At 54.5% G+C, this 284,067-nt stretch overlaps 6 protein-coding genes, 1 long non-coding RNA gene and 2 pseudogenes across 19 annotated transcripts in view; 5 read left to right on the top strand and 4 right to left on the bottom strand.

The window, feature by feature from the left end:
• Positions 1-73,900, bottom strand: part of SORCS2 (sortilin related VPS10 domain containing receptor 2) — a 386,735-nt gene extending 312,835 nt beyond the window's left edge. For 2 of the 3 annotated variants that reach the window (XM_039838000.1, XM_039838001.1), the window contains exon 1: positions 34,500-35,005. In XM_039838000.1, coding sequence (XP_039693934.1) covers positions 34,500-34,958 — 459 coding nt within the window. In that variant the 5' untranslated portion in view covers positions 34,959-35,005. Of the gene's footprint in view, positions 1-34,499; positions 35,006-70,554; positions 70,709-73,770 lie in introns of those variants that run through there. The other variant, XM_039838002.1, reaches the window with a different exon arrangement.
• Positions 73,901-90,514: 16,614 nt separating this feature from the next.
• Positions 90,515-96,970, top strand: GRPEL1 (GrpE like 1, mitochondrial). Its single transcript, XM_039838242.1, has 4 exons — positions 90,515-90,670; positions 93,099-93,261; positions 94,557-94,638; positions 95,949-96,970. Exons 1-4 carry the CDS (start codon positions 90,570-90,572, stop codon positions 96,293-96,295), a joined length of 693 nt encoding a protein of 230 aa, XP_039694176.1. The 5' UTR covers positions 90,515-90,569; the 3' UTR covers positions 96,296-96,970.
• A 1,395-nt stretch (positions 96,971-98,365) lies between these two features.
• TADA2B (transcriptional adaptor 2B) lies at positions 98,366-114,562 on the bottom strand. The gene is made up of 2 exons (XM_039838241.1): positions 114,163-114,562; positions 98,366-101,677 (listed from the first exon to the last, which is right to left on the bottom strand). Exons 1-2 carry the CDS (start codon positions 114,430-114,432, stop codon positions 100,685-100,687), a joined length of 1,263 nt encoding a protein of 420 aa, XP_039694175.1. The 5' UTR covers positions 114,433-114,562; the 3' UTR covers positions 98,366-100,684.
• A 209-nt stretch (positions 114,563-114,771) lies between these two features.
• Positions 114,772-117,944, top strand: CFAP184 (cilia and flagella associated protein 184). The gene is made up of 2 exons (XM_039838244.1): positions 114,772-115,220; positions 115,253-117,944. Exons 1-2 carry the CDS (start codon positions 115,101-115,103, stop codon positions 116,858-116,860), a joined length of 1,728 nt encoding a protein of 575 aa, XP_039694178.1. The 5' UTR covers positions 114,772-115,100; the 3' UTR covers positions 116,861-117,944.
• A 3,525-nt stretch (positions 117,945-121,469) lies between these two features.
• TBC1D14 (TBC1 domain family member 14) lies at positions 121,470-204,926 on the bottom strand. 8 transcript variants are annotated; one of them, XM_039838235.1, is made up of 15 exons: positions 204,794-204,909; positions 196,887-197,056; positions 194,764-195,499; positions 167,262-167,382; positions 147,874-147,992; positions 146,982-147,064; positions 145,699-145,816; positions 143,710-143,816; positions 141,312-141,392; positions 140,294-140,388; positions 139,015-139,086; positions 138,199-138,327; positions 135,241-135,350; positions 125,797-126,055; positions 121,470-124,183 (listed from the first exon to the last, which is right to left on the bottom strand). In XM_039838235.1, exons 2-15 carry the CDS (start codon positions 196,903-196,905, stop codon positions 124,118-124,120), a joined length of 2,115 nt encoding a protein of 704 aa, XP_039694169.1. In that variant the 5' UTR covers positions 196,906-197,056; positions 204,794-204,909; the 3' UTR covers positions 121,470-124,117. The 8 variants fall into 8 exon arrangements, 7 of the variants coding, with proteins under 7 accessions (XP_039694169.1, XP_039694170.1, XP_039694168.1 ...); XM_039838236.1 differs by lacking the exon at positions 196,887-197,056 and having other exon boundaries at positions 204,892-204,926; XM_039838234.1 differs by lacking the exon at positions 196,887-197,056 and having other exon boundaries at positions 204,794-204,920.
• Positions 147,476-147,594, top strand: LOC120582952 (uncharacterized; annotated as a pseudogene).
• LOC120582992 (uncharacterized) lies at positions 155,637-155,752 on the top strand (annotated as a pseudogene).
• Positions 204,927-205,008: 82 nt separating the features above from the next.
• Positions 205,009-205,883, top strand: LOC120582877 (uncharacterized). The gene is made up of 2 exons (XR_005647677.1): positions 205,009-205,284; positions 205,657-205,883. It is a non-coding gene; the product is annotated as an uncharacterized LOC120582877 (long non-coding RNA).
• Positions 205,884-216,490: 10,607 nt separating this feature from the next.
• KIAA0232 (KIAA0232 ortholog) lies at positions 216,491-283,859 on the bottom strand. 4 transcript variants are annotated; one of them, XM_039838230.1, is made up of 9 exons: positions 283,679-283,859; positions 259,039-259,538; positions 245,774-245,911; positions 238,572-238,638; positions 237,117-237,198; positions 231,813-235,104; positions 226,158-226,266; positions 220,999-221,096; positions 216,491-218,945 (listed from the first exon to the last, which is right to left on the bottom strand). In XM_039838230.1, the coding sequence occupies exons 2-9, from the start codon at positions 259,267-259,269 to the stop codon at positions 218,766-218,768; spliced, it is 4,197 nt and encodes a 1,398-aa protein (XP_039694164.1). In that variant the 5' UTR covers positions 259,270-259,538; positions 283,679-283,859; the 3' UTR covers positions 216,491-218,765. The 4 variants fall into 4 exon arrangements, with proteins under 4 accessions (XP_039694164.1, XP_039694165.1, XP_039694167.1 ...); XM_039838232.1 differs by lacking the exon at positions 220,999-221,096 and having other exon boundaries at positions 218,782-218,945; positions 283,679-283,858; XM_039838231.1 differs by lacking the exons at positions 220,999-221,096; positions 226,158-226,266.
• Between the last annotated feature and the right edge of the window lie 208 nt (positions 283,860-284,067).

The raw sequence follows: 284,067 nt of genomic DNA, 5'->3' as shown, positions 1-284,067 counted from the left end.
ACCGCTGCGCCCACCTGCCTGCGTGGGGGCTCACAGTGCGCCCATCTCAGGGATGAAGAAACAGAGGTGCAGGGAGCATGTAGGAGCTGAGAGCCAGAGCTGCACCCTGACTCTGAGCTTGGAGCCCGAGTTATTTCAGAGGGAAATGAAATCGGGCGGGGCCCACCGGTTTGTTCCTCAACAAAAAAGTCCTGGGGCCCTGGGGCCACCTGCAGCACGCGTGGTGACAAGAGCTGGGGCGTTTACGGAGCGCCAGGCCCAGCTGTGCCAAGCTCGGCCCCGCCACCCCACAGGGAGGCACCACCCCATCCCGCCCCTCTTCCGGTCACGGAGACCCCCTTCGCACAGGCCACCGGCTAGGCCAGGTGGGCGGAAACTGGGATCAGGAGGGGCTCGTTCCCAGGCTCCCGCAGAATTCCAGAGGAAGGTGGGAAGAGGTGGCCAGCCCGTCCCCCTAAGCCCACTGTCCACAGCCCCCGGAATCCATGCCATCCGTCCCTATCCACACCTGCTGGAGCCTGAGCTCACGGGGGCCCAGGGCGGGCGGCCACCTTGGGTTCCCATGGCTGCTTCCTCCCCCGCGCTTCCCACCCGGCTGGCCGGGGCCGGGGCCGGGGCCTGGCTGGCGTCCCCAGCCTCGCGGACTGGCACGCTAAGCAAGGGCTCCCTCACCAACACGCTGGAAACTGTGCGCTCAGCACCATGGAACGGCTGCAGCAGCCTTTTCCTAACTGCCCAAAAGGACGAGAGTTTGAGGCGGCGGGGGCCCGGGTGGGTGTGGGTGCAGGGGCTCGCAGGCTTCCCGGGAGGTCCGGGGGGCGGCGCCAAGGCCCACCCCGCACTTCCCGCCTCCATCACCCTGAGAACGCACGGCCCTGAAAGGGGCCTTGGCAGGCCTGTCGGCACCCTGACTTAGTATGCAGCGGCCGGCGGCCCCAAGGAACAGCGGGACCTCACGCCGAGGACAGACCGTCATCGGCCCCTGGAGGAACAACGTGGCGCTAAACCAGGCAGCCGGCACAAAAGCCAAGGCTTTGCGAGTGAGTCTCAAGGATGACCTCGGACATGAGGCACCACGTGGGTCAGAGCCTGAGCTAGGACCACCCCGTTCCAAGTGGAGAAGCCTCTGGTGCTGGGGTCCCAAGCAAGCGGGGCGTTCTTGGCTCCAAGAACAGAGATTCAGCATGAGCGGGGAGGTGCCGAGGGCTGGGGGGCAGAGCTTCTCCTCCTGGCAGAGCCGCCCCTTCCCAAGAGACTCCGAGATGGGAGCTCTCCCTCCCACTCCGCTCAGAGAGGCAAGAGCAAGTCAGGGGACCCAGCGGCAGGGAGGGCAGGGTGACTCAGCAGGTCAGGGAGGTGGCAGACAGTTCAACGCCAAAGGCAGGTGAGTGTTTCCTTCCGGCCCACCCAATCCACGCCCACCCCGCCCCACCCCTCACCTGTGAGGCCGCCCAGGTGCCCTGGCAGGACGTGCGTCTGAAGTCGTAAGAGCAGCTGTGAGGTCTGGTCCTGCTACTCGGAGGGTGTCCCCTGGGAGAGAGGCCCACCTGCATGACAGTGTCTGTGAACGTGGATGTTGAGAGGGACCCCACCGTAACTGATAAGCTATTTGTACATACGACATGGTTTATGCCTAACTAGCCGTTTTCCTCCTGGGGGTCTGGAGTCTGGTGCATGCTAGGCAGGGGTGCCCATGTGACCAGCCCCTAGTAACGCCCCGGGCACTGAGTCCCGCATGGGCTGCCTGATGGGCCACACTTCACACGTGCTGCCACACAGATGCGGGAGGAGCTGAGGCAGCTCCATGGGGAGGACCCTGGGGCCTCTGCCTGCCGTCCCCAGACCGCCCCACACGCCTGCTCCCTGTGGCCCGTACCCTTCGCCGTGATAAATCACAGCCAGTCCTGAGCATGCAGTGAGTCGCCAAACCTGGGGCTGGCCTCGGGGACCCCTTTCTCTGTACCCCAGGTCTCCAGCTGGGCCTGGTAGCACGGAGGGTAACCAGGGTCTCCTCATCCCTGGCCACAACTTCACCCGAAATCCAAGACCTACGTCCAAAATCCAGCCCCCGCCCATCTGTCACTGAGAGAGCAGCCTCAGTGGTGGCAAAACCAGAATATTCCGGACGATGCCCAAGAGTGCAGTCCCAGAAGGGGCGGGGGAGGGTGGGCGAGCCGGTGGGGCCCAGGGCTCCGCAGGGGAAGGGCACCCCTGGGGAGCAGACCCAGGGCCCGATCCCAAACTCTCGCACGAGAACTCCGGCCGACGGTGCATCCAGGGGACCAGGGCCACGTCCCTCCAAAAGCACTGGCACGTGCTGTGGCCAGCCCGCTGCTGGCTTTCTGGGTACGCCGAGCCCTGGGCTAAGTGATGTGGGGGTGACAAGTGGAAGGGCACATGGACACATTCACAGCTGAGTCTGGTACAAGGTCGACCAAGCGATGGCTCGAATTCTGGGGTTAATAACGGGCGGTGGAGGCTGCGGGCAGGAGAGGCACTGAGGGACGAGGAAAGCTTTACGCAGGGCCGCCCTTTGCACGCGGTCACTAAACGCGAACGCTGGGCTTTGGGAAGCGGGCAGAGGTGGAGAGATTCCTCCTACAAAGGGAGCAAAGGCCACGAAAGCCCCACCAGCCACTGAGGTGGGCGGGAGCCGGGGCTGGGGCCAGCAGGTGGATGACGCACACCGGGCTCGAGATTCAGGGGCCGGTTCACAGGCAGCGGGGCCTCCCCGGTTCCAGAACGGGGCCTCCAAACAACCCGCCCGCGGCCACTCCCTCAAGGGCCAGCCGGACCCTGGCTGCCTGTGGACAGTGGGCATCGGGCCCGGCTAAACCTACATGGCGGCCAGGGTGAGTCTGGGAAGCTGACACCAACCAGAAAATGTGATAACCCAGAGAGGTAACTGCGTCACCAACACGTGGCAGCTCCTCCCCGTCGACTGCAGCCAGGCTGCGCTCGGCTCACGGTCTCCGCCTGTGTTTGCACCCAGGGCCTGGCACAGAGAACACACTCAACATGATGACGGGAGAAGCGAACGCTGAGAGAGGGCGCCCGGGGAGCCCGCACCCCCACGCCCGCCGCGCGTGCGCACCTACGCACCCACTTTGCGCACCGCACCCACCCGCACCCGCACGCGCACAGACTCGCGGAGGCTCCAGGCCGCCTCCCGCCATCCGCTGGCTCCCCATTTCCCCGCAGCGCTTGTGGGGACTCGGAATGCGTCCAGGGAGCGTGGGAGGGAGGACGACAACCACGGGGCCTCTGATTCCCGCATATTCTGTTGCCGCATATGACAAATGGCCTCCTCCGACCAGACTGCTCACACCGGCAGGGCGGGGAGGGGTGTGTCTGGCGGTCACTGTGTCCCCAGAGCCCGTCACAGTGCCAGACTCGGAAGAGTGGCTCGAGAACTGTTCACTGAATGAAAATCTGAGCGGGCGAGGGGAACACAGGCCAGCCCCTCGCTCCCATCGGAAGGTGAGGGAAACGAGCACAAAGACGCCAGGCCAGGACCCGGGAGAGTGCGTGGCAGACCACGGGGCAGCCAGCCCGACGCCTGGACCACTGACCGGTCCCTTCCCCACGGTGCTGGCCAGGGTCCAGCGGGGGACACCGGGAGGAGCAAGGCCTGGACAGAGGGGAGAAGCCAGGACCTCACCAAACTGGGTGCCCTCACCCACCGGCCAGGCCCCGTGAACAACCCACCCTCTGCCTACCTCGGAGCATGAAACGGGAGCCTCTGGGAAGAGCCCGGAGGCCAAAGGGAGTTCGCGAAGGGCCAGGGGCGGCACGGCAGCACTGGGAGATGCGTGTCGGTCACGGCCTCGCTGTCCCCAGCGCACCTGGGGAGCAAGACCCCCATCCCATGGAGGAAGGGCGGGGGCCGGAGCCGCTTACAGCAGGATCCCAGGTCCCCGGCTGCTGAGGTAGATGCAGATTCAGCAAACAAAACACCAGACCGAAGCTGCACCTGGATTCCAGGTAAATGACACATCGCTCAGGCAGCTTCCCACGGCAACGGCCCGTGCAGCACTTGAATGTGAACTTCAGGTACGCAACGGGTCATTTTTTAGCATAATTACATCCCAAACATGACGTGGGACATCTAAAAAAATTCCTCACTGCTTATTTGAAATTAAAATTTAGCTGCACATCCTGTATTTTATCTGGCAACCCTAGGGAGAGTCACGCTGGGCCTCACACCCACGTCTCCTGCCCCCAGCCTCTCTGTCAGCTGCAGCCCAGTGGACAGGGCCTTTCACGGTCACTGCTGTGGTCATGCCCACTACCCCTTGAGGGAGAAATTTATCAGTGACAGCTGCAGGATTCTAACAAGCCCCAGGGCTGAGAAGGTGAGGCCACTAAAAAAGACGGTGTCCTGCTGACCCCCGCGATCCAGCCCGGGAGACGAACAGGATGGAGCTCACGGCGGGCAGAGATGGGAGCAGGCCAGCCCGCCAGCTCCCGCCCCGCTGCGACGTCCAGAACCGGGAAGGAGAGTGACTTGGCAGAATCAGGAGCAGACAATCACGTCTAATTACCATCACTCCAGCCTCTGTGCTCCCCAGCAAATTAGAGTTTATCTTCATTCCCACTGACACCCTGGATGGCGTCGCGTCATGCATCAAACAAATTACCAATCCCCAGGAAGGGCTCCTCGCGGTGATTTGCTGGTGAAACGTTTTCTGCAGAAGTGAAACCTGATTAGAAGGAAGCTCTGTCTTCCTTCCTCCAAAGCAACACCGGGGACGCGGAGGCTCCTTCCCCACAATGACAAACAGACGCCTGGCCGCACCCAGCATGCAGCCGGTGCTTCGCTCCGGACTCCTACCCCGAGCTCCCCAATGCCACCCATTGTGGCCCTGGGACCACCCCACAGCCCAGAGCACAGAGGCTCGGTGGGGTCGGGCCACCTGTCCAGTCCCCACACCTTGGACGGGCTGGGCTGAAATCGGAACCCCTGGCAGCAGTGCAGAGACCAGACTCCTCTCTGCGACACCGGAGCTGCCGTCCCAACCTCAGACGAGGGAAGCGACCTTGGGCCCAACGGGTCCAGGACGGCACCAAATTCCCAGAGCGGATCTGCAGGGGCACCGGGCAGCATCTCCAACAGACCCCCAGGCTTTTATCCTCCAAGACAAGGACATCAAAGAGCCTTTGCCGACACCCAAAAGGTCTTTCCGGGGCTTCTCGTCCAGACGCCCGCTGGCTACTTCACGGGAAGGCAGGCATGCAACGGGGCCCTGCTTACCGCCAAATGCGCCCACTTCATGTCCCTTTACAGTTAGAGGCTGTGACCAGCAAAGCCGCTAAGGGCCAGCCCGTATCTGGGGCCGCGCATGGGGTTAGGAAGATACAAAATGGAAACCCAAAGCCCTCCAGGAAAACAATCAGAGAGGCAGAAAGAGAAGCCAGGTCAGGAGAGTCACTGGGGGTGGCTCGTCGGGGGCCCGGAGGGTCCCATTTAGGCACATCTGTCAGCCAGGCAAGCTATTCAGGCAGAACCTCCCTTGTCAAAAGGGGGCTGGGGCACCACAGGGCCACCACCCTGCCTCCGTCCCTTGTCGCTGGCCTCCAGCCCCATCCCCTCTGCAGAAGCCCAGAAGCTGCCTCTGTGCCCCCACTGGGCCTCTGAAAGTGGGGGACAGAGGGGCTTCCTTAACCGGGGCAGGTCAGGCCCGGGCACGCCCCATGGTGAGCAGGGCGGAGGGCCCAGCAGAGAAGGGAAGGAGGGATGTGAGGTCAAGGGCATCTCTCGAAAGCGTGGGGAGGGCCTCTGATGCAAGGGGGTGCCAAGAAGCACCCCGCGAGGAGCAGCATGGCCCTGCACTCCTGCTCCCCGGAGGCCTCCCGGGGATCTGGCAGTGGGGCCAGGCGCAGAGGCCGCCACGAGGAGGCCCGCATCCAGGAGCCCGCGGCCAGTGCGGGCCACGGCGGACGTGCAGAAGGACGCAGAGGGCTCGGCCTGCTCCCCGCAACCCAGGGAGGCCGTGTGCCCCCCGGGCTGGGGGACAGGGACCCACATGCTCCAGAGAGTGCGGGAGGCGGCAGAGGCTGGATTCAAAGGTGCGCCCCCCACACCCAGTCAGCAGACACCCCTAATGATACCCCTCGGTCACCCAAATGCGTGATAACACATGCTCCTCCCGAGACTGTTCCAGGCCCGGCTCCCACGCCCGCCCCTGTGCACATGCACACACACATGCACACATGCACACACACACATGCACACGCACACGCACACATGCAGTCCCCACTCCGGAGAGCAACCAAGCGGCTCCGGGCTGATGACAGCGCCGCTCAGTGACGGACAGGAGAATGGACGCTCCCGGGACCCCAGCTGCCCCCCACACGAGGGCCAGGAAACCCGGCAGCAGCACCGCGAGGTACCCACATCGCACGGAAAGGATCGACTCGGTCTGGATTCGGTTTTGGCCACGGCAAAGAACAACGCCGGCATCGTCCAAAGCCTCCTGCGGTGCCCGGGGGCCCGAGACCCTCACAAAGCCTCCTGCCGCCACCAGTCTTCTAATTGCGTCTGTTTTCCCCGAGCGCCAGCGTTCAAAATTAATAAAATCATCGCGTATTCTTCTGAGTGCATCCGGTTCACTGACCAGTCACGTTACAGCAGCTTCATTTCGCCTCTGCACACGTAGCCCCCTCGCCCCCGCCACGGGTAAACTAGTCTCCCTGGTGCCAGCACCTCAGAAAAGCACTGTTCCCTGGGAAGATGCTCTCCACGTCTCGGACGACAGACACCCCACAATACCCTCCGTCCGCAATCCACTGGCACCTCCAAAGCTCCCGAGCGTCCGGCGCCATGCTCCTTCACGTGCACGGTCTCTAATTTAGAAGCAGAAGAGACCCCCAGGAAAATCACACTTCAGGTGGCTCATGCTGCAGATCCTAGCGGAATCCAGCGCTATGCTCGTCCGCGATGGAGGGCGTGAAGGAGGCAGAGGGAACAGAGCTCCGTCCCTCGCCCGGCCTTCCCAGCATGACCCGCCCTTCCCCCTGGCACCACCCTGAGCTGGGCGTCACTGCTCCCGCTCTACAGGAGGGACAGTCGGGGCTCAGCGGCCCCGACCCACAGCATGGAGCGCTCCAGGCCACAGAACCACGTCTGCTCTGGTTCTGTTCTGTCACAACGCGTCCACTGCGGCCCCTCAGTAAAACTGAGTGAATGACCGAATGAGAATAAAGCGTTCGCTGCCAGAGCCAGACGCCAGGCCCAGGTTTCCCATCGCCCCCTGGCTGCAATGTCACTGAGACGGACTGGGTGGGGTCCTCCCAGGGGACGGCGGGGGTCGCTGCTGACCCCTGAGAAGCGAGTGCAGTCCCCAAAAGGCGCTCTGAGGACGGGCTGGGAAGCCACGGGCAGACCGAGGCCTTTTAATGACGAGAAAAAAACTGTGAAGCTGGGTCCCTCTGGATTGAGCTTTCGCTGGGCGTGTGGAGAAGACCATCTATTTTTATTGCAATCAATTTTGTTAAAGTTGGATTTACTAAAGAAGATGAAAATCGCCACGTTATCTGCTGCTTGTCAGACACTTCACATTTCTATTTCCGCTCTCAGCCAGACTCGAGGCCCCCAACTCCTCCTGCAGCGGCTAAAAATAGGCACCCACAACCTGGCGGCCACAGAGGCCAGCGTCTTCGGGACGGTCCCACGGGCCCCCGCTCGCCCAAGGCTCGGTGTCTCCAGCCAGGAAATAAGAGCTGCTTCTCATTCCTGGGAGACGGGAGACTATTAAAAAGTTAAAACCGCGGTGACACAGAGGGGTCTGAGGACACGTGCTCCAGCGCCCCGTCACCTGGCACACTCAGCCCCTCACTCGCTCCTGTGCCAGCAGCTGGACTGTGCTGGCCCTCACACGAGGGACACGTCCCTGCCTCGGGGCCTTTGCACCCGCTGTCCTCCCTGTCTCAGGGCTCCCTCCCTCACAGAATCTCTCAAGGTCACCTTTGCAGTGAGCGCTCCTCCGGCTGTCACACTGAACGCACCCACCTGCGCTTCCAGACACTCCGTCCCCCTCCCTCTCACACCGTACTTTCTCTGCTGCACACCGTGTGTGGGTGTGCGCGCACGTGCTGTGCGCATGCGCAGGTATATGCCCCTTTTCCACGAGGATGCCGGAGGCAAGGGATTTCCACGTATGCGTCCTGCTCTCGGGCCAGCTCCGAGCGCCTGCACACACGGGCGCTTGAGAAACACGAGACACGTGCAAACTCTCGGGGCCTGGCAGCGCTCACGGCTGATGCTCCATAGGTGTTCACACCTGCCTGCAGGTCAGAATTCGCTAGCAACATGACCGCTCAGAGCTCATCAACCACGAGGGCTGCCCTTGGCATCCAGACAGGCGCTGTCTCACGTGTGCACGAGCTGCACCTGCTCCCTTGATGGCTCCACCCACTGAGCGCTCGTCAATGGGGCTGTCAGTCCCTGCACCCACCCAGGGCCCGGCCTGGCCTCTCGATGGCCACTCAGCAGCTGGAACGACCCCAGTGGCACTGGGGACTCCTCAGGCGCTTACCGCCTGCCTCTCCTGGAAGCTGTCCCTCAAGGGCCTGGTACCCGGCACTTCCCTCCCAGAGCCAGGGCGAGGGCGTCCCATCCACCAGCCCCGCGTTCACAGCAGCTGAGACACCAGGGGTGCAGAGCCAAGGCACCGGCCTCCAGGCTAAGGGGCCGGCGACCCTCTGTGTGACCTTGGGCAAGTGACCAGACCTCTCGGAGCCTCGTTGCTTGTTCTGGAAAACGAGTCTTGCTTCAGAGGTCTGCTTGGATGATTACGTGAGAGCCTGCTTGGAAAGAAGAGGCCGGCAAAGAAGACAAGCCCAGCTCCTCGCCTCCAGCCAAGTACACGCCGAGCAGAGGCCCAGGCACCAGCAGAGCCCGGCCGCGGGCAGCAGCAGTCACGGATAATGCCAGGCACGCAGACGCCGTGGCACCCCTTCATAAGCCGGCGCCAGGGCGTGTGTTCCCCGTGACCAATGGGCCCCGCCTGCCTCCCCTGCTGCTGAGCCCCATCCGCATGCGGGGAAGGATGCTGAGGCTCGGAGTAAAGCACTCGGGGAGGCAGGAGGCGGCGGGGCCGGGATGCACATGAGGCTCACCCATGGACCTGGTTCTCAGTGCCCGGCCGTCCTGCCCTGCCCAGCCCGGGCTCCACCCCTGCCGCCCTCTCCACCTGCCTTCAGGTCCCACCTAAACCTGTCTCCTCTGCGAGGCCTTCCCCAGACCCCGCTCAGAGCAGCACTGCCCCTGAGCATGTCCCCTGACCTGTGGTGGCCCTGGAAAGGCTGCCTCGAGGGCCAGAGCTTGGGTGGCCCTTTCTGAGGCAGCTGGAGAGGACAGCAAGCCAAGGTGAGGGTCCCTGGGTGCAGCAGAGTTCAATGAGCGTGAACGGGCTACTGCGTGCCAGGAACCATGAGAACCAGACACGCGACCCTGGCCTTGAGCGGCCCAGGAGACGCCTAGGGGACAGATCATTAAGGACAGTGGCCAAGGGTGGCTGCCTGGACCCCACAGCCCACAGCTGGAGGGTGAAGCTGGGGTCTTCTCCATGCTCTGGAGGCCGGGGAGGCGGGGGGCACGCTCTCTGAGCCCCAGCCTGCACTTCCGCATCGCGGCCTGGTACACCCTGGAGAGGCCACCACGCGGGGACCAGGCAAGAGTACTCCTAGAAGTCCTGCAGCCAACAATCCTCAGCGGCACAGGACGCAACCCGAGCCAGGCTTTCTTCCTAAAAAGGGCCAGTACACTGAGCGCTGTCAGCTTCTGGGGACGCCGCGCCTCCCCTGCCACAGCTGCAGAAACAGCCAGCTCGGGAGGGGGAGTGAGGAGGGCAGACTGCGTCTCTGCACCAGCGAAGCCAGCACTGTCGCCCTCGGCTCCCAGCAGCTCAAAATCAGGTCACGCCATCAAAGGAATCAATACACGGAAGGGTGATGGACAAACCTGCCACTTCAGTGACAGCCCAAACCCTCGGCCATCTTTCTGGCTGTAAATCTAGTCCTCTTCATCTACCCGGCACCTGGGGAAAAGAGGCTACAAGCCTGGGGGCTTGAAGGAGTGACCGATCCCTTGTCCGCAGCTGTTCCTGCCCCTTGCCCAGGGCCTCAGGGCACACAGGCCCACCCCTCGCAGCGCACAGCCCACCCCAGAGGCCCTCTCCCTCCTCTCCCCATCCTGCCCCGAAGTCCAGCCACCTCATTTCACAGGTGAGGAAACCGCGGCCTAAGAAGGAAATGGGACAGTGTCTCACACTTCACTCTCCGGTCCCCACAGCCAGCCCCTGATGGAAGCACTATGATGACATCCATTTTAGAGGGAGGACCGAGTCACACAGAGGCAAAGACTCACCTGAGGCCTCGGAGGCCAGAGCCAGGGACAGGAAAGATGGCTGCAGGTAGTTCTGACTCATCCGGAAAGCAGCCTCGACTTACAAAAGGAGGTCCCCGACATTGTCCAGGGACTTTAAGACACCCGATCTGAGAGGTGTCGGCCATGCAGGAAGCAGCGCCTCGTTCCCAAGTCCTCTGCACCGTGCACTCTGCACAGGGGTGTGCACCCCGCTGACACCCGCAGCCCCGTGGGGCCTCTGTGGCGGTTGCACGTGATGCCTGAGGTCTCTGTCCTCCATGGAGCAGGTGCTCAGCAATGGCCAGAAGACACTGTCATCGTCACCCCCTAATACAAGGCTCCTGCCCCTTGCAGCTTCTGCAGATCAAGTCCTGGGACCCGCCCCCCACGGTGTAGCATGTACCCAGACCTTCCCCACGTGGCTCCTACTGCCTAGGGTGCCTCCTCTCCTGCAGGCACTGGGGACACCTTCCCTCAGCTCCTGGGTGGGACCACGCCTGTCTCTGGCCGGTGCGCCTCCGCCAGGGGACGGTGGCTGAGCATCCAGGCTCTGACCTCAGGCCCGCCCTGCCGCTCTCCAGACCTGGTCTCTCAGCTCCTCGGTTTCCCCACCTGTACATGGGGGACGATGCCATGAGTGCCGACCTTGTGTGACCTGCCCCACAGAGAGCGCCAGGCAGTGCCTAGCAGAGCAGTGGCAAGCTCCAGTCAGGGTCACCACACGCTCTGGCTGCCCACCCCATGCAGCAGTGCCCCATGGGACCCAGCACTCCCCAGAGGCAGGGGTGCTCAGAGCCTTGCCCGACCTTGACCCCGACACCAGTGCCTGGCCCCCCACTGGTGCTGACAGTGCTCCATTAAGTGAGTGCCCTAGGTTCTCCCACGGAAGGAGGTGCCCCACGGTGTCCTTGCCCACGAACAGGGGACCATGGCTCCCTGCCCACAGATGAGGGCGGGGCCCCAGCAGGATGGAGGGAGGAAGGGAAGGGTGTCTGCACAACACGGCACCTCCCGCAGAAATGGCAGCATCTGGCTCAGCGGGAGTCACACCACCAAAGGCTTGATTGAAATGTCGGAGCAGAGCAGGAGCATAAAGGTCACGGACCATGAGGCTTGGCGGGGAAGCAAATTAAGAGCTTGGGACCAGGACCCTGGGGGCTGTAGACACAATGAAGAAGATGAATCCGCCATGCCGGGCAGCCGCGGAATAACGTGACGAGGCCAGCATGCCCGGACTCACTCGCTCGCTCACTGGCGCTCTCTCTGGCGTCCCAGCTCCAGGCACAGGTGCCCAGGCTCTGGGCAGCACCCGGAGCTCACCTGGGAACGGGCACTGCACTGGCTCAGACCTCAGCTGACAGGTAGCCCTGCCGGCCACTGTCCGCATGTGCATGCACGTGTGCGCGTGTGCACGGGCAGGTGGGTCATGTATGTGAAAGGCCATGTTCATCGCAGCCAGGCACCACGTCCACCAGGGACCATCCGCACCAGGCCCGTGAGGCGCGACCTAACTGGCAAAGAGCGTGTCGTTCAGTTAGGACATCTGGGATTCTGGCCATAAGGAGACCCAGAGCAAGGAAAAGGCCACGCGCTGGCACTTCCTGGGGGTCCTCAGAGACATGGAGCAGGTGTGCCGCCTGCCCCGTACCCCCAAATAGAGCAGGGCCCGGCCGTGAACTCTTGACCAGCGAGATCCCCTCCCACCTCGGAGCCAGTGGGTCTGAGCCTGAGCGGGGACTCTGGCAGGAGATGGCCTGTAAGAGCCGGAACAGATGGCGGTCTGGATTAGCGGTCCTGGGGGAAGGGCCACGGCGTCTCTCTCTCTGGCATGGCACCCAGCAGGCTGTGAGCATGCCTGCAGAACCATGCCCGGTGCCCCTGCCTGTCAGGGATAAGCCCCGCAGTGAATTTCCCTGCTGGGCCGTCACAGACCTCAGGACTTAACCCTCCAGCAAACAGGACGGCGCCAGCCACAGCTGTGGGGCACACGCTGCATTCAACACAGTTGTCATCTTCTAGCCTGGACCTCCAGCTGGAGGGACGCGTCAGGGCTTGGAGTCAGATGGACTCAGGTTTAAATTCAGACTCTGCTCCTTGGGCTCTGTGACCTTGGACATGTGGCTTCCCCATGCCTCGGCCACAGTGGTGAGTGACGGCCACCTCCAGGGGCTAGAGAGCAGAGACGGCCATGGTGCACAGTGCCTGCCACAGCACACTCTCCATACACGGTGACGCTGAAGCTGCCAGCCCTCCCGGCACGACGGAGCCACGACCGAACACGCAGAGGCCCCCCCGGGCTGTCGAGGCTGCTTTGGGGGCTTAGCAGCCACAGCCGCGATTTCTCATCATGGTGGTTTTAACACGTAGCCCCCAACTCTCTGACTGTGCTGCTATGGAGATGAGGCGTACGCTCCCTCCCCTTGAACCTGGACAGGCTTCTGACAGGGTGGCATTGTAAGTGACACTCGGGGACTTCCAAGACTATGTCCTGAAAGGCCACAGGCCTCCGCCTCTGTGCAGGAGCCCATGCTGGGGCCCAGGACCGTCAGTAAGCAGTCCCCTGCGAGGAGGAGGCTCGAAGCAGTGCACAGGCAAAAAGCACACGGAGAAGCCCAGAGAACTCACGGAGAGGCTTCTGCACAGCGCAGCTCCGGCCCCCGACGCGCTGCCACCACGTCTGGATTCAAGCAAGGCTGTCCCCACTCCGCTGTCCCCGGCCCACAAGGGTCATCTGGACGCCTCGGCCCCTTCCTAGGACTGGACCCAGCACACACCCTGTCCCGGGCTGGCCGGCCCATGCTGGTTCAAACCACTCAGGGAGGAGAGGCCAGAGGAAGAGGCCGAGGAGATGATGCAGCAAACGGCCCGGCCACACCGCGCGCGTGGCTGGATGCTGTGGTCAGTACTCCTCCCGCGACCACGGGCAGCGCTGTGGCCCACTCAGCACCAAGGACAGCGCCACGCGTAGGGGACGCGGCCTTGCCCTCCGCTGGCCAGAGCTCTCGGCCTGCACGGTACACACAGATGTCAAGGAATCGTGATGACGGCTGGGAAGGGCCCACCCATGACAAAAGCGTGTGTTCCGCAGAGCACCAGCACGAGCACCCCACGTGAGTGAGTCTGTCTCGGGGACCAGGAAGGGCCTCCGAGCAGGCAACACCTCGCTGTGGTTTTGAAGGACGAACAGGAGTCTGCCAAAGTATTTCACGTAATTGGACCGCATCCTCCGCCTCTCCCTCTCTTGGAAGCGTTTTGCGGAACACGGCATTCACGCGACACTCCCCGAGGGGTGGAGGGAGACTGGTCTGTTTGCCATCATCTAGAGGAAACACTAAAGCAGAGATGTCAAATTACTCGCCCAAGATAAAATGTCACTGACAAAGACACAGGCCTAATGACGCTCCAGGTCCTCAGATCAGCCCGTCTGGCCCCCCGTGAGCCAGTGGGACAGGGTCGCAGCCTAGGCTTGTCCTGGAAGGGGAAGGAAGGGAAGGAAGAGACGGACAGAGGGACGAGATGACCTCCAGCCCCTCCTGCTTTCACGCCTCCGCCTCCCACCACCATGATGACAAGTGTGCGGAGAAGCGGACCAAAGCTCAAGACTGAAAGGCAGGAAAACACAGCAGCCCGACCCTTCCGCCGCCACGAGCCATCGCAAAGCGATCCCGCATCCCTGTCTGGGCCTTGATGGCGCGTTTGCCGTGACACTCAAGGAGGGCTCGGCCAGAGGAGGCGGGGTTCGAGGTGGAAATTAAACGCCATCACGTCTGACTTCCCCGGCAGCCAGCTCGGCCGGGCTCCCTGGGGCTGGGTCCGAGGTTCCCAGACCACCTAGCTCCCACCCTCCCAGCACACGGGTCTGAATCGGCTTCATGATGGTGGCACGTGGGGGCCTAGAGACCAGCACGCCAGGCCACCGCAGCCCTCCCTGACCGACCAGGGACCCTGGCTTAGGCAGCAGCCACACTACACCCTCTTCACACGGCTCTGTTAATCTGCCAGCACAATAATAACAAGATGGATCGCCAGTGAGTTTCTGCTCTGTGCCTGGTAGGTGTCAATAATCCCGTTCAACAGATGAGAAAACCGAGGCCGTCCAAGCACGCTCCTTAAAGACGCGGAACACGGACTCCAGCGTGAGGAACCAGGTTCACACTCCGGGGGTGGCCCCCTTGGCTCCCCATCCGCAAGGGGGGGTGGGAGCCGCCCCCAGGACCACTGTGAGTGCTGAGGACATGCGGTGAAGCCCGGCCCGGCCCTGGCACACGGAGCACTGGGAGGGAGGGTGCTGGGGGGCACGGATCCCCTGAGCCACCCCGTCATCCCTGACACCCAGCTCCCTGGGGCCTAACACCAGCCCCCGCAGCAGCGGCTCAGCTCTGGGCATGTCCCCGCACCCCTCCACCTATGGGCGCCCCAAATTCCCGCACCTCTGAAGGAGTCTTCTGCCCACCCCCGCCCCCCAAGCGCTGGGACGGAGTGCCTGTGTTCATGCTGACAGCAGCCCACCTCCTCCCACCAACCCTCGAATTCAGCTGAATTACCCGTGGAAACCAGGGACCCACACAGGAGACCCGGGTCCTACAGAACCGTGGTCCTCCCAGGACACCAGAGTGACCGAGGAGCGGGTGAGACGCCACAGCCCTGCTCATGTGGGGTGGCCCCATGGGTGCGCGTGTCTGGGGGCCCCCGGAACCCGAAGCAACCCAGCACCCGCTGTGACAGTACACTCGCCGGACCAGGTGCCGACCCACACCTGAGTAGAGCCAAGCCAGCTCGCTGACCAGCGCTCAAAACCGCAGCACACCAAGGGGTTCGAAGGCTCAGCTGTGCAAGTCATAAAGGCCTTCATTAAGCAAAGACGCCTGGATTTCTTTCTTAATCTTTCAATAAAACCTTTCGCAAAAACGTAGGTAGAGCAGAGATGGGGGATAAAGTCACCAGGCCTGCTGGGAGACTGCAGAACAGAGAGCTTATTTCCCAAAAGAATGGTCTCAGATGAGCTCGGGCCGCGGCTGACCGGCTCTGCCCACGGTGGCGACCAGCGCACAGGCCCACGGCCCGCAGGAGCCCAGGGGCCATCCTTGGCAGGCCAAGCCCACGTGGGGTCAGAGGCTGAGTCAGGGTGCTGGGCAGGGAGGGAGGAGTGAGCGGACAGACTCCGCATCCGACCGTTCCCTGGGGCCCGCCCAGCTGGGGGCCCTCAGTCACTACAGGGTCCTCTGATCCTCTGGTCACACCGCCTGAGAACTGGCCCTCCCACGGAGATGTGCCCCCAGTCCCCACGCCGCCCACGCCCACTCAGGACATCCAAAGCGGTTCTGGCCCGTCTTCACGACAGGCACCCTCGGGAGATGTCACCACACACCACAGTTCCGGGAAAACTCCTCAAGGACATCAGCCAGCAACTCGGGGGCAATCAAAAACCACAAAAGGGTAACACTGCCCGAGAACCTGGGGACGTGTGGTCAAGCGCAGGGTGTGTGGCCAGCTCGGTGTGAAGGACAGCCCGCACGACTGCACGTTTAATTGGGCGCATCCACTGAACTGACGCTTTGCCACATAAGTAATTATGATTTATTAAACAGCATGCTGCTTGTTAAAGCTTTCTCCCCCCCTCTCTGACAAATCACCGGGGCATTACTATGTTTTGAAAAATCACTCTTTAATAAAAAACGGTGTGGGTGCCACTTAACTAATCGCTTACTTTCTATAGGAACGTGGGAACATAAAGGCACGTAAGTGTGCAAGCTGAAACGGTTTGCTGGGACTCCCACACAGCCTCACCCCCTAAATCGCTTCTCACTGCACAGCGGCCAAGTGAGCACCTGGGAGATGCCTGAAAACCAGTCCGTGTGGGGGCTGCGGCCCAGGCCCCCCGCTCACAGCACGAAGACGGGGCCAGAGCATGGAACGAGGTGTGTGACCGGGCCTGCCGGAGCTGGGGACTGTCCACTGCCCACCCACCACGGGCCGGAGCTGGGGACTGTCCACTGCCCAGTGCCCAGTCGCCACGCTCCGGCAGTGCCGCACCCCCCTGTCCCCTCAATGAACACCGAACAGCTATTTCCAAAAAATCATTTGAAGGAACACCGAACTCTTGCCCTGCCTGGGACACACCCAAGCCCTTCAATTTAGGAATTAGGCAAACGGGCCTCTTCCTCTTCTCTCTGCCACTCCTTCGTCCACTCATTTACTTTCTTTGATTACTTCCTAAGGCCCCGCTATGCAGCAAGCCTTAAATGAGGTATTAGGGTGCAGAGATGAAGCAGGCAGGCCTCGCTCCCAATAGTGCACCCTCCGATGGCAGGAAGTCACTCCAGAACCACGCATGCCACATACCGGGAGAGCATGGCCTGGTCACCAATGGTCCCCAAGCCTCAGTCTCAGCTTCAGGAGCTGGGAGAACAGCACCGAGCTGGCGGCCCTTCACTACAGGGTGCCCTGCCCCCGTGGCAGCTGCAACCAAGCCAGGGCGGAGGGAAGCGGGACCTCAGACCCTGCAGCCTCGGCAGGCTCCAGCTCTAAGCCCACCGGCCTAAGGGGCCAGTGAGGGCTGGGCTTCTAAACTGCAAAGACCTTTAATGAAACCGATTCTGAAACCCATTCCACAAATCTGACTTCTTGAGTCTTGTGAGCAAAACACGGCCTTGTTTCACAGGGACGTGAGTGTGGCGTGGAGGCACGGTGGGCCTGGGATGGTGTCACCCCTGCCTCCACGTCACTCCTGCAGGGCCCCTGAACACCCTCCAAATTCCGGACCCACCACCGTGGTCCTCCGCCAAGTGGACGTGGCACAGCAGAGCGTATTGGGCAGAGGTGGAGTGGAGGCCAGAGAGTTTGCACTTTATCCCAAGGGCCTGGGCGCCCCGGGGTGGTGTCTGCCACGTGGACGTGGGTGGGTGCACCTGGGTTAGAGACGGGCTAGGGCGTTAACGCCCCAGCGTTAAAGGGCTGCCTTCTTCACCTTCGCCTTCACCATCGACTTCCCGCTGGCCTCAGAGACCTGAAAACATAGGCGGAGTATGGAATCACCTTCAGTTACACACGGAAAAGGGAGCAAACCATTTTTAAATTCTCCAGCCTCCTATTTCCATCCCATACACTGAGCAGAAATAGAAAAAAAAGAATGTGCACTATGTTTAACAAGGCACAGCATTTTAAACGTCTTTAATCTCTTGAGAGAGGAATTATTGCAGTGGGCTGAAGCCGATATCTATAATTAATATCTATGAAAAGTTGAATCCCCCCAAAAAAAATTTTTTCAGGCTAGAAATCCTCATGTGATTTCTAAGTAATTAACAGCGGGGCCTCCACCACGGTAAAAATAGGCTTCCACCTGAAACTAATTTCCTTTCTGGCTACCGAGGCCATTCTTTGAGTGAGGAGAGAGAAGCTGAGGATCCATTTACCGAGCGAGAACGGGAGGTGACACCTGAGTGGATGGGAAGTGACACTCGACCGAATGGGAGCTGGCGAGGCTGACAACAGCCAAGTGCAATTAGCAGCACAGAACCTCCTCGTTCGGGTCTCCTCGATGGTTTAATCTGACCGTCTATTTCAGCCTAGTCCGATGGCTCACAAGCCTCCGAAGGTGACCTCCTGTGTCTGGAGGGGCCCTCCCGACTCCCGCCTGCCAGGAGCTCGGCCGGGCCTGGGCATTCGCCCACGGACACGTGGGGAAGCCGGGCCCTAAGGGGTGTGGGGACCTGCCCAGCAGGACTCAGCTACCCAGCGGGAGGCAGGCCCAGGGCCCTGCTCACCGTGACCCAGCTCAGCCTAGTTACCCCTCCCCGGGGCTCTTGACTGTCCCCCAGATGGCTCAACCTCGCTAGCCTAAGACAACAGGCACCCACGCAAGACCCCGGTCCCCACGAGCCCTGCCAACATCCTCGTGGCTCCTGCAGGCAGGAGCTGCCCGCCAACAAGCCTTCCTCACGGCTTCTCCTCCTGCTCGTCAGCTAACAGCAGGGCATCTTCCCTTTCGGTGACCCGTGCACTGCCGTCCACACACCCACACACAGCTAAACGCCAAGTAACCTGAGCGGAAACAGGCCTTGGGCGTTCTCGTCCTGGGGGCAGAGGCTGCGCCCCTCGGCCCCACCCCGGGGAACTGCCTTCCCCTGGGAGATGGAGATGCTCGATACATATCTGCGGATTTGACAGCCTTTGAAGTGGGCCGGATTTTCCCTCCACGTGGATTTAAAACCTTCGTAAAAGCACATGGGCTCGGGGGACTCGTGATAAAGGCTGCCTGTCCCCCAAGCCCGTCCACAGACAGGAGTCCAGGAGAGGCCGGGCGTCAGGCTGACTGGATACACGGGCTTGTCCTGGGAAGACGCGTGAGGAGCACGTTACAGCCTCCAGTGGGGCATCGTGGTGGGAGCAAGAGCCGGGGAGGCCGGTGGTCAGGAGGCCAGACGAGAAGGTTCCAGGCCGGGCAGAGGGGGCGGAGGTGCCAAGGCCAGAGAGAGGAGGGGACAGAGCGACCTGAGAACAGTCAGTCAGGACTACAGTATAAGGCGGGGGGCTGTAGGGGAGAGAAGAGGGTGGTGGCAAGGCTGACAACAGCCCCCCAAAGATGCCCATGTCCTCAGAACCTGAGCATATGGCACCTCATAAGGGAGCCTGCAGGTGTGAACTTAGGGATCTCAAGATGGGGAGGGCATCCTCAGCGGGCCTGACGCAACCACAGGGTCCTTATGAGGGGAAGGCAGAGGGAGACTTGATCCGGGAATTCTGCGTGATGACGGAAGCAGTTTGGGGTGACAGCGCCACGAGCCGAGGAACACTGGCAAGTCGGAGAGGGAGCAGAGACGGGGTGACACACGAAAGGGGCCAGGATTCCAAGGGATGCGGAAGCCGCCAGAAGCTGGAAAAGGCCAGGAAACAAATTCTCCCCCGGTGTCTCGGAAGGAGCGAGCCCCGCCCCCACCCTGACCTCACTTGGCCCAGCGACATTCGCTGGCTTTGGACTCTGAGCTCCAGAACTCGAAGAGCACACACCTGTGTTGTTCTCAGCCACCACAGGTGACTCGGGGAGAGGTGGCCCCAGCGAAGGGCTCCAGCGCAGACCCCATCCTCGGCTGGGCCAGAACCGGGCCAGGGAGTTTCCACAGGGTGGCAGAGCTCACCTTTCACAAAGACTGGGCCAGCTGACCCCTCCCTCCCCTTTGCCTTCTGGCATCTGCCACCCCACAGAGGCCAAGCGGGCCGCTCCGGTACTCGGCACCACCCCCACTCGCCCGGGCTCACGAGCAGAGAAGACACGCAGGCCGGACAGCGCGCCAGCAGCGACAGGCGTCCCCGCCCACCGACAACCTGCCCCGCTCCCGAGGGCAGCTTCACGTTCTCACAGCATCGACTCAGCGCTGACCTCAGTCACCCTCGGCAGCGATCAGACGCCCTGGAATGTGCTGTCTCAGGAAGGGGCTGAGCCTCCCATTGCTGGAGGGATCCTAGCTGGGACATGGTGACCTCTGAGCGCCCTGGACACTCGGAGACCCTGGGAGTTTACCCCGGGACTTCTCCTTGGTGACCGTCCTGCACACAGTAGGTATCCACGTGGCGTCTACTGAATGAACCTGCCTGGAGAGACCTCCCACCCGACAGCTGTCCTTCTGGCAGAAGGCGCTGTGAGCAGAGGCTGGCTTCCTGCTCGGAAGACAAGAAGAGACCCATCTGTGATTCACCTTCTCCTACGGTTCCTGTCAGACACCAGGGCTGGAGGCTGGAGGCAAAGGAACCAAAACAAAGCCTGACAGACGACTTCCTGGCAGAGGGAGCCCCGTGGCTGGCTCACTCACTGAGCGACTGCGGGGCTGGGGGGCTCAAAGGGAGAGAAGCGAAATGAAAACCCCGGACGCCTGCTCCAGCAGCCCCAGTTCCGGGGGTGTCGCCCTTTCCCACGGCCGCCCACAGGCCCTCTGGGTCTCTATCTGCAAAGGCCCCGGCCTGGGAAGATGCACACCTGGCCTCAGCCCGCAGCTCTGGCCTCTGTTCAGACCGCTCAGGCTCCAGGCCTCAGTGCTCCCATCTGTAAAGGAGATCGCCAGGCCGAGATGCCCTGGAATGCCCTGCGACATTCCCTGACTTACCTCCGTGGGTGCTGACTGCCTCAAAGGCACTGAAAGACTCCAATCGCCACTGAATGGAGGAGGTGGCGGGGGCCTCTGTCTCCTGGCTAGGACAAGCTCGCTCCGACCACCTCCCGTCCACGCTGCCAGCTGACAGGGCCGCCCTAGCCCTGCTCAGCTCAGCCTGTGGTCCGTGTCCAGGGCACACAGACCCCGGGTGTCCCAGGAAACGCCCTCTACTGCTGGTGTGGTGTCCCCCTCCCCCTGCATGTCACCTCATGACCTGTCACTGCAAAGCTGCACCCACCGGCCTCCTCCCTGTGAATCCACAGGGCACGCTGACCAACAGACAGCACAGGCACCCCGCAGAGGAGTGCCACGCACCACGCACCACGCACCATGCACCAAGCACCACGCACCACGTATGATATGCAGTGGGGCCACATGCCAGGGGCCCACTTTACTCGTAAGTCACGGACACGTGGACTCAGCCACACACAGAGCAGAGTGTCCCTGGCCGCCCCGCCTGGGGCTTCACCTGACAGCTAAGCATAAGAAGAAGTGAGGGGACTGGTTTGGCCCTGCCCACGTGAACAGCGACGGGCTCTGTCACAGTCCTAAAATGACCCCTCCGGGAGCCCAGGGCCACAGCGGGAGGGGAGTGTGGGCTAATGACTCTCTGCGACAAAGCCAGCAGAGATGCAAGGCCGCGGCTCGGCCCTCCCCTAACTCCCTACGCTGCCCCCCGTAGGGTCCTGTCCAGAACCGGCTCTCTCCTTGTCTCTGTGTGGGTCCAGGGCTGGGCACCGAGGCCTGGCCCGGCACCTCGAGCATTTCGGCCCTCCGGCCAAGACGATGAGCCCAGCGCGGGCACGTGGCCCCGTGGTCTGGAGGTCTCCGTTCTGGATTCTGCTTTGGCCTCAGTTTCTCGTGGCGCCACGACGCCAACACCCAGGAAAGCGGAGCCCCGAGAGACAGAGGGAGTGGGCCCGGGACCGGCCACGCCCAAGGTCAGCGCCCTGGACTTTCTGGTTCTGTGAGCCTGTGACTCTACTTTTCACTTAAGCTCGCTGGAGTCAGGCTCCTGTGACTCGTAACCAAGAGTCCTGCCTAACACACCTGCTCCGTGCACAGCCACGGGAAGGGCAGGGAACAGGGTCACCCACCCCACCCTCAAGTAACCCTGGAGCAAACAAGGACGATCTGACCAACAGCCAGAATCAGCCAGGCAGGGACCCCAGTAGAGGCCGGAAGAGAGGAAACCTGGAGGGCTGAGCGACAGGGGCCAGTTTCCAGGGGGCAAAGCCTCCCAAAAGACGGCTCCCCTGGATCTCCCGCACGCTGCCCGCTTCTTCTCCCACCATAAGAATCCTTCTCCCCCACTGAGGGGACAGGAACTCTGGGCAGGGTTTCCAGGGAGACGCAGGCCACCGAAGGGGATTTATCCACACAGGCGACTGGGAACATTCTTGAGAGAATTATGCAAAAACAGACAGAAGGTAACACTCCGTGATCTACTTGCTTTACTATACGAGAATGTCCGATTTTCTTCCAGGTGGAGGAGAATAAAAGGGTTTGCGGATTAGCCACAAGGCCTCAGCCTAGTCACCCGCCCCCTTCTCCGTGGCCTGCTGGGATGCCTCTGTGCTTGGTGGAATTTCAACTGGATGGCCAACGTCTTTAAAAAGGCGCCATAGCAAATGTCAGAAACGACCATCGGGTTGGCTCCGCCCACAGGTCCTCCCCTCCAGGTTCTTCCTCTTGTCCCCAGACTCACCACGCTCCACTGTGGGCCTGGTCTTTGCCCCGCTGACCCTGCCACCTGGATGCCCTCCCTCCTTCCTCCCCGTTCCCGCCACCATCTCTGGGACGCTGCCCCTAATTTCTCCCAGGAGGGAGCTCAGGGAAGTTTTGCATCTGCAGTAGGAGAGGACTCAGAATTTACGAACTGAAGGAAAAACTGCGGACGTGAAATTTCTCGCACTGGTGAGTCTGGCGCTGACTCCGCCTGCCGTAACCATGTGGGCATCCTGAGGAGCAGAGGGAGCTGGTGGAAGAGCCCTGTGGACCCCCAGACAGTGGCAGCTGGCTGACCCCACCCCCTCCACCTCCCCGAAAAGCCTCTGACTCGCTGGGGCAGGCAGTGGGCAGGGGGAGGATCCAAGGGCCCCCTTCCTGCACTAAGAGGAGCTGAACACACTGGGCGCACCCTACTGAGCGCACCCTGCAGACCTCTGGGACACCCTGTCTGACTCCCAGCTCACGCAGGCCCGGCCTCCTCGACTGCAGTTAGAGACCCTCGTCAGCGGGCACCATGCCTCGTCAGATCACACCAACCCTCCCGCCAGGCAGAGGGTCCAGCCCAGAGCCGGCTCACACCCATCCACGCTATAGAAGGAACCGACCTCACCACTCCCAAATGCCCTCTGACCCCCGCCCCCACCCCTGGCACATGCAGGTCCAGGCCAAGCCCCCGAGCGGCACAAAACTCGCAGGTCCACCGATGAGCGGGGTCATCCCAGTTTTCCACTCTCCTCCGGAGACAGCGAGGTGAGCTCGGGGGGTGCAGTGAACACCGGGCTGGCAACGATCCCAAACTCACGGCTCAGCGCCTGCGTGTCAGCCAGGGCGAGGCCCAGTCACGCCATTAGGGAACTCTGCCCTCCACTCCTCCAAACACACAACGATCCGGAGCCAGCCAGGTCCCGCAGGATGGGCACGCTTCAGCAATCTGACTCCTGGCAGCTCCCTTCCAGCAGGGGAGGCTCGGGGCTCCTACAGAGAGGGGCACTGGCCGCAGTGCATAGCCTCCGGTCCTCCCAGTGGGGGGTGGCACTGAGCAGAAGCTGGCCGCCCAGCACGGAGCCAAGCCCTTACGTGCACCAGCCTTGGTCCACAGGGACCGCAGTGGGCTCGTCACCCACTTAAAGATGAGAAAGACAAAGTTCTGCCTGGTTAGCAGCTAGCCAGGAGGAAGCAGAACAGAGGGGCACCCCCGGGGAGGGCTGTGGGCATGGGGTGGGGGGGTGCTTCCTGTGTGGGGGGAAGGACAGGGAGACAGATGGACCACCCTCCATGCCCTGCCCGTCTCGAGCCAGGGCAGGTGAGCCAAGGGTCTCACACCCAGTAGGCCTGGCAGAGCCCCAGACCAAGGCACAGCCACAGGCTCATCTACGGGACGAGAGAGCAGGCGCCGACAAGCAGGGAACAGTGGAGAGTCATCCCCACAAAACACCTTGGGGACCCTGAGAGAGACCCAACACAAGGACAAGGCCAGCACTGGGGTCCGGGCTGAGAAGAGCTGACGGCATCACAGGAGTAATGCGCACGTGCTCTGCGCGCCACAGGCACCTGGCAGGTTCGGCTCTCGGCCCCGTCCAGTGACGGGGGCCCAACTTGCGGCATGGGCAGCGGGCTGGGGCTTCCCACAGACCACAGTGGGCACTGAGGGGCTTCCTGGGAGAAGCCCGAGGCTGGAGGATGCAGGCAGTCTCTGACGGCGGAAGTGGGGCGGCCGCCCAGGGGAGAGACTGCCTCCGGGATGAAGGCAGCAAGGTGGGCGGGCTCATCCTGGAAGCCAGAAAGCCTCCTCCCAAGGTGAGAGCTTCTGAATATTCACAAGATGCACATGAGCCCTTTCCCAGAGCCCCGCCCCTCCCACCTCTGCGGGCCTGTGATCTTTTGTTCCTCTGCACCCCCCAACCCCGGTTTTTAGAACTGGCACACGGGGATGGGGGCTCAGGAAACGTGTCCACAGAAGAGGGAAGAGAGTGGAGGGCAGGAGACCAGCCCGGCCTCCAGGCCCATCCGCCGAGGCCCTGCCCTGATGATAATTCCTGAATTCTTCGGTGGACAGTGTGTCCACCGGGAAGCTGTTGGAAATACACCGGAAAGCAGGAATCTTGAGTGACCTGGAGAATTTAGGGCAATTTGCCTCCTTCCCCAACATGCCACACGACAGCCCCCAGCCCTACCCTCTTCCCAGCTCAGAGGGTCAAGGTGGCCAGCACCAAACTCACCCAAGTCTCCCCTTCGCATCTCAGAGGGCCGAGGCAGCCAGGCCAGCAGGAAGGGGCAAGGCCACCTCGGTGTCCAGGCCTCGTCCTTCTGGCTCTTCCTGTGCTGGGCAGGGGCCTAGTGACTACTGAGGCCAGCCAGGCGGGCTCTCCTCCCCGGGCGCCCAGGGAAGCCGGGGAGCTGGGACAAGCAGCCCCAAAGCCCTCTCCCTGCTAGACCAGCCAGCGGACCGTCTCGGATTTCCCTGTGACTGCCCAGGCCCTGCTCAGCCTCTAGGAGACAGAAAGAAAGTCGGACTTGATGGTGAGAGGCGAATGTTCCCAGCAATAACTCACGTCAGGGAACTTGTGCAAAACCAGCTGCCAACGAGAAAGACTTTAAAAGCAGACTCACGGGGCAGAATGCCTCGCGAAACACTCCTGGGCTTTCCTCTGCTTCAGCAGACAATTCAGATTCAGGAACAGGAAGAAAACATAACCACGTAAGATCCCCTTAAAGAAAGGGGGTGAATTCCAATCAGCACCAACGGGGACTGCTGAGATGTCCTTGAGCTTTGGTGACAGGGGCTAATTAGTGCTTTAAAGAGCAGGCAGCTGGACAGGGAGCCCAGCTCTGTCACCCGCTGGCCAGGTGACCTCCAGTGGCCCCGCTAGTCTTTCCGATCCTCAGCAGGAAAGGGCCTCTGAGCTCTGACCACCCTTCGGGGCCAGCGATCACCCCCCATTCTACTCATCTGGGCGTCCACTGAGTACCAGGCACCGAGGGACAGCAGAGACCAAACAAATGCCCCCACCCCGGACCCCGGAATCCACACCCATGGGGGCCTGCGGGGACCCAGGAAGGGCTGGGGGAGACAGGCCACGGGGAGCAGAGCCTGGGGCTGTGGGGTGCTGGGGAACCCGACCTCGCGGGGTCTGTATGTCCTCTCTGGCCCCCCACGTCCCACCGCACGGCACCCCACTCCCATGATCCTCTCTGCCGCCGCGGCACCTGCCACCCTCCCTGCCATGATCCTCTCTGCCCGCCCTTGCGGCGCCCTCCCTGCTGATCCTCTCTGCCCGCCTCACGGCACCCCACTCCCGCACACACGATCCTCTCTGCCTGCCACCAGCTCCCGTTGCCATTTCAGTAAAGAAATTCGTTTTAATATTTTGATAACTTTACTGCCACAGAATTGGTTTCCATTTAATCCTATAGATTTCTTCTGATGCTCAGTATAAAAACTACATTCTGACAAAGTTCCATGGGCTTCTCCAGTCTTGGGTGGGGGGGGGTCTATGAGCAGAGAGCCTAAAACCTAACCTTGAGCAGTCCTTGGAGCCAGAAGCCTAGCCCTGAATGGCAGGTCTATGCAACCATGAGGCGGAGGCCCAACAAAGGCCCACACAGCCACCCCCGCCAGACAAAGAATCACGGTGAGAACCAAAGAAACGAGCCCCGCCCAACGCTCGGATGAATCAGAAATAGACTCGGATGGGATTAAGTGGTATCGATGTGAATAAACTGAGAAAAACAGGATTTTTTATTGAGTGCTTTATTTTTACGGCGTGAAAACTGAATTACTTAACTGGTCAATGAGGCAGCCCACGGAGAGAAGGGCCCCAAAGCAGGGAGGAGGAAAACGCGCTGGAGCTCGAACCACGAACCGCCAGCCTGAGGAAGGCCGCACCGCTGGCGGCCACGCCCGCCCGGGCCAGCCTGCTCCTCCGCCCGGGCCTGGCAGTGGACCCGCCGGCCTGCCCCTGACTCTCCGGTGTTCCTGGGCTCTGAGCAACAGCCCCCCTTGGGGTCACCGATGGTGGAAGGAAGCAGACACAAAAGGGCCCCACGGCACAGCCTCGCGCTGTCCGTCCCAGGCACGGGCGCACCTTCGCGACGGGAGCATCTCTCCTCCAGACACGCGGGCGGCGAATTTCTCTGGGGACTGCAACGTGCAACTGATCGGCGAGCGGGCAAAACTCAAGGCGGACGCCAGGGCGAGTTCTGCCACGGCTAAGGCCTCAGGCTCACGCGAGACAATGACACAGAACGACCACGTGACCCCGCAACCCCGCTTTGAGGGGAGCGCCCAAAGGAACTGAGAGCAGGGACTGGAACAGACGCCTGCACCCCAGCGTTCCCAGCAGCATCCTGCACAAGGGCCCAGGGCTGGGGGCAGCCCGAGTATCCAGGGACGGGTGGACAGATAAGCAAATTGCGGTATGTGTGTGTATATATATATATACACATACGTCCATACGAGAATGTTATTCTGCCCTAAAAAGAAGGAAATCCCGACAGTGGCTACAACATGGCTGAACCCGAAGAACACTGTCCTCGGTGAGGGAAGCCGGTCACAGGAGGACAAGCATTGTGTGAGCCCTTACATGAGGTCCCTGAAGGGTCGATTCATACAAAGGAGAATGAATGGCAGTAGCGGCGGCTGGGGCGCGGGGCGTTGGGAGTCAGTGGGGGAGCCGGGGACAATGCATCAGCTTGGGGTGATGACAGTTCTAGAGATGACGGTGGTGACAACTGCACAGCAATGTGGACGTACTTAATGACACAAAACTGCACTTAAAAAATGGTTATGGCGCTAGATTTCTTGTTATCTGTATCTTCCCACAATTAAAAAATAATAATAAAGGAAAAAAAATAACAACAGTTCTTGCACTAAGAGAAAAAGCACTCTGCTCAGGAGTGAAGGAATTCACACGCATTCCTGGCCCCTATCAGCTGTGTGACTCGGTGCGTCCCCTCCACACGTGAACTCTGTTCATCGCCTGAGTGACGGGGCTGATGGTGTCTGCTCTGCAGCGTGGTCCCCAGGACTCCGTGAGGTGATGCGGGCGACGGGCTTGGCACGGCAATGGGCGCGTGCACGGGCGCTGAGGCTGTTAACCTCGCCGATATGAATCAGGAGCACCACGTAAATAATGAGGAACTGTTATTGTAAGATAACGTGACGTCAGAGCAGAAGCATCGCGACGATCCTAACTGATAAATCCCGTCTCCCCGCTGAGGCCTGGGAGATGATATCTCTGCTTCTGACGCTTCAGAAAGATGCGCTGCGGAGCAAAAACCTCATAAAAACCCCTTTCTGAATGAAAACCGATCTGAATAGAAACGGCCACACTCAGCCTGGCTCTTTTCTTACCTTAATTTGAACTTAATTTATCTCTGAGCATCAGGAAATGGCGCCGTGCGAGAGATGTGCCTTGCTGGAGTCAAGGCGGGCTCGACATTGCAGGAAATTATCTGCTTTTGCAAGAAAATTGCTAAGGAGAGTGCTGTTATTTTAAGATCTTCGAGCTGGTGTGAGAAGAAACTAATTAAATGATTGTAATTTTCTGTGCAAATACAGTAACTGGCTGCTACAGAAATGCAAAATAAGAAGCAACTTTTCTCAAAGAACATCAGAGTTTTACATGTTTTTTTCAGTTCTCCAGTGAGCGCTCACCGGATTGGATTCTGAAAATGACACACGGAGCTTACTTGGGACGAAGATGATGAGCACGACCCGCGTTCCGTGAATTGTCCCCGAATCATGGGGCTGACACCGAGAAGGTCTGCCTGCCGCCCTGGCCGGCTGGCCACCGACCCATTGCCAGTCACGGGGCTGAGAACAGCTGTGTGAGTCTGCGGTTCACAGCTCGCCGTGGAGCAGGGCAGGGGCGGGAGCCCGTGGGGACCCGCTGTGGACAAGCAGCTGCTGGTGGGGGACACTCACAGTCCCCGCCGCCTGCTGGGAAGGCCCGGAAGGGCCGGGTCTAGGAAGGGCTCCGCCTGTAAGCCAGCAGTGTCATGCTGAGGGGGACGTCCGCCCTGTGCGAGGTGCATATTCGCATGGCCCAGCTCACAGCCAGGGAGAGGCTTTCTAAGGGCTCCTGCGGCGAGAGCGGGCTGGGATAGACTCACGTATGTGCCTTCGCCCCCCCAAATGCCGTGGATGGAGGCCTTGCTGGCGGAGGGGAGAGCCAGGGTCCCCTGCCCCCTGGGGGAAGCTGGCCAGGAACGGCAGGATGACAATTGCAGGTTCTGAGGTCATCAGCACCCCTCCACGCTCCAGAAAGCGCCCAAGCGAACCCTGGGAGCCGTGAGGGGGAGCGTAAACGGGCCACTTGTAAGAATCCACAGATAACTCACTCTCTGGAGGCTGCGGAGAAAAAGCGAAGACCCCACACGGAGGGCATTTTACAAGGTCCCCCTTCATGTCTTCCTAAACCGGAAAAGGCGCGGATAGTGGGCGTTATCCCAGCTGATTTCCTAAGCGTTCCAACTCTGTGCTCCCTGATGTCATCCTCGAGAGCCTTAGCCTGCCTCTGACAAATTATAATAAAATAAAAGTTTTAAATAGCGGCAGTTCTTTACATGGCCTGTGCAAGCACTGGGCTGCATTCTAATCTGAAGGGGTGTGCAGCAGAACGATGTTAATTTATGACCTCTTTAAAATACTCTCAGGAACCCTCATGCAACTACAAATTAAATAGCCGCTTTATTAAAGTAAAAGCAGATCTGCGCACTGTGTTCCAGAACGTGATTAACAGGGCTTTCTCTACGCCTTCAAGCCGGGCTTTCTCGTCCACGGATGTGTTCTCTCTGCCACAGCGCTGCAGGCTTCTCAGGACCCCCGAGCCTCTGCCTCAGACTTCATACTCACCATCCCAACCTCCTCTCCTCCTCAGCCCAGGTGATGCTCGTCCTTCAGAGCTGCGCAACCCTCACGTCCTCCAGCAAATCCTCCCTGACTGCCCCAGTGCAGATTCGCAGGGCACGGGGACCTCTATGATGAATTCCTGTCCGGACCAAACGTCTGGATAGGACGGGAGCTGTGACTGATGTGCTGGACCCCAGCACCTAACAGACCCTCTAGAAAGCAGCTGGGTTGAGGGCTAACGTGAGGCCTCTCCTCACCTAGGGCTCTCACACTCCGTGTGGTCTCTCCCGGCAGAGGAAGAAGGCAGAAGACCCTGGGTCACCCTGGACACAGGGCAGGTGTCTTCCTAAGTATGACACTTCCGGTTTGCATGCCGGGACGTCCCTAGCCTCGTCCGCCCAGCGCACGTCTCCGTTACTGTCACCTGACTCACAACACAGACTCCCTTTGCTCGCTCACCATCCTCGGCCCGGCCACCAGGCCCAGAGTCCCCAGAGGGCGTGCATGGCAGGCTTCCTGACAGCAAATGTGACAGGCACTCAGCACCAGTCGCCACATCCATTGACCTCTGTCTGCTTCTGTCTCTCTCTAGGTGGACACCGGTCACCCTTGGTGAAGGCTGCCACGACAGAGAAGCGTCTGGGCAGACGCCCACTGTCTACATGCTGACCAGCCACAGCGCAGCCCCCGTGAACCAGACCTCTCTCCACTCCAGTGCCCGCCCCCAAATCCTGGGAGGCCCGCAGTGTGGTGGCTGGAATTAAAAAATATCACAGGGAAAGCACAGCAGATTAAATGTAAGACCCGTGCCCTGGAGCCACCAAGCTCAGCTCCAGGAGTAGAATGGAGCTGTCATCACGAAACCACAGCCGTCAGATGCAAGGCCACAAACCAGCTTTGTTGCCAGATTTGGACCCGTTCATTCAAGAGCCTGGAGTGCTTTATGCAAAGGCCTTCACGGTCTCTGTGCGCTGGAGGCTGGCTGTGAGCCACGAAGCCAGCGCTGCTCTGGGAAAGAGAGAGGCCTGCAAAGCGGGGTGGGTACGCCCTGTCCGTCCTCACCCAGAAGCCTCCCGGACCCACCGGCCACTCCCTCTGCCCCGCCCCCCAGGGCCCAGGCCCAGGCTCCGCCATCTCGTCCCTAAACCTCCACCCAGAGGCCCAACCTCCACAGCCCTGGGTTTGCAGCCGGGCCCTGGCCTGGCTATGGGATCCTGGGCAAATGGGTCATCAGCTGCCCAGGCCAGCAGGCTCCGAAGCTTACGCGTCAGTAACCACCGGCCCACACTGCCACGGCCACCCCCTCTCTCCACTGGACCACTCTGAGCTCCGCTGAGTTACGCTCAGAGGATGCAAAGGTTAGTGAGAGCCCTTCCTGCTGTTACGGGCTGAACTGTGCCTTCCAAAGTAACCACATGTCTGAGTCCTAACCTCCGGGCCCTCTGAACGTGGCTATTTAGAGACAGGGTCTTTAAAGAGGGGATTAAGATAAAACAGGGTCACTGGGGTGGGTCCTGATCCAATATGACCAGTGTCCTCATAGGAAGAGATTAGGACATAGACACAGAGAGAAGGCCAAGGGAGGACACAGAGGGAGATCTACTTAGCAAAGAGAGAGGCCTCAGGGGAACCATACGCCCACTCCTGGATCCTGACCTTCCAGCCTCCAGGGCTGGGAGAGAATGCATTTCTGCTGTTAAAGCCTCTTCTCTGGAACTTTGTTATGGTGGCCCTAGGAAGCTAATACAACCGCCCTGAGAATGTGACACCTGGCAGGTGTCAGGATCCAATTCGCACCTTCAGAAGCTCCACACTTCTGACTGGCACTCTGGAGCATGAGACATCAGGTTCCCAGAGCAGACCGTGGATAACCGGCTCCGAATCCTCTCTGCTACAACTCCCCACAACATCCGCAACCCCGCAGACACAGCAGAGAGCACGCAAACGGGGGAGGGGCTCTGATCTACTGCGAGCAGTGAGGAAGCTGCACGAAGGGGCTTGGCTGCAGGAAGCTCACCTGGACGTCGAATGAAGCATCGAAGTTGACTGAGGGAAGACACGCAGGTGAGCTGTACTAAGCACGATGCGCACACGATTTCCCAGAAACAGTGAAACTGGAACAGGGCACCACACGGTCCCACTGGGGAAACACGAGACCCCAACCCCGGAGGCAGAGACCAGCGCTCTGCCACATTATCCACCTTCAGACCACACCCCTGACCCCCGAGGGAAGCTCAGGAGGAAACCCGGGCGCCTCTGCACAACTGCTCTGGATCCATCGGGGGTAACGCTGGTCGGTTTCAATGAAACATTCATTTTCCACATAACACTTTGTTTCTACAGCTCAACTGCCAGACAGAAAGGCAGCGTCTGTGTCCAAGCCAGCCCCTTCCACGTGGCTGTCCACGGGAGCGGGAAGACGCGCGGACGTCCCCAGCGCTGCCGCCAAGGGGGCCTTTCTCGGAACCAGCGTGAGTCCCGCGATTCCTTTTCTCGGATGCACTGAAAAACCATTTTAAAATGGCTATCCCTCTCGTCACGTGATTTTTTTTTTTTAACACCTGACACGGGAAGGTGAACACTCCCTCCGCTCACGTGGACCTGTGGAGTGCACCTTCTAGGGCCTCACTACCTAGGCAAATCGGTGAAATGAAACTTAAGAGATTCCGCTCGGCAAACTGGCCTCGGGTTAGTTTCTTTCCGGCTGTAGTTTTCGGAGAGGTGCTTTCGAGAGAAGGCAAACCAAGTGCAGAATCCTCGCGAAAATCTCTGGCCTTGTGGCTGCCAGCTGAGAGCGGAGCGGGCACAGGGCATTTCTAAGACATTTTGTGCACCCCGAGAAAACAATGCCACACACTCACCGAGTGCTGAGAGACAACCGTTAGAAAAATGGTTTTACTCAACACTTGCTCACAGCTCTCACTCCTGCTGAGTCTGGCCCAGGTGAGGTGAAACTCTTACAGCATCACCTGCTCCCCAAGCCAAGAGATGATCTGCTTTTCCAGAGAAAATTCCGGTCTCCCTGGACCTCCCACTCCAGAGACCGGGTGGGTGCGGGGGGGGCGGGCGTGGGGAGGTGTTTATCGCCTGGGTCGGCATTCCATGCTGTCTGCTTTTTTTCACCTCACAGGTGCTGAAACTGTCACCAGTACTGACGTACTTAAGGCTTCTGCCTCCTTAGTGTCTGCTAAGTGCCAGGCTGTGCCCTGCCTTCCACGCATCATCTCTGCTCTCCCATTTCCGGTGGCCAGAGGAGAGATGCCTGTCCAGGCCTGGCCTTCCGACCCCCACAAAAGAGAAGCCAGCATCCCCCGCTCGCACCCTCATGGTCCCGCACTCCCCGAAGTCCCCTCTCCTGGCATTCACCTGCCACCACCCACTCAACCCAGCCACAGTCCCCAAGGAGCAAAGCCAGGTGGGCTCCTCTGACAACCCACCCACTCCAGTACCCCAGCCCCAGCAGTCCAAGCCTCCTCCTCGCTGTCTGCAAGGAAGCCACTGCCTGCTCAGCACGGGGTGGGCGGCCCAGGTGTCAGTGAGGGCTGGGGCACTGGTCCCACCTGGGAGGCCGCTCTCCACCCCTCGGCGTTTGCCCCTTCCTTCTTCCATGCCCCTCCTTCCACCCTTGAAGTTACAATGAGTCGGGAGTAAGCTGCCAGCAGGTGGGGGGGACATGGCTTAGACGTGACTTGTCACGTTCGTTCCTTTGAGTTGCTGGTTTCCAGGTTCCCTTTCAGTCCCTAAGTTACAGCTTGCCACAGGGGACACAGTTCATTCTCCAGTCCTGGGGAGCAGTGAAGGGCTGGGCCGAGCTACAGTTGGGGGTCTGATCCCTCTCTCAAGATGCAGATGGGGATGGCCTCCTAGGGCTCGTCTATGGAGGGGGGTGCACCTGCTACCCTCTGTGAAGGGCCCCCCTCAGGCCCTTGTTGCCCCCTGCTGGCAAGCGGCCCGTGGGGCCAGCTCCACACCCCATCCCATCCCACCCCAGCCCAGCCCCAGAGCTTCTAGTCTGACTGAAGCACTCAGAAATGGCCCAAGACCAGACACTTGGGAAGGGGGTGGCGGGGCGCGGGCCCATCCGGTGCTGCCCCTGCCCCCACACTCTCACTCATGCACCCTCTCCCTCCTCCAGCAGGACCCCTATGTCAGAGGGGGCTGGGGGATGGACAGAGGGGGGCTGCACGCCGCCCAGCCCAGGTTACACCCCTCTCCTGGCAAGGGAAGTGACCGGACACCCAGACCCCTGCTCCCAAAGCATGCAGGGGCCCTGGCCCCTAGCCACCTCCTTAGCTCTCTGGGGAGCAGTGGTCAAGGAAAAGAGTCGGGGTTCAGGCGCTGGGGAAGACCTGCATGAGCAGTGATGGGGGTGAGCACATTCCCATCTTCCTCCCCACACAACCAGCCCGGCACACACACTCAGCTGCCACCTCTCCCCCTGCACCAACCCCTCTCCCGGAACTGATGACCCACTAGCGCTGCCCGGAGGTGACCCCAGAGGGGCCACTGGTCACCTCCGGCCACGGGAGGTGGCATGGGACAGAAAAGCGAGGTGGAGGCAGCGTCCAGGGGAATAGGAGGGGGTCCCCACGCCTGGAGCGGGAGGCTCCACCAAAAAGGATGGGGCAAGATCCCAGAGGGGAGGAACCCCGCGCCGGTGAAGGAAGCGCGGAGGACCCTAACAGACGTGGCCGCGCAGAAAAGGGGGGTGTCGTGTGGAACTTCCAGCTGAAGGAGGCCGAAGTGGCGGGGGAATGCGGGGGTGGCGCAGGGAGTTTTCAGCGTTGGGTCTGAAGCGCGGTTTGGCGCCCAACTCGGTGGGTACGCAGATCCCGGCGCGCCCAATACCCCGGGCAGCGGGACCTGCAGGCAGCGGCGGGTCACACTAGGGGAATGGGGGAGAGGGGTAGCCCCAGAATGCGGTACCAGGCTGACCGGGGAAGTCCTGGCGCTCGTGGAGGTGCCACAAGGGGTGTTCCAGACAAACCGGGGTGGAGAGTCCTAGAGCCCAAAATCCCAGAACGCCCCACAGAGCGGCCCGGTGGAGTCTGAGAGCGAGCGAGGCACAGCGCGGAGTTGGGGGATTATCCGCAAGGGCTCGGGGGCGCCCCTGGAAGCACCCCCCAACCAGCGTAACCTGAGATCTGGAGGCCAGTGGGGGCGCCCCCGAGGTGGCTCAGGGTCCCGGAAATCTGTGGGAATGTCCCCCGAGGTGAGGCAGGGTGCTCACATATCCGGGGTCCTCTCAGGTAACCAGTGGCCAGAGGCCAGTAGGGGCGCCGCCGAGGTGACTCGCGTCCCCAAGTAGCCGAGAACGCCCAGGCCGGCCGCGGGGCGGTCCGGAAGTAGGGGGCCCCCAGGTGCCGGGGCAGAAGCCCCGGGGCGCGCGGAGGTCACTTACGCTGCTGTTCTCGCCCGTCCAGTGCACCATCGCCTGGTTGTGCGTCGCGTCCCCCTTGAGCACGAACGATGTGCTGATGAGCGAGACCTGCGCAGGCGAAGCCGCTCCGGCCACCGGCGCCGCCCGCGCCCAGCGCCCCTGGCTCGCGGCGGGGGCGCCCTCCTCGCTGGGACCTGGAGCGGGACCCGGGGCGCCGGACCCCGTGCCGCGCGCCTGCCCGTCCTCGCCGCCACCGGGCAGCACGCGCCCCGCGGACGGGCTCGGCGGCGACCGGACCAGCCAGGCGCGGGGACCCAGGCGCGCGGGTTCAGGGGAGCGCCCCGCCACCCCGCAGGCGGCCAGAAGCAGCAGCAGCAGCAGGAGCGGCCGGGGGCGCGGTGGCGGCGGCGCTCCGGAGCTCGGCGCTCGCGTGGCGGGGCCGGGGCCCTTCGGGGCGCGCGGGTGCCCCCGGTGCGCCATGGTCGCCGAGGGGCGGCGGCGGGGCGGCGCGGGCGAGGGGAGACCACGGCCGCGAGAGCGGGAGGGAGCTGAGGAGCGCGAGCGAGAGCGCGGAGAAAGGAGCGGGCGAGGGGAGGGCGCAGGCGGGAGGAGGGGACTCGCCGCTCAGCCAACGCCGACGCGCCGCCGAGCACGCACCGCCACCTGCCGGCCGGCCCGCGCCCGCGGCGGGAAAGCCGACCGGTCAGGGCCGGGCCGAGGGCCCGGAGCGCGACCTTCACGGCCACGGAGCCCTTCCCCGCCTTCCTGCTCCTTCCTTCCTCCTCCCTCCCTTCCTGTACTTACTGAGCACCTGCTCTGGGCCAGCCACGTTCCAGGCACAGGGAACAGGGGGACGACAGCAGAGGTGCCGGGTCCTGGAGCTGACAGTCTGATAAGGCAGACCACACCCAAGTGGACACGGTCATGGACAGAATAACTCAGAGAGCCGGGCCTCCGACACAGTGTGAGTGGAGGGCGTTCTGTAAGGGCCCCTGAAGAGCTGACTGGGAGACAGGACCTAGTGCCATGAAGACCCGGGAGGGGCCCTTCCAGGCAGCAGAGGGCGCTGCAAAGGCCCTGGGGCGGCCCCAGCAGAACCCACTCCTGGCGGCCACTCTGGCGGCTCAGGCTTCAGGACTTGCACACAGTGGCTTTATGTCCCAACTCCAGGGACCCAGAACATAGGGACTGATGCCTGGGCAGAGGGAGCATCCAGAAGGAGAGGGTGGGGGTTAAGATCCCATCCAGCACCGAGCCGGGGGGCCACAGTGAGGAGTGCGGAAAACCCCGCCAAGGTCACGGGCTCCTTCAGACAGGTTTCAGGACTTCACTGAGCACCCAGCCTATGCTCCGTATTGGCCTCAGAGGAAAAGCCAGGGGCGGGACCCTCCCTGAGGCAGCTTCACTTCCTCTGCCGGGCCAGGGGCCACTCTGCCTCCATCCTCCCCCCAGAGTCTCCTGCGTCCTTGTCACACCTGCCTCCCACTGGGTCTCTTTGCTCCAGAGGGAGCTAGAGAGCCTCATGGGGCAGGGAGCACGGCCTCGAACATTTGGGAAAGACAGAGCAGGGGTTCCCTCTGGCCCCCAAAGAACTGAAGCACCTGGGCCCTCTCTGCTACTGCTTGTTCATCTGCCTCTCCCACCCCCACCCCCACCCCCGTCAACAGAAGTCATATCCAGTAAGGGTTACCAGGGCTTGCACTGTGCCCAGCGCTGGGGTGAGGGGTGGGGTGAGGGAGGTCTGGCTGGATGTGCGAAAGGGTCTCCTCCCTGGGAAGGCACCCTCGCCCCCTCCAGGGTGTAAATTCCCAAGGGGGAGCCAGCAGCGGAGGTGACACCTGGCCCAGCACAGGGAGCAGAGAAGGGGAAGGGGCTGAAGGGAGGGCAGGCAGGCAAAGCGGGGAGCTAGCGAGAGGCTGAGGAAGGAGCGGGCACTGCAGACGCCAGTCTGGCCGGGAGCGCGCCCGGCAGGCAGTCCGCGGCCTCTCCAGCCCGGCCGACGTCCCGTCCCGACTGGAAAGGCTCTGAGCCTCCTCTCCCGGTGTTTGGTTTGGTTTCAATAAAGGAAGGCCTCTAAGTACTGTCCTCAAGAAAATGTAGCAGCGACAAATTACTGAGCAACTACTATGTGCTGCGCACTCTTCTAGGGTCGGGTAAGTCCTGGAAAAGACGGGGCCTCTGCTCCTGAAGGGGTGAGGTTGCAGGTTATCATACTTAACTCTTAATGACCAGGCTGTGGAGTAGCTACGACTGTCCCCATTTTATTCAGGGAGGTGACTGCCCAAGGTTATCAGCCGGGCATATCAGAGGCTAGACTCCAGCCAGGCTTTATGGTCCCAAGGTGGCACTTAGCTACCCCTACCCCTTCATCACTTGTCACCTGTGCGCAGGGCTCAGCCAAGCAGGGGGGAGGTATGGGCACATCACCACCGCCATCCCAGGCGCGCACTGAGGCCCTATCACCAGGGACTGGGTTAAGGTCCACACGAATCACGGGGCGAGCAAAGACCTGGAATGCTGGTGGCGCCACCTCGCGGATGCTCCCCCCAGAACGGTCACCGCCTCCGTGAGGCGTTCGGAAAAGCAGGGCTGGTCCCTCCTCTGAACGCGAAGCTCAGAGACGTGGTCCCCAGATCACAGCTCACACCAGTTCCGTGTGCTCATGAGGCACTTCTGTCCCCGAGTGGGGGGACAGCTCCTGAGGCAAGGTCGCTTCAGAGAGCAGCGAGTTCTGGGAGACCAGCAGCCGTCGGGTGGGGGCGAAACCCTGACGAGGGGGCAGGAAGCTCGGAGAGCTGAGAGCTGAGCGCGAACGGTGAGGGGCGGCCATGGCCTGGCGGAAAAGCCAGCCCCGCGGGCGACGGAGGAGCCGTGGGCCACCAGGCCAGCCAGGGAAGGGGGAGGGGAAGTGCTTGACTTATATTCCCAGTCGTTGGAAGGTTCTAGGCAGCGGAATGAGACGAGTGGCATTTTTACAGCCATCACTGGCCACAGTGAGGACACATGCAGGAGGCCACCCAGGAAGTAACCGTCCAGGTCCAGACAGGCAGTGGTGAAGGAGGGGAGCCCCCCGCCCCACGCTCACCCTCCTCAGTGACCAAAGTCCAGGACTCGGGGGGCTCAGGTGCAAAAGAGAGACGCGGGGAGTGCCCGAAGCAGGGGGCTGGCCGCGTCGGCAGCGCCCCCGCATCCCTGATGGAGAGAAGTGTCCGGGACCACAGAGGCAGTGTCTGTGGTGCCAGTGAGGTAGCCTGCGGCTCGGCAGGTGTCAGAGTGAGGCCGCTGCAGGCCCCGCGAGGCCAGGCCACGCGGGACACCAAGGTGTGGCATCGGCGCTCAGGGTGCGCTGGGTTAGCACTAGACCCCGTCCGGGTTTATAACATCTGACCACTCACTACACTGAGGTCCCAAGACGGGGAAACCAGCCCAGCCACCTGCCCTTGTGGCCTCCTCGTCCCCACCGCACAGGAGGCACTGGACTGCTCCCCGATCCCAGAGGTCACAGCGTGGCGGGGGAGGCGTGCAGGTAGAGACAGTGACACGGGGAAGCAGGTGCTCTGAGGGAGGAGCCTGGGGCCCTAAGGAACCGGGGCTGCAGGACAGACTGCTCAGAGGCGCCATCCTCCACCGAGCTCCCAGGTGACAGCAGCGGCAATCACGGAGATCAGCATGTGTGGGTGCCTGCTCGGGCCCGGGCTCTGTTCTCGGCCCTCACGGTGCCATAGAGGGTAGGTGCTGTCCCCCAATTTAAGGACGAAGAAGGTGACATCACACAGGGGTTCAGGAATTTACCCACAGGATCCAAAGGCCCACACCCCACACACCAGCTGGGTGTCCTAAGCAAGACGCTCCACCTCTCTGTGTCCTAAGTTGTCCCACTTGTAAAGGGAACCGCGCTGCCCCAACTCGGCCGTGGACCAGCGGCACCAGCTCTCGTGGGAACCGGTGAGGACGCCGACTCTTGGGCCCGCCCAGGCCTACCAGGCCCAGGCCCTCTGGATTGGGGCTCTGGGATCTGTGTTTAATATGCCCTCCTGGTGGTTCTGTCACGCGCCCCTCACCCCCCAAGTTCAGGAACCACAGCACTGACCCAACGGGTCTAGGCCGGATGCACATTAGAAGCACGTGGAAAACTTTAGAAAAACACCAACGTCCAGGCCCCACCTCTGCCCTCGCGATCCGAACGCACAGCCAGCCATGAGCCCCTGCCCTAGGGCGCAGCTTCTTGTAAGGATTCCCGAGAGGATGGATGCCAAGCGCCCGGCACAGGGCCAGACCCCGATCGATGGTGCCTTCCTGAGACATAAGGGGGGTCCCTTTGATCCCCAGTCCAAACCTTTTGGCATCAAGATCCAGACTTGCCTCCCATCCCCCAACAACACTCCTGATCAGAAAAGAAGCAGCGCCTGCCTCTCAACTTGACCCAGATGGCTGGCGCACCAATTGGCGGACTCTGGTGGCTACACCTTCGTTCCTCTTCCTAAGTGTGACAAAGCCCAACCTGTGCGACTCGCCTAGTGGGCCCACTTCAGAGACAGCCAACGAGAACATGAATGGTCCTCTTGGGGACCCTGAGGGGACTCAGCAGGAGGGAGACTGAGGGGACGTGCTCCTGGGGTGCGGACTCCACAGAGGGGAGCCCTGGCCGCAGCCTCGGCCGCCCAGGCCTCCAGCAAGACAGGAGCTTGTTCCTGCTCGGTGCTGGAGGGTTGAGGTGGCCTGCAAAGAAGTCTCCTAACGACATGTGGCAAATGACAGGGGTCAGAGGAGCCAGCTTTGAGGGGAAGGGTCAAGCTCTACAACCCCGTTATCAGGTCGTCAAGGGAAACAGCAAGGCCATGGGGACACTGGCCAGGACATTAACCCAGGCCAATACCAAAAGTCTCATATGGGGACAGAAGGGAAATATGACCAGACAGAGAAGGACAGAAAGGCCCCACAGTGAGACGGACGGTGGGCTGGCGGCTCCCATCTGAAGCGAGGGAGCTGGGGAGGGAGGTGTGGAGGGAGGTGTGGGTGCTCTGCGGTTGGGGGGCTTTTTGATGGAGGCAGGGATTTCTAACCCCTGGAGCACCACCGCTGTGGGCAGCCGAACCCCTGACGTGCGAGAGGCTGGCCAAGCGGAAGCCCCCCATTGAACAGAGACTGCGATGACACTCGACCGTGCCCCCGCTATCTGGGCTCTGCTTACTCGCAGACACTGCGCAGCGAACGCATTCGTCAGGTGTGTACTGAGCACCTACTATGCGCCTGGCACAGTTCTAGACCCTGGGGTAGCCATCATCATCTCCTTTTCAGAGAAGAAACCAAAGCACAGCACAAAAAGGCAGCGGGCTCACCCAAGTCCCCATGAGCAGTAGGGATAGTGGGGGGCCGTGACCCCAGCACCTGGATGAAGAACCGGTGCTTCCCCATGCCCCGAGCCCCATTGCTCCCCACCTCTCTGGGTACACACGCAAAACTCTGTGGGGACAGAGAGCGGGGGAGGCGACAGCTCTGGCCCACACTGCAGGGGTGGGAGTGATTCCCTCCGCCCCTTTCCTACTGGGTTGGAGTGAGGCTCAGTCAGCCCCAGCTCCTCAGAGCTTTACGGCACAGCCACCTCCTGAAGGGCCCCAGGGAGGCCTGGGAAAGCGGCCCGTAGGCCCAGGGACCCCCCATCGGACTGTCTGGGGCCAGAGCAGGCAGGGCAGGGAGAGGAGGTCCAGGCTCTGCAGGGGCGCACCACCACCAGAAACTGTCTTTGGGGTTTCCTGAGCTCCCGGGGAACGGAGCAGAGGCCAGGAGTCTTATCATGAAAGCCAAGTGTATGAGCCTGACCTGCACCGGGAGCCCAGTAAATGCCTGAGAGGGCAGGGGTGGAAGGAAGGAGACGAGATGGGGGAGTGGGGGGGCCTCCAGCCAGCCTCAGGGGGCCAGGCTTCTCATCTCCCCTCGTGGCAAAGGCAAGTCCCTCCACCCCACCCTGCCCCAGGTACCATACACGGAGTTCACTGGAACTGGGGAGGGAGCGGGCCTATTGATCGCCTCCCTTGTGCCACGTGCTTTGGTGCCTAGTTATCTGATTTCACAAACGAGGAATCTGGGGCCCAGAGAGGCTAAGTGAGCAGCCCTGGGTCACACGGCTGGCAATAAAGCTTCAGGAGTGGTTGAGAGGGAGTCAACACCACCCACCTCAGGGGTGGCTGTTCTATATTTGACAGCACCCAACACAGACGGTGTGTAATCAGCGTTTTGGGGGGACACAAGCCCGGTGGTGGTCAAGAGCAAGGCTGGAGCCTGAATGCCGTCTTGGCCCCACGGGTCCCTGGGTAAGCCACTAACGTCTTTGTGCCTCAGCATCCATATGTTCAGTGAGCATGGTCACGGCACCTGAGTCACAGGCTGTCGTGCAGAGAATGGAATGTGTGCCAATGCTCAGGAGAGCGAGCACCTGGAGGCCAGTGATGGTGGCTGCGGAGAGAAGGCTCTCACGGGGGACAGCGAGAGAAGCAGCCCAGCAAGTCCCCTCTGCGTCACACACCCCTCATCTGTGTGACAGGTGGCGGTCCCTGACAGTCCATGCTGAAGTCTTCAGTTGGGTCCCCCAAACGCCCCAGCTGGGATACAGTGCGGACTCGCCCGTAAGACTAGCATTTCCTGAGGCCGGGGGCTGGGCGGCAAGCCCTGCGGACGGTAGGTGGGCAGGCGGCCTCACCGGGAGCCGCCGGCCTCTGGCAGCGAGCACGCCGCCCCGTTCCAGCCCTCTGCCCTTCCAGCTCCTCGGCCTGGCCTCACGCTCGCTGTGTGCTCGGGTCTGAGAGTCCCCGTCTGCAGAGTGCGGACTACATCAGGGCTTCCACAGAACACGAGCCCTGTGGGGTGCCCTCCAGAAAGGTGTCCGTGGCTTAGGAGATGCCACCGATGCCATCGCCCCTCTGGGGGAGTCACACGACACTCACATATTAAGGACTGAAAAGTTCTGCAATTTAAAAATCTGTTTGCGAGTAATTCAGTTTTACCCTGACTTCTTGGACCCTGTGGTTCGTTACTCCTGCTCGCAGCGTTAACTCCCTAGAGAACACGGGCCATCGTGGGAACGTGCGCTGAGTGCAGTGGGGGAGAGAGAGGGAATAACGTCCTCTGCTGGAGGTGCTGGCGTCCGAGGAGGACGCTGAGCAAGTCGAATGATGAGCGGGACCCGGTGGAAGGTAAACAGAGAGCAGCACGTGCCCGGGCCCAGGGGCCACGCGGGGGTGGCAATGGCGCTGACCGCACAGGACAGACTGGCTCTGAGGCTGGAGGAGAAAGCAGGTCAAAGCTACTGGTTCGACCCTTCTTCTGAGGTCAAGGAGAACCTTCTAGGGTTTTTAAGAAAAGGAACGACATGATGAGATTTGTGTTTCAAAAAGTTAAATTCTGGCAGCTTCTGAACCCTGGAGCTTGGAAGAGACAGGGAGACCGGCGAGGGGCTGGGGGGGCCTTGACGTTGGTCCAGGTGAGTGATGGCCAGTTCTGAACGACAACGGGAGGGGTTCAGGGGAGGAAAGAGAGGTGGGCCCCCTGAACCTCTGACTGAGCAAGGTGAGTAAAGGGGTGGAGTCAAAAGGCTCTGGGGCATTTGGGGGAACGATGAGGCCACTTCCTTTGTTTGAATTGGAAGGAGAAGGTGGCTGCTCAGCTCCAGACATATTGCCTCTGAAGCATCTGCGGACGCCCTGGAAGCATTACTCAGGGCTGGCCAGGCTGGGCTGCAGTAATGAGTGAACCCCAAACCTCAGTGGGGTAACCCAGGAAAGCTGTGTTTCACTCATTCACAAAGTGTGATACAGGTCAGGTGCCTCCACCGTGTGGCTCTGCCGTCTGAAACACGGCCTCCAAGGGCCCTGTGGCAGGAGAAGACAGCCTGAGAACCACCCAGGATGCTGTGTGGGGTCGGACCTGGAAGGCACGCCATCGCTCATATCCCATTGGCTAGAGCCTACGTTCATGGCCTCAACCTACGGGCAAGGGAGGCTGGCAAGTGTCGCAGCACATGGGCGTTTGGCGAGCCCCGCCCGTCACTGTCACGCTGGCAGGGAAGCTCCAGAGGCCTTTGGAACTGGTGACTAGAAGAATATCTGGGCTTGAGACATAGATCTGCACATGACTGTTAAATGAGATAGCCCGGAAAAGAAAACAGGACGAGATAAGACGGGTAACGCCATAAATTACTCTGAGGTGGTATTTAGGGATTCCCACAGGATGACTCAAGATTTAGTCCAAATCTCTTGTTTCCAAATATCCGATTATTTGTTGTCATGTAGACAAGGCATCCAGACTTCTTCCTGATTTTTCAGTTTCCATATGGTTCCTTGGCACCGCACCGGCAGCCAGAAGCAGCTGGCCAGTGCTAAAGCCCCGTGCTGCTCCGCGCCGGTCTCTGTGTAAGGCCAAGGGCTCACGATGGTAGAGCTGTCTGGAGAAGGGGTCTTCAAAGGCTTCAGTCTTAATAAACATTTTGAAAGACAACTCACAGTATTCTTGCCTTTAAGACTCATTTCAGAAATCAAAATTTCTACTACTGAACTCTTACGCATTGATTTTTTTATTTAATTGCTTTAGATGCTTAAAAATGTTTTCAAAAATAAAATTTGTTACAAATAAAATTTTGGTAGAAAATCATGGTTTGAGGGATTTCAGCTTAGAGGTGAATTAAAACTCACTGTTTTCCCTGGAAAGGGCTACTGCCTTAATCCAGACTAACAGAGAAGCTTGAGTAGTTCTTCAGAATGGATCTTGCAAGGCCCTTTCCTGAGGCCAGTGTCCCCACTCTGAGACTATAAGGGTCATGATGCTGGAACTGCCTTCTACTTATCCTCAGAGCCCAGCAGAAACTTTAATAAATATGCTTCATGTGGAAGTAGATATGCGAATGAATGAATAGATGAATGAAGAAGGAATGAATGAAGAATGAATATTATATAAATGGAATGAAGTGATGAATGGAATGCGTTGGAATGTGACAGGTAGGCGAATGGAATGGGCGAAACAATGAAGTAGTAGAGTAGATGGAATGGAAGCCAAGGAAAATGGAATGAATGGAATGGAATGAAGTATGGATGAGAATGGCTGGAACAAACTGGTAACTGGCCCTGGGCCGAGGTGAGGAAGCCAGCTCGGCGTGCCGAACTCCCGCACTCGCCGGGGCCTAGGAAGCCGCACTCCCCCATGGGTGCTCATGCTCTTCCTCTGCTCAGTGGGGTCACATCCACCTGGCCAACCCCCACAGCCTCACATACAGCCACTTCAGGGAGGCAGAACTCCACTTAGGGCCAAGCGAAGACGCTGGCAAGCTTCTCTCCAAAAATCAATTACCAAACAGTACAAATTGACAAAACAACCATTTGCACACTCTGGAATTCATCCAAGAGCAGCAACGAGCTGAGAAGTGTTTGTGCTGAACGGTGCTGCACTCAGGCATGAGCACTGGGGCCCGGAGCTGCTCCCACCCCCCTCACCCTCGCTGAAGAGCCGGCAGGGCAGGGCAGGCCAGGAGGACCAGCAGCTGCGGTGCCACACGTGAAGGGGAATCGCACAGTTTGGCACAGTGGGTGACACCTATGCCTAACAGCACCGTCAGCAGAAATGACCTGGAGGCTGTAACATGGCTGAGGCTGTGTGTCTCTGGAAAGGGCCCAAGCCAGCCAGACTCCCCGCCGACCCCAGGGCTGTGTGTATGCACATAGGAAACAGGAAAGCCTCGCGAAGAGTAAGGGCCAGGCAGCCGTGAAAGTGCCTAAATTTTTAATGTGTTCTGCTACCCACACACAGGTCTTTGACAGAGGACAGAAGGCTTACTAGCTGAAGGTGTTTAAGAATTACCTCTGATCTAATCCTGGCTGACCTCGAAGCTAGGCAGGAACAGGGGCACAAAAGCCAGGCTTAAAGAAATTAGAAACTTTAAAAAAGACAATATCAGCAGCTGCACACAGCAAAGGAGATGGATTTCACAAATCCGGCCCAGGCAAGTTACTAAACTAACAAACAAATGAACAAGCAAACAATATCAACTATCCTCTGAGAGAAATCAAAATCCGGAGTTTACACAGTATATAACCTAAAATGTCCAGGTTTAACAAAAAAAACGTTATTATGAGAAATTCACAGAAACAGAAAACTATGACCTATACTTGGGGAGTAAGGGGTGGGGATGGGGAGAGCAGTCTTTAGACACCTCCGTAAGTTGGGTTTGATAGTGAGAGAATTCAAAGCAGCTATTATAAATATGATCGAAGAAATAAAGGAAAGCATGGCAATAATAAGTCAATAAATAGAAAGTTTCAATAAGGAGGAAAAATAATGTAAAAACACACCAAATGAAAATTTTGGAGGCGAAGAATGCAATAATGAAGAAAGTTTACGAGCGAGGCTCAACAGCAGATTTGAGACAGCAGAAGAATCAGTGCATCTGAAGACAGAGTAATGAAAATTATTTAATATAAATAACAGAGAGGAAAAAAAAAAGAACAGAGCCTCAGAGACCTACAGAACCAACCCATGTGTGATGTGAGTCCCGGGGGGGCGGGGGGAGGGTACGAAAATACCTGAGGATTAATGGCCAAGAACTTTCCAAGACAAGAAAAACTTTAAACATCCAAGACACTCAACAAACTCCGAGTAGGTTAAGTACAAAAAAATATACATCTGGACATGTCATAATCAACCTGCCGAAAAACAAAGAGACAATCGTGAAAGCAGCAGGAGAAAACCAACTCCTCACGTACTGAAGAACAACATGATGAACAGTTGGCTTTTCGTCAGAAAAAAACAGGACAGAAGGCAGTGGGATGACATATTCAAAGCACCAAAAGGGAAAAACTGTGAACCAAAAATTCTATATCCAGCAAAACTATTCTCCAGAAATAAAAGTGAAATCAAGACATTCCCAAATAAATAACGATAAATAGAACTCACTGCTAGCAGACTTGCCTCACAAGAAATACTTTAAAAAGTCTCTCAGGCTGAAAGGAAATGACACCAGATGGTGACTTAAATCCAGAAATGAAATGAAAAACATCAGAAATAGTAAATATGAAGGTTAATATAAAACGTTCTATAAATACTCCCTTAAAGTCTTAGGACGACAGAAACGATAATTACGACATTGTACTGTCGAGTTTCTAACAACAACAAAAAAAGATGCGTGTGCGACAATCATAACACAAAGAGGAGGCAGAAACAAAGCGATATGGGAGTAAAGCTTCCGCATGCGATTAACACTAAACTAGCATTAATCTGAAGGCGACTGCGACAAATTAAAATGTATTCTGGGTGGGCAGATGGATGGACGAAGTCCCTAGAGCGACCACTAAGGAAATAATTCAAACTATATGGTTTTTTTAAAAGGAATTAAAATAGGACATTAAGAGTATTCATTTAACACAAAAGGAAGCAGTAAAGGAGGAACAGAGGAACCTCCAAAAATAAATAAATAAACCCACAGGAGAAAGCGAAAACAACAAAATGGCCGATGTAGAGAAATGTAATAGAAATTACATTAATGTGAAAAATCGAAACGCCCCAATCAAAAGGCAGAGATTTTTGGACTGGGTACGTCAGCAAGATACAAATACATACTACCTATGATAGACACAACTTAGATTCGAAGACACAAATAGATTGAAAGTAAAAAGATGGAACAAGGATATGCCATAAAACAACCACCATGAGAGAGCTGGGAGTGATTATTTTAATATCAAACAAAACAAACTCTAAAACAAGAAATATTACAGACACAAAGAGGGACATTTCATAATGATAAAAAAGTCAGTATCTAGAAGATATAAAAATTATAAATGCAAGGGGTGGCTCCATAGTGTAGTGGTTAACACGTCTGCTTTACACGCAGAAGGTCCTGGGTTTGTGCCCCAGGTGGAGCCACGGGCCATACCCTGGGTGCGCGAGGCCCCCGAGTGCTCCAGGGGCACCAGGCCCTGGGGGCGGGTGGCGAGCGTGTGGGAGGAGACACCCCGCCTTCAGAGGTCCAGTTCTTAAGGGGAGATGGCAACATCCGTAGGTCAGGGATGGAAGTGGGGGTGGGGGGAGAATTAAAGAGAGGAAAAAAAAACTATAAATGTATACGCCCCTCACAACAGAGCTTCAAAATACATGAAACAAAACTAACGAAATTGAAAGGACAAATAGACAATTCAACAATAATAGCTGGAAATGTCAACGTCCCACTCTCAATAATTGATAGAACAATGAAATTGTTAAAACCAGCAGGGATACAGGCGACTGGAATACACTATTGACTAACAATCTAACCAAACCAAAGACTTTGGGACAAACATTCTTTCTAAGCACACGTGGAACATCCTCCACGGTACGTCACGTGCTAGGCCATAAAATAAGCCTTAATAAATGTAAAAAGATTGAAATCATATAAAGTATGATTTCCGACCACAGTGAAATTAAATTAGATATTAGAGACAGAAAAAAAAAAAATCTGTGAAAACCCAAAATATTTCAAAATTGAAAACCTACTTCTAAATAACTCAAAGGTCAAAGAAGAACTCACAAGAGAATTAGAAAATATTTTGAAATGGATGGAAAATCACCATAATATATTAAAATGTATGGCATGCAGCTGAAGCAGAGCTAAGAGGGAATTCATAACTTCAAATGCCTATTTCAGAAAAAAGAAGGGTCTTAAATAACTTAAGCTTCTCCCTAAATAGGCTAGAAAAAAAAGAGCATATGAAACCAAAAGCAAGAAGAAAGGAAATAGGAAAGATTAGAACAGCATCAATGAAATAGAAAACAGAAAAGCAATAGATAAAATTAATGAAACCAAAAGCTGGTTCTTTAAAAAGTTAACAAAATTGACAAACTTTTAGCTAGTAGGACAAAGAAAAAAAAGAGGAAAGATACAAAGTACCAAAATCAAGCATGAAAAAGAGCATCATTACCAATCATACAGAAGTTAAACAGATTATAAAAGAACAATATAAACAACTTAATGCCAACAAATTAAACAACTTAAATAAATGGATACACTCCTAGAAATACACAAATGACCAAAAGTGACTCAAAATGAAATGCAAAATCTGAATAGACCTGCAACACAGACACTGAGTTAATAATTAAAAATCTTCCCACAAGAAAAGCCCAGACTTGCATGGCTTCACTGGTGAATTCTACCAAATACTTAAATAAAAAATAATACCAATCCTTCACAAACTCTTTCAGAAAATAGAGGCGGAAACACTTCCCAAGTCATTCATTCCTCAATGTATCCCTCATTAAATTGTTACGAAAATCCATAATAAAATATCAGCAAACTGAATCCAGCAACACATAAAAAGGATTCTACTCCATAACCCAGTGCATCCTAGGAATGCAAGGTTAGCTTGACAACCAAATATCAATAAATGTGATACAGCATATTAATAGAACAAAGGGGGAAAAAATCACGATTATTTCACAGAAGAAGCTCTGGAAAAAAAAAAATCAGTACCCATTGACAATAAAAACTCTCCAACTAGAAATAGAAGGGAACATCCTTAGCCTGACAAAGAACATCTACGAAAATCCACAGCTACCATCACACTTAATGGTAAAAGAAAAACACCACTTTCCCCTCTAAGGAACAAGGCAAGGATGGCGGCTCTTACGACGTTTATTCTACCTTTTACTGGAGGTTCTACCAGGGCAGTAAGTCAGAGTAAATAATGGAAAGATGATAAACTACCTTTGTTCATAGATAACATGATCCTTTATGTAGAAAATCCCCAGAGACTCATAAAAACACTAACAGAACTCATAAACAAGTTTAGCGAGGCTGCATGATACAAGATCAATATACAAAAATCAACTGTCGTTCTGTATGTACGAACAATCCAAAACTGAAATTAAGAAAACAATTCCTTTCATAATAGCACCAGAAAGAATAAAATGCTTAGGAATAAACTGAACAAAAGAACTGCGAGTCTTATGCTGAAATCTACCGAACATCACTGAGAAAAATGAAAGCGGCTTTAGAGCAATAGGGAAATGTTCCCTGTTCATGGATCGGAAGATTCAGCGTTGTCAAGACGGCAGTTCACCACGAATGGACCTATAAATGCGATGCAATCCCTATCAAAATCTCATTAGACTTTTTTGTAAAAATTTGTAAGCTGCTCCCAAATTTTATATGAAAATGCAAAAAACTCTAGAATTGCTAAAACAATCTTTAAAAAGAACAAAGCTGGGATATTCATACGACCTGATTCCAAGCTTACTAGTGAGCCTCAGCGACGACAAGAACAGGACAGCTGTGTGGGCCAAGGGGACAGACTTTAGAGTCCAGAAGGACACCCTTGCATCTCTCGGTCCCGGCTTTTGACAAAGGTGCCAGGACACTTCACTGGGGAAAGGACAGACTCGTATCCAGAATACGTGAAGAACTTTTAAAACTTAAGAAGACCAAAACAAACAAACAAAGCAATGTAGACAAGGACAAAATAACTGAATAGACACTGCACCAAAGAATATATGCAAATGGCTAATAAGCAAATAAAAAGATGGTCAACGTCGTGAGTCAGTAGGGAATGCAAATGAAAACTGCAATGAGATGCTACTGCATACCCGCCAAAAGAGGCGGCTGTGAAAAAGATACGGAGAAGCTAGAACTGCAATTTTTTCAAGTTCCTTAAAAAGTTAACATGAGCTTTGCAGAACACACACAATCTGTAAAATGGGCATGAGCACAGCAGTGTCGACCTCACAGGGATGTGCAAACAACTCCAGCCGTGCAGACCTGCCCGAGAAAAATAAAGCACCCAGCCACCGAAGGCGCGTGTGTGACTGTTCGCAGCAGTGTCACTCACGACAGCTCGAAAGGGAAGCAACCCGATCGTGCTCAGCTGAGGCCCGGATCAGCACACGTGGCAGGTGCGGACGAGGAAACGCCGTTTATCAGTAAGAAGGAATGCATGGCCGATGCACACTACGACACGGACAAACCTCAAAAACATCGTGCAGAGTGAACGCAAGCCAGGCTCACAATACTACAGGTGGTGTGATCCCGTGTATTTAAAATGTGCACAAAAGACAAGCTTACAGAACAGGAAGAAGGCCAGCGGTCGCCTGGGGCTGGAGGTGGGGCTGGGGGTCGACTGCAAACGGCCACGGGCTGGGGGTTGGACATGACCTAGGGCTGGATGGAGGGTGGCTGCGCAAATCTATAAATGTACTGAAAACCACTGAACAGTACACTTAAAATGGGTGGGTTTTATGGCGTGTGAATTGTGCCTGGATAAAGCCGTTTTTTAGAAAGACAGACACGCACTGCGAGCTCTCAGTTTCCACTCACTCGCCCCCGCCTTCCTGAGTGTCCACTGGGCCGCCTCTGCCCGCTGCTGGGCGAAGGGGGCGGAAATAAGTCCCGGCAGCCAGCGACGACAGAGGTCACTGCGTGTCAGCTGCTTTGCTTTCCTCTCCCCTTGTAAGCTGGGCATCGTCATGGTCACCCCATTTTACAGACAGGGAGAGCGAGGCCCCCAGAGGGTAAATGTGCGGGAGTAATGTAACCGGGTGACGGTCAGGGCCAAGGAGCGCCCCCACGCAGCCTGCACCCCGCACACACCCCACCTCCCAGGAGCTCAGGGCTCTCAACACCTCTCCGCGGTCGGCTCCAGCTGTCACCACAGAGCCAGCCTAAAAGCCCAGCCCTGGGAGCTGCCCCTCACCCCCACCCCCACGACAGACCTCTCCCGGCTTCTCACCTCTGCTCACACCCTCCCTCGCCCTGCACTGCAGCTTCCCCCGACCGCCTCCCTGTCCCCAGTGCCACCCATTCATTCCCTGGGCACCCTCCTCTGCTAGGGCACAGGGTGCCACTCCAAGGGGCACACCCTCCTGCCTCGGCCTGATTATTGGGGTGCCTGTCTTCCCCACCCCACCAGGCCTTGAAGGTCGGCCTGGGGGTGGAGTCTGTAGTGAGTTGACTTGTGTCCCCAATAGGATATGACCAACCTAAGCCCCAGAACCTGCGATGGGGCCTTCTCTGGGAGGAGGCGTCACAGATGGGATTAGGTAAGGATCTCGACGTGCAATCAGGCCGATTCGGGGTGGGCCCTGCACCCAATGACCAATCTCATAAGAGAAACGAGGAAGGCAGGGGAAGGCCACATGAAGACGGAGGCCGAGATGGGGGGACGTCCCCACAAGCCGGGCAACACCAAGGATTGCCAGACACCACCGGAAGTCAGGAGGGAGCCCGGAACAGACTCTCCCTCAGAGCCTCCAAAGGAACCAACCTGCCAACACCCGGATGTTGTGCTTCTGGCCTCCTGAACAGTGAGGACACGACCTGCTGTTTCAAGGCGCCGGGTTGGGTAACCCGCTGCGGCAGCCACAAGAAACGCACACCGGGTCCATGCCCAAGTCGAGCCAAGCCGCCAGCCCCGCCACAGGGCTGGCCTCAGCCAGAGGAACCAGAACCGCGTGCGAGTCAAACCTCACCGTCTCTCTGCTTCCTCAACTGGAGGCCCCTCCCGAGACGGTCAGGGCTGCTGGAGGGATGGTCTTTTCCAGGAAAGCTGACACCGCACAGGGCCACGGGTCCCGGCCTGCTCTTCTCCAGCTGCCCCCTTTCCTGCGGGCACCTCACCATTTCTAGAGCGAGAGGCTGCTGTCATCCCAGAAAGCCACCACAGAAAGGCCACTCGGAATGAGTCCCTGAGGACAGGACCGCGATGTCATGGCAGATAGCGGGGGGAGGTGGGCTGGGCTGCAAGGCAGAGGTGAACCAGCAAAGGAGACCAGAGGGCACGTCTGGAGCTGAGCGTCCTTGCCCGTCTGGGTGCGGGTGACACGGGTGTGTCCAGGCTGAGTCGCAGAGCCGCACCCTCGTGATATGTGCCCTTCTCAGTGGGCACATTCTACTTCTGTAAAAGGTTTTACAAACAGAGCCGAGAACTATGAACATAAACGTGTTTTGCCGTAAATGTAACAAAACTTTACATATGGTTGGGATAAAGTGTTGACTTTTAGGACCCGCCAAACAGAAGTCAAGGCTTGCACTGGGGCACCTTCTGGCATCATTCTCCAACGCAGCTCGGGACCGCCAGCACAGCACCCTTCACTCCGCCTGTCCCTTACGGTACCATTGTGACGGTCACGTTCACATGTCCAGCTGGCGGGGCCACGCGATGCCGAGGATGGTTAGGCGTCATTTCTGGGTGTGCCTGTGAAGGTGTTTCTGGAAGGGGCCAACGGCATGTGGATCGGTGGGCTCAGTAAAGCAGATGGGTCTCCCCGATGGGGCGGGCGGCACCCACTCCACTGAGGGCCGGAGCAGAGCAAACGGGAGCGGGAAGGGACTTCTCTGCCCTCTGCCTGACAGCGGAGCGGGGGCCTCGGTGCTCCCGGTATCAGCTCCCAGGCCTTCGGATCACACGACTGGCCTTCCCGGGTCTCAGGCTGGCAGAGGACGGAGCACGGGGCGCCTCGGGTCCACGACCCGTGAGCCCACACCTGGAGCGCGATCCGCTCACGTGACTGCTGATGGGCGCGCACACATCTCCTCAAGTCCTGCCTCCCTGGGAGGGAAATGCTCTTCATTGGAGAGGGGAGGTGTCCCGAGGCCACTCGTGGTCAGCGGCAATGCAGGCCTTAGCCTGGAAGCCGCACCTCCAGCCATCTCTACACCAGGCCTAGCGAGGGTCCTAAACTCTCACTTCAGGGGACAGAGGGCATCTTAGTCAGATAAAGAAAATGAGATCTAGCCATACAGTGGAATGTTATGTAGCCTTAAAAGGGAAGGAGATTCTGACACCTGCTACAACACGGGCGAACCCGAGGCCATCGCGCTCAGTGAGGGAAGCCAGTCACAAAAGGACAAACGCCACACGATTCCACTTACGTGAGGACGCTAGAGTCGTCAGACTCGAGCTGTGACGGCGGTACCAGGGGTGGGGGCAGGTGGAGGGGAGTCGTCGTGTGACGGGACAGCTTCGGCTTTGCAAGATGAAGGGAGCTCTGGAGAGGGACGGTGGGGACGGTGGGGAAGGTGGGGACGGCTGCACAACACTGTGAACTGTCCAACTGTGAACACTTAAAATGGCTAACGTGGTCAATTTTATGTGCATTTAACCACAACTTTCTAGAAAAACGACATGGATTGCTGCCGCCACCACCCCCGTCTTCCTCCTCACCACCCTCACGCATCCTCACGTCACCCGTCTTGGGCTCGGGCCAGGAGGGCCAGCGGCTTCCACCCTCATGCTGACTCCGGTCCAGCGGGGCCGTCTGCCTGCAGCTCCCGTGAGAGCGAGGCTTAGTGGGAAACTGCCCCAGCGACCGGCGATGGCTGCCCGGGCCGGAGGGGCGTGTGCGGCTGTGCAGCGATCAGTCCTGGCTTAAGGCGGTGGGCTTCCCGGAGGAGGGCGGAGGGGTGCGGGTCACAGGTGGGGAGGAATTTCTCATGTGTGTGTAATGAGGAGCCATTTGGGGAGGGACGTGAGAAGGAGGAGGGAGCTTTCACGGGGCCCCCACTTGAAGCCGCAAGAGCGATTCCCAGTTCCGCGTCGGGCCAGGCCCACGGCGGAACCCCCCACATCCTGCGCGATGTCTGATTTTCCGTGCACGGTCGTGGGTGACTTTCCCTGCTTTTCAAATCGATCCAGTCAAATAGGGTTTGGACAGAGGAAAGGGTTGCAGGGCCGTCAAGGCAGGCCCCTTGCGGTCACCACACGGAGGTCCTGTTAGGTTACAGTGCTAAGAGGTGACTGACCACATGACTGAAACACACTCGTACTAAAAATACTTTAAAAGCCCTCCTCTTGATTTATACTCAAAAGAAAATATCACAAAGGAAAATGAGTTTTCAAGTCAAGTAGCACTTATGCCTGATCTAACTAAATTAGCTCTTTTGAACGGATGGTTTTGCTCTGAGGCCTGTAATAAAAATAACGATAATGTGCATTTAGAGGGTGTTTTATCCTCTCCAAAGCACAGGTGTTCTGCACTGTGCTGAGGTCCACGGGGTGACAGGCAGGGGGAGGGGGGGCTCAGGGCCTGCGTTTCCGGCAGCTGATCACATTTGGTAAAATCAGCAAATTTCAAGTAGACAAGAAAGCTGATTTCATGGTGCTCTAACGGGCCTGCTGAGAACGGGCTAGAAGCCGGGACCTCCCCTCTGTTACAGACTGGGTGACATCCCCTAACATTCGCATGCTCGGGCCCCGACCCGCAGTGGGGTGGTACCTAGAGGTGGGGCCTTTGAGAGGGATTGGGGGACATGAAGTCCTGAGCCTGGGCCCCTGAGATGGCATTTGTGCCCCTATAAGGAGAGAAAACGACACCAGAGCGCCTCTCTCTGCCACCTGAGGACACAGCGAGAAGGAAGACAGCCTCGCCAGGCACGGAACCGCCGGCCCCCTGATCTTGGGCTCCCAGCCTCCAGGACGGCGAGGAGCTTGTTGTGTAAGCCCCTCGGTGTGTGCTGTCCCCACGGTGGCCGAGCCGACTAAGACGCCTGCTGTCCCCTGAAGTGAGAGTGTGGGGCCCTCGCTAGGCCTGGTGTAGAGACGTCTGGAGGTGCGGCTTCCAGGCTCAGGCCTGCACTGCTGCTTCCCGTAGGTGGCCTCCGGACCCCGCCTCTCTCCGACAAAAAGCATTTCCCTCCCTCTGGTTCCCCAGCAGAAGTCAGAAGTCGCACGGGTAAAGGAAGGACTTGCCGGACGGACATCGAGCTACTCACAGTTCCCAACACTCCTCTCTCGCTGGCCCCACACCCTGCCTCGGTCTTTAGGTGGTTCCGCAGCTCACATTCCCCTGCCCCACTGCTCTGGCTAATTCCTTCCCACTCGCCTTTTAAAGAATGCTCATTCTACGTCTCCTCCTCCAAGCAGCCTGCCCTGACCACCCGCACCCTCAGGAGGTTGGTAATCCCCCATCTCCCCCTGCAGGCCCCATCCTTCGGCGTCATCACTGGCTGTGTGCATGTCGGCTTCCCCCACAGGTCCGCTAGCTGTCCGGGGCGGGCCCTGAGTTATCCCTCTCATGTTCTAGCATCCAACACAGAACAGGCTCCACCAGTGCTCATAGACCTGACTCAGCAAGGGCTCGCTGGTCACCGCCTACTCGTTCAGCCCTATCGCGGGCTTTGGGAACAGGTGGGAACAGACTCCCCGGTTGGAGGATCCGAGGAACCGGAAACCCAAGCTGGGTGGCTCATCATCAGCTCCCAGCCTCCAGCTGAAGAGCCCTAGCAGGATGACATTGTAAAACCAGTCCCCACCCCGCCCCTGCCCACAGCAGGTAGAGAAGTCCAGCTCTGCCCCGGAGCCCCGGCCCTAAAATCACAGCCACCACTGATTCTGGAGTGAGGCCCACATGCCAGCTCTTTACATGGGTCACCACCTTCGATCTCGTGTGACCGGTGTTTCGTGGATAAAGAAACTGAGGCTCTTGGAGGGACCTGCCCAGGACGCCCGTGCCAGCAGACAGCAGAGCCGGGACTGGAGCCCACTTCTGACTGCTTCAAAGCAGGGCGTTCTTACCCAGTGTCGGGACCACCATGAAGGTGGCAAGAAGGGGGTGGCCCTCAGCCAGAAAGAGCCCGGCATTGCCCGCTGTCCTGGAGCTCAGGTCCCAGGGCCTGCGCCGTCCCTGCGGAAGCTGCCACTCCCTTACCACTCACGGAGAGGCGAGCTTTCCTTTCTCTTCACCCCTGACTTTATTCTTGATGTTGACATTATTTTAACTGCAAGTGACCGCACCTCAGGCTGACACACAGCGTGGGCAAAGGCACGGAGGCGTGAACCGGCATAACGAATTTCAGGGAGGCTGGGCAGTGGGCATGAGGCTGGAGAGCTGAGCCGGGGCAGAGTCCCAGTGGACTCCACATCTTACTTACAGGCCATGGGGAGGCATGTGGGGTCCCGAGACACGGCCCTTCAGAAAGCGCCCTCTGGTGGCTGCGCGGCAAGTGGCTTGGCGGGTGACTGTTTCCCTGTCTGAATGACTAGCTGACACCTCGTCTCTCCAAGAAATGTCAGCCCCTGGGCAGATGCCAGGAGTAGCGGACGCAGCCCACCCCCATGTCTCACCCTGGGGTACCACACCTGGACCTGCTGCCCTGCCCTGGGGCTTCTAGGGTCTCCTACCGAGGCAGCCTCTGCCCACACCCTCCTCACTCAATTCGGTGATCCAGAAAACGCAGGTTAAGAAAAAGCAGGGGCCAGGGCATGCGAGGGCATTCATTCCCATTACAGAGAACAAACGAGACCCCGGAGAGCCAGGGAGCGCACAATGGCAGCCATTCCAAGACCCCCGAGATGAATGATATATGAATAATCATATAACCTTGCACTTTCAAAAGCTTCAGTCCAAGGGCTTCTGGCCCTTTGAAAATCATGAACTCGATTCAGGGAACGTTTGCTGAACACCTCCCCTCTTTGCTGGGCACTGGGCACCCCCAGAACCCTGCAGCCTACAGGAAAGCTGCCTGGGGCGCTGTGAGGTGCCTCGGCCAGAGGGTGATGAAGGGGGCTTGATGACAGGGCTTTGCACAGAGAGGCTGCTGCGTTTGAGGAACCCTTGGGGAAGGGTGGCTCTCCAAGGTCAATCGCAGGAAATGTCAGCACTTCTAGGCCTGAAGGGACAAGGGAGGGGCTGTCAGGAGACAACACTGAGTCTGCGGCCAAGGGCAAGGCCATGGGGTGGGGGGAGGGGGGCGACCCTGGCCGCCTCCAGAGGCAAGTCCAGGCAGGGAGGCAGTGAAGGAAGGAACAGCCTGGTCTCCTCGTCCTGTCCTCCAGCCTCCTGCTGGTGCCTCCCTTCGGCTGAGCCCAGCAGGAAGTCAGAGGCCAGGACAGCTGTACTGTCATCTGAAAGTCACAGAGTCACGCACTGGAGTCTGGCTCCTTCACACCACAGTGGTGGGCTTGCCCGTCGCTGAGTGTGGTCCCACCGCAGCGCAGTCGTCAAGGGCCCGTCACACGAACACGGTACCGTCTACGTCGTGTCCGCCGTGTCTGGGCCACTGCAGACAGGCTGCTGGGGACCGCCCGTGCGTGCCCCTTCGCCAGCCCAGAGAGTTCGCGCGCCTGACCTTCCTGGAGAGCAGTGACTGAGAGCAGTGACCGAGAGCACGCGTCAGCTGCGGGATGGAGCCGCGCGCCCAGACTCCCACGGCAGGCGCGTTTCCGGCATTCGCGGGAGGGCTGGCCCCTTCCGGGCGCAGTCTCTGTGCCAGGCGTGTGTCAGCTTTACCCAGCATCGGCTCCTACCCGCCTGGAAAGGGGCTGTCTTACCATCCCACTTCACAGGTGGGACGCTCCACAGGTGAGGCGAGGGGGCTCTGCGACTTGTCCAGTCGCGCGGCGGATCTGAGATGGGAACAGGCCCACCCGGCATGTGCATGAAGGAAGCGGCAGAAGAGGCAAACGAGAGCAGCTTTGCAACGCCGCTCTCTCGTCCGAGCCAGCCGAGAAGGGGCCACTGGAGAGCGGTCGCCAAACAGGCAGAGGGTCACGTACTCCTCCCGGCCGATCCCTCACACTATTAGCTCCTGGACGGCAGGGAACCCGTGTTCTGACTCCAACAAGCTGCCGCAGATGCGTGAAAACCTCAGGGCAATTTAGATACGTTTTGTGTCCCATGATTTATAGATGAGGCCCCTCGCACGCCGGCCAGACGGCTACGGCGCGTTAACACGCAGCAGTTACGCGGTTATTTCCGGTCTGCCTGGCAAGCGGCCGCGCTCCTCTCTTCCGGGACCTTTGCGGACCTGCTCTCACCAGGGAAATCGCAGAGAGCGTCTCTTAGGAAGAATCTGCGCTTCGCTCCCGCCTTCCCGGTCACTTCTCAAGCAGTAATTTTCAGGAACGTTCCGCATGGGGAGAGCCACCCACAATGAGTCTGAAACAGAACTCCCTGGAGACACGGTTTCGGCTCCAGTCTTCAGCGCCCCGGTAAAATCATGACCATCAGCTAAGTTGGTCCTTGTCGCCGAGGCCTCCCCTACCCCTGACCAGGCCCTTTCCCCGCAAGGCTCCGGTGGCTTCTGACCCAGGATGTTAGCCGCAGCCAGCACTCTGCAGAGTACGAGGCCCATTCGCGGGGACGCACGCAGCGGGGACCACTCTCGGGGGAGGAGGCAGCAGCTGGATGAGGGAGCAGTGCTGGGCCAAGCTGCCCGGGCAGGGCCAACGACTGGGCGGGGCAGCACCTCACCTCGCCTCCTGCACCCTCTGCTCCTCAGGCCAGCGCTCTTGTCACAGGACTGAGGATGTCCCCGGTCCCAACCATGTGGGGACTGGCGTCATGCGGCGGAGATTCCAATGAAGCGGTGAGGTGTGTAACCACCGCCGGGAACGGGCTGCACTGTGTCCTCTCCCCCAGGACCTCAGAACGTGACCGTGTTTGGAAACAGAGCCGCTGCAGGCGCAGTCGGTTAAGAGGAGGTCACGCTGGAGCAGCGTGGGCCCTACTCCGACATGACTGATGTCCTTATAAAATGGGGACACGTGGACACAGACACACACAGAGAGAAGGCCACATGGAGATGGAGGCGGAGATGGGGTGACGCTTCTACAGGCCCAGGAACCCCAGAGACGCCAGCAAACCTCCAGGAGCCATGGGAGAGACCTAGGGCAGGTTCTCTCTCACGGCCCCAGAAGGAACCAACTGGCAAACACCTTGACCTTGAACTTCTGGCTCCAGAACTATAGCAGAATAAATTTCCTGTGCAAGCCCCCAGGACACTCATGTACCACCGTTCCCTCAGCACTTAGGGCAAGAGCTTCGGGCTGGAGCCCACGAGCCGGCCATGCACTGGGGCCCTCCGCGTCTCTGAGCTTCTGTCTTTGGAAATCAGGTCGCCCTTGACAGCAAATAGTTAAACCTCAGCTCAAAACGGCTTACATCGGGAAAAGGTACTAGCTTCACGAAACAAGTGGTCTGGAGGTGTGGTCACTCAAGGGTCACTCGAGATGCCCGTGGGACCCTGAGCAGAGAAGCCAGCTAAACCCTGCATGGACCCCTGCCCCACAGAGATGGCGACACAATCGGCTGCGTTGTAAGCTGCTCAGTGTGTGCAGCAAGAGGAAACTAACACGCGGTGGAGCAGTGTGACAGCCAAAGCGCCCAGACAGCCCCTCCGCTCGGGAGGCCGTACAGGACGCTCTGAGACGGATGAGCCAGATCCACACGCATCGACGAGTACACCTCAAAAAGCGCACGTGCCATGAGCTGAGCCAGCTGCTCAGGGAATAAACTGTGCAGCCCTCTACGTAAACGAGCAAGGACAGTGTGCATGATCACAGATAAAAACGCAGGGTGACCTCACGCAAACCTCACGGGAATGACGAGCGTCACCTAGGGACAGCAGTCACTCCTGGGGAGGGCGGCGGGGCGAGAATGGGTCCGGGCCCAGTCTGCGTCGACTACATCCAAGTCAGGTGTTTGTTCTGGAGCGAAATCTAAAAATGTAAACAGTGTCAAGGGTGGGTAGCTGGGTGCTTTTTAGTTATTTTCTGATTTTTTTTCATGTTTTAAATGTTTTTAAAACTTCTTTAATTGGTTGTAATATCTGCACCTGACATTTAAAAAATGAAGGATTTTGGCCAAACTGAGAAAATATCCAAATGTCTTATAACTCTCATTGCTGTCAGTCCACTGATTTATGGGTCGATCCACCCCTCCAGCCACCTGGCCCTGCCATCACCACCATCAGTGCCAACCCCCCACCTCCCATGTGTCACCTGTCACACCCTCACTCTTCCTGTGGAGTATCAGAGCCCTAGGTTTCTCTGAGGGGCAGGCACTGGGGGTCCTGCTGCCCAGGGGTGCATAATGCTGCCTCACAGGTCTTGTGAGGTTTACGTGGCACAACGTAACGTGGCAGCCCATCCTGATCTGTGACCAGTGGTTGTGCTAATGGATGAAGTTGTCCAGCCTACCTCACAGAGGTCGTCCATGGGGCAAGATCGAGGTCAGAGGCCCCGCCCCAGCCCCCACTCTCCCACTGGGGCTGGGGTTCTGAATACTGAGCCTCACCATGGGGCAGTTATCTATTCGCCCTCCACCCTCCCCCATCGGCAGGAGGCCTGCGTGTGGGACCCCGGCCCCGCCCCTCTGGAACAGCACCCACACACTGCCCGTCTGAGGTGAAAGGCTCTCGCTGTGACTCGGGGACAATGAGAGGCACCTTGTTAAGCACCTGCGGAGAGTCTGGGCCCAGGTTGGGGTCCTAGGGCAGGGACGCTGAGAAGAACTTGCTGCTTCTGCCGCCAGAACCTCTGGATGGTTCTAAACAGCCTAGGGGCTACTCTGTGACCAGCCACTCATCCCTGGTCGTGTGGACTAAAGACATGCTCACACTGGGCCGTGAGGGGACAGTGTGAGCCTGCTCCGCACTGCGCTGTTTGGGGTGGTGGTGGTTGGAAGCGACCTGGAGGCCCTGGGGACCATGACGGGTTGACCGCAGAGCACGACACGGTAGTAGCAGCAGCAGAACAGACACTGAGACACTGAACATGCGAAGGGACAAGGCAGCCCTCCTGTGAGGAGAGCCCCGCCCGCAGCCCGCAGCCCCGCCCAGGAAGCTGCGTGAGTCGGACATGCAAGAGGTCAGCCTGCTGCCCCAGTGACAACCCAGGAAGCTGAACAACAACTTCTGGGACAGTCGGCCAAGACTGGATCCATAACTGACAGCTTCTCGAACTTCTGTCCCCACTTCCCACTCAGGACCAACTGAGAAAGCCTCACCTGCTCCCCCAGCCAGTCGCCTGGACGCCCCCTTCCAGTAGCCACCGAGCCTCCCACGGCCCCCAGCCCCCGTCACGGCATCCGAGCCCCCTTTTCTCCACGAGGAAGCTCCCCCACCCCTCTGCCCGCCTTGGGGTCTCCGCCAAAAGCAAGTGATGGTGGCAGACCCCCACTACAGGCAGTTCTGAGCAAACAGCCTTTGCCTCCTCCTGCATGTGGGGATGGGGGGGGTAGGGGGATCTTTTGTTTGGTTTCCACATTGGTACAAGAGTAATAGGGAGGATGTTGTAAAAAAAAAAAAACCACGCAGAATTTATGAAAACCATCTAAACTTATGAAAACATCACAACCTCAAGACATGAATTTAAATTACATGCACATACATGTGTTCACCAAAAGCCATAGGAGCACTATGCCTAATAATCCCAAAACAGAAAGAACCCACAGACCACCGCCTACAGAACATAAAAGGGACAGGGGGACATTAGGGTGCCGGTGACTTTCAGTTTCTTGATCCGAGTACTGATCGCACAGGTTCGTAAATGTGAAAATGTATCTTGTAGCAGCACACGGATGATCTGTATGTATTTCCCATATGACTGTTATTCTCCCATTAAAGGTCTACTGGAGACTCATGCCCGGAAAAGATCGATGCACTTTACAGAAGCCAAGACGTGCATTAAACACTCTGACTAGCTGTCTAGGGAGGAGCAAGAAAGGGGAGTGGGGCGTGGACATGGAGAGGAGGAGACAGATCAATAGACGTGAGAGGGGCCTTGCAGGGGACCAGGGACCCCCGGCCAGCAACTGAGGACAAAGCAGAGGACTCAAGGGCTGGGGTGGCAGGGCGGTCCACGCCACAGGACCGGCCTTTGGGGGCTCGCCTGCCGCACTGTGTCACACTAAGAGCAACTGCCTTCCATCTTCAGAAGAATTTAAAAGGCCGCCAACATCCGAAGCCACGGAAGTGTGGTGGGCCCCTAACCAGCAGGTATTCTGGCGATCTCCATCAAGGCTTTAAATATGTAACGGCTTCGACCAAGCGATTCCACCTCTAAAAAAGCCACGGCTGGAGGCTCGCGGGCGTGCACGAGCACGTATGCACTAAGACGGTTACCGCAGCGTCGTTTGTAACGGCCAGAAATCTGAAAAGCGCGCACGGGCCTCTCAACGTCAGACTCATGACACCGGAGGGGGTGGGTGCAGCAGCCGGCAAACCCGGTCCGGGTGCTGACCGCACGGACGGCATTGGACGGCCGCGCTGCCCCCCACGCCCAGCTCGTGCTGACACTCCTTGCCGCGGGCAGGCGCCTTCCACGACGTTTAGTCAACACCTGGTGGAAAGGACGCCCCCTATGGCTGATGTCTGTGGGGTCCTGCGCATGGGGGCTGGACGTCATCCAAGGACCCATCCCTGCCTGGCCTGCTGTCCGGCTCCCAGGGGACCAGGCCAGTGGGAGGCAGAGGGCGGAAAGCGGGGTGGGGACTGCGATCACTCCACTCCCGCCAGCTACTGCCGGTGGGCGAGTGGCAGCGCCTCTCCAGTGGCTGCTCTGTCCCTAGCCTCCCGCTCCGGCTCCTGCGGGCCCTACTACTCCCCAGTGCCTCCCTTCCCAGGGGCCCCTCACCCCAACACATCTCTATAAACGGTGCCTTCATTAGTCCCTTTCCAGTCACACTCCTCTGCAGGGGGCTAAATGGCGGCCCCCAAGAGATATGCCTCACCCCCCAGACCTGTGACGACAGCCTTCTTTGTAAACAGGGTCTTCACAGATGCAATTGAGTTACAGGGTCTCAAAATGAGATCACCCTGGGTTTAAAGTGGGTCCTAAATCCAATGACTGGTGTCCTTATAAGAGAAAGGGGGGGAGCAGAGACACAGGGAGGAAGGCCACATGACGCTGGAGGCAGAGCCTGGAGTGACGCGGCCACAAGCCGAGGGACACCCAGGACGCTGAAAACTGCCAGACGCCGGGAGAGGGGCCTGGACCAGACCCTCCCTCAGAGCCTCCTGAAGGAATCAACCCTGCCAACCCCTTGATTTCGGACTTCGCCCTCCTGAACTGCAGAACAAATTTCTGTTGCTTTAAAGCACTCAGTTTGCGGTAATTTGTTTCGCCAGTGCTAGGACACTAAAGTGACCTCTGGGGCCCTGGTGACCACAGGGCCAAGGAAGAGAGCCTGCTGGCCTCTGCACCAGGCCCTCGGTCCCTGAGAAATCACAGCAGCAGTCAGCATCTGGCAGGTCTCATTTCCCCAAGCAGCTGCCACCTGTGTGACAGACAACAGCCCTCCCTCCCAGGGGGTGGGGAGCAGCAAGGGGCCCCAGATCGGTCTTGGATCACCAGATGGCCATGCTTTGCATGAGGCGGGACAGCCCACCTCATCTGTCAACAGCCCGCTCACGGTGCCTTTGCGGGAGGCCCACAGACTCTGTGGCCAAGGCCAGGGTGGTGGCCGTCAGCCCCAGCCTCCGGGCTCCAGGCCACTATCGCATGCAGCCTTCAACACATGGCCGTGGCCAGGGCTCAGCGCGCGGGGCGGACTCCGGGGCCTCGTGCCAAGACAGCACCCTCATCTCTGCCCCCTGCTGACCTCCAGCAGCTCGGAACAGCACGAGGCACAGCCGCAGACACACGCGCAGTCACATGCCACTGTCCGGCAAAAGCAGACGTTCTGCAGGGGTCTTCCCAGTCCGGGAAGAACACTGCCCAGCGCCTCGGGCTCGACCACTCCGCGCTGCCGTGCCCCGTTCCCGTGCTCTCTCCCTGCTGCCAGCGTCCTCTCTAGTCAGCTGGCGCCCCGTAAGCAAGTGCCACAGCCCGGGGCCTGACCTCCAGGAATGTGCTCTCTGCCAGTTCTGGAGGCCGGCGCCTGAGCTCGGGGTGCCAGCAGGGTGGGGGCTGACATGCAGACGGCTGCCTTCTCGCTGTGTGCCCACACGGTGGAGCGGGACGGGGCTCGGGCGTCTCATCTCATAAGGGCCCTTGTGACCTCATTTAACCTTAATCACTCCATAAAGGCCCTGTCTCCAAACACAGTTCCACTGGAGGTTGGGGCCTGAATGTACTGATTTGGGGGACACGATTCAGCCCACAGCGGGCACCCTCTGAGTGCCTGGCCAATCTCAAGGCCTGTTGGGATTTCATCTTTTGCGTTTGGCAGAGTGCACAGCAGTCCCTGAGGATGCAGACAAAGACAGGCCATGCCCCCTCCCCCTGCACAAGCCCCCTGCACGAGGATCCCAAATCCTAAGCTGGCAGTGAAAGACACCCCCTCTGCCCAAGTCGGACCGGCCTCCTCTGAGCCCTTCTCCACTAGGCCTCTACCTGGCCCATGAACACAGGAGCAAACACTAACAGGGTTCCCAGCACCTCGAGGCCACATCCCTAGGATGACCCGAGTCCCCCTCACAGGCTGAGAAAGCTCAAGGCTGCCAGAAGAACTGACTGTGTGAGCCCACGCCTGAAGATGGCGGGCTCCGGCCTCTGGGAGGGTGCGCCTCGCCTCCACCAGCAAGGGCTAGCGAGCCCAGCCGGTGCCCCGTGGCCCCCCCTCCCACTTCCGTACCTTTCACTCTCTGGCTCTGCTGAGCCCCCCCCATCCTCACTCTCCCTTAACGCCCCTCACTTCTGCACACATCCAGGCTGAGTCCAGGGCGGCTGGACCCCTGTCCCTGCAGTAGAAGTTACTGATTACACCCGCCCTTGCCACTTCGGTGCCTGGCTTTGCTCACCTGACACTGGCCGCCCGCCCAGCACACACGGGGGCTCCATGGCTAAGCCAGATTTTCACGCCATTTGTGCTCTGCGAAGTCCAAGTCACAGACCAGAGCATCAACAGTTGGCATAGCCCAAACAGTCCTTCACTCATCCTTCCCTTCCACAAAGTGTCCTACTGTGTGCCAGCATTCCGCAGCGGACACTTGAACTCAAACTGACTGCTTTATACAAGCAGCCCAGGGCAGCACACAGGGCGTGCTAGGGGAAGGGGTGGGGGCCAGCTGGGGGCCGGGGCTCCCAGTGCGTGCAGAGAGCCAGGCTGGCATGACACGTGGTGGGTCGAACATGGTGCACGGAGGTCCCTGTGCACAGACACCAAGTCCCCCCACGCTGACCTTGCCTCTCCTCGACGGGTGCTGGTTGTGTTCCAAGGAGAAGCTGACCCCTCGGTCAGTCAGGAGTCTCGGCTGGCTCCAGAAAGGTCCAGATGCCTCCGGGGGCAGCACTGTGCCCAAAGCAGACTGTGACCACGGATACGACACGAGCTTTTGCAACAGGGACATGTCGTGTCCTATGCCATGTCCTGGATGTGAGCAATGCCCAGAACTACCTCGGCAGGTCCAGCCCCCAGCCCAGAGAACGTGCGCTCGGGGCAGGAGCTGGTGAGTGGCTGGTCAGGACAGGGACACCCCTGCGTGGACTGGTCGAGCAGGCAGACTCCAGGCCCAGACAGACCTGGTTTTATACTTCGGCTCCCCTTGTATCAGCTGCAAGACCAAGGTCAATTCACTTAATCCTCTCCGCCTCCATTTTCTCACCTGTAAAATGGGGCCAAAAGCCTCCCCAATCACGTAGGGCGGTGGTGAGGCTTAAACGAAGTGAACGTAAAGTGCTGACTAAGCACAGCTCTCAACCCCGGGAAGAGGTCAGTGGACACTGGCAATCGTTGTCATTGTTGCTATTATTTTATTACTAGCAGAAACTTGAACCAGAAGGAGAAGCATCATGTGCAAAGGCCCAGAGGCAAGAGAGAGGGGCTGAGCCCTCAGGACCACAGTGGTGGGATCTGGCAGGAACAGGGGTGCACAGGTGCATGTGGTGGACAGTCCCTCAGAGTCAGGTAAGGACAGGCCATTCTGAGCACAATGGGGTTTTGCCTGTGCGTGGACTCACTCTCACTAAAGTGTGAAGGACGCGCTGGGTGTGAGAGGCTGACAACGAAGGAAAACGCTCCGAGGATCCAGGCCGAGAGGGTGGGTGGAGCCGGCCAGGGACAGGGGGAGGGTGCCACAGAGACAAGAGCAAGCTGAGAGGGGGAGACGGCAAGAACGGGCACTGCTAAGGTAGGCTCAGTGAGGCAGAAGGGGTGTGGACGGCACCATCTGTCACCGTCCACACACCTGGAGGCACGCGAGGTCACTGACGGGCCAAGGACACTGGGAGCTGGGTGTCAGGAGACAGACTCCTGGCCCACAGAGCTTCCGAGTCCTCGGGCCCTGCTTGAGCACATAGCACGACAGTCCTATCTCCCCGCACACAGTGTGTCCACGCAGAGAAGCCAGAAGGGTCTCCCTGGGCAGCGATGACCCAGGACTCCCGCGACGCCAGTGCTCAGAGCACGGCAAAGATAGGAACAGCAGGGCTGGGGACTTGGACTTGACAGACCTGTCAGGACAGCTGGGCTCCCGGAAGGCGGGAGAAAGTCCTGCCCAGCAGGCAGCCCCGGCATCAGCAGAGTGGAGGCAGGTGATGGCCACTCAGGGGAGTCTGGGCTCCAGGGCGGGGGGCGGGGGACACTATCCAAATAAGGCAGTGACTATTACCAGCGGGAGACTTCACTGCTAGCATGCTGGTCTGTTCCTTCTGAATGTTTTTAACTCACATTTTTTTTCCACACGTGTATCACAATATGAATTATATTTTTTGCTGTTGTCACTTAAAATGAACATTTTCTATATTATTAAAATTTTTCATCACCACCACTTTCATTAAAACAATACAAAATCTCCTAAAGATAACTCGTTTATTATTTTTATTGTATCTAATAAAGCGATACTGATAAACATCGTGATTCTGATAAACATCTTCTCACCTTTTCATCTCTTTGTCTACATTATTTTTCTTCCTTAATTCCCCAAAGTGGAATTCCTAAGCCAAATAGGAAGGCCCTTAAGAAACAGTGACAAATCCCTTCCCAAAAGCTTGTTTTAATTCAGCTGCCTACAAGCTGGGTAATGGCCCCCGCCACTGCTGTCCAGGACCCCATATTAGGGGGCTATGCTCAGTCCCCTGTGCTCAGACCTTGATCTCTTGATTTTCCCTTTACTCCAATTCCCACAAAGCTGACTTCGTGAAAGACTTCAATCACAGAGGGGGCAAGGTGGCAGACACCCAGGTGCTTTTTCTTCAGGGTAAGAAAGTTCTTATAGCTCTTAAGTGCTTATAGTTCCTTAAGTTCTCAAATTCTTATAGTGCCTTAAAGTTCTTACAGCTATTGCTTGAGATCTTTTTATTATGAGAAATAACACACTGCAGACACCGGCCTCCTGCACACACCTCCCCAGGGCCTGCCCCTGCCCCCGCCCCAGGGCAAGGACAAAGGTGAATCTGGTGCCCAGCCAGCCATCCAGTGTTTTCCTTTCACTGTTCATGTCCATAAGAAAAACAGAATTGTTTTGTGTTTTTAAAATGTACATAAACAACAGGAAGCATAATTCTGCAGCTTGCTCCTTCCCAACCGCTGCATTAAGCCAAACTAAAACACAAAACAAAACAAAAACACCTTCTCTGAGACCTCTGAAAGGCCCCAACAGGACCCGCATTACGTGCACAAATAATACCATTTCCCCCAACTTCTCTCCTGCTGAAAACCAAGCTTGTCATGGGTCAAGGGGAAAACATACAATGTTTTAACTCCCCGGAACCACATGGAATGAACATGCTCCTCCTGCAGAGTACAGCAAAAGCTGTTCCTAGAGGGGAGTCTGTAGCCTTAATTTTACACTGGGAAAGAAAGGCTGGAAACGAATGAGGTGAACATCCAGCTTAAGATATAAGAATAGCAACTTAATAAACCCAAAGGAAGTAGAAAGAAGAGGATAAATGAGTGAAACAGAAAACGAACAATTGGAATACTCAAAAAAGCCAATGTTTGTTCTTTGGGGTGACTAATGAAGTATGTATACTAACCTCTGGCAAAAATGATCAAAAAGAAAAGAGATGACATAAATAAATAATATCTGGAATAAAAAATGGGTACGACCATAGACGTACTACAGATTAAAATACTAGTAAAAACGAGACTCATAATGATAACATACTTTGAATTTAATGTGAAACAGACGAATGCCTAAAAATAATAATAATAATTGAACTTACTGAAAAAGAAATGAAAAATGCGAAGAGCCTCACAATTTGAAACAAGATAGAAGGATCACGTTTCTCGTCAGGAAAGCGGTATGTCTCAGCCATCGCGATCTTCCCCGCGCGCTCCCAGGGCGGGCGGCTGGAGTACCACGGATGCCGCAACGAAGTAGCTTGCCCCGCTCGTGAACGGAGATGGGCAAAGCCTACACGAAATATCAGCGCGCAGAATAAATCTAAAAATAAGATGCAAAACCTCATGACCAAGGTGGAGTGATCCTGGGAATGCAAAGATGCTTCTACTTAAAAATACACGAGGGCGATTCACCGTGTTATCAAATTAAAGGAAACGTGATCATCTCGATAATGCTGAATTTTTGTTATAAAACTCAGCAAGATGATTTAAAACAAAACAAAACATTTTAGCAAACTAGAAATGGAAAGGCATTTTCTTAACTTGAAAAAGGATATCTACCAAAAACCTGCAACAAATGTGACCTTTCCCGGTGAAATCTTGAGGAGCGTTCCCTCTAACAAGAACTGAGACGGGTCCGGCCGCACCGCCTGTATTCGACGTTGTTCTAGAGTCCCAGCCAGTGCAGTAAGGCAAGAAGAAACAGTTTAAGGAAGCGATGAACTGTCATCATCACAAACAACATATCTATATGAAAAACCCAAAAGGGATCTACGATCAAATTATTAGAAGTACTAAGAAGATTCAAAAATATTTTTGGACTTAAGCTTTACATAGAAAAATCAATTATATTTTCTTACAGCAACAAACAGAAAATGTAATTTTAAAAAGATACTGTAATTTTAAAAAGATAATAGCAACAAAAAGTATTAACAACCCCGAAGTAAATCTAAGTAATACGTGCAAGATTTTAATGGAAAAACATTGTTAACTGAAGTAACTACATACACAGTTAAACTCATTCTGTTTAGTGTACAGCTCTTTGGGTTTTAACAAACATGTTCAGTCATGTAAACACCACAATTGGAATAGAGAGCATTTCCATCCCCCACAACGGTTCCCTTGTGCTCCTGAAGCTGTCGTCTTGGGCCCAGCGTCCTCTGTACCCAGGGGAATGTGTATGACACTTCGGAAAACACTATCCAGTACCGAGGGCCTGAGCAAGGGGGACTCTGGACACAGGCAGAATGGATGGGAGATGCTCCACTAACATAACCCTACTGGGTAAAAGCTAACGCGGGTTCTCAGGCCCAGAGGAGTTGCACGTTTATGTAACGTGGGGCCAACAGCCTTCCCCACACCCTTGAGTTTCTCCACCCTGAAGCCTCGATACACAGGAAGGTTAAGTTACATGTCCAGAGTCACACGGCACATAAGTGGCAGAAGTCCCAAACGCTCCGGCCCTCCACAGCCACAGACCCCTCATTTGTAAAATGGGGTTAATACTGGCACCTAACTTATATGTGTTTTACTTTTGATTCACTGAACGGATACAAACAGAGCGTTTTGACAGCTCTCGCTCCCGTCCCCAGAGCCCAGGGTCTCACACGCACTGCCTGCCCAGGCCTCCCTAGAAAGACGGAAGAGGAAGACGCTGGGGGAGGACGAAGGACAGGAAAGTGATGAGGGGGCGACCAGCTCGTGAGAAGACGCTGATGCGTGAGGCCAGATCCAGAAACGGTTCCGCCAGCCCCTTGTCAGCTGTAAATGAAGCGCTGGGGTCCGGGAAGGAGGTGCCCAGCAGAGAAGCAAGCAGTGACAGATGGCCGCTGGCCGTCATTCCCCCAGCAGCACCACCCGCGACACCCATGCTGGGCCCCAAGGGAGGCATTGGAGACTGGGTCCAGGATCGTGTCTTTGAGGGACATGGCTAGTGGCACATCAGCGGGCCCTGAGGCAGCGGCCCCAGCCCAGAGGTGGCACTGGAGGGAGAGGGGACTGCGCCAGAGATGAGCTGGCTTTGTACCCAGGTGTCAAGGTCCAGGTATTTCAGCTCAGAAGGCAGCAGGTGTCAACTGTGCCCCCGCCCGGGGCCCAGACACCATGCGGGGGCACGTGGCGGGTCCCTGACCCACCCTCGGGCAGGTTAGGTCTCAACAGAGGCGGCTTCTGGGAAATGCCTGCTGACTGCTTCACAACGAGTGCCTCTGTGTACCTGGACCTGGGTGGCCGCTGGGCACACGGTGGGGACACAGTGGTTCTGGACCCCGCTTCACGGAGCCCACGGGACACCGACACATGCTGCCTCCAATGCCACCCTCCTCGCCTGCACCAAAAGAGGTTGATAACAGTAACAAAGATGCTCGCAGCAGCTGTGGGGCACTGGGAAAGGCTGCTGCTCACACCGCAGAGGCCAGGAAGTGGCCGATGGGGAGAGGCACAACCACGGGCTCTGGGGGCTGGGCCAGTGGGCTGCAAGAGGCTCGGAAACACCCCACCCTTGGTGGGTGCTCCCTGAAGACTGGGAGTGGGGTGCAGGAAGGGCCGAGCCAGGGGACAAGTGGAGAGACTTGCCAAACAGAGTAGTGGCCTCCAGCTCCCAAACATCCCCCAAGTCTGACTCAGGGCTAGGCTGTACTCAGGACACAGACAGCCAGACAGAGCAGCAGGCAGCTGGTCCAAGGGCCGGGACGCTCCCTGGGAGAGAGAACCCCTGAGCAGATCCTTGAAGGGTGCACCGGGCTCAGGGAGACCGAGAGCAGGGTGAAGGAACAGCATGTTCGAGACCACTCGGCTAATGCATCAAGTGAACCAGGATTTGATCCCCTAAGCCCATGCCTCGGTGCCTCTCAGGCAACAGGGAGCCACAGAAGGTGCCTGAGTGAGGGAGTGCCCTGGTTCTCTGCATGGGGCTGGGTCGGGGAGAGATGGAGGACATGGCTAGAGGTGGAGACAGGGGCGCAATCCCACAGCACAACAGCAAGGAACAGCACCAGGATGGCAGAGCCAGGCGACACTTGGGGTTCTGTAGCCATGGCAACAGACAGCCAACCCCGAGGCGGGGTTCCAAGAGCTACCTCTGACAGGCATTTACCAAACCTTCAGCACGAGGCCAGGTGGCCCACGGGCCCACCACACCTCCCAGCTGCACTGCCAGGCCTGGCTGGCGCCTGCTTCCGGCCTTCCTCCCAGAGCCCACTTCCCGAGTTCAAAGGCCAGGCCTTCAGGCTGCTCTGAAATGTGGGCAACATTGATGATGTGACTTGGGACACCCCCTTTTCAGAATACCCCATTTTACCTTCACTGGGGGAGGCTGGCCCCAGCCACTTCAAGGTTCTACTTTGTGGTTTACCTGCAGGTGACCCATCTGAAGAGGGGAGATGCTTTCCTCCAACACGCTCAGTCCCGAGGGTGTGGGGGCTGCAGGGGGCGGGGAGACAGGTGGGCGTCCTCGGCAGTGAAGCCTGCAGCAGCCCCCACCCTGCCCGGCAGAGACACAGCTGGGTCTGCGTGAATAACAAAATATGAAATTCATATTAATTTTATGTTTAGTCAGGCAGGATTTGAATTTCAAATCAGACCCTGAGTGGATTCAGACTGACTGACTACAGCCCATCTCCCAGGGCCTGTCAATCAACTCCCGGTCCCCCCAACAGTCCACCAGCCCCTGTGGCATCCAAGTGGCTTTCTCAGGGGAGCCTGGAGCATCAAGACGGGGTGCAGAGGGCTTTGCACCAAGACAAGCAGGTGCAAACATCCCAGACTCCAGACTTTGCCTTCCGAGGCCATGGCCCAAACCCTCCCCCGGGTTTCCAGACCAGCCTTCCACCCAAAAATCCCCAGTTGATGTGGGGTTTTGACGGCTTTATTGAGGTATAACTGACAAAACCGTAAAGTACTTGCAGTGCACACTGTGGTGATTGGATATATGAGTACATTGTGAAAGGGTCCCCAGTCTAGTTAAGTAACACATCCGTCACTTCACATATTTACCTTCTGTGTGTGTGAGAACATTTCTCTCTTAGCAAGTTTCAGTTACACATACGGTGGTATCAACTGCAGTGCCACGTTCTACATTAGATCCTCAGACCTTAGTCATCCTATAGCTGATGACTATAAGATGCACCCATTCTCCCCACCCCGCCCCAGCCGCTGGCAACCTCATTCTTTGTTTCTATGAGTCTGACTTATTTTTTTGGATTCCACATATAAGTGACACCATGTAGTATTTGTCTTTCTCTGTCTGGCTTATCTCACTTAGCACAATACCCTCAAGGTCCATTCATGCTGTTGAAAATGGTAGGATGTCCTTCTTTCTCATGGCTGAATATATTTTGATGTGGCTTTTATGACATTAATTTTCCTGAACTTTGCCGCCTGCTACCATCATCTGTCTATGCAAGAACCAAGATAAGACCTACTCCTTCACTCTATCATGCATTCACCTTTTCCTGCGGCCCCGTTCGAGCCTGGCATCAGCTAACGAAAGGCTCTCCCCAAAGACACTGTCACTTTACAGTGCGACCTGCTCCTGGCGCCTTCTACCCACACTCTTAGCCTCAGTAGGCTCTCTACTCCCCTGAGCCTTTCTCCTCACCTGTGAAATGGGATGACCCGACCTGCTGCAGGGAGCTGGCTCATGCCTGCTTGTAGTCTAAGCAGCATGCAATTCATTCAGCAACACTGTGCTAGTATCTCCTTAGTGCCTCCCGTGTGCCAGTCCCTGCCCTTGGGGGTTGGGGGGGTGCAGTAGGGATGGACACCATGGTGAACAAATTGGGCCAAACTCCCTGCCCCCAGAGCTGACATTCCAGGATGGTGGGTCTCAACCAGGGGTGGTCTTGCCCCACTAGAGGACACATGGCAATGTCTGGAGACGCTTTGGTTTTCATAAGCCTGGAGGTGGGGTGCTGCTAGCATCTAGTGGGTGAAGGGCACTGAATACCGAGAGGGATTCAGTGCACAGAACTGCCACCAGAGCCATCCAGCTCAAAATGCCAACATTGCCAAGATGGAGAGGCCTATTCCAGGGGGTGAGACTGTGAAAAAGATAAATAAGTAAAACACATAGACTGTGAGGCGTTCAGTACCGAGGAGCTGGGCCCCACACAAGGAAGGAAAAGCACAGTGCCATCCTCCCTGCCCAGCAAGAACAAAGCGTCACAGGGAGGAAACGCTCCCAGCCTGAGACCCAAAGAGAAGTTGCCCACTTGGCATTGAACCAGGCCAGAGACGGCCCACAGCAGCTGCCAGACCCAGAGATGAATGGGGCCCGGTCCCTGTCCCCAGGGCTCCCAGCCTAGCAGAGGAAACACACACACCCCACGGTCCCAGGCTTTGGCCACCTGTGGGCCGTGTGCTCCTCGGCAGGTGGCCTGGCCCTCTCTCTGAGCCTCAGTTCTCCCAGGTGTAAAATGGAGACAGTGGCAGGTCCCATCTACTTGGTGTGACTGTTTTGGGGTCAAATGGGACCTGGCCATGGGAAGTGCTCAGTCAAGGGTCTCTGGCCTTATGCTTCAGTGTGGAGGAACATGGAAGATTCTGGAATACCGAGAGGAGGGAATGGTGAGCATGCCATTTGCAGGGCTGAAGAGCTCAGAGACACATTTCATCAGGGAAGACACCCATCCAGGGTCTCCAAGGCTGAAGTTCACCAGGCTGATAAGACCACGCGGGAGAGTGAGACAAAGTGTCACTGGGACACTGGGTGTGTGTGAGCATACTGAGGGACATGGAGGGATGGGGCCCCACGAGGCATGACTGCCAGACCTGGGACTCTGCTTCATGCTCGCCTAACGTTCCTGACAGTCTGTTCTCAGCTCAGCAACCACAGGGGACCCTTGAAACCCAAAGTAGACCTGTCCCTCCCATCTCAGGCAGCGCAGAAACCTGTCCTTACAAGACCCCACAGCCGTCCCTACGAAGACCTCATCCTGCGAGCCTGTCCCCCTCTCCTCCGCTCCAGCCACGCTGGCCTCCGCGTTGCTGCAGAAACACGGCTGGTCTGCGCGGTCGCACCTGCGGCCCCCTCTCCCAGGGACCCACAGCCGCCAACACCCGGGGTTTGCTCGGACCTCTTCAGGGCTTTGCGCAGTCAGGATGGAGGCAGGGAGGCCCCTCCGGGCGGAGGGACCCGCAGGGCCAGAGGCAGCTGCACGGGAGGTGGCCCGGTGGGGGGCCCGGCGGAGCTGGAGCTGACACTCGGAGGAGGCCAGGAGGGTTGCACGCCTCCGAGGTGTGCCGGCGGGAGAGGGTGCGGCCGGCAAGGAGTCTGGCCCCACCCAGAGCGGAGGACTCGCAGGTGGCGCCAGGGGGCCACCAGCTCCGTCCCGTCACTCGCCCTCCCTGCCTCGCTGCGCCCCGGCATGAGCAGCTCCATTTCGCCGACGTGGCAACGGAGCCCAGCGCAGGAACGGCGTCCCCGCGTCCAAGCCGCCGGCGCGCCGTCCCGGCCGCGCCGGCTTTCACGTGTGGACCTAACGTCACCGGCGCGACTGCCCAAAGGTATGTGTTTTTTACATTTGTAAGAAGTCAACACGCTTTTCGCTCTATAATCTTTGAAACGTACCTTCTCTCCTAACAGCCCGTCGTTCAGCTCGCCGGTTCGTCGCTCGGGCTGCGGAGTTCGTTTTGCCGGCTGCATAGCGCTCCACCGGGTGACCTTCGCCAGCTCACTCTCCCAGTCTCGGGTAGCTGGGTGGGCACCGCGAGGGGGCCCGGGGCCCCTGCGGCGCGGAGACCGCGGGCGGGAGGCCGAACACCGCCCTCAGGAGGCCACGCCGAGCAAGTCCGAAGGGGCGTCCGCACGCCGCACGCCACGCGCCGCACGCCCGCCTGCTCTGGACGAGCCAGCTGATTGGTCCACATCCCTGCCAATGACTGGGCGATGCCTGGGCACGTGATGCCCAGCTGGCCAATGAGAATGAGAAGAGGGCGGCCTAGGAGATGCTGGGAAACTTGCTAAATTACAGGAATCCCTGACCCTGACCCTGACCCTGACTGTTCTCTGTGTTGCAACATGACGCCCCAGCCACGTGGTGACCACCAAGAGAGCCAAGCAGACCAAAGAGACGGAGAGACGTGGATCCTAGGCGTCCATCACGGAGCCCCTGAATCAACCACCCCCGGGGCTGCCCTGCCCTGGACATCAACCTGTCGTTACAGGGGTTGTGAATTTCCTGGTTGTTCTGGTCATTCTGATCTGGGTTTGCTGTTACTTTCAGCTGCTACTTTCAACTACCTCCCAGTAAATCCGTGGTGACTCACTCCATTCTTCAGCAAATTCTTTTGCTTAAATCAGCCAGAATTGATTTTGGTTAAGATAACAGAAGAGAGCCGGAACTCGCACCTGTCTGCCAATGAGCAAAGATGCCGAGGGATGAGGGTGGGTGTTTGGAGCTGGAGGAGACAGGGGAGGTAGGGCAGAGGCTGGAGCTCCAAGTTACCCAACCCTCTTGGGCGAGACACTGAGGGTCACAGTGCGAGGACATGGCAGGGATTGGATTCTGGAGGGGCTTGAATGTCAAGCAGAAGAATGCCAACTTACTCTTGAAGTCACAAGATTTCGACCAAAAGAGTCACTGAAATTTACATTTTAGGGAGTTTGCCTGGACGAGGTGTGCACGGCCCGGGAGAGGGGCCCTGGCATCCGCTAAGCTCCTCCCTGTGGGCCAGTCAGCTCCCCACACCATCTCAGCTAAGCCACACAGCTCCCCTAGGAGGGAGAGGTTATTTTTTTCCAGACAAGAGGCCTGGGGCCCCCAGCTGGTCAGGGGCACAGCAGGAATGCAGACACACCAAACCCAGGCTTTTTTCAACCTAAATCCTGCTGCCTCTGCATGCGTCAGCAGAGAGCCGGCACCCCAGGGCTAACCCTGCCAAAGTCATCATCCGCTCCAGGAAGGGAGAAGCCTCCACTGACCAGCGAAATATTTCTGTAATTCTTAGAACCCGGTGACCAGTTCACTAGATTTAAGGCTGGCTCACCTTGCAGCTGCCGAGGCAAATAGTGACATCCCATCTTTTTATGCCACATTAATCTAAACAAAGCCTTTGCCAGATGTCCGCCCTTGTCTGCATAGTAGATGGAAAGCTGAGGGGTTTCTGAGTGCTGCGGGAGCAATGAGCAAGAAAAGGCGAACTTTGTCCCGGTTTCAGTGGATCACGGGGCAGATCTTAAGACTGGCCCTGAGGCAGAGGCCGAAGCCAGCGACTGCACTGCTCCACTGCTCCTCAGGCAGCTACACTGGGGGGAGCCCACCAGGAAAACTCCAGCTGAGCTTGCTGCAAGCCTCCCCTCCAGCCTGAGCAGCTTGCACAGGGCGTGAGCCTCACAAGGCTTTTGTAGACACCCAGGGACAAAGGTGAAGAAGCAATTATTTCTGCCACCCACGAGGGCCAGGCACTCTAGGGGTAGATATTGTTAGATTCTCTCGGTCACTCCTCAGGTAAGTGCTGCCCTCACCCTTATGTAGGTAGGAAACTGAGGCCCCGGGATGCTGGGGGACTCGCTCAAGCTCCCACAGCTGTCAGGGTCTGAATTTGAACCCAGGGCTGGCTGATTTTAAGTCCAAGTTCACTCTCTTGTTCTTCACCATGTGAACACAGAGTATGGGAAGAAGCTGAAGTGACCAAGGAGGCTTCACGGAGGAGGAGGCATTTTTGCTGAGCACTGAAGAGCTATTAGGAGCCAGGGGGTTTAGAGTGGGGAAAGGCCTTTCCCAGAAAGAGCGGGAAAAGCAACTAAGGCACAGAGGTAAACAGCCAGGAGGGCAAAGCCGCAGGTCGAAATGGAGTCCCTTCAAGCCCCCAATAAATCTCCCCCACTCGTCTCAAAGGAAGAGCTGGTAGGCACTGCCTCTTTGGAACAAAACTCTTAGGCCAAGATTTAAAAATTTTCCTTCCTCTGGAAAAAACATCTCCAGTTTCAAGCCTGCATTTTTGGCAACCTCGTTCCCCAAGTCTCTCAGCATTCAGGAGAAATGATGCACCAGGAAGAGAGCACAGGGCGTCCAGTAGGACCCACAGGGCGGGGAAAGGAAGGAAGAGGGAGAAAGGCCTGGGCAGGGTTCTTCTCTGGAGGGGTGCCACCAACAGAGGGAAAGAAAGAAGCTCCCCAGTGCCTGCTAAACACGCAAGCATCCTGGGCTGCACGCGCCCCCTGGTGGTGCTAAAACTAGATGACATTTGAAATCCCACTCTGCCTTTCAAGAAGCCAACAAGGAAAAAGCACCTGTTGGGTGCATGGCGCCAAGATGTGTCCTAAGGCAAAGGACTTCAACCTCTGTGACTCATTTCTCCGTCAGGAGAATGAATTTGCTTCCAGTCGGAAAGGTACTTAGCTCAGAGAGACTGACAGCAATCAATAAAACTGCGGGAAGAGGAAACATTATGCAATTAAAGACATCCCTGATGGAAGGAGGTCTATGCCAACAGACCCAGCTGCTGGCAAGGGCAGTAACAGGCAGTCGGGTGGCCCGAAAGAGTCGATTCAGTTCTACAAAGATTCTTGGCACCCACTCTTCATTGACACTTGGGACCACATGACCCTCAGGCACAGGCCTGGAGAAGCTCACAGTTCAGTGGAAGAGACGACATGTAAATAGCACGTGCGGAGGATACTTCTCTGCCCTGCTGACTCTGGCTTGGGGCAATGGCCTGTTAGAGGGTGTGACGTGAGCAGAGGCCTTAAATGCACCTGCGTTATGAGGCATGGCCTCCTGCGCTCTGGCGATCCACTTTGAGCCTGGCCCCCAGAATGAGAACGTGTGCAGGAGACTTGGAACCAATCTTCCTGATCCATGGCCTTAGCCAGACTTGCTGCAGCAAAGAGTGAATCAGTACTTCCTGTAATAAGCCACCTAATTTGGGGGCGATCTGTTACACAGCATTATTGCAGCAATCTCTGACTGATACATAATGACAACATGGTACAATAACTGCTTGGTTGGAGGTATACCCACATGAGCTCAGAGGAAGCCCTGAGCAGTCAGAGACGGCTTCTGGGAGGAGGTGGCATGTGGACTGAGCTTGAAAAGATAAGTATGAGAAAAAGGTTGGAAGATGTTCCGGACAGAGGAACCACAGACAAGGAACGAAGGCAAGGAAGAACATGAGGTTGGTGGGCAAGCTTCACTACAAGATGCTGAACGTTTCCAGAGCACGTGGGCTGAGATAATCACAGTCACAGCCCCAGCCTGGACATGGCAGAGCAGGAATCCCACACCAGCCGTGGCAGCTGTCAAACCTTCCTGGCGAGTGATCTGGCCACCCCTGTTCCACCCCGGGAGATGTTCCATTGTCAATTGACCTCCACAGGCCGTGGCTCAGGGGAGAGGATCTGCTGGCCCATGAACCTCCATGGCCACCTCTGAGCTGGGCATTGTTGAGACAGCGGTTCATTCCTGGGGCTACACCCCATCAGGTCCTCGTTTTGGGTTTTGTCACTGATGGTGCCCCACTTCTGGGCACCCAAATCTGCTCCAGCCAGGACTTCATTCACTGATGTAATGCCAACCTCATTCTTCACAGATACCCATAAGCACTCAGGACGCCCGTGGGAGGAGGGGGGCTCACGCACACTCACACGGGCACACTCCTTCACACTCCCGTGCCTGCCACAGCCCACCCCGCTATGCCAGGACGTCCCGGCTCTGGCCCAGGGGCCCTGCCGTGGCCACACCAAACAGCACTTCCTCTCCTTCTCACACGGGGCGGGGCAGCCCCCTTCTCCCGCGGACCCCCTTCCCCACAGCTCTTCCCCCTGTGCAGGCCCGTGGTCCTGGCCATGACACCACCGGACTCTGCATGCTGCCCCAAGAGTCCCTCCGAGGGCCAGTGGCTGCCAGCTCCCTCTGTCTCTTACTGAAGGTTCTGGCTGTGTTTGGGGCTCCTGCTTCCCCATCCCCCAAACGGACGCCTTCTCAGACAGCGATGGGGAACCCCCAGCCCCTCCAGTTCTGGCCCAGGCTGGCCTCCTGCCCTCCTGTTGACCTTCACACAGCCTTTGGGGTCTCAGTCCAGCACGTCTTTGAGGCAGGATCCTGGCAATCTCTGAGCCTCAGCATCCACATCTAAAGACAGAGACATGGGCCCTGCCTCCGTCCTGAGCTCAGCTTGGCCTGATCACGGCATGCAAGGGTACAGGGCGCTCTGATCTGCCTGTCATGGAAGTCAGGGCCCCTTGATTAACAGCCCCACTGGAGTCACGTGGACCGGTGGGGGAGTTCCCAAAAGTGAGGGGTGCCGGACAGACCAAGGAGAAGCAGATGTGTGGCTGTCTCCGGCGGGGATTGAGGGGCGGGTATGGGCAGGGGACGGGGTGTGGGCGGGGCTTTCCGCCTCTAAGGCGAGGCAGCCTGGCCAGCTCCTCCACTCTCTGAGAGAACAACCCCCACCCCAAACGAAAGCCCTTCCCTCAGCCCCAGGCTGCCTGCTGGCTGGACACCTCGGTTTTAACTTAATCTCCAGAGGGACTGGTTCCTGGCTCGGCTCTGGAAGGAGACGTGGACCAGATGGAGGAAGACGGGCCAGACGGAACCGGTTTGCAGAAAGGGCAGCAGAGGCCCCGAAGCAGGAGACACCCCGTAAAACCCCGCGCAGCCGCGTTACTGCCAGGTTCTCACTTCCCCCGAACACCCCCTCTCACCCTCAGACACTTCGAGGTGACGTCTGTGTCACCAGGTTCCAGCGGAGGACACGGCCCGGTGACCACAGCACTCAGCCAGACAAAGGTCTCTCTGGCTCTTCCTCCCCACGCTGCCTTCTTTTCTGACCCACACGCCCCGCAAACTTGAGGGGAGGCCTTGCCTCAGGGTCCAAGACCCCAACTCAGAGCCACGAGGACTGGGGACCCTGGGAGGGGCAGGGCAGAGGGGAGGGCCCAGAGAGGAGAAAGCTGACCGGTCCCCGTGTTGACACATTTGCCTGGAGGAGATTCCGGAGTCCTGGGCACAGCAGAGAACATTCGCCGATGAAACGGCAGGGGAACGGAGCTGGGGTCCTGGGGAATAACCGAGAGGTGCAATCCAGCAGAAACCCATTTCCCCGCGAGCACCCCAGTGCCATGCTGAGTCTCGCGTGAGTGCCCGCCTGGGTGCGCATCGTCAGGCATTCACCTAATGAGTCATGAGTGAGAGCTTGCCATCCTCCACCCAGCTCCAGGCACAACGCGGCAGGGACCCAGACACACAGACCCCCCGGGGCCTCATGGGCTGATGGCTCAGAGGGGACCAGCAGAGGGCGGGCGGGGAGCGTGCTGCCACTTCTGGCAACTTCTCAGTGCCTGGGAAGGGCAGCCTGGGGGCCCGGCCTTGCCCGACTGCAGCCAGCACACGGCAGGGCTGGGTAAATGAACAAATGGAAGATAAGTAGGCCGGACTGCTAGGCCTGAGTAAAATGACCCAAGGTAAGTGACCGAGAACACAGCCGCAGCCCGGCCCCTGCGTGCCATTCACTCGTTTTATTCTCGAAGCCGAATCTGTCTCTGGTGGGCCTCCCTCTCCTTGGCAGAGTTGCCCATTGCAGCAAATAAAAAGACAGGACGTCCAGTTAAACCTGAACTTCAGATAAATAAATAACAAGTAACTTTTAGTGTAAAGATGACCTGTATGTCATTTGGGATATACTTATGCTGAAAAGCGTTCGCTGTTTATCTGGAATTCGCATTTCGCTGGGTGTTCTGTGTTTTACCCTGTGCCCAAGCCAGGGCGAGAGATGCTGGGCTGGTGACCACACCACAGGGTCAGATGAGGACCCGACACTGTGACTGTGGCCACTCCCAGGAAGAGAGGCTGGGGCTGGGGACAGGACCTCTCAGGGCACATCCTTTGTGCCTTTTGTACCATGGACGTGGGTGACTCATTTGTAAAGTAATTCTAAAGATAAGTCTAGGTCAACAGTAGGGGAAGTCCATGTTCACTGGTCTGCAACTGCCGTCGCCCGCCCCTCCCCTACCCCGTCTCTCCTTCATCAAAGCGACAACGCCACGCTGTCACGAGAGCTGCTGAGGTCATGTCCCCGTGAAGGAAAACACGTGTCCACTCTGCGACCCGCACGCCCGCGTCCACAGCGGCGCTGCCCACAATCGGCAAACGGCGGGAACGAGCCAGGTGTCCCCCGACGACAGGTGAACCACGGGACAGCAGTGGGCTATCCACACAGCCATGGAGAGGGATGATGCAGTGGCGCTCGCGACGACGTGGGCGGCCCGAGAGAAGGCGCTGAGCGAGAGAAGCCGGACACGGAGGCCACACGGCGCAGGCCCCCGCTCCTGGGACTCGTCCAGAACAGGGAGCTCTCTGGAGACAGACGGGTCCGCGGTTTCCCAGGGCGCACAGGGGCGAAGGGACAGGCGACGACAGCCGGAGGGGACAGGTTTCTCTTTGACGTGATGCAAACATTCTTGACCGTGGTGACGGCTGCACAACCCTGTGGGCACCCTTAAATCCAGTTCATCGCCCGCGAACTGGGCAGGTTGCGTGGGATGAGAATTACTACTCAATAAAGCTGATACGTTGTTTTTAAGGTGCCGTGGCCCCTGTTTCACTCGGAGAAAAGGCAGAGGCCCCGAGCGGTCTGGCCTCCTCTCAGGCTCCGGCCCCCGCCCTTGTGCTTCCTGCTGCCTGTCCCCCACTGGAAGGGCGTCCCCGAGCTCAGCCCCTCCCCTCCTCGGTCTGCTCTAAGACCCCCGTAACCCACCCAGCACCCGCCCCGCGGCTTCAGGCCCACAGGGCTGCAGCTTCTAGCGACCACGTCCAGCGCAGTCCTCTGCTGTCACTTCTCCCACAGGACTCTACGCAGCACAAGGGCGGGGCTTCACACAGACACCTCCCCAGCACCTGAGACGGTGCCAGGCACCTCGGTGGAGCTTAAAACATCTTTGGGAATGGAGAAGATTGGGGGTGGGTTTGCAGGAACGCTGAGGTTCTGAGCCCCCAAAAGAAGTGGAGAAATGACAGGAAATGTCTGAAGGCCCCCGAAATAAAATGGAGGGGTGCACAGGTGGCTGGCTCCCAGCTTCCAACAAGCATCCAGGCTTGGTGGGTGCTGGGCAAAATCAGGGGTCTGTTCACCCCGTCGCCTGTCTCCTGCCCCATCCTCATTGGTCTTGGCAAATGGCACCCCCATGCCCAGGCTCCGCCTGGTTCCCCCTGGCTCCCCCAGCTGAGCCACTGCAACCCCAACACGGGGTTCCCAAATTATCCTCTGTCCATCCACTCCCCCCATCGCTGCTGCCACCTCCCCAATCCAGGCCACTGAGTGTCCATTCTCTGATAACTTCAGGCTTCTTAGGTAGAAGCCAAGGAAAGCCCCTGACAGCCAGCAGCCAGCCTGGCAAAGTCCCTGTGGGGGGCAGCCAGGGTGCTGACTCCCTGCTGGAAAATGGGGCGGAGGAAAGCGAAGGGTGACGTGACTCCTGCAAGATCCTGCGTGCGCCTATGCTGCCAGGTGTTCCTGTCTTGCAGTTGTAACTTAAACCCCACCCAGGTTAAACCCATCCAGGTTAAACCCCACCTAGGTTAAACCCACCCAGGTTGAACCCCACCCAGGTTGAACCCCACCCAGGTTGAACCCACCCAGGTTGAACCCCACCAGGTTAAACCCCACCCAGGTTAAACTCACCAGGTTAAACCCCACCCAGGTTAACCCCAGGTTAAACCCACCCAGGTTGAACCCCACCCAGGTTAAGCCCACCCAGTTGAACCACCCAGGTTAAACCCACCAGGTTGAATTACCTGGTTAAACCCACCCAGGTTAACCCCCCACCCAGGTTAAACCCCACCAGGTTAACCACCCAGGTTGAACCACCCAGGTTGAACCCACCCAGGTTGAACCCGCAGGTTGAACCCACCCAGGTTAACCCCACCCAGGTTAAACCCCACCCAGGTTATTACAGGTTAACCCCACCCAGGTTAACCCCACCCAGGTTAAACCCCATCAGGGTGCTGTGCCTGTCCCAGGCCACCGTTTGGAGCCCACGCACCAACTGCACGAACCACTGCCAGGCCTCGGGTGGTCCCCTCACTCCCTATGCCCCAGAACACGAGTTTACCAGCAGGAACATGGCCACCAGCTGTGGGGGCGCACAGAAAGGGAGCCCCAAGGGCCCTTCTGCTGGGAAGAAATAGTTGGCAGAAGCCTGTGTCTGCACACTGAAGGACCGAACTTAAAATAGTGAACAAAAACCATGAAAGGTTTTCATGGAGAAATCCCTTCGGATGACAAACCTGAGCGAGGTGCATGAAAAGGCAGCTACTTCTCCTTCCGTCCGTTTTCAGGGTGCTCGCCCACACCGCACAGAAGCCTGGAGGTCCCTGCTGCCCCCAGTTTCCACTTCTGTCCCATTCTCGTCCAGGCTCGGCCGTCCAAGCTCCCCCAGGCCTGTAGGCACACCGTGCCTTCCCTCCCGTCCCGCGGCCCTCCCCTCTCGCCCTCCTCCTGGGTCCTGCTGGGCTGCCCGTGGGGCTGGACCTGCCGGTCCAGTCTCTGTCTTCTTGGCCCCGTGATGGCTGGAGCATGGGCCTGGGGACCAAACTGGGCCCAAGAACGTCTCCAAAGATTGGCTGCACGGCCCAGGCAGGGGGGCGGGGCAGACTCCTGCTCTGAGTCGGAGTTCCAAGGCCCACGGGCCTGAGTTTGGGGCACTCAGCTCCCCCGGCTGTACAGAAGGCCTAGAAACAAAGCCAAGGTCTGGGGGAGAGCAGACCCAGGGGTGGAGAGAGCAGCGGAAACCACGGCCCAGCCCAGGCCAGGCTGAGCCCAGAGACCATCCAGCACCTGGCCTTCCTAGCGACTGGAGTTGTAGATCCCCAGCTGGAGCCAGCGTGAGCTGGTTTCTGTCACCTGCGAGCACCGCCAAAAACGTCCGACACAAGCTTCGCGGGGACTTTCTAAGCAGAGTCCGGTGGATTGGGCAACTCGGGCCTGAGCACTGGCACCAGCTTCAGGCTCACTGCCCAGGTGGCCTCAGCCCAGGCCGGCATCTGCCCACCTAGAAAAGGAGCTGAGATGGAGGAGATACAGCTGGCCTCAGCGCCCGTGAGCGAGGGGGGGCAGCAACAGGTGTGGGAGCCTGGCAGAAGGCCAAGAGTGCTGCTCAGAGGAGCTGCTGGCAACCCCCACACCCAGGGCATCCGTCTCCCCCTCCAGACTGTGGCACCTCAAAAACAGGAAGCTCGTCGTACCCCCAACAGCTGACACCAGGCCTGACACCTGAAAGCTGTGTTAGCAGCCTGGGTGGGCGAACCCCCCGAAGAACTGAAAGCAGGGACTGGAAACCATGTTTGCACACCCGTGTCCATAGCAGCGCGGCCCCCAGCAGCCTGGAGGTGGGAGCAGCCCGAGTCCGTGGACGGATGGACAGACAGATGAATAAAATGTGGTCTATGCAGTCGTGCAGTGGGCTGCGAAGCGGCTTGGAAAGGAAGGACACTCTGACACCTGCCACACCCCACGGGAACCTGGAGGACACTACGCTCGGAGGAGTATGGCAAACGGCACAAGGTTCCACTTATATGAGGTCCCGAGAATCAGATTCACAGACACAGGAAGCAGAATGCTGGTGCCAGGGCCTGGGGCAGGGGGAGGGAAGGGAGCCGTCGGTACATGGGACAGAGTTCCAGTCTGGGAGGATGAAAAGTTCTGCAGATGACAGCGGGGATGGCCCCACCACGGTGAGAACGCACTCGATGCCACGGAGCTGGTCCCTTAACAGTGAGTAAGATGATTTTACGTTCTGTGTATTTACCGCAATTTTTTTAAGCACCTGAAAAGCATGACTCAAAATGTATTCAATGGGAGTTAAGTGACTTGAGCAAACCAAACAGGGAGGGCTCGCACAGCTTGTTTGCCATGGAAATCGCTCCTGGAACCATGACAGAAATCATGCTTTTTTTTGGCCTTCGCGAAATGCTAGCCGCAAATCACGCCTGCTCAGCTAAATCCGTCCCTGGCTTTAGCCACGGTCCAGGAGCCCGCCAACCTCGCTGGCCATCAGCTGTGCCTGGCAAAGATCTTCTGCCCCCCGCATGGCCACGGTGAGGTGGAGACAGCCTCATCCCCACCGCAGACCTGGCCATACCGAGGTCCCCGCAGCGCGTGACTTGCCAGTGAGTCCCTCACATGCAGGCGCGTGTGGCGGAGCCGGCTTCCTCAGCCTCGAGAGGTTTCCGCATTCACGCACACGGTGGCGGCCGCCATTCCTCCTGGGATCTGGACAGAAACCTCTCACGTTCTGTTTTATCCACGGGCGTGGGACTCGACTCTTTGCAACACACATGCTTTAGTTTTGCAACTTAAAAATACGTGTAAACCCAATTTCGTTTACGTGGGAGGGTCGGATTCCATAAATCGAAGCCTGGGACAGACCTGCCACGGCCACGGTTTGGTCTTCCAAGCAGCCCTGGGGGTTCACGTCGGCCCCCGTGGAGGCGGGGAAGGGGCGCGGCAAGGTTCCGGGCAGTGTCCATCTAGAAGGCGATGACCGTGGCTGGCCTGGGGCCTCCAGCCCCACGATGGGCAGAGCCCAGGGCCAGCTGGCACCGGACTGCCTGCTTCCGTGGGCCAGGAGTTAGGTCACCTGGCTGCCTGTCACCTCCCCAGCTGCCATGCTGCCTGCACACCTGGACCATCACGGTGCCCTTGGTGTCTGCCTGGGGGAGAACAGCACTGGCCTCTCTGTGGCTCTCTCCCCTGTCAGTCACAGTGCGAGGGCGGGGTGGCAGCCTGAAGTCACCCAAAGCACCTAACAGCACCACCAGGTCATCCCTGCCTCAGAGGACTCAGTGTCTCAGCGGCATGTCCCCAGCTTCGGCCAGTGACACATGAGTGCCGCCAGCCCCACGAGCCTTCCCTGGGGAAGCCTCGGCCCCGCGCGTGACTCGCACCCTCCCCTCTGCGAGATCACGGCAGCAGCTGAGGGGGCAGCTCCCTGTGTGCCTGGGGCCGAGCAGACGGGCTTGGCGGCCGTCCCGGGCCACCCCGACACTCGGGCACTCTGCCTCTGGGCACGGGGCCTGTGTCTCTGGGCACAGCAGGCACAGTGCAGAGCGTCGTCACCCCGGCCAGTGATGGGCAGGACTACCCCAGCTCCCTCGTCCTTGGCCGTGGGGGGTTTGGACACCACCTCCAGGCCCCCGGGGATTTGAGTCCACTGTCCACAGTGGCCGCCTGCTCCATCCAGCGTGGCCTCCTGTAGCTTCCTCCCTTCCTCTCTCTCTCATCCATTCCCCTATCGGCATTTCCTGCTCGCGTGCCAAGCTTTATGCCAAGGCTCGCTTTGGGGGAACTCGACCCCAGGTGCAGAATGAGAAAGAGTTCTTGCAGGGCCCTCTGCTGGCCCCCGGGGGACCATGGGATAGGAGCAAGAAATAAGCCTTCGCCTCAGTCCCCCGGGGTGGGAGCCATTGGCGACAGCAGCATAGCTTAGCCGAGCTGGGAACCATGACACCGTGTGGTGCTGAGGACCCAAGGCTCAGAGAGGAAGCGACAGGCTAGGAGTGGCTCGTGAGCTGTCCCACTGCAGGGCGCATGCTCTCAGCCACCTACATGTGCTGGAGCGAGCCGAGACGGAGGTGACCCTGCCCGGCCTCCAAGGGCGGGCAAAGACCACGCTGCACTGAGCTGGCCAGAGCTGGGCCTCTGCCCGCCTCCCCTGCCACTTCCCAGGTCCACCAGCGGAGCTTTCTGCTCCCGCGGTCAGAGCTTGGGGACAGCTGACAGGTTGGCCGAGGGTCTGGAAGAGATGAATTTCCTCCTGCGTCTGCATTCTCTCCCTTCGGGCCAGCTCCGCAGCAAGTGGCCCACTGAGAACAGCCTGGGGCGCTCCCTGGGCCTCCTGCGGGGCAGGTCAAACCCTTCTCAGACCCGCCCTGTTGAGCCAAGGGGTCATTTCGATGGGCGCTTTCCGCATCCGCAGCGTCTCGGCTGCTCCATGCAGGTCTGGACATTCTCAGGGTGTGTTTAACTACCTCTCAGGGCTTTAATAAGAGAGAGACACGGAGGAGATGGGGGACATTCTGAAGGCCCTCCTGGAGGACAAGCGCAGGCCTGAGGACAAGTGCAGGGGACAAGCACAGGCCTGGGGGTGGGGACGACCACAAACAGTTTCTCTGTCAACAGCTTGAGAGCCTCCGCTGGACGAGCCGGCTCCCAACCGCCGGGCGAGCCTGCGGGCCACACACTTCCAGTCCTTTGCAACCTCGGTCCTGGCTGGGCTCTCACTGTCCGTCCATTTTCCGTTCTCCCTGGGGACGGAGCGGTCAGCCCTGGGCCCACAGCACCTGGCCAGAGCCACCAGGCCTGCGCAGGTGGGGGGCCCGTCGTCATGGGAGGCGTGCCAGCCATGGACAGAGCCGGTCCCGGGGACTCCAGTGTTTGGTTGGGGTTGCCTAAGTGACTACTCACGGGGGACCCTCCGTGCCCGACACAGCTGGGGCGTCTGCAGGCCCGCCCCTCACATACACTGCCTGCCACCGTTCCCACTTTTCCTCCGGCTAATGGCCGAGCGACCAACACACAGGCGGGTTCGAAACAGAGGGGGCTTGTGATGAACGGTTTCGTCGGCCTTAGATTCAACTTTTCTCTCGTGGCCACAGCTTTATAAGACGCTCTTCTCAAGGAGTTTGCCGCCTCCTCTCTCCTTCCCTGTCCTTCAGGCGACTCAAGGCCACCCTTGTGCCACCGCTGTGGGGAGACATGACTGTGCCCATGGCGGGTGGGCGCCTGGGCCACCTGGTGTCCACAGCTGTGCTTCCAAGGCGCTCAGGGAAACGGCCGTGAATGGATGCAGTGTTTCCTTGGTCCCCAGGTGGCTGACAGGACTCTATGGCAGAGCAATTTCAACTCGAATGTCTGCGGCCCCTCCTGGTGGCATTTTCTCTCCAAGAGCATCCTTTTTGGTTTGGAGCCCGTGTCTAGGGAGGAGTGGCAGTGGGATTTGCTGCTGAGTTGTCAGGTCCCTCTTCCTGGGAGGTCTCTCCAGCTGAGAACCTTTCCTGGGGTGGTAGGTTCAGGGGGGTCCCCTGTAGCCCCAAAACAGACAAACAAAAGTAGGCCAAGAATGAGCCACGAGATGGGAGTGGAAGCCAGGTTGTAACTAATCCATTATGAGCCAAACTGACAATAAAACAGAACGGAGAGCATACAAGTCACGCCCGCCTCACAGGGTTACCACGAGGCTCAGTGCCCAGGCTGGGTTCTCTCTCTTGGGGTCTCACAAAATCAAGGTGGCGGCAGGCTGGGCTACTGTCTGGTGGCTCGTGGCGTTGCAGGGGAGTCCAGCTCCTTGCGACAGCAGGTCTGAGGTCCTCGTGCCCTTGCTGGCGGTCAGCTGGGGGCTGCTCCCTGCTTCTAGAGGCTGCCCACACCCCTTCTCATGTGACCCATGGTGGCCTGAGTCTGCCACATGTGTCGAAGTTCTCCGACTTCGCCTGCTGGAGGAAACGCTGCTTTTGAGGGGCTCGCCAAGGTCAAGTCCACCAGGCAATCCCCGTTAAGGTCAGTGGTGTGGGGCTTTCATTACATCTGCAAAGCCCCTCACAGCAGCACCTAGACAAGCATTTGAATAACCGGCGGGTAGGTACCCTGGGCCCATGGGCCCCTCTTTAGAATCCTGTCTCTTGCACCTGTCACACCCACGTTTGTTTTTTTTTAACTTATTTTGGAGTTGAATAAAAAGATAAAAATCCATGCCCTTGCTGAGCAAGAATAACAACACAGCTTGTGGCAGCAGCCAACACTCTGGAATAGACGGACGGACATGAGTTCTGGCTCCCGCCCCAACAGTCACGTGGAAGCTGGGACTAGTTAGGAAAAACAAAAAACTTGTCTTTTTCTGTCTGTATGACCTTGAGCAAGTTACCTAACCTGGCTGGTCCCTGCCCCCTCATCACTGCAGTGCAGGCTGATCCACGAGGGGACATCTGCACAGAGCCTGGCACCCGCTAGCACTCGGCTGTTCTAAGTATCACACCCATCCACTGCTGACATGCTGTCAAGCCATCTGTACGACCTTCTCCTGAGCGAATTTTCTTCTTAAACGCCACCCCCATCCTTGTTGGGGCCACCATGTGCCATCTAGCTTGCTCCTCATGCACCAACCCCCGACCCAGGCCACCCACGCCCTTTGCCATAAGTGCATTCCGCTGGCCAATCCCGATCCAAGTATAGATCCAGGTTTGGAGATTCTCATACAGGCAGCTTCATCTCCACGTGGAGATGACTTGCACTGAGGTAATGAAGTAAGTTCCAGACCTCAGAGAACTACCTGAGCAGGCTGCCAAGAGCAGTGGCAAAATGACAGACACCTCTACTCCTAGTCCCAGCTCCTCTTGGAACAGTGCCCAATGTGGCCACAAGGTGGCAGCACAGGCAGACCTTTGTTTAGGAAAATCTCATCGTTTCTGGATAGGATCCACCCATCCAGGGTTGGCTTCCTGGCTGGCTTGGACTGACTGGCCCGTGGTTCAGTGTGCCCAGCGAGGCAATGACGCCAGTGCTTGCCTGTCTCGGGACACGGCGGCTGCAACTCTCTGCTGATTCCCCATGCTGCACCATGGGCTGTTTACCGCAGATGCCCATCTGATTTCTTCTGAGCCTCAGGAAGAGTTAGGAAATGAATATTTGTATCTCTTTTAAATCTCACAATAAATATGACCCCGGTTTTACAGTTGAGCAGATCAAGTCTGAGAGCTAGTGACCTACCCAAGGTCACAGCTAAAGAGAAACATAACATATTGTTTTAAACTTTATTACGGAAAATTTCAAACGTGTACAAAAGAAAGTATCCTAACTCCCACAGGATTCATCATCTGGTTTGAACCATTATCAACATATTGCCACTTGAGCTTCTCCTACCCTCATTTTTCCTTTTTACCGGAGTATTTATAAAGCAAATTACAGACACTGGCAATTTACTGTAAATACTTCCATTTGCATCTCCAAACAATTAGAACACTTTTACCTAAACACCAGGACATTATCTCTTCCTAAGAAAAGCAGCAATAACTCATTAGTATCTAATACGGTTTCTATTCAAATTTCCCCACCATCTCACAAATGTCTTTTTTATTTGGTTTGTTCTACGGGATCCAAATGAGGTCCACCTATGCCATACAATTGTATCTTTTAAGCCCTTTTATCCTCAAACAATCCTAATCTTTTTTTTTTTTTCTCCCAGGCCCTTAATCAATTGACAAACCAGGTCTTTTTCTCCACAGAACATCCCACATCTGGGTTTGATTGTTTGCTTCCTCTCCTGCCGGTGGCAAAGGGCCTGGCACATGCTTTAACAGGAGCCAAGCAAAATAATAGGTCTTGTCACAAATGCGACAAACAGGCAGTGCTACACTTGGGAGACCACGGGCTCCAGCCCTGGGATCTTGGCAGAGAGAGACCGCAGGCCAAGCAGTACTGAAGCGGGAGCCAGGCTGGAGCTCCTGGGGGCCTCATCGGAGCTAAGGGATATGAAAACAAGCAGCACCTTCTCTTCCCGCACCTCGGCTTCCTCGTGGCACATATACAGTAGCACTGACCTCCGTCAGATTAATGGAAACGCTGGGTTTATGCGCTTTAGCTGTGTCCCCGAAGTTTTCCCAGGTGCTGTTCTTATTTTGAGAAAACTGAAGGTGGTAGAAAAGTGCAAAGAAAACCAACATACACCCAATCGCCCCATGTCAACGCTGCTACCGCTGTCACGTCTGCTTCCTAGTTTTTGTTTTAATAAAACTCACAGAGAGCTATGGAGCCCTCTAACCACCGCGCCTGGTTCCTGCTCCCTCTCCTTCACCGCCTCCCAGCAACAGCAGGAGGGGGTGGAGCCTCCCAAACCGCTATTTTAACCGTTGTTTCTAACGCACCTTGAAGGTGCATGTTGAGGTGCTTTTGCCCTTAACCTATTTGCATCTAACCAACACTGAGCGCTGTGTGCCCGGCACCATGCCAGGAGCTGGAGAACAACACAGGAGAACAGCACAAACGCCCGTCCGAGGTCCACACTGATCACTAAAGCAAAGGGCAGCCAGAAAGCGAGGTGGTGGGTCGCGCCGGCCGGGAACTTGCGCACTTCCGGAGCCCGCCCCGCCCCGCCCCCCCGTGCTTCCTCCCCATTGGTTTTCCCTTGACCTCGCCCCACCCACGGAGAGTCTCCTCCCACTGTTTCCTTCAACTTTCCCCTCTTCATCTCCTGGGGCTCCGGAGCCCTCAAACCCCGCCCACCCGCCGTGACCCACATTATTGGTGACTATTGCCCGTCCATCAGAAGAGCAGCGGTCGCGGATTGGCTACGAGCAAGCAGTTGGGCGGGGAAGCAGGCACAGAGTCTGCGCGAGTGGCTTGGCCCATGAGGAGGCGGGCCAGCGGCCTCCGCGCATGCCCGGTACGTGCAGTGTGCCAGCCCTGGCGGCAATCATGGCGGCTCAGTGTGTGAGGCTCGCGCGGCGCAGCCTCCCCGCTTTGGCGTTGTCGCTTAGGTAAGGGGCGCCTAGCTGCCCCGGGCTGAGGTGGGGCGCGGTCTGAGGGGTAGGGGTCAGGCCCGGGAGCGGGGCGTCGTGGGCCACTGACACCCGCCGGGGGCAGCCCTGCGGCCCGGCTCCCTAGCACTGTTCTCCTGGTGGGCATGGAGTGGAAGGCACCGTGCCCCCCGTGTGCCCGAGGCCCGCGCTGACCCCCGCCGGCGTGTCCCCGGGCCCGGGTACAGCCCCCACGCGCGTGCGCGCGGGCACAGGGCCGCCACCCCCTCGGGGCCGCAGACACCGGGGCTGGGTCGTCAGCAGAACCGGGCGCGCGTGCCCGGGCAGCGCCAGGGTGGATCCCCACCGGGCGCGCCCGGGAAGTTTTGTGAAACCGAGGCTTCCGTCGGCAGTTCACGGGCTTTCCCACGCGGGCCGAATTCCTTCTCCACCTCCGCCTTTTCCCGAGTCTTAGGTCAGAAGGGCACCGGAGCCTGTCCCGCCGTGGGGAGTTTATTTGGGCAGACCAGTGACTCCACAGTGAGGGGTCAGGAGTCAGTGCCCTCACCTTGTATTTTCCTCTCTTTTTTCTTTTTAACCGGCGGCTCCTTTTTGAAAGTCCTACCTCGTAAGTTAGTTTGGCAAGTACTTGGCATCTTCTGTGTTGGAGGAACTGTCCAGATGAAGTTACTTAATAGAGAAGCGGCTTTGAGCCAAACGTGGGGCAGAAGCTGGGCAGAGCAAATCTGGTTTTTCCTCGAGGAGCTCGCTCACATGGTGGAGAGCCCAGGCAGGAGACGGAGGTGAAGATTACAGTGAAAGGGGCTCAAGGTGTGAGTGCCAGCCTAATGACATAAAAAATATGGGAACAAAAGAGCAGTGAAGCCACCTGTCATACTTGAGTGAAAAGGTGTTTTCCTCGAGTGATTAATGGCTAGGAAAGAGATAGCCAGTCAGCATTAATTTCTGTCTCTTGAGAACTGGTTTTGTGGAGACTCAAATGGGGAAATCAAGAAAGCTGAATTATAGCCATAGCTCTTAGAGTATCTCACCGCTCCAAGACTCAGTTTCCCTCTCTGTAAACCAGCGTGGGCTCGGACTCAGCCCTTTTGCAGCCACGGCCATGGCACTGCCCCCCAAACCGCTGCCGGCTGTGCTGCAGGTGTAGGTAGGGCTGCAGAGCAGAGCTGACCTCCAGAAAGGCGGTGACTGTCACACCCAGAGGTCAGAGCTAGAAAATAAAACAGGCTTCACAACTGTACACTTGGCTTTTAGATTATTAGCTTTTTTAAATCACAAAAATAACAATTCAAAAATTATTGCTCCCTACCCCCCATAGTAAGACTAAGGGGTCCTTCCATTCCTCTGCGCAGGCCTAAGACCCCACATACATGCACAGGATTTCTAGTTTGTGTCTACACAAATGGGGTCACGTTTTGTGTGTTTCCCTAGGTTGCATTTCTTGCTGCGCAGTATTCACATTGTGGAAACAGCCATTAATTCAGCCATGTCTCTTCTGATGAGCATCTGTTTCCAGCTTATCAAACTCAGTGCTGGCAGAAACGTCCTTGTACGTTTATTCTGTTCACTGATAGCTTTCCTATTTGTCGAGACAGTTTATTTTCACATTGGACTGTGATGTAATTAAGAGGCACTCCACTGGTCCTGGTGAAGAAATCTGGGTTCTAAGACTATTCAATCATTTATTAATGGCTTTATGGCCTTGCGCTTATCACTTAACCTTTTCCATGTGGGAGTCAGATTGGATAATATCTTAAGTCACTACCAGGATTAGTTTCGGAGCCCTTTGTCATCCCCCATACACACCTCTGCTTCCCTACCTCCACGCCTTTGTCCAAGGCAAGACCCTCTTCCCGAAGTGGGTCTGTCTCGTCCTGTCCAACTCCTTATTTGTAACCCTCACTTATCCATCAGAGCTGCTCTGCACAAAGCCTTTCGTGGCCTTCCATTTTTCCAAAGCTGGAACTATTCTCTGAGCCTCCCAAAGCACGTGGTTCTCTTTCAAACCCACATATGTGTGTACAGGGATCTCTTTTGCACAGCGGTAAGTACCCTGTGGGCAGGAACTCTGCCCTGTTAGTCTTTGTCGTCACCTCTGACAGTAGCTACTCTTCCAGGGCGTGGGGTCTGGAGGGCCACACCTCAGAAGGCGGTGTTTAGGACAGAAGGGAGAGGTCAGTCCTGTAGACTTGGTACACCAGCACGTTAGCTTAGGCATGCATCGCAGACGACTTCCTGTAAATAAATAGCTTCTATTACATCATACACGGTTTGCCTTTACTAGACCCAAGATAAATCTTTTCTTTCCCAATAAGTCGAGAGCAAATAGTTTAAAATTACCTCAAATCTCAAATCATACATCTGACGTTAAGAAGCAAGAAAAAAAAAGAAAAAAATTTTAAGTGTCTAACTCGTGGGCTTTCTTCAGGCCCTCCCCTCGGCTGCTGTGCACAGCTATGAAACAGAAGAACAATGGCCAGAACCTGGAGGACGACACCAGTCAGAATGAACAGAAGACAGACACTGCCGCCACGGAGAAGGTGCTCGTGGACGAGAAGGTCAAGTTGGAAGAGCAGCTGAAGGAGACTGTGGTAAGGCCGCCCACCGCTCTGTGGGAAGGGTAGTCTGCTGACCTCCAGTCAGGTTCTCGGGGGGACATCTGGCCAACCTCCAGATTGACCGACAGCAGAAGCCGAAGCCAGACTAGTTCAGTCGTTTGTCGAAGGACTCTGGCTGGGTCCTGCAGGAAGGTACTGCTAAAGAAGAGACTAGAAGCCAAATGCTGTGTGGCTCTGGTTCTGTCACGAGGACCATCCTGACAGGCTACATAGGAAACAATGGATTCAGACTTAAAATGGTCTTCACAGACAAAGCACGCTCGGGGTGGCTGTGTCAGCTGGGTCTCGGGGAAGCGTGAGGACCGGGGCCACGGGTGCGGTCGTGGGTGAGGCAGCGGTTGGTTCCTCAGCTACGAGTGATGCGGGTTCCCACTCCGGGTCAAATCCCGGAGGCGGTGCACATCCAGTTCAAGGGCTCGACAGTGAGGGTGTCAGACACGTGTCACCGACGCTGTTCTAACACGCTGATGTGTGTGAACCCTCAGCACCCTGCGCGCCGACTGTTAACATCCCTGTTTACAGATGAGGGAACTGAGGCACCGAAAGGTCGGGCAGACCTCCCAAGGTCACCGAGCTTCCTAGCGCCAGAGCCGGGGTCTGAGCCTCGGACCCCCTGCTCTAGACCACTGCGCTGGGGCTGCCTGACGACTGAAGCCGGAGGGAGCGTAGAGGCCCCCCACAGTGACTTAGTCCCCATTAAAAACCGAAATGCTCAGGAGATGAGGGAGATCACAGGGGGAGCGGCGAGGCTGAGGAAGAGGCCAGGGCTCGGATATTGCATAAATGTTGTACCGAGCCACGTCTGGGCAACGGTAAAAATACCAAAGGTTTCATCTCTCCGATGGGCTGAGGCCTGCACTGCCCACCCCGGTGTGTGGTTCTAAACTTCCTCAGGCTGTGGGGACCGCGGCGGGTCAGCCCGACCAGGGCGCTAGGGTTCCCTCGAGTTGGAAAGTCTGCTGAGGAAGTGTGTGGTCCTTCCTGGTGGGGTGACAAGGCCATCAGAACCGCAAGAAAGTGGCTTTTTCTCGTTCTTTCCACAGCTGTACACTACTAAGAATGGCTTTGAGAACCACGTAAATACATGTCACCCTGATATCTTACTCCCCACTCGTTGGAATTTCTACCTGTTAAGCTGCGTGTCTGTAGCCCAAAACCTCAAACGTAGTAATAGATGTCATTTGTGTTTTGACTTGGCCTTGCGATAGCAGATTTGCTTTCCTATGAATTTGTTCCATACTTTATTCATGTAAATTTTTATTTTTTAGGAAAAATATAAGCGAGCTTTGGCAGATACTGAGAACTTGCGGCAGAGGACCCAAAAATTGGTGGAGGAAGCAAAATTATATGGTAACTTTAAACATTATATGATATGGACCTGGGAAAACATGGGGTCAGGAAAACAAGGGGGTTGGGTGTGGATGTGGGCGAGGAACAGCAAGAACAGCCAGGGTGGGAGGCGGGGAGCCCGAGGCTGCACCCCTTCCGCATCTGAGAGGGGGTCGGCAGTAAAGTCCAGTTGGGGCGTTGACACTGTGAACCGCAGCTCCTTCCGTGAGGAGGGGACTAGCTGCTCTTCCCCGCGGAGATCCTGGTGTGACCCTGCAGAGCATTCGAGCAGGTCGGCCTCTGACGTCCATTCCCTTAGCTCTACCAGCAATAACATCGACACCGCTGAAGATCTAAAAGCCGTCTGTGTTGTCACCTGTGTTGTTACTGTCCTCCCCACTTTACGTGAGATCAGTGAAGCTGAAATGACCTGCCACCCCTCACGAAGCTCATAAGTAGTGTCACCGGCGCTGAGGCTGGTGCTCCCCGTCTAGGCCTATCTGTTACTAAGCCCGAGCTGCCATTTGAGTCTTTGGGGAGCTGCCCGTCAGGCTTCACCTGCATTGTACGTGAAGAGCCTCAGGCTCACAGAGCACTTGCTGCCCTGTTAGGGGCCCGGGTGGGAGCACATGCCAGCTGGAGCACCCTCATCAGCCCTGACTTCCGTTCAGCATTGGAAACATTCTTTTGAAACCACAGAGTTTTTATGTAATACAGTGCCATGAATTTGGAGAGAATTCTCATGTTTTATCTTCTATTAGATGAAGGTTGATGCAGGTTCAGGTGAGGGCTTGGGCTGTGTCTTCGTGACTTTTCTACCCCATGGTGCCAGTAGTGGCACCTGTACCGAGTGCGCAGCGTTCTCGGGGTTGTGAGCACACACGACTCCTGTCCTCTTAACTATGCTGTGTGGTAGGTGCTGTTATGATCCTACCAGTTATGTTATAACTGGACGAGCCAGTCCCCAGAGAGGGTGACCGCGATCACACAGCGCTAAGTAATAGCCAGGGACACGGCCCCAGGCTCTGTGCCCTTTAGCTCCTGCCCACTTCCGGTGGTGGCCCTACTGTGTGTGGGGTGACATGCTGTTGGAGTGTGCAGTCCCCCAGGGGGTCTGGAGCAGGATGGATGGTGAGGTGGTTCTGCACATTTTTAGCTGCCAGTCTTCATGGCTAATTAACTCATCTAAACCCCCAAAAACTTTTTGTTGATGTTTTTTCCAATCAAGCGTTTGAAATCTAGGATAGGTGAGTGATTAACAGGGCCTACAATTTTGAGTTGCCTGCTCCTCAATAAGAATGCAAACGGTATTCTTCTTTAACTCCATTTAGGCATTCAGAGCTTCTGCAAGGACTTGCTAGAGGTCGCGGACATTCTAGAGAAGGCAACACAGAGTGTCCCAAAAGAGGAGATTAAAGACGAGAACCCTCACCTGAAGAACCTCTACGAGGGGCTCGTGATGACCCAAGTGCAGGTCCAAAAGGTCTTCACCAAGCACGGCTTACTCAGGCTTGACCCGGTGGGGGCCAAGTTCGACCCGTATGAGCACGAGGCCTTGTTCCACACACCAGTCGAGGGGAAAGAGCCGGGCACGGTGGCGCTAGTTAGCAAAGTGGGGTACAAGCTGCATGGGCGCACCCTGAGGCCCGCCCTGGTGGGGGTGGTGAAGGAAGCCTAGCTGCCTGCAGTGGGTCGGGGTGGGGGGTGTCCCTGGTAAACACTGGCGGTGACTCATGCCAGGCTGGTTTGCCCGCCCTCCTGTGAGTACTGAGCTTGCCCAGCCCGCTGGGAGCTCGGCGGCGGCGACACAGGCTAAGCCGCCTGCGCAGCTGCGTTCCCAAGCTGATTCGGGAGGCTGTTGGTTAATACACGCCTGATGGTTCCACACACTCACAAGACAGGCCGATGGGACGCGACTGGACCCTAGAATATTATGAATGACGCTGTATCTGCTCAAACTCCGGTGACATCTAGATGTTTTGAATGAATAAATGGTCTGCGGGGACCTGCTGTTTGGCTCGCTGGCGGCCAGTCCGCTGTGTGTCCTGCTTCTCACTAACCCGCAAGCTCTGGGGCGCTCAGCCCCCTGCACTTGAGCCAGCAAAGGGGAGGCAAGAGCGTAACCATTTTTCTTGCTGAGGAAAACTGCCCTTGCTGAAGAACGTGCGGCTTCACTGAGGGTCACCAGCCAGCTGCTAAGGGGCCGGCTTCTGGCTTTCCTTTGGCGGTGCGAAACAAGCAGACATCCCTAACAATTCTCACCACAGTTACCAAATCTGACAGAATCAGTTACTTTTGCCCCGTTTTGTTCACCTATCTGTAGAAATGATTAAATATTATATGCAACTAGTTACCGATGACTTGAAAGTATTTTCTCTAGTAAGACAGACTTTCTCAAAATCTGAGGACTGCATGATTGGTCAGTTTTAAATGTTAATGTTTAACTTTTAAATTTAATTAAGAGGATTAAAGCCCTGATGTTTATTTTCTACTTTCTGATAACTAGTGTACTGTGGATACCCTTACTAAAGAAAGCAGGACTTAGCTTTCCCGTTCTCTGCTCAAATCCAGAAGCTATAGGCTTGGCACATCCACCCAAACACGCTGGCTTCCCTCTAGAGCAGCTGCAGGCTGGCACGTGACTGTACTTCTGGGGGCCGACGTGGCCAACTCAGGACCACAAAGGTGACCGCCGACACTCAGGAGCCGCAGCAAGTGCACACAGTCTGTGAAAGCTGCCTCATGCCCCTCCCTCAGACCCCCGCGCTCCTGATTTACGCTGAGAAAAGCCAATTGGGGTATCTTGTGAACAGGAAAAAGAACCTCCCACTGCCCTGCTTCTCAGAGGTCCTCCTAGGGTTGAAGGTCAATACTGGTCGATCCATTATCGCATAAAAAAGATGTGGCGATTAATTTTGCTCATAGTTTTGAAAGATGTAAGTAATAGTCCCATAATTAAAATTTCAGTTTATATGATTTCAAAACATTCTTTCCTTTAAGTTGCCTTGAATAATTTAGTCAAAAACGTACCCCAGAACTAAAGGCTGCCCTAATGTGTCGAGAAAACAGACAAGGGGGAGTGACAGCTGTGCTTTCTACCCCGCCGCTGTGGGTGCTCTTCACCTCCCTGGGACGCACCTGTGTGAGAAAGCCGGCTAAGGAAAGCCCCTCTCAGACCCACTCCGGCGACTGCAGCTGCTGGAAGGCGCGAACCCTGGAGACGGAGCGTCCGCGTAAACCAGTCCCAGCCTGCGCGTTCCAGTCACCCAGTCAGCACGGGCGGGAAAGCAGTTCTGCGCGTGCGTCCTCACTTAGCATGCTGCAGTCCTGCACCTAAACGACCAGGGACCAGCCAGGCCAGTGCTCCCATGGGCTGGTACGAACGAGAGCCGGGTTCCCGCGGCATGGCGACCACATGCCGCGTTGCCCGAGGCCCTGGTGCGGGAGCTTACCTGGAAACTGACACGCCGTCACCCACCTGCCCGGCGGGTTCTGTGTGCCCGCGGCCCGGACAGCGCAGTCGCGGGATCCGCGTAGCAGGGCGCTGGCAGCCCGGCTCCGTAGGGGGCACTGCTTTCAGGAACGAGGCGGGTGAAAGGCTCCCGCTTAGCAGAAAGCGGCCTTGGCTGATAGCTTGACGGAAGGCCGGGTAGCACATGTCGCCTGCTCTCTCCCGTCCTGGTTCTGAAGCTGGCTCTGAAAGGCAAAGGCTGGAGGAGCGGGTGGTAAGAAGCAATCGGTGACACTATTTTGTTCTCAACTTGTTTTAATATGTAAAAGGGCAATAAAAACAGCAGTCAGAGTTTCGGTGTGAATACATTCTTGGAATGCTGGCCGTCCAGAGTATTTAGAATAGCTGAATTACCGAACTTGACTCAAAGTTAAGAGTTGAAATTTTGAAAAGACCTAATTCCATGGGATTATGGTGACTAGTGTACCATGAGAATTAAATACAGAAACGTAAAGGCTCTGAGCTAACAGCAGGGATGAGGACTAATGTGACAGTCATAGCTGGAGGTGATGGGATAAAGGCAACGAATCATAAAAGTACTTTCGTAACAAAGTGTTAATACTTTAACATAAATTAATTATACATTCATTATGGTGTTTTCAAACAGTCAAGCCTAAATAAATTCTTCATACCATCAAAAAGATATACATACTAAAAATCTGCGTAAGCACAAAGTTTTCATTTGACAGCTCTTGGCCTGGGCACACATTTACAGGGATGTTTTGCTTCTCAAGCTTAATGAAAGTCTGGCAATCATTTTATATAAAAATAAGACTAAGTTTAAAACCTCACCAAACGGCATCTGATGTAGAAAATCCAGGGGATGACGACGCCGGGGTAGCTAAAGCCCGTGGGGCGCGAACGTCATCCCGGCCACCTGGAAGGCTGGCGCGAACGGCTCCGTGGGCCCTCCCCTCATTTCTGACTCGGGGGGACTGGGTGGGGCCTGAGCGCCTGCATCTTAGCAGGTTCCCAGGGGAGACTGGTGCTGCTGGTCCAGGAACCCCGGGTGACAACCACTGGCCAAGAAAGCTGTGAAACCTTAGCACCGGCTCCCTCACTGCTCAGTGGAAGGCGACACCTGCTCTGTGTCAGCGGCACTTATCCCGCAGGGGACCGTGTGGAGGTGGCCCTCAGGAGCAACCACGCTCACTGTTGTCAGAGAAGTCCCCCACTCAGCTAACAAGACCTTCCCGCCAGCATGCAAGTACTTTACAACTAAAGCCAGTTACGATAGATCTGATAGGTTTTATTTAATGCTGAAAAATTTACTCTAGGGGGACAGAGGATGTAAAAGAAAGGAAAAGGCACCGTAATTAAGTCGTCCTTGGAAATAATGAGGGTTTGTTTTCTTTCAAATAACTTCACTTTAATGGAACTTCAAGCCCAAACGTTCTGGGAGGTAAACAGTCTCTTGGTAGCTATGGGGGCGGGAGGGGCAGGGATGGAGCGCTGGGTCCCCCCGGTCACTCCACAGACTCTAAAGCAGGGTCTTGGACGTGAGAACCCTGAGCAGCCGGAAGACAAATGACTGACTCAAGTTCCAGAAGGAAGGTACCATGTAGCCATGAAAGGGGGCCCTGAAAAACTTCTAATGAGGGCTGGGCGGAAGCCACGTCTGAGTCTGGTTCAGGACGGTGACCAGTGCCCCAGAGGAGCAGCGCACCGGCCTCAGCCCGGCCCAGCCATGTGAGCCGCCCCATCTCACCTGGCTGGTCTGCAGATGCCTGGTGAGATGCTTGCTGGGCTAGCTCGGTCAGAGTCCCAGTGAAAAAGGTAGTTGACACTGTCATGAAAATTCTGGAGGAAGCTAACGCCAGAACTCAGCACTCTCGGCCACGATCTTTCTAAAATGAGTTCTTGTAACTAAACTGCACAGCTAGCACAAAAAGCGGCCAGCAGCGGCCCCAGGGAGGCTGGCTCAGCGTCCTGGGCGTCCACGCTGGCCCTGTGGCGGCGTCCTGGCTGCACTAGGCGGCTGGCGGGGGCAGCGCCCGGAGGCACAGGCCAGGGGCGGCATGGGACTTGGGGACTACGAGCTCAGCAGTCCAGGGGAAGCGCATCTGGTCACTGAGTTCGACGTAGGCCTCAAGTTCCAAGAAGACCTCGTCCCGCCCCGCGGCCCCACCTAAAGTGCCACGTGCCGGGGCTTGTACCGCAGGGTAACGCTGGCGGCCGGCGGCCCAGCAGGGACAGCTGCTCCCGTCACCCGCGGCACAACAGTTGTGCACCACAGGGACACTCACGAGAGGAAATCATCCAATCTCATCATACTCTCCAAACTGAACACAGAAAGGCAAATCGTCATCTTAAACTGTCACTTTTGGGACCAAGGTACAACGTACATGTATTTGTTTCCCCCATGATCTAAGACTTACTATTGCTTCTCTCAGAGGCCCATGAAAAGAATTTATACCCTAGAAAAAGGAACGCGATTTGCTTACAGAAGACCAACGGCGGCGGGAAAAGCGGTCCCTGCCCCTCCCCCGGCCCCGGCCCCGGGCGGCCTGGCTCCCGGGCGATTCCAGCAGCGGCCCAGCTTTGCCGGGACTCGCTTCAGGAAGCGTCCCGGGAGATCCAACCGCTCTCCGTGAGGAAGTTTAAAATCCTTTTCTTGAGGACTTTGTCCAAGTAACTGGGAAGGCGACTCTTGGAGGGGATGCCCTGCCGTTTCTGGAGGTGGTCTTTAATGATGATGGTCTTCACGGTCAGGTAGCGCGCGGGGCTCAGGTTCAAAGAGCTGCAGAGCACCTTCTCGCGGTCCGACAGCAGCTCGAAGCCCGGCAGGTTCTCGATGGCGGCGAACTCGCCGTCCTTGCCGTCCTCCTTGCCGCGCTTGGAGCCCGCGCTGTTCTTGTTCTCCTTCCTCTTCTCCCGCTTGTGCCGCGCCGCCTCGTACTCGGCCGACTCCTCCATCTTGGTGATGCCGTTGCGCCGGTACCTCTGCAGCTCGCGGATCTTGGCCCGCAGCATCTTCTCCTTGTGCATGTTTTCGAACAGGTCGTCGAACTCCTTGCAGGACATGAACTGGTAGAGCGGCCGCAGCTTCAGCCGCAGCTCCTTCTCCTCCTTGGTGATCTTGCGCTTGGCCGTCTTCTCCTTCTCCTTCTTGTCCCGCCCCAGGAAGGCCGGCACCAGGTTGTAGTCCCGCGCGATGTTCTTGCGCCGCTGCCTCTCCCTGAGCTTCCGCACGTACATGTCCACGTGCGCGCGCTTCAGCTCGATCTCCACGTCGTCGTCGTCGTAGTTCACCGAGAGCCCGCTGATGAGCGTCTCGGCGTCCTGGTCATACTCGATCTCATAGTCGTCCCGCAGCGGCATGTAGCCCAACTGCTGCTGCTCAGCCACCGAGATGTCTAGGGGAGGCAAGGGGGTAGTGAGGCTGGGCGACAGGGGGCCTCCACTGGGGCAGGTGTGGTCTGTCACCCGGTTGGGGATGGTGTCAGGGATGCAGGCCTTCCCCAGGTTGCCGTGGATGTACATGCTTACGTAATGCTCCATCACTTCCTGGGGAGTCCGGGAAGCTCCGACGTGAGCGGCCATATCTTCCTACAACGACAGAGGTCAGCGTTATTTCCGAAGCCAGAGTGGCAGACTCACGGTTTGCAGAAAAGTCCCTTGACATCTTCTCAAAGGTTACCTGGACTACTTCCCGTCACCATCATAACGCCCCTCCCAAAGCACAGTCGGTGGCACATTCTCTCTGGCTGGTCTTGCCACCTGGATGTCAACGCTAGAAGGAAACTTCGGGGGCCCTACGTGACAATGGGTGTCGCAGTGAGCTCGGGAGAGCTGAGACGAGCGCCTGGTCTGGGATCTGGACTCCGCTCTCCCGGCTCCCTGAACAGGACCACCAGGGCCCACCTGGAACTGGCATTTTGCCAAACCCTGGGCTGTCCCAACTCTGTCTGAGCACGACAGGACACAGGTGGGCAGGGCCACAGAGCGCCTAGGGGCCCCGCCCCCTCCCAGTGCAACCTCTTCATTCCCAGTGGAGAACAGGCTCCTCCAGAGTTCACGGCCCAGGTTCCCAACCACGGGAGGGAACCCATTCTCCCATGCTGCCTGCCTGCCTCCCCGAAAGGGCCGAGCCTCTGTCTCTGATGCTCCCCTGGGCTCAGAGGGCCACTCTGCCCCCTCCCAGGTGGCCAGGAAGCCCCTTCATGCGGGGGCGGGAGGGGGGCTTCACTTATAACCACCCCCACACTTGGGGAGCTCTCCCAGGACCCGGCAGGGCTGCAAGCACTCCCTCCTACGAGGAGGTAACCGTGACCGCCAGGGTTATTAATGGGAGGAAATTGTACAACTCTCTCAATCTTTTCCTTCTGCCAAGAGACCTCTTCCTTAACGTCAACCGCTAAAGCCACTTCAGACAGCAGCGGCCCAAAGTGCGCACTCATCCAGCCGGCTCGCTCGGCACCACGCGCAGCCCCCTCCCACCCCCCCACTCCGCTCCCGCCACACGCTGCCTCCCACCCGGCAACACTCACCCCCACGAGGCCGGGGTGCTCTCCGCACCCCGAAGGCCAAACGGGAACCCGAGAAACCAGCCAGCCCGTTCGGGCTGATGGCGGATGACACAGTGGGCGCCGTGGGGAGAGACGAGCTTGTGGTGCAGGGACCAGACCCCGCTCCAGCCATCTCAGGGCACACAGGGCTGTGGCGGGCGCTGCTCCCGCCAGGTGCTGGGTGCTGAGGGTGGGCCTTAGAGGCACAGGCACAAAAAAGGCCATACTGGGACCTACCACAAGGAAAGGGAAGACCAGAGCTCAAACTAGTTTCTGGTCTGATGGGGATGCACTGTTTCTGTGATTTCTTTTAAAAAAATTCTCTATGAGCATCAAATCTGTTTGTGATATTTTCCCAGGAAGCATTTGGTCCAAAAAATAAGGCCAATTAACAACCATCCCCAGCATCTACTGCCACTCTGTGTGACCCAGGCCAGCCACTCCCGTCTCTGAGCCTGAGGTCCTCACCAGAAAAGGAGCAGAACCAGCCCCAGCCACCCTCACCCTTCCAAGCACCAGCGGCAGAGCACAGACGTGCAAAGGCTTCACACACTGCAGTCGGCTCTGCACAAGTCCCCACTCGTACAGTGGCCGCTGAGGGGCTGGTGAGCGTGAACACTCTTGTACCCACCCCGCCCTGGGGCTAGGAAGACCCCAAGTTATGCTGGAAAACACCGTCCCTTCGGGAGGAGAGGACGTGCTGGCCCAGGTGTCTGGAGAGCAGAAGCAGCCGCCCATACCTGGTCTGAGCTTCTGGTGCCAGGCGGTGGCCACAGGCATGGTCAAGCCTTGCCCATGGCTTCTCCACCCCTCCCCACAGCTCTGTCCAAGGATGGAGCCCCCACAGACTCGGAGTCCAGTTTCCGGGGAGCCTCCCAGGTGAGGAAGCTGGGGTGCCCTCTTACCAGAGGCTCAGAGGGGCCGCTGTGAACCCACAGCTGCATGGTCAGAAATCCAGCCCCAGCCTTGGCCCTGGCCTGGTCCAGTGAGGAGACTTGCAGTGAGAGGCCGGCCCCGCACAGGAGCGCCAGCTGCCGCCCCAGCAAAGTCTGCTGCCCACCCTGAACCCCAGCAACCTGCCTTCCAAAAATCAGCCGCTCACAGCACCACACTTTGGATAAAATTTAAATCCTAGAAGACCAGAAGGATTCTGTGTAATACCGTGGTATCTGACCAAACCGAGATTATCTGTTTGCATTTTATATTTACTTCCATCACCTTCCGCACTCTGGGGACAGAGGGCAGAGAATGGAGGCAGCAATGAAGCCTCAAGGCCAGGGCCGGGCCAGGAGCCAAGGCAGGGGACGACCTGATGCCTCCGCCCTCCCCCGCCAAGCGTGCTGCAGGCCGCATGCCAGTCCATTCTCCCGGCCCGGCAAGCAGGTCAGCCAGCTCATCCAGGTCCTCAGAACAAAGGAGACTCTGCTCTCAGATGATATTTATAAAGCCACAAATCAGAGGGTTGATGCCCTGTCACCAGGAGCCCAGGACTCCCATTAGCAATCAAACTGAGCCACCACCTAAGAACGGCTGAAAGGCCATCACTAGGAGAGCCACTGGCCATCAGCTACTTCTGAGTAGCTGGCCCCTCGGGAGCCACCACATTAGTTTAATGATCAATGACAAAGGACCAGGAAAACACACAAACTCCTGATTTTCAAGGCCTCTGAAATGGAGAGTGAGGGTCATAACGGAACAATCTAAGTATGAGCAACAACACAGCTCTGCTTCTGCCAAGAATCCACAGGACAGACACGTTCACTGAGGCCAAATCACAGTAAGGAAGATATTTAAAAAGATGGTTTAAAACAGCAACAGCTACTGTACTCTACCACCTGCCACATGCCAGCCTTTTCTCCAAGTTTCACGAGTTAATGGTCACACAAGACTCGCCCACCTCCTGCGAGCGAGAGAAGTGTCTTGTCACCACACTACAGCACCATATATGACAGAAGCAGACTGACTGGGAGGGCAGTGCTACCCTCGTAAGTTCCAAGGTCGATGTTTTTGCTTGATCCGGGAGGCAGACGCGCCAGGAGCGGGTCTGCGGAAGATTTGGAGACCGAGCTCACCTCGAGTACAACCAAAGTTAAACGGGTAACACGACTATACGCTGAAGTGGGGTTTCCCACCGCAACGGGCAAAAACACAGGGGTAAGTAACCCGAAGCCTACAGCAACAGGTTCCGTGAATGTTTTGTCCTTCATTCGCCCTTAAAAAAAAACAAAAAACAAAAAACAAACTCCTATCTTTGGAAAAAGATAAAGAGAGATAGGTATGCCTCTTCCTTAAAGTCATTTGAAAACAAGGGGGAATGTGCCTGAGGACACTTAACTAGGGCCACGAGATCTAGTTCAAAGGTCGCTAGACTGAGGCCAGGACACTGCCTCTCCAGGAGGGGAGGGGAGCCTCCCAGCGACAATGACAGTGCCAGGCTCTCTGGCTGGTCTGGCCTCCGGCACATGGGCAGGAAAGGAAGAGGACAGTCCAGAGAAAGCATGTGCGCTGGCTGGCTCCTGCCAGTGGGGCGCGCTCACAGTCTCTCCCCTACATGCTCCGGCCAGGGCCACCTCCGCCCGTTCTGACCCAGAGGTCTCCACGCCAGGACTCGACAGGGCGATTCCTGTGTATGACAGGCCTTTGGAGGCTCCCATCAGCAAGTCCACTGCCTCCCGCACTAGGCTGGCCCACCGTCAAAGGTAAAATTTAACAACAGGGCTGATGTGGAGGACTTCCTGAAAGTGAAACTCGCCCATTTACAGGGTGGTCTTCCCCTCAAGATTACATCCTACCTGGGGAGTAGTAAGATAATCTTTCTTTTTGTGAAACGGCGACAGATTATTAATTGGATCTTTAAAAAGTTTCTTAATACCCTTCCCTGGCAAACTTAAAGTTGGCAATCCTATGTAAGCTTTCAAAATATTTTCTTTCCATGTGACTGGTCTACGAAACCTGAAGGTCTGGGCAGCACTCACCTGTCAGGCTCAGCCAGACTCCTCGGGCACTCCCCGAGGCCCTCTCAGATCTGTCCTTGGCCCCGGCCAGACACCACAGGCTCTGGGGTCAGCCCTTGGGGTTCCACTCCTGGCTCCGCCCTTAGTAGCTAAGTAACTGGAATGAATCCTTTAGCCTCTCTTGCCTCAGACTCATCTGAATTATGGAGGCAACAGTAGCACATACCTCCCAGGACGGCCGGGAGGAGTGAGGTCGAAACGCACGCAGGACACGGCCAGGCCCGGCGCTGCGCGCTCCATCGATGGCGGCTGTCGTTACTTCTGTGAAGCTGCCAGCTTCACTTGTGCAACCTGTGTTTATCCCTCAAGACCCAGGTCATCTCCCCAGAAGCCCTCGATGATCCCCAGAGCTCGGATCAGATTGTGGCTCGACCTCGTACTAGCTGTAAGAGCCCTATGCTCTCGACGTCTGCTCCTTGCCCTCCCCTCGAAGGGTTTGTCAAGGAAGAATAAGGATCATGTAAGAACAGTTAACATGTGAGCGCTTTTCGCATATCATCTCATTTCATCCTAAAATTCCCACGAGGTAGTATGAGTGTTAGACGCACGTGTTATAGATCAGAACTTAGGTTAAGCAGTCCCCACGGGCACGAGGCCAGCAAACGCTGAGCCTGTCTGAATGACAAGCAGTCTCACTGCAGAGCACGCGTCCCTGTCACCACGCTGCCTCTGGTGGAGCGATGATGCAGCGCGCACGGGGAGGTCTGAGACCGAACGCTTCCTGATACCCCAAAGCCCAGTGCCAGGCCTGACACAGGGCTGCTTCTGTCCAGACCGACCCGCTCAGGAAGCGTCGCCATGCCCCTCGCTCGGCTACTCACTTCGGCCTCTGGGAGCCAAGTGAGGGGCACAGTGGCACCTACGTCCTCCCTGAGCACAGGCTCCGGCTCCGGCTCCGCACACGGCAGGGCTCCGGCAGAGCCGCCCCGCCTCGCCCGCTGCACGGCCTTCCTGTGCGGGCTGGCGGCTTTGCCCTGGAGCACTCTGAGTGTCGCTGCCACCGTCCTGTCACAGCCTTTCTCAAGCAGCAGCATCTGGACTGTAAAGCACAAGGCAGAGGCCTCCAGGCTGCTTTTACTCCCCAAGCGCTTGGGGTGGGGGTGGGGAGCTTCCTTTTTCTTTAAGTGAAGAAGCTTCAAAGGGGCAGAAGCAACCGGAGGCCCCCGCCTGTAACTGCAGGTCCCGGGGAGCTGGCTCTATGTGCGACACAGACCCCAGGAGCAGCGGGGGACGAGGCAGCAGAGGGGGTGCAGAGGGCAGCACAAGGCCAGGAGAGAAGAGTCTCTGAAGGGCGTGGCATGTCCTGAAGGACAAGGAGGGCCCGTTCCAGGCCAAAGGGAAGAGGGAGGCAGGAGCCCCAGATCAGGGCGTCTCCTGGGTGGCCTGCGCCCACAGAGGAGGAAGCAGGTGCAGGGAGCCTGACGGCCACCTGACTCAGAGCTCAGCAGGAGCGTTCCCGGGGCTGACCCCTCGCCCTGTGGCTCGTGCCTGGAGGAGAGCTCAGGTGTGTTTGCTGAGTGTGCCAGGACAGCAGCCTGTCTCTCAAGATACGTGACATACGCCAGTTGGGCCCAATCTCATCTGACCTGTCACTGGCCCTGGCCACCTCGTGGGCTCACTGTGAGGAGCAAGTGAGGGACCTGTGAGTGGGAGACTGGCCGGGGGGAGGGTGGCACATGGCCTCCCAGGGGGCAGTGCTGTGGCAGAGCCTGCATCTCTTAAGTCACTCGTACACTTATCACCTTTTCCAACGGCTTACGCACGGGCTTTGGGCACGGGTTCCCTGCCCTCTGCTCTGTCTGCCCTCAGCCTCCCATCACGTCCCAGAGCGCTCATTCCAACGCCACCACCTCTGGGTGCCTCCTCAGCCTCCGGCCTACAGGAGTGACCAGGGCGCCCAGGCTTCCCGGCCATCTGTCTCCCAGCGGGGCTGTCCTGGCAGCTGGAGGCAGGACATGCAGAGGTCAACCAAGGCTCCAGCAGACAGCCCGCCCGGGCTGGAACCGACTGTCACATGGTGGGACCCTGGACACGTTCTCTCATCCAGCCTCATTCTGTCCTCTTTAGAGTGAGAACAGCCCACCTGCTCAGAGGCTGAACAACCCTCTGGCTGGCCCTGGGCCACACCATCCAGCCACACCCCCCGGACCCTCCCTTCTGCCTTCCCTGTCACTTCCCAGTCAAGAGCCCCAATCTTCCTCCGAGGATACACTGGCTGTCCGTGCCACCTCCGACGTCAGAGGCCGACGATGAACACTGGCTTCTGTGTGTCATCAGTAACCCACGGACACCACTGGCCACTGCTCCTGCTTACTGGGTTTTTTTCAGACGGAAAGTTCTGTAAGCCTCACTTCCAAGCTCCTGTCCTGTCTCAACTCACTCAGAATTCACTAACTCACACTGTGACTGGCCCTCAAGGTGACTGAAGCCTTTCAGGTCAAATAAGCTGCCTGTGAGAGCGTTAAAAGGTGCACAGCAGGCCCTCAGAGAGTCCAGCGCCATCATCTGACCCAGCGAGCCCACCTTAGGGGTTCACCCAAAGGAACTGAAAGCAGGGACCCCAACAGATACCTGCACCCCATGCTCACGGCAGCACTGTTCACAACGGCAAAGTGGAGGCAGCGCAAGCGTCCTTCAGCGGGTGAACGGACACGCGGAACGCGGTCGGTCGGGGCGGTGGACCCATCCTTAAGGGAGGACAGCCTGACACCCGCCCGCTACAACAGGGATGAAGGTGAGGACGCTGTGCGGAGTGAGGGAAGCCAGTCACGAAGGACAGCTGCTGTGGGCCTGCCCTCAAACGCGGTCCCCGGAGGAGGCGAAGTCACAGGGACAGAAAGCAGAGCGGTGGTGCCGGGGTTGGAGGCGGGGACACGGGAGCTGTGGTCTACTGGGGACAGTTCCAGTTCACGAAGATGAGAAAGTCCTGGGGATGGTGGTGGGGACGATTTCACGACAGTGTGAGTGTGCTTAATGCCGCTGAGCTGAGCACTTAAAAGTGGTTAGAATGGTAAATCTTATGTTAGGAATATTTTACCGCAATAAAAATAAACTTTAAAAAAAGGAATATCGACTTTAAAGTGGCAGGGTTCACCCTACAGCAGCGTGTCTCACAGTGGGGCCCTAGGCAGCAGCATTGGCCGCCGTGTGGATCCTCGGGCCAGAAATGCGGATCCTCAGGCACCACCGGAACCTGCTGACCCAGAACCAGGAGAGGAGTGGGGTGCACGTGCATGTCTCACAAGCCCCCCGGGGTGGTCTGCATCGCTGAAGCCTGGGAACCACGGCGCTGCGCAGCCCAGTAATTCTGGCTGCATTCTCCATCCAGGCTCCTCCCTCCTCCCCGCCCGTGACAGCGGCTCCTAAAACCCCACTGTCAGGACGCCAGGACGGACTCGCCCTGTCCTAACACAGAAGGGGCGTCCGCCTCAGTGAGAAGACCGCGCGGCGCCCAAACGTGGCTCCATGGACCCCGCGAGTCGGATCGCCCTGGGCATCCCCCTCCAACTGCTTCCAGACCTGCTCTGTACAGATGCCGATCCGGGAGGTGCAGGGTGGTCCCTGGGACCCTGGGGTGCTCAGGTGACTGCTGTGCAGCTGGTGAACCAATGAAACAGGTGGTCCCCGGCAGACGGCCAGAAAACCTGGCTCAAAATCCTTCGTTGCCCACAGCTGCTTCCTCACTTGCAAATGAGGGACCAGGGGACGCGGGGTGGGCAGAGTGGGCGGATGTCAAAGGGCTCATCTTGGAGCTTGGCGCTCGGCACGCACCCGGCGACAGCTCAGTCTGAATCAGCTTCAAAACCCCGTTACATCCTGGTGGCCTGGCGCTTGAGGCTTTCCAAAATGAGACCCCCACGACCTTACCCACCTGACCCAACCCGAATCCTCCACTTCGGGCAAGCAGCTTTTGCCTGGCTCCTGAACACAGACTCCTAGAACATGGAACCCCTGACCCATCCACATGCCCACACCACCCTTCCACCAAAGGAGACCCTGAGTTCACGTGACCATGTAACCCCGCACAGGTTACACGGCTGTCTCACTTCTATCCGTGTTTTTAACACAAAGCACATGCCCGGGGACAGTGTGTGCCTCTAGGACAGGAGCTGACATAACAGGCCCTGAGTAAGTGCTAGATGAACGGAGGACTGAATAAATGCACAATGCCGTGATTATCTACTTATCTGCCATCGCTCAGCCTCCCGAACGTCCACCACCGTCTACAAAAGTAAAAGGCTTTATTCATGACATTCCACCTGCCTCCCACAATTAGCCTGAATGTACAGCACAGGCACATGGCCCTGACCGGTTACAGAGAACTTCGCAGACCATTTTATTACCGTTTTGAGATTATGCTGCATCACCCCCAAGTGATTTTGTATGATTTTCTTACGAACAAGGGCATTCTCCTACACAACCAGTCTCGCCATCAAAATTAGGAAATTAACAAAGATGCGTTATTACCATCTAAACTTCTGTTCCTGCGGAAGTTTTGCCAACTGCCCCGACAGTGTCCTTTACTGGCAAAGGACCCACTTGGGAACCATTATGCGTTACATATCGTTATGTCCTGTTGCTCGGTATTTGACTTTCGCCTGCTTGGGCTCTGGCTCCTCGCTGTGGTCTGCCTCCCCTATTCAGGTGGCCTCCTGATCCACTCGACCTAGGACACCCTGCACGGGCCACTGAACCACCGACCTTTCTCACTCCAGGCAGATGCTGCCACCCCACACCGGGAAGCCCGCGCCACACTTGCTGGGCTACGAAACCTCACTCCAGGACTCCCTGAGCATGGAAGCCCCACGCAGGGCCTCGCCCCAAACCTCTCTCATGGTAGGGACGTCCCCCTCCCCTGCTCCGGCTAGCGAGTCACACGCCTGGCTACCGCGGGCTGCACCGTCTGCAGAGACTTCACATACCGCCTTTAACCCGAAATCCAGCTTCGAAGCTGGCCTGAACTCGCTCGCCCCGAGAGCCCCACGAGCACCTGCGCGGCTCCGGCCTTCCTCCAGCTCTTCACTTCTCTGACGTCCCACCCAGTCGACGGCTCACCCACCAGTCCCAAACTGTCATAAAATACTTCACCTTGTTTACGTCTATGCTCGTGTTCCAACGGGATTTATACCATCTAACTCCGAATTCGCACGGCGCCCACCACAAAACGGCTGCCTTGAGGCTCTCAAAACCCCTGGTGGTGTGACTGTGGGTCACTGTCCTCCTGCCAACCTTTCCCTGGTCTTGTATTCACAGGTGTCTCTCCCCACCTGTCCTTTCTGCTGCTCGTCACCAGATGCATGGGCCCGGAGTGTCAAAGCCTGGCCATGTTCTCGCCTCCAAAGCCTCCCGGGCCTCATCTAGCATCTCTCAGCTACACCTGTCCCTGGGACAAAGTGCGAGCAAATGGCGCCGGACTTCAGCAACACACCTCTCCCGGAGGTCTCCTGAAGTCACCCCATCCCCATGAACTCTACAAAAAAGCAGTACAACTCCAAGGTCACAGGTCACGTGCCATCTGAGAATTCAAATGAACCGTCTCATCCTCCTGTCACTGCCCCCGACGTGCATGCCGCCTCTCCCCATCCTCCACGTCCCGTGACACCTGGTTCTTGCACCCACCAGGTCACCTTCCCCTCTCCCCAGTTCCACATACTAACCCCAACTGAACCCAGTCAAGACTTTGCTCCTCTGCAAAGCCCTTCCAGTCTGGCCACACCCTCGGTTGCACCACTAAGCTCCCAGCCTCCGACCCACATCAGTTAATGCTCTTACACTGAGGTCAGGGCCCAGACTCTGGAATCAGAGAAGCCTGTGTCTAGACCCTGGCTTCACCGTGTGAAACGCCAAGGCAACTTGGACAAGCAGCTAAAATGATCAGAGCTGCTATTCTTCAACTGTACACACTAAAAGCCACGCCACAGGCTGCCGTCAAGAGCATGAGCATGTGACCCGTGTATACAGCCTGGCCCAGAACGGGCACATGCTGAATATGGCACACGTGGGACATACTACTTACGTGCGTAGCTCTGCAAATCTGCTCAGAAGGGAGCCACACACCTCAAAGCTGCACAGGAACCTCTGATGAAGCATGTGAAGTCTCGAGGGTGAAGCACTGCGCCCAGGAGAGCACAGCTAGAGTGACTTGGGAGCCCCACTGCTCATTGTGGCCTGTGGACCGACCACATGCTGGCAGCACTTTAGGCAAGGTCAGCACACAGATCTCGGGCCTCCACCTGAACCTACCAGGAAGAAAGTCCCCTGGTCCCCAGGCCCAAGCACTCCCCTCCTCTGGCTGCGTCTCTTCTGACAGCCGAGCTGGCTCTGAGGGGGAATGTGCAGTTTAACCATCTCCCTAGGTAACTCGTGTGCACATTAAAGTTTGAAGAGAACTGCTTTAGAGAATGCCTCCCCTTCCCGTCCCACGCTTCCTCCAAAACACGATAAACTTTTTAGTTCCTGGGCCTGTTCTTTGTGTATTTTCCACCATGCTGCAGGAAAGGCAGTGTAGACAGTGCAGCTAGGAGTACAGACTCTGAAGTCAAACTATTCGGTTCCAACCTGCTGCATAGGCCGCTGGGAAGATTTCAGGAGAAAGGCATAGTGCCTGGCCCGCAGCGAGGCTGCCGGCCAGCTCAGCCATTTAGCCGCTACTGTGAGGATGACGTGGGGAAGCAACGTCTCTGAGGCACGGACATGTAAGGAGAAAGACCAGGCATGAGCCACAGTTTGGGGAAGAGCCCTCTAGGCAGGAGAAGCAATGATCAAGAGGGTAGCAGCTGAGTTCCCACAGGTCAGCAGACACTGTGAGACCCCGCAGGCCATGCGGCTTAATCCACGTAGGCCTGGAAACCACTGAAGGCAGATGTGATGCGACATGTCTTCAAAGATCACTGATTATGATGTCTGGAATGAGCCGTGGGGCATAAGATCGAAGCAGGGAGGCCAGATAGGAGGCTCCAGAAGTGGTCAAGGCAAGAGATAATCATCATCCCAGACTAAAGTTGTGAGGGGTAGTTCAGCTCTGGGAATATTTTGAAGACAAAGCTGCCACTGGACTGGACCGGGAAGGAGCTGAGGGTGGCCTGTGTTTGGGCCTGAGTCACTGAGTGAGGTGACGTGAGATCTGAGTGCCCTCAGGTGACGTCCATGAGATAAGCATGTGAGGATGCTGGGTAGTGGTCTGACACTGAAGGCTGGAGCTTGGGGAGGGGAACCAGTCTCAGCCCCAATGATCACAACACCCGCAGCCCCTTGAAGACAAGGACGAAGCCTTTCTTCAGAGTCTTTCACTACCGTATAATGTACTCGATCCACACCAACAAACAGCATTTCAGGACAAAGAGAGCCGATTCCTGGAGGGTAGCGATCTCGACGCTGGTGCTTGGCTGAGTTTGTAGGGCAGTGTCTAAGGAGCTGGGAGAAGAGGGAAGAATCCAGGGCTGTGGAATGGGTGGGTCCTGGTCCCTGAAGACTGGCTCGCTTTATGCAAAGGAAAGCAAAAGGGAATAAAAGCAGGACAGGTTTGGGGGTGAGGCGGGAAGTGTGGAATGTCTTCCACGGGAAGCCCCGTGGAAGGCGAGTACTGCTGGGGAAGTGGCGAGCTGAAATACTGCTTCACGGAAGCAGGGGACCGTCACTCGGAAAGGTCTGGAAGGACCAGGGGGCTGGGTCATGTCTGTCCTCCCTACTTCTCATAAGGCCCCGAGGCGGCCACATGCCCTGGGTGGGTCTGGCCCAGAACAGAGCCGGGGACGTTTCCTTTCTAACACAGGGACCAGCTAGAGCGAAGGACGCAGGAGCCGGCACACTGCCCTGCTGGCCGCGAATCCAGTCCCGCTCTCAGATAAAGGTCTCCACGGAAACCTGATAGAGAAAACCCAGGACAAATGCCTCCCAGCCCATGCTCCTTTGCGCAGTAATTACTGACCACTCACTTCTCATACGATGTCTTGAGTGTTGTGCCGACCCAAGGATAAAGAAGTCCCTAACAGGGACTCAGGGCACACGCACAGACAACCGCACAAAGCAAGAGGGGCCGCGCGTACAACTAAGTGCACCAGACACGGTGACAGAAGCCGCGGGCATGTGTGAGGCTTGTCTGGCCTTCACCATCACTGCTCTGCTGGCAAACCCACCCCTCCCTCAGCTCCTACTGCTCCGCCGGGTTTGGGGACCTGCCTGTGCCACCACCTCCGACGCAGGTAAGGCGCTGGGGCTCGCCCGGAGTCTGCACTCCGCGAACACCCACGGAAGGATTCCTAGAGGTGAGGGGGACGCCTCTGCCGCCGGAGAGCTAAGGTCCAAACCCCCGCTCCGCTACTTCCTGGCTGTGTGACCTTGGGCATGTTGCTTAACCTCTCTGCGCTCCGGTTTCCCCGTGCGGGCTGCGTCCGCCTCACCGGCCCTCCGTAGTGTGCGCTGGGAGCAGGTGCGCATAGTGCCCGTATCGACCGGAGAAGGGACGGAGCCCCAGGCGCCCCCCGCCTGGGTCCGCGCAGGGCCGGCCGCTCACCCAGTTTCCGAAGCCGAACTGCTCGATGGCGTCCAGCAGCAGCTGCTCCTCGCGGCTGGTCCAGCCGCCCTCGGCCTCGGGCCCCCACAGCGTGAAGCGCCCGCCGTCCACCAGCTGGTAGCCGTGGTAGCGGCGGTGGTGGCCGATCTCGGCGCCGGCCGAAAAGCACTCGGGGCACAGCTCGATGTCCTGGCACTCGGTGCAGCGGAAGCGCAGCGGGCTCACCTCGGCCAGGCAGTACACGCAGTACTTCTTACCGAGCTCCGCCATCTTCCCCCGCCCGCCGCCCGCGCCCGCCGCTGCCGCCGCCGCGCCCGCCGCCCTTGGCGCCTCCCGGGCCGCCGCCGCGCTCCGACAACCGCCGCCCGCGCCGCCGCGCCCGCAGCCTCTGCGCCGCCCCGCCCAGGAGCCGCCGGAGCCGGCCAGCCGCGCAGCGTCCCGCCTCAGCACGCAGGCGCCCTCCGGCCGGCCCGGCCGACGCCGCCGCCGCCGTCGCCCCGCCGCACCGCGCAGGCGCCTCGCGCGCGCCACCGCGCGGGGGCCCGGCCCGACGCTCTGCGCCTGCGCGCCCCTCGCGCCGGCCGCCCGCCCCTCCCAGCGCTTCCTGACGCCCCGCCCCAGGCCCGGCGCGAGGAAGCGCGCGGAAAGCTAGCGCGGCGAGTCCGCCACGCCCCCCTCGGCGCGAGCCTACTCCCTCTCCCAATCAACGCCTCCCATTGTTCGCTCGCGGCCCCCCATTGGTCTGATCCTGCGGGAAGGCGGGGAGAAGGGGCAGGGCGGCGGGTTGACGCCTGGCCAATCGCCGGGCCCACTGCGAGCGCCCCTGGTTGCCCCTGGAAACCTAACCTCCGACAGCTGGAGTCCGCGGCGCTGGAGGAGCCGGAGGGAGATGGACGGCCACTCTGAGCGCGGTGGGGACCCTGAGCGGGAAGACGGAGATGCGGAGAGCCCGGCCCCGCAGCTGTCCGGGATCAAGGACGGCTCTGGCCCTCAGTCGCCGGCCAACCCCGCGGAGCTCGAGTCCCAGCCGCAGCCAGAGCCGCAGCCGGAGCCGCAGCCGGAGCCGCAGCCGGAGCCGCAGCCGGAGCCGCAGCCGGAGACGCAGCCGCAGCCGCAGCCGGAGCTGCAGCCGCAGCCGCAGCCGCAGCCGGAGCCGGAGCCGGAGCCGGAGCCTCAGCCGCAACCGGAGACGGAGCCGAAGCTGGAGCCGGAGGCCGTAGACGCTTCGGATGGAGGCTCCGCCGCGGCCGATCTAGCCGAGCCCGCCGAGCCTACCGAGCCCGCCAAGGCCCAGGAAGGGCCGGCGGCCGCCGGGGCTGCGGGCGAGGAGGGGCCCGAGCAACGGGAGCGGCCGGCCGATACCGAGCCAGAGGAGCCAGCCAAGCCGGAGTCCGAAGGCGGGCTCGTGGAATCCGAGAAGGAACGGGAGGAGGCGGCGGAGGAGGAGGGGAGGGGGAAGAAAGCCCCGTCGCGGGGTTCTCCGCCGCCAGCCACCGCCAGCGGGGAAAAGGCTGAGCGGGAGGGACCAGAGGCAAAGGAGGAGGGTGCCGGGGAGGAGGAGGAGGAGAAAGAGAGCACGAAGAAGAGTGTGGAAGGAAGCGGGGCGAAAAGCGAGTTGGAGCAGAAAGGTCTGGACAAGGAACCTGAGGACGAGAGTAGTGAGTGGACGGAGGAGGTACAGAAGCGGCAGGAGCAGCAGCTGCGCTCGGAGCTGCTGGAACAGTACCGGTCGCTGGTGCTGGAGCGCAGCCAGTACCAGCGCTACAACATCTACCTGCAGCACAAGATCTTCGAGGCGCTGCGCAAGAAGAAAGGCCTGGATGCGGCCGAGGTGCTGGACAGGGGCCTGGAGCCCGAGTCGCCTGAGAAAGAGCAAGCATACCTCCACTACCTGGCAGCGCTGGAGGAGCTGAAGAAGCAGCAGGCAGACGACCTGGACTGGTACCACCAGGAGCTGGCTCAGTTGAAGCAGCTGTGCACGGAGCAGCTGTCCAAGGTGGAGAAGGAATGGCGAGCCTTCCAGGCACTCAAGAAGCAGGTGGTGATGCAGGCCATGGGCAGCTGTCAGATGCGGGGTGGTCGCCAGGCCGCTCTGAGGGAGGTGGAGCAGATCCAGGCGTTGGAGGAGAAGAAGGAGGAGGAGATGAGCACCGTGAGGCTGGAGAACGTGCAGCTGAAGCAGGGCCTGATGCACTTTGAAACCAGGATGAGGGCCCAGGAGGACATGACCGAGGGCCTGCTTCTCATCGATTTCGAACAGCTCAAGATTGAGAACCAGACCTTCAACGAGAAAGTGGAGGAGCGAAACGAGGAGCTTTTAAAGCTACGCAGCAAGGTGAACAACAACGTGCAAATAATCACCCATGTGAAGGAGAAGCTACACTTCGTGGATATAGAAAATGCATGCAAAAGGTCACAGCTTCTGGAAACAGAGGCTCAGGTGGCCCTCAGGAGAGACATCTTGACCAAGACTAAGCAAGCTCGAGACAGCCTGCGGATGGACAACATCAAGCTGAATCAGAGGTGCGGGCTTCTGGGCAAGGAATTGCTCCTCCGGGACATGGAAAAGAAGGTGGACAAGACCGCGGTCCTCAAGCGGCGCTTAGAATCCCTGAAGCGCCACCACGCAGGCCTCTCTCTGTCCTGCAGGGGTGTGAAGCAGAAGATCCGGGAAGCCAAAGCCTTTCTCCCCTCTTAACACGCTGAGAAGAGTCAGCAGAACGGCTTCGAGCTCAGCAAACGTCATCCTCAATTAACTTTCATCCTCCATCCGGTGCCATCCTTTAAAAGACCTATGATATTTACAATGGAACTACGCTCTGTGTTTATCTCATAGTTTTTCAGTTTCCAACTTAGTGCCAAGCACAAGATCGGGTCAGCAGTCAGGTTTATGTGGGGTTAAGTGAAATAGGTCCAGAGAAACAAACAGGTCATGTGCCTGACTTCTCATAAAAAGCTGACAAAAGCCTTTTTACATCTGAGCGATTCCATAATTTCAGTGAGCTGATACTGAGGACTGTTCTTCCATATGTGGGAGGGTTCAACCGATGAGCAGAGTACCCCGAGGTTCCTGTGCATTGAGTTCACTATCAAATCCCTGTGAATGTATTAAGCTACGTAGTTTCAAGTCACCATCTCAAGTCAAAGCTCACTCATTCCCTTAGATTAACCTAAAGTGTGTTTCCCTTAAAGCCAATAAAGGTGGATTAAAATTCCTCCTTACGTTCCACGGCCTGAGTACATTTTTTTAATATAACATTATCCCCATCCAACTACACAGACGTTAACAATGAGGGGAGTTAAAAGCTTTGACTTCCTGCTTGCATTCTCTTTATCCCCTACAATTTTTGTTTCTTCTGTTAAAGTCAAAATTAAATAAGAAATCACTGGCAAATAGAACTTTCTTTGTGCTACAAATGAAAAGCAGCACTGAGTTCTTCTGTGGTTGAGTGGAGCGGGGGGAGCTTCAAAGCCAAACAGGCAACATGCTTGGTGCCCGCGCTGAGTGAGTGTTTTTCATTGTAAGCGTCCACCCCTTTGTTTCATTAGGTGAGGAACGGTGTCTTCAGTTGATTTTGACTCACTGGCAATTATCCATGTCAAACTTCCCTTCATCGGCCTTGACCCCGGGCCAGCCTTTGACCTACTGCTTTGTGACTGCATAGTTCTCCCTACCCCAATGAGATAAAGTACCCAGAAGGCAAGGACTTTAGGTTTATCATCTCCCCAGTAGCCAGCACAGTGCCCAGCACATAATCAGTGCTCAATAAATTTGTCAAATACATTAATATAATGTCAGTCTCGTGTCCTGAAAGTAAGTGTTACTTAGATGCTTATTATATATGTAGGATTCAAAAGTAACTCCAAGTAGAAAGAGGATCTCTCAGGAAGGAGAACCAGTAGGAGAAGGGACAGGCAAGTGGGCTTATGCTCATCATGGAAGGATGAACTACAGATACAGAGCCATCCATCCCGGAAACCTCTACGAGGGAGACGATTTGTATGAAAAAATCAAAGGCGAAAGACTTTTTCATCTCCTTGTCAAAAAGTACAGGCCCGAAAAATGCAAGCATGATAAAATTTGAGATGTTATGTGAAACTAGACATTTTAAAATTGGTCTGAGTTGGAAGCAGCCCCTTCAGCGTTATGGGAGGTGGTTGTTTTGGGAGCGGCACCGGCAGGAGTGAGTCAGGCGCTACCTAGAACCCGGGGCAGTGGGAAAGGAGGGCACATTTCTACTGGTAAATAAAAATCATTTTTGGTGACTTACCACATTTGGGATTTTTTAATTATGTAAGTGGAAATATGTGCTTTCTTTTTTTAAAAGTTCGTTCACAGCCATAATTTAGATTTTGCCACTGGTCGGAGGTGCCTGTCCATAAAATAATACTGGAGTTAATGCTCCCCAATTTGGTGCATTTTATGTTTTAAACTTTCGAAAAGTCTTAATGTCAGAGTGATGAATCACACCAGAGCTACAAGTGGAAAGGACCCCAGCAGAAGGAACTGGGCGACTAGTTCCACTGCGTAGGGACACGTGAGGGATGCTGGCAGGGCTGGGGCTGGCAGGAAGTGCGCTGCTGAAGTTCCTGTCTCCCGCTTCCCACGTAATATTCCTTCCAGACGCCTGTCTCATTTTCATTTAAGTAACCAATGACTAAATATGTCCATATTTTACTACATTTACACCCTCTCCAATTCTTCTAATATTTCACTCAAAGGACGCCAAGGATGGACAGACAGATGTCCCAGCAGACAGGGTGCTGCTTGGGAACAGAGACCCTGGAATCGGCCTGACCTGGACTCAGTTGTCTTCCGACTGTGACCTGAGACAAATACCCAAACTCTCTAGACCTCAATGCACTCGTAAAGTAGGGAAAAAAGGTCAGAATATGAAAAAAGTATCTCTTTTCTGGGTGGTAAAAATTACGATTTTTTATTTTCTATGTGCTTTTCTGTAATTTACAAGTTTTATACAATGAACATGCATTTAATTTGGGGGGGGAAAATCTGATTTTTAAAAATTCACATGTTCACCAAGAGTACAAGATCCTAACAGTATGCATGTCGAGAGCAGGAGTCTAGCATCTATTACGATCTGTTTCTTTTAATGATACAATTAGTGCGGCGTTTTAGATTACTTTAACCTTAACAAATCAGTGGACAGGTGCTGGGTACCCTTTTAACCTTGGTTACAGAAAAGGAAAATGAGGCTTAGAGAATTTAAACTCTCCTGTTCCTAACCTTTCGCTAAATTGTACCTTAAACTTGGCTTTATTTTCTTTTAATTATTTTTTTATAGTGACATTGGTTAACGAAATCCAATAAGTCTCAGCCGTACACTTTAACAGTGAGGCATATGTATATTTAGTGTGTTCACCTCCCATAGTTAGATTTCTTTCTGTCACCACATATTTGACCCCCTTTCCCTTGTCTACCCATTTTTGTTTTTTGTGTGTGTGTGGGTTTTTTTTGTTTTTTGTTTTTTGTTTTTATTAAAGCAGTTTAAGAACCGTTGAGGCCCTGGGGTCAAACTGGGGTAACCCATTTTGCTGTGTTGTTCAGGGAGGCCACTGCCCCTCCCTCCACCCGAGACCCCGCGGGGCTCGGGCATCCTGGGAAAAGGGGCCCTGGCGTGGCAGCGCCCAGTGGAGCGACCCTGTCCCAGGGCAAGCTGGCTGCTGGGGTGGCAGTGCTCGTGGAGGACCCCGGGACAAAACACAGCTGGACAGCGCTGGGGCCTCCCAGGAACACCTGGAACTTTAAGTCACGGTCGAGTTCCCGGGTGCTGGGTGGGTGCTCTGCTGCTTCACGGGACCCCATCTGGCAACCTCCTTTGGCTCTAAGGCTTCCCTCTGATGGTCCACCTGGTCCCCTGGTCCTCCCACACCGGTCCCCTCTCCTGCCTTCGTGGCAGGTTCCACACTTCGGGTGGCGGTTTGAACCAGCAGCCCCCCATTTCGCTTAGGACATTCGCCGACTTCTGCCCCCACTGCCTGTGCGTTTGCCCGAGGTCTGGCCCCAGGAGCTGGCCATGGGGGAGCAGGGCCACCTTCCCAGCAGCGTGGTGTCCTGCACACAGGAGGTGCTCAAGTGAGTTGAGTGACTCACTTGGAGTTAGGCCAGCTAGAGGCAGAAGGCTTCCGATGGCCCTGAAGCAAGTGTTCCCTGGGGACGGGTGTCTGTGTCAGGGCTCAGGAGCCACAGGCCTGAGTGTGAACCCCGGCACCGCCATTAACTAGCTGTGGAAGCCCAAGCAGACCACTTCCCTGAGTCACACCTTTGAAACGGACCATGGCAGCAGCTGTGGAGATCAGTGAGGTCGCTCACAGGGCACTTAACCCAGGGCCTGGCATGGGTGGATCAGCCAGAGTGTCCTCAGCAAACGTGATCACTGTCAACCAAGACCACCCTTGTCTGCCACTCACCTCACAGCCCGTGGAAAACGGAGAAAAATGCCACGGGCTAGAGAGGAGAAGCAGTCCGCGGGGGAGAGGCGGGACGCTTTCTGAGCATCATGCAGGGGGCCGAAGACGTCCGAGCAAATGCCCCTTGAGCTGCTCCGTCCCCAAGGGGAGGATGGGCAGGGAGGCAGATGACGCAGCACAGGGTGGAGAGGAGCCCCACCCAGGTCCAGCACAGGCCTCCGGAGGCCCAGGGAGACACGGGAGGGGCGACACAGCAGGGGTGGCGGTGTCTGCTCAGGCGAGAGACCTGGAGGACCAGTGTAGAGAGAGAGCAGCCTGGGGCTCCCGCCCTCCAGCGGGGACTGGGCACGCTCCTCCCTGGGGCTCCCGCCCTCGGCCTGAGCGCTGGTGTGGCGGGCAGCGCCGACGCACGGGAGTGCTCCGTCTGCCCGTCCGAGGCGACCTCGAGGCCCACTTCGGGCTCTCCGCTCCACGGACGGGAACGGAGGTGCGCACTGGCCCCGGGAAGAGCCTAGGGTCCCACCGATGACCAGCTGACCAGGCTCCGAGCGGGTTCCTCAGGGGCTGGCACAGGGGACGCCGACGACCCGCCTGGATGGGGCGGCAGGCTCAGGGAGCAGGTGCAGGTGGGTGTGACGGACCCCGGGGTGGGGGCTGAGATCAGGCCTGAGAGGAGCAGCAAGTTCGGGGCTCCCCTTCAGCTTGGGGCACACCAAACCCTCGAATCCCTTGACCAAATTACCATAACTATACCATCTTCCTGATGTAACTGATCCTAACAAGCGAATTTTAAAACACTGAAATAGCGCAATGCTCAAAATCAAATTTTCGCCATACTTCAGGAAAAGAACTTCAATTTTAAACCAAACTGCAATGAATCAAGTAACAATTTTACATGACTTTTATTTAACAAAACCACATATTTACAATTCAAAAAGCCCTAATTTGATACACTTAATAAAATTAAAGGTTAACTGTACAAGCAATTAAAACATGATATGTAGCAAGTGTCATCAGGACTTTTCTATCAGCGAACTATGTAAAATAGTCGAAATTGAGCAGTTAAAAAGTACCTTTTAAAGTGACCCTTGTTTCTAGATGAGATTTCAAGGACTGGTGGGGACGCAGCCTTCGACCCTAAAGTGCCAGTTGTACAAAGGTCCCAAACCCAAAATCTTAGATTCTGCAAATCGGTGGCCGGGGAAGTGGACAGGGCGAGCTCCCGAGGGGGTGCAGCGTTTTGACGTGTTTCCAGTTTTCTAAAGCGGCATCTGGCAGAGGAGCGCAGCCCTGTGCCTCTCTGAGGCCCTCTGTGGGAGGCGGCCGTGTGGCCCCGGGCAGGGGCTCAGAACTTCCAGCCTCTGACGTGGACACAGCAAACCAGCAAGGCCTCACGGGGTCCCCGAACAGGTCATGGACACCTCTTCAGAACTGGAGATTCGGTCAGTGCTCCGGATTGGCATGAAATCCATTTTAAAAGTTAACACGCAAATGGTGCTATCCAGACAGATGTATGTCAAACTCGAACAACGGATGTTAGGGGCTGGGTTTGGAACGCGCGTGTCCTTCCGGCCGGAACCGCACACCGCCCGGCTGCCTCGCTCTCTGTCGCGACTCAAGGAACATCTTTATGTACAGTAAGAAAATATATACATCTTTCGGGAACAGAAAGCCCACGTCAGGGAGCAACCTGGGCACACTCGCCAGCCCGCCTCCCAGGCTGGCACAATCCAGGCCACGTTCAGCATCGTGGTATCGGGCGGCTGCGTCTGGCAGGCAGCTGAGACCTCAGTGAACACAGACCCTCTCCCCTCCCAGGTCGGGTGAGTCAGCCTGTGAAGGCTGGGGCGGAAAGCGGTACCCACAATGCTCTGCGACCGCCCTGGAGAATTCGGTGAGGGAGGCAAGGGAACAAAGGCCGTCTCGGGAAAAACCAGGCGGAACAGAGCTGGGCTGGGGGCACGAGGTCAGCCACTGCTCGGCAACTTGCTATCGCACTGAGAAGTGTCGCAGGCAGATGTGACAGATGCAGAACACCTGGAAGAGTGATGCCATGGCAGGCGTTAGCCCCAGCCCAGGTGTCCTGGCTGCATCCTAGAGAGAGCTGAGGGTGCTCGCAACATCAGAAACAAGACGGACCCTGGGGCGCCCCCAGCGGCGGGAAGGACGGCCGAGAAGGGCCAGAGGGCGCCAGCCACATTGCTGCACGCACCACACGCTGCGAGTGACCTGTGCCCTCCAACCTGGACTGCCCAGCAAGCATTCCTGGGGACCAACTCCCAGCGGATGACCACGTGGGAAGCTATTTCCATAGAGATCTGCCTGCCCTTTGGACTACTCTGCAAAAACCATTCATTTCTTTGAATGTGGATAACCAATGTTCTTAACACGAAGTTCTCAAAATTAGTCATGGGAAAGCTAGAACGAGGTGTTAATGACCTTGGGAAACCAGCTAAAACCTAAAATAGGAAAAGGCTGATGAAATGGACGCACTGAGAACTTTGACGAGACTGTCTGTGCTGCCGGGTGTGGGGTTTACTCCTCCGCCCTTATGACAGTCCACCTTTAAGCCACACGTGTGAGGGAAGCGCTGGCACTCAGCACTGGCCCCTGCGTTCAGGTGACAAAGGACAGAGGAGCCTTCTGTCAGAGCAAGGGAGCAGGCTCCCCCCACACTGGGCTGTCCCCGGCCTGCCCAGAGATGAGCAGGGGGCCAGGAGGCAGGTCTTAACGTCCCCTTTCCCCCCACTCTGACTTATGGGGGGCTGTCTACATCCCTTCCATCGGCTTTTAGACCGTCTGCCGCCATGGGCCTTCCCTGCGAACGGCTCTTCCTGCCTCGACTTCCCACCACTGCTCAGTGGGTGCAGGGGGCAGTCTCCCGGAGTGAGGGTCCCCACTGGACCCTCAGCGCCCATCTTCAGCCCTGTGCTGTCATGTGGCAAAGGCAACATGGTAAACGGTCAGGCCGAGGTCAGGTCGTGTCCCTGGGCGCCCACGGGCATCCATCATGACGACCCCACGAGAGCTCTTTTGCCTTTGGCTCATCTTTGGTAGGTGGACTTTCCACTTCTGGGGTTATCGCGGTCCCTAAATCAGCAGTCTCTTACTACAACAGGTGACTATGAGCCCAAAGCATCTCTGAGGTCTCCCAAGGAACTTCTCATGCACCTGGGCTAAGAAAGACTGTAATGTCCCTTCCAGTAGTTGACGTAAAAGTATTATGATTTAATTAACTTTTTGCTGACAGGAGGGGAGGGAGTCAGCCACTGCCGTGTTCGAGCCATGCGGAGCACGCGACAGTCAGCCACGGGCGACACTGGGCCACCGTCCCACTGGGCTGCTTAAGGCTAAGCCTCGGTTTGGTTCTTTACAAGTTTTGTCTGTTTTGTTTTGTTTTAAGGCCAACTCCAGTGTTAGGGAGCAGAGAGGAACAGAGCCCCTGTTCGCAGCTGCCAGGGTGTCCGCCTGAGAGGGCACAGGTGCTCTGGGACCCCGCTGGTGCCGAGCGCGTCCGCCTGCCGCCTCAGTGCCTGGGAGGGGGACTTCCTTTCTCCGTCTCACGGCTGTCCTTCTGCAGCGCTGCCAGCACCTGGGGTCACAGGGAAGACATCCGTGGGCGCCCCGCGACACGCTGAGGCACAGCCCGAGAGGCCGCTGCGCCCGCCTGTCCTCCGCACCTCATCCGCACTCCCCGGCCGACGCCGCCCCGCCCGCCCACGCAGGCTGATGCCCCACAGCCAGTCCCGCCAGCCACGCGCCAACATCGAGACAGGGCCGCAGGGTTCCCCGCCCACGCCCACGGCCAGCCCCCCACCAGCGAATCCCGCATTGGCTCCTCGCGCCTCCTGAGCGTCCCCAGCGGGCTCGGCCGCCTGGCCCTGCTCGCGCGGGTCCTGGTCGGCGCCTTCATCTTCTAATACACACTCCACTGTGACCGCTTCGCGACAGCGCTGACAATGACCATGGCTGCATCTGCTGGACACCCGCCCCAGGCCCAGCAGAGCGCCCCGCTCCACGCACAGCGGCTGTCTAACCCGCACGACACGCTGGGCGGGGGGTGGGGGGGCAACGCCCCTTCGTAAGGCCGGAGCGTCCCGTGCTCACAGATGTGACGCGCTCCAGGTTAAGCAGCCCATACGGCTTCACGAAACCAGATTCGTCCTGTTCCAAACCCTGGGAACCTCTGTGGCCCCAGTGCTCATCTACTGGGGACCGGGCCCAGCGCCACTTTAACTGAATTACAAATTACAAGGCGTAAAGCAGAAACATTTTACGAAAGTTTCCAACGGGCTGCACAGAGGACTAGCAGTGGGCAGGCCCCCCGCCCCCACCTCTAAGTAAACGGGGCTGCCAACCAAATGGCCATTCACCTGTTTTATAAAGCTCACCGGAGTCCTAACCTCAAGCACAGCACCTAAGAGCAATGTGCACGCCCATGGCTCCCATGATGCTTCACGCTCTGTACCCAGCATCGGACGAACCCCTATCACTCTACCGTTGTCAGAGAATGTCTGACTGTCGCTAATCTCTGACCCAGTTTCAATCAATAATTTTTACCTACTTCCTAAAATGTAGGAAGCAAAACGTCAGCTGTGGGTTTACTCCTTCCCTCTCTGCGTGTCTGTGTGTGGGGGTCAGGGGTGGGGTTGGGAGGGTGGGGGAGCCATGGCGAGGGAAGCAGGTCCGTGGCCGTGACCGCACAGGTTGGAAAGGCTGACGGTCACACATCCCGGGAGTGCTGTCGTCCCCCCTCCTCTGCTGAGGGGCGCCTTCCAGCTCCCTGGGCTCCTCCGTTTACCAGTGAGATGAGGACCAGCCCACCCACCCACAGGCTCCGGGAGGGGGAGGAGGAGGGGCCCGCTCCGTGTTAGCTCCCTGTGCTTTCTGTCTCGGGCCGGGGGGCTTCGTTTATCAAATACTAATGTGGAGACAGCACTGTGATGGCACTAGAGCTCTGACCTCCCAGTGCCACTGCAGAATGGCACTTTATCATCCAGCCCTTTCATCTGACAGACCTCAAGAGGGGATGGCTGCCCGAGCCCCCTGCGGCAGAGCCAAGCCTCGAGCCAGATGTCGTCACCTCCAGCCCGCCAACGACTTTGGAGAGGGCTGTTTCCTCAAAGAGCCCTCTGAGCGAGGTGCTTCCTACATTACGTACAAGCCACGTGTCCACGTCTCAGGGGTTGCGGGAGATCTGCTCACCTGGGCCCACTTCTTGTTCCGACTCTGCATCTGAATTGTCGCTATGCAAGCAAAGAACTCCTCGGCGGGCAGGTGGTCGGGCAGCCTGGTGAGCAGCTGGGCCATGTGGATGAAGTCCATCTTGGTCAGGATGTCCTCGAACAGCTTCAGGACGCCCAGTGCCGTGCGGAACAGAAACTCCTCCCCATCACGACAGAATACGTCCCAGATCCGACAGGCCAGGTCAAGGGGCAAGGACTTGCTGTATAAAGTAAAGATCCTGGGGAAAAAGGTTGCGTTTCTCAGACTTTGGTTGGCACCAAGAAAGAGCTGTGGACTCAGGTGGACCCATGACAGAGGCTCATGTCGCTCACTCCCATCCTTGGACACACACGTGGGGGCCGGTGAGTGCCAGGCCTGCATCCATACTGAAGGCCAACTTAAAAGCTTCCTAAAACAGCATTACTGGATTCCGCATGGAACTGCAAACACCGTCCGGTGCAAATTACTGATACCAATTACTTCTACAAACAACGAATATTCATGAAGCACCTACTATGTGCTTGCTCTGTGGTAGGCGCTGGGTATGAGGTTAAAAGGCAGACAGAGCTCAGAGTCTGGTGGGGGGTAAAAACAGGGAACAGAAACTACGATTCAGCGTTCCCAGGACTCTGGGGCGTCCTGTACCCTCTTCCCCCAGTAGGGGTCAGCAAAGGAACAAAGTAAACGTTTCCAAATAAATTTGACTGTGGACTTAAATGCAAACCTTGAGACGGAAAAGTGAAATACAGATACACATTCCCTTAAACAGTTTTGATGATCACAATGCAAACTACCAAACACACACAATTCCAAGCGATCAAATATGTTATCCGGCTGGATCATTTCTAGCCTGGAACGTGCCCGTCACACAGCAAGGCGAGTCCAGGTTGAAACATTAGGCAAACTGGTCCTCTGTGAACCCGTCCTCCCCACCCCAGCTGTGACACGCAGCCCGGTGCCATCTCCTGACCCTCAGACCCAGCTAGATGCTCCATCCTGCCTGGGCCCCTCGGCCCTGGTGCCTGCCAGAACAGGCCACGTCTCCATCTTCCCGCGGAGGCTGCACAGGGGCAGGGACCCTGCTCCGTCCACCCCCACCCGCGGCATCCAGCACAGCACCTGGCGATCTCTGCTGAACGACTAAATGAGGACAGACCCCTAGGCTGCATCCGATGACAGACGATGGCGGTTCTCATGACCTCATCGGAACCACTCCTCACAGAAGTAGCGATTCTCAACCGCGGGGGACGGGTCCCCATCCTTCCTGGGAAATCACTCTTCCAGGTACCCATGCCAGCTCGAGATACATGGGGTCCATGGAGGCGCTGACCTCCAGAGCTGGGCTCGGACCACAGGGCTGCCTAGGTCAGGAGGCAACGTCATCAAGCCTTTGACAGGGGGACCCGCACTCTGCTGGGACAGATGCCACAACTGCAGCATGCTGGCCAGTCTGCACACGGGCTGCATGGACACAGAGGCTCCAGGATGCGATTCAGTTCAGACCCCCTGGCAGGACCTGGAGGGGCACTCACGTGCTCAGCACAGCACGCCAACCACGACACGGTTAACGTTCGCCGGCCATGCCATGTCCATGCTTCGAAACTCTGAGAGACTCAAGGAAGCCACGACAGTCCATTCATTCAGCTCAGATGTTGGAATAGGGACACAGATGTCAGGGGAAAACTGCCCCAGGTCCCGCCAAGAATAAGTGGCAGAGCCAGACGCTCTGAGCATCCAGACTACGCTAGATGCCACCAGCAACACTGTCGCAGGCCTGCTAGGACATTTTATTTTTAAAAGTCACAGCAAGTCCTCCGCCTGAGCTTCTTACTATCTCAAAAACAGCAAACGATTTCATTATTCAGTCTAGAAAACATGGCGGAGCGATCCAGGAGGTCTTCTGCATCTAGACTCCATCCAGAGCACATTCTCAATCCTCTCCAGAGAATGTGCTTATTTTCAAAAAACGAAAAGGAGCTGACCTAATTCGCATCACCACCTCTTATCCGTCGGCTCATTCGTGGAAATCAAGCCCCGACCTCTTAAAAGCAGCATCTTAAGTAAAAAGTGATCAGAAAAAAGCACAGCTACAGGCCACGAAGAGGGCGAGTGACACAGAAGCAGCTTCTTCGGCACAGTATTCTCGAGCTCAGGTCTGTGCGTGGGCCTCCTGAACTACCGCAGACACATTCTGAACTCTATATAATCGAGCAAACACCTGAACGATCCAGAACACGGCGGTCAAAGCCTGCGAGGCCCACCTGCTCGGTCCCCACACCCGCCACGGCGCTATCGTTCTCAGGAGCTAGCGGCCGAGATCTGAGCCCCCGCGTCTAAGCAGCGCAGTCCAGGTGCCTGCAACACCTCTGACACCTGCGCTTTGGTGACGAGGATACGGAGCACCCAAGGAAACAGCACCTTCTGCCCTTAGGGGCGACTTAACTGCAAGCGGGGGCAGGAGCAGGGACCGCCAGTCAGCGTGCGCACGTGTGTGTGCATGCAGATACGCATACTCATGAACAGGATGGCCGTGCCTAGTGGGGACACAGGCGTCACTGGGCGGCCACTGAAACGCCCGCGGCAAGGTCACAGCTGCAGTGGAGGGAACCTGGACAGAGCCTGCAAGGGGTTTACCTCACGGGACCGCAACAGAGTCAAGGCCACTGGGCTCTGGCAGAGCAGTCCCAAGGGTGGAGCCGTCAGTCGGGGGGTGCGGGGTCTCTGGTGTCAGTCAGACATCTGGGCGGATACGCCCATTCATTTGGACTGCAGGGGAGGGCTCTGCGCCGCGGGCGGCTTGCACACTGACGGCATTCCAGGATCAGAGTGACCGTCAAAGGCGGCTGAAAAGTCACATAAGACTGAGAACTGAAGAACACGGCTTTTAAATCTTCACCTGGCCAATGTCTACTCACCCAAGTCTCAGCCCATGTGACCCTCTCTGGGAAGCCACATGCTGGCCTGGGGCGAGGCTGGCTTTCCACTGCACCGCATACATCCCCCTTCATGAAAGTCGCCAGGCAGGAGGGACACCCCGCCAGCTTCCCTCTGCCTTGCTCGGCCTCCGCACCTCTGAGCCCTGCAGAGCCCCAAAGGCCTTCAGCACCAGCTCCCAGACCTCTTCCCCCGCCCCGCCCCCAAGAGCCCAGCATCCCTGAGCTCTGTCTCCAGCCCTAGACTGCCAGTGCCTCCAGGGCAGAGACCTCTGTCCCCCACAGAGTAGGGAGGGTACCCCGCTTCCCTCCAGCAAGTGGGGCTGCTCCGAGGTGCTTCCTGCTCAGATGTGCTTTCTGCTCGCTCCCTCCCTCCCTCCTCCCTCTCCCCTTCACTGGTAAACCATTCATTACCAGCAGCTTTCAAATGCCTGACTATATTTTAAACCATTTAGATTAAAAAAAACTGATGTGAATAGAAAATTAAAACAATCCCCTCCTGGCTGGCTCTCAGAGCAGTGGTTATGCAGCACCATTCACGCATGTGGGGAGCCCACTCAGCTCCCCGTGGGGCTCAGGGCCAGCACCAGACCAGGCCCAACATGCTGACGCCAGGTTCTGTCCAGGTCCCACAGAAGCCCTGCCACGGGATGGGGGGATCGGGGGATCGGGACGGAGCCAGGAGCGAGGGGAGCCCGCTCTCTGCAGTGCGCCATGGGCTTCGCCCTGCCCCACTGGCCCTCCCGGGGCTGCAGCGTGTTCCTCCGTGAAAGGAAGCGAGAACGCGAGGATTTTTCTCCCCCAAGAAATGTTTGTTTTTCTCCCCTGGACCACTGCACATGAATGCACCGTGTATCAAAAACAGTGATTTCGGGTACAGATTCAACTCATGCAAAATAACGTACTTCTGTGCTGCCCGATCAATGAGATGGCTACAGGTTTAAGAGACACCAAACACCAGTTGTATCGCTCTCCCCCATCACGTGTGTGAGGGGACCCGGAAGGCTGTTTTCCTGTCAAGCCTTCGCCATCCCCAAAACATTCGTATCTGGCCACGTCTGTTCTAACGGGGAGCCGCTGGGGGAGGCAGAAGCCAGCTCTGGGGGCCAAGGCCCACACGAGACACAGAGGGGAGCGAGCTGACTCCCACCCGGTCTGCTCCTCAGAGGCCCGGAAGCACGTGCTCCGGGGCTGGCACTGCTTCATGAGATTCCTCCGGGATTATCCAATCGATGTAATCCTTGCTGCCACCTCATGAGAAGCAGCCACCACCCCCATTTTACAGATCAGGAAACTGCAAATAGAGAGAGTCTGGAAACTCAGATAAGGTCGAGGGTCAAGGTCATCTAGCAGTCTCCCCATGTGAGAAGCCACAACCAGAGACTTGGACCTTCGAGGTCTGACATCACCAATTTCCAGCTAGGCCTCAACTTCCCCATCCTGACTGTCCCTAAGAACAAGCTTTTGCCCCCAGGGATGGCTTAGGAGGTGGCCCTGAGCCCTGAGCCCCACCATGGCACTCCCTGAATCTTAAAATACTGGGACAAGCAGACTGAATAGATGCTTCTGGATAAGAACGGGCTTACTGCTTAGCCTCATTAGATTTTGTGAGGATTAAATAAAACATCAAACACGCAACACAACTCCATTCGTTACAAACTACAGGTAGTTACTGAAGACTCTGTTAAAGTTAGTTAACAGGCTCCATCTCCAGCCAGGCTGGGTGGCTGGGGACAGACAAGCTGTGTGGGCCTTTCCCGCAAGGTTTCCCACCTGCGATTGGACTCCCCTTCCCTCCTGACACGCATGCACGCACGCAAGCGCATGCACACACGCATGCGCACATTCATGCACACATGCGCACTCTCATGCACGCACGCACACACACGCACACATGCATGTGCATGTTCACGCATACATGTGCACTCCCACGCACACACGCAGCGCACACGCACACTCACGCGACACACGTTGCGCACGACACCACTCACATGCACGTGACGCAGCACTCACATACACATACACTCAAGCACACGCACACACTCATGCACACACACGTGCACTCATGCACGCACACACACAAGCACACACACACGCGCTCACGCACGCAGGCCGGTGCATGCTGGACACTATGCTGGATGCTCCTGGCCCAGCGAGGCGTCCCTTGCGTGGAGGAGTGCCCGGGCAGACCGCACCTGGAAGGTGAAAGCTATAAATCGAACGTGCGCGAGGTGCGACAGAGACTAAACTTGGACTGGCCCTCTGAAGTAGAGATGCGGTGTGACGAGACCTCCGAGTACCACAGAACACCGCTGCGAGGAACGTCATCCCGCTAGGGACGTGTGCCGGACTGTTAAAGTCAAGACTGCTTACTGCAAAACCCACGCACGCCTCCAAGTAACTGCCATTTGAGAGCAATAGGAAATATTTTGATAAGTTAAATGACCGCATGTCAGTCCTCCCACAAAATGTGGGCACTAGGCTGTGTGAACACTCAAAACTCTATGGGAAGGACGCAGGTGGTGGGGCCCTGTCCTGACCCTCCACGCAGGCAGAGTGACAAGCACACTACAAAAGGCCCCTTGCCAGGACAGCGGCGTCAGCAAGTAAGTCTAATTCTCGACTGTGAAATCCCTGTACCCCGCTGGGCAGACAACACCCACAGGTGGACGTGCAGGAGCGGCTGGTCCCAGCTGGGCCTCGGGCTGGACTCTGCGTGTTTAAACTCAGGAAGGGACCCCGCAGGAAGGAGCAGAAGCCTTCTTTGACCTAGGACTCTGAACCGAGCCTGGGGCCAGGCGTGAGCAACACAGAGGTGACTGACACAGCTCAGTCTGTTACGGGGGCACCAAGAAACAGGACAGCCTCGAGGGGCCAGCGCTGTGATGCGGGAGCAGAAGCTGCGGGGGAGGGAGGGAGGCCATGTCCTACAAAGCTCCACCGCGACAATCCGCGGGGCAGGAAGATGGTCCTGGGAACGAAGGAACAGTTCCTGAACTGGCCTCCGGTGGGCAGACGGCTCCTGCACAGCTCACCCCAACACTGAGCTGGCCAAAGCACATGCGCCCCCAACCCTCTGACATGACAAAAAGGCCTTGTTGCTGAAGCAACAGGTTCCTGGAGCCCTAGGACTCATTAGTCACACAGCCCACACGCACAGTGCAGCCCGCCACGCGTGTGCAGCTCGGAGGCAGGTCCAGCTGTCCAGGGTGTACACGTGGCTTCTGGGGAGGTGACGTGACGCAGCCGGCCTGGGCCGCTCACTGCAGGTGTGCCAGGACTGCAGGAGGGGCCTCGGTGGCTTCTTCTGTGCTAAGATCTACAGCTGCTCCCGACGCGGTGAGGGTGACGCACAGTGACGAGTGTCTCCGGGACGTCAGCGTCTCGGTCCGGGGTGAGCCTGTGCCTGCCCTGTGCTTCCTCCCGGGGCCGCCCCGTTTCTGACCTGAGCGTTTACCTGGCAGCACCCCACCGAGAGCTGGGATCACTGCGGACGACACGTGCAGACAGGATCGAGTCACGAACGCATGGTTTTCCGTGCTTAATTCAACTTAAATATTTACCAAAGACCTACTGTGTGCCTACCCCTGCAGTGGGACTGTAAAAAATGGACGACGTTTGTCCTCCTAGGTCTTTACGCAAAGAAGTAGTCAAGCATTTCCCCAAGAAGGAGCCGACGCCTGCGGAGGCCTCATCAAAGCACGGTGGGCAGCATCCCCGAAGCCTTGGGCACTGACGCGACACGAAGGTGGAAGCCACGGAACCCCTGGAGCCCCCTTTCTGCTGAGACACCCTGCACTCGGCTTCACCTGTCATTGCAAACAAGTCTGACCTGCTTTACAGTCCCCAGGGGCACTGTCCGCATGCGATGCTATCTATCTCTGGAGCTGCAGCCAGGGGCCCGCCTCGTGGTCATGCGGCCTTGTGACGAAGGCCCTCAGGGAGAAATCGCAGGAAGGCACGTCAGCTCTGGAGTGGGGACAGCTCTGGAGTGGGGACGTGACTGCGCTCGCCGGCTCCGTTCAGTGGCCCTGGGCGCCGCCCTCTGCCTCTCTGAGCCTCAGTTTTCTCATCCGTGAAACGCAGGTCACGATCCATTCCAGGGGCTGGTTCTGAAGGTTAAGCGCCGTCAGCGAAAGCGGGGCCCTGGGCCTCCGCGCCCCCCAACCCGCATTATAGCCATCCCCGACTAGAACGGAGACGACAGGCAGCCTCGGGCACAGCCGTGACCCACTCAACCAATCCGAGCGGAGCATCACAGCATTTTTTTCTGAATAAATAGAGGACAAAATAGGAAACTTCAGAAACTGTCTCGTGAAACTTCTTTCAGTCGTATGTACCTGTCACACTTCCGCACACACGGCCACAAGCAGGGACACGACACAAAACTGGTTTCCTTTTGCAGGACAGGGTGACATGAGCTTAGAAGATGCTACTCTAGGACAGTGTTCCCCTGACTTTGTTTGCGGCCTGGACCCCTAAAACTCTAACTTCGGGCTGTAAAATAATCGGGGAGCCGCTGAAGACCCAGGTCCTGTCCGACCCGCTCCTAACGCCCTGTCCCATTGCTCACGTGCTCCAGGCCCGGGAACCTCCCAGGTCCGGGTTCACAGTCAAATGAGCAGCGTGGCTGCCAACGGGGGTGCAGGGCCGATGCGCGAGCCCAGTATGCACAGTGTGCAGAAATCATCGTCTGCTAAATGGAGGTGCCCTCTGAGGCAGGCACCTCCACTCAGCATAGCCATCCCTGCCGGGGGCCACTTCATGGCCTGGTATTTACTACTCCCCAGTGGCACTAGGACCTGTGGCTTCAGCCACAAGTTCCAACCGACCTCCAAACCCTCGTACCCAGCAAGAATTGGGCAGTGTCAGTAAAGTCTCGGGGTTTAGGAGAGAAGCCACAGACACCGAGAACCCAGAGGCCAACAGTGCAGACCAGTAGGTCTCAAGGGTGGAGCCCTGTTTCAGGTGCTAATCGGACTTTACCTTCTAGAAGTAAGCTTTTTGCCTTCTGAAGGTGAGCCAGAAAAAAAAAAAAAAAAAGGAAAAAAAAATCAAGCCACCTGTGTTCCCAGCAGTTCAGATTTACCAGGTGAGTTAGTGTTGAAGCCCCAATGGGCCTTTTTGATCAAGCGACTCCTCCCTGCTTCTGCAGAGCCCCTCATATAAGTCAGGGGGCTAGGGGTGGTCACCTTACAATGTCCTGCAAGGTTCATCATCGAGGCCGACAGATGGGAAAATGGGCCCCAAGAGGTTAGCGGCCTTCAGTGAGGCCACAAGGCAAGTAGCGGGGGGCCAGTGGCCTCGTGGGCCTGCCGGAACCGGAACTGGGCCTGCCCCCCACAGCTGACAAGGACCCTGCTTGCTTCATGCCACACTCCGCTGCCAGCCTTCTCGTCTAGCCCCCAAACCAGCGTTTTCTAGGGTGGCGACCCACCCTCTCCTCAAGAGACCACACCCACATGTGTGTGAAGCCTTGCCTGGCCTGCTGCTCTACCCCGGAACACTCTGGAACCTGTCTGTCCGCCTTCCTAAGATGTCCAACAGGCACCTCAAAATCACCGGGTCCAAAGCCAGAGCCATTAACGTCCTGCTTACTCTGCCCCCGTGTTTCTGATCTCACCGGGGAACCAGCAACACCCCCGCCAGTAGGGCCCTCAGGACCAGATGACGATTCTCTGCCTTTTTTTGCAAAAAACACTCATGGGGACTGCCGGCTTTCTTCCCTCAAATGTCTCCCCTCTCCCTACCCTCCACCCGCCCCTGCAGCCCCAGCTCAAATTCTGGTCTTTTTTCCTTAATTTGTTTCCACCTCTGGGCTCCCCTACCTCCCAAGTGACCTAAAATTCACTTCCGGCTATACCCTGCCTCCATCCTCACCCCCAGCAAAAGCCTGTGGCCCTGTCACCCCACCCAAGCTCTCGGCCTGGCATCCAGGACCCGCCAGGATGTGGCTGCCCAACCACTCCGTGCTGCCGCTCACGTCTGGCCTTGGCTCGGGCTCCTGTGCCACCTCTGTGCATTCTGACCCCTAAGCCTGGCTCTGTGCACTCTCACCCCTAAGTCTGGGCCCAGGGCCTCTGTCCTTGGCCCTCTGCTTCAGGGACAGCACTTCCCATGCTGTACAGCTGTCCGTGGACACGTCTGTCAGCCTAGACGACAGCTCCTGACAGGTGAGTGCCGTGTCTGGCTTAACACCTGCCTCTGGATCCGGGCAGAGCCTGGCACAGTCCTGACACTCAGACACACCGGCGCATGGACAGGTAATGGCACTTTGAACACGGGCGGGCGCAGATGCCACTTCTCCCCTGAAGGGAATTCAGAAGGACCGGCTCAAGGTCATAGAAGTCATAAAAAAGAGCTAACGGGGCTGGCAGATGACTGTCGAGTGCAGGGCAGGCGGCTGGGGAACAGGATGGGGTGTCAGCTGAGCCCCGCAGGAGGGTGGCTGTGAGGACAAGGAGACGCGGGGCAGGGAGATGAGTCTTACCAATCGATCAGGTAGATGTCTGGAGTTAAGTTATTTTTCTTGAAATGAGCGAATAATTTTGGCAAATTTTCTTCAAAGAATACCTCGAATGCAGCAAAATAAGTCAACATCTGGGGAGAGAATGTGAAATACGTTAATAAACTGATTATAGGCACAAGTTCCCAGTCTACAAAACAAGTCACTGCACTGCTCTCTCCACGGTCTGACGACCACCTCCTCACGTGGCTGACGCGTCCGGACCGGCAGCACGTCGTGCGCCACACGCATGGGCTCCGCGCACACCCCGTCGCCTGCCTCGCCCTCCGCCTTCGCGCTCCGCGGGGTCCGGGCTCTTTATGAGCTGCCGGCGACCCTGCGTCGAGCGCACCTGTCGGCACCGCTTTTCTAGCGGGCGTGGGTGCCCGTGGGCACTTCTTAGCAATAAAGTGTTTTTACACCGTTTCATAGACGTGATGCTACTGCACGCTTAACGGACACGAGAGCAGCAAACGGCACTCGTCTGGGCGCCGGGAAACCTAACGTGTCGGGGACTCGCTCCGCCTGCAGTGGTCGGGGCCGGACCGCGGGGTGTCCGCGGGGTCTCCACGGGCCCGCAGCACAGCCTCCGGCCTTCGCCTCGCCAGTTACATCTCATTCTTCAACTGATGACAAAGCTGAAGCCCATGGCAGTTACGCACTCGCCGGATGAGGCCGCACCGTTAACGTGTGGCTGGGACTTGCGCCCGAGCCCGTCCCACTGTCAGGCCAGTCTTCCCTGGCTCATTCCTCTCTGAGAACCGGGAATGGATTAACTGTCCAGCGTGATCTGGGGCAGCAGGCGCGCCCCGCTCCTGAGCCCCGGCGTCCCCGGGGGAGACGACACCAGTATGTGCGGCACGGGCAGCTTCGCAGGGCCGCCACGTAACGCAGCGAGGGAGAAGATGCGAAGGAAAAGCAGCAGCCGTCACGGCCTCCCTTCTGCCACGTTTCACCGCCCGGCAGGGTTTGCTGGAAGCCGAGACGCCTGCAGCAGGGCAGCCGTGCGGAGCAGGAAGGGCAGCGACGACCAGCGGGGAGCGACACGGGCCGAGGCGCTCATTCCGCTCTGCCATCCGCCAGCCGGATGCCCGTGGGCAGGGGACAGCTCTCAGATGCTGCCTGCCCGTCTCGGTCCTGCTAGGGTCCAGAGACAGGGCGGTCCCATGAACCAGAGGTTCCCAAGGGGGAAGGGCAGGGCACGACTCTGCCCCCCGGGGACACATTTTTGAGAATCACAACTACAGGGAGGTGCTACTGGCTTCCCAGGGATGCTAGACAGCTAGACAGCTTCCAGTGCCCGGGACAGCGCCCCCAAGACCACCGGGCCCCAAATGCCAGCAGCGCCCCGAGAAACCCTGCTGTGAATGTGGGTCTCGTTCGACATTAAGATTCTATGATTTTTCCTTAAAAATTAGGCTAAAATTCTTAAGTACAATTTTTATCACATTTCCAAAGAGGAATCTGGGATCTTCTCTACAGAATTAGGAGACGTTTAAGACGTAAGTCATTTTATTAGACATAAAAAGTTTTCCCTGACTATGAAAGTAGTGTCTGTGAACGCTCAGAAGTACAGAAATGCATAAACAGGCCATCCGTAAGCACCACGAATGTGGCATGGTTCCTTTTACTGGTAAATATGGTCCCTATTATGGCACGTGTTCTGTGTTATGCATTTTTTTAAGAATCGGCATTTTATCTTAGTTTTCTACAGTACGGTGTTTTGTAAATATCAGTATCGCACTGGATATATGACCAGATTTTAGTTAACTGTTTTGTATTTCCTTAAGCCTCATTTTTAAATATTTTCATCTTCACAATGAAAAATCATTTCAAATTACTAATTACACACAATTGTGCGACAACCATCTTTGTGCATGATGCTTTGCCCACACTTGTGACTTCCTTAGAATCTATTCTCACAAGCAGAATTACGTACCAACGCCATTCCTGCTGTCGACTCTTAATATCAAATTTCTTCCAAAAGGATTCTACCAATTTATACTTCCCCTAATAGCCACTAGTTTAGCAGTGGTTTTTAAATTTTTTTTTTTTTAATGCATGTACTGCCTGAGCAAGAAATACTCAGGAGTCCTTAAGATATTAGGGAGGCAATACTCCCTAGCTGATTTAACTATCAGATCTCTTTGGTCTGGAAGTACTTGCGATGATCGTTGGCAAACTATCAGCAAATCGAGACAATGCTAATTAAGAAGCTGCTGGATTTGTTAACTCGGAGACCTTCCTTGGGCTACGGAAAGCAGCAGGCTTAGGAAGCAGAACGGGCAGGTCTGGCTTTCGCACTCCCCGGCCGTGTGCCTTCCACGAGCTGTGTCACTTCTGGGCCTCGCCTCCTCCCGTGCCGAGCAGAGGCCCCACCTCTGGGGTAGAAGAGGGGCCTCCCAGCGCCACTTCAACCACCTCTGGGCATCGTGCTGGCAGGAAGATGGGGCTGACCGATGGAAGCCCTCCACGGACGTGTGCCCGACGCATCATTGCCTTTGTCAAATCCGGGAGCCCCTCAGACCCGCGTCCTGCCCGGGGAGGGCACCGCACGAGGCAGGCGGCGGGGGCGGCAGCAGCAGTGTCCGCTACGCTACACCACGTTCCATGCGACAGACCCGCACGTGGGGACTGTGCGCTGGCCAATGTGTCTGTACAGGAGCCACCCCTCCTCCCCGCTCCTCCCTCGTTTGAAGAATGGACTTTCAGAAAAACTTTCTGGAAGAATGTATTCAGAAATCTATACATACGGCTATAAACTGAGCGTTTTCAAAATTCAACACAATGCCCGAATAATCCTCCGCCTTCGACAGTGCCACTTATTCTGAAGACCTCTTCGTAGAGGGAAATGTGTTCTTTTTCCCGCTGAAGAGACGGAATTAGGCAACTCTAGCTGTGAGCAGACACAGTGCCCGGGGCATACGCACAGGGGATACTCACGAGGCCATGGTCCACTCGGAAAAATGCCATTTGACACGGTTTATTCAAGAGATTAGAAAAAGCAATGAAGGCATCTTCAGTATCTAAGTTCAAGATCAACACGGCGGCTATGAAGGACATGCCCTGCACCTGACGGGAGAGAAGGGGTGTTGAGCTCGCAGCAGCCTCCGCGTCACAACGCTCTTTCAGTCACGAGAAGGAGAGCCCGAAGGCCCTCCCGCTGGCAGGGCGGCCCAGCCACCCACTGCCACCCGCTGGCAGCGGAACGAGCAGCCTCGGTTCCGACCTGCTTGCTTGGAACCACCGCTCTGCCACACCCGCCACCCTGTCTGCTCTCCTTCGCCCCGCCCCCACGGCCACGTGGAAAGCCATAAACTGACCCCTCCTTATGCATCTGCCACCTGAAACACTGTCCCCTAGAATGTATAGTTTCCTGGTGCCATAGAGCGTATGTTTCATTTAACGTGTTAAGTCAAGAACCATGCACACACATCTGCCAAGCTGCAGACACGTCAGCAGCACAGTTTTAAAATGGTTACTGCTTAAAGGCTCTTTTGATTTAATGCTGAAAAAAAAAAATCACATGCAAAAAATGAAAATCAAATCCAATTAAAATGTGAAGAATGTCACTGAGCAGCCAAGCTGCTCGATTTCTTTGCAAGATAATAGGCAACTCGTTTACCGTGAGACTTCCCATACTCCCCAGCAAAAAATGAGGGCATTCGACTTGACATCTGTGGCCAAGATGCACTGGGTAATAGTCTGACATTTTTTTTTAGATGATAACATTTTAAAATATTGAAAAAGTTCACTTACATAGCCCACATCCGGTCGGTAACAAGTATACGCGCCCAAAATACTGTGCAACATGTCATGATACGGGCCACCCTAGAAGGATCGACACAGCAAACACATGCAGAGGTCTTGTTAGAGCTCGGAATGACAAAGGACGCTTTGCCACCACCGCTAGTCACACGCTGTTGACAGGGGAGGAAGCAGACGCCAAGCATGGTGCTAGCAGCGAGCCGCCAGCCCCCGGTTAGCAAGGGACTCAGGTGTGAGCACCTCGCGAGAAAAACGTCCTTAGTTTGGTTCCTGCTGTATGTATAACTATAATCCCCTGTAGAGTTGAACAGGTGACCAGGTAGCCCGGGTTTCTACAAAGCAGGCGAGTGCTGACTGTCCACCCGCCTCCCAGGCGAGTGCTGACTGTCCACCCGCCTCCCAGGCGAGTGCTGACTGTCCTCCTGCCTCCCAGCTGCGCCCTGCCCCCACCGTCCCTCTGTCTGTCCCCTTCTTTGTTCCTTCTCTGGTTTTCTACGTGGCAGTAAGTTTAGCAAACACGCGCTGCATCTTCAGCCCCGATCGCCCCCATTTTATTCCACGCCCTCAGTTCTTCCGTCCCTACAAGATTTCCACGTGTTCCTCTGATTCCTTCTAAAACTTTAAGTTGTGGTTTCTTTTTCCTGACTGAGCAGAGGCGCCTCCCGCTGAGGCCGGCACGTCTGGGGGACTGGCCCGGTCACCAAACCCTCCCGTCTGCACCGTCCACTTGGCTGCAGTTAACACAAAGAAAAAGTGCACCTGGTGTGTGACTAGAAGTCACTCCCCAGGGGACCGCACGTGGCTTACAAAAAGAATGTCATGGTCACATTCTGACACGTAAGAAGGAAGAGCCACGCCTGGGACACGGAGGGACGAAGGAAGAAAACACAGCAACGGGAGGGTCGCAATGACACCCAGGGCTAGAGGGCAGGAGGAGGCGGACAGGGCGGACAGGGCGGGGTCCCCCGTGGCTGGCTTCAACGCCCAGGGGTGTCACCAGGCCGGGGCTTCTCATACATGCATTTCAAAGGAAGGGCAGAACCGGCCTCAAAAGCAGAAACACGGCCATATCAAAAATGTGTTCAAAAGCATCGGCTACCCTTATCTTTAAAAGTCTAAAGGTAGTAACGTAAGACCCACCCTCCCTCTGTAGCCCCCCCAAAATACCTAAATATTTTCCAAACCTGATTATAAACTTGATTATGTGTAGTTTGACATCTCTGAATTTCAGACAAAACATACTTGAGAACGACAAATCACCACCGCCTACCTGCTGGAAAATGCAGAGGTTAGGGAACGTTCGAGAAATGTCCAGCTTAATAAGCTCCAGACTGGCTTCTCTGTCCGCTGCTGGGAAACTGGCATCTGCCAAAAGATCGAGAGTCATTACACCTCAGAGGTGAGCATGTGGCGTCACTGCAAGGCTTTGACATTTTATGAGAAAAAAACGAGGAAAAGAAGCTCTTCGGAAGTTCATGGACCTAATTACAACTGAAACCCACGGGGTCCGCCCTTGAAGTTTATAACTGTAGCTTCTTAAAGAGCAAAAATCTCACGACACCATCTAATGCTAGATCGTCATCACCTGATATTTTCTAGAGTACGAAATAAAAACCTCATTTGATGTTACCTTTCATCGACAGTCAGTGGAAGCAATCGAGCAAGTAAGGGCATGTACACAAATAAATTCCAGGCCGAGAAAACCACCAAAGAATCATCGCCTGAGCTAAAACGTCACCGGTGCACACTTAGGACATGTGGGAGCTGTGGCAGCATGACCGTCACGTGCACCGTTCCTACAAATACTTACGAATAACTTGGTTTGTTTTTTTGAATGTCAATACCGCATAGATGATATAAAAAAAGATCAATAGAAAACACAGTATTTGACCAACAGAAGTATTCTCGTGTTACGGGAACTTCTGAAAGCATCGTCTAGCAAACACGCAGGGCTCTCGTCTCTTTGTAAGCAGTTCTGAAGCTCCTCTGGGATGCCCGAGTGACCCTGGGTGCCAGGTGACTGTACATCACATGAACGAGGCAACGGAAGCCATGTGATTCTGACCGGCACCCAGCACGAGAGGACACACACCTCGCGGGACCCGCTACGTTCTCTTCCTCATGGAAGCTTCTCTCTTTAACCTGTTTGCTCTAAAAAGAGTCCCTTTTCCATGAAGTTTTTTGTAAATTTGCACCAATCACTACCTGAGTTAAGTGCACTGTCTTTGTAACGTAATAACGATGCCCGGCACTGACCAAGTGCCCGGCAGCCTCGTCACCGAGCTTACCCTCGATCTCCACCTCCGAGCCTCCCGCGCTGAGGGACCGCCACCTCTCCTTGGCCCGGGCCAGACAGATGTCGAAGAGCTCTGGAAGAGAAGCCCCAGGTCAGTCCCATGCGCGCGTGTAACTATGGGTCCACTGCTGCCTCTTCCGACTACTTAAAGGCCATCTACGGACCGCATATATATGAAGGCTCCGTAAAGGGACTCCCCGACTTGGCCTGAAGGTACTTCTACTGTCTACAGACACCACCATGTACAAAGAAAGGACACGCAAGACACCACTACACCTGGCATTTACTTCTATCACACAGCCGCCCGCAAAATGAGAATCTGACGTGTGTGTGAGTCTGTCGCCTACCGGGCTGGGGGCTCCTTGGGGTAAGACCACGAGGTCCCCCTCATTCACATCCGTATCCAGAGCAAATAGCACTGGGACAGACAAGGGTCAGGACCATCGACAACCATCCGACTGGGGAAGGGAAGGGCGCCGGCAAGAATCCCAGCTGGTTCCAAATGAAGACAGGCTGGAACTGCTCCCCGGGGCACGGTCTCCCCAGCCCTGCTGCCTAAAGCGGGGCGGGGGGCATGCAAAGCAGGAGCAGCCTTCAGAAAAGAAGAGTGCTTGTGGCAGCAGCGAAGCATCAAGACGGGTCCCCACGAGACAGCGTCCAAACCTCCTCCACGTCAGGACCTATTTTTCAGTAACTCTTTGAGTAGTTTGGTAGTAACAGAGAAATGACTCACGTCCACAGCTTGTACGGTTACATGCAGGCCTCTATGAGCACGGAGGCAGAACCCCACGGAGACCCGGCAGCCCCGCTGGCCCGCCCACCCCCGGGCCCCCCGCCACACGCAGTCCTGGGTCACAAACGGTCACCGCTCCATCACTAAGACTTGACCCGCAGCTGCCCAGAGAGTTTTCGCCACGTTATTTTTGCCATCACTACTTTCGGGAGATAAAGCAGAGCGCCCGGGCTTGCCAGGCACTGCCTGTTCCCGCACTAACACGCGGTCCAAGTCTAATAACACGACTGCGCCCCAAGAGGTAGAGGCCTGAGCAACGGCCGTTTCCCAGCCCCGTGGGGGTCCTGGCTTACAGTCCGCTCCTCCGCCAGGGCAGTTCAGGGGACCCTCTGCCCGCACTCGGTCGCCTGGAGGCGGGCTTAGCTTTGATCGCTTTGGTAGGAGATGGAGGAAAACAACTGTGCACTCCGCTGCCCACCGACCACCGGGGACCACTGCCCAAAGGACTATCCAAGTTACAGCGCAGACGCCGATGGCCTCAGGGTGAAACGGTCCAAGTGCCGGCGTCCGGAGAGAAGCGCTCAGCAGTCTCTCTGAACCTCTCCTTCTGGAGACGCTTTTTAGAAACTACGTATCTCTACAAGGTTGATGTTATAAATCTTCTTATGAAAAGAGGTTCAATTTTTGGCAGGTTCGGCTTAGCCAAACACGGAGCCTTGAGGAGGTCACTACACAGAGAAACCGGCCGCCATCCACCCGACCGGCTGGCATTACTCCAGACAAGAACACTGACGGGCCAAGGCTGCAGTCGTGGGGCAGGCGGAAGTCCTACCAGATGACAACAGTAATAAGAATGTGAACCCAGCTACACGGAGAAGATACCAACCAACCTGCTTTAAAGTCAAAGGCCTTCGACAGGGTAAAAATTGCCACCATCAGCTCCACAAGCGTTTACCGGCTATTAAAAACCTGAAGACGACGACGGAGTGCCAGGCGCAAGCTGCACACAGCGACCAAAAAGTAACAAGTAATGACCGCCACATATGAAGCACTGAACTGCAAGTCTGAGCGCGTGGGGCGGCTTCTCCCGGGCGCAGGTGGAGGAGGAGCGGACGCCGATGAGGAGACAAACGCCCCGAGAAGGGTGAGCACGGCCCTCATCTCCCCTCCTGAACTGAAGCTACTAGAACCTCGAGCACCCAGTCCGAGTGCAGCGTGTCGCCCCACTGAGGTGCCTATGTACAAGCTCCCTGGGAAAAAATGCTGCAAAATACCACAGCACCCCGAGCATGGTACACCTCCACAGAAAGCGCGCCCACCTCCCCTCCACCTTCACGCCCCATCAAGGCCTGCTTGCCCCAGGCTTCGAGAACGGATCCGGACGTGACTCCGCCCATGGGTGCCATGATGACGATGTCAGCCCCGTATGAGCTGTGTGTCTCTTCAGGGGGAAGGAAGAAGGCGGGCGTCTTCTCTGAACTGCCGGGGACTGAGGCCCTCTGGAGGACAGTCACCTGGCCTCTCAGGAGACCCACATCTTTGTGCTGATGGCTGCCTTTCTCCCAGCCAGGGAAGGCGGGGCAGGAGAAGCCACGGCAGGAGAAGCCACAGGCCCGGGGCCGAGTCCCCTGGGCCCAGGGCCGCGCGAGCCGCTCACCGTGGGTGATGTTTAACTCGTTGCCGATGGCTAAGCTCCAGACTTTGCCTCTCACGCTGGGAGGGATCCCCTGCCACCACAAATCTCGAACTTTTCTAGAGCACCACCTGCACGGAAAAGGAAACGCGAGTTCATGAGCCTGCTCTCAGTGAAGTAGCCGCCGTCGCCGAGCGGGGCTGCAAACTGCAGGAGCGGGGCGCGGCTGCATGTCGCGGCCCCCGCCCTGGGAGCTCAGAGACCAGCTCGACGGCTACCTACAACTACCGGGCAGCTAGACACTGTGCCAGCGGGGGCACCGCAAAGCAGAGGGGCCCGGGACGCGGGTCTGCCGCCAGAGCCTCAGCGACCAGCAGCGACACGAGCGCACGGCGGGTGGGAGGCAGCTTCTGAGCAGAAGGCGCAGTGACGGGACGTAACCGTGCTGCTGCGGGGGCTGCGCCAGCCGGGCGCGCCGCGGGGGGCCAGGAGGCACCGCTGCAGAGCTGCGGCGGAGGGTGGACCCCAGGGGGACCCCGGGAGCAGCTGGTGGCCGGCGCACCACGTCGCACACACAGGCGGCGCACTCAGGCCTGCTGCCCAACCCCCACGGCAGGACTCTGCTGACTCAGCACACGCCGAGCGGCGCAAGGGGCTGAGGTCTGCTGCTCACGGGGACGCACCGCCAGCCGGTGGGACGAGGTGCCAAACGCTCCCCGAGGTTCTCCACGCAGCGCAGTGCGGGAGCACAGGCCGAGACTGCAGGCCAGGTCACACCCGAGTCCACGCTTCCCAGCGCATCCCACGTGAATCACTTCCCTCTGATCTGGCACCCTCCCCTCTACCATTGAGATGATGGAAGCCCCCACCCCGCCCCAAAGGGCTGTCCTGAGGACCGTGAGGGGTGACACAGACACCCCCGCACGTGCCTGGCACTCAGCTGGTGCATCGTGAGCAGCTGCTGGGCCAGTGCGTGCATCTGGGCCACATCGAGCACCAGTGGGGCTGGACCAGGGCGGGGTTCTGCAGCCACCCAGGGTGGCGGCCCAACGGTTCTGAGGACCTTGACTTGTGTTAGCAGGGCCCACTGGGAAAGAGCGTTCCCTGACTGTGTCCAGCCTGAGACAGACACCGCCCAGAAACGTGGGCTCCGAGAACAGCTGGTTTCCCTGGTGGGATCAACAGGGCCACCTGACCCCCGGTAATGACAGGATGTGAGTCCCTAACGTCTCGTCACTCGGCTCAGGTTAAATGGGACCAGGGCAGAAGGGAAACCGGCATCCAAGCTCCTTGGCAGCTCCTGCTGACGGGGACAGGCCCCAAAGGAGCCACCCGCCTCTGTGCTAACCCTGGGACTGCCGTCCACACTGCCCGACCCATCCCGAACGCACAGGATGGAAGACCTACAGTTGTCCCCCGGGTGTGCGGATGACCACAGCTGCCGGACTGCTAGTGCTGGCCACAGGGGCCTGTCACCAGGGAAGACCCGGGGCCCGTCCTCCGACAGAGGACAGAAGCAGAGAGGCCAGGGCGTCTTCCCCAAGGACGCCCGAGCCTTAAAGGGCAGAGGGAGCTGGATGCGGAGTTACGGGGCGTTGGCACGCCAGGCGGGACTGGGACCAGCAAAGGCCCCGAGGCTCCCCACAGAGAGGGCTCTGTCCGCGTGACGGAGAGACAGAAGTCGGGGCTACAGAGAAAGGAATTCACATTTTACGGTCACAGAAAGTTACTGAAACTTTAAGTAGGGCAGTGACACAGACTGGGCTTCAGAAGATGGCTCCGGCTGCTGAGATGATACACTGGAGGGGAGGGGAGGGGGAGGCGGGAGCTGTCACAGGAGCCGGTAAAGAATGAGGCCTGAACCAGGGCAGCGGGACGGAGACTCTGTGACTTAAACCTCTGAGGCCGCTTCATCGAGGGCTGTGATACGAGCTATGGTTATTACCACTGCTGCCTATAGACCCTAGAAAAAGCCATTTACAGACTAGAGGTGGCCACTATGTCACAGCTCACATTGTCTCCCAATTAGGCAGAATCTCGTTATTCCAGGTGAGGACAGCATTTCCGATGTTTTCTTCTAATCTGCACCTTTCTTCCAGCTGCTTTTTCCTCCTCTGGGCTTCTTTCAGCTCTAGAAATCACAATCGAGAAGAGGAAGAAAACATCTGTTAACCAATTTCCACCATTTTCAAACAAGGAGATTTTTCTCACAGAGCCATGCTGCAGAAACCCAGGAGAATGGCCGTGCGGATCGGGGGGCCCTCCCCTCCCGGACTCGTCCATGCCGTGTGGAGTCTACAGTGCTGGCGCGTCACCCACTTCTCATAAGCTTTTAGAGAATAACACGCACACGGAAAGGTAGAGAATAAAACATAACCAATTATCACAAAAACCGACGAACCTGAGAAACTACCGCCTCCATCGAGAAACAGAGATTTACCAGAGCACCGGAGCCCCGCGTGGAGCCCCGCGTGCACCCCCTGCCCTCACTGCTCACAGCGTAAGCATCGCGCTCCGTGCAGACAGCGATTCTGAGAAATACCATGCATTCAAGGGACATACGCTTTTCTGTATTGTTTTATTATGAAATACACATAACATAAAATGAACCGTTTTAACCATTTTCAGTGCACCATCGGTGGCATCAAGCTTTCACGTTGTCGCGCAGCCATCACCACCATCCATCTCCAGACCTTTTCATCTTTATGAACTGGAACTCTGTCCCCGTTGAGTGACGAGTCCCGTGCCCCCTCCCCCCACCCCTGGTCTCTGTGAATCTGACTCCTCTGCGACTCCCATGTAAGTGGAGCCATGTGGTACTTGTCCTTCTGTGACCGGCTCACTTCACTGACCACAACATCCTCAGGGGTCACCCACCCATCCATGTGGTAGCACATTCCATGTTTATCACACATACTTTTTACACATGCTAGAATCACAGCGGTTTAGCTTCTGCAAGGGATTTTACCAAATCCCATCACATCTTCCTGGGAACAAGCAAAATGGAGCCCACCCGGGGGTCCGCCCACCCTGCCGGCGAGGCCTTCTCCCGGCCAGCGCCTTCGCCCTGCACCACTGCCATCTTGCCCGGAGTCGATTCACAGAGTCGTTACTTACACACAGCTCCCGGAAGTGCAGACTTAGTACAAACACGTGTTTGATGGAAACCTATCAATTTCAAAATATTAAAGCATTCCCCAAAGTTCAGGTTCTCGGGCTCTAGACGGTAAACACACCCAGGAAGACACAGACTCTCGTGCTGCCTTACGTGACGGCGCACGTGGGAACTCCGTTACCTCGTTTTTTGGCCTGGACCACCATCTCTTCATACTGCTGTCGGTGCTTCTGAGCTTCTTCAGCTGGCTTCGCCGGGAGATTTCTTGATAGAAAATAAACGATTTTTCACCATTATAAATATCAAATAAAATTACTGGAGAAACAAAATGAACACTTCAAATGTTATTTACTAACACAATGCTCTATGGAAACTTAAGCAAGTGTGGCCTGGCACCATGGAGCAAGCCCCTTCTCCCACTAGGGTCCCCAAACACAATTGGTACACCCACCATCAAGGCCGATCTCGTCAAATACGTGGGAACCAGGACGGACCTGCTAAGATCCTGCTTCCTGCAGATCCCACACAAGCCAGGGGCTAACCGCAGGCCCTGCTCTGCAATCCTGGGGTGCTACCCCAAAGCCACTGCAGAGCACGCGTCCCAGTGTTTTCTCACGGTTACAAGCCGGTCTCTAATTACAATAGCTGTCTGAGCACTGTTAAATACTAAATTAAGTGTACGGCCACGCCACCCTGAACGTGCTCGATCCCGTCTGATCTCAGAAGCTAAGCAGGGTCGGGCCCTGCCAGTACTTGGATGGGAGACCACCTAGGAAGACCGGGTGCTGTAGGTGTAAAAAAAAAAAGCTACATTAAAATGAAAAATCACCTGAATGGAAAATCCTGAGCGAAACTCCTATGTTAAAGGACAGTCTCCCAGATTAGTCATTCGCTACCATTCCAGAACTCATGTTATTAACGTAGGACATAAGGAGGAACTCAGCTTTTTAACGAGTGACAAGGCTTGTTCTTCGTCCCTCTTGTGATCCTAGTTACTCTTCTAATGAAAAGGCAGTTAGCAAGTTCTACTGATCTGCCAAAGCAAACACTCTCTACAGGCTCTTAAGACTCACGCTGGTCTGTCTTCCAGGATGAGTGCGGTGGTGGAAAGTGGCTCGAAATCAAGGTTCTTCCTCACATTCTGCTTTGGAGAGGGCGGCTTGCTAGGTCGTCCAGCCTTGTCTTCATATTCCTAGGACAAAGAAACCAGGTGTGACCCCCAGGGCCTGGCCAGCTCCGATTTTACGAAGCCTTTCTGAGAGCAAGAGCGTTTTTTGTTATGAAGTCCTTTAAGCTGACTTTGAGAGTGATGCACTGAAAACATTTCTTGTTATTCAGAAGGAAACACTACCGAGGCCAGGGCTCCTACAGCTCTGCAGCCCGGGCCATCGCTTCACGACACGAAGACCGTGCACTCCCCGTGTGGCGGGGAAGTCCCTAAGGACCTCATCCTCCCAGCTGCCCCTGACGAGGGCCCACGAACGTCGTGTCAGGTCTCCTCTGCTTGTCCTGGGTTACGGGCGTATTTTCTGAACACTGTAATTACAATGGGTCATTATCGTGGCCCCCGGGAAGCTAGGAGCCAGAGCAGCAGCCAATTCCAGCATACCCACGTGGGCCCATCCTAAACTTCGAATCCACTCCCTTTTATGCCATGGCATTTTATGTATTTTAGTTAGCCTTTTAAATCTATTCTGAAATAAGGAACAGGTTAAAAATCTTTTGCATAAAGATGATTAAAGCTGTTACATTTTCTTAAAGAAACATCAAAAAAGAAATCCTTAACATCTTTGCATGAGCCGTCACTGCGAGCTGTTACATAAACAACTGTGCCATTGCCTGGAAATGTGAGCACAGCCTTTGTACTCCCGGGTCACTAATTTGTCCCGTGGACCGGAACCGTGAAAAGCTCAGTCACACCTGCTGACCCACATTCCAAACACCCAACCGGAAGAGTCCAGCAGAGTCAAGCAACCTGGCACCAGAGTCCGGCTTCTGAAATTGTGTGTGTGTGAGAGCGTGTGTACCCTTAGCTCTTTGCAAATTAAAAAGGCAAAAATAAAACATTTTCTTGTTACCAATGTAGACAAGGTTCTCGGGACCTTCCCTGAAGAGAAAATGATCCAGCTGGGAAGACAGGACAAGTAAGTAGTTAAACTGAGATTTAAGTAATCATTCCAGATGAAAACAAAAGCCTATCACGAGTGGAATAATTGCTAAATGAATTTTACTGACAGTAGCTGCCAAGAGGGTGTTACTGGTAAAATGATTTGGCAAGCAATTATTCTCAGCCAGCAAGGCCTACAGAGGCTTCTATAAGTGGAAAGGAATAACAAACTCCTCAAAACACACAGGCTGATTCAGTATCTTAATGCTGCTGGCCCTGACTTAAAGTGGGTCCGTTAAAATACTGAAATGATCCCCACTTACCCCAAACTGAGAAAACAGACTCCCTTTTCCATCGACTCAAACATCCGAGCACCCACACGTGTGCTAGGTAGCCCACTATAACACGGCACCAGCCACCAGGAAGCTTCCGACCCAGAGCCTGGATGTCAAAACCCTGGATTTTTATAGGAAACCTACCAAAAGCTGTGTGTTGAGAAAGAGTCCAAGGCATGTTGCACGTTAACGAGAATCAGTAACGAAAGCCCATGCGCTGCTACTCAGCTGCTGACCCTGGTCCAGCGAACTACATGCCAAGGCCAAAGACATCTGCCCAAAGTTAGATGTTCCAGAATCTGGAGGCCCATTTCCATGTATTTTTGTGCGCTTTACACACATTCTCACTTTATGTCCACAACGAGCTCTATGGCGAGTGTCATCCATTTTCAAGATGTGTACAGTAACAGAGGTTCCAAGTGAAGTGACCTGCCCTCCAGCACACGGCGGCGAGGGGCTGGGCCTGCAGGACCCTGCGCTCTGCCACTCGGAGCCCGACCTCCTCTGTGAAAACAGAGAGACAGGTGCGGGGTTCCAGGGGAAAAACGCCGAGTCGCATGCGGGTTAAGTGCGGCCTTCTGGAGCCAGACAGGTCGGGGAGCAAATTCAGAGCCGCCAAGAACCGGCTGTGCCCTCAGCAAAGCCCTTAGGACCCCTGGGCCTCATTTCCACATCTGCCAAGAGGGACCCGCAAGTCCCAGAGGGGCAGGGGAATGGGGAGAGGCCTGTGTGGCCGCGAGCACAGCCCTGGCTGCTGGGGCCATCGCCCGTCTTCCCCTCAGACCTGACACAACTGTAAGACGCAGAAAATGCTCTAGCGCCAAACAACGCCCAGGGAGCCCAGCAAGGTCTGCGAACACCGCAGACGTGAACAGGCGCAGTCAAAGGAACTAAAGGTCTCTACTCATGACCAGAAAAACCAGGCCTCTGCCATCTCTGCAGTCAGGGCCCAGAGCTCGCGGCCACCAGGCACTGGCCACAGTGGCTGCGGTTCACGAGCCAGCACGTCTCCGGGGCTTCATACACATCCAGTTTGCGCACTTTCCCCTGCGCACTAGTCCCGAGGGAGGCTTCGTCCCCACGCCACAGGCCGGAAGGTGGAGGCCCAGAGATGTCCACGACACCCAGGGGGGAGCTGGGATCAGACGCCAAGCAGTCTGGCTCTGCACTTCTCAGCAGCCTGCCACTCCGGAACTCACGAAAGCCACTGGCAGCCGCGATCCAGAAGTAATTTAATCATGCACGTTCGGTCTAAATAAAGCTTCTCCACTATGACGAAAAGCTGTGACGCTGAATTCAGCACAGATGCAGGGCAAATACCTACGTGTCCATCACACGGAGCACCGCACGATTAAAAAGAAAAATGGGCAGAGGCGGCCTGGTGCGCCCTGCCCACACCCGAGACCCCAGAGGGAGCCCTTTCCGGATGCCAAGCGGCATCTGGACATGAATGGCACCGGGAGTTGTCACAGGTCCTGCTCCGAACCTAGTTCTCCCACAGCTGCCTGGAGGCGTCAACAGTGAGCTCGTTTTCCAAACCAGACAAAGCGACCTCATGAACAAGAAAGAGGGCTATTCACTCTAAGGGTCCTTGGGGGTGGAGAGTGGGGGGCAGCCGTGGATAAAAGTCAGCCGAAAAACAACTTCCATCTGTGCCTTCTCAGCCATCACTGGGGTCGGCCTGTGACGTGGCGAGGGCTGGGGCTCTCGAAGCGACGAGACTTAGCTCTCGGGCCCGGCTCTGGCCTTGGGCAAATCATCGTGCTCCTGTCTCAGCCTGTCTCCTCATCCGTAAAAAGGTAGCGACTGTGAGGACCCCCGTGACGAGATGAGGTGACAGACGGTGATGGCTACCCGCTAAAGTGCGAGCCCTGTGCGTGTGCCGGGCAAGTGTCAGGACATTCCCAGCCTCCGTCCGAAGTTTCTTCTCTTCTTGGAACTCTCATGGCATCAAGTCTGGAAGCCTCCGGGTTTAACCCAAGTGACAATGCCATTCATTGCTGGGCTCATCAGTATAAATCACCCGTGTGAGCAACTACGACAGATTCCAACGTCCTGTATAATCCACGAGGGAATTTAGAACGGGGTTCTTCAAAGTTCTGGCGGCAAATCAGTGCCAGCATTTAAAAAAAAAACAAAACCAAACAGTAAAACATATAAGAGTGCACATAAGTCAGTTTGTTTCAGTTCTAAACCGGGTCTTATTTGTGTGCTGAGTCTCAAATTATCTAATGGGTTTGGGGGGTGGGGGGTATCAGCTCAAAAAACGTTTGCAAGCCACTCATTTAGTAGGTCCAAGTGCCCACCCTGAGCAGTTCACCATGTATCCTGCTGGGAAGACAAGACCAACACCAATGAGACAGCGGCGAACGGTATGTGCCGCACCGCCCCACGAGCTAAGCTGTGCGGGGTGGTCTGATGACCCAGTGAAGGGTCAGGGAAAAAGCAGTAAGCCAGGGCAAATGAGCAGGACCTTCTCTCCACGCGAGGGCAACAGGCGACACGGACTCAGGCAGGAGGGAGAGGGGAAGGGCCTCGTCTGTGAAGGGACTACGTGGGGCCCGGTGTGGCAGAGGCCTGCGGACCCCAGACAGGCAGGGCTCACTCCAGCAGGTACAAGTAAGACGCCAGCAGAGGCTGTGAGACCAGGGCAGTAAAGAAAAATGCCATGACCGGCTGAGCCACGTGCTGTGGGCGCCCTGAGGACAGGAAGTCTGGGGCTGGGGGGATCGAGGAAAGTGTTTTATAAAGGGTGCCTGCCATCTGCGTGGCCAAGGACAGGGGAGATCTGGGCCATGGAGGAGAGGCGTCCTGACGGCCCAAGCGGCAGCCCAGAGATGCACACAGGCAGGCTTATTTGTGGGTTAGCAGGAACATTTTACACGGGAAGGATCAAAGTTTCGCTCTTGATGTTAAGGTTTCCACGACAAGATACCTAGGCTGGGGAGACAGAGAAATGGGGAGGGGGAGGAGCTGGACCTGGTGCAGAGTCAGAAAGGAAGGTGTGAGGGATGGGGAGCCTGTCGGAGGCATCTGATGGCGGGGTCGACACCGTGTGCATGGTCTGAACAGTGCTAAAGGCAAAGACAAGGGCCTTCGACTCCTGAATTAAGTGTATGATTTGCCAGCTACAAAAGAAAAGGAAAACATCCCACCTCAACAGACATGTGTTTTATGAGAACAAAGAAAAGACCAAGATCCGCGACCGAGCGTGTTCCTGTGGGGACGACAGGCCGGCCGGCCGTGCTGCTCACAGAGCTGGAGGATGCTGCAAGGACAGCCAGACACGCCAACAACCTGGCCCGGGAAGCCCCCTGGCTTTCTCGAAAGCTACGTTAGCTAGAAAGGGCCATCGATCAAAACCTGTGCTGAAGGCTTCGACTCGACTGTATCCAGTATCAAGATGAGCCTTCGGAAATGACCACTGAGGGTCGTGAAGGTGTGTCTGGAATAAAACATGGCAGGTCACCCATGTACCTATTAGAAGACATGAACCAGCGTCAGTGACAGCACAGCAACCACACGTGCACAGGCCGAGGACCCGGGCGGCCTGCAGACGAGGTACAGCAGCAGGCCTGTGTCTGAACCATCACCTCTCTGATCACTGCCGCCAACCGCATGACCTTGAACACCTTCCTTCACCCTTCCAAGCCTGTTTCCCCATCCATTAAATGCGAATGAATTCATGTAAGACATGGGGCCACAGCAGGTGCCCAAACAAAGACAGTGAGTATTACTGTCATCATATTACTTCAGAATTACCTTTCCCAGTATTTTCCCATTAAGGGGCACTTCATAGGGTTGCAGTGAAGACTAAATGAAGATGAAGTGCCCCAAATACTCAGCTGGTTTCACACTTTGCAATTTGTAACAAGCAAATCTGGGGGAGAGAGGGGCATTACTTTGGCATCTGAAACGAGACCGGTTCTGTTTAGCCATTTTAGTGGAGAAGCGGGGCCTGTGCAGCTCCTGCAAGGGCTGGGCCTTCCAAGAGTCCTGGTAACCACTGGGGCTGGAGCTCACACTAACGACCCCTCAAAGTCCCTGAGGGACTCCTCATACCTGGCTTCTTTTACTACGCACCATGCAGTACTTTCCCAGAAAGCATTCTCTAAGTTACTGAAAATGCTGTCATTTGGGAAATCGACTCTCAAGAGGCCTTTTCTAATTGTCACATTCCTTACCAACCACCTAGAACACAGAATATGTGGACTGGGGAAGGAAAGGCATTGAAACCGAACTGTGGCTTTTAACAAGCCTGGTGGCTGCTGCAATGCGACCACCTCACTCCCACCTCCAGCAAACAGGGCGCATGCAGCCCGATCCCCCCACAAAGGCCTCCCCAGGATCACGGGGCAAGGCCATCCTGGGCCTGGGAGGGATGCCTGGCCTGGACCTGAGAACAGGATGCAGTCGCGTTTGGGGTGACCACCAGGACCGGCCGGCTCTTCTTACGACCTCTCGCTATACCCATTAAAACAGAAGCGCGCTCGGAAATCACACGGGATCGCAGACACAAAGAAGGGCAGGCAGGAGGAAGGCGCGTCGCCGCGGCCCCACGCGAGCTTCGGCCCCCGGAGCGGAGGGGTGTCGCGCACCCAGGCCCCGGGCGCCCCCACGCAGCGGCCTCGGCCGGGCCGGCCCCACTCACCATGAACGCCGCGGGGCTCAGGGGCGCGCGGCCGGCGGCGCCATGCCCGGGCGGGCGGGCGAGCGGGGCTGCGGCGGGGCCTCGGGCGGCGGCTCGGGCGCAGCGCGCGGTGCGGCGGGGGCGGCAGGACGCTCAGTCGCGCGCCGATCCGAGCGGCCGATCCGCGCGCTCCGCGTCGGCGCGTCGGGCCTGGCTCGCCGGGCGCCGGGCGGGGCCGAGGCCGGAAGACCCGCTGCCGGCGCCCGGCGCCCGGCCGGCCGGGGAGGTCCGTGGCCGTGCGCTGCGGGCGATGTCCCCCCTGTCACAAAGCCGGGGCCGCCGGGCGCGCAGACGTCACGCTGAAAGTGTGCTCTCAAAAGCGACACGGCCACGGTCCGCTTTGTGAGGTTTTCATAGAAAAAGAGGAATGTACGTTACCGAGAGGAGCTCCATCAAAATACCAGCGCGCGCCACCTCCGGGTACCCGGGGCATCGTGAGTTTTGATTCTTATACTCCACGTGGCTCATGTTTTCGACACTGAGATTAGGCCAGTCAAAATGTCAGAGTTCATACACAGGTCCCTGCTGATGGAGCTCTGACCCGTGAGGCTCCCGGGGCCGAGTGGGCAGGGACATGGGAACGGGCCAGGGGTGACAGGGACGTCTGGACGTGCATTCATCCACTCTGGTTAGACAGTTCCCTTCGGAGGAGAGCATTCCACTGTTTGTAAATTATACCTCAATTAAAAAAAAAAAATTTAAATGCGTAAGGTCAAATTTCTTTCTGGTCCACCCATGTTCCAATGTCCAAGGACTAAACAAACTCAGCCTGAGAGGGCACAAGACCCTCCGCCTGCGGTGGAAATTCACAAGTCCCTGACTAGGGACTATCCAGCCAGTCTGTCCGCAGGTGATTTTCCAGATAATGGCATTACCAAATCACACCAGAAACTTCCTCACTCAGATGACGCCTACGATGTCCACCAGGCTATAATCAGAGCAGACAATGACGAGTGGTGACAAGTATGTGGAGAAACTGGAATTTTCGTAAGTCACTGTAGGTGCAGCCATTTTGGAAGAGTTTGGCATATTCTTATAGTTCGTACTAGAAGATGTACACCTACCACACTCCTAGGATCTCACTCAAGAGAAATAAAATACACACCCACAAAGACTTGCACGGAAATATCCACAGAAGCGTTATTCGTAATAGCTCAATGCCAAAAACAACCCAAAGTCCCTAGGCTGAAGGATGGATGGCAGCGCTGACACTTGATACGGGCTGCTCCCGGGCGAGCCTCAGAAGCATTACGCTAAGGGAAAAATGCCAGACCAAAGGTAATTTCATGATTCCACTTATGTGCACAGAAAAGGCAGGTCTGTAGCAAGAAAGCAAATCAGTATTTGCCTGGAGCTGGGGGTGGGAGTGGAGATCCAGTGCAAGCAGGCATGAGAACTTTTTTGAGTGACAAAAATGTTCTAAAACTGGATTGCAGTGATAGCTGCGTAACTGCATAAATTTAGGAAAAATCACTAAATGTACAATGAGTGAATTTTATGGTATAATAATAACGCCTCGATAAGGCCATTTTTTTTTTTAAATAATGGGATAAAAGTAAAAAGGTTGATTCTGGCTGGGAGGATTAAAGAAAGCCTTGTTAAGAAAAAAACTATTCCGACGTGGTTCCATAGTATAGCAGTTAGCATGTCTGCTTTACACGCAGAAGGTCCTGAGTTCACGCCCCAGTGGAGCCACGGTCCATGGTCTACGGCCATGCCACTCTGAACAAGCCTGATGTCTGATCTCGGAAGCTAAGCAGGGTCAGGCCTGGTTAGTTCTTGGATGGGAGACCACCTAGGAAGACCAGGTGCTGTAGGCGCAAAAAAAAAAAATTATTCAAAATGTAGAAGGACAAAAGAGCCCGGGGTGGGTAGTGTCCTTTCAGTTCATACCTAGGCATTTTAACAGGCCTGCCTAGAGTCTGGTTAATTCTCCAGGAGAACGTGCCTGTGCCACCTATGACTTGGTTGGTGCCCAGAGACTGTGAAGTGACACATTAACATGTGGATTTATGTCCAACAGAAACGATGACTCCAGAGATTATTTTCTTGTCCCCATTAGTTTAAATCTAACCTAGCAATCTTATTCTAATTCTCTTTTGTTTTTATATCTATAAACAACGTAGATTCTCAAATGTCCTTGTTATCAAGTTTACCATCTTACTCATCTCCTTAATGTGTTAAATGGATCTTTGACCCATGGTCATTAAAAAAGGTAAATGCATACGTGAAAAAATGGTAGACTAACTTTTCTACTAAGACACTAAAGGGACAAGTAACTACATGTTGTTCTTGTGAACACGGTCTGAACAGATGCTATTACGGAACCGCTGAGAACTCTCAGGTGTGTTAACAGCTTCATCGTTATGAAGGAGAAAGTCTTTACTCTGAAGAGCCGTGTGCTGACATATTAGGGGTGAGATGTTATCATATCTGCAACTTACTTTCAAATGGTTCCGTCGTTAAAAAACAGGCACAATAAGTAAGGGAAAATGCCAACCGTCCCGTCTCAGTGGAGCGTGTATGGGTATTCACTGAATCATTCTCTGCCCCCGCCCGTGGGTTTGACGTTTTCCTTCGCAAGGGAAACAAGCTATCAGGCTGGTGATGAACCCTTCGGATCTCGTCCTAAATGCCCAACCCACAGAAGCGCGTCCCGCCCAGCCGGTCCCGTGGAGAGATTTTGTTTTCTCACGGCGGCGCTTAATCACAACTTGTAAAACCTCAGAGCAGGAACCTCAGTGCAGACTGTGTCAAGAACACAGCCCAGAAGAGACACTCGGCATTTGTGGAATCGGGCTCCCTCCCTCCCTCCCACCCAACAAGCACTTGTGTGCTTGGCCCAGGAATAAAAATGAACAAGGTCCTTCCCTGAGTCTCGCAGACCAGCAAACGATTAGCACACGACACACGCGCCCCGCTCTAGGACCGAGAGAAATCTCCGAGGTGTCCAAGAGCCCCAGGAAGCAGCTGACGCAGCCTGAGGGGTCACGGGTGACTCTCTGGGGACGATTCCTGCAGCTGGAGGAGGGCTAACACTGTGATGCCGTGGGTCCTTAGCCTCTCCGTGCCTTCTACCAACACCTAGTACCACATACATTTTAGAAGTCAGCCAACCCGAGCGACAGGCTCACTCAGCTTAAACGTGCGCTGTGCGTTACTAAGCGTGTGTTAAATATGTTAAGTACACTCAACAAAACACACTGCGTACCTCTTCTGGCAGGCAGTGCCTGCAAGTTACTTTAACGGTAGTTTCTATTACGTATTTTAGAATCAAGTACCATTTACAACGTTTTAACCATATATTGTATACCGTGTAATGACAGGCTGACTTTCACTAAATCTTGAAACTTAAAGCAAAAATCGGCAGTTAACAGAGGCGTCCTCCATCGCGACCCAGCATTAGCTTTCACATCCACCTTAATCCACCTGTAAAAGGTTCCTCTTCCTAAAGCTTTCTGAGTTGCCTTGTGGTCTCCACCAGGGCACCGGATGGCGCTGCTCATCTGACGCATCTGTCACACTGCTGTCTCTACCCTTTGAGGTCAAGGAGGTTAAGACTGGTTCATTTGGTCGACACAGTATCCTAGCAGACAGGCCGACAGACCCACCCTTGCCACAGACTACTGGATTTCACCAAGATCAAAAGCTAAGTGAGACTTCAGGGCCCATTCTAATGGAGACTAGTTAGGTGAATCATATACCCCTAACCAGAGGCTGTTACTTAGCGAAAACGAGATCACAGATCATTTAGGATGTAGGATAATGCCTATGCTGTCATGGAAATAAGAAGAAACCAGTCTACGAAGCGGTCCGTTTTGACATGCTGACATTCATTCATCCGTTTAACAAATACGCATCACTCCTCCACTAACGCCAGGTACCACCCGGGGCCCTGGAGATAAAGTGATCGACCAGAGCACAAGGTCTGGCCCTTGCTCTCGTGGATTTATGTCCTGGTAGATAAAGGCAGAGAGACAGGCGATAAACAAACAAATGACCAATAATTTAAGATGGAGAAAAGGGCTCTGCAGAAAATACCTGTGAGTCCTGTGACAGTGACGACTGATGGGGGGAGGGTGGCTGGCCGGCTGGTCCTTCAGACGGGTGGTCAGAGAACCGCCCAGAAGACACCTTTTCAGAGGGAGCCCCTATCTGAGACCCAAGGAGCATCACCCAACCATAACACTCCCAGGAGGTTGCTACTGCGCTGGGCTGAGCGATGGCCCCCCAAACACGCCCACGTCCTAATCCCCAGACCTGTGACTGTCACCTTACAGAGCAGAAGGGACTCTGCAGATGTGACTGATGTAATGGACCTTGAGATGGGGAGACTATCCTGGATTATCTGGGAGGGCCCGAAATAACCACAACTGTCCTTTAAAAATGGAAGCAGATGGAGATGAGACCACAGAAGCGGAAGGCAATGTGTCCACGGACAGAGACAGGGACACAGCCACGAGCCAGGGAATGCCAGCACCTCTAGAAGCTGGAGGAGAAAGACAAGATTCTGTCCCGGAGCCTCCAGAGACACCAGCTCAGCCAACGCCGTGACTTCAGCCTGAAGACCCACTTCGGACTTCCCGCCTCCAGAGCCACAGCGCAGTGAATGACGCTGTACCGTTTCAAGCCACCGTCTGTGGAAATGCTACAGCAGCAACAGGAAACCAATACGAGTACTATCAGCATCATCTCCCCCACCCCTTTCTTTCCCAGATACAGCAGCGGACGGTCCCAGTAACTTCCCCGGCTGAGCGACAGCCGGTAAGTGGCCGGGTGGGATTTGAACCAAGGTAGTCTGACTCCGGAGCCTCTTCCTGTCCACTCCCCTGACCCGCCGTCTCTGAACTAAGACTTTGATTTCCTAAAATAGTGTTCCCTTCAATGGCCCCAACGCCACATTCACTCTCCAACAAAGGCATAGCCCAACTCTGACCTAGTAAAGTAATTCAGGGAGCACTATGGAGCTTCTGGCCAACGAGAAGCCTGCGTCCAAAGTGCCTCCTTGCACTGATGAGATGCTCAGAATAAGTACTATTCTGAGTTCAGCTTAGACAATGAACTCAAGAGAAAGTTTAGAAATAGCCTTACTCTCCTCAAATTTGAGGTTTCTCAAAGTCCTGAGTAGTCTCTTGAAGGGGAGCAGAATATGTCAGCCCAAAATGTGCTGCTTTGGCATACCGATTATTTTGGAGAGACTCAGCTGGTACAAGGCCACTCTGGCCATCTTTGTCTCCGTGAAAGCAGGTGTGAAGGTGCCCTCCCTGTACCAGGAGGGTAGAAGGCATCCTCGTCACCAGGGACAGGGAGTCCAGGGCCGAGAAGGCTGTATGAACGAAACTTGTTACTTCTTCAGTAATTTACCACTCAAAGCCCAAATCCCTTTGTCTTGCCAAGTCTTCACAAATTTACTGTCCTTTGTCTAAAAGATATAAAAGCTTCCTGCTTTGGTCGCTTCTTTCAGTCTTTTTTTATGGGGCTCTTGTACATATGAAATTAAATTTGCTTTTCTCCTGCTCATCTGTCTCACGTCAATTTAATCCAAAGAACCTGGAAGCAAAAAGAAAATTTCGCTCCTGTACGTGATTACGTCTCCTGGGGAGTGCTGACTGTGCGCCCAGCCGAACCACACACAAGCGTGACATGAGCCAGCAGGAACTGTGCCCGCCGACCAATGGGCAAGGCCCGAGGAAGTGTCCCCCGCTGCTCCAACAATGTTTAAGAGATTATAAAATAGTTTAAAATCTCACAGGCTTCCACTGGGAATTAGATAAATGTGAAAGGGTAGTTTTCTTTGGCTGTCGCTGTTTTCATAAAAACACAGTAAACCGCCCAGGGGAAGACAAAAGCATTTGAAAGCTCCTAAGAGCCACTGCCCTGGGCCTTCCTAGGAAGCTGCCTCGACTCGGCTAGTTCCAAGAAACGCACCTTTCTGGTTCAGGTTACACAACAGGGCGGCAGGCGGCAGACACTACCGCCGAGCCCAAGGTCCATCAGAAACTGGATTCAGGACACAGACTGTCCTGTATGGATAATCGAAGGGCGCTGAGTCTCGTTACGTGGCCCACGAGTTTCCTGGGACATAGCGTGCACGTACCAGAGAGTGCACCCGACTCACACGGCCTGTGATTCCACCGCAGACGTATGTGCGTGGGTGGAATTTACTTGTATGTGACCTGGCTCAGAGAAAGGCCTTGGGGGGTCGGCACCAAACTGTCACAGACCAACCAGCGGGGTCTCGCAGGGAAGAGGGCTGCCCTGTCTCACTCTGCCTACCTCTATCGTCTGGGCATTTCACAGGCATGTTGTTCATGCTTTATTTTTATAATTTGGAAAAACGAATTTTAAGCCATTTCGGAGGAATGCAAGACTCGCCAGTGTTGCCGCGCGTGTCCTTAAGGCTGTTTTCTCCCCGTCCTTTCTCTGTCTGCTCAGATGGGCAATGTCTATTGCTCCACCTTAAAGTTCACTCGCTCACTGCTGCCATCGCTGTTCTGCGCCCCAGACTATCTGGGGGCTCGCTTCAGTTATAAAACCTCTAAGTGCTTCTTCTGTGTAGTTGCCAGTTCTCTGCTGATACCTTCTAAGTTCCCATTTCCAGAGCATTCGCTCTTACTTGTTGAACATTTTTAAAGGTCTGCTTAAAAGTCTTTGCTGGATAATTCCATCACTGATGTTATCTCAGCACTGGTATCTGGTCGTTGTCTATTCCCACGTGAACTGAGATTTTTCTCGTTTTTCACATGCCAAGTAATTCTGAGTCACATTCTAGACATTTTGAATATTGTGTCATGAGACTCTGGGTCGTGTCTAAACCCTTTCGAGAATACTGATATTTTTGTTTTAGTAAGAAATGGACCTGGCTGGATTCCAGACCGGTTCCAACCAGCCTTCTGGGAGCTGTGGTTCCAAAGTCAGCTGACTTTTCAAAGCCTTTGCAGGACCTGTGAACCCACCCCACCTGTGCGCCACCCAGTGGCCAGTCTGGGACTCGTGTGGTGGTCTTTCCCCCGGTTCGGTTCTCAAAGTCTACGTATGCTATTTGGGTCGGACCCCTGGATCCACGACTTGGGAGCAAGCCCAGGAGCTCGTGACGGCCTTAAAGAGCCACTTTCCCGAGCCCGTCCTCCCCACGCTGCACCCAGTTCTGCACGCTGGTTCCCTTGGACTGCCTCTTCCTGGTTCTCCACCTTGGGGCGAGTGGCGGGAGGGCGCACGAAGCATCGGGGGCTTGCCCCGCCTTCTTGGGAACGAAGCTCCTCTTGTCAGTTCCCCTTCCTGAGAGTCTCGGGCTCCTGACAGGCCCTGTTCTGCCGCCATGGGACTGCCTGGGGGCCGGGGCACAGGACAGCAGAGCACAGACCAAATCGAAGCGCAGGGCTTCTGCACGCTGAGCGCGAGGAGACCCGGTCCCCACACCGGGACTAGAGAGCCTCTCCTAACACTGTGTCCATGTTGACCCCCACTTCTGGGCCTGGGGCTCCCCTGAACTCACGCTGGGAAGTGTCAGAGGTGGGGGCAGGGGGGGATGGTAAACTCAATCTGTTCAGTGGTACTTCGAATTTCGGTTTTCCTCCACAATCCACCTGCTATGGCTTTTCGGAACCTCGCACAGCTGTCCCACGGACCACGCTCGTGCTGCAGCTGCAGGTGTGACGACAGGCAGATCGGAGCGTGCCTGCTCCTCCTCGCCCAGACCTGGGGGCGGCTATTCCCTGTCAGCGGGTTCAAACCCATTTTCCGAAGGCACGGGGGATGACGGCATGGAGGAAGTCTTCTCGTTTTAGAATTTGCCTGTAGGCTTGCCCCGGATACCTGCACTGACCACCCAGGCCTCTCCTTTCTGCGATGTGCAAAGACTTAGGATGTTCTGAGTACCCCAGACGTCTCGGAGCCGAGGCGAAGAGCATGAACGTCACGTTAAACGGTCCTGGACTCGCCTTCTCCTGGGAATTCTCTTTTTAACATCTAAGAACTGATTTAAAATTCCAGAAGCCATCCAGGGCATCCCGGGCCACATGAACCCAAACACGTGGCCTCGTCTTTGCTCACGTGACTGCTTTATCCAGGACAGTGAAATCCACAAGCCTGTCCTTTCTGTGGCTCTCCTCGCCATCATCGGCAGCTGCCTCGGAGCCCGACCAGGGCCTAAACTTTCTGCTCCACCCCATTTCTAGACAATAGTGCCAACTTCTCAAACCTGTGCACAAAGCGTTTTGTCTAAAAGTCACACTGTGTTCTGAAGCATCCCCAAATGTTCGCAGCCCTGAGCCCCTCCGACACCTCCTCAAATTACAAAGATTTTACTTTTTAAGTGTTTTTTTCTTTGAAAAAAATTAAAACGAAGTACATAGAAAAATTACTCAAAGGAAAAATATCAAAATGCACAATAAGACTCTGTTTTCTTTCCTTAATTTGCTACTATCTTATACACCGTTTACAAATGAATATAACCAGGAAGTAAGTATTGCTCATTTATCTTTAAAAATACACTCTCTATTTCCCAGTAACTGGGTGGACCATTAAGCCATAAGCATTTCATGCCAGGCTCTACCGGTAAGACCTCTTTGGTATGATTTCATCTACATGGATTCACAGGATTTCCCAGCAAGTCACTGTTTCTCAAACAAGACTGCACATCAGATTCAGCTGCAGAGCTTAAACGTAAACAAAAGACTTGTCAGACTGGAAAGGGGATGTGAGAAAAAAACGAGTCTAAAGTTTTAGACCAGAAAAAGAGGGCTTAAGTCGGTCATTTACCCAAATGGGGAAAGACGCAAAGGGAACAGGTCCAACAGATGGGAAAAAGAGAAAATAAAGTTTAGCCCTGAACTCGTTGGACAGGAAGTGCCGGTCGGACCTGCGGGCGGCGCTGTCCAGTGGGCAGCTGCATCCGAAGGCTGGAGCACAGAGACGAGGCCTGGGCTGGAGATACATGTCGGGGTCATCCGCGCAGGCATGATGTTTAAAACTCGAGTCCACCTGAGGTCTAGAGGGTGACCACAGAGAGGTGCCCGAGCGGCACCCTGATATTTAGGGGACACCCGGCAAAGGAAGCTGAAAGGGTGTGGTGACCTGGAAGCCAAGGTCACCGAGCAGAGGAGAGGCTGACTGAGACAAGGACTGAGGAACGACCGTCAGACCTGGCGACTGGCAGTCACTGGAAAAATCTGATTTCAGGGAAATGGGCTCAGTGGTGCAGAAACGTCTCTAGGATGGCTGCACGCCACTGCTCCTCACGGCTCGTCACAGCTGCAGTTACCTGTAGGGTCATGTGTTTAAATCTGTCTCTCCCCGATCCACGGTAAATTCCAGCGAAGGCAGGGCCCACGTAAGTCTTGCCCTTCATTAGAATCTCAGGGTGGGTCCACACGGTGACTCGGACTTGTGGAACAAACGAGGGGCCCACGGAACCCAAGGAAGAAGGTTCCTCTCCATTCACGGGGCAAAGGACTACACTTCTGAGGCCTCGCTGCCCGTGCCGGGGCGGCCACGGCCCCACGATGGGCCGCCCGGCAACGGCAGGCCTGAGGACGGCCCTCTCCAATGACAGTCTCCCGCCCGCTCTCAGGAGCGTCTCCGGTCCGCCAGCAGCTGCCGGATGCGGACGTGCCGCGCCCGGCCCGCACTGACCCCCGCGGCAAGGACGGCGCGTTTCCATCCATGCCCAGCATCCTGTCTCACACGCGGTGGTTCTGACGTTTCCGTGCGCTCGGCTTAGCAGGAGCACGTGTCAGGACACAGCCTGCTGTGCCCCAGCCCCGGCGTTTGTCCAGCGTGTCGGGCGAGGCCTGCTGCCAGGTGTTTCCAACAGACGCCCAGGTGATAACGACATCCGCCTGGGAACCACGCGCGAGAGCCACCGCCAGTGTGATTCTCACGGCCATCCGTGCTCGTTTCTATTTCCCCTATTAAGAAAATCTCTCTGAAATCATAATGTAAACCGATAGAAAATTACTTATATTTCAAAATGTTATGAAATTTGAAAAGATCACTGCAAATAACGTTTCGACATTTGCTAAAAATGGCAGCCGTGTCTAATACAAGGCTCGAGCCAAGGGAAACCAACCCAGTTAGAACGAAGTCTGAGGGGCCCCGGGGGGCCCTGAGAAAACCACAGACGGCACCTGGGCCACTCACGGGGCCTGTTTATTAACTGAAGTCACCACGGCCACTGCTTGAGGACCAACTCCGGGCCACGTGCGGCGCTATACACTGGGCAGAAATCTCTCCCGTGCATCATCTCTTAATTTCTAAGAATCCAGGGCGTGGGAATCACAACGCCCACTGCAGATGAGGAGACTGAAGTCACAGATGAGAGGCGAAGCCGGCAATCGACGCCGAGCCTGCAAGTCCGAAGGTCCCGGCACGTGTGCACACCGGTCCCCTGAGCCCAACCGCAGGCTCCCTGAGGCATGTCGACCCGACCGCCCTTGTGCTCCCGGTGCCCAGCACGAGACCGGCCCCAGCGTGGCACGGTATCTGCTGAACAAGCAAACGACGCAGCCTGTGGCGGGCTCGGGCCCGTGGCCTCCCACGGTCTCGTTTCCTGTCGTTGAGGTGGACCCGCCACAGGAAAGAAACGACAACAAACACCTTCCTGCACTTGGGACATTCAGCACTGTTCTGAGCACAGGGCGAGTATGCGCTCGCTCAGTCCTCGCCTGAGAGGTAGGCGCTGCCAGTCTCCAAATTCCAGAGAGGAGAAAAATGAGGCTCAGAAAGGTTAAGAAATTCGCCCAAAGTCACACAGCCAGGTTGTGGCAGAGCTGGGATACAAACCCTGGCAGTGTGACGACTCCACAGTCCATGTTCTTAAATCGCTATGGTTTAAAGACTTAACTTACTATTCCAAAGGGAAAGGGAAAGAATGACAGATGCCTACACATCTTATATACGCTTTAGCCCTAACCAGAGCTGTCATCGCCATTGGGGTCACAAGTCTAGGCACTCAGGCCCCAGCCCTGTGCTCTCTAAAGTGCATGACCTGACATCTGTGACAGCAGCCAGCTCCAGCCTGGGGCCCAGGAGCAGGGCCCTGGCCCTGGATGCCTCGCGGGCCTTGCCAGCTTGGGGGAGGGAGGGTGGAACGAGAAGCAGAGGGTCAGAGACACTAAGCACAGGCAGCAGGAGCCGGCAGGGTCGGGTGACTCGAGCAGGTACAATGACATCTTTTATTATTGATGGCTGAAGCCAGATGGTCCTCTCCTCTGCGGTGTCGTGTTACCACGTCATTAGCTGACCTAGTCATTTCAGTTCACAAAAATCCTTCAAGTTCTAGAACGTAATCCATGTAGACCTTAAAAAAAAAATGGTACAAAAAAGATAGCAAAGAAAAATTCAAACACGATACACGTGATATTAAGAGCCAGGAAAATCTATTTAGTACGATGCTAACTTTTGTGAAGGTGTGAATTTCTTTTAAAAAATTTTAACTGCTTGGCAACTTAACTTTCTAAGAAATTTACAGCTAAATTTTGCAAACAAACGCATCATATTTTAGTTTTACGCTATTTTAATAAGCCTATACAATAAGTGACTCAAGTTTAAAATGAAGCGATCTATAAAAACAAATTCCAACACTGACTTACTTTGTGAGTCTCCTGAGTCCTAACAACTGCTACAGGGAGCACGACACAACATTCAAAACAAATTTAATCTGCCAAGGCATAAAAAATGACGTAGGTGCCAATCCCCCTCGCTGTCCAGGCCAGACCCCAGCGTGTGCTCACTGCCTTGCCCCACACACTGCACCCCCGTATTGAACATGTTTAGCCCTCAGAGGAGCCACCCTCTGCACCCATGGCCGCCCCGCACTGAGCACCATCCCTCACCTGGGCTAGTCCAGACGCACTCCTGCTGGGGTGGCCCATCGCTCCCTGAAGTAAACCCTCCAGGGGCTCCCCAGAGCCCTCGGGTTAGAGGTAGGGTCAGTCCTGTCCCTGTCCCGTCCAGTCCCATCCTGTCCCCTCCAGTACTGTCCCATCCTGTCCCATTCTGTCCTGGCCTGTCCAGCCGTCCCATCTGTCCCTCGGCCCGGCCCGCCCTCAAGTCCCATCCTGTCCCAGCCCGTCCGCCATCCCGGTCCTGTCCTGTCTGTCCCATCCTGTCCCCTCTTGTCCCGTCCCCTCCCGCCCCGTCCCGTCACGTCGCACAGGCTGTGTGGGTGGCACCTTCCTGCAGAGAGGCAGGGCACCATGCGGGGGTGACTGCCCGGGGCTGCACTCCAGCTCTGCGACCCACTAGCTGTACCGATCACTCAGCCCACCTCAATGCTTCGTTGGGAAACTGAGGGCAATAACAGTATCTTCTTCATAAGGTTGTTACAAGTTTTAAATGAACCAGAAACCCAAGTGCTGACTCCCTGACAACCGGTCCCCAGTCACCAGTCGGCCCTCGCTGCAGCCGTCACGACGAACCCGCCCTCACACCTTCCTTCCCAGGCAGTCCTCTGTGCGGCCTCGCCCGGCGGGCCCCGCACCCTCCCCGAGCACGGCAATCGCGTCCTCACAGAGGGGTGCTCTCGAGCGTGGGTGCCATTGCTCTAACCCCAGCGCCAAGCGTGAGGACGGCGCTGAGTGGATCCTCAAGCGCTCACTAGACAATTATCAGTGAACATGACACAGGTGGAGGGGCACGGCTGCTGGGGGGCAGTGTCACAGTACTGGGCAAACAGCAGGCTGCTGGGACTCGGCCCAGGAGAGGACGCAGGTGCTGACAGGCGGGGCTGCCTGGCTGTGTCCGTGCGGGAGTCCCTCCTGGACATGGCGAGCTCATGCCTCCAGCTGCTGGCATCCAACCTGCACCGGGAGCCAGGGGTGATGAGATACCACAGGCCTGGCCTGCCCCTGAACCCGTCCCCTCCCCCACAGACAGGTGGGCAGCTTCAGAGCCAGCCAGGGCAGGGGGCCGCTACAGCCGGGGTGAAGGATGGCCCTAGAACTCCTGGCCAAAGCAGCACCGGAAAGATGAAGTTCCAGGAGACCCATGGGACCAGAGAGGGAGCATGCTTTACTACCAAACACAAATAATAAACAGTGGCAATACATATACTTATAACTATTACTGGAAAAAAATGACTCAATCAAATTATAAATATCTAAACAAAGCCCAGTCTCTCAACCGAACACTCCTATGTGCATGTTATAAACTCTAAGAAATGAAAAAGGTTAAAGTCATTGACATTCTGAAGACAGACTTAAATTTTAGGAACTTGGCATGCAAATTAACACAAAATTTTCCAGTTTCAAAGCCTCAGTAATAGTCATTTTTGCAAGGTTCATAAATATATGCTATAGAGCATATTTCTGCATTTTTTATCTTGTATACCTTTTGAATTTTCTTTGAATCTTTCTGAGCATTCTCTCGGAGTGGTAATTTTCCAAATAACTTCCATCCCAAGTCATTTTGTTTGTCAAGTCTTGCATTTTGTTTTCTAGCAAGCAAATTCCTATAGGAAGAAAATAAAAGGGTTAGGGAACTTCTAGGTGTTGACAGAAACACTAGGACAGCCGAGCCGCTCTCTAGTGAAAACGAGCAGACTCCTTGCGAGAGAACAAGGTGATGAGCCACACACTTAAACCCTCCAGACGGAATTTCATACACACACAGAATTATGCGGCAGGCGAACGACCTCGAACCACAAATAAGCTTTTTTGTTATTCAACTGTCACATGTACGGATTCTACCATTTCAAGTAAGGGCATTGTAACAACCTTATCAGGAAAAGTGAACTTTGAAGTCAGACCCAGCAGAACTGAAACCTCTCACTAGCTGTGTGACTCTGACCAGTGTATCAACCTCTCTGAGCCTCGGTTTCCCTAGGTTTAACAAGGGTCTGTATGTGAATTAAAATTAGTTACACGATCAGTGCTTAAGGAATAATAACAGCTGCTTTAGTACTTAACCTCTGCCTCAGTTTAAATGATCTGTAAGGTAACTTTACATTATCTGATTATAAAGAGTCTCCAGGTATCATTTTTAAAAAGCCACCCGTGAGATAGTCATGGGGTCTTCTCTCCCAACGACATGTAAACTAATACCCCAAATAACACGAATAAATCCCAAATGGCAGGACAAAGTAAACTGCGCTTTGGAATGCACTGCATTGATGTATTCGTTAAAAACAAACGGTTTCCGGGGCGCAGAGGAAAGTACAAGATGAGCTTGCAGGATCTTCTGGCAACACTGTGTCTGGGGGGAACAGCTGCCAGCTTGAAAGGTCTCCCATTGGCTGAATCTGGAACAACTTTATTAGAGAAATGAATGAGAACGAGGGATCGTAATCCACTAAATAAAGAGGAGATGCAGAGCCCATCTGGATACAAAGAAATGAACAGCAATAACTGGAAGAGGAAGGAAAACTTCAGAATGCCACCTAAGAAGTACGGAAAGACTGAAGGTCAGGAAATGCTCAGGGGACGCGAACCCTCATCGGTGAAAGCTGGATGAGGAACGGGATGAGTTTGAAAGTATCCCCCACAATTACCTGTTAATTACAAAGGCAAAAATAGTTACATTTACCGTGGCGAAACCTCCTTAGCCAAGTGCTCAAAGCTGGCATCCCAGCATCAGGAGAGACAGCACATGGCACATTGTTGGCAGCTCCCCAAAAATGCGTCACCTGTAGCTAACCCCGAGGGAACAGGAAACGCAGACTGAAACACCCAAACTGAAATAATGGATCCAGACTCTAAAAAGGTCAGTGTCACGAAAGACCAAGAGAGGCTGAAGAACTGTTCCAAGTTGAAAGACTAAAGAGATCTGTCGATTAAATGCAGCGGGGGATCCTGGACCATGGGGAAAGCCATACGGAAGATTATTGGGACAACTGACAAAATCCGCATACACAGCGTGGATCAGAAAACAGCACTGGAGCAATGGTAAATTTCCCCATCTTGGTAACTGCATTACGGCTATGGAAGGACGCCCTTGTTCTTGGAAACAGTATCTGAGACATCCGGGGCCTGACATCTGCAACTGATTCTTCCGATGCTTCAAAAAAAAAAACAACCTACTACTTATACAGCACGTGTACCTACCACACTCACAGAATAATGTAAACGGCTGGTGAATCTGGGTAAAGGGCATATGGGAGTGCCTTCAATTTTTCTTGCAAGTTCTCAATAAATTTGAAATTACATCAAAATAGTTTTAAAAAATCTTTCAAAAAAGGAAACAATAGTTCCACTGCATTCTTCCTTTTCTGTTGTGATTATAATGGAATCCATTTCAGAAATGATTTCGTAGCCCAGGGCAATTTCTACTTACAGTTTTAAGAAATGAACTTGGCGCTGTCTCCAGGCCCCACGTGTTTAACTCCTAAGATTCAGCCATCGGTAGAAAACTCACGCACTAACACCAGGCTAAAACTTCAGCACCCAGAACTTGGTTCACTAACGCTGTACATTTTTGCTAAAGAGTCGCCGCCTCTGAGGAAGGGAACTGGGTGCAAAGGACAAAAGGTGAGGAAAACAAAGGCACCCAGGAAGGGGAGGGGCCAAGAGGGCTACAGCTCCTGACGAACCCTGACCTGACCTGACTCTGCAGGGGGATGGGAGACGCTGCGGGTCCAGAGGGGTGAGGCACGGAGTAGAGAACCGCACAGTAGCAACTGGGTGCGGGGTACGGGAAGGTAAGTCTGGGCGACTGACACCCAGATGTGTGACCTGGGAGACTGAGGAACCGGGGTGCGATTCGCTGAGACCGGGCCAGCGGGAGAACCAAGAGGAACTGAACGCTTGGCTTCTCCATCCATGGCTAGGGCTACATGAGTTTGTACAAACGTAGTGCAGATAAAACTTACCAGAAATCGAAGTTTCATACTTACTTTTAGCACAAGAGCTTAATCTACCCATGATAAGCCATGACTTTTGAAAGGTTCTGAAACGGTGTTTTTGGATATGTTATTTCTGTGGATAAGAAGCTGAAGTCACGAGTGACCAGGGCCTCTCAGTGGAAAGGACTCTCCCCAGCTTCAGCTGTCAGTGTCACCTGGGGTGCCCGGTTCCATCGGGAGCAGGGAGTCAGCCAGCGAAAGGCTCCGGCCCCTTGCTCCCCTTCTGGGAAGCACGTCTTCAGAAGCCTTGCATGAAGCTGGCTGCTGGGCCCAGGTGGCGCCCAGGACCTGCCTCTGCCCATTAGGTGACCAAACCCCATTCTGGAGCCACGTGCAGGGCGAGGACAAGGACAGTGCGGGGCAAGCCCCAGCTCTGACCCGTCCCTTTAAAACCTGTGCTGTCTTTCTGCCCTCGGGGCACCCTTTATGACTGCATACATGGTGCAGCCCCAGTCCCAGAGAGCCCAGAGGCGCGGTGGCCATGGAGCACTCCTGCTGTCACCTGCGTCGGCCCAACCCTGGGCCCTCAGATGTCTCGCCCTCTGGGAGGTCTGGGGAAAGCGAGGCCACAGCGCCATCTCTGCTTCTTCACTGGGGGCAAAAACAAGACGGATCCATTTAAGCTTCCTGTTTTACTAACTATTCCAAATTCACCTGTCACGCCGCCAGCTTCCATTAAGTCCCCACACTGGCCCCGAGTTCTGCAGAAACTCGGGACTTACTGCGCAAAGCCTTCCCTGACTGCTACCTACCGCCGGCCCAGCGCCCGGGCCTGGGCTGCCGCCGCGGCTAATCCCAGGGTTCGCCATGCCTCTTCGTGCTTGTTGGGTGTGCCCCGTCCCCTCTCTTCCCACACCTTCTCCCCTGGCATGGGGTTGCCTGGAATTCTATTCGGCCTGCAGCAACTGCTCAATACGTGTTTGCTGGCAAATGCAGCAGCCACCGTATGTGGGCGGCGGGGGAAAGGTGCAGACCAATAAGGAGCAGGACAGGACCTCACCCCACCCGCCTGAGGCCAGTGGAATGGGCCACCTCCAAGGGCAGCACACGCATGCACACATACGTGCGCACACACACACGCATGCATACATACGCGCGCACACACATGCATGCACACGCGCACACACGCACAGGACAGGGGCGCAGCTTCACTGCTGGCGAGCCCCCTTCTGCCATGATGTCCCCTCAGATCCCCTCCCACAGCCACCAGGAGGGGCTGTGAGTGATGGCTGCAGAGGAAGCACTTGAGGACTCTTCCAAGGACGAAACGACGCCCACTTCTCCGGAAAGGCTAGCATCTGCCGGGGGAGATGCTCCCGGCAGCCCCCCGCCTCGTTCGTTCCGGGAACGTCCTCCGAGGCCTCCGCCACACTGAACGGCATCGGCATCGGAGGCCGGCTGCGGTACCCAGACGCCGTCAGCCTCTCCTCGGGCGAACTTCGAAGCTGTCGTCCAGTCCGGCCGGGGTCCGGCCCCACTCCAGTCCTCCTCCTCGGACTTAGGGCCCCACACACCCTGCCCGACAGGCGGCCCGTCCTACACGCGTGTACGTGGCCCCCGCTTCCCACGGCTGTCGCTGAGGCACGGGTCCACGGCCCACCAAGCCCTGGCCCTCAGACTCCGCAGCACCTGCCCGGCGCTCTGCAAGGCCTCGCCCCAAGCCCCTTCCGGGGCCGCCACCGGTCCGCGCCCGCCACATACTGTTCCTTCTGCCCTGCCCCAGGTCCCCCGAAAGAGGAGACGTGCGTGCCTCGCCACAGTGCTCTGGACGGCCCTCAGGCCTGGCCTAGCACCTGCACACGTGCTCAGATCACTGTCACCTTCTGGGCGTTTCTCCACTAAGGGACTTGAGGGCGCCAGAGAGCACAGGGTGACAGTCCTTAGGCTGGAGCCTTCGGTGGGGCCAGCGCTCGGGTGCAGAGGCTGGAGAATCTGAGGGGAGAGGTGAGGCCGACCAGAATGGCGGCCGAGGGAAGTGGCCCTGTAGCTGCTGGTCACTCCAGGACCCTGTCGATAGCGTTTTGCAGTGACAGCGGAGAAGCCACACCCGGCGAGGAGGGGAAGACTGACCTGAGCAGCCTGAGGGAGGCGGCAGCCCGGGGCGGGCACAAGGGCTCAGGGTTTCATTGCATTTACCCCAGGGCTTGCGAAATAGTTATTTTTGTCTCAATAGGTTAACGACTCAGAGGAAAAGATATGGGACACCCATGTGGACAAAAGCGGGGCTCCTGATAAATCTGAGAAGTCCGAGGACGGAAAGGAAGCAAGCTCACAGGGGACCTGACCGTAAATCCCCACCTGGGCACGTCCTGGCGGAGTCACCGCCCTGCACGTGACTTCCTTGACGACAGCCTCGCCTTCTTCGCCTTAGCAGCCGGGGCCATGGTTTCAGTGCCCAGAGATGAACTCGCCTTGGAAACAGGCGGAACCACCCTCGAGAGCACAGGTGATCGTGTTCGTTACCCTCACCTGGCTCTCTCCAACCTTCCTGCCGTCTCCCTTCCGTTCCCTCCTTCATTCCAAACATAGGAAAGAGCCGCAAAGCGGCTGTTCTGGGCGCATCTGAGACCTTCCTCCCGGCACTTGTCGTCAGTTTGGCTCAAACTCATAGAAGCGCTCTAGGTTTGGACGTGTCTTACGTCAACACCAATGACAAAGTGATGTTAAAAATAACTGTGTGTTAGTGTCTGCCTGACAGCTTTCCCGTGAAGCCAGAGGCTCACAGGTGTGCTGCAGAGTGCCCTGTCACAAGTCAACAGTGTCATCGGGAATAGGAGTACGATCAGTCAGTGACACCCAGTCCCCACCCAAAACAGTCCAGGATGAGTTTACATGGATTCTGAGCTAAGCTCCCCAGTTACCAGGATCTTTACTGTCAAAGGCCTGTCCCGGGCACCCCCAGAGGCAGAAAGTATAGAGGAGACGGACACCTGAAAAGAGGCAAAGGGAGGCTTGAGGTGACTGAGGAAAACATGAAACCTGGAGATCTGAACACCCGCCACCTTCTGACAAGAGGTTCAGACCTGTGCAGCCCAGTGCGGGTACCACTAGCCACATGTGACTACTGAGCACTGAAATGTGTATATTATCAAGTTGAAACATGTCAGCTTAAGTAAAATTTTTGTGAAATGTCATAGAAAGAGTGAAAACGACCCCAGGGTTCTTGACACAGTCACTCGCAGCGTTAAGAAGGGCCAGGGCACTTTTCGGAAGGACTCTGGCCCATGGTCAAGGACAGAGCAGGCACACAGCTGTGGAAAGCAGGCCCTGCGATGCCACATCTGTACCGCCTCGTAGGCCACCTCTGCAAGGTGCAAAGTGACAGTGTTCACTGCTTCTGGGACGGGTTACTGGGTGGCCAAAGGCACAGGAAAGAAAGGAAACTTGTCACCACATACTCTTTTGTACTTTTCAGATTTTGAACCATGCAAATGCATCTCCGACTGGAAAGGGTCAATAAATTAAGAAGCTGTTGCTAAATTAGGAATTTCTGCCAATGAAAAATAAAATGCATTTACACCACTCCCACGCCCATCTTTCAAATAGTTAAGGCTTCATCTAACCCCAAACAGTGCCCGATTTTTCCGTGCGGACCTCGCGGCACTCGGTGGTGAGTTTGGGAGCCCCCCTTGGGCTGGGTGGCAAGTGTTTCAGCAAGTGAAAAGCTGCAGACAATGAAAATGTTCGGTGATGCGCTACTGTTTCAAAAACGAAGGCCTTTGGAAGAGACAACTGAAAATACATGTTTATCCGGCTGCGTGAGCTGGATAGCCGTCATCGTGCCGTGTGCGCCTCGACGTGGCTGCTGCGGGGACCGCTGGGCAGGGGGCTGCGGGGACTGCCGCAGCCGTGAAGGCATCCCCCGGGAAGGCGCCGGCCGCTCCGCCCTCTCAGCCCGGCTGGTTTACACGCACTTGACAGCTCTGCTGAGCACCTGCCCCTGGAGAACGGTGGCAGTGTGAGATTAGTGGCAGTGTCCCCAGGAAAATGGCTTGGAGGATAGTAAGTTCTCGAGATCAGCCGTGAGGACCCTAAGCCCGGCCCTCCCGGGCTTCCCCAGGCCAGTGCCGCTGAATGCGCAGAGACTGCTCCGCCAGACGTGGCCTGCGAGTCCCTCCAGCTCCCTCCGAAGCAAACGAAGACTGTGTGGCTGCTACCCCCAGGGGAACACGGCCAGCGCTGTGGCTAACGGGCGGTGCAGCCAAGTTCCCGTCCTACTCCCGCTGCGAGGAACGTGAAAGAACAATAAAATGGTGACGATGACCAGGAGGTCACTGGCTGACCCGTTCTGCCCCCACACTGCCGTGGCCACCCTGTTCCAGCTCGAGTACTTCTCTGCTCCAAGAAAACCTCGAGGCAGGCGCAGTACCTGTCCCCAGCTAAGAAGTAATGCACGAGGGGGCCACCGAGGGCCTGGCCCGCCACTCCGCCCCGGCTCTGCCCCTCCAGAGAAGCAGCAACTGGGCTTCGTGTCCCGCATCTGTAAAAGGGGTGATGTGAGCTTCCTCCTGGGCCATCGTGAGAACTGAGCGCGATAACGCACAGTCATCAGGGGAGAGGGGTGTGCAGGGGCCACCAGCACAGATGACACACTGGTAGCTTCTGTTTCCTGCTTATAGTGTTTTTTTCTGCTTCAAATATTTAATCAACATTTTTAATTATCAAGAAATCACAGAAAATTCTGGGTTTCTGGCCTCCCTGAAGTGGGGGAAGATCTGGCCACACTGGGCCGTGTCCCTGCACCACAAGCCAGAGCTGAGCGCTGGCCTTTGGCTGGGCCACGCTCTGTGTGGTCCCCCCGGTGGCCCCAATTTCATTGCCCCCGCTGCCTCAGCATCCCATCGCTGTGTGCAGGGCCAGATCTAGGTGTCGCAGGGCCTCGAAGCTTCTATCATTTGAGGAATCCTCTTTAAGAAAAAAATGTTTGACCATGAACACAAAACTAGGTATGTGTGAGGGGTCCTGAAGATTGTCATTAATGTCATAAGCCCAACTCTGTCTCTTCGGCTTTTGAAACCCAGGACAAGTCCAGCGGCTGCCGTCATGGACCCACAGGTAATGAAACTCCATCCAGAGCTCCCTCTCTCCTTTTTTTGAGAAGAGATCGGATAGACAAAAGACCAATCCCCTTTCTTCTTGGGCGCCGTGGGGCTGAGGCTGTTACGCTCAGCCCCAAACTCCAGCAACTTAACTTCTGGATGTCACCGAAGTCAAAAGAAGGCGACCCCGGGAGCGATTTGCGAAGGTGATGAGATGCCGGGCCGGGGGCCCTGGGCGCATGCATCTCGAAGCGCCCGGCTGTGCTGGCAGCGCTGGCCCTGCGGCGGGCACTCGATCCTGTCTCTAGATACTTCGCTTTGTTTGTCTTAGTCACCAGAATGTCAAGGCCATGAGAGTGAAGGCAGCACGTCCCCGAGCAATGCCATCGTCCTGTTGCACTGATGAGATGCCGAGACACTCTGGGAAGCCAGCTCTGGCTTTATATCAACCGTTAGCCTGGTATAAAGTTGGTTCTGTTACACGTCCTTTCACTTAAAGTCACAGAACCCACTGACACATCAAATGAGGATGCCTTGTTCTGTCTCTTCCATCTACTGCGGTGCCTCTAGCGTCTAGAACAGTTCCTGGCATGCGGGAGAACATTCAAATTTATTCGATGCATGCTTTTTTGGGGAATTTTCATAAATATTACATGAGAATTATTCCTGCCCATTTAAAATAGAAGCTCGGATCTGGAGAGGCTGGGGAGCGCTGCCCAGACACAAAGCCAGGCGACGCAGAACGAGACTCAGACCCCCGTATCGGAGGCCGCTACCGACGAACGTGCAGTGACGAGGTCCCCGGAGAGCAGGGGCGGCTGGGGTGGAAGGACACAATGCTCCCGCCCTGGTGGAGCAGGTTCCACCGGCCGCGAGGTCGCAGCAGGGATTTCTCAAAGCTTCTTGGAGTCTTGAGAAAGACACCTCCGAAGCCGTCCTCCTCCCACACACGGAACAATGCGCACCCCTGTCTCAGACTTCAGCAACGCCTGGGGCCTCTGCTCGGTCCCCCTGTCACACTCACAGAAACTGGTAGCGATTTCTGGTTCCAAAGCGGGGAGGGACAAGTGGGAACACGTAACGTTCGGTTCCCACGGAAACGGCTGGGTATCTTCTCGGCCATTTCCTGAACCACTGTGACCTGTTACAGATCGCTGGTCAGGTGCCGCCTCCTGTGCCAGGCGACGCGGGAAACAGCCCTCCGAGGAGGGCAGCACAGTCACCGCTGCCCAGACGGGAACCCGAGGCGCGGGGAGGTTGACGCGCTCACTCCTGGAGGGCCGTGTAAACCCTGGCACACCTTCAAACACGACAAAGGCCCTGTGACTCTGCTCGGAAAATGCCAGGGGAAAGGCCAGCCCGCTTGGACAAACAAAACAGCATTGAGGAATGCAAACCTCCTGTGTGACAAAATTCACCTGCCCCGTGGGAAAGATGACGTGAGTGAGAGGAACGCCGCGGTCAGTCCTAGCCCCGCCATCTGTGGCTGAGAAGTTGATCCCTAAAAGCAGAGCTAACCGTCAGCTCGAGGGAGCGTGTCAGCGTCAGACCCGCGTGCTGTCCGCACCGGCCGCAGGGCTCCCGGCGCACAGGGACCCTTGCCCCGCCCGCCCTGTGGGGCTAAATCCCAGGAGGACCTCCCCGCGCGCGGTCAAACCCTGTTGCCGTCACATCTCCAATTACAAAAGCGAGAAAGGCAAGCCTGCGGCCACAAACCTGTCCGTGAACAGGAGCGCAGAAGAGACGGACATGGCGCCTACCGCAACCACGCAGCTGGGCAAGGCCGACGCGCCCCTTGCCACATCCCTGGCCAGCCGGGGCCGCGGTCCCAGGGAAGCGACGGGAGCCGTGCTGGGCCCCGGTGCACACCGTCTGGGAGGCGCAGGACGCAGGGCAGAGTGCACCGGCTGGAAAGGCGGGGGTGGGGCGGGCAGGGCCCTGAGTCCTCAGGAGTCACAGGGAGGGGGAGGGCGGGTGTCTGGGCAGCAGAGCGTGAATGACCGGTTCCGGGGACTCAGCACAGCTCCGCTCCACATCGGCGTCCTGCAGCAACCCAGAGCCACGCACCATGACGGGACAGGCCAACGAGTCACAAAACCCACAGACTCCTCTGTGTGGGAAGCAAGGCGAAGTCACATCTGAACAACCTAGATGTCTCCCATGTGGCACACACACGGCGCTTTGTGAGGAAGACAGCAGGTATTTGGGTGAGTCACAAGCATGGTCACCTACATCCCTGCTCAAATACCTGCCTCAGAACCATCAGCAGGGGAGGCTAAGCTCCCCGTCCCTGACTTCAAACCCTGTTAAGGACTTTCAAAGGACAAGATCCAACTAACAACTTCAAGGTCAACAAAACCGATCTGTTCTAAATCCACAAGAAATCATTAGATCAGCCGGCGGGCCTCGGGGCAGGCGTATGGCGAAGCACAGTGCACGGCCCCTCGGTGTGTCTGTATGTTTGCACCTGTACAGAAGGACCGAGCAGACGGTCGGTCACCTGGCGAGAGGAGGTGGTGAGAGGCAAAGAGGGAAATTTTACTTTACAAATTTCTGTATTGCTAAAAAAAGGCAAGCATGTATAACTTTCGCAGTTAAAAAAAGATAAGACAATCAAGTATGGGAAACGACATCGCACAGGAGTGGCACTGAGCACCTGGATGTGCCAGGCTCCTCCCCAGTGCACCTGATACGGGAGTGACTAATGAAAACACAAACACCACGGACCCCGAAGTGCGGGATCTGGACTAGAAGCAGCATCGTCTGGGAACTGGCTAGAAACAAAATCTTGAGTCCCGTCCAGCCCTCCTGAATCAGAATCTCTGGGCGGGCCCACAATCTGTCCCTTGAGCCTTCCAGGTGGCCCTCTGGTGCTTGTGCCAGTTGGAGAAGCACTGTTCTGACATCCACACACTTTAAATCTCTGTTATTCTACTTAAAACTTCTTGTCAAATTCCTCACTCTCCAGGAGTCAAACCCACATTCCTTGGCCTGGCAGGTCAGCCGCTCAAGGCAAGGCAAGGCAAGGCGCAGGGTAACCACTCATGAAGAGGCCACACAATTAGCCCAAGCCCCGCTCCTTCTGCAGCCACAGCCTCTCTTCTCAGTCACCTGGGTTCTGTCTCACTGCAGATCTGCAGCTGCATGTTCCCACATCTCTCCAAATTCCTCCTCAACCTGCAATATTCGGATTTTATAATTTTACATCAGCAAAAAAAAAAAAAAATTCCAAAAACATCTATAATTAAAAAACTCACAAAGAAAACTCAGGTCCAGATGAGCTCACTGATGAATTCTTCCAAACATTTAAGAAATACACAAATTCTTTCAGAGAACGAAACTTTTACTCCTCTCTCCTGCCCTGGAGGAAATCTGTTAGGTCATTCAATAAATATACTTATGGGCATTATTCACACAAAAAACTTATTCAGCCAGGGTTTGCTGATACCCTTTCAAGGATCATTTGACATGGAGTGTGTATGTGTGTATGTGTACACACATTTTTTAAATTCCTTGTGAAGGCTTTTTATTATTTTTTAAATTCGTAGACAATAAAACTGACTTTTTGGTGTATAGTTCTATAAGTTTTAACAAATTGGTAGGTTCATTTCACTACCAGAGAAAAATCTTGAGAAAATAACAAAGTGGAACACTCCTCGATTCTATGTGTAAGGCCAGCATAATCTTGATACCAAAACCTGACAAGGACAGTATAAGAAAGGCCAATTACAGGCCATTCTCTTATGAATCATAAACAAAATATTAGCAAATCAAATCCAACAATGGAATATAAATGATGATGTATCACAAACAAGTTGGGATTATCTTAAGAATGCAAAGTTAGCTTACTCAACATTAGAAATACACAACGTTATGCACCACATAAACAAAATAAAGAAAACCCATATAACGATCAATCAATGCAGGAGAAAAAGCATGTGATAAGATGCAACACATTCGTGATCTTTCTAAAAATCATAAGACTAGGAATAAAGGGGCACTTCCTTAATCTGATCAATGCTGTTTAACACAAAGTAAGGTATCTGATGAAAAGACATCACAGTTAATGGGGGGCGCTTTCCCACAGGACTCCCGCCGGCGCCCCTGCAGGCCGGCACTGGCGGGGAGCTCCTAGCCATGTGACAGGCAAGAGCTAAGTGACAGGTGGAGGACTGGAAACCAAACTCACCCAGAGACAGCATGGCCTTCCACAGAGAAAATTCAAAAGCACCCAGAAATAAACTACTAGAATCACCAAATTTGGCAAGATCACAGGATTTAAGCACTACACACAAAAATTAACCGCATTTCCAACAAGCATTTCCAACACGGCCTTTGTAAAACCATCCAAAAATAACAAATACCTTGGAATAAATTTAATGAAAGAAACACGAGACCTTTACATAACAAACTATAAAATACTGTGGAAAATTAAAGAAAACCTAAATAAATGGAAGGACACACCATTTTCAGAGGTCGTATCTTCATGTAGTAAAAAATGACCAACAGATTTAATGGAATTTCAAACAAAACTACAGATTTTTTTGTGGTGATTGCCAAACTGATTTTAAAGTTTACATGGAAATGAAAAAGGACCTAGAATAGCCAAAATAATCTCAAAGAAGAACAAAGGAGGGCTTGTTCTATCAGAGATCGGGACCTACTATGTAGCTATGGTCATGTTAAAAGGATGTCAGTGAAAATTAGTGATATTGGTAAAAAGATAAATGAATAATAGAACACGTGGGGTCACCTGACTTATTTCAAAGGTTCAGCGGGAAGGATGATCGTTACAGTAAACAAACCACTAGCTCACACCATACAGAAAAGGAATTCCGACGGGTCACTGATCTGGCTGGTAATGGCAAAACAAAGCTTCTAGAGGGTAACACGGAATTTCTTAAATAGGATGAAAAGGCACTAACTATAAAAAGGAAAGATTCCATAAACTAGAATTCATTATAATTAAGAACTTCTGTTCATTAAGAAAATGAAACAAAACACGTCAAGAATGAAAAAGTAAGCCACAGCGCAGAAGTATTTGCGACACACACGTCTCACAAAGGACTCTTACCCTGAGTGTATACAGTACGCCTACAAATCAGTGGGACAACCCCAGACAGGCACCCCACAGAAGATTCCAAGTGGCCAATAAAACGTGAAAAGGCACATCACACCATTCGCTGTCAGGGAAAGGCAAAGTAAATCCCTCGCCCTATCCCCAGCATGACCGAAAGAAAAAACACTAAAACAAAGAACGGACAACGCCACATTCTGGAGAGGATGGAGAGCACCCAGGATGCCTGCAGCTGCCAGCAGGAGTTATCGGCTGGGACAAGCGCCTGGGGAAACCGCTTCGCGGTGTCAACTACAGCAGACTCGGCAGGTCCGCCCTGGGTACACGTGCACCAACAGACGCGTGCGAGAACGCCGCGACGAGCATTCTCCCCACATGTCGCAAAATGAACAAAGCATACGTCCATCTCCAAGTGAGCACACAGAGGTATATCTGTGCATCTGAAAACTACACAGAATGAAATAAAGTGGATGCTGCTACCATACAGCGACAACCTGGGTGAACCTCGACGCTGAGCAAAGCAAGCCACACACCAAAGTGCATGTGCCAGATGACCCCATTTATCTACATTTCAAAAAAGGCAAAACTAATCTACGGTGGCAAGAGCCAGAACAGTGGTTGCCCTTGAGGAGCGAGGTCCTGACGGGGAAGGGACGTGACAGAGGCTTCGTGGGTACTGGTGACGCTCTGTACGGGGCACTCCCCGTCAGTCACTAAAGGCCAGCTCAGCTCGGACCACTCCCTCTGGAGCCTGTCCTGGGGGTGGGGGTCCTCTCCACCGAGGCCCTCCCCTGGGCTCCCGAGACCTTGCACGTGTATCTTGGACAAAGAGCTGGGGACTTGTACTTTAGTGATTTCCATATCACCTCCCACACTGGGGGGTGGGGGCGTCCTAATTGGTCTTTGTATCCCCAGGGCCTGGCAGGAAGCCTGCCAGATGGTGCTGTAGTTACAGGTAACCCATTAACTGACCCTGAAACGTACTCGCCCGTACGCCTCTGATAAGTCAGAGTCCAACTCAGACCCAGCGTTCTGTGTCACAACCTCCTTGAAGTCACCTTCAAACACTCTCCAACGTTTAAATACAGGAATGAAACACTAAACAGGGATGCAGCCTCCAACATCGGCTTCGGCTCTTATAAGGAGAAAATGCCTGTGTAACTGAATACAGAACGTGCCTTTACTAAGGAAGAAAACACAAATTTCTTCTTGATCTCCAAGTGGACACTAAGCCGAAGAGGGGAAGAAGAGCTGCTCGTTAGCCACAGCCCGTGACTGTGACAGAGCACGCGTGGCCGAGGCTTGAGGCCACAAGTGAGGAAGGCACGAGAGACTGCTTCAGCTTCAGGGGCCTTCAGGGATGAGCCCGGACTAAGGCGGCAAGTCTACACCTGGGGTTCGGCGTTGGGCAGGTCTGGGTTCAAATCATTGCTGAAGAAGCTGTGTGACTTCGGTGAGACAGGAACCTCTCGGCTCCCTCATCTGGACGGCAGAGGCAGTGCTCAGTGACCGGGTCAGTGGCCTTTGTTCAGCTTGTAAGCCACTGTGCCAAGGAGAGGGACGACGACTGTCGATGATCAGGGACACAGGCCCCCGCCCAGGGGGCTTATCTACGATTCCCCTTGCCTTAAGGCCACGCGGTAAACCAAAAGGCTTGGGTTAGACTTAGGTCCATGCTCCCACTGGCGGTTCTCAGTCCTGGCTGCACACTAGAGTCCCCCAGAGAGCTGTCTGAAAGACCCCGAGGCCCAGGTCGCACCCCAAACCGATGAAAACTGATCTCCAAGGGTGAGGCCTGGATGTCATTTTTTTTTTTTTTTTCCCAGAGAATTCTTTTGTGTAGCTAGGGCTGAGAACTTTGCTCCTTAATAAACGTTTTCCTTCACTCATTTAACTGACGCTTTAATCTATATGAAGATTGACTCCTCTCCAGCAGTTTCCATGAACACTGAATTACAATCTTTTGGATTTTGCTTTAAACTGCTCCAACAAGTCTACTCACTAAAGCAAAAGTCAATCCAGGCTGCATGCAGACCCCTGCCCCAGGAGGCTTCTGGAGCTCACCTGAGTGTGCCCTGCCCCTCCATGGCAGCACATCTGGGCCAAGCTTCCAGAATCCAGCAGACCTGTCTTTTCTCATATGGAAATGCCTGGCCGGAGGCACAAAGTGGATTAAACAAGAGGATTTAATCCCACAGGGATTAAAACAAACCACCCCTACCTGCAGCTCCATACCGTATGGACAGTAGCAGGCTACATTCTGCTAATGGTCCAGGGCCAATCGAGAACATTAACTAGGTATTAGTTGGGATGAGGGATGACAAAGCCCCACGCTCTGTCCTTGAGGGGCTCACAGTAAGAACAAGACATGAGAAAAAACACTAAAGCCAGGCTGCAGGACAGCGGGGACGGAGCGGCGTGCCTGGGCACCCCGGGAAGGGTTCACAGAAAGGGGCCGGCAGTGCGGGGGCCTCAGAGATGAGCAGAAATCGGACAGGGGCACACGGGGCAGAGGAGAAGGGAGCATCTCAGGCAAAGGCATCTGAGTCAGAACCAGTCCCATGGGCCAGAGCCAAGGAGAGGAGAAAGCTCAAGGCCCCTCTGTGCTCCTAGACGGAAGGACCTGGGAGGACGAGGCCTCCCCGGGGACGAAGTCCAGCAGCCCCTCGGCTCACTGAGGGTGTCACACCGAGAACAGAGGGTTCCTGGAGGTTCACGGTCTCCATCTCGGGACAGGGCAGGTCAGAGCTGACCAGGGGTCCGGACTCTGGCCATGAAGCAGGAGGCACTTCGAGGAGTCTGCCCCAGGAAACCACGCGACATGCAGACACACAGACAGGCACACCGACGTGCGCGCAGGTTACCTTATGTGATCAGAGCACAGCAACAGAAACCACTTCCTTATCAGGACAAGTGGCTGATTCACAGGACAGAGCACCGCGAAGGCGGTAGTGAGTGTTTAAGTTTTTAGTTACGTGGGGGAAATGTTTTCTGTAAGTCCAAAGGCAGGATACCAAACTGTAGAATTGTTATACATCTTCATGCTTAAAATTCATAGAAAGTCAGTAAGGGAGCATGGCAAGGAGGAAAAATTAGTAGTAGGTGTAAAAGTGGAAAGGACAAAAATAGAATGATGAACACGAAAAGCCAAAATTTTCCTGTATATATTTAAACAAAAGGAAACTTTAAGAAAATATGTAAAAAGGGTTTATCGTTTAGAAAAAAAAGTCTCAGAAGATCGTACCAGCCTTGCAGACACCACCGGTGTGGGTGTTGCACGCACAGTCTGAAACCTAAACGGGGGTGTGCCCTACAAGGGGGACCCACTGAGATATCGGGAACAATAATTTAATTGCAAAGGAAAATATTTACATTTTAAAAGTTAAGTGTACCAGATCTCTTTCCTTTTGATTTACGGTCTACCCGTCATTTACTTAAGGTGACTGAACCTCTACTAAGTGCCTGCATTGGCTAGGAAAACAAAGAATGACTAACACACGGCCCTGCCACTCCACCCCAGACTCAACGTCGACGGGGCGGGGGTGGGGTGGGGTGGGGTGGGGAAGGCGGCAGGGCTGTCTCAAAAGCAGTCCAGGGACCGGGGCATCCAAATGAGGGTGCTCGGAGGGTGGGGGTGCCCAGAGCAGTCTTCCTGGAGGACGCATCATTTCAGGCGAATCCCGAAGGACAACAGGAGTTCGCCCGGCAGAGGGAGCAGCGTGGGCAAAGGGGTGGCGACGAGACTGCTGGTTCAGAGGGGCCTCAGCAAGGAGCTCGTGTTCACGGCCGCAGCACAGAGCTGGAGGCCCGAGAGGCCAGACGCTCCCCACGTCGCGCCGCCACGTCACGCCACGCTACGCCGCGCTACGCTATGCCGCGCCACGCCACGTCACGCTGCGCTGCGCCGCGCCGCGCCACACGGAGTCCATCCTGCAGGTGTCAGGGCTACCTACCATTCAGGCAAAACGATGGCAACGCGTTCGACTCAGCGACTCCAGGCATTCAGTTCTCGTGAAGAAGGGAGATCGAGAAAAAAGATTCTGGAAAATGGCCCACGCTCCCAGCCATTCCCCCAGGCCGCCCCCTCACTGTCCCGGGCACCGGTCTCGTTTCCCAGCCTCCCCCAGGTCGGAGCAGCCACATGGTTGCGTGAACGGCGGGTGCCGTGCCTGCCGGTGCCCTGACCCACGGACCCCACGCGCGGCCTCCTCAGCTTGACACAGAGGAGCCCAGAGACCTCGGCGGGAGCCGGCAGAGCCCCGAGACGGAAAGAACTGGGGGGAGCACGAGCTGGAGGCGCACGTGCACTGCGTCGTGATCTATGCCGCGTTTGTCAGAGCAGCTAGCACACGCCCAAGGGAGTGCCACTTACTGTGTCCTCCCCCAAACTGACCGCCACTCAACTTCTCCTTCTTCAAAAATAACCCTCTCGAAGGAACTTCTAAAAGGAATGAAATCTGCTCCTTCCAGAGTAAGGACTTAGAGTAGACGAGCAGTCAGTCGGGTGCTAGGGCAAGGGCCGATCCAGGAAGCGTTTTCCCTCGTCTAACTGGCCTCTCACCCTTTTCTTCACGCGAGTCCCTCCTGCCTCTGCAGAACGGGGCCTGGGGGACCGAGCGGCACACTCGCGACCTCTTCTGCTCTCTCCCCTCCTGTCGAAAATGTGTTTAACACCCCAATCTGAAACCTAAAGGCTACCGGAACTTAAACCCTAACCTAACCTGCGAACTCCACAAACACGCACGGCTCCCGGTAACACGGTGCACACAGCCTGGGCGGGAAGCAAAAGGGGGAAATAACAGGAAAACCGGGCTGCCGTGGGCCGGAGATGGCGGGAGCGCTCCTGGAGGACGTCACCCTGCCACACACAGGACCTCTCGGGAATCCTGAAATCGACCACGACTATTCACAACAAAGACTCAGCAAAACTGGAATCGAAACAACTCTGAGTTACAAACCCAGCTCCCGTGACACAAACAGGAACTGGCTGATGTGGCAATCCGTGAGGCGTGTGCGCACACACAGTACAGGAGGCAGGAGAGAACTGAATGCTCGTATCTCCGAGACCGAATGTTCCACGGGCAAAACACGTAAACGTTTTAGAACAGGCACGCCTCGGGGCCGAAGGTGGAACGAGACGGTTCGAACTGCTGTGTCCCTCCACTAACGTTCGCTCCGCAGAACAGGTTCGATACCCACCTGCCGAAAGGGAAGTTGGTTGATCAGTAAAATGTAGCCGCTGGCTGACGACTTGCTTTGCAGGAATGGGTTTGGGTTTGCCTGTGGCTTTCTCGACACCCCACAAAGTCCTAGGCTCCCACAAAGTGTCCTGCATTTCGCACTGAGTCACCCCTTCCAGGCTGACCACGACCTCACCGAGGGCAGGACCGAGGCAGGCTGGCAAGGCACCTGAGCACAGAAACCTGGGAGCTCCCAGAGAGACACAGCACGTGACTCCCCGACAGTGCCAGCACGCTGAGAGTGTTCCCAAACTGGGAGCCACGTGAATCCCCCTTCCCCCAGTCCCCCAAACAAGCTTTTTGATACGGTGACATTCTAAGGACGTAGCCGCCGTCCAGAAGGTGGAGCAGAGACGCTGCAGAGAACTCAGCGAGGTGGTGAGGTTTATCGGGAACACGACCTGGCTGTGAACGGGATAGACGGGGGACACAACACGCAGGCTGAAGTCCTTCCTTGCTTCGGTTCACATCATTCTACTGTCACTGACTCCACCGTGCAAGTCCCTGCCCTCCCCGCTGAGGGGGCCGAAGCTCAACCTCAGCCTCCAACACGCACGGCTGAACGCAGCAGGCTTCTTCCTCAGATCAGAGAAGCTTCCTCGCCCAGCCACGGAAGGAAACAGGCTGTCACGCCCGCTGGGACACAGAATGGGTTCCTGGTCCCCTACGTCAACACCGAGCGGAGCGCCGGCTGGACCGGGAAAGGCCACGGGCCTGCTTTCAGTCGAGTCATCAGGACCGCAGAGGAAGTCACCGTCGTTCACCGTCAGGACGGAGCTGACCCTTTGTTTCTCCTTTTCCCTTTGCTGCGGCTGCTCTCGAGGGCAGGTCGGGATTTACTAGCCTTCATTCACTCGCCACTGCCCTTCACGTGATGAGCAGGGAAGATTCTAGCGAGAAGGCAGCAGAGACGGCTGTGCCGAGCACTGGTACCACTGCCTCCTTCGCACCGTTCCGGAGATGAGAAAAGCAAGATTCGGGAAAGGGAAGCGACCGGCCCGGCCGGAGGGGCAGAGCGGACAGTCACATCTTGGCTCTGCAGCTGCGCTCTCCGAATCCCCACGGAGCCCCCGTCCCCACGCTACAGGCACAACTAACACCTGCAAAACACAGCTCCTCCCTCTCTGCTGTGCTGACTGTCCCCAGATATTCAGGTGTGCACTAGAGTCACAGTGTCAAACAGGTGATATTCTCAACACCGCACGAGGCAGCCACGGCCCCCAGCCCCAGGCGGGGAGGCAGGTCAGGCCCGTCCACCACGCCTGCCTGCCTAGCAGGCCACCGTGCCTCCCTTTCGTCCCCTCCCTCCGGGTTCTTTCCGCCGGATTCCCTTGGCTTCCGACACCTCGTTACTGATTCGTAGGTTTCCCAACCACCTCGAGCTGCTTTCACACACAGCAAGAACACGGTTAAAAACCAAGTCGCAGACCCGTGTAGCTACGGACCAGCGCCGAACAGCGGAACTTCCGCAATGGTGGCGACGTACGAACCTGAGCTGTTCATGCAGCAGCCACTGGCCACGCGTGGCTGCTGAGCGCAGGAATGTGACTGGTGTGCCCGAGGAAGCAAATTTTCCATTTTAATTAAATAGCTACATGTGGACAGCACAGACGCCAACTGTGCCCAAGACCCCGGATAACCAAACGAGGCAACTGCTGAAGTGGGCATGAGCGACTGTGGGACCATGGGCACAGGTGTAGGTTGGTGGACGCCATCAGACATGTGAAAAACCAGCCCCAGCTCCTCTGTGCCCGCCACGGCCTTTGACCAGAACACCCTCCTCCCTGGTCGCGTTCGGATCTCTGCTTAAGTTTCATTTGCTCAGTGAGACCCTCCCCGACCACCCTATTTCAAATGGAACCTCCCCCGCCTTCACTACGACCGCCCTTCCTCCCTCCCCGTAGCCCCTGCTTTTTATTTCTCTCCAGCACTTGAAGCCTGACATGGAGCGTCTCTTACAGCCGTACGCCCACAGCGGACCGCAAGTGCCATACGGGACTTTTATTTGGGGAAAGGGGCTTGCTGGCGGCTGCGCCCCCAACACCAGGTCCTGGGTACACAGTCACCGAAGAACTGAATGATGTCTGAATTCAACTATCTGACAAGCGTTTACTGAGTTCTAACTAGGTGACGGTACGGGATGAGTGAGATGCAGTCCTTCCGGGGGGACCCAGGCTGGGGACCCATCAGACGACCCCGCACGATGGCAGCTGCCACAGCAAAGGCGTGAGCTGGGAGCTGTGCGGCCACGGCCAAGGGAGCCGCCACCCTTCCTGAAACTCTCCGGCGGGTCCTTCTCGTTGAAAGTGACACGGGAGGACAGGGATGGAACCCACGCCAGGAGGGTCGCCAGTCTGCAGGAGGAAAGGTGAGACGCTGATTCCTCCCGCGGGGACGCACAGGGACCACCCGGCCCGACTCCGTCCAGTGCCTGGGGACAGCCTCTGCACAGCCACGTGCCGCAGGGGCGGAGCGAGTAACCGCAAAGCGGGGCACGTCCCACCACTGCTGTGGCGGCTCCACTCCAGTTCCCACAGTCCCTTCCCACACGTCACTCCGGCTGCGCCCACAACACCAGGGAGCAGCAGCTGCCATCACGCCCCTGCGCGCAGGGCGGTACTCGCTCAGACCCCATGCTGCCCTCGAGAGGGCTCCAGCCCCGGAAGACGTGCTGAGGGGTGCTACTGCAAGGCAGGTCCCCAAGAACTGGCACTGGGAGACGGGGCCCACCAGGAGGGCAGCCTGAGCCCCAGCCCCTGGGGAGCAGTGATGACACACATGAGGCCTCCTCCAGGACCTTCCACGTGCCCCCTCTTGTGTGAGTACACAGAAGGCCCACGTGGCTCGTCCCCACGCAGAGGCTGGAGGGGACCCCCCAGCAGGGCTGAGCTTTTGCAGAAAGGGTCAGGGACGCAGCAGCTCAGAGATGTGGGGAAGGTGCCAAGTGAGTGAGCCCCACAGTCCGCAGGCCTCGTTCTGGGCAGGGCTGGCTGTCCAGGCCGTACCTGCCGGGTGCCCACAGGACAGCAACGACGGGCAGCCGGCCAGCGTGTGCGTGGGGCCTGCTGGAGACGGCCGCGGACTGAGGAGGAAGCGACACCTCACGCCCAGCATGACGATGGTCCACGGAACCCTCGGGAGAGTCCTCTCGCCGTTTCCTTCCTCTTTCGCTGTCCCGGCCGTGGCCCATCAGACGGTCATGTGAGACCATGTCCAGTCCAGGGCGCAGCGCCCCAGAGCCCCAGAGCCGGGCACCACTGTCCCACGCAGCTCCTTAGCAGTGGGGGCAGCTGTGAGCGCCAGGGGAGGGGAGCCCCATGGTCCACTCAGGGCTACTCGCCGTTGTCCCCCATGCCAACCTCTCCCTGAGAACGGGGTGCTGCTCACCAGTGGGAGTTTTCTGATGCCCACGGCCGGCCCAGCAGAGCAGTGCTCACCACAGCGACGGCCCCCGCGGCAGGGGGGGCCTCTGTGCTTTCTGCTCAACTTCGCTGGGAACAAAACTACTCTGAAAAAGTCTACATTTTAAAAAGTGAATATGTTGCAGTTAGAAGTGTATATTCAGACAAAAGAACAATGAAGCAACGTTAAAAACAATAAAGTAGCCTATCTACAGGCACTGAAAAAAGGAAAGACTTGCACAGACTCCTACAGCCGGTCATCACACAGCGTCTGTGCCCATGCGGCCTGTGAATCTAGACGATTCCACCAGCTAAAGCCGCGTCCTGCACTTGAGCACCGAGTCCCACTCCTTCCCAGGCAACTGGAGACCGATGCCCTGGAGTTCTCTCCTCTCTTCGATATGTTAAATTTCCACTTTTACTAAACTGTCCTCAACTGTAAACAAAAACAGCCATTTCGTCAACTTTAAAAAAGGAAAAAGCCTCACCACTCCTTCTCCGGCTACCACCCCATTCCTTGCTCCCCTCCGCAGCCCCCCAGAAGGGCCGTCTGCAGCTGCCCACCGCAGCAGCTCTGGACGAGGTCACCAATGACCTGCTTTCACCAAATGGCCACTTCTCAGTCCTCACCTCCACCCATCAGGGCAAAGCTTCCTTTCGTCGCAATTTGACTAGCTGCCTTGCCATGCTACCAAGGCATCCCCATCCTTGCTGCCACACCGCTTGCCCCACTTAATCCATCAATTTCTAACCGCTTCGTCCCCGTGAGGCCTCCTCCCCTCCTTGAGACTGATCTGCCGCACCACAGGCTCGCCCCTTCGTCCTCCTCCGACCGCTCACGTCCACGGTCACCGCACCTGTTCCACGCCACCCACGAGGCCAACACTACAAGATCCTATCTCCTGCCCGGACCCAACCCCCCGAGTCCGAACTCCTCCTCCGCCGCCTCCTCCAAAATGGCTACTTAACCACCCCCTGCCTCATTTTCCGCAGCTGTAAACGAGACTTATTTACACTACTTACCTGGACTCATCAGCTTTCAGTGCGGGATACAGAAACCGCTCCAGGAATTTTAAGCAGGAAGAGGTTTAACTCAAGGACTTGGAGGATCTCAAAACTGTTGTCAGGGGGAAGGAGTGGGCTCTACACAGGGCCCCCAGGGGCGCCTCCTGAACCCTACAGAACTGATGCATGGGGGGCGGGGCTGCCACCTTTGAGTTGCCACTGGAACTGCTGAGCGCAAGAACGCGAGAAGCTCGGGAAGCTACCAGCTGCCTGTCGACGCTGGGGTGCAGCACGCAGCCGCCACCTCCACAGCCTCCGCTGCAGCTGCCTGCAGACGTCCAGGAAATGACACAGGGAGGCCGCGGGAGAGCCTCCCATCTCCATGACAGCACGGGACAGCAGAAAACAGCCAGAGGGGAAGGAAAACTGGTCCCCGCCTCAGGTCCGCCTCTAATCCCTCCAGCACGGGAGCAGAACGGTATGCGGCTCCCGTGCGGAACCCCAGCTGCGAGAGACTCTGGGAAGGGCACGCGTCTGTCTCCAAGCCCCACGGCGACGCAGCCTGGCAGGGGGGTGGCCTGGACTCTGCCACATCACTCTCACACGCGGTCGCTGAGTTACGCAAGGCGACCACACAGAAGTCTGAGAAGGTGCCTGGCAAGCACCGGCCACTGCCTGGTGCTCCCTGCACCGAGGGCTCGGGCTGTCCCGCGCCTCTGAAGCACAGCCACCCTGTCAGTCAGCCGACTCGCCTCCCTGGGGAGAAAGCGAAGACCGCATTTCTTCCTTCGCGCTGCTGACGTCAAGCACCGCTCACGTCCCCTTCCAAACAATCCAGTTCCCAAAGCCGAGGCCAGTACGGGAACTACGATTCTGGTCGAACACTTGCACGGCGAGTCGAAGAGCCCACTTAAGGATTTATTTTTCTTAAGCCAGTGGTTTCAAACTCTGCTACAGAGCAGAGCCTTTAAAAAAAAAAAAAAGTGCAACCTTAGGTGAAACCCACAAGAAGCCGGGGGCAGGGCCGGACACCCCACCTGCCTCCGTCTGTGCTCCGCCCAAGGCCTCACCTGCGTCATCGCATTCAACCCTCCTGTGGACTCTTCACAAGACTACAGCCAACCGTGTCACCTACATCCCTGGGGAATCACAGAGGGTGAGTTTCTTGAGGCCACACAGGTCAAAAATGGCAGATCTGAGGTGCAGACCTGAGTCCGAGCGGCCTCGGCCCTCAGCCGCCACACTCCTACATCTTTGAACTACGACTCGATGCCAGGGTGAGCCAGACACAGACTGTGCCCCCAGGCGGCTCCCGGCCAGGCCAGGAAGCGGACTGGAAAAATGCACCAGTACGGCTCTCTAAACGCGGCCAGGCGCATCGCACCGCCCAGGCTCCGCGAGCTGTTCCCTCTGGGCCCTGTCGTCACTCGCCAAGCTCCTGTGCATCCTTCAAATGCAGCTCCACCTCCTCTCTTCAGCCGAGGAGTCTCAGATCATCTCTCCAGAGAGCTGAATAAGGGCGACGGCGACGCCAAAGAAGGTGTCAGTGGTCAGAGCTAATCCCCACCCTCCAGACCGAAGTAGCTCAGCGGCCCTGACCCCAGGCTTCTCAGAAGCAACCCTGTCTCCTGAGGAACGCACGCGTGTCACTGAATTCTCACACCTGCTGCCCGGGCCCCAAGACAAATGCTGTGAAACTACGCCTGCTCACAGGATCCCTCAACGAGTCCCTGTCCCCAAAGCATGAGTATCCTGCGCAAATTACATTACGGTGGTAAATTTCCTTCAAGGAAGCAATTAAATACCAACATTTTTCAACCTGCTAGTCTGTCCTCAAAGGCTGGGTGACTTTGTCCACCCCCCTCCCAACCCCACTCCTGGGACATGTGGCAATGCCTGAGGACATTTTTGGTTGTTATAGCTGGAAAGTGCTACTGGCATCTAGTGGGTAGAGGCCAGGGATGCTGCTAAACAGCCTTCAGTGTACGACAGCCTCTCCCAGAGACTCTTCCGCCCCAAGATGTCCACCGTGCCAACGTGGAGAAATCCTGATCTAACTTTTTCAAGAATGGGTTGATTGAAGTAAGCATTGTACCAGGATAAGAGCTAGAAAACGCTTTAGGAAATGCGTTTTTTAGACACGATAATTACTTGTCGTAGAATCGCAGATCGCTACGACTTGTCTGGTACCAGGAAGTGAGCCTGATGCTTTACTTATCTGATGTCTAACTTTGTGCAGTAGTTCTATGCTCCACTTCAGGCTCAGAGAGGCGAAGAAACTTGCCCAAGATCACACGCCTATGACGCAGGAGAACTCACACTGAACCCAGCTAGTACGACTCCTGAACCAGCACTGCTGACTCTGGTACCTCCCCACACACACACTCACATTCACACACTCACACACATCCATGACAGCATTCATTCCCCCAACCCCGCAGTGTCTGGTCTGGCCCCCCTCCCCAATGGCAAGCTCCCCAAGGGCAGGGACCATCTCGAAGCTCAGGGCAGGGTCTGCAACAGAGCCACTCACCACGGCCTGGGTGAAGAAGGGATCAAAGGGACAAGTGGGAGCTTGGCCTGCGGCTTCCCGGTGGCAGTGGTCAGGCCCAGCCAGCCCCATCTCACCCAGGCCACCCTCCTCGGCCGTCAGGATCAACAGGTCTGTTCCTTCAGGCCACAAGCTCCAGGCCATCTCCGCCCTTCCTCTGAATCCCCTTCTCCGGGACCAGCCTCCCACGATGCTGCCCCCCTTCTTCCTGCAACCTGGAAATGGACTCGGGGAGGGTAAGGAGTACAGACAGGCACCAGGCCACAGGAGTCACTTGGGCTCGAGGTAAGGTGGAGAAACAGGATGGGTGGCTAGGAAGCCTGGGCTGGGAACCCCAAAGGACCAGCCCTCAACAAAAACTACCCTAGTCTGAAGACCTACTGTGTGCCAGGCCCTCTCCGTAACTCCCCTGTAAATTTATTTGCCTGTAAAATGCATAGTGGGTTCCAAATATTTTTGGCACAGAACCCTTTCCCCTTCGAAGGAATTCCAGACTGAAACTCCTCTAACACTTTAAGAGTTTAAGAAACTCACCAAACTTGGCCTGTGATATCACAGACTCGATTCATTTGTCATTACTATTCCATCTGCTTCCCAAAGGTACTTAGTGATGGCTCACAATAATGTCACAGCCATCAAAACAAGGCTACGGAGACAAGAACCAAGGGCTAAAAGAGGAGACGTTTGATTGCCACGGCACAAAGCTGAAAGGAACTTTCGAGAAGCAGAGCCTTAGGAAGGACCCGCGGTAACTGACGGTGTTTCCCATCGAGGAGGAGAGGCTGCGACCCAGACAGTGTGACGAAGGCAGTGAAGAGACCATGGAGCAGTCACGACAGCGACAACAAGCAATGGCACCTCAAAGCTTGCTCGCTCTGTGTCGGTACTGCTTCGCACGTGTGGACCCACTTCACCGCGGGAAGGCAGTCTTCGTCACCCCCATGTGACAGAGGAGGAGGCTGAGACAGAAGCAGATGATGACAAGGACAGTGAAGGCGAACAGTATGACGTACCTGAACTGCGTTAGGCATCACGTGCTAGGCACTTACCAATGCTGTTTTAGAGATGAGGAAACTAACTCAGAGAGGTGAAGTGACTTGTTCAAGGTCACACAGCAAGGACAGGGGCACAGGTCTGTTGAAGTCCAAAGCTAAGCTCTTTCCTCTAGGCTGCTTCCCAGCCACCCTCATTTTGAGTGAGGCTCCCCAAATGTGCCAAGAAATCCAAGTGATTCTGAAAACCTGTCCCCCACATCCCTCTGAGGAGCCATATCTAACAGGCGCACAGGCGCCATTCATTCATAAACAGGAATCACTAGAAACACTGACCCGAGCAGAGATCGGTCCCACCACACAAATCTGATCTGCAACAGCACGATTTTAGGGCTATGGTCTCAGCAGGGAGAGCGACGAGTCTCCCCTGAAGTTCCTGGGCTTCTCCGATGAAGGCAAGTGATAAATTACTGAATTCAGAGACCGGGAGCTCTCCTGGCAGTAGCGCTGTATCTGTCTGTCGCCACAGCAGAGTGAACAGGTGCCCCACAAAACCACGGCCTGTGTCAGAGACCGTCTCACGCGGGACAGGCCTCAGACTCATCAGCGATGATGCCCACACTCAGCTGATGAAGCGACTGAGGCCACGGTTGGGGGCACGCCCACGGCCACAGGGGGCTCCGGCTGACTCGGCCATCAAGTCACACCATCTCGAAGGGACACCCAGTACTACAGTGTGCAACATGGGTTTTGCAAGGGGCACACGCATCCGCAGTAGCCAGGGTCAACCATAGAAGTGCCCCCCAACACTAAGCTCTGGCGCCGGGCCCCAGGTCCCCGAGAGGCAGCTGTGGAGCGGAGCACCGTTCCCTGCACACACTCCATGGCCCACACGCGCCCTTCCTCACGGCGCTCCGCGGGGTGGGAGTTCAAGTTCGCTGTGTGACTGACCGACGTGTCCACTTCCACCACCCAGCCCCAGCCATTGCCCAAGACCATTTCTACGCCTCACGACTCCCGTATTAGCTGCCAAGAGCAGACAGAGCCTAGGACACAAACACTTGTTGAGCGAAAACGTGAGAGCGCAGATGAGAAGCCGGTGCTGTAGGCCCTGTCCCCAGGGAGTTCCGGGTAAGACACAGGGACCCCAGCAGCCCTGGCCTGGCACCTGGGTGACAGGTAAGGATGCACGTGGCAGCACACACCTCAGCAGCAGGGCCAGAACATGAACACAGGCGCACAGCCATGCAGGAGCACAGGGGACACACAGGGACGCCCGGGAATGCCGGCCCTGGGTTACGCGAACAGTGAGCTGCTAACGCTGATGCCACCATCAGCCGCACCCTCTGGGCCACCCATGAAACTCGGATTATGGGCGTAAAGGGCCCTTCAGAGGGGAAGGCTGACAGAGTGAGGTTGCTGGATTTGGTTACACAGACCACTGCGGGTCGCCCTCGGTCACAGCAGGTCAGAGGCCGAGAAGTGACAACAGACTGTGGGAGTGAGCCAGGGACACAGAAGTGACAGCCAGTCAGGAGGAATCAAACAGCAGAATCGCCAGCGGACCAAACCCACAGGGCTCTGGCGCCTGCTCGACGGGGCGGGAAGCGCACATCACGCTTCACTCCGAGCAACGCGACGGCCCGAACCCGACAGCCCAGACCTCCCGGGGAGGCGAAGGGCATTACCTGGTGAAGAAGTTACTGAACGGCCCCAATATTTTCGATTTACTTCCCTCCTCGGTGTCGTCCACACAGTCCCGCCGCTGCGGGTCAGGGGTCTCCTTGACGGAGCTCAAGGTGACGTCGGTAAACTGTGGGTCATCGTCGTTCTCCAGGGTCACGATGGCGCTGGAGCTGCTCGTGACCACGAGGTCCAAGATGTCCTCATTGCTGACGGAGAGCGTGGTTGACAACTCTGTGCCGAGGCTGGACACGCTGCAGACTGAGACGTCGTCGCTGCGGCTCAGGGCGCTGGAGGTGAGGCCGCACAGCCTCACCGCGTCGTAGCCCGTCCTGGGGAACGTGGACGACTTCCGCACGCCCTGCTCCCGCTCGGCGCCGGCGGGAGCGGGCGGCGCGAACGAGGGCAGCGGGCACGCGCTGTGGCAGGCCCGCTCGGCGCCCAGCTCCGCCTCGGACTGCTTCCTCTTCCCATGGGCCGCGCTGCAGGGGACCGGCTCCGGGTTGCTGATCTCTAGGGTAGGGATGCCGGAGTCCACCGACTTAAGGCTGTGCTGGTCCAAAGTGCCGAGTTTCGGCTTGGGCCCGTGCTCAGGCGACGAGCGGGACCTGGGCACCTTGAGAGGCAGGTGCTGCAGGGTCTGAGTGTGGTGTCCTGCTCGACCGTCCAGAACGCCTGTCAAGGCCACACCGTTTGTGGAGCTGGAAGGGTTTCCATCAGTCATCTTGGTCCAAGGAGAAACTAGGAAAAACATCAAAATGTAAGTAAGGCAGTGGACGCAAAGGCCAAATACGCCATTCTTCTGACGCAGAGCTCAAAGGTCCTGACGACCTTTCGATGGGGAACCCTTGAAAAAAGTCCTACGCACTCAAGTTGTAATTCCGGACCAGAAGTTACAGTACTCACATATACTACCATGACATAAAATGACAGGCAGATGACTCAGGGAATACACGCAGTACCACATATGGAAGACAATCGCCTTGGCCGCCCTCGTGACCGCCCACCGGTCACATCTCTGACCCCCAGGGTAGCACTGGGAGGATGAGGGCTGTGCCAGGCAGAGAGAGCTTTCTGGTTTTTGTGCTTTTTAAAATTATATACAGGCTACCTCTGTCAAAAGTATGTCAATGCATAACCCATACATAAGTCAAGATTCAACTTGTTCTGACACAATAAAGATCGAGATGTTTTCAAGACAGAGACCAACCAGATTATTTGCATATGCCACATACAGGGAGACTACCCAACCACATCCAAGTCAGCAGTGGCCTTCCACTAATGTTTCAGTCACAGGCCTACAAGGCAGGCGTCCTACCCCCTTTACCACAGAAGAAACTGGGGCTCGGCGAGGTTAAGAAACAGGTCCAAGGTCACACTGTTATTTAGCGGCAGGGCTAGGATATAGGGGACTGACCCCTAAATAGGCCATACTTCGTGGGTGAATGGCTTAGTCTGAAGTTATAAAAACCCAGGTCAGAAGGCTGGCTCAGTGAGGACAGTAATCAGTAAAGGGAAAACAGAAACCACAAACCTCCAATGGAGACGTGAGGGGAGTCAACGCTGAGCGTGCCACACGTGGGTCTAGGGCCCTGCCCACTGTCCTCTGGCCTAAGACTCGGGCTGGGAAGACGGGGTGGGAGGTGCACCAGCCTGGGCAGCACAGTCCCCAGCGGACTAAGAACCTTGGCTTATGTTATGCCACCTTCTATTGTGCTTTACAGCGGTCCTGACCTTTGTGGCACCAGGGACCGGAGCTCCTGTGAGCATCTAATGCCTGACGATCTGAGGTGGAGCCGAGGCGGTGACGCTGGCGCTGGGGAGCGGATGCAGATGAAGATGCAGCTTCGCTCACTTGCCCGCCGCTCACCTCCTGCCGTGCTGCCTGGTTCCTAACGAGCCACGGACTGGTACCGGTCCGTATCCCGAGTGTTGGGGACCCCTGCTTTAAAATGTCAAAATGGGAGATCTGGTGGTGTATTTAATCCACGGAGTAGAACAGCACAGAGGACGGGGCTTTGGGTTTAGACGTTCCTGGCTCTGATCCCAGCTCCGCCACACTGCCTTGGGAGAACTGAACAGAGGACCGTGGGAGAAGCGCTCGGCGGCCCCGGCCCCCAGTACGTACCCTTCGTAGCCGCTACCATCGTGCAGGTAGCCGAGGTTACGAAACACACGGCATAGCAACGATGACAACCACTCTGTTTTGGATGTCACTTCGGCTTTTGCAAAAGGCCTTCCTGCTCCCCTTCAGGAAGCCTGGCCTGCCTCTCAATGTCAGCACAGCACAAGTGAATCCTTTAAAAGCAGAAAAGGGAGGAGGGGGTCAAGTCCTTCCCTCCCAGAAACTGAAGCAACCGGTCAGCACGGCGCTGGAAGGGACGTGTGGAAACGCAGACTCCAAACACAGCCCGGACTGCACAGAAAACCTGAAATACGACCCAGTGAGCAAGGAGAGGGTGCCTCGTCGCCTTGTTCCACTCGGGGGTGGAGCCACACTGCACTACCCCGAAACAAACACAGACGAAATCGGTTTAACGCGAAAATGAAGTTACGAAGGTGCCGCAGAAAATAAAGTGCTTCTCCAACCTACAGAGGAAACGCTCGGCCACCCTCCGAAAGGACCCGGCTGCCACCTCACCACACGGTCCACGGTCCCTTGAATTTCCTGGGCTGAGCCTCTCCTGAGTCCGCAGCAAACTGTCTCTGGGACCCCGCTCCAGGAAAAGCCCTGAACTGAACCTCAACTTGGCTGTGAAGCAATAGGGTCCCCACCAGGAACAAGGAGAGTCAAAGGCATAGAGATCTGAAAGTTCTTTTTTTCAACTAAAAGGAAAATGCAATAACAAACATTTTTAGCACGTAGTTAAGAGCTAACCTCTGCCAATGTCAAAGGTAATTAGAATTATCAAAACACCAGCAACACTCCACAGGTCAAACTGGCAAAAAGCCCGAACGGGGGAGCTGAGACACAGGCCCGGCGGAAATTCTGGCTCTGCCACTGACCAGCTGAGGCGACCTCAGGGGAGACACTCAACCTTTCTGAGTCTCGACCTCCCTGCTCCCCAGCAGGGACACGGGCCGTGCCACACAAGTCCCAGGCGGGCCTGAGCATTAATGAAACGACAAGGTTTGGTGAGAGCACCAGCAACCTGCTCGTGACACACAGTCAGCGCCCAGTAAACGTGAATGCCCTCGACTTTCGCTCCATGAAGAGACGAATTGCCTGCCAAAACGGAACTGAAACCACAACTGTGACGCTAGAACGACAGGACCACCTAGCGAGGACCCCTTCTCCCAACGACCAAGATGAAAGCACAGGGAAGAACGAAGCAGGCCCGACAGAGGCCAACCCGCTGGGGTGGCCTCCTCCGCCATTCTTCCCTCCTCCTCCATTCTTCCCTCCTCCGCCCTAGCGGCCAGGAGAGCGCCCAGGGGGCCTCTCTCAGGGAGACACGGAGCGGAGCGACCTTTGAGCCTCCGCCGGTTCCAAGTCCAGCTTAAGTTCCTTAAACCTCAGGAACAGGGTGTCGCCTTCAGGGAAACGAACCTAAAAGGGAAAAAGCACTTCCGCTTGCAACACTCTAAAACCAAACTCTGCAAGGGCCAAGGCCACCCGCCCTCAAACCCTTCCACCTGGTGCCACCCGTGCCATAAAACCAGAAGCCACACTCCAGAGCACCTGCCTTCGGCCGGAGCCCGGGGGGCCGGGGGTGGGGGTGGGCTGCACAAAGAGCGTGCTTCTCAGACGGGCTCGCGGTGGACTCTGGGAGCCCGCCAGGAGGCCAGGCTGCAGATGCCAGCCTGCCTCCAAGTCACGTGCTTTCTAACGACAGAATAAGCCTCAATTCCCTGAGCTGGCACAGGGCCCTCCCAGTCCATCCATGCCAGCCTCGCCAGCCTCGTGCTGCCACCCTGACTTCTCTCATCTGCGCCACGCTCTCCCAGTGTGGCCATCAGCACCCCTGGGGATCCGGCAGCAGGCGCCACAGGGAGACACAGCTCCAAGGCCACCTCCTCCAAGAGGCCTTCCTAACTGTCCCAGGAAGCTGCAGGCCCTCCTTCCTCCTAGGCTCTTTTGGCCACGCCCCACCTAAAACAACTGCATTTACAGCTGTTCCCAGGCCTCTCCACACGGGCTTCTCAGCTTCAGGCAGGCACAGTGCTCGAAGCTTCTGGACGCCACTGCCTGGCCAAATGCCCGACATGGATTCAGGACCCAAAAATCTGTCTGCTGAACGATTATTACTAACGACTACGTTCTAAGTGAGCGGGCTTCAACAGTCCACCCAAGAAACACCTGCTGTGAGCAGGGTCACGTCCCAAGAATATGGTGAGTAGCGGGGCTGACGAGACAAGGAGGAAACCTGCCCCACCGCGTTCCCAGTGCGTGTGGACGAGACACAGCGAGTGGGCGATGGCCCCCGTGCATCACGTCCACTGCCCGACGAGCCAGCGAGGACGGCGGTCAGCAAATGATGGCGCAGGACAGCAAAACGATCCCTCCCTCTACGGCCTCCTCCCAGAGTCCACACCACTGGGGCCCAAGGACACAGCCCCGCGGGAGCGACCGCAGCAGTGTGCAGCCGCGAGCTCGCGGCGTCTTCCGGGCACAGCCCAGCACAGCCACGGACGCGCTCGACACACGTGTGATGGTGCCTGGCCACCGCCTCCCAGACCAGAGAAAATCACACAAGATGTCGAGTGCGGATGAGAGGGAGACTTTTCATTTCAGGCAGCAAGGCCATCTGAATTTGATCTGCGTGCCACGACACTGGGTCCTGAGGGACGCGACAGCCTTCACCCGCCGGGGCGGCGGCTCAGTTCAGCACTAGTCAGAAAGCGGACGGTGACTGATGCTTCAGAAAAGTCCCATCCGGAAGCAGCCGTTTGATTTTCTCCTCCTTAAGCAGCAGCAGGACTAGGCCTTGACCAAGTCTTCATAAGCAAATAAATCGTTTATGAAGCCACAGCAAAATGATTTAGTTATGTTCCTGGGGGAGAGATGCACTCGTTGGTGGCTTCGGGGAGCAGTGACGCCGGCCTCACAGGCAGACCCGGCCAGCAGTCTCTCTCCTGTGGCTCCTTCCCATCCACGGGGCACGTGCCACAGCGCAGCCCTCCTCGTCTGGGCACCCCAGACACTGCGGAGGACAGTCGCCTCCTCGCCACCCCCATCAGCACCGGGCGTTGCTGTGCCCTGACCTCCGCCGCCCAGCCCCCCGTCACCAGCTCCACCACTGACTTCTCGTCCTGACTCTTGAGTCAAGCGCACAGCCGTGTTCCGAGGGCACAGCTCTCACAGAGCCGGTGTGAAGAGGGCAGGACCAGGTGTGCGACACCTGATGGCACCAGGGCACCACCATAAAACCACAACGTGATGAGTACCAGGTACGGCTCTAAGCTCTTAGTGCCCGTGACAGCCCATTCCACGGAGGAGGAAGCTGAGGCCCGCGGCCCACCCAAAGTCCCCATTTCCACGTGGCAGCCGCTGGGGCTCAAATCCACATGTGCCCCAAGGCCCCTTGGTGGGCTGTGCTGCTTACCCAGCCGACGCGGACATGGTGCACCACTAGTCGTCAGCCCTCCTGTGAACGAGACTGGCTGTGCCCCGTTTTGCAGACTGGGATGATTCCGGCCCGTGCCTGGCGCAGCAACCCACCCGTTTTGCAGGCAGGGCCCCGAATGAGTCTCCCCTCCCCAACGCCCACGTCACTCTCCACAAGGCCTCCTGGGGGCCCTTCGTTTCCTGGTGAGAATTCTGGAGGACTACCAGCCTCCCCATGTGAGTGGTGGCTCCACCAGACCTTCCCCTCGACCCCGGCGGACAGGCCCATCGAGCCTCCAAAATGAGGGTCCACCGGCGAGGAGAACCCACGGGTCTGTGTGGCCTCTCCCGCACGTGAGCCTGCCTTAGGGCCCCACTAGCACCTACCACCTGAGTCTCCCTTTCTAACTTGCCTGATCAGGCAGAAAGGGTTCTGGGAAGAATGGTCTCAGGTGCCTCGGCATTAACAATTACCACGAGCAGCCGCCTCTGCTCACCAAGTGTGCGCTGTGTGCTGGGCGTCCAGTGTTCACACCCGCCGCCTGTGTACCCTCCTCACAGACAAGACGACAGGGGCATGGAAGGCACACGTGACAAAGTGGCTGAGCTGAGCCGACCTGGATCTGACTCTGAAGTGCTCACTCTGTACTGCCCGCACGGCGGCCTGAACACTGGGTTAGTTTGCATTTTGTAGAATAGAAAAGTCACCATAAAAGTAGTGTGATTTTTAAGTGGGTTATTCTTTAGGACAAAAATCCTTAAAAAAAATAATTTCTTAGCTCAATATATTCCCTGGAAGGTAAATGGAAACTTTTAGGCACCTGGAACTTAATGCAATATTGTTTAAAGAAGTTTTGGTCCATCAGCAAACCAGACAGAAACTGGGGTTTAACTGCTGAGGGTCCCCAAAGTCTCTTTTACAAACCTAAGGAACAGACATTTAAGTCACACTGCCCTCGGGTTGTTCTATTTAAAAGGCACAGGTGAGACATTTTAAACTAAGGACTCTCAATGCATGGGAGATTCTCCACGACCCCAAAACGTTTCATCTACTAGTCATCACCCATGAAGTGACTGAGAGGCAACTAACAGGTTAGGAGTAGACTACTTAACAAAGCCAACATAATTTATGATCTTAATTATTAAGAGAAACTATTTAGCAAACACTTACTGTGACCAAATGTGCTAGATGTTATCACATGCTCTAATCATCACAAGCCTGACAAATACACTGAACAAACTATGAGATTCAGAGAGGCAGGGTAACTCACCCAAGGTCACATAGTAACAGAAACTGGATTCGAACCAGGTCTGACATCAAAACCCACATATGTGGTTTGCTAGAGTGCTTAAGAATATGGGCCCTAAATTTTGTGATAATCAATAAGCTAAATGGTTAACAGTTTTTACATGTACGGCATGTAAAAATATTCTGTGTATGTCAGCCTACATAGCAAAGTCTGAAAAACAAACAGGGTGTGTGTGTGTCGGGGTAGTGGGGGAGTGCAGGTTCTGGAGCTAGATTGCCTGGGTTCAAATCCCAGCTCCTCCACTTTGTGAGACCTTGAATTCGTTTCTTAACTTTCCGGTGCCTCGATTTCCTTATAGTAAAATGGGGCCAATAACAGATCGTCTCTCCTTAGGCAGCTGACAAGATTAGGGAAAGAAATCCACATAAAGCCTTTAGAATTGTGCCAGGCAAGAGTTAAGCCTCAGAAGAGCTGGCTGGTGTTATTCCTTTCTGGCCACCGGACAGGGCCAGCCAACTGAGGCCCACTATTTTAGCAGCTTATTTGCATAAGCGAGCTCAGACACAAGCCAGTCTGTCTGCACAGCCTCACTGCACAGCTTCTTCCTGTCACTGATATCTCTCCTCGCACCTGCTCTGTGGCCCTGAGCTCTGTGCCTCAACTGCCCCATCTGTAAAATGAGGTGATCCACCTGAGGTCCTTCAAGCTTGACAATCTAGAATTCTAAACCCAGACTCTAGAAACTTTATACCCACGCTAATACGAACATAAACAACAGTCATTTTCCTAAAATCCTTTTATATGTTATGTATAAATATCTATTTTGATGACAAAGATTCTCCAAAGTCTCAAAGCTCCACCAATAAGCACATGCTGGACAGGCATCCCCTGTGCTGACGCTGGGACATGAAGGCCAGGAGCTCTGACCGAGGCACAAAGCCTCAAAACAAGCTGCTCTGATAAGCAGGGTCCTCAACGCCACAGAGGCCTTCGACAGAGCACAAGCAAGAGGAAGTGGAGGCACAAAGGACAAAAATTCACCCTCTGGACAGCGGGGCGTGGGGCAGTGGGATGGAGGGGTGGAGAAGTGGAGGGGAGGACAGACAGAGAGAGGGTGCCTGACGGAGGAACCGCAGGGGGCCAGCAGAAGCCAGGAGAGAGCGAGGCAGCCACCAGTGATGGGTGTGAGCGGGGGGCTGGACAGACTGTGAAAACTCAAGTTTCACAAATGCAGCTGAGCAAGGCACTTGCCACAACCTGCGGAACCGTGGAGGACAGGTGAGCAGAGCCTGGTTCTGTGACCTGCTTCAGTTCGAATCCCACCGCCGCCTCTCCAGCTGGGTGCCTCTGAACCCTCCTTAATGTTTCCCAAAGGGTGTATTCACCCAACAACCTGAGCCCCGAGTACATGCCGGGCTCTCATCAGCGCTGGGGATCAGGTGGAGATCACAGTCTCAAGGGATCAAACATACACCACGGCTGAGAGCAGTAAGACAGCCCTGAGTGGGGGGATCAGGGGCAACCCGGGGAGCAGGGGGTAAGAAGCTCGGAAGAAGTCATACCCAAACCGGAGACATGGATTAGTCCTGGCCAGACGAACAAGGCAAGAGGAAGTGTTCCAAGAATGTTGTAGGGACTAGCCCCGGTCCCTGCAAGCGCCCAGCAGCCACCCATGTCCTACTGAGGCAGTCGAGACAGCAATGAGGTGCTAACACCCTGCAGACACCGGCCCCAAGACACCACCCACCTCGGCCAGGCCCCGGAAATAAGTCCAAGCCCAGAGGCCTCCTGCACATAGAACTTTCCCAAGCAAAACTTCCAATTCCACATTGGCGAAAACGGCATCCTGTGCAAGCTAAAGACAGAAATGGTTTCATGTGCCCAGACAAGGATCCCGCCAGTAAAATGCCCACTGCCTGGGCCTCGGGGATGGAGGGTGCAGGGACGGTCCTCGGGGTTCCTTCCTCATCACCGCTGGCCCCCACAGCTTCCAGCCACCCGACTCCTTCCTCGTGGCAGCTCCCGGGACCAGCTGGGGAGCGTCCCCTACTCCCCATATAACACTCCGCTGGGGCCTCTCAGCCATCCCAGTGGGAAATATCCCTAGGCCCGGATCTCCGAGGCGGAGGGGGTCCACGGCCCCGGAACGGGGGTCCCCATCCAGGAAGAGGGGGTGCAAGGAGGAGGGGTCTGGGATCCAGGGTCGGATTCCGAGAGGGAAGGGGGTCAGGGGAGCTCAAGTGGGCAGGGAAGGATCCTGGAGGTCGGGACTCAAAGGTGGAGGGAGTCTAGAGGGATTGGCGGGCTCCAATGTGCGTGAGGCTCCGAGGTATAAAGGGTCTCGAGAGTTGGGGGCCCCGAGGTGGCGGGATCTCGGGGGTCGGAGGCATGGAGGTGGAAGGGTGCCCGCGGCCGGGCGGGGCGGTTCCGCGCGCGGAGCCGGCTCACCTCTGGGCCGCGCGTCCGAGGGGGAAAACTTTTCTTCAAGTTCCATAAAAGAAGCGGGTCAGAGCGCGCGTCTCACCGAGGGCCGGTCGAGCGCCAAGCACCGCTGGGGCCCCGCGATGTTCCCCGGGCCTCACGCTCTCTCCGGCGCGAGAGGAAGCGGCTGCCGTGCAGCGAGGGGGAGCGCGGGCAGGACCCGGACCTGCGCTACCCTCCCTGCCCCGCCTCGGGCCGCCTCGGGCCGCCTCCCGCTCCCGCCGACGCTGCAGCAGGTGGCAGCGGCCCCGCGAGTCCCAGTCCCGTCCCTCGCTCCCGGACCGGCCCCCGCCGGAGGCCCTCAGTACCCGAGTCAGCACGGCTCCGACGCCATCCCGGGGCAGGCGAGCCCGCACTCCAGGTCCGGTAGGGCCCGCAACTTGCGCGGCGAGGACGCCGAGAACGCTGCAGGCGGCGGGCCCGGCCGGCAGGTGCGCGAAAGCCGCCCGCGGCCAACAGCAGAGCGCGCCCTCGCCCCGCCCCGCGCCCGCGCCTCGCCCCGCCCTCGCCCCGCCTCCTGCCGGCCGCGGCCTCTTCCCATATCTGCCGGCCTCGCCCCGCCCCGCCTTCGCCCCGCCCCCGCCGGCCGCGGCCTCGCCCCGCCCCGCCCTCGCCCCGCCCCCTGCCGGCCGCGGCCGCTCTTCTGCCCGAGCTGCCGCCTGCCGCCGCCGCCCCTAGAGCTCGGCGCTCTCCCCGCAGCCCTTCCTCCGGCTTGCTCGCCGGCCCGCCGCAGGCCCCGGAGGGGCGTCGCCGAACCTTTTCTTTCTCGAGAGCCAAGCGGCGCCGCGAGGGGAGGTCTGAGGGGATCTTCGTGTCCGCCGAGCCCCGTGGACACCCGCCAGGGGCTTCCGTACCTGGCCGGCTCCACCCGCGGCCATCTTGGAAGTGGGCAGCGGCCGGGAGGGGGAAGGGGCACGAGCGGGCAGGGACCAGGCGTGGGGAGCCGAGCGGCGGAGCGCATCGATGGGCGCCCCCACCCCAAGGCGGGTGTGCGGGGGAGGAGGGGCCAGGTTCCCGCTTGTCCAGCAGCCGGAGGCTCGTGCGGGTGATCCGCGACCTCGGGGCCCAGGCCCGGCGGCCTCCGGAACGTCGCTTCGGCGTCCTTCCTGCTTAGCCTTAGGCCCTTAATCTGTAAAACGGGCTTTTCTGGTAGTTGTCCTTGATTGAGCTCTTACCCAGTGCCTAGCGCCTGGGGAGCTTTGAAAATTCCAAAGCCCAGGCCGTGCATCAAGCCATTTAATCCGGAGGTGAGATACAGTTTTGAAAGTTGTGTAATGTGCAAGGTTTATGGACCGCTGACCTAGCGTTTATGTACATTATTTTGCGAAGCATTATAGAGTGGCATGGACAGGGTCTGTGATCAAAGCCGTGGTACAGAGTGGAAGAGAAGTGGCTTGACCAAGGTCCCAAGGGGTCAGAAGCCAGATTCGCCGCCCAGACCACCTTCCAAAACCTTGCAAGGCCCTCAGTGAGAAAGCTCTTGTTAGCTAGTAACTGATCCTCGTCCTAGAATTTAAGCTTCCTGAGTTACACCGGCCTTATCTTGTTTACTCCTCTGTTCCCTGGGCCTGGCAAACAGTAGACAATAAAATATTTGTTAAAGTATCATTACATTCTAGAAACATCAAGGCAAGAAAGACTCCGGTGGCTGGGAGCCAGAACGCTTGGGTTATACACTATGCTTGGATCCTACCAACTAGGACCCCTGAGCGCTGTCACAGGCACAATTACCAGAGAGGAAACCTCAGAACGACCAGCTGAATGCAAGGGAAGACTTGAGAGCAGCGCAGTCAGGGACAGGAAGGGGAGTCTCCCCTCACAGAAAGCATCAGGAAGCATGCAGTGGCGTATTGCTTTGGGCCGTGGCCATGCAGGCTGGGCCGCATAACCCCTACCTTGACTCTCCTGTCTCGTAGTTCTGCAAGCCCTTAGTATCTTATGATGGCAGGAAGGGTGAGAACATTAAAAAGGCAAGCCAGCTTGTGATAGAATACATGAACACCCTCGCAGGGCTTGGTGTGTAATTGAAGCTTTAATAAATGCTTACGTTTTTAGGTGGTTTTAAGGAAAAACAATACCAAGTCTCCAAATCCCAGCGTGGCCTCCCCTGCTTACTTTAAGAAAACACCAACGGGAAAGTACAGGCTTGCTTCCGGCCTGACTTAATTCACAATTTAATACATCCGATTAATAAATGTCTTTACAGTGTTCCTTCCAAGTCCTCAGATCCCTTCCAGCCCTCATTCCGAGTCTTCGGGCTTTAAAACCCCACGATGAGAAGGAACCATTGTTCTGAATCCAGAACTGAAAGCATCTGTGGTCCACAGATTTACATCCGGCGCCCTCTGTCTGCCTTTTCCTCACCCCCTCCCTATCCTGCTGCCCCCCTCAACCCCCTTGCCCCAGCCCAGAGACCCTTCTGGAGCCATCAGTCACTTCCTTAGCCCCTCAGTGTGGTTTGACCCACATTTCACCCTTTATCATCAGCACCCAGAAAGTGCTCTAGATAAATCATGGCAACTTCAGTCTAAGAAAAACAGTGGAGAAGATCGGCTGTGTGGCTGTATGCCTTCATGTCACCTCTCAGAACCTCAGCGTGTCCCACCCCCACTGATGCGGAGTTAGCTCTGTTGGGATGGTCAGCGCTAGGTCCCCCTCTGCTGGCGAACTGCTGACTGGGCGAAGCCATTCGATCCCCATACAGACTTAACCCCGAACTTCCCCAAGAGATTGTCACCCACAGATGTCCCCCTGACGGCTGTAAAGCTGTGGCTCTATGTAGGCAAGCACCCGGCCTTCAGCTCCCTGTCCTCAGTTCCAGGCACAGAACGCCTGGGGCTGCCTAACCCCTCCTTCCCAACCGTCCCCACCTCTACAAAGCTCATGGCACCTCCACCTCCCAAGCCGTGTGAGGCTTCAGTGAGTCGAGGCCATGGGAGTGATGGCTGTGTCAGTTTCGGGCATATGTGGGGAGTCGTGCCCCCTCCCCCCAGCAACAGCATGTTGATAAAGAGTGTTGGTCAACCTGCCAAGGTGAAGAGAGACCTGGGACCCCTCAGAGACCCCACACAGGGACTTCAAGCCTGACCTCTGAGTCTCCATGAGCTTGCTAAGCAAGTGTGGATGCCGTGCCCGGGGTGTCCGATATCCATGGAAACCATCTCTGAGCCCACTGGGTGCCAGCCCCATGCTGGGCTGTAGGATCACCAGAACGACTGATGGCCCACAATCGCTGCCGTCACAGAGCCCCGGCTCCCAGGGCAGACAGCACCTCAGCAACGTAGCCACATCTCTCTGCCAGGAAAATGGTTAACTGACCAAATGCAGACCCCAGAAGAGTCGTAGGCAGGACATCAGAGCTGGCGGGACCCTTGCTGATCCTCAAGCCCACCTCTCTCGTTATTCAGAGGGGAAGCACACCCTGCGAGAGACGGGAAGGGCCAAGGCCGGGTGAGGCAGGAGTGGGCAAAGGACCCAGGCCAGGACCCCGCTCTGCCGCGCCCCTGAGCATCTCTCCTCAGGAGCCATGGGGATCTCACCTCCCGGATGCACATTTGGCGCTCGACTCTTCCCCACCCCCCGCACGTGAGCCCCACAAGTTGTTGTTGGGTGGATGAGTAAATCTTGCTCGCATCTGCACCTGGAGCCACCCAGATGCCCTGTGCTGTGCTGACCGTTTCACCTCGGGAACCACCACTGAGCGCACCACCTGCCGAGATGGCCACTGACTCGCGTTTTGCAGATGAGGAGACGAGGCCAACTCAGCCCAGGTGGCGCAGCTTGCCCTCCACTGATCAGAAGGTTCTGCTCACCGGGGGCCGGGGCACGAATAAAGGCAGCCACGCCAGGCCTTAGGAGCGCGCTCCGCAGTGGGCCCGCCCCGCGGGGCAGGGGCAGAGTGCCCAGCGCTCAGAGAGCTTCCCTTTGGCCCAAAGCCTCTCAGAAACCCGTGGGGAAGCTCTCTTCTGCCTTTATTTTTTGCAATGTCACATCCTTCACCATGGTGATGGGAGTTCTCATTTTTAGGACACGATGAGATGTGTCTTTTGTTGGTTCTGGGTGTCTCTTGTCGATTCTAGAAAATGAGCAATATGCGGGAAAAACAGGCAGGAATTGCCTGGAGAGCAGGTCAGCCTTCCAGCAACCACAGGCACATGGGAGACGGAGATACAGAAGAGGAAGCGTCCAAACCACGCGTTGCCGCCACGAATGAGTCGCTGCAAGAAGCAGCAAGAAGCAGCACGCAGACCCCACGCCAGAGCCATCGGCTTGTATTTTACTCACCATTTTAACTAGCGCAGTTACCTGCGTCCTACCCGCACTAGATTAAAATCAGTGACTTCAGGGAGGTGGAGCTCCTAGAAGCAGCGTACTCATGACAGGGAGGAGGCAGAAGCAGAAGAAAAGACGACAGCACTCAGCACCCCACGGTCTAATGCCCTGGGACCCCAAATCCAGGCCAACAGTATTGCGAGAAGATATTCACCACCGTTATTTACAACGGTGAAATGGACATACCGTCCGTGTCCAGCCACGAGGGCAGGTTAACTAAACGGAGCCATCGAAAGAGCCTTTAAAGAATGTATTATATAGCACAAAAGATATGCTTAAGTTATAAGGGCGATGCTGAATCTTACAGTATAATCAAAGAATACGGGATGTACATCACCCCCAGGAATAAAGATGATAGGAAGAAACAGCAGTGAACAGCAGAACACACGTGAATACCTTGGTCCCCGCACATTTTCAACTTTTAGATTTCCCCAGAACACAGATATGCTCTGTTTACAATGAAGATTTGCTAAGATGCTTACCAGTGGGTGAGTGACAGACCGTGAGAAGCACAGTAACCTGGGGTCATTGGATGACGGCTCTGAGTCAAGGGTCCTTCTCACTAAAGCCCAAGATAAGGCAAATACTGTTCCCATTTGTGAATGAGGACACTCAAGCTCCAAGCGGTAGATAATCAATGCAGGGCCAAACAACACTTGCTGTTACGAGACAGAGCCGTGGGACTGCAGTCTGTGTGGCTCACCTCCCTAACGGCGTCTCTAACCGGCCCAGTGGCCCGTCCACGATGCTGTATCATTGCCCCATTTTACTGGGAATGCTTGAATCCAGGTGGGTCTGACCCCAAATCAAAGGTCATTCGTTCTCAGAGTATCCATAGTAATTGACTGCAAGAAGTAAGTCACAAAGAAACCAAAGATCCTCCAAAGAGTGGAACCCATGGCTGGGGCAGGGGTGGGACGCAGAGAGGCCCAGGGGCCCCGCTGTGGCCTGTGGCTCACTGAGAGTTAAGAGGTGCCCAGTGCTGGAGGCGCCCAGGCTCTAGGTATGAAGGAAACAGAACAGAAAGCATGTGGCGGGGGGCGGGGGTGGGGGGGTGGAGTACAGCACTCCACAGTGGAATTTTCCGAAGAGCCTTGATTTTTAAAGGCATTACCCAGTTGCCTGCTGCTGCCACCATGGAGAGCAAAGCCAGATTTAGAGGCTGCAGGAACCAGGTCTCACATGGGAGCCACGTGCAGTGGGCGCAGAGGGCAGGTGGGCGGGGCCTGCAGCTCCTTCCCACCCCTGATGACCCATTGTGGGGAACACCCTCCCCAGCCACACGTCAGGCTCTGTCACTGGGCCTGAGGTCTCTCCACGCTCACAGAACCACCTGGTGCCCTCCGGGGCACCCCGGACTCTCATGTCCCTGCCTTTGCACCTGCTCTGCCCCCCGCCTGGACCCTGGGAATTAAGTCCTGGTCCCCTCCAGTGGCGGCTCAGAACAGAACCCAGGTGCTCTGGCCTTCAAAACGTCGTTCCTGACACAGACGGAGCTGGCCCCAGTCCCCGCTTGTCTGCAGAAACGGGTTCCTAAATGTCCTAGTACCTGAGTCCAACCCCCACCCTTCCTCTCTCCTGCCCTGGGCATGGTGGGTGTTCCCTGCTCCCATGAAAACACCCCCGGGGGCTCCTTCTTGCCCTCCTCACTCCAGAGCAGTCTCCACATCCCTGGGTCCCTACCCTGAGGGGTCTCACCAGAGCCCCGGGCCTGCTGCCCTTCCTCCCCTGCCGCCATCACCCCCACCTGTCCGGAGACTGGTCCCTCCCTCTGCCTGTCCACTCCCGACTCCCAGATGTTTTCTTACCCTCTAGGAGCCAGGCCTGGGCTAAGCACCGACAGCCAGGTGATGCCCAGGTGAGCAAACAGACACGGTCCATCTCCTCCCTTAAAGGTCTCAAAAACTCCAGGAAAAACCTTGAGATTTCGCTGATCACGCTGATTGCCCCTACCCGCTTCTACAGGGCGGGGAGGTGCTGGTGCCAGCTCGTGCTTGGGGGACAGTTGGCGAGTAGACTCTTCTTGTTTTCATGGGGGTGGGAAAGGCTTCCCAAGGACCGGTTTGGAAGGGCGACGGAGGGTGGGCCCGCGAGGGGCAAGGTAGGGGCCGGCCCAGTCCCCAAGAGGCTGTGTGGAGTGACACAGCAGACAGAGGGGACAGGTCCGCCCCCCAAATGCTGCTTTTTCATTTTTGTCCGCCAACAGACAACCAGGTGGTTTCAGGGGCTACCAGCCCCAACCCTTCAAGCGCCCCCTCCAGATCCGGCTCCGGCCTCACCTGGCAGCCCTCCCCTCCCTTCTTCCACCCAGACTGGCATTTTCCAAACATGTCCACCCTAGACGGACTGACCCAGCCTCTGCCGTCCTGTCCCCTCTGCCTGGACCTCCTCCCTGCCTCTCCCACCATCACGACTGGGTCCCTTCTCCACATGCTCCCCCACCATGCCCACACCTGGCAGAGCTGGTCCCTCCCCCGAGGGAGTCCCAGCTGCGTGTGTGGCCCCCGCACCCCTCTGTAGCTGACATGTGGAAGGGGGACCAGAATCACCAAGGTCGCCAAGGGAGGTGGCACCAGGATTAAGGGGCCCCCAACTCTACGCGGCCTGGCCCGGGGGGCGGGGGTGCTCAGTAGTTACGTACCTGCTCAGTAAGCATGACTGAGTCTTCCTCCTCCCTCATTTGGGGGGGGCTGCCCCTAAACTCCAGAACTGGATGAGCGCCACATGGCAAAGGCACCGTCTGCAGCGGCGGGGGACACCTGGACCAAGCCCCCTGCCTCTGGTTTCCCCGAGTACCCTCTCTCTCCCCAGGGCCCCTGGGGGCCGGCCAGTGGCCTCTAAAGTTGTCTGCCCATCTGTCTCCCCCACTAGACTGTGATGGAAAGTCTGAGGGTGGCTGTTCCAGTTATGCGGCGCCACCACCGGTTCCTCCCGCTGCCCCCACGCATCCTCTCTCCACAGGGCTGGGAGGCGGTCGGCCCTGGAGAGGGAGACGGAGCCCCATTTCTGTGCCGGCCTCCTGGTCTAGGGAGGCTGTGCTCGGGCATCGGTTTCCGCCGGTTTGTGGTCTGCGGCTGCGCGGGAGAGCCGGGCTGGCGGGGAGGAAGCTGCACAGTGGGCGCCAGCCCGCAGAATCGTGCGTGGGCTGGAAACAGACCCAAGTGGGTGTCTCTTCCCGACGAGATGAGCAATTCATTCTGCAGGAAGGACACATGCCCACCGAGTATACAAAACTGATGATTGTGCCTCCTTCCCTCCCCTGCCCTGCCCAGAGACGCCGCGTGGCCTTGGTCAGGGCGGAGCGGGGCCTCCCGTGTCACCAGCCTGCTGTGGGACAGGGCAGAGAGGTTGCCAGGCAGGAAAACTTGGGGGGGAAAGTAAGGAAGAGCTGCCTAGTGAAGAAGGCTGCGGGGCTCACGGGGCGGGGGGTGCTTCGCACCTTGAGTCCTGAGAAGTTTGCAGGGCCGCAGCTCAGGCAGGCTGCAGAGACCTCCTGAAGCTTATCTAGGAGCGACGAAAAGGGAAATGGTGATACCTTTCTTGGCAGAGAACTGGGGCCGAGGAGGCGGTGTTATTGATTTAGAAAAATAGAATTTATTATCAGCAACAGGTTTAGGACCCAGCACATAGTAGGCTTTTCATATGTTTGATGAATAAATAAATGAATGTTTATATTTATTTGCAACCAAGGCCGAGACCCTTTTTCCTCCTAATTAGCAGTTTCATGCCAATATGAAGACACCCTGGCCCCCCCAAAACCCAACCTGCTGTCCCCATTTCCAATGTGATGACTCAGCGAGGTCACAGCAAGGTTCCACTGCTAACCAGCCTTATCCAGGTAACAAAACACCCTCCCGAGTACAATGCCACCAAGCCCGCGAGAAGCATTTGTGAGCAGGGGACCCGAGTTCCACGTGAGAAAGTCGCCTAGAGGCCCAGGTCTCTCCACTTGCTCCTCAGCTCGGGACAGGGAGGAGCAGGTACGGGTGGTGTCTGGAGAAGCAGGAGAGGCAGGGGGTTGAGGGTTCCAGAAGCATCATCTGACCACACAGAAGAGGCGGACTCACCCAGCACCCTGGTGGCTGTATGCGGATGAAATGAGGCTGCCAGCAAGGCTGACTGCCAGCCAATTTTAGGTTCCCAGGGGTGGGCCCTGACTCAGGCACAGACTACTGTGTGTGGGTCCAGCACAGGTGCGGCCCCATAGCTAAGAGCCAGGGTTTGCCACTGTGTCATCCGGCAGGGGCCCTAACCAAAGCAGTTCCTGGGTCTGATCAGTAGGGGCTGGAGTGAGCCCGAGGGGAGATCACAGGCTCCCCCGGCTTGTCAGGGGACCCAGAGGTGGAGCCGCCGTTGTTGGGTGGCTCCTGTTATCGCTGGCTTGCAGCCTGCAGTTTGTGGGAGGACGCTGTGGTCACGTCTGACATTCGTAACCAGCAGGAACTGGTCAGGACAGAGCCACAGCAGATGTGCCGTGTGTCGGGTCAGAGTGCCTGGACGTGCCGGAGGCCCTCTGAGAGCCGGGGTTCAGGGCTCCCAGGCTGCAGCCACCCCCCAGGCCAAGCTTGCAGCAGGACTGCGTGAGCCCCGAGCGACCTGAGCCCAGTGCTGCAATCAGTTCTGCTTCCTCTGGAGGCTCTTCCCTCTGCCCAGGGTCTGGAGGTGGAGGGGAAGGGGCAGCGAGAAGTGGCCACCGTGGTGTGAAGGCGGGCCCTGGCCTTGGAAGTGACCAGTGACAGCAGGCGCAGCTCACCACGGCTGGCGGGCACGCCGGTGCAAGCCCCTTGGACTTGCTGAGCGAGCCTCGGCATGGCGTCTCCAGTGGCTGGAAGGACCGAGGTGGCAGGCATGCAGTAGATACGTGCCAGCCATGGCAGCTGAGTCAGAGCAGGGGCCCGGGGTGTGGGGGCCTGACCCAGCCTGCTGACTCTGCCCCAGGACTCGGGGGCACGTGGGGGCACGGGGAAGTGTGTGCAGAAGGGAAGGAGCAGGGAGGGGAGGCCGAGGTGTCCTTGGGAGCTCGTCCATCACCACCTGGCCTGGCTCAGTTGTGGGAGGGAGCAGGTGGTGTCCCCCTTCCAGTCAGGGAGTGGCTGAGTCAGGGTCATACAGCGGGCTCTTCATACTGCCTGCACCTAGCGCCCAGCACGCGTCCTGGGCGCGAGGGCCAGCATTCGGTGTGCACCCATCTAGCTCTCTCAACAGTCTGGAAGCTGGGGGCCATCACCCCCATCTGCTGCAGGCTGGGGTAGCAGGGCCTATGGGGGAGCCAGGGCCTATGGGGGTAGCAGGCCAAGCAGGCCTCCCCAGCCCTGGTGCCCCAAATAATCCCTTGGACTGTGACATGAAGCAGCAGGCCACGTCTGAGCTGCGACAGGCTACATGCCCGTCCCCAGGGAAGACAAGGGAAGGCCAGACCCCAGCCTGCCCCTTCCCAGGGGTGGCCACTGACATAGGCACAGGCTACTGTGTGGGTGAGTGACCGACGCAGGGCCCAGCCCCACACCACTCGGCCCCTTGGCTTGGTTCCAGTGGGCCTCTGTCCTGTCCTGACTAGCACCGGGATAGTGTGACCTCACTTTAGGGTGAGGGTAGGACTAGGCTGGCCAGGATGGCCATGTGGCCATGGTCAGCACCCAGGGGAGCGGGCCTCTGCAGGACCAGCCCGAGGCCAGGGCCTCTGCTACCACCGGGTGTGGGGGCGGGGAGGGTTAGGGTTAGGGTTAGGGACAGCCTGCGGACGTGGTCCTCTGGAGTCACTGGACTGGGGTGTCGCAACGTCTTCGCGTGTCCTGCTCTTGCGCTTGCCCCGCCCAGGGCAGGGCTGCGTCTCACGGACAGCACTCATGTCTGCGTGGCTTCTGCCTTCGCCACCAGCCCCGAGAGGTCTTGTCGTCTCCTTTATGCCTGGAGACCGACGCTCGGCGGCTGGAAAAGATTGCTCCCCAGAAGCGGTCTCCAGAGCCCGCTGCATACTTCTCATAGTTAGCGGGACTTCGGCAAGGTGACGTGGGGCATGTCCGAGGGCGCTGTCGTCACGCTGCCAGGTCGAATCCCGGCTCCGCCTTTCACTAGACGTGAGGCCTTAGCGAGAGCTTAACGTCTCACCGGGCTTCAGTGGCCTCTGTGCAAAATTCACAGGGCCAGGCTTAGGACACGTGAGCCCCGTGTCAGCTGTGACTGTTACCGGCAGACAACACTGACACCATCCACGTTAGGTGGTGACGTCATCACCAGTCATTGCTAGACGGGTAGAGTGAGGTGGTGGTTCCTGAAAACGCTATTATGAGCACACCAGTGAGTCGGGGCCAGCGACGGCCTCCGGATCCGCAGCTCACTGCCAGGTCTGTGCTCACAACGGCACCTGGCCTGGGGCGCCCTCCGCCCGCTGCGTTCAGGAGAAGCCGGGGCTGGGCCCTCCCTTCCGTCCCTGGACACTGTGCAGACGCAGGCCACGCTTACCCTACGTGCCCGGAGCCTGCCGGGGGTGGCACCTACAGTGGCAGAAGCGGCGGACTGAGCACTTTACCTAAAGAGCTTTTACATCCCTTGGTTGTTCAAAAAGCACTTGGCCGTGATGTCAGACTTCCTGGGGACAGTAACAGGCCGGACCCCGTTTCTGGGTAGCTAATGTGCACACAGCATCCCACCCGGCTCTCACAGGCGTGGGCACCTGTGAAGCAATCGCGCTGACAGTATTGCAAGAACCACAGCAAAGGGGGGTGTGTGGCCAGCGCGGCCGCCAGGCGCACACCTAGGTGACGAGTGCGCCGACAGAGGCGGCCATCGTCGATGACCTGCTGCGCCCGGACAGGGGCTGCCCCGTTGTGCTGACACCCTCCAGTCCCGCCTCAGGGGCCTCCAGGAAGGCAGCGTCTGTGCCACCTCCCCACTCACCCGGGCACTGCTGCCAAACCCAGGACAGGTGCTGTGACGATGCCCACGGGCTGGTCACTCAGAAAGTGTAAGGCATGAGGCACTGCCTTCGGCATTTGACTTACTTTCCCAAAGTCACAGAGCCAACAAGCAGTCAGACCTGGGTTCCACGCTGAGAGCCCAATACAGATATCGCCTCGCATCATGGCAGGTCAGGGCTTTCTAAGAAATGGCGCTGGGCTGCTGGCCAACTAGCTGGGGGAAAATGAGGCAGAATCCTCGAGCCTCACTTCGTGTCAAACACACATGAAGATGACCTCTCCACGAAGGATATGGTTTCCGGAATAACACGGGAGGATACTTCCTATGTTCTTAAGATGGAGAAAGCATTTAAAAACTTGCTACACGTTCCAGAAACCATAAATTTAAAAAAATGGAGAGAACACAACTGAAATCCTTCTGTACTGAACCCACATCCCCTCTGCCCAGCCGAAAAGCAAAGGCTAACCCCAAAACAAGTCCTCGCCTGAGGCACGCCGCGGTATCAGTCCGGCACCGAACACAGGCCCCGAGGGACCCCTGCCCCGCGCCCTGCTGGCGACCTCAGCGTGGGTGGCAGCAGGCCCTACACAGGCCGTTTCCCCCAGGACAGCGACCGTGCACGGAGCCCCAGCTCAGCACGCTGAAGCGGAGCGCAACGCCGCCGACCGACGGGAACCTGTCGCGTCTACGTCAGGGAGTGACGGAAGTTACAGAAGCGGGCACGGTGCGGCCCTTTAATGCACATTTCTGTGTATGTTCGTACACGTGCTTGGCTGGCTCCACGTGTCTTGCACGAATGTCAGAGGCGCATCTCAGGGGGATGGAAGGGCAGATGACGTCTTCCTTTACACTTCTCTCGAAGCGCACTGGTCCCTTCCCTACGGCGGATGACGTGTTAATATACACAGTATTCAGACTTTTTCCAGAACAAGAACACTTGGTCCACCCCCTAGGGACAGAACGCTGTGCTCTCTGCGGGTTCAGGCAGCAGCTGGGGCGGGGGGCTGGACGAAGTGAGCTCAATCCTCAGCGGGCTGCGCTTGCTCTCTCCTCCAGCCGAGCGGCGTGCCAACGTTTCTGGCAGTGCCCGGATGAGGATTAGCTTTCCCAGGGGATGCTGTCACCTGGGCGCCGTCTCCCACGCGCACGTAAGGAAGAGGAGGCTGGGGGGGGTCTTCGCTATGATAAATAAAGACAACCAACTGGTTTTCTAATTTTTTATTTGGTGTTAACTCCACAAGAAAACAAAAAATCAGTTACTCTGGTGTACGTGAAATCAGAACAATACAACCACGGGAAAAAAAATCTCAGCCCAAGAATGGGAACTGACACTTCAGTGCTATGGATATGCAATGCGCTTCATACCACAGTGCGTTTCAGCGTTTTGCCAACTTTTTAAAAATGCTTTTTCTTTGTGATCATCCATTCACAAAACTAAAAACCACACGTTCACCTCTGTTGCCGCAAGCCTCTGGGCCTCAGCCGCTTCGCTATGGACACAAATAAATACATAATCTGTTAACCCCCTCGCCCGTTTGTAATCCATGCCCACTCCGCGTGGGCCGTGGACGGCGCAGCTGTCCCCCCGTCGTGTGTGGGGGAGTCTGTACTGCCATCCCCTGGAGCCCTTTCTTGATCAAAAGCAACTGTTCCAAATCAACTGGGCTAAAGGTTGTGTTCGAGATATATTTATTTGGTCTCTGCTACATAAGCAACGATTTCTAGGATGATCGTCACTGTACTGATTTTTAGGAATTTACAACTTCCAATTCTTTTTTGCCTTTGCTGTTAAATTATATTTCAGTGCAGATGCTAATCAATTATTAGGAAGCTCCGGAAGAAAGAAAAATACATAAAACCTTATAAAGTCTGTAAATAAATAACAGCAACATAAAGTCTTACACACATACGTGCACACACGCGCGCACACACAAACCCACTTTAAAGTGTCAAAAGATGTGCTGCATAAAAACGAACCCTGACCTGTGGTGAGATCGCGCCCAGCGGCCATGGGGTCTCACAGCAGTTACACACTGAACCCGGGGACCCCGCGGCCTTGGAGGGAGTTTTCTGAGCCATCGACTAAGAGAGGCAGCAACGCCCAGCGCTCACAGCAGGTCACGCGTTTCCCGGCCAGTTCGGCCCCCAGCGAGCGACCTCTGCATGCTGTCTGCCACCAAAACCAGTGTGCAAGCCGCCTCGTCTGTCAGACTTCTCTGCTGTTCCCGACGCTACAGACATGCTACGCTGATTTCACGCATTAGGTTTTTTGTTTTTTTTTTTAAATGAGTTGGTTAAAAAGGAAATCAATTAAAAATGTTTAGGCTTCGCAAATAGTGCCCCTCCTGACGCGTGGCAGAGTGAAAGCCCGCAGAGGTGATCACCACGAACAACAGGACTTGCACGAGACGTGCTGCCCCCAGGTTCCCACGGGGCAGTCACACAGGTGTGGGAGAAATCGTTACTCTGCCCGCCCCCACCCCGCCACACACGGAACGTGCCCAGAACATTCTCTCAAACACAGAATGCAATCTAAGCTATCCTACACCAGAGCCACAAGGGTAGCTGAATGCAGCGGACAAGGTTTCTTTGGAGTGACGAGGTGGCCTTTACTGCATGTCAAACGTTTACAATTTTGAGTTCGAGGGGCTTCACTTCAATGTAGGTCACAAGAAAAACAAAATTTTCAACTAAGCTCCTCAGTAAATAGTGTAAAACTTGCCACAAACAGCCCTGGAAGGTGTTTCGGTGTAAATGAACTGCAACGTAAGAACAGGCTGGGGGGTGCTCTTACCCCGCTGTGCCTCATGTACCACCCTACACCCCAAATCCTTGGCTTCTCCAGTTAGCAATAAAGTCACAAACCATAGTACCTTCCATGATACTTCAGGGGGAACATCTTAAGATAGAAAACACAGTATTTTGTAAGTCTCTAAAAGCACGCCCTTGTGGTTCCTCCTTGCGACGGACGCGAGGTTGTACTGAACGGGACCTCGGGGTCGTCCCCCGTGCTCCCCTCTGGCCCTCAGGAAGGCCTGAGCCACTGCAGGGGAAGCACTTCTACCCCAGTTCCTAGAGAGTAAAGCCTAAGTGTTCCAAAGCTACAGGGTGAAGAGCGGAAGTGGCTGCTGGCACCGCAGTGCGAACAAGGTGACAGGGACCCGGCTGCGGTGAGGAGGCGCAGCTAAGATGCAGGGAGCAGTGACACTTCTAGGACAAGCACATGCACACCCATTCTTGATTTGACAACACAATCTAGTCTATTTCAAAGAGCCAAGAATTTAACAGCTTGGAAAAAAAATCTTCAACAGGACAGCTGTCCTCAACTCTAAAATCAGCAAGGAGAGAAAGAAGCACTGATCTGAGTCAGCTAATTGAGAAGAAACCTAAGGTGTTGTGTTAGATTAACAGGCCTCACAAAAGGGTCATTTCCCATCACATTTCGCTTTTAAAAAATAATTTGCACTACTCTGCAGGTTTAGAGATGAGTTCGAGAAAAGAGGCCCTCCTCGCCGGGCTCGGCCCAGCCGCCGCCGCCGTCCGAGCCTGGGTCCCCGGGGTCGGAGCCGGCGCTGGAGGACGCCCTTCTGCGGGCGCGGTTGGATCTCGCTCCAGAACTTCTCTCTCCCGTGCATCTTGCTTCATAAACAGAAGACACCTAAGATTAAAGGAACAATTTTCAACAGATCAAAAGCCAGACTTTTTCAAAATTGCTACATGGCTCTTTATACACAGAGATTAAGTTACGAATCACTCATGTTTTCCTGTGGACAGTTAAGAATCATGAAGCGTTTTACTGTTTCAAAGCAGACCGGGCTCCCCCTGCCCCCCGCCGTGATCCAGAGGTGGGTGCTGGGTTGGGCAACAGGACACCGCACGTGGCCACCTCCTCTCAGGGCTCCCACCCCACGAGACCTGCCAAGCCAAGCAGCAGGATCTCGTGCTCTAGGGGAGGGGGACCGGTGACCCCGTGGGGGCACTGAGGGCAGAGTGGCAGGGAAGGCAGTTCTCTGAGGACAGGCACCCTCACCTGACGCCCGGGAAAAGCAGGTGGAGCCAAAGGACCAGCCAGAGACTACTGGGGCCCTGGGAGTTGCGCTTCCGAACTGGGGTGCCACCAGAAGCTGGGGCTTCTTAGGAAAAACTGTCCCCCACACATTAGATGGGCAGGATCTCTGACCCCCAGAACACTAAATGCACGTGGCAGCCCCTCCCCCGTCAGTAACTAGCAATGCTCCCTCCAATCCCCTTTCAGTAAATTAGCAAAACCTCTCCCCACTGCAGATGGTAACGCCTCCCCCACCCCCAAAAGTGGTTTGTGATGCTGCCCCACGTCAGAGCAACTAGCAAAGCCCCCCACTCATAGTAACTAGCAGCACCTCCCAGTCACAGAAACTAGCAGCATCCCCCTCAGTGACCAGCACTCCCTTCCCTAGTGGCAGTACTGTCCCTGCTGAGAACTCCTGAGGCAGGAACACACTGAGACAGCCATAGTAGACGAGGGAAGAGCAGGGGACAGGAGAGCGGAAGGGCGCATGGGGACAAAACACGCAGGGCCTCACAGGCCTGGCTGGGAGTCTGGGTGCTGTTCCAAGAGCTACGGCAAAGGACAGGGCGCGAGCAATGAGGGCGGGAGACGCCGGCCCTCACCAGCTCAGGTCGGCACTTCGCGCGGGTCGCACGTGGCTGTATGACCTGAGACCCACGCTCCCAAGCTTGCGTGCCTCGTTTTTCTTTTCTGCAAAATGGCGTGACAGTACCTACCTCGTGGGGCTTGGGGGAGGACCGAATGAGGTCAGCCCTGGGAGGCCATCCCGCCCTGCTGTGGGAGAGAAGGCCGGAGAGACACAAGCGGACGGGGAAGAGCAGGGGAAGCCCGGGCGGCTGGCCGGCGGCATGGCCTGCACCAGGTGGGGGACGGGGCGGGGCTGGCAAAAAGACCGCACGGACGGCGCATGTGGCGCATGTGGCGGGAGGGCTGCGGGGCAACCTGCAGGTCTGGACTGCAGACGGTGGGTGCAGCCAGGGAACATCCCCTGGCGGGGGGGCGGGGGGGGTGCCCGGAGAGGCCCCGAACACCGACAGCCCCAGCGCGGCGGCCCGGGGGCGGCCAGGCCCCCACACTACAGGGATCCCTGGGAGAGCATTCTCACAGCACCTGAACCGACGCTCACAGTCGCCCCAGAGAAAAAGTTTCCTTAGATCCATTCGCCTAACTGGGCGGGGCCTGGGCCGGCACGGAACCAGGCCCCGCCTCTGAACCAGGCCCCGCCCCTGAACCAGGCCCCGCCCCGCCGTTGGGTGGCTCCGGTGTGGGGGGAGGCAGACGCCAGGTCAGACGCTCTGGCTGTGACTACAGAGTCCTCCGAGGCGCAGCCAGGGCCTTGCGGGGTGCTGTGAAAGAGGAAAAAACCCACCCGAAGGGTTTAAGGGGGAGTGACAGGCTCGGGCTGGGATTTAGAAATTCCCTCTGGCAGCAGTGCGAAGGGCCGCTGAAGGTGGGGGACCTGGGGAGCCCCGTGGGAAGAGGCTGAGGTGGGAGGTGTCCCAGACCAAGTGAAGGGCCACAGAGGAGAAAGGTCACATCCACAGGGCCTGGTGACCCAGGAGGGAGGGGGACGGGCAGTGCACGACTCCCAGATTTCGGCTTGAGTGACAGAACGGGGCGGCCGTTTGCAAGTTAATAACAAGGAGCAGGACAGTCCACTTACCCTATTAAAATCTAACAGACGCTCTTCATTACCAGGTATTCCGTGAGCATCTGGATACTCTTCTATACCATTCTCTCCCTTGGCATTTGTACAACAGTCTTAATCATTGGGAACGGAGAAGGGAAAAGAGGGAAAGGGGGAAATTCCATTAAGACACAGTTATGAAACACGCGTTCTCGCTTCACCGCCTGCTGAGCGCCAGGCCAGTCAGGTCTGCCGACCCTTGGGAGATTCTAAGTAGCCACTAAAAGCAGACGTGGCCAGCTCAGTCGGCCAGGGCTGTACGAAGACACCAGGCTGATTTGAAGACTTTTAACAGACTGTTTAGCGAGTCTTTAAAAAAACAGGCCAGTAGAAGCACAGGCCCCTGTCGCCCCACCACGAGGCCGTCACTCAGTAGAAGCACAGGCCCCCATCGCCCCACCACGAGACCGTCACCCACACGCACGGCGCACCTCACTCTCCTGCACCCCACTTTACTGTGCTTCGCAGATGCTGCATTTTTTTTTTTTTTTTAACAAATTGAAGGCGAGACCCTACACCAGCAGAAGACCCACGTTGCCATGATGCTCGCTGCCCTGCAGTGGCCTGGGACCGAACCTGCAGTACCTGGGAGGTGTGCCTGTGTCCACACCCACAACGCGACAGGCCCTGGGAACAGGGTAAAAGCCGGCTGCGTGGAGGAAGACAGGTCCCGCATACACACCCGTGAAACAGACGAACGATGGCGTGTCAGACAGGAGGACGTGCGGTCACAGACAACAGTGTGGCAGCCTCATCTGTGCTTCCGCAGCTCAATGGCGTGCCACACACCTACGCTACTTTTTTACCTGTGGACTCGGGAAGAGAAGTGAGGCTAATGGTCTGACGGGGTAAGCGGCCCACAGAAGGGGACAGGGAACTACAAGCCGGAATTAGAAGAAATCGAATCATTTAGTCCAGCAGTTCGCGGCCCAGGCTGTGCATTCCAATCGCCTGGGAGCCTTTAAGGACAGTCTGGAAGCCCAGGTCCCCATCTGAGAGGTCAGCTGAATTGGTCCAGGGAAAAGACAGGTATTAACATTTTCTGACAGCTCCCAGGTAATTCTCTCCCCACCCCCATATTCGACATACATATATGACAGTTGACTTTGTCCCCCCAGCTAATTCTGATGCACAGCCAGGGCTGAGACACGCTGGTCTTGATCTAGACCAGCCCCCATTCGCCTTAACTCTATGGAGAAAGACGCAGTGAAGAGACCTCGGGCAGGCCTGAGTGTGGACCCCGACACTGACACCGCTGTGAGTCCTTTAATACCCCCGAGCATCTGTCCCCTCCAGACCAGGACCGCCTGCGCCCCCACAGCACAGCTGCCGTGAGGTGTGCAATGAGGTGGGATGCTACCCCTTCGCAAAACCGGAGGGGACAGGGCAAGTGCTTCATGGCGACTGCGCCCTCCTGCTGTAGGTGGTGGGCCGTCTGGGCCCTGCCCAGCCTCTCACCAGGCTGAGCTGGCCCCGCTGTGCTCGCCACAACCTGCAGTTCTGACTGCTTCAGGTCCTCAAGGTCACCAATTTATATTCGTGAAAACCACCAGGCTCCGGGAAAAGGCAGGGCAGCTGACTCCTGGTTATGTGACATACTTGTGATGTAACGGGGCGAACTGCTGACCCCTGAGACCCAGGTCCCTCATCTCTAACAGGGTCACCACTTGCTCTCAGATTTCTGTGCAAGTTAAGAGAGACGGGGCGTGTGCAGCCTCAAGTTCAGTGCCGGCACACTCAGCAACGCCTACGAGTGCTACTAACCAGAGCCCCGGTGCTGGGGGCCGGCCTGCGTCAGGACAGCTGCAGGACACTCCTGTTCGCCCACTCGGGGCGGCCATCTCTTCCTCGGCTTGCCTGGCCGAGCTCTCCGCCCCGCACCCCACCCCATCTGGTCACCACTTGGCCTAGGTGGGGTGAGCAGTGGGGATCTTCCTGACTAGGGATGGAGCTGGGTCCACCCCACCCGCACCCCATTCATTTTCTCTTCCTGCTTTAGGGATTCTGTGAGCACAAGAAGAGGCTGTGACACCACAGGCACTGGGACAGGGAGGACTGAGTGGGTCCTCGGCTGACACTGCCACACTCTGGGTCACGGCCATACGCCAGGCCTGTTCTGGGCGCTTTACTCTGCAGCTACCCTCGAAGGGAGGCGTGGCTCTCAAATCTTTCTACACATACAGACAGTGGAGTCACAGGAAGATCTGGTCATCGCCCAAGGTCCCGCGGCTGGTGACGGGGGCCCCTAGCTCCAGCTCGGTTTGTCACCCAGGCCCCTTGCTATTCTCTGCACTGTGCCCTGCATGGCTGCCCTTTAAGGCTAAAATAATATGGACACTTACAACGAGCTTTCCACGCGGTTAGCGTCCAGGGCATGGGCTCTGAAGACCGCTGCTCAGCACAGGTCCGCCCTGCACACGGCCTGCAACGCCCTGTGGTCTGCCTCCCGGCTGAGCCTGTCCCTCACTGCGCCCCGCACGGCCCCCGCGTTCCCATCGAGTGCACTCCCACTCCCGCGTGGGCTTCTGCCGGCTACCTCTCCCCGCAGGTGGCCCCTGCTGTTACATGGCTTGCGTCAGGTCCCTGCTCAAACGTCCGTTGATCAGGAGGGCAGGGCCTCGGCCTGTTTGCCCGTGTCCCCAGTGCCTGAACTGTGTCAGGCACAAGGCAGGCATGCGAGAACTCGATGAACAGACGTGTATATGAATGCATGCAGGCTCGCAGGTGGCAGACTGCACGTAAGTGGGGTCCCGCGGGGCCCTGGGAGCCTGGACAAGCTGACTCACTGTACACCAGGGGTCCCCAAACCCTGGGCCGTGGACCGGTACTGGACCGTGGCCTGTTAGGAAGCGGGCCATACAGCACAAGAGCAGTGGGCAACAGAGCGAAGCTTCATCTGGATCTGCAGCTGCGCCTCGGATCGTCAGGCACTGGATTCTCAGAGGAGCACCAGCACCTGCTGCCACAAAGGTTGGGACCGCTGCTGTAAAGGGGTGGTCCTCCTCCTCCCCAAGAGGCTAAGGGTCCGACTCGGGAGTGGCACGGGATTGCTACTCCTAGTGTTGCTAATACACTAGGAGCTGCACGAGCTGAGGAGCTGAGTGGTGAGAGGCTACCTGTTTCCCCGCCAGCCTTCTGAGACTAAGGCCCACTCCCGTCACAGGAGAGACAGACGCTTCCTAACGCCACTACAGGGCAACCTGCAGGGATCTAACTTACAGCTGTGAGTTAAAGGTCATTCGAAAGCCTGGTTGCCATTACTTACCCACTGAGGGTTTCTCTAAATGCCACCTCCCAATGAAAATAAGCCACTCTGTCCTAACAATCACTTACACACCCACCACGGGACCAGAGACACACCAAGGGTCTGGAGCCAAGAGCTGGAACTGGATTCCTAATGACAGGAAGCTGGACTAAGGCTGCCAAGAGCAAAGAACTCTGTGTGTCTGAAAGTCATCCTAGGACCCCCCAGCACAGGTCTTTGCCACCCCCAGGCCCTGCCTGCTGCACGTCCTGCTTCCGCTGGCTCTCCCTGTGGGGGGGGAGGGGTCCGTGCTGCACCTGCACCCTGTTAACTCCATGACGTAATGCTCACCCAGGGAACTAGACTAGACCTAAGTCAAGGCAGCTTTGTGCTCCTCACGTCTCCCTGGGCACCAAGCGCAGACAGCGGCTGCAGAGAGCAAAGCTTCTGAACGAGACAGGCCGGACTGGAACCGAGCTCGACGGCTAATGCGTGATTCTGGGCAAACTCCTCAACCCAAGATTTAGCTTCTCCATCTGAAAACTAGGGTGGCTTCACAGGAGGCTTCTGTGGGAGTTATAGAAAACACATCGACAGCACCTTGTAAATTAGAAAGGCAAACAGGCATCGGCTAACGGTGGGGAAACAGGCCTCGAATAAACACACAAAATCGAAGCTGAGAACACAGCCCGCGCACGGGGCCCTCCTCATGGCCCAGCAAACTTTCGGGAGGGGGAGGCGGGGTTTGGGAGGCTGCTTTTGTGTCTACAGAACAGAAAGGGGCAGTCAGCCAGCTAAGGCCAGAGAAGGCGTTCTGAGCACCCGGAGCCTGCAAAGCGTCGTGGGCAGTGAGGGACGTCGCTGGCTCCACATTAACTACAATTAGCCGGGAGACAAGACAGACAGGTGAACATGTAAATACGAACGAGTGACTTACGTGCCCCTCAGGGCTCTGACGGGAGAGGCTGCTCAGTAAATGCTGCAGCCAAGGACGCGCAGCATCCAGACCACAGCAACCTGGACGAGCTCACCCGCCGAGCTGACCCACTCCCACCGCCCCCTTGTTCCCACTTCCCCCAGAATTCCAGATCGGGGTATTCCACAGCTTCCAGGTGTGTCTACCTGGGGGGCTCACGGACTGAGTCATCTTCACCCGATCTGCCGCTGCTCCCATCTCCCTCCGCCTGGCCTCGCCTGGCTCCCTCCCGCCACTCACTCCTCACAGACAGTCACCCCACAGACTCTGGCATCCTCTCAAAACCTCACGGTGCTGTTCTCATCTACCTCCCCCCAGTGCCCCGGACCTGCAAGAGCCCCAGAACCCCACAGACGCCCCTCGGTTTCTATACTCCACCTCCACTCTGTTGCTAGGATTTAAAACACAGACCTGACACCTTCCAATCTGCAACCTTTTAAACGGCCTCTCCTTCCTGCATGTCCAGCTCCACCTAGCTCAGCAGAGCTCCCAAACTTCCACGCAAGCCGCTTGCCCGCCTGCCTTTCTGGCCTCAGCCATGACCCAGCTGGGCCTTACATGTCCCTGCTCCCTCCGCTTGCCTTTGTGCAGCCCATTCTTTTCACGGGACAGTCCTTCCTCAACTTCCCCACCAGGGGCCTCCCTGAAGGCCTCCGCCTAGCTGGTTACTTCCCCCCCCAGACTCACTGGGAGCCGGCGCAGATCTCATCCAAGGTCGGCACAGTTTTCACGTATTTCCATGTCTTCCCCGACATCAGGCTGTGGCTCTCATTCACCTCTGTGTCCCCAGAGCCTGACAAATGCTAGCCACGCAGAAACCGTTTGTGTTTTCTGGACTGACAGTCACAGAAAAATCGTTTATCGCTCTTAATGAATTAGAAATCTGAGTGAATGACTTAACATAGGTCTCCTTACCTTCGCACTCCGATGCAGGAAAAAGAGGGGAGTACAAGGCTTTTTCCCACCAAGTCTGTTTTTCTTGACTTCTATTCATTCCTTGTACATCAGTGTTCAATACGGGAAACTGTTTCGATTAAATCAAATACAATCAAACTTTACAAACTTTCAGGATAAAACAAAAATTCAAGCATTGACTATAAACTACAAACCCAAGATTTTTAAATCGATGAGTTTACTGTTTTAAAGTGAATAAAAAATGGCAAAGTATCCGTAACACATGAAAGAAGTTTTTCTTAAAAAGTATTTATGTTGGAAATGGAATGAAAATCTTTAAAGACACAACAAAAGGCAGAACCACGTAACAGAACAGGAAATACCCCAAGTAAGGCAGGTGTCTAGTTTTTGGGCATGCAGAGAGAAAGGGTGGCCACGTGTCCCTGATGCTGTGAGGTGCTCCACAGAAAACAGGAGGACCCCATTCTTCACATATCCAGGCAAGGAGTCGAAGCAGAAGAAATGAGACAGAAGAAGATTTTACAGGCAGAGTTACTGACCTAAACGTCCTTATAACAGAACTATCTGCTTCAGTGAGAACAGAAGAAAGCTGAGGCTAAAACCAAATAATAAAACTGAGAGCAGTTCAGATTCGAAATGCAACACGGCCATCGGAACAAGGCAGGAAGGGCTCCTGGGCAGGAGACCCATGCCTACTGCGTCTCCATGGCCCTGCAGGACAGAAGGCGCTCAGGCCCAGGCTCCATCCCTCACTAGTGGACCACGCAAATCCCAGCTGGATCCTGCCCACCTGCCCGGGCAGTGAGGCCTGGATGCAGAGTGGCCAGAGATCAGTAGCAGCAGCAGTGGTTATTAGTGATTAAGGAGTGTCCTCGTGAGTGGTAATCAGAAGACCTGTGGCCAGCCGAGGTCACCACGTGCATCCTGGTGTGCTTGTTGTCAAGGCAATGCTCGTCCACGCCTCTTCTTCACTGGGCCTGGCCAAGGCTCTCCCAGGGCAAAGCTCATCCCGGTGTTTCTACCTCTCCCAGCCCCTAACTTGGTGGGTGTCTGCTCAATGGCTAGGCCTGTAGACGGCATACGTCTTTACTGTTTTAGAAGACACTTTAATATGTGTTCAAGTTTCAAATCTGAACTGTTTAGCAACTAATGATGATTCTCTAACAGGATTTTGTTATTCATTAAAATGTAAATTATTTCATGGATCTAAATCTTTTTGATTTAGCAATGTATATATATTTTTAATTTAACTAAATGGTAAATACACTTCAAACTTTCATTTTCGGGGGAAGGAAGGAAGACCGGAGAGGGTCAGGGCGCTGTGGAGGACTGGGGCGGTGAGAACGAAGAGGTCAGATGTGTGTGGAACCGGACTGTAAGCTTCGTGAGGGCAGGGACCACGTGGCACTTATGTTCGCACGTCCAGACACAGGGCCGGACATGGCAGACACCCCATGTCCGCTGACCTGACGAAAGGGCCCAGCGTCGGACGCATCTGCGCACCAAGCACACCGTTTTCTCTTTCCCGCCGAAACCGCTGTTAAGGTCATGCCAGTTTCTGCCAGTTTTAGGATTTTTCCTGCATCCTCCATTCAAATCCAATGGCTGGGACTTTTTAATCTTGTATTATGCTACACTGAACATGTATTTAATCAATATGCATCATTTTTTTATGCTGCTTTGTCTCTCAATTTTTTAAATAAAAATATTGTTAATATACAATATTATATTAGTTTCAGACGTACAGCATAGTGATTTGACATTTATGTACCTAATGAAGTGATCACCACCATAAGTCTAAATGATCTGACACTGTCCAAGGTCATTACGATATTACTGATATGCTACCTTTGCCACATGAATATGTGTTATTTTATACCATCTTTCCACTTAGCTATTCCCAACTTTTAGGCTGCACAGTAAAGACAACCATGTTTTGCCTAAATAACATCTGTTTGATGTATTAATTCAATTTCTGGTTTGGTTGAGAATGAAAAAAAAGAAGAAGAAATAACAGAGGAGAAAGAAGGCAACAGAACAGAACACAGCCCTGGACGGGCGGGCAAGCCTCGCCGGCCCCTCGCTGTCCGGGCGGCTTCCCGGCTGGCCTCCTGGCCCGCAGGCCCTTCCTCCCCGTGCGCCTGCACCAGGGAGCCTGCGCTGGCAGCTCAGCCACTGAGCAAAGCCCCAGCACTCTGACCCCCCCACCCCAGCACCGTGCGCTGGCGTTCAGGGTAACTTCGCACATTTACGTGACTCTACAAACCCGACAATCTTTGTCCCTGATTGGCAGCATCTAGGACGGCGCCCAGATACAGCAGGCTCTTAGTAGACATTTGATGAATGAATGCAACAGGGGGTGAAAAAAGCCGTAAACTTAGTCCAGAAAGCCCGGCCAGAGGTTTTGGCAACAGATAGAGGTGAGCGAAGCTCCCGCTCCCCGCTCTCAGTAGACAGCCCCAGACCGGCGGAGAGGGGTGTTTGGTGTTCCTCTGAGCACGCCCTTTGCCACGGCCAGTTACTGGGCCCACAGGGAAAAAAGAAAGCCTTCCATAAGCCTTGCTCTTTGGGATAAAAAGAAAGGGAACATAAAGGAAGAGATACAGAGAACAGAGGCCAAGGGAGAGGCGCCCCTGCGGCCTGTTTGAAGCGTCCCTGAACTGACAGGAAGTGCGAAGTCCTGGAAGGCACTCGGGCTCCACCCCTCAGCCTGGGATGGGGGCGGGGCAGGCAGCCCAGCCCTCTGGGCCTAGCGTCCTGTCCGGAGCAGTCACGCAGTCACCGGGATGATTTCTGCAGGTCGCTGTGGGCACTCAACAGGGTAATGGTGCGAAAGCGGTGGGCACACTGCCTGGCACAGGTGGGCTGGGCACCGCGGGCCCAGGCAGCCCCGGCCCTCTACTCGCAGAGCCCGGCTTCCAGGGCCACTGGGCCGGCACCGGCCCCCTCTCCTGCACGGTCAATCCTGCTCCCTTGCTGTGCTCCAAAGGCCTGGCACTAAGCCAGCGGTTGATCAGACGACATATGACACTTTCGTCACGAACGTATGCACAAATGGACACCCGAGGCACACTCTGCTTTCTGCTTCCTCTCGCCTTCCCCCTGACACTTCAGAAGCCACGACCTACTCGTGGTGCTGCCAGCACACGTGAGGTTTCAAGCCTCTACTTTGGCTTTTGCTGTTCCTCTGCCTGGAGGCCCCTGGACCCTCAGGTATGTTCAGAAAGCCTCCCTCAACCCTCGCGGGCTGGGAGGGCTCTGCTCTGGGTCTCCACAGCACCTGTGCTCACCTCTGCCACACCACCTACCACGTCATCTGAAACTGTGTTTGCCCAAATGCCCTACAAGACGACGGACTAGCTGGGTCGGTCGCGGTCCATCCATACAATGGAAGACTGTGCAGAAGATGAACAAGGGGAGCGATTATCAGGAAGCGCCACTTCACTGAAAGGAAAACTAGGGGGAAATCGCTGTGCACACACACTGGTTCGTGGGGCATGGCACGTCCTCGGGAGAGACGCCAGAACGCATCCTCCTGGCTGCTGCTGGGGAGGCAGGGGCCTTTTCGCCGTGTACGTGCCCTCTCATGACTTCTGGATTTGAACCATATGAATGCATTACCCATTTCAATTAAAAAAAACTGTTTACAAATTGGCCTTTGTGACCAGACGGGATTTCTTGAGGACAAGGGCAACGCCTGTTCATCCAGGCATCTAATTCAGCGACGGGCACGTAACAGGTATTCAATAAATGACTGCTAAACTGAATTGAATTAAACTTCTGAAAAAAATCATAATTCATGCTTCTGGGCACCAATTCTATTAGAAATCCTTCATTGTAGTCCACGTGGTCTGAGACAGCTGGGTAACTAGTGACCTTTAGGATGGGGCTCCCAGGATGCGCTGTGTAGGCTGCCCTCACTCAGGAAAAGTGGGAAGAGCCTCGTAGAGGCTGGCCGCGTAGTGAGAGTGGCAGGGCACAGGTTCTCGGCCCGTCCTGGCCCCGCACTGTCCCTGCAGGCCACTCTCTCAGCCTCTCCACACTTCAGGTGAGTCCGTGAAGTGCGCTCCAATCCGGCTCAAAGCTGTGGCGATGCTGCCAGACCAGGGCTGACAGTACGACAACATCTAGACTGTCGCACAACCCTGCGATGTCCTCTGAGGACTTCACTGGTGGCCAGAACCTGTCACGACAGCCCAGAATTCTGAGAGCACATAAAGACATCCACACACTAGCAAGCGAAGGAGCGTGGCGGGGCTGCGATGCAGAGTCCCTCTGCCTTCCCACCTGGAACCAGGTGAGATACAAAGTGCACGAAGAAACATTTAAGGATGAAAGCGGGGCAAGAGACAGACAGGTAAGTGCTCGCGACACTGTTTTTTCAGTTCTCGGTCAAGCTCAGACTTCAGCGTTCAGTGGGACTGAATTCCCGCCTGAGGACGTCCGGGCAAGCCGACCGCAGCGCTGATTCTCGTCACCCACCCTCGCAGGCACCTGGGCGCACCCCGAGGACACACCGACCCCACACACGAGGAAGGCACGGTCCGCAGCCATGAGGAGCTTATACTCTAATGAGAGAGAGTACAGAGAGACTCACGAAAAGTGGAAATGCAATTAACAAAGAGGCATAAAATGCACGAAAATTAAAGGAAGGGAGAAATTATTTGTTGCGGGGAGGGTGGAGCAGGGGAGAGGAAGTAGGGGCTGTGTCAGTGAAGGCGGTGGGAAGGATTCGGGCGTGTCAGAGGTGGGTGGAGTGTGCGCAAGGGCACAGGGGAGGAAGGGTGACACTCGTCGTCGGCTCTCCTGTCACGACCACCACCTCCAGCTGCCTTTTTAATAAGCGGTTCCCGAAGATGGCCAGGCACAGCTTTGCCAAGCAACGGCTGAACAGCAGGCAGATCACTGTGCTATTCTGTGGAACAGGTCACTGCCGTAAGTGCGATTCCTTGAAGTCCACTTCTTAGGACTAGTCAAAGGGGAGAGTGACCCCTGTTAACAAAACTATTACTATGACTCTCGTCTGACAGACCTGGCACATGATGCACACAGCTGCAGGAGTATACACTCTGTATAAACTGAGGTCCATCTGCATAGGTTCTGCGGAAGCTGCTGTGTTGCATTTAGGTTGTGGGTTAATTTTTACCTGCATCATAATATATTTTAGAGAACTCTCTACAGATGTAATTTATTTTACACGTAAAACGCAAGTTCTGATACACAGGTCAGCGTGTCAGAGGCAGTCGGATGGACTTAAGGAAACCCTGCACTGTTACTTCTGAAGAGCAGAGGGCCTTCTGAACAGTGAACGGCCACGTCCACGTCCGACTCATCGACTCTGAAAGCGGAAATGCCTGTATATCAGGTTTTGCTTTAAGCACAGTATGTGCATACTAAAACAACACATAAGAATCTTATTTATATCCTGTGATTTAAAAATGTCTTTTCTCAGCAGAAAACGTCTATTGTCTAGTTCAAACTTATAAATATCGAGTTCATTTTAAGTCCTTACGTAAAGTAATGATACATTACAAGGAAGTTAAGCTCATTTCCCAATAATGTAACCCCATCCTTCATTGCCTGATACGGTTCTTCTCAGACTGAAGTCTGACCAAATCCTTTTATCAATACTAACAGAGAGAGAGAGTCACCTACCTCCTCCAGCTGTGCCGAAGAAACTGGATTATCTTCATAAGCAGGCAACTGACAACCTGCTTTACAACTGCAAAGATTATTAATTTCTTCCTCACATTGTGCCATTATTTTACAATTTGCTTCTGAGCTTTCTAAGCTGATTTCCAGAGACCCACTCAGGCTACACTCCAAACACTGATTCTGCTGTCTCGCTGGCAGAATCCCAGCTGATTCCTCCTGGGAATCCAGTGATGTCTGAGCACTCTTTTCCATCCCGGATTTTTTTAACCTGGGAAGGAATTTTCCAGACTCAAGTTCTGATTTTCCATAGTAATGGCCTTCTTTCTCTGCATCTTCCTCCAGTGGTTTGAGATCTGCCTGTGGATCTTCGAATGCATCAACTTGAGAAGGAACAGGAATATTTGCTTCCTCTTTCTCAGATTCAAATTCCGACTCGCTTCCTCCTCCCGGGGACAGTTCAGATGCAGAAATTGGGCGAAAGTGAGTCCTAGGAGAGATTCGAATAGCCCTGTATTGTGTTCTGTCGACACCACATATCCTGGGGTGAAAAACCTCACTGTCTGAATCAGAGCAGAGGATTGATTTCGGTTTAAAACTAGGGCTGAAAGATGCAATCCCTTCGGGTTCAAATGAACATTCGACGTGAAGAACTTGTGAAAATGGATTGCTTAGGTCAAAGGAAGAGAATGAATATTCGAGTCCAGGATCTTCGACTTGAAAATTACCACAAGCGCCTAATAAGTCTTCATGGAAGATAAAAGAAAATCCCTTATTTAATCCATTTTCCCCACTCTTCGGCTGGTCATTCTGTTCAAAGGACACGAAGGGTTTCCATAACTGCCTGTGACCGGGAGCAAAACTGTTGCCTGGGGTCATGAAGACATCCGTGCCGGCTATCGTCACGACATCAGAAGCCGCACACTGTAACAAACTTCCTTTCGTGTGACTAGGCGGTACGACTGCCCATTCCCCATCGCTATTAAAGGTTTTGAGCTCCCCGTAAACTCCTCCAAGAATGAAGGCGTTCTCCTTCTCTTGGGTGACGTCCCAAGGTTTAGAGGGTGTAGTATAATCGCCACCGTCCACCTTCGAGAGCTCACTGGACACGAACGCTCGCTTCTCCAGGTTCTCCTTCTGTCCCTCCCACAGACGGTACTCCGACCTCTGCACGGCCTTACTCGGCTCCCGGAGGGGCTCCACTTGAGCTTCGGCGTCCAGACAGCAGCAGTAGTTATTTACATCGGTCGAAAACAGCTCATCGTCAACTCTCTCTACTTCTACCAGAGCTACAGAATTCCTATCCGCCATCTTTGTCCAAATGTCTTTAATAACCCCTGAGCTGTAGCCATCTCCGTGCGGACTGGTTTCCCGACACGCTTGTGCAGTTTCAAACGTTTTGTTTTCCGTTTTTTGTTCTAGCTGAATACCACAGACAGATTCTAGTTTAGATTGTTTTTTGAAAACTAACGTAGGAATTTCGCCTAAAGTTCTACTGTTTTGCTGGCAAGTTTCATCCTGCAAAAAATCTAGAAGCTCTTCATCTACATAATTGGACGAGACTCCGGGAACCACGTAGCTGATACCTTCGGCACTAAACTGCGCGGCGGGTTCTTCGAACTGAAGACTTGCTGCCTCGTTATCCGAACGCGTTTCTTCCGAATGGGACCAGGGACTGCAGGTTCTCGTTGAAAGATTAGAACAGTGTTCGTTTTCTTCAAAGGCACTATTTTTGGTCCATATTAGCAATCTAGACTGCGTCTTCCCAAGCACATTAGCACTAGAATCTGTATTTTCATTTCCCAAGTTGAGTGTTTCAAAGGAAAACGGTAGAACAGAATTACTGCATTGCACCTCAAACACTGAAAAACAAGAGTTGATACCAGATCCTTCATTAATGTCCGAAAAGAGCTCTCGGCGGCCAGCAAGCGCGTGCGGACTGAGCGCCACGCCGTCCAAGTGCGGGGAGAGTCTCCCCGGGGACTCTCCTCCCAGACTCTCGCCGTCGGCATCACCGGAGCTGGATGAACAGCACTCCCAGAACTGGGCCAGGTTGCCGAGGTCCTGCAGGAGCAGGCCCTCGGCACCCCCGGAGCTGGCAGAGTCCGTCCATATTGCACGTTCCCCTTGCAACTCCATGCCATCTAACACTATGCAACATTCGGCCTCAAGATCTGTCTTCTCTTTGCTTTTTTGTCGAATCATATTCAAAATCCGACTTTCCCCTTGCATTGTTTCTGAGGCACCAGGATCCAACATGGATTGATCAATATCCACTTCATAGAAGTGCGTTAATTCTGAGAGATGAATATCATCTAAGTATTTGTCGTCCTCCGGGAGAGAACAGAGTGAGGTCCCAGTGAGGTCGATCTCCTCATCGATAACCGCAGGCATTTCCACGAAGTGGCCGTCGATGAAGGTGCCTGCTGCGAGGTACGCCTTGTGCAGGGCGCTGCTGCTGATCCGGAGACCGTGCACGGCGTCGGACAGCCCGGCCACGGCCTCGGCGGGCGCGGCGCGCGCCTCTCTGTTCCGGTACGTGGTCTCCAGTTTGCTCCTCCTGCTCACGGGGACGAAGTACTCGGCGATCGGCTCGGTGTACCACAGCGGTTCCTCTTTGTACTCCTTGTCGTTTCTGCTCTCCGCGTACAGGTCTCTCCCTTCCGCGCTCCCCGTGTCTTTCCTCCCCGCGTCCTTCGCCGGCCTCTTGCCGCGTTTGCACAGCTGACTGACAGAGCCGCCGCCGCCGCCGCTGCTGCTGCTGCTTCCGGCGTGGACGGTTCTCTCGGCCTTCTCGCCGTGCCTCAGCGCGAGCCTGCTCTGCCCGTTCCGCCCCTTTTTGTTCCGAATTTCTCGTGCCTTGTGTCTTACTTTCACGCACTTCATGGATGCTTTTAATTCTCCCTGATTACCGCTTGAACTTGAACCTGCTTCACTGGAGCCGGAAGACCATGAGCGAGGGCGAATCTTCCCCTCGGGTTTATGTCGCATTTGCTTTTTGTACAAAGCGGGCTTTTCTTCGATTGGGCCATTGCTAAATTTGTTCTCCTTCTCGGTTTTACTTCTGCTCTGGGTTTTCTCGCGTGCAGTGGTGGACACTTCGTTGCTTCTTTCCTTGATGACGTCCCCTTCGCTGTTGCAGTCCTTGGGAGAGGAGGTCCCGGTGCTGGTGGGCGGGGCTGTGGACGACGACGAGGAGCTCGAGTAAGAACTGACTGCTGGCTTGTTCCACACAGTCATGATCTCTTGCAGGCAAACTGGTTTCTCAGAAAGTGGTGGAAATGCTTCATAGTACCTGAAAAACAAAGAGTAACACAACATGATCGATTGGAAAAATGGGATGCTTCATCTTAACAGTCAACGTGTACATCATCCATGAATTAATAACTTTAAAATAATTAGTAACACAGCAAAAATATCCTTTATGTTTAGTCCCATGTATCAAGCACTGAGATAAGCACTTAAGAGTATTAAGAAAATACGTAAGATGACAGTTTTTCTCTTCAAAGTCTGAATTTTAACTAAGTGGCCAAGAGTGACAACTACGATGTAGTGCGAAGATGACTCTTTTGCTGCAAGATACCTGCGTCTGGTGCCCGGCTCAGTCACTCACTGCGCTTGGACTTGAACGAGTTATCTAGCGTCGTGGTCCCCATTGCCTGGACTGTGAGATGGCGATGATGCGGCTCACCTCACGAAGGCGGGCGAGCGCTGGTGCGGATGCGGCTGAAACGCTGTGCAGCAGTGTAGTTGGGAACATGCATCCTGAAGTCACACTTCCTAAGTGTGAATCCTGACTGTCACTAACTGTGTGACCTCAGGCATGTTACTTAGCCTCTGTGGCTCAGTTTCCTGACCTAAAAACTGGGGGTAATGACAGTATCTACACGTCGCAGAGCTGTGAGGACTGAAGGACTTAACATGGGAAGTGAGAACAGTGCATTCTCCGGGCGGCTGTCGGTACTGTTCCTTCTCCTCTGGAGGCCAGCACGAAGCGGGGCATTCGGCAGACCCTTGGAGTTAGTGGGGATTATGGCATTCATGTGTTCAGAAAAGAGGGTGCTCGTGAGCCCCAGAACAGTTAGAGAAGGTGGACCACGACTGAGCCTTGCAGTTCCAGAAACGCAGTAGTTTCGTGAGTAGTACCGGTGAGACACAGTGACCTAGGTGAGGACACAAGGCTGTGCTCACGGAACCGAAGCCCGACGGGACCAGTAACTGTGGAAATGCAGAAAGGAAAATCGAGGGCCTGGCTTACGGCTTGAAAACAAAGAAGATTTCAGAGCAAGACAGATTGCCCAAGGAAGAACCTGCAATCAGGTTGGTGGTCAAGGGGACTGTGGTTCTGGAGGCGACGGTCGCGGTCCCACATCAAGTGATAAAAGGCCACGCCTGCAGGGACGTATACCTGACCTCCCTTTTCAGTCCGTACCAGAGCTAACAAAAAGATGCTGTGAGCTTATATGCAACTCTGAATGCTCTAAGAGTCACGTTGAAAGCATAAGTAGAAACAGGTGAAATTAATTTTAAAAAATGTATTTTACTTAACCAAATATAATCATCATAACATCATTTCAACATGTAATTGGTATTAAAAGATATAAATAAAATATTTTACGTTTCTTTTTACTCTAAGTCTTTTAAATCTGGTGAGACTTTTATACTTACAGCACAGCTCAGTCTGAAGCAGCCACATTTCAAGCACTCACCAGCCTCATGTGGCTTCTGGCTGCCATGGCGAAAAGTGCAGGTCTATGCAAAACAACTAACGGCTATTTTTTCCTTAAGTTTTAGAAGTTCAGAAGATTCGAATAAAATGTACAAGAAGTCTGCTTATAATGCAGCTGATCTTAATACTAACCATTTACAAAGAGAAAATTAAAAGCATCTTCAGCAAACAAGTGTGACAAGGTCAATGACCTGCCTGTGTTCCCTCTAGAATCAGCAATGGGGACTTAGCTTCCTTGTGTGTAGAACAAGGATCAACATAATTTCTTTTGGCCGTCTCAAAGGACAGGTGTGAATTTCAAAGGTGATAGTACACGGATAGAGTGTAAATAATAAACTTGCTTGTTTCATTCATTCACTGCACAAATATTGATTCAACATGAATGCTAAGGGTAGAACTATCTCATTCACTTTTGAACTCTCAGTGTCAAACACACGTGTTAGTGCTCAATAAATATTTCTTGAATTATAAAATATGACACTAAATAAAAACAAGAAACAAATACTGTAAACCAAGTAGCAGTGATTAGCTTGATTTTAACACACGCGCACTTTATCACTGAATGCAACCGTACGTACATTTCCACTTGATCCTTTGCTGCAGGGGATAACTCTGCCTCTGGGGAGGGAGAGCCCTCTAACTTTTTGTGAATCTTCTCTTCTGTTACGAAACAAAAATTCAGAAAGATTTGTCTTATATCTAGTCAATGAAAGCTTGTATTTTTAAAAGTTTCTCAAGTAACTTTAATAGAAATTATACAGGCTTTTGTGACTTAAGAAGAACTCTACAGCAGTTTGTCTTTTTAATAAAAATTGATTTCTTCACTACACTAGAGGGAATTCTCTGGCTAAACCACATGGACCCTGGGCTGAGAGGTGAGACCTGTTCATCTTATCACTGATACAGCGCCCTAGAGCAGGGGTACCCAACCCCCGGGCCGTAGACTGGTTCCAGGCTGTGGCCTGTTAGGAACCGGGCCGCAAAGCAGGAGGTGAGCAAAGGTGGCGGGTGAGCGAAGCTGCATCTGTATCTGCAGCCGCTCCCCAGCGCCAGCATCACCGCCTCAGCTCCACCTCAGATCCTCAAGCACTGGATTCTCATAGGAGCCACGAAGGTTGGGGACCGCTGCCCTAGAGATACTTAATTAAGAGACTCAAATCCCCTGTGTACTTATTAATTATACTAGAAAAAGAGAACATCTGTTTAGATTCCAAAACTATCTTGTCACAAAATTCTGCACTCATGGACTTTTACACTGACTCATCTCAACTAATGCCAATCTGCAAAGAAACTTCTTCGTTACAGTTAGCTGTCACTTAACATCAGAAGACCAAGAGCTGTGTTTCAGCTAAAACAGAAGCAGAACTCTACCCTCAGCTTAGCTCATGATACTGCCTCAGATTAAAAACAAACAAACTGCATCCTTAACAGGAAGGCTCTAGACTCAGGCAGCAAAATGACCATGAGGAGGACAAGGAAAACAAGGACTCTTAATCTCAGTACGTAGCTCCTGTTCTAAGGGCTTACTGAAAAGCTGGGAAAAGAAGCTACGAGGGTTCACGAGTCAAAATGACTTGCGCCTGTCAAGTGCGCCTTTTCAAACATCCGAGTTAAGGCAGATGTTCCTTCCAGACCTGAAATAACTGTGTAGACACCTCTGGAGGCCTTGGTGTCCACAGGCAGATGTTAACAGGGGCACGAGGATGGAGGAGAGAAAACAGTGCTCCCGATCTCTGAGCTTCAATTTGAAGACAAACAAAAGGCCTGGGTCCTCTCTGTAAGGGCACCTGTGGATGAAATCACTCCTCTGACAGCGGGGACCTATCTAAGTGACCATTCAGGGTTGACCCAGAAGCCACTAACAGCTGAGGACACAGCGTGATGCTGGTGTGCTGACACGCACCGAACCCTAAGACCTGCTCTTGTTTTTCTTGCTCCCGTCAACTCTAAGAGGCCCCCGACCCGCTCCTGGGTGGCCGCGTCCTCCTGGGCGACCGACCACGTCCCTCAGGGAGTGAGCGCACTGCCCTCACCTTGCTTACTCTGGAGGTCCTTCAGCCGGGAGCACAGCTCCTCCACCAAAGTCTCGATGCCAGAGCTCTGCGTGAGGACAGAAACGCGCGTTAGTCTACCGCCAAGTGTTTGTGCACTTTGTTGTAACCTAAAGGTTTTATAAATAAATTTTCCACGTTCCAAAAGAAATACATTATCGATATTTAAATGAACATGAGAGCTTAAAAATGATAGGTTTGTAGATCTAATTTAGTATACGTGTTTTACTAATATGTGAAAATGTTAATATTCCTCCCAGGGTATAGCATCTTGTTTGGGGGGCGGGGGCAGGATAAGGACCTAAATGCCCATTGGACGGCTAAAAGTGAGTCGCCACCAAAAATACTATTCACTATGTATGGCCGCAAAGTCTCGTGCCAAACTCAATACGACGACGACAACAACAACAACAACAACAACAACAACGACCAGCTCATCTCAGTCCTCCAGGAGCTCCCGGTCTCAAGAAAACCAAGGCATTTTTTCCTTTTGCAAAGTGCACACACACGACTGCCACGAGAAGAGCAGTTTAGAAAACACGGGCCAACGCCGTGAGCGACTGTGACAGCTTTTTCTTTTCAGGGTCGCGAACAGGGTATCGGCCTCCACACGGACACGGGGCCAAGTTGAGAGCGCGCGGAAGAGCCGGAGTCTGGGGCGACGAGAGCGAGCACTGACCTTTAAAGGAAAATCAGCGCTGGGAGCAGCCACGGCAACTGCTGCTTCACTCATGTGACTTTTACACTTTAAAAATGATTCCTCACAGGAGTTACGAAAAAGCTTTACAACGCACAAAAAAAGCGAATGTATTTTCTAGGAATATTGTATTTATTCAGCAGCCAAAAGTACATAAAATGGATCTAGGTGGGCAGCACCGGGCAGATGCACATGACTCTGCTCGCCCTTCGCCCTCATGGGCCCTTGAGGGCTAAAAATAGAACTTTACCCCATTCACTTAACTCAAATGACTCAGCACAAGCATTGCAGATCTCCTAAACGAGAAATCCAGCAGTTACACAGTCTGAGCGACAAGAAACAGATTCTGATGAAAATGGTTAATCGCACACACTGATAGTTACATTCTAGCCACAGCAGATCACAGCTTTTAATAGGGAGACGGGACAGAGGGAGACAAGGAAATGGACTAGAAGAAAACTGTTCTTTCCTTAAAAACACTCTCAAAAACCATGGCAGCCATTAGTCATAAACACTGCTCCGACGACACAATCCACCGGAAAGACTCTCTCCGCTTACCATAGCGTCCACGGTGGGGTGAGCATGGCCGTTTAATTCCATTTTCTCCAGATCATGAACCCAACGCCAGTGTCAGCTGACACGCTGCTGCTGCTGTTCTGCACAGCAAGCCTGTGTCGCCGCGTTCCTAACCCGGTGCCAGTCTCCAGCGCAAACATCAAGCCTCCTGGGATCGGTCGTTCCTTCCAGCTCTCTCGGTGTGGAACCCCGCTGACCATTAACAGTCTACGTGGAGCCACCACGCAACCTAGTGACTAGATGTTCTTTCTCATGCTTTGTCTCAGAAATCACCATCACACAACTGTGGAATTTAGTTGTTCTAGATAGTAATGCAGCTTAGAGGTACACATATTTGCTCTCCTATATAAATGGCAAAGAAACAATGAACCTACTCCTTAGCTCCGTGCATAAAAGCAAGCTCTACCCACCAGGCTTCTGTCTCTTCTCCTTGACTACGGCAGCATCCCACATGTGTATATACATATATATTTTTTGTAATCATCAGACTACCAGCTGTCATAATAGCAAACTGAGAAGCAAAAAGGGGCATCGGAAGCAGCCATCGTACCCTGTCATCTCAGGGCATATTCCAAGTTGTTAATTTGGAGCTGTTAATGAAAAATTTTATTCACTTTCTCCATTATAATATCATCTATTAGATAATGTAAAGAATCATATTTTACTATCATACCATATCCACAATGGCATTAGAGAATATTGAGAGCCTATAGTACATTAAGACAATAAAATTATACTCATATTTTAGTGAGAACATGCTGCTGATGGAAAAAAAATGCTAACACTCTACCATTTAACTCAAGAATTGCTTTTCCTAACTATAAAAAGCATCATACCTCCCAGTACCAGACAGACATGTAAAAATGCCCTGTAAACCATCAGAGTGCTCTAAATTCAAGTGAGAGTACTCTCGTCTGAAACCCGGTGAGCCACACATGGAGACTGGCAAGTTCCAGGATGCGTTCAGCAAGCAGCCTTCCAAATGCACCCCCATTCACTGGTTTATCACCCACTTATTCACCCACTCTTTCGTTCAGTCGACAAAATGGTCGGGAGCACCCCAACGTGTCAGGAAGGACACGGAGAGACAAGTCCCCGCCCTTAGGACATTAACATTCCAATAACTCTTACTTCTCAGAGGAAATGGCCCAGGGGAATGTCCCTGGGTCTGGATTCCCACAGGGCCACCTACTCAGGGGGAGGCAAGGGTGCGGGCGCCGCTCGTGGTCCAAAGGGGGTGGGCGGAGCTTCGTAGTCACGGCGGCCTCGCCCCTCCTGCTGCCTTCCTCATTTAGCCTCCTACCTGGCCCCTACAGACATGTGAGGCTGCAGCTCTGGGCAAGATAAACAAGCAAATGGCCTATTACGTTACGTCTGCCCCCCAACCACCCAGCCCCATCCACGCCAGACGCGCGGATCGAGCTGCCGTGTAAAAATTCCCACTCGCCTCTCGCACGGGCATCTCAGGTTTGCACCTTCCCTCGTACCTGCCCACCTGTAATTGCGTGCTCCTGCCCGACCTCCTTTCCTCAGTAACAGAGTGCCATTCCTGCAGATCCTCAGACCAAATCCTGGGCTATCTCCCTCGACTCCTCCCCTTCTCTCCACCCCACATCTAGTCCTGTCTGCTCTACCTTCGAGATATACTTAGAGGCCAACCAGGGCTCACCCCTCTGCCTCCCCGACCGGCGGCAGCGGCTTCCTACTGGTTCCCAGTGCACCTCTGCCCCTCCGCCTGTGCGGCCTCGTCCCGTCCTGGCCACGCTCAGCACAGCATTTAAGTCAAGTCCTGTCCCCCGGGGCTCCAAACTCTCCAACCCTTCGGGCTTCTCAAAGGAAGAGCCAAGGTCCCCCCAGCGGCCCACAGGCTTCCCAGAATGCCCTGCCCACCCACGCCCGGGGGTGAGCGCAGGCTTCCCCAGGCAGGGCTGCCTGTGACAGCCGCGACGGCTGGCATTCTTGGCCTTCGGTGCCGCTGGCTTCTCAGGGGTCTGGCCTGTAGAGGGAGCACAGCATCGCCTTTTACGGCGTACACAGGGCGCCTGGTCCATTTAAGTGCTGGATGAGCGTTACTTATCAGTTTCGATGTTCTCCTTATTATCCAGAATGAATTAAATTCAAACGTTAGCATGCCAAGAAAAAGATATATGTATGTATATATGTACACACATACACACACATGGTCGAAATTAACCTTGAAAGTAAACTGCTAGGAAATACTTTACAAAAACCTTGTAGAGCATATGAACGTTCCATGTGTGAAATACTAAGAGGTCCTGTGTCCTTTTACTGGCAAAAAGAATTCTGCTGGTGGGCTTAGCTGAATGTAAGAATATTCTGCAGTGAGACCCCACATACCAGGGCACAAACCCTCCATAAGGCTCTGTGAATAATCCCAGATCAAGCAGTTACCCAGATAGCATTAGCAGCAACGCTATCACTTTCAAAGCTAACTTAACTGAAGTAAGTTATCACTGCATTCTGTCTTTATTTACTCCCCAAATAGGGCTTTGTTGGGTTTCCAGTCTTCTCAACCATTCCTAAAATGAGAGATGAAATACTAGCTTTGATTCAATTTCAAGTAGCTCGATAAAAAGAAAACGGAAATATAACTAATTATTAAAAACAATCTAAAAAGCTCTAACTCTGGCAATAGAGAAAACAGAACCAAGTAAACTTGAAGACTCAAAAACACAATAGCACAATTGAACATCCCACTTTATGTTTTTTAAAAGGGAAAAAGCGAGGTCTGCATATATGTGTGTGCCATGCCCACTGATTACAGACACTAAACACCCAGTTTAGCACATGTAGCTTCACGGGGGCTCCCCCAGGGGAGCTCTCAGTGGCCCGTCACTGGGGACACGTCGCTTCGCGGGAGCTCCCCCAGGGGAGCTCTCAGTGGTCATCACTGAGGACACGTCACTTCGTGGGACTTCCCCCCGGGGAGGTCTCAGTGGCCGTCACTGAGGGAGAGCACCGCTTCTCTTTACAGGACCCATCACCAACCGCCATCAAAGCAAATGCAAAATGTGTCACAAAAATGAGCACTCAGAGAACTGTGTGTTACCCACGTGTGTAAACACAGGGAACCAGCAAAGGCTGCACCAAGGCCAGGTCTGCTGGGGGAGCGAGCACCACTGCGTGCGGATCCTCACAGGTGCTGCCAAATTTTAACCCATGTATAAAATTAAATTTTGGCACAACTGAGTTTCCACACAGTTTTGGTGATGTCTCTCAGACAAAATACTGGGCTGAATGGGTCAAGAGATATGCTGTAAGGTGGGTACCGCTTACTGCAGGGATAGGGTGGGGCGCAGTGTCACATGACAAGTATGTAACGGTGGAGGCAGAGAAGCGAGCCGTTCTGCTTAAACCATGACGCAGTGAAGGGTCTGATAACGGCAGATACTTTTACAGAAACAGCACTACACCCGCAAGTCACACGTGCACACATGGAAGTAACAAGAGATCCTCTCACGTGTAACGGTGAACATCACCTCTGCCTGCCTGCCTGCCACCGCATCATCCACGTTATTATCTTCAATGACACTGTAAATTTGTTTGCGGCTTTTGAACCTGAGAAGGCAAAAAGCACAGAACCACGAACACTGCCATCCTCAGTGTTTAGGAAATGAACCACATACTCGCATGCAAACATTCACTGTGGCCAAAACATAAAACAAAATGAAATTTCTGCTCTATAACATCCTATGCAGGGTCTTTTTGCTTCTTTCTTTTCACTGAAGCCGCAAGACAGATTCTAGAAAGAAAAGCCAGGGACACACAGACAGCCTACAATTCATAACTGACCACAGTGATTCCTTTCTACTCTGACAGGCCATAATTAAAGGGGTCCTTTGCAAGTTCTTTCCACTGGCCCTCCAAGAGCCAGGAGAGATGGCTTCATGGGCCTGTACACTGCTGCACAGCAGCCCGCAGCTCGGGAACAGGGTGCTGGGACTTGGGGACCTCCTCCTTCCTCTTCATTCACCCCCAATCTCTCGCCAAACTCATGAGAGATTTTAATTTGATAAGATTAAAAAACAATCATTGTTAAGAAAAAGCAATGTAACTTTTTAAATATAAAATGAGAAGGAAAAAATAAGATGGGACAAATATGCCCCACTGGGTCTGAAAGCAAAACTCGCGCCTTGACGGCCAGGCAAAGGGAAGCGTCCTTCCAAAGCAACAACGCAGAGCAGCAAAGGTCTTCGCAAGCCACTGTCCTCGCCCTGCGCGGCCTCCACGTCACCGCAAACTGCTTTCGGCACACCCTGCTCACCAGGATGGCTTCCACACACACGCGATGAGCCACAGGGGCTGGGTCTGGTGTACTACAGTAAGGTGGGTGCCCATCCGACTCCTTGCTCACGGCTGCCTTCAGCAGGCCTTGTTTTCACGCAGCTTCACTGTGGGTCGAGGGCTGGAGCCGTCTCCCAGCGACGTGGGTCCAAAGCAGAAACAAGATCCTTTCCCCGGCGGAGACTCCCCGCTGCTGTTTGCCTCCCAACCATGACTCAGCAGCTTCTTTGGACTTTGCTCAAAGAATTTACCTGAACTAACCTCTCACTTTTTAAAACTGTATGCGTCTTAATTCCTGTAAAAGCTCCGAATTACTTTACCAATCTACTCCCCTCCATGTCATGTAGAAACAGACGCCTTTTAGGTGACTGCCTGATCCTCCTCCTCTCTCTGAGGGCTGCTCATCACTCACAGCGCTTGCTGTGGGAGGGGACCGAGGGGACTGCCAGGCAGCTCTGTCCCTTCCCTGCAGCTTAACAAATCAGGGTGGGCACCAGGAGATGAAGATGGGCAACCCGCAGTCCGGCCCAGGAGCACGGGCGGCACCGGCGGGCAGACAGAACCACTGCAACTGCGAGGGTGCGGGTCCAGGCGGGAGCAGAGACCAGACACCAGCGGCCCTCGCGGCGGGGTCGGCCCTCGCACGTGGCCCTCGGCAGGGTGAGACACGGCTGGGAAAAGGCACACGTGGTAGGTGGCCGCCAGACAGAATCACTTCTGGATCGTCCAATGTAGCAAAGCTGGTTACCCCGACATCAGACCACTAGATGACTGGGTTCCGGAAGGAAGTTTCTGGATGTCAGGAACCTCTCTAGATACTCTGCGTGACTCTCTCAACTTAACTCTGCATTATAAAGGTCTGTAAGGCACGCTATCTCAAGTTGCACAGTAAAAGCAAAATGATTTTCTAAGTAGTTATGATCTCGGAGATCACATCTTATAGTGAGCAGCAAAATAAAAATTCATAGTATTTACTTCAGCAGATGTCATATTCTAAGACTATTTTGTTATTTCAGGATGCTGAAGTACATAAAGTGTTAAAAAATAAAATAATCTTATATTTTCTAAAATACAAACTAAAAATTATAAATCAGAAGAAAATACAGTGTTCTTAAATTGTTAGAACTGCTATCCTACTTCTGGGAATGTATCCAAAAGAAATAATATAGACCATGGAAAAAGCCGCACGTGAAAATATCCTAGAAATGATAACGAAAAATCAAGAGTAAGCTAAATACCTAGTAATAAAGAGTACATGATATTGCTGTTGGAATATTATTTGATTAAATATAACTCAGCCACTAAAAAGAATAAAAATAATATAGTAACAAGATGAAATATGTTAATGGGGAAAAAAACATAAAATTTTGTGCATAGTCTAATTACAATAATACCTATTAAAAATATGTTACATAAAATTCAATATATATATTTAAAACGCGTTAAAGGAAAAAGTGATAATGTTTGTTTATGTTACAGTGGTAAGATAATGAGTAGTTAATTTTTCTAAGTCTTTTTTGGTCAAGATGTTATATTTGTAAACTTTTAAAAAACACCTCCCTCTTTTTTTCTCCTTGTAAGTATTAGAAATAAGATGTAAACTTACTTCATCAGAAGCAGATCGAAGACACTGGACAGCAGCCTGTTTTTTCATTTCTTCTAGAGTTAGATCTGAACACTTTTTCTTACTCTTTCCCCATTTCTTATAAGCTCCTTTCTCCCAGCCCAGGAAGATGTCATTCTCCTAAAATAAGGTGGGACAAGTTTCAGTGATCAAGACGAACAAGTTTCAAACGCTATTACCTTCTATATACTTGTACGTACGTTCCCCTCCCAAATACAGTCATTCATACAATGGTACACACTAATAAGAGACCACAGGATACTGTCCATGGAGAACTTCGGGATAATCCATCTGTCTGGTATCTATTATTGAGATTATTATTTATGATTTATTATAGATAATCTTAATAAATTTGACCCACTTAGATTTATAGGAAATGCTAATAAACAACTCGGACATTTGTGTGTAAATCAAGTGTCACTTAGATTTCAGTATTAGTCCTGAACTATGCGCACAATTGAACGTCCTCTCTCCTGTACGTCCCGCTCACCGACGGTGAGCGCTGCTGTTAGCATTAGATTTTAACGGTTAACAGTTAAACGGTCCAATCCCTATCTCTGTATCTTGTAGTCTAAAAAACAGATATAAAATATTTTATGTTACTATTTGAAGTTGAGTTTTTCCTTTGATTATATAATGCCCATTATAAAAATCTGAAGAATTTTGAAAAGTAGGAAGCAAGCAAATCATCCACGACCCTAACACTCAGTGAAAACTAGAACGATTTGGCCTGTGGCATTTGGGAGACTGGGACTTTTGAAAATTAATGTTTTAATATCTTTGGCTACTTAGTTTTGTCTTTTAAAAAGCCTTTATTTGATAAATTATGATTAAAACCAGTGGAGAGACGACAAGGAAAAAAAAGATTAGCTAAATTAAGACAATGGAAAAATTAAGAAAATTATTTAGAAGAGTACTTAGCCTACAGTGGGCCCTCAGGAAATAGATATCAATAAATGGATGAGAAGGAATAAAGAAGGAAAAGCATAACAATAATTCACTCAAAAGATCTGTGAGGACAAATCATAAACCATCTAACCCAATTTTTACTTTGATCCAATACAAAACAACTACTTTTATGCCGACGGATTAAGAATAGGAGAAGGATCCTCCACCCGCCATAATTAGCACATTTCTTACTTAATTTCTTGGGCACGTCTGCAGATCTCATGAACCTGAAAAACATATTTTCTGGTTGAGTGGAGTCAATTCCATTTTCCAAGGGAAAATGCGTGACAGCCAAGTAGGAACTATCGGTGTATTCCCACTTATCTGATGTGTCTGGCTGGACCACTCTGAAACCTGACATTCTGTGCCAAAGACGTCTTTGGGACATAGGGCTTGTCCTTTAATGGGAACAGGGGACAGAACCGTAACGATGTAGACCCAAAGCTTCTGAAGGCAGAGAAAAAGGCTGTAATACTCCCTCTTGCTCATAGTGCATAAATGAGGTGGAAACAGGACTCCTTTTCGTATGAGCAGCTGAGACTGGCTCTTGACTGCACGTTATAAACAGGTTTCTCTACTGAAGCTGTCCTATAGCTCAGCAGAGGTAGCACATACTCAAAAGTCTTAATTAAGTTTCATTAGACGGAAGGGACTTTCAAAATTACATGGACATGCAGTCCTCCAGAGGGCAGTTTGACAATATATATCAGACACCTTAAACATGTACATGTACTTTCAATCCGGTAATTCTGCTTCTAAAGAAATAGGCACCAAGGTGCACACAGGTCTCGCCGCAGCGATGTTGAGCCTGCACCTGTCGATATGGCAAACTTGCAGAGACAACCTAAACATCAGATGCAGAGGGCTTGGTTAAATCGCCGATTCATCCAGGTGATATCATAACCACTAAGGAGATCACGAAGCATATTTATTGACCTGGAAAGCTATTCACAATATAATATACGCAAAGTAACTTGTACAAAAGTATGATCTCATGTCTAGTTAAAAACACGCACCCATTAATATGCATTAAAAGGTCTGAGAGAAACACACTAAGAGGTCGCCAAGAAGCTTGTCTCTTGGTGAATAGGTGTAGGACAATGATTGTTTTTGCAATTAGGTCATATTCCTTTAATAGTCAAAAGGGTTTTGTTTGTTTGTTTGTTGATGGAAAACCTGTAAGAACAGACACATGAGAGAAGAGACGAGCTCCTGGAGACGGCCACGGGAACGGCTATGCGGCATCGGCTTTCCGTTTCCCGTCTGGTGTGTCTTTATTTAGGAAACACAAAAGACGCCCATCTTTTTCTTGGTCTGGTTGGTAAGCAAAGGCTTCCTACAGAAGAAGGGGCCACGGAGGCAGAGTCTTAAAGAGGGAGCAGAAGTCTGGGCTGGAGTGAAGGGGGATACCAGGTGGTAGAAAGAATGGGACGAAGCAAGGGACAGAAATCTTTTCCTACAGGGTTCGGAGAGCACAATTCAGTGGCTTTTAGAATAATCACAGGCTATGCAACCATCACCACTACCTAATTCTCAAACATTTTCATCGCCCCAAATGGAAAGCCTGTCCCCACCAGCAGTCACTTGCTGGCTTCGTGTACTGTGTGAATATATTATAACTTATTTAACCAAGAGCATTGAACAAATAATCAGGTCTTAAAAGAACATAATATAAAAAATGTTCAGGGTATTTCTACTTTACTGTTTTTAGTCTCCTGTGCTGTACTAATTAAAAGTCCACTTAGACATAAACATAAAACATTAGACATGTAAAATATTACTCAGTAAACTCAAGCATGAGTTTTCAAACTCACAGTCTTAAAGACAGAACCCAATTACCCAGCACCAAAGGAAGGCATGGCAAAGAACTCTCGGCATGGGGGTCTGTCTACCAGGCACCTTCTCAGACGTGAAGGTGACGTGAGGCTCGAGTCTGACGGCCCTCCCCTTGCTGCCTTCTAAAAGGGAACTGGGAACTGGGGGAAGAAAAAGAACGCGACATTCTGAAATACAGCTGGGATCAGTGACGTCTGCTGTTCGCTGCTGGGTATCCACCCTGCCTCCCACGCCTTCCCACTAACAGCGTCCTAAAATACCGAAACCACGATGTCTTTGAATGGGACGAATGCCACCCCCATCTTTGGGCCCTAACTGGCTTCATACAAATCAGCGTGTTTTATCCCTTTGGCCACAGAGATTGGCTCAGAGAGGCACGTGACCCAAAAGAAACAAGCCCAAAAGGGGGAGGGGGGTGGTGTTGCTGGGTGTGCAGGGCACACAGCCTCCAGGTAGTGCGTGAGGAGAAAGGTGTTGTGCTCATTGTCATTTGCCCTCTATCCCCAGGGAGCTGGCTGCAAATCCAAGCTGACAGCGGGGTGTGAGGGGAATGGTGGGTGGAGAGAATGAGGGGGAGGCTTACGGGAGGCAGGGCAGAAACCCGGAGGCCACCAAGAAGCCGCGTCAGGTCAGGCCGGGGCCAGCCCCACTTAGGAACTCAGAGTTACGTGAAATTTGGTTCCCAACCCCGGCCGATTTGGGCCCAAGTTTTGGCTACCCGTGACTGAAAGGTACACCTAGAATTTGAGGAAAGGCCTCAGTAATAAATCCACTTCTCACTGCTCCAAAGTACAATTTGCCTCTAAAAAATGAGTGGCTCCAGCGAAAGGAGCATGATTTCCCCCCACTGCTCCATTCCCCCAACTAGGTCTCAAGCCAACAGCGCGCTCCCCGGCCTCCTGCCTTCAGCTGCCCGACCAGCTCGGCCACCGCCACACATGCCACTTGGTACTGCTGGCTAAATATAGCAACGGGTCTTTGTCTCCGGGACTAAAATATAAATCCCCTAGCACAGCAGAGCAGGTTCCTCAAAATCGGCTTCCTGCTTGCCTTTCCCAGCCCAACCCCTCCCGTCCCTCACTGTCCTCCGCTGGCCTGCCTTGTAACTTCAAGCCCCTTCCTGCTTCTGTGACCTCATATGCACCCTTCCTCTCTTCAAGACTGTTGGACCGCCATCTCCGCTGTCATTCCTACTGCCACGGTCCCCGTGCACAGGCCCGCAAGCTCTGTACAGCCAGAGCATTTTAAAGATCCCCGACTGGCAGCTGTCCCTCAGGGACCCTCCCTAGTAATTCTCGATTCCTGGTGCTGCCGCAGTGCCCGGCACGTCACAGGGATTCATATAGTGAGTGAAAAAGCAGAAATGTGCGTTAAATGCAATACTTACATTTAAAACGTCTCCTCTATTCCATAAAAATCTTATTATGGTAACTTAGGGAGCTGGTGGACATGAACCTATGTGCCCATCATTAGCACTATCTCCTACTCGAAATCTGTTTCCATATTCCTTATTTGTAAAGTTAATCTGATGAATGTCCGTGGACTGAACGTTTGTTGAAACGCAGTACATGCAGTGAGATGCCGGGGGAACCCAGGAGGGGTGGGATTTTTGGAGCTGCTGCTGTTAAAGATCACACTAATTTGTCAAGGCTAACGTGCACGCACTAGCTTTTCCAAGCACTGAAAGGCTACGCCAGTGGCATGTGCTGCAGGAGTGTGTAACCAGGGGCCGGAAGAACACGTGGCCCCCAGACACGAGTGCTCAGTCTCACCCAGGAGTCAGAACTAGGACTATTCTCACTTAACCTGTGGACAAACAGATAATATAACAATTCAGCTACGTTTCTAGAATGATGGACTCTGAGCTAAAAGATTCAGTTAGGGGGCTTAAAAGAAAATGCAACAAAGGACAGTAATCAACACAGTATGGTAATGGCATCAAGACAGACACAGGCCATGGAACGCGACGGCGAGCCCAGAAACAGACCCTCGCACAGATGGACAGGTGATTTTCCACAGGGATGCCCAGACAATGCAACAAGGACGGTCCGCAACAAATGGTGCCGGGAAAACTGGATATCCCCACGCAAAAGAAGGAAGCTGGATCCCTACTTTGCACCGTATACAAAAATCAACTCAAAACGGATCAAAGATTTATGTGTTAAGAGCTAAAACTATAAAACTCTTAGAAGAAACACAGGGCAAAGCTTTGTGGCATTGGATTTGACAATGATTTCTTGGATATGACACCAAAAGCACAGGCAACAAAAGAAAAAATAGTCAAACTGGGCTTCGTGAAAATTAAAAAACTTTGTGCACTAAAAGACACTATAAACAGTGAGACGGCAGCCCACAAGAGAAAATATCTGCATATCACATATCCGATAAGGAGTTAGTACCCAGAACACAGAGAACTCTAAAACTCAACAACAAACCACCAGATTAAAAAATGTGCAAAGGACTTAAGTAGATTATCATCCCGAAGAAGAGAAACAAATGGCCAATAAACATATGAAAAGCCGGTCAACATCACTTCATTATTAGGCGAAAAATGCAAATCTAAACTGTAAGGGGATACCACTTCACACCAATTAGAACGGCTACTATCAAAAACAAACAAACAAACAGACAGAAAATAACAAGTATTGGCGAGGATATGGACAAATTGGAACCTTGTGCACTACTGGTGAGAATATAAAGTGGTGCAGCCACTGGCGGTTCCTCAAAAAATTAAAAACAGAATTCCTACAAAATCCAGCAATTCCACTTTTGGGAATATATCTCGCAAAATTAAAAGCAGGGTCTCAAAGAGAAATCTGTGTACCATGTTCACAGCAGCATTATTCACAATAGTCAAAATGCAGAGAAAACCCGAGTGTCCACCGACAAATGGTTAAGCAAAACGTGGCATATCCACACGACGGAATATTATTCAGCCTGAAAGAGAGGAAACTGTGACACATGCTAGAACATAAGTGAACCCTGAAGACATTATGCTAAATGAAATAAACCAGCCACAAAAAGGCAAATACTGTACGATTCCACTAATACGCGGCACGTAAGAGTAGTCAGAATCGTAAAGACAGAAAGCAGAGCGGTTGCCAGGGGCCTGTGGGGAGGAAAGCGGGAATTATGCATGAGTGGGTTGAGAGTGTCAGTCTTACAAGATGAGAGGAGTTACGGGGACGGACGGTGCTGACGGCTGCACAACGGTACGGACACATCTAACACCGCTGACCTGTACACTTAAAAATGGCTAAGATGGCAGGCTGTATGTCGTGTGTGTTTTACCACGATAACATGGGGGGAGGGGTAGGAACTGCAGTAACTTCTCCAAAGGGCAGGCCCCAGAGTGTAGCCCCAGAGAAAAATTAAGTAGGAAAGAGAACTGAGAATGGAGGCTTCTATTTTAATTCAGGTGGTCAAGAACGCCTGAAAGTAAGACACGAAATAAACATCAAACTAAACAAGGAAACAAATGAACACCCTCCTTTGAAATATAACTGGTGGGCAACCCATGAAAGAAAAAATGGATAAGCTGAACTTCATTAAAATAAAAACTGCTCTGCAAAAAACAATGTCAAGTGGGCTAGAAGACAAGCCACAGGCTGGGAGGAAATATCTGCATAAGACGCATCTTATCCAAAATATACAAAGAACCCTTAAAACTCAGTAAGAAAACAGACAACTCAATTAGAAAATGGGACAAAGACCTCAAGAGACACTTGACCAAAGATATAGAGACAATTAAGCATATGAAAGTGGCTCCACATTACATGCCACTAGGGAAATGCAAATCAAAACGATGCAATACCACTACACATCTTTAAAATATCCAAAATCCAGAACACTGACACCACCATGTGCCAGCGAGGACGTGGGGCAGCGGGATGCTGGGTCTCTGCTAGTGGGAATGTACAATGGCACAGTCCTTTCAGAAGGCAGCTAGGTGGCTTCTTACAAACCTCGACAGACTCCTACCGTTCAATCCAGCAGTCAGGCTCCTTGATGCGGACCCAAAGGAGCCGAAGACTCACATCCACACAAAACCTGCACACAGATGTTTACAGCAGCTTTACTCATAACTGCCTGAACTTGGGAGTAACCAAGATGTCTTTCAGTAAGTGAATGCATAAATAAACTGTGCTATATCTAGACAATGGAATATTATTCAGCACTAAAAAGAAATGGGCTGTCAAGTCATGAAAAGCCACAGAGGAACCTTAAATGCATACACTAAGTGACAGAAGCCAACTGCAAAGGCTGTATCCTCATGACAAAACTACACAGGGGGCCGGTGGGGAATAGGTAGAGCACAGGGGATTCTCAGGGCACTGAAACCACTCTGTGTGACACCATAATGACGGATACATGTCAGTACACATTTGTCCAAACCCACAGAATACATAAAACCAAGAGTGAACCCTCGTGTAAACTATGGACTTAGGGTGATTATGTGCCAATATATGTTTATCGATTGTAACAAAGGTGCTATTCTGGTGCTAAATATTGATAATGGGGGAGGCTATGCACCTGTGGGAACAGCGGGTATATAGGGGACTCCGTATCTTCCTCTCAACCTCACTGTGATCCTAAAATTGCTCTAAAAATTAAAGTCTTTTTTTTAAATTACAGTTGACATTCAATATTTTATATTCGTTTCAGGTGCACAGCACAGTGGTGAGACATCTATATAATTTACGAAGTGATCCCCTTGATTCGTCTGGTCCCCAGTCTAGTCTCGTATACAGTTATTACATTACTGGCTATTCCCTATGCTGTACTTCACATTCATGTGACTCTTTTGGAACTGCCCATTTGTACTTCTTAATCCCTTCACACCCTTTCCACCCAGCCCCTCAACTCCACTCCCATCTGCCAACCCTCAGTTTGTTCTGTTATCTCTGAGCCTGTCCCTGTTTTATTTTGTTCTTTAGGTTCCACATATGAGATCTTATGGTATTTGTCTTTCTCTAACATATTTCACTTACCACAATACCCTCTACGTCCATCCATATTGTCGCAAATATAAGATTTCATTCTTTCTTATGGCCAAATAATATTCTACTGGATATATGAGCCACATCATCTTTATCCAGTCATCTATTGATGGACACCTAGGTTGCTTCCACGCCTTGGTTATTGTAAATAACGCTGCAATGAACGCAGGGCTGCACATATCTTATCAAATTAGTGTTTTGGATTTCTTCAGATAAACACCTAAAAGTGGAATTGGTGGGTCATGAGGTAGGTCTATTTTTAATTTTTTGAGGCAGTGGTCCCCAACCTTTGTGGCACCAGGGACCAGTGCTTCTAGGAGACTCTAACGCCTGAGGATCTGAGGCAGAGCTGAGGTGGTGACATTGGCGCAGGGGAGGGGAGTGGCTGCAGATACAGATGAAGCTTTGGTGGCCCGCCCACCACTCACCTCCTGCTGTGCAGCCCAGTTCCTAACAGGCCACGGTCCTAGGTCCTATTGGTGTGGTACTGGTCCACTTCCCAGGGGTTGGGGACCCATTTTGAGGAATCTCTATACCGTTTTCCATAGTGGCTGCACCAGTTAGCAATCCCACCAACAGTGCACGAGGGCCACCTTTTCTCCACATCCTTGCAAACGCCTGTTTGTTGATTTATTAATGACAGCCATTCTGAAAGGTGTGAGGTGATATCTCATCGTGATTTTTAATTTGCATTTTTCTGATATTAATGATGTTGAGCATCATTTCATATGTCTACCGGCCATCTGTATGTCCTCTTTGGAGAGATGTATATTCAGGTCCTCTACCCACTTTTAATTGGACTGTTTGGGTTTTTTGGGGTTTTTTTTTGGTGTTAAGTTGCATGAGCTCTATATAGATTTTGGATATTACCCCCTCACTGGATGTATCATTGATGAATATCTTCTCCCATTCAGTAGGTTGTCTTTTCATGTTGCTAATGGTTTCCTTTGCTGTGCGAAAACTTTTACTCCCATTTTTTATTTTTTCTTTTGTTTCCCGTGCTCTAAAAATTAAAGCCTTAAAAAAAAAAAAAAGAAAAGAACTGGAAGCAGACCAACTCCCCGGCCCAAACTAACAGAAAAGGCAGATAAAATACAAAACCAAACCAAACATGCAAAGCCTGCGCTAAGGGATCAGAGCCCAGACGGAGCGCCCAGGCCTCGAGGACGGAGGGCAGACGCCAGCACAGGGCGCTGGCATCTGAGGCGGCTTGCCCCCTCGGGAAAGGCACCCATCCTAGGCCCAGGGCAAGGGGCTGAGAGAAAGGTGGCCCTTTAAGAGGCAGAGAAACCAGCGGAGCCGGGGGCCTCTCCCAGGGCTGGGGAGACAGAACCAGAGACAAAGGGACCAGAATCCCAGGAATCGGAAGGGATGGGAAACAGCCCGCACTCTGTGGGCCGCCCCGGGACACGCGAGGGAGTCTGAAGCCGTGTGGGGCCTGCGGGGCTCCTGCGCGGCCGGCGGTGCTCTATCATTTATCCAGGTAAAATCTCGGAGATACGACCTTTGTGCAAGTTCGCCCGTCTCACCCTTTGCTGTGTGCGTAAAATGCTAAGGGGGAAAAGCCCTCTTTTATTCTTGTACAGAATTCACAGTTGCTCCCCATCTGCAACAGTTAATGAAATTCTGGGAGTCTCAGGACCTAAAGAACAGCAATTCTAACGTCGTGAGAACACTGAAGCGATCCCGGATGGAGGGACCATCATCAGAGGACGATTTCGGGGGAGGTCTGCAAAGACGAAACGCCCGGAAGCAGCAGGGAACGAAATCCTGGAGGGAGAGGGTAACGCTGGCAAACGGCCCCAAACCCTAGAACGCAGGACAGCCAGGGGATGTTCCTAAAACTTAAGTAGAAACTTATAAAAAGAAAGTGCTACTCTGTACATGGGTATTCAGAGAGGACTTTTTTTTTTGATGGTCGGCACCCTCCCGAATCATTCCAGATTTCATTTGCGGGACCAGCCTCTCCGATCCCTAGTCCCTATGGTTTCAAGTGCTTGCAGCCCAACCACTGAAGTCCCCTCATCTAGAAGTCAGGTCAGGGACTGGTCACACACAAATGAGGGTGGAAGTCTGGGTCTGCAGCCAGAAAGGGAGGGGTGAGGCTTGAGAACAAAGCAAGAGAGACGCCCCTGGATCGCGCGCACGTAATCAACAAGCTGATGATGACACAGAGAAGAGTGGCCAGCTTTGCGGTGGCGACCTGGAGGACACCGTCTGCACCAAAGGTCAGCACTGCCAAGATGAGACAGACAGACTTCATGTGCTGGGAGGCATGGAAGAGAAGGGACCGTCATCGATCATGTGATGTTACCGCCATAAGAGCATAACCTGACTCAAAACAGGAGAAAACATCAAACGCAAAGGGACATTCTGCAAAAGCGGCCTGTGTGCTTCGAAATGTCAACGTCACGAGACACGAGGGAAGATGAGGAACCAGTGCAGGTTAAGGTTAAAGGAGAGTAAAAACGTGTGACCCCTGAAGTCAGTCAATATATGACCTGAGATCAGATCTAGACGAGGGAAACAGTCACAACGAAAGAAGTTATCGAGACAATTGAAAAAAAAAGAGACGGTATGGTCCGTGATACTGTGTCGATGTTAACTTTCTTGAATTTTATAATTTATTACAGCTAAGAAAGAGTCCAATTCCTTAAGAAAAATATGCTGTTTTATTTAGGATAAGTGAGCATTAGAAGGAGAGGAGAGAAATACAACAAAAGTGGGAAAATGTTAGCAACTGGAGACCGAGTGAAGATTCCATGAGCGTTCTTTGTACTATTCTTGCTATTCTTCTGTTTGAAATTATTTCATAAGAAGTTTAAATGTGTTAAAAAGATGAATATATGATTTCTGCCCGTAAGACTCTGACCATCTCCTGGGAAAGATAACGCAGTCTAATAGTATAACGAAGAGCTCTACAGCAGAACAACAGCCAAGACCGAAGACGAAACTGTGTGCAGAGAGTTCACGGAGAAAGGTGAGGTGGACCTTGAAGGGTCAGAAAAGTAGTTCATATTTACATTCTAAAATGATAGGGAATTCCTGATTATCTGAGAGTGTGTTTACCAGAGTATGGCAAACATGACCAAAAGAAAAATAAAAAGGAAATCATGGAAATAAAATCACTGGGACACAACTGTACTATCTACGCATTGGAAGGTACTTGTCTTCTAGAATTTACACTACTCGGCTGGTGCCACAACTGCATTTACAACCCTGCTCAATCCGAGTTTACCTGTAACCGTTAGTTATTTAGCCTCGACCAGGAGGGTTGATCAGCCTCATTTCCTACCTAATCATCCCGGACAGCTGAGACCAAAGTCACGTACAGACGCTGTTTCTTAGAGTCTAAGAACTCTTTAGGGTTCAACTAAGATCGGGAAAAACAATGGCTTACACATGGCAGATGCAGCTGGTAGTTGAAGCAATGGCCTTAAAACCAGCCGTTTTTAAGTCCAGGTTCAATTAATTCAAGGACCAAGGGAGGAAAAAAGAAATAATGGAACCAACATCCAAAAGTGGAGTCGTCTGGCCTCCACCTGAGGGCCAGGCCGCCGTAGGCAGGTCTGACCCGGGGGCCGGAGAAGGCGGCGTGCTTCCCGCCTACGATGGGCTGCGAGCGTGGCCGGGCGGGAGTCTGGATCACCGCAGCCAGGCCAAGGCCCTTCCGGTCTCCTTCCTCCTGTGAGAGGGGCACCTCCCCCGCTCTACACTTTAACCCTCCTTTTGGGGACAAAGTGAGCACACCCTGCCCCTGCGGTCATGAAAAAGTAAGGCAGGGGCTAACTGACCCTTAAGTCACTGCTCATTAAAACAAGTATCACTTTCATGTGACCTCCACCACCAGCACGGGACTTGGCACTGCTACCCTGGGCTGGGCGGAGAGTGCTCCAGGGGCCTTTTACTTCCCTGTGGACGCTCTTTGGAACTCCGGACGCATTGTCTCATTACCCTCAAGCCATCCTGTTTCCTCAGGGCCAGCCAGAGCTGTGGGGGGAGGACCACACACAGCCGGGCACCAGCACTGTCCTGGCCTTGACTCCAAGGCCCCACTCACAAAGAGACCAGCAGAATTCCCACACACGACTCAGCAGAGGTGTGTGCACCTGTCGTCCTACTGGCAGGCCCACGTCTCACGCCCTCCGCAGTGTCCCGCAGCGCCTGGCACGTACGTACTCTGTGCTCACCAACGACTGGTACTGATGAAATAGGCCAGGCAGATGCTGCTAATATACAATTCCCAGAGGACGTGGTTTCTGAGTTAAGAGAAATAGCTTCCTCATTTCTGGAAATAAAAATTCTTCCATGTTTACAGATTACATATTTTACTTGCCCCTAAGGAAGTATATTTTACTTTTACTGAAATGATGATGGAAAATAATAGAACCTCAGTAAGGAAATTATACAAAATATGGACCAAAATAACATATTTCTGATTATTAGGTCATAGATCAGTCAATCCACTGAAAACCTGATTTGACCTAATTCTCACCAGGCACGGCACTAACACCCGGAAGCAGGGAAAACGCAGTCTCGTCTAGCTAGAGAGGGTGAGAGACCCCAAGAGAACATGCCCTCCAAACAACTGCCCTATGACAAATGTGAGGCAGACTGAGGAAATCCTCTGTATTTAAGGACTTTGAGGCTTTTCTGTAGTTTGGAAGGGCAAGGCCAGCTTCTTCTGTCAATGAAACTTTGTTCCTGCTTTCAGTGTTACTAACAATGGTTCAAAACAACTGCCCACGAAACACTCTGTTTACAGTGAAATTTGTGCACAGAAGTCACCCAGAGCCCATCCGTTTGCTGGTGATGGCTCTGGCAGGCATCACTTTCAGCAGCTCCTCTTGAAGAGTGAGACTGAAGTTTTTTTCCCCCAAGAACCCCGATTTGGTTGCTTTCTCACTCTAAACTCAGCCCTTGTATCGAATAAAATGTGTAATGGCCGACTTACCAGGTGATATATGATGACTTATGGCAAAGTTGCATGTTTTACCAAACTTTTATGCCCGATTTTAACACACACTTTGATCACTGAGCAGCTGAACGTCATTCTTACAGATACAATGAAACATGAGACTCTGGAGCGTAAAGCAGTGTAACTGACACAATGATCAAGGTGTCTGGCGATGAGAAGCGACAGTCCTCAAGCAGCGACAACGTGCTGGAGCAGTGCTACTCAAAAGGCAGCAGGCCAAGAGCCTATCGCCAGCTGGTGACAAGACCGGAGTCTGTTCCAGAACTCACCCAACACCGAGGAAGTCAGAGGGAGCACAGAGAACACCGCGGACCTGCCCAGCGTGCCTGGCGACACGGCGCAGGGCCACTCGCTGGCAGGGTGAAAGCCTGTGGGCCATGGCGGTCTACAGCCCCGCCTAGGGTATGAAAGAGCTCTTTGGGGAGAAAGCCCAACGTGCAGACACAACCACGAAATTTCGCAAAACATTTAAAGTATGTAAATACCTGTTCCTGCAGGTCGTAGTCATAGCTGTCGTGCAGCAGAAGACTGAGGACATAGCGAGTATAAATCATGGCATCGATGCCACATTTCTCCAGCTCTTGTCCCAGCCAGGTCTGCACTGGACCCAAAGCATGAAGCAGAGACATTTCAGAGACAGACCCGGGGCCTGGGTGAGAGCCGGAGGAGCTTTCCGATGGTAAACCATCCACAACGACCGTGCAGAGAGGGCGCATGAAGTTAGGTTGCTGACATTCTTAAAACGCGAAGCATCTTCTGTAGTTGGTGTTCTGTTGGTATCTGGAGGGGATTTTCACTCCAGTACAAAGGGGAGAAGCTTGACATCTAGGATAAGCATCGAGTGTTGCTGGCAGTCAGCCGTCTAGAACAGAACTTCCCTCGTCGGGCATGACCAATGAATCAGCATCCTGACAGCAACAGACGTGTAGGTGCGACGTTCTCCTTTAATTTCACATTGAGGCCAAATGTAAGTTTCCAGCAGAACCTGCGAAAACGAGAGAGAGAAAGGGATGCATTACATAGAGATGTAAATTAAGTAACTGATCTTTAAAAAAACCCCAAATGAACTGTTCCTCTTCATTAAAACACCTTTGCGATCTTAGAACACTGATTTTTTTGGCTATAATTTCTGACATTTTAGACCGTTACATTTAAACTTTTAAAAGCTTAATAATATTTTTTAAAAAATTCCAAAATGTGTATTCTTGTGCTCCATTATACTGATGTTCATTTTGCCATCTCAGGAGACAGGACTAGTAAATTGTATATCTGTAATGCTGAAAGAATTTACCTGGTAAATCGCTAGTCATTTTTCAGTATAACAATAAGCAACTGAATAGTACTTCCACTGAAACACTGGTAAAAAATTACTTTGTACAGCTAAAACCTTCAGACTTGCTCATCGCTTATTTCATAAAAATTAAAGTGAAACATGGATTTGTCTTAGAGCCACGCCAGGCTGTACTGCTATTGTAATTTTGCTTCTTACATACCTAGGTTGACTTTTTGGTTACTGGTGATAGATATCACTTTTAATTTAATAGTTTTACACCCTAAATTAACATATTTTCAAGCATGTCAAACTAATCTAACGATGGCCTTATTAAACCATAACTTCCTGTTAGAGTCCTAATTTATGATACTAGAAAATGAAAACTTACACAATTGGTAAATTTCACTGGTTCAGCTTTTGCATGAGTATTAGCAGATAATAAGAAGGCTACCAAAAATTATTTTAAAAGAAGTATTAATAACTATTGTTAGTAAAAGCATTAAGTCAGAAAGACAGTATTCTCCAAAGATTTAAGACTAGGTTTCTTTCATTTCATCTAAAAGTACACAGTAAAATTTACATCCATTAAACACAAAGACGAAACGTTTAAATCCACCATAGGACTAAGTTATTAGATTAATGTATCACTAATGCATATTGTTACTTTCTAAAATTTTCTATCTTTTCTCAATTGTGAAAACTAGATAAATTAAAGATTTTCTGTGATTTTCACCTGCTGGAATTTTCCAGCTGACTCTCAAAACATCTCCCATAAATTCTTTAATGTGTCTGGATTTCAGGATGCCAAATGGATCATCAATTAAATAATGCATTCAATTCCGGGGACGTCACCTGAAGCAAGATGACAAGCCAGTACTCATTCGATGAAGATCAACCAAGACGGTGAGGAGGCTTGAAGCAACGGCTGACGGAACGAGGTGAGAGACTCCAAGGCAGCTGGAGTTCACCAGGCAAGTACCAGAGAAGAGAAGAGATGCACAGAGGAAAACATGACTCTGCAAAGGGCCGCCCTCAAGCACGCGGCAGAGCAGTGATCAGGCACGCGTGGGGGGATCTCGCTGAGGCACAGGACATCATGAAGGACAGGAGGGAACAGGCCCTGATGCTCAATATGCCTGGGGGTGGTGCCCGTTTCCCACCGGCCAGACTGGAGAACCATGACTCAGGGAACACTGCGGAGAGTGCTCGCAGGGGCCGTGCCTCAGCGGTGGGGAATAATTAGCCCCGGACTAAACACTGCCCCAGTCCTGCCTAACACATCTTAAAAACAAGACCCAAAAGGACCAAACTGTTTCCAACTAATTTCACTACGATCCCAGAAGACAGTTCAAGAAATTTATAGGAACACAAAACCATCCGGCATCCAAGAGGGTAAAATTTACAATGTTTGGCACCCAATCAAAAATGAGCAGGCACGCTGAGAAGCAGACAAAGGGGGTGGAAATGAAGAGGAAAATAAATGGAATCTGACCCGGAATTGACATAAAAGTTACAATCAGCAGAAGAGGACTTTAAAACAGTTATGATGACTAAATGCCACATGTTTGAAAAGTATAGAGACTGGAAGACATAAAAGGTAAACTCAAAGTCAAACAGCTAGAGATGAAAACCACAACATCCGAGATGAAAATACACAGGGTGGGAATTAATGGGAGATTAGATATTTCAGAAGAAAATATTATTGAATCTTATACAAAATTAAATACAGAGAGAAAAGAATTTTTAAAAATTAACAGAGCTTCAATTTTAAGGACTCTAACATTTAATTGAAGGGGATTTAAAATTTTTGAAGAGACAATGGCCAAAATTTTTCCAAAACTGATGAAAAGTAAAACACACGTATCCAAGAAGTTCACTGAACTGTAAGCGTAAGAAACATGGAGAAAATAACACCTAGGCACACCATAACAAAACCATCCGAACCAGTGATAAAGGTCACCAGAGCGGGGCGGGGAACATAGGCAGAGCAGGACAAAGATAATGATGACGATGACGTCAGATTGCTTGTTGGAAACAATGCAAAGACTGAAAAAAACCTGTCAACTCAGAATTCTATACTCATCGAAAATACCTTCCAAAACGAAGGTGAAACAGACTTTTTCAGACGTGCAAAAGCTGAAATAAATCATCACCAGCAACCCTTCTGTGTAAGAAATGTTAAAGGACGTCCAGGCAGAAGGAAAACATACCACGACAAAGCGTGGATCCCCACGAAGGAAAACAGAGCACCAGGAAGTGGCAACTACATTTTCCTTGTTATTTAAATATCTTTCAAAGATAACTGTTGAAACAAAAACCGTGATAATGTACTGCGTGGTTTGGGACATATACATAAGTACAATGTATGACAAAGGCCAGGAGTGGAAAGATAAAAAAACGATGACAAAGTCCTTAAAAGTTACCGGAAATAGCATAATGTCACTTGGAGACAGGCTGTGATAAGACAGCTGTTAACAATCACGACACATTTAAATGGTCTAAACAACCAACTGTAAGATAGAGATGGTCAGACTGGATTTTAAAACAGCAAGACCCAATTATATGCTGGCTATAAAAATATCCATTATTAAATATAAAGACACAAATAGGTTAAAAGTAAAAGGATGGAAAAAGATAATACTGTGCCAACCCTAATGAAAGAAAAACTGGAGTGTCTACATTAATATCTGACAGAAGATTTCAGATAATAAATTATAAATAACAGAAAGATGTCTGGAAAATCCCCCAAATATTTGAGAACTAAAGAACGTATTTCTATATAACCAAAAGGGCAAAGAAGCACTCAGAGGAGAAATTAGAAAGCATTTTAAACTAAATAAAAATGAAGACACAGCATATGAATATTTTTGGGATGCCGCTAAAGCAGTACTTAGGGGAAAATTTACAGCACCGAGAGCCTGCATTAGAGAAGGTCTCAAATCGATCACCTCTGTTTTCACCCTGAACTAGAACAAGAAGAGCAAACGAAACCTAAACGAAGCAGAAAAGGGAAATCAGAGCAGAAACCGGTGAAATAGAAAATGGAAAAATGAAACCATAACTGGTTCTTTCAGACAACGAACTCTACAGACCTCTGGCCAGAGTGTTCAGGAAAGAGAGAAGGCATAAATCGCCAGTATCATGAATAAGAGAGGTGAGGTCACTACAGAGTCCACAGGTATTAAAAGGATAATAAGGGGGTATTAGAAAAACTTTACATCAATATATTAAACAACTTAGATGAAATAGACAAATTCCTTGAAGACACAAATGACCAAAATTCACACAAGAAGAAACAGAATAGCCCAGGATCTATAAAAGGAAATTAATTTATAGTTCAAAACTTTCCCACGAAAGAATCTCCAGGCTCGAATGGCTTCAAAGTTAAAGTCTACAAAATATTAAAGGAAAACAAAGTGACAGTTCTATACAAATTCTTCCAAAAAATTAAAAAGAGACTACTTCCCCAACCGTGTCAGGAGGCCAGCACCATCCTGACCCTAAACCCAGACAGATGTTACGAGAAAACCACACACCAATATGCCTGACAAACGGATGTAAAAATTCTAAACAAAACTTAGGGAATTGAATTCAACAATACACATCGGACCCAGAGAGCACAAGAGTATCAGGAAAAAGCTGTACATGAAACCTACATAGCTGTCTTTGTCATGGGCCCAAAATACTAGTTTCACTGTGAACGACTCAGTGTAGCTCAGCCACTTTAAGGACTCTAGGGTTAAAACAGCCCTGGGGGTGAACAAAAATCACCTCCGGAAGACTGGGGCAACTCTACGCAGACTTGGGGGTCAATTCCAGCCGAAGGACCTAATAATAATCCGAGCCCAGAAGCGAAAGTGGTGGGCGAGGGGGCAGGACATCCGTCGAGCCTGCTCACTCCCACGACACTGCCCAGGAGACCCCATGCCACCCTGGGTGTCCATGGGTCAGTGCCCTGGGATGTCTACGATCAGACCCGGGAAAGAATAACCAACTGAATTTTAAAAATAAAACCTTTTAATTTTTTAACTATCCAGTCTACAGGTCTTCAGAACAATATGCGTCCCAAATGATTTGTCGGTTATGGAAAAAACAGATCTAGATACTTGTCATTCCATTAGTAAATACTTTTTCAATGAATAGACAAGACTCATGTGGTTATGAGAAAATTTCAAATGAGTAATTTAATAGTAAAGCGTTTTTTATGGGGGGCGGGATTGAGGGTCGTTTCAAAGTTCACTGAATTTCCAAAATCTCATCCTTTCTGTCACGACGTTCTCAGGAATATATGCCATCTTTTTATACCCTGTGTAAAACACAGACGTTACTGAACAGAATTCAAACTACAGCTCCCATGAGCGATCCCAGATAGGTACTTAGGTGCACGAGCGTCTCCCACAAGCTCTAAGCGACACACACTCAGTCTCCGGGACTCAGGCAGGGCAGACACGCGGCCAACTTTAAGATAAAGGTGTTTCCCTCTTTTCTGTGATCCACTGTCTACAGTTTCAGGTTTGCTGAAAACACGTAAGTTATCCCAAGCGCATAACCTCTTTCTGACACAGGCCACACATGTACTTGTGAAACGTTTTCTCAGTTTGCTATGTTATGGCGCAAGTGACCAAGGAGCACCGGACAGTGAACAGCTACAAATCGGGCTTCTCTGGGCAACGTGTAACACATGGCTCTTGAGCGGAAACCTGGGTGCCTGTTTGTCAGGTATACTTCTGAAATGTCCTTTTAGTCTCAAGAGCACTTCTTTTTTTTCATATATACTTTTATTATAAAATTTTTAATTTTTTTTTAATATGAAAAGAGGGACATCTACACATAACTTCCCCAGCCTAAAACAAGTCACTGTATTTTTGTGTGGTTAGTATCAGTGTTTTTTCCTTTGTGAACTTGAAATTTTTTTTTAGTATTTCAACATGTATAATAATAATAATGATGATGATGATGATGATGATGATGATGAAGGAGGAGAAGGAAAAAGAAAGGAGGGGGAGGAGGAGGAAGAAGAGCTTTTACAGTCTTGTCTTTTTCACCTGACATTATGTCAACCCTACGTTGCTCGAGGTTAGTCAAAATAGGGCAGATCATGGGGCAGAAACAACCAACCCCCGAACCGCAGGAGCTCGGCACAAAGGGGCGTGTCCTGCTCACGCTACGTGTCCATCCTGGGCTGGCAGAGATGCTCTGCATCATCCCTCCTCAGTGCAGTCACTCTGGGACACAAGATGGCAGTGTGGCCGCTAACCCTGAAGGCTCCTAGTCCGGGAGCCAGAGAGAAGACCCACGCCAAAGCACATACTGGCGGCCCAAGCTTCCTCCAGAAAGTGAGCCGCTCACTTCTCATCAGTCCAAGCAAGTCTGGCGCCTCGCCTCTTCAACAAGGTGAGGGGGTGCACTCTTCTCGCATGGGGGGTGGAGGGGCAGGTGTCAAAGCCCCAACGACCCTAACATCTAACACCGCTGAAACCAGCACTCCGGCAAACTTGGATGGACAACTCGAGGCAAAGATGAACTGAAACACTGCAAAGAAAAAACGACCCATATAAAAGAGACTAAAGGAATGTGCTCAGAAAGGCTGCAGAGGCCTGAACACTGATCGAACACCACCACCTAAACAGCACCAGGGGCTGTTCCCGCCCCTCCGCCTCTAGGAAGCCTTCCCTGATTGCTTAAGGCCACACTGCTCTGTCCTCATCGCCCTCGGCCCCGCCATGTACCCACCCACACCTTCTCCCACTGCCTCCTGCATGTGGGTTCCTTCGCGAATGACGCTGAAAGTTCTTCAGGGCCAAACTGTGACACATTCCACGTACTATTATTCAGCAGAACACAGGCCTTGGCAGGTGATCAAAACTGTGTCGAACTAAATACTTCCCAAATCTAGACGGAGGGAAATAAATTCTGAAAAAAGAGGTTTGAGAAATAAAACAACAGTGTAATACTAGCACATGGGGGAAAAACTCAACTCTGGGCCAGCTCTGAGCCCATCGGCAGGGACTGACTCTGACCTAGGAACTCTAACTCGATCTTTTCACTGCCCACACGTACCAGAGACTCACATACAGGGCACTGGGCATAGTGGCAGTGACACACAGATGACAACCCTCGGGTTTTTCCTTCCACATATGCCATCCTATACGAGCAGGCTCTGGTCTTCATCCCTAGGTAACCAACTTATACTTCTTCCCATCGAAACCCATGGCCTTCCCTTTGATCTGGAATGGTACTGCTGCAACCTACGCCTTTAACTATGTATTTTTAACTGGTCTTTCCTCACCATACATATCACGATAAATTCATTAAAGTGCTCAGTATTCACGGGTCTCCATTACCTGCGACTGTCTGTCCATAATTCTTCAATTAGGATGTCTACAGGATTTTCATATAAAAAAAAGCCATTGAAGGGGAAGGATAAAGGAAATAAAATATAAACAGAGGAACAGAGAAAAGAGAATAAGGAATGTGGATGTTTAAAATATTAAGATTCTACTACTTTTCACAAGATCCCACATAACATTTGTCTGGCAAACCAGAGATGCATGCACTTAACAAGGTAGTCAGACATAATCTCTGCCTGTGATTTTCTGGTCTCGGTGCATTAATTTGGAACACAAAGTACACAGTGCTTACTCTCTTTAGAAGTCAGCCTGGCTCAGAGCCACTCTATGGCCAGAAGAGAAAAATCAAAGAGAACCTACAACCTAAACTGAAACTCTATCACTGAAGAGTCCTAAAAGCTGGTCATAGACACTTGTTTAGCCTCGGTATCTGGAATGGACAGTCAGGCAACAGCCTCGACCCCATCCAGAAGTGGATCAGGTCGCAGGAAATGAATAAGACTTCTTTTAAAGATAACATCGTCAATAAAACTCATGTGGGACATGAGTACTTTCTATGCAAACAGGAAGAACTACATAAATTCCATTTCTACTAGCTAGGTTATCAGAAATCAACTGATTAGTGTATATTCTCCAATGACAAAATGAATGCAGAACTGTTCTTAGAGATAAGACTACTACTTGATAATAACAGGAATTACCAAAGGTTTGAATTACAGGCCCGTCAACAGATCTGATTAATCTCTGTTTAAAAGAAAAGGAAGAAAAAAGATAATGTCAATAAACTGCAGACAGGAACAGACCCAGTTAATCTCTGTTTAAAAGATAAGAACAAAGATAAGAATCAACTATAAAATGATAACGTCAGGTGAAGAAAGCATTCGAAAGTACTCAACTTGTTACCTACCGGTCCAAAGTCCCTGTGCTGATGCTTCCAAAGACCAGAACTCAAAACGTCCAACAGTCTGAAACAAGGAAAGGGGCCGCCAAGAAGATGGGAGGCCGAATCCTAAAATCCATCTTAAGAAAGTAGATCTCAGACCTCTTTTACGTCAAGGGAAGGAGAAATGGGAGGGCAGGAGGTGACTGACGACCATAGGCATCCATCCGGGCGCCAGCAGTGTCTGAGGAAGACTGTGCGTCCTCTGTAGACTCTAGGTGCTGTGAGTCCCACCCAGGTGTCTGCAAATCTTTGATAAACAATACTTACTTCCCCTACTCCTTTCTACTAAGGGGCTGTTTTTGTAAAAGTCAAGCTGAACACAGCATTCCCGTAATGATCAGCAAGTCCACGTGCGAGACTGCGCAGGAGCTCTCAGCCTGAGTCAGGGAGGCCCCGCATTTCACTGTTACCGACGTCCATTAAAACAAAACAAAGCAGCTCTAGAGCAGTGCGTGAGGAGACTACATAAAAGGGAAGAGCCTTCTGTCCCCCCGGGACGGGTCCTCCTCTCCAGGCTGAGCTGCTGTCACATCCGCACAGAACTGAGAGTCTGGATCAGCCTCGAAGTCCTCACAGTTCCAACTGGGCTCTTAAGGAGACAACCTGATTGTGTCCATTAACACCGTTTTATTTCTGACTTTTACCTGGCAGTTTTTTGATGATTCATTCTCATCTGTTAATATTCCTGGCTTAAAAAACTGGACTCCTTTTCACAGATTAAAATTTCTTTGCAAGTTATCATATTACAATAAGGTGTTCAGTTCATCTAGATCTGGTAAATGTCAGAATTCTTTAGCAGGGCTACAAAAATTACAGTTTTTTATGTCTCCCAAAAAGTCCTTTCGGAGATTTACAAAAATGCCTTCCCCCCTCCACCCCAGAAGGGGTAAACTTTGAGTCAGACAGTTGTGGCTACATACTAAACCTGACAAGCTCAGGGGACGCCCACAGACCAAAGGGTGGTCGGAACGTAAAATTTCCTAACTAAAAGCCAGTCACGGTGGGCAGTCACGTCCTAGGTCTGCAGCTTCCTTGACAAAGGTCGGTCTTTAACTCTGAAACTGTCCATTGTCTTGTGCCTCTCAGACAGCATCCCTTCCGCCTGTCAGAGGTCTCCTTGTGCAGACCTCTCCCGGCCCCAGAGCAGGAGAGCGCCCCCTGACGTCTCCTCCTTGATTCTAATGTATGAAACGGGCCACGAAACTGCCATTCTCCAGAGCATTTTCTCAATTCGTTGAGATTTTGCTTCCCAGCAATTGTCAGTTAGGCTCAAATACACTCTTACAAGACTTTTTTCTTAGGCTGCTGATAGTTTACAGGGTGAAAACACATGCATAAAGCCATCTGGGTCAAAGGGGAGAGGGATATGTATACACTTACATTTGAAAGAATCGGTCCTCTTGCAAAAGAAAACAGCTACCGAACAAAATCCCAAAACCAAAGCAAAACAAAGTTCTTAATTATGAAATTCTAAAAGCTTTTACAAAAGTTGTTGGAAAAGTGATGTTAACAACTAAATTTTAGAAGTTTAAAAACTTCCTTTGAGAGAAACTGAAACTTATCTTCACTCTAAGAAATACACATTTCAAAAACCCTAAGCAAGTTTATTTAGAAACAAAAAATTATAAGAAGTACATTTTTAGAATTTTTGAAAATGCAAAAAGCTTTAATGTGAAACCCACTTTGTCCAGCATAAAACATTTTATCAAAGAAAATTCTAGATCGTTGTGCACTAAAATAATTTTTCAAAGTGGTACCGCTGGTTGCCAAAATGTCTCTGCATAAAAATTCTACAGCTTTCAACTACTAATATCAAAAACACAGTGATCTATCTTCCGAGTTTCAATGTAGGGGGAAAAATGGCCTGAAATTCTGTAATTGCCTGGTAAGACATGGGTCAATTTTTAAGTTACTACAAAAAGCCGTAAGCTAACTAATGTATATTACAGTTGTCCAAATAAAATTAGGCAATAAGCAATACTTTGGTAATGTTCTAACATCTGTCTATAAAAGATCTAATTCAATATAAAAATTTTAAATGGATTACCTGACTCATATCCCACTCGTTAGCAATTTTAAAGAATCAGAATAAAATTCTCTATTTGATTTTGCAAAAAGAGATACATTTGAGAACTCAGAATAAGTTAAAAGTATTTGTTTTCATTTTTCATCCATTAATTATATGCTTCAAAGACTAAATCATGTCTTTAGATGTGACACTTAAGATAACTACAGTTACAGACCCTAGGATGCTATTTAAATGAACAGTGTAACCACTGTAAAGATAACCTGCTACAGTTTTCCCGAAGTGTATTCTGGATGATATAAGGCCTATTATTTTTGCTATAGAACGTCTTCCTTTTGCAAAAATTAGGGAAATACCAAAGCTGAAACAAAAGCAGGTTTGTTTATTTTAGGACATCTTGAAACTTTTAATATGGTAATGTGCATCTGGAACCTCCAGGAAGGAAACAGCAGATAGCACTTGCCATACGGATTTAATTGTGGCCCCTTTTGTGTTCTTCAGAACACACTTTGGGAAATGTGACCTTCTAACCAGAAAGAATGAACATTTTCCCTAAGGCTCAAGTTCTAAAGAAGATACAGGTCACTTAGGGTCCCTTATGTCCTGAATTCCCCAGGACTGAAAGGTTAAACTGAAGACTTAATTTAGGAATAAGATCATTAAGTATACACTTCTTCTCTGCATAAACTGTACTTCTTTATCCAGTAAGTCGATTGGCACTCCTTTTTACATGGTGCCAGAAACTTCCAGATTCTCCCTTTCCCCCTCGGGATGCCTCAGTCCTCACTTACTAGCTCTGACGCAGGCACTGGGGGCTACTGGCTGACGTCTGCACTGTCAACACATTCTCTGCAATACTGCAAGGGCAGGGCCCCTGCCACGTGCCGCCTGGTGCCCACGACCACATGGCAGCGAGGCAGGCAGCCACCAGAATGACCCTGGGTTTGTTTCCACTTCACGAAAGCACCACGCTGTGTTTTAGTGAATCAGAAGACAGATCTCTGACAGTATTTTAATGGCAGAGCCACCATTAGGAGTGAACTCAACTGGCCAGCAGCTCTACCATGGAGGACCGAGGGTGGCGCCCAGAGGGCACACGCCAGAGGCCAGAGGCCGGGCGAGCTACACGGGAAGCTCCTGCACCTGACACACAGTTGCTGGGCGTCAGGCATAGCTGCTGGACGTTCGGAAATGCCACCTGCTTCAGGTGTGCTTCCTGCAGCCCCGCGACACGCCGAACGAAGGGGAGCAGCGTGACTCTGACCAGTGGCCGACGGAGTTCTCCCGAGATCAATGCAACGAACTCCTCAAAACCCGAAATACAGACACTTTCAAGACAGGAACAACGCAAAATTCTCAAAACTGTATTTCAGATACTCAGCAAAGCATGACATTCGGCAGAGGTGACACATTTTGGATTGGAATTTTTACACGAATTAAGACCCTTTACCTCAAAAAACAAAAACAACAAAAACACCAGACTGAAAACTATCCGTAGAGCCCTGTACAGGTCAAAGCTCTTTAAAACGTCATTGATATGTACAAATCATAAAAAGTGTTACATTACGAAAGTAAATGTAAGGAGGGAAAAGTTGAAGACAAAGACACTGCATGGCTAACTATCCAAACACTAAACATAAAATATCAACTTTCAAATGATTCATGCTAAAATATGAAATTGATTATTCTTTTCGTATAGATTCTAATCAAGTTTTCTATCATGTGAAATATTTGATTTGGGGGTTAGTCATAAGTATTCTGCTCGGGTCAATATGAAATCAGACACCTCTGGGAAGACATTATCCAGCCCTTGAAATGTTTAATAAGTTAATCTTATCCAAATGTACCTTCCAGGGTTTACCCCGCCACCAGTACCTGCAACACCTGAAGTGACTTGGCTTAGAGTTGTGTCCCATACCCTTGGACGTTCACATTTCAACTACTCAGTGGCGACATCAAATGTCACCACCTACAAGTCAAATCTCCTACTGTGACCTTAGTCTCAGCGAACTGGGCCTCAACTTGCACAAGAATTACGCACGTACGCACGTACGCACGCCTATTTAGCTGTCCCTCCTTCGACGTTCTTTCTTTCCTTCCCAGACACAGTCTCACATCAAGTAATTTAATTTCATCTTCCCGTGCTCCCTGGTCACCAACCTACTACGCCCTGCTCTACACCTGAATCGCCACTGTGTGATCCATTATGTTCCAGCAAAATCCCCTTTGTGTCTTTATGTCCTTGGGAGAGGGAGAGAGAAGCATTTGGCTGAATTCAGCTTCCACAGCAGAGCCAACACCGCCCAGGCCCCCCGCGAGGCTAAGTGACTGGGGCTCTGGCAGAAGGTGCTGGGAGAGGCCTGAGTCCTCGGACTCAGAGAAAGGGCTGCGCAGACCTAAGGACCCCTCCCCCAGGCTCTGAGGTCTCTACTACAAGAGCAACTGAGGAAAGGGCGCATGAGAGCAGACTGTCACTGTGATGGTTTGCTTATGTGTCACCTTGACTGGGCCATGGGTGCCCCCCTGCTGGGTGTTTCTAGAGATGGGATTAGCACTTGAATCATAGGCTGAGGAGAGCAGAGGGCCATCCCCAGCGTGGGCAGGCCTCCCCCAGTCCGCAGTGGCCTGAACAGAATGAAAGGCCGCAGGAGGAAGAATCTGTTTTACCAAGTTCCCCAGATGACAATGAACTTTATGTTTTAGAACAGTCTTCAGATACCCTTCCCCACCTTCAGGTCAGAAAGACACGTCTATATTTTCCTCTAAAAGATTTCAAGTTCTCCTCACATTTGTGGCAGACTGAATTACTGCTCCCGACTATCTCTTCCTGCCCTAAACATCCCTTTGTCCAGGGAGTCCCTCCTGTTATCACGGATGGACCGGCAAAGCCCCCTGCACCACTCCCTGGGCCTGGTCTGGCCAGTGGACTGCCACGGACACAATATAAACCATGTCCAAGCAGAAGCTTTACAAGTGATCCTGGGATTCTGCCTGGCCGCCTGTGGTACCACGGGGACAGCACGTCCCAAACGGGGCAGCCTCCTCCGCACGGGTCCCGGAATGAGAAGAACCCGCAACAGAGCCACGGCAGCCGACTCACAGCCAGTATGTGATGTGAGCCAGAAAGAAACGCTCAGCGTTTACACCGTTCACCTTTGGGGGTTCTGCGCAACCTTGAAAAATCTAATAACACATTCAAGTCCTTAATCCACTCACAAGTTACCTACCTAGACTCAGTGGACTGAGTCGTGAAGAATGCATCTAATGTCATTTTTTTCTATACGGAAAACTGGCCATGCCGGCATCACCGAGGGCTCATCCCTGTGACCCCATCTGCAGCGGCGCCTTCCCCTGCACCGAAGCCCAGTGTGACCACAGTCAGCGGGGGCTCTCGGGGGCTCCATACCTTCAACCGGCACCGATCCTTTACACGACGCCTCCAGACCCTCCTCAGGAGGCCAGCCCTGCTCTTGGCCCTTTGTTTGTTCCTATAATTTTAGAATCAGCCATCGCATTCTCTGAGAAACCCTATTAGGATCTCGGTTGCAAATGTGTCACATATAAAGATCACTTTGCAGAGAGCAGACTGCTGTACGGCTCTCAGTCTTCCTAGTTATGAACAGGGCCATTTCTCCATTTCTGCAAGTATCTTTATGTCTTTCGAATAGGTTCTAATTTTTGATGCACAGACCTTGGCTGTCACATCTATTCCTAGATACTAGGTTACAGAGTCTCTTAGGTTGTCTACCCTGTCATTATCTGCAAATGACAACAAGTTTGTGTTTCTTGGTTGCAGCCCACTTGCTAACGCTGCCTCGGGCCTGCTGGCCCTCAGCGGCCAGACCCGTGGGCCCTGTGTCCCACACCAGGTTAGACAGCAAGGTCCCCGCCCCTCCTCACTGCCGCTTCTGCTCTGTAGGTTCTCTGCAGACACCCTGAGCCGGTTAAGGACATTCCCTTCCACCTGAAGGTCGCCAAGATCAGGGATCTAGCTCAGCCGCCTCTCTCTGGCATTGGTGACCACACATTCTTCCTCATGTCCAAGTGTGGCTTTCTTCCAGCGACAGCGAAGCAGCTCCTGGCCCCTGAATCCCCGCCCCAAGTGTTTCTGTTTTCCTCTAACAATACTATGAGGTAGATACTGTTATTATTATTTTTTTAGATGAAACAGAAACTTAGAAAATTAATTCCCCCAAACACAATGAAAAAGCAAGAGTTGGGATTTGAAAGCAGGCTGAACTCGCCCTAGAGTCAAGCTCCTCACTAGCACAGACCATCTGACAGCAGCTCACAACCACCCGAGGGCCACTTCTGGCCCCAAAGTGACAGCTCCAGCACCAAGGGTCAGCTCTGCTCCTGACTGGCTTTCCGAGAGTGACATCTGCTCCCAGGTGGCCCGGCTGGACCACAGAGTCCTTATGCAGTCCCTCAAACCATCGAAGCAGGAGCAAGTCAACCGGGGTAAAAGAGAGACAGGGTTATATGAACGCAGAACTTTAAATTCAAATGAAATAGGTTCCAAAATTTTGAGGATGAGCTATTACTCCAAGCTCGGTCCTTAATGCCACAGCTACACATCCGAAAACACACAGATTGTTAAAGAAAATCAAGGGAGTCTCAACCGTACACCAAGAAAATAGCAAGTCAGCACAGATACCACGCAAATAACATGTTTAAGGAAACCAGTATGTTTAACCTGGGAAAGAAGTTTAATGTGCACTATAACTCTGTTCACTCACACACACGCACGCACTACATATGTGGTAGGGGATGGGGGAGCTGAGGGGAGTCACGGAAAATGGTGAACAGACTTACTCTATATTTTTCGAGAAGGCCAACCAATGAATAAAACCAATCAAAAAGTTTTCTAAGAAAAACACTGTCTAACTGTGGTGGACACTGCGGTGTACTACCCACACCCCCAACGGAAGGACCTGTCACTGGCCGCCAGCCGTGCCACGTCGCCCCTCAGGACTGCCGCACCTGCAGAGAGCTGCCCCATACAACATCTCACGCTGACTGCCGAGAGCATCCAGGTCTGGCCCCGTGGTCTAACCCGGGCCTATTCTAGCTTCGCAGCTCTTCATGGACCTGGCCAAGGCTGTGGCTGGGTCTATCTGCATGACAGGCCAAGCCCTCTTTCCCTCCCATGGGTATGGACCCGGGGGACTCAGTCAACATTCTGCACGCTAAGCTGTTTTCCAGAGAACCTGACTCCCAAAGAACCCATAAGGGAACTGACTACCCCATCGGATCCAGGTGCCCCCTGACTGTATTCCCACATCATAAACCACCACCAGGTGCTTACCACGTGCAAGACGCCGTGGGGGACACAAAGCAGCTTAATTTGGGGCGCAACAGTGGCATGTTGTCTAATAATTTAAAAGCTAAGAAAATGTGACTTCGGCCCATGTACAAAATGAGCGTCCTCATCCTCAGCGGGCCGCACCGTCGTCTGCTCCGCAGATAAACCGGAACCCATGTCCCCCCTCTGTGGGGACTGTCTTCCACTTAAGAACTCGGATGTGCGAATCGCGGTCCTGGGCACTCTCGATTATTAGCTCCTTCTCACTCACCTGCTCACCAGCTCACTCACTATTCACGTTCAATTCACCTCTGTTCAGACCCTAATCTTATAACCAATGTCTTTATAAGAGGGACATCTGGACAGACACGCACAGAGCAGAAGGCCACAGGAAGACAGAGGCAGACACTGAAGTGCCTGCCTACAAGCCAAGGAATGCCGACGACCGCCGGCAGCCATCGGGAGCTGAGCGAGGCACGGCACAGGCCCTTCCCCGGAGTCCCAAGAGGAGCCGACCCTGCAGACACCTGGGTTTCAGACTTCTGGCCCCCAGAACCGTGAGAGAAGAAACTGTTCTAAGCCCCGCGACTGGTTAGTGCGGTCCTAGGAACCCAACGCGGCACAGCCGCCTGCGGTCTGACGGCAGCCGCATCTGCGCTGCAGCAACCTTCGTTCCAGCAGAAAGTGTACAGGGGTGTGACAGCGAGGTGTGACAGCGAGGTGTGACGCGAGGAAACAGAGGTGGGCGGCGTCAGCTCCAGAGGCGTGCCACCCCTCCGCTCAGAAAGGTCTAATCCCCTGCCGCGCAAACGTTTCTCAAAGCGGGAGAGCCCGATGCCGAACCTCAAAAGGTGAGCGGACGCACCAGGAGCCGCGGGACGGCCCCAACACCTGGCCCCCGCCATCCGGACTCTCCAGGACTCTTATTCACTTCTTCATCCAATAAAACGCAGGTCTGGGCGTCCTGATGACACCCACTTTAAAAAAACACTCGTACAGGGAAAGAGCCCCCGGCCCGCAGACCACCTCGAGGCTTGTTCCCGTCTCGGGAGCCGAGCCAGGGCCCGCTGCCAACACTCTTCTCTTACCCGAGTTCTGGAGAAGCTGTAGCGAGGCTCACCTGCCCACAGCCCCCGACTGTTATCGCTCTGCTGCCCCGGCCCGGGGCTCCCCAGCCCCCCGCTGGCTTCGGGCCAGTCCTGGCGCTTCTCCTCTACCCACCTTCACCTGCTCCGTCAGCGCTGCCCAAGAGCAAAATCTGAGACACATGTACATAATTTAAAATTTTCTAGTAGCCATATTAAAAAAGAAAGAAAAACAACTGAAATTAATCTTAACGTATTTAACTCAATATATTCAAAATATTATCACTCCAAATATAATCCAGGTAAAAGACTGAACAATATCTCATGTTGTTTTTTCCCATACTAAATCTTTGAAATCAGGCATGTATTTGACACAGCTCCAGTAAAAATAGCCACATTTCAAGTGCTCAAAAGCCACGTACGGCTCGCGGCTACCTTACCGAACAGCACAGTCCCAGCTGATCTCCAGTCCCATGACTGTGAATACCATCTAGGCAGCGATTACTCCAAATGTCATCTCTACTCTGCTGCTCTCTCCTGAACCCCAGGATTCTAGAGCCATCGATCCACTAGACAGTTAGGTGTCTAACTGGTATCTCAACTCATGTCTTTAAGAAAAAAATAAACCTTGAATTCTTATCACCGCCATCCTTGCCATGACCCTCCCAATGTCAGTCAAGGTCGACTCTGTGAATTCGTTGCTCCAGCCAAAAGCTTTGGCGTCATACTGACTCCCCCTCTTCCTCCCACATCCCATGTCCACTCCATCTACAAATCCTCTGAGCTCTACCTTCGCAACGCATCCAGAGTCAGGACCTTCACTCGTTCTGCCCCCCGCCCCGCCCAATGCTGTGCTCCTGGGACGTCCCCACACCTTTCTCCCGTTTTTCCTGCAGGGCTCAGCTCCAGTGTCATTTCATCCGAGCCCTTCTCTGTCCATCTATACGACACCACACCTCCACCTCCTGCTTGCTTTCTCCTCTTAGCACGAATTTTCATTGGCCGTGCGCATCCACTTGCTTTCTGATACTGGCGTCAGTCTTTCCCCGACCCCTTCCAGGACAGAACAGTGCTGCACATGGTGGCCATGGGGGCACCCTGCTCAGATGGTCCTTCAAGAGAACCTGCTGTGAGGAGCCAAGCTGACCAACAGCCTCTGGCGGCTGCACATTCGAGTCACCAAAGCAAAGACATCGGGCCATGAAGTCCCTCGGGCTGCCCCCAGCAGTGCTGAGCAGACCTCCAGTTGGCCTGGCCAAGACTTCCCCCAAACTGTCCAGGCCTGAGGCTGCTCCCACTCAGGCCCTCCCCACCTCCTGCGCAGACTCACATCGGCCTGGAAATCGAAAGGTCCCTCCTATGCGCTCCTGCTCCCCCGCTCTCCCTTACTCACAATGGCCCCGGTAAGCCTCCTGCATGTCTAATCGTCTTGGCATCTGTGCCCAGGACGGAGCGGGTAGTCATCAAACGCGATGTGAACGAATAAACCCCTAGGAAGGGCAGGGCGGTGGAAAGAACATGAACTTCGGGTTGCGAGGATGGAAGCTTGGGCTCCTGCTCTGCCATAGATTATCTGAAACCTTGGAGAAGCTCCTTGAGACCTCTCAGCCAGTTTCATCATTTGTAAAACGAGGATAATACCAGGTCTCTCAAGGGTTGCCAGGAGGATGAAATGACATGGTTTACCTAAGGTCCTTATCACAAGGCCCGACATGTAGGAACCGTTTTAACAAGTGTGAGCTCATTGTCCTCCTTACCCATTTTCTGTAGCTACTTCTAAGCACTGTTTATGTTTCTCCTTCCCGATGAATTCTGACCACTTTTTTAACGAAATCAAGCCCCAGGTAATCCTCTGCACCCACCAGGGAATCCCTTGTTCAAGTGAGCCTAACTGATGGCTGAACTTTATTTTCATTCCTATGATGGCCTTAGAGTTTATTTACTAGATTTTAGAAAACAAATCTCACCAGAGATAGATATTTTAACACTCTGAAACATAAGTTGTTTCCCTAAAGCTTCAAAAAAGTACGCTTAAAAAAAAAAAATACAACATCTAAAAATGCAGTTCAGTACCAATTTCCTACAGCTAAGATTTTTAGAGCTCCTTTAAAAATTGTTTTTAAGTTTGTTGCATTCTAGATCATTATGGAGTTTTTCAAGAAAATATACACTGACTTTGCATGGATTTCGATTTAGCAGTTTTTCAAAAAAAATTCAAGCATACATAAGTGTGCGCTTAGATATGCATTGAGGAGGCTCTGAGCAGAAAAACTAAACTATCAGTGGGAGGCACTGACAAGGAGCAGGAGCAGGAGATGTGAGGATGAGGGATTCTTACCTGCTTCTTTTAAAGTCTTCACAGGACTGGCTACATAAGTTGCGAGGTAGTGTTGCAAATTATTAAGACCACGAAGACTGCAACGGCAGAGCACCAAACCCAGCGAGAGCCCCCGGGACTCTGCAGGTGCTGGCTCAGATAGCAGCCCCGGAGCCTTCGTAATTTTTATTAATCAAATATTTAATGTGCAAGACAAAAGGCTGTCTTCCTTAATAACACCAAATTCCATCACAGGATGACCTCAGAGAAAAAAACATCCAGCCTAATGTCTAAACTTATTAAAACTAACATAGCCCCCAAGAAAAATTGTAACATGATCAATGATAATTCAGAGAAGACAGAAACTTGTTGGTCGGTTTTTTTTTTTTTAAGGCTGCTCAGAGTAATAAAGAGGCTACTCGGGAAAGTTCACCAAGACACGTGAGTTAGATCGTTCACTGCAGCCCTGTTACGACAGCATGGGAGCCTATCCCACCAACCAGCTCAATAAATTCTGGCGCGTTCGTACAATGGAATATTTGGTACACACAAAAAAAGCGGCAAAGTAGATCTGTACGTGAACTAGTTCTGTACGTGCTGATACAGAAAGTACTCAAAGACACAACATTTAGCGTTTGTTTAAACCGAGAACGCTCTTTACAATGACTTCATATTTTTTTAGAAGTACAGGCATATTTTTTTCTATGGCATCCAAGAAATTTATCAGTCATTTTTTAAGATGAGTATAGGACGGCAAGGGGATGAAGGCTTACATTTCATCTTATAATTTACTTCTTGTCTTAGATTTCTAACATGTACTTTTAAAAGAACAAATAGGTTTTGCAACAATGACTTATATTCAAAACAATGTTTTGATAAATCACACAAAATATACTCTAACAATATTAAATTAAGCTTTATATTTTATGTAAACAAGAAACTCCTTAGATGGTACCAGCAAAAAATTACTAACAAAAACACAACCGGTACTCAATTATTTGCAGTGGAACCCAAGAAAGCAGCGGCAAGTAACCACCGCCAAAAAAGGTCCTCAAATGTGTCTTCGATTTCAATTTCCCCTCAATTAAAATGTTTAAGGAAGAGGCTAACAAGGAGCAAAATGTTAATCAGACACTTAAGAAAAGGCTAGGAACTAATGGAAAAAAAAAGATCTTGAAGAAACCCCCAAACTGGACAAACAATCCTGAAACAGTTATGCACTCACTGGCTGTTGAGATTACGAAGGGACTCTGGAAAAAGTAGTTGAGCTAGAAGCAAACTCCAGGCTGAAAGGGAAAAATAACCACCCCCCACGTCCCCCCAAAAAACTGAAAATGCACTGAGGCACATTTCTTTACACATCTTTATCTCCATGCATTTTTTTCTCCATAGGTGACTGGCTCGTTTCACTTCAATGTGTACTGAGTGACCACTCCCCTGTGCCAGGCACCGTAAGACTCGCAGCACACAGTGCCTAGGCTCACTCTGTTCACAAGGGAAGCGCGCGCATACGCACACGCACACGCACACGTATGCACACACACAGCTTCATCCTTCATCACTCTAGCTAGAAACACACACACAAAGCAACACATTCTCAAGCATTTTTGCAATTATTAATTTTCTACCTGTTGTACTGCCTTTATTTCTAATGCCGTTTCATCTACTGGGATAGCCATATCATCCCCAACCCTTTGGGGCAGGTTTTAAGAGCAATTTACTAGGAATATATGATCTTTAAAAAGCTCATAAGTATAGTCAATGTACGTTGAGCAGCAGTCAATACACGTTCTTCTGCTGCAAATAGGGAATTCCATATTTCAAGTTTCTGGATACAACGTGTTAATCGGTAAATGCATATAAACTTAAAAATAGTAACTATTTAATTAAAAGTTTCCAAATTATAGCTGGTTTTCCTCTCCTACTTTCTATTTGGCCAGGGGTAAGACTGCCAACCAGAGAAAAGAGACAGGGCTATGGAGAAAGCGTAGGGCAGGGACAAGCCTTAGAGATGACATCAAAAACAGAATTTCAATTTTGACAGTCATTCCAAATACTGAACAGTGAGAGTCTATTGCTTAATGAATAATTTCGAGAAATAAGTTTAAATTGAAAACATTTGCTTTACTGAAAAATAACAGAATAAAATTTAACAATTTCCATTTTCCACTGACTTTCTTAAGCCGCACACAAAACACCTGGCCCACCTACCGACAGGTCTGCGTATCTTCAAAATAAATAATTTTGGACCACCATCATGAATCTGCTGCTGCAAAAGCCCTCCCCAATCAAATACTCACTTTTCTGCTTATTCTCAGAATTAATGAAAGAACAGAGATGCAGCTGGAGAGACCGGATTTTTTTCTTTATACACAAGCACCAGAAAAAAATCTGTGAACTCTGTTACAGTAAACTGGCATAAACTGTAGAGTTAATCAACTTACCCAACACTAGTGTTCTCTGCACCTGCTCCAGCTAACAGGTAAAAGCTGCCACTTACTGAGCACTTCCTACGTGCTGGGCCTTGTTCTGAGTGTGCCAAGTGGATGGATTCACCAAGCTCTCACATACAGCCACCTCCCCCGTCCCCACCCCCGGTGAAATCAGTCTAGAGCGACTGAGTTAATTCAGTCAAACACTTACTAAGTAGTATGTAAAAGACTACGCCGCACACTGGAGAGAACCAGCAGTGGATAAGATTTTCCTCTCTTCCCTCAAGGAGTTTATAATCCAGGAAAGACCTCCATGTAAAGAATAAAAAGTCAGGAGGAACAAATCACTGAATGGAGTCAAGCACGGTGTGTGGAAGAAGAATGAGGAGTGAATTCTGAAAACAAGGGAAGCCTCTTTCCTAGAAGTACAAGTACTCAAGCCAAACCTTCAGTATTAAGGGCTCTGATACGAAGAAACAGGCAGAAAGGACATTCCAGAACAAAGGAATTGGACAGAAAACCACAAAAGTGGCCAGAGGTCCAGTGTTGAAACGAGCAGTGATGAGAGACACGGTGAAATAGGAAGGTAAAGGTCAGAACGAGCCAGACAACCTTGGCCTTGGAATGGCTGCCTAACCCTTTAACACCAGGAGAGGTGACAGCGCCTCCAGGTGAACGTCCCTGCAGGAGTGAGCCAACCGGCAGACTAGGTCATGGCCCCCCGGTGTGACGGAAGGAAAGCAACACTGAGGACCTCGTGTACACGTGGGGGGAGGGCACGGCATGACTCGACTGACATAGTCCGCAGTTCTGGTGACAGAACACAGGAGGACCAGAGAGCCTAGAGAGAGGCCAGCGGTCAGGCCTGCGGTACCCATCTACGCGAGGGCTGCCGGGAACCCACGGGCAGCAGGGGGACCCTAAGGAAAAGGGACGTGCAGGCGGACCTGGCACGAATCTGGTCAAGAACGGGAAAACTCAGAAGCTCAGCCTGGGTAATGAGGAGGACGAATGTGCTGTGAAGATGTCACCTCACATCTGAATGAGGACATGCAACACACAAAAGTATAGCCACTCTAAGTGACACTACAAAGCAAAAACAGCACAGACAAGACTGTTCTCATTTCTCAGAATAAAAAAAACTAAAGTCCAAGAGAGATTTACCCACCCGCCTTGCCCACGGTGACCAGGGAGTGTGAGATGAGCTAAGACACACACCTGAGTCTTTCAAATCCACGCCCAGCGTTCCTTAAATAAGCCCCTCCAAAAGCAAATTGCTTTTTAATGAGTATAAATCTTTTTAAAAACCATTTTAATCAAAAAACATGTTATCTGCTGGCAGAAGTATATTTCAAACATAAGGAATATTTTCAAACTTGTGCTCCAATATTTTAAAGGAGCTGAATGCTGCTGGAATTATTTCGCATCTCCCCTCACTCGATCACTCCAATCATCCTAACAAGTGTCATCATTCTTCCCATTTTACAGATGAGGAAACTGGCTCAGAGGCCGTTAACTGCTCCAAGTGAAATGCTGCTAAAACAGAAAACCCAGGCTCAGTACTTTTCCATGCTGCTATTTTTTTTAATTCCATTACTTTTGAAAAGTACTGCTGTAAAAGCAGCGTGATCTATAATCATTAGAGAAGTGCTAAAAATCCACGTAATTTTCCTGTGTTTACAAATGTGTAACAAGTAAGCTAATTACCTGTAAAATAGAGCTGCCTTATGTTAACACCATGTTAGAGACCTGTACTTTTCTTTAACAAAAAACCTACACCTCTAATTCCACTCAGTATGGGATTAAATATTTAAGAGTAGTACTCTCCCCTCCATTCGATGTTCCAGCGGCCAAACTGGCATTTCATTGATGAAACAGGCTTACATAAAAACCATTTATAAGGTGCCCAAGCTGAAGCAGTAAAACTTTTTCAATTATTAAAGATTCATTCTTTCAGAGGTACAGAAAATGAATCTAGAATAAGCAGTAATTGCTAGCAGTTTATCTATAGCAATGCAAAGGCACAATTTCAGAAACAGTGTTTGTCACAGAGGAATGGCCAAAAGATCCTGAGACCCATTTCAGAATGGATCGATGCAAAATAACTAATGAGAGAACATCGGACCTTCAAGATGCAGAGTGGTGAATTCCCCCACCCCCTTTAAATTCAAAGCCTATGATATGGTCAAAGTGTTCTGGCACGGACCTTATAAATTACATAGAAGAAATCGAGCTTGAATAGTTTTATCCACAGCATCACCTATAATCAAAACTGCTTGCCCCCACCCCTCACCAATCTCCTACCACCGTTTTTCCTTCTTAAACAAGCAAAGATCCAAAGATGTAAAACCCATTCTCAGGAACTTGAACCAAGTGTCCAACCCAGGTAATTATTATTAGCAGGAACCGCATTTAGTTAAATCATTCCAACGAACCACATAACCAACCCTCTCCCCATTTAATCTCCTATACTTTCTACAAGGTTACGTCTCTATAGCTTGCCTACAGAGGACAAAATCTGAGACGTGGCGAAAGAAATCAAAACTGGGTTCTGTCACATTTGGGGATCTGCTACCAGACACGTGCAGGCCCTGTCCTGTGCGCACGGCCGGCTGCACGCTAAATCCTGGGGCAGCACGCAGCATTTCACAGGTGACAACCCCCGTTTCTCAGGCGGGGAGGTGCGGAGAGCTCCGAGAGGCCGCGGCCGACTCCTGAGCTCGGAAGCCAGCAGGCTCAGGTCCTCTCGCGCCGCGGCTGCGGGTGACTTTGTGGGCCCGTCACTCCCGTAGGCGGCCGTAACCTTCGCCAAACCTTGTACCGCGCCCGCCCCGCGCGCGCCAGGCCCCGCCCCCAGGCCGGCCGGCCCCGCCCCGCCCGCGCCGCGCCACAGGCCCGCGCGCCCGTCAGTCAGCGCCGGCCCCGCCCCGCACGGCCCCTCCCCCGCCGGCGGTTTCCCTTCCCGGGCCCCTAAAGGACAATGCTGGAGAGGAGGGGGCCGCGCAGCGAGCGCCCACCCGCCGGCCGGCCGCTCCAGGAGCGTTGCCGCCGCCCGCTCGGGGCGCCGCGGCTCCGTGTCCGGCCCCTGCTTCGCCTCCCCACAGAGAGCCGCTCCCTGCGGGGCGACACCGGCCCATTGTGCGGACTCATCGTACGCCCTCCGCTCGCCCGGCGCCCGGAGCGCGGCCGCAAGCCGGGCCCCGAACCGGGGTCCCCGAGCCCGCAGCCCACCGCACGCCGGGGCCGGGCCGGGGTTCTCGCGGGGCCCGCGGCCCGCGGGGCGGCCCGGCCACCCTCAGGCTGGCCCCGGAGCCCGCTGGCCGCGGCGGCCTGCCCGGCCCGCCGCCGCCCGACCGCGGGGCCGCCGCCTGCCCGCCCCGGCCTCCCGTGGTACCTGCCTGGCGGCCGGCGGCGGCGCCTCCTCTCTGTCCGAGGGCTCCGAGCGGCTGCCGAGCGCCGGGCGGCCCTGGCCTGCGCCTTACGTAAAGCGGCGGCGGCTCCGGCGCCACTCGCGGAGGGCGGGAGGCGGCGCGCCGCGGCCGCTCCGCTCCGTTACCCGGCAACTGGCCTCAGCGCCCCGCCAACCGGGCGCGCTCCATATCCTTCCGCCCAGGCGCCGGGATTACATCAGCGCCGCCGCCCCGCCCCGCCCCGCCCCGCCGCGGCCCCGCCCCTCCGGCCGGCCCCGGGCTGGGGACGCGGGAGCTTGGAGGGCTGGGCGCGGGAGCCCACCCGGTGTGCGCGGCCTCGGAGAGGGGACGCCCCCTACGGAGGGGCGCGCGG

This window comes from Pteropus medius, unplaced genomic scaffold (genome assembly GCF_902729225.1).
Source record: "Pteropus medius unplaced genomic scaffold, Ma_sr-lr_union100, whole genome shotgun sequence".
In the NCBI taxonomy this organism is placed as follows: domain Eukaryota; kingdom Metazoa; phylum Chordata; class Mammalia; order Chiroptera; family Pteropodidae; genus Pteropus; species Pteropus medius.
This window is presented reverse-complemented; position numbering and strand designations above follow the sequence as displayed.

What these genes read in the sequence shown, in the direction of transcription:
- KIAA0232 (XM_039838230.1), bottom strand. Translation starts at nt 259,269, where the DNA reads ATGCGCCCTCTCTGCACGGTCGTTGTGGATGGTTTACCATCGGAAAGC. An exon ending in ACTACGACCTGCAGGAACAG is followed by an intron (nt 245,912 to 259,038) that starts GTATTTACATAC and finishes ACCTTATTTTAG; the next exon opens with GAGAATGACATCTTCCTGGG. An exon ending in GTCTGTTAGATTTTAATAGG is followed by an intron (nt 218,946 to 220,998) that starts GTAAGTGGACTG and finishes CTTTAATCTTAG; the next exon opens with GTGTCTTCTGTTTATGAAGC.
- GRPEL1 (XM_039838242.1), top strand. Translation starts at nt 90,570, where the DNA reads ATGCCCGGTACGTGCAGTGTGCCAGCCCTGGCGGCAATCATGGCGGCT. An exon ending in AGCAGCTGAAGGAGACTGTG is followed by an intron (nt 93,262 to 94,556) that starts GTAAGGCCGCCC and finishes TTTATTTTTTAG; the next exon opens with GAAAAATATAAGCGAGCTTT. An exon ending in GGAGGAAGCAAAATTATATG is followed by an intron (nt 94,639 to 95,948) that starts GTAACTTTAAAC and finishes AACTCCATTTAG; the next exon opens with GCATTCAGAGCTTCTGCAAG.
- TBC1D14 (XM_039838235.1), bottom strand. An exon ending in TTCAGTAACTTCTTCACCAG is followed by an intron (nt 167,383 to 194,763) that starts GTAATGCCCTTC and finishes TTCTTCCTATAG; the next exon opens with GAATTTGCTTGCTAGAAAAC. An exon ending in ATCCTGGAAGACAGACCAGC is followed by an intron (nt 147,065 to 147,873) that starts GTGAGTCTTAAG and finishes TTTTCTATCAAG; the next exon opens with AAATCTCCCGGCGAAGCCAG.
- TADA2B (XM_039838241.1), bottom strand. Translation starts at nt 114,432, where the DNA reads ATGGCGGAGCTCGGTAAGAAGTACTGCGTGTACTGCCTGGCCGAGGTG. An exon ending in AGTTCGGCTTCGGAAACTGG is followed by an intron (nt 101,678 to 114,162) that starts GTGAGCGGCCGG and finishes CTGTCGTTGTAG; the next exon opens with GAAGATATGGCCGCTCACGT.
- CFAP184 (XM_039838244.1), top strand. Translation starts at nt 115,101, where the DNA reads ATGCGGAGAGCCCGGCCCCGCAGCTGTCCGGGATCAAGGACGGCTCTG. An exon ending in GCCGCAGCCGGAGCCGCAGC is followed by an intron (nt 115,221 to 115,252) that starts CGGAGCCGCAGC and finishes CAGCCGGAGCCG; the next exon opens with CAGCCGGAGACGCAGCCGCA.